We start from the raw sequence: 207,047 nt of genomic DNA, 5'->3' as shown, positions 1-207,047 counted from the left end.
TTTCAGGTTTAAGCTTCAGGCTTTTTTTTGGGGGGGGTCAAATTTCAACACTTTCTTTTAATTTCAGCCTGTTTTTATCCTTTTTAGCCTAATTTCATGTGCTTTTTCAAACTTTTCAATTTTTTTCATGGATAATCATTCACATGCCTGGATATAAAATGATGAGGCCTTCAACTACAAACGTCAATGCCTAATTGTTGCTTGTTTGGATCACACGCAATGCAATCAAGCAAAATCAGGTCTGACCAAAATAGTTCTAGTTCTGGTACTGCTACCGACCAAATGTTACTAATTCCCCACCAACTTTTTTTTTACGTGCTTGAGACAAATTTTGTTCAGATTAACCAGCTAAGTAAAGTGTTTTTTCTAAAAACCCAATTTGGCCAAAATGTGCAATTCTGCATTGAAAATGGTAATTTTCTTGAGATAAATATCATTTTCTCTCACTAGAATCACAACATAATATGTCCTCAAACCTTGGAGTGAGCCGATTTATCTATAGTTTTCGCATTTCATAAATTTTTTGTAATTTTGGATTGATTGTGTGCTGAAGTTGCCAAAAATCATGTCGAAAATATTTTACCGAACTACCAACAGATAATTATATGTAGCAACTTCACCAATATTAAAGCCTGTTAGCCAGAATGTATGATTTTGGTCTAATTTTAATTTCATTATTCTTTGCCAAAAATTATTAAATAATACAACTGTCAAGGATCGGAGGTTTCTTGATAAGCCGAAACAATGAGGTTAACTGTCATGACTGTGTAAGCTCTTTCATGGAATTTGCGAATAAAACCAGGTTTTAATCCAAAACTCTTAAGCACTGAATGCTTGGTCTTTCACAGGGTATTTAAATACACCATTGGATACTATAATCATACAATCAGAAATAATTGAAGGCATCCTTGTGAGCAAATCACATCAATGCTTTAATGCTCTGCATGCTAGCCATGCGCTTCATCAACGGAAAAAGCTCGAGTTTTGAAATATTTTCTCAAAATATCAAGAGCTATCTTAAAAACTACTGAATCAATACTAGGCTTGTTTGTACTCATTTTAATGCATTTTTCATGCTGATTCCAAATATGGTCATGAAAATTTACATTTATGAAATTTTTGATTTTTATAACAAAAATTTGAAACTTGTCGTCTGCAGTCGACTCCCGCGTGAAGAGAGTTAATTTCCAAAGTTTTCTGTAACATGCAAACATCTCCGGGTTCCAGAAGTTCACTTCCAATCCAATGGCCTACTAAAAGAAAACCAATCATATTTCCCAGTCCCATGACTATTTTTAACACTTCAAACAAGAAATAATACACACATGATGACTGAATGTTATCCCAAAGTTGTTTGAGCATTATTTATTTCACATTTCGTTCATGAATACAGATGATACATTGTTACATTATGTTGGGTTGGTTGGTCATGACAAATAACATCACATTATTATAAAGTACACATTCCAACACAGGTTGAATTAAGGTTCACTTCAAGGTAAATTGAGCTAGCTGTCTAGATAAATCCTTCGATTCCCCTGGAAGACTTGCAATTTACATACTGCTTCCAGTGAAAAATAGAAAATTTGAAACTTATCAAGCAAACAATGAAAGTTGTATCCTTATTAAAACAGTTGGCAAAATAAGTGAGGCAATTATGGACAAATGGTATAAATCTGCAAGTCGCATTTACAAAATACTTTATATTGAATGCCATTGGAAACACCCTCGACAAAATTGCTCCGGTCAATACTCTCTGCAGGGGATTCGGATTTATCTTGACTAGCACAACAACAGAAATCTATCTGCACTCGGGCAAGTTTGTTCAATGCTCCCCTGAAAATATTTCTGCAATGTACAAACTTTTTTTTATTTAAAATTAATCTTTGTTGCAATCTGAATAGCAGAATTCTGCTTTATTTGAAACGTTGGCTGGACAAATCCCAGGGGGTGGGGTACTCATTTAGTTAAAGGGATGCATCTCAGAGAATCTGAAAGTGGACCCATATTTGAACCAATTTTTGAAGAAAATTTGACCCATTTTTATACCTGAGATTTTTGGCCAAATTTAACACAATTTTGTGAAATTTTTAGAAAATTTATTTTTCTTTAATTCGCATTGGAGTTTTTTGTTTTTTTAATTTGACAAAATTATTGAAAAAAAAGACCCATTTTATACCAAAATTGACCTAGAAAAGGGGGCAATTATTATACCAATGACCCGACAATAAGACCCATATTTGCGGTACATCCCTTTATGGTCAATTGTACCGAGCACCCTTCCTCCCTGGGACAAATCAGATCAGATGAGCTGGGCAAACTTCCCTGTGGCTTGTCATTTGAACATCATGCAAATTAAATCCATGATGAAGGTCGAAAGCAATGGTTGATACATACATAATACAAACATTCACATTGACCTAACAATCCACCCCAGAGTCTATAGCCTATAGGGTGTACAGTACACATAATTGGGATCAAAGGTCATTTAGACCTACCCTCGTTGTGCATGTAGTTCATTCACCTACCCAATAAAGCTCTTTCCTCTTACCATTTCATTAATTTTGATGTTTGCATCTTTCTCAGTAAAATGTACACTTAAAACATGTTTCTGGTAAGCTTACAAAGCTAATCGGTGTTTATAAGGCATACCAAAAATGTCATGCCACACAGGAGGTTCTCGGTACTCCCATTAGGCCCTCATATTCATAACAGGTCCAAAACCCTTTATGGGACAGTAAAATGTCAAGAATATTGTGAAAGGCAAAGGTGTATTTTGATACCATCCATTACTGGAATTTCATTAAGGTATTCAGCAAATTTATGAAAAGATTTCTGTGATAAAATGTGAATTTGACTCCCTTTTACTAATAGTTGCCTGTTTATCGCTTCTTGGCCATCTTTTGTTTTTTTATGAGCATGGGATACAAACCAAACCCCACAAACCTCCATTGTGTGTCGTGTACATAAATACCAATCCGACGCTTTATACTGGTTTTCATTTTTATACTGAATACAGCTCCTCGCTAGAAGCACGCTAATTTCTTACTCATCATTGGCTAGGCCTAAATTTCCACATACTTTTACAACACAAACTTATATAGTACATAGGACTAAAACTGTTGGTTCAGTCTATCTGACAAATATTACTTGTATAACCAGTTATATATTGCCACATTTGTTCAGACAGAAAAATTAAGCTCACGTCCACACTATCGACATCACAATCTATTTGCACTCGACTATAAATTAAAATGTACAATTCATTTTTCATGTATTAACATTCTACAAAATCCTAAGCAAAGCTCAGTCTATCACTACTTGGTACTATAATAATTCATGATTATTGTCAGTATAAAATAAATTCTGTGCACATATTAAACAACTCAGATTATGAGATAATCATACTTGATTCTGCATGTGTGAGGATTTGTAATTGTAAACTTCAGCGGCAGAAAGACTTAAGTCCATTAGCTGCTGTATATGTGCTTGAGAGTGATATGCATGAGTATATATATTCCTACTGATTCTGATAGGGTTTCTATTGCAACTTCTGATGTGAAGATTGAAGACTCAAATGACTGCTTTCAGCAAAGCATTTCTGAGTACTCACACTGATAGGGTTTCTTCCTAGCATGATTTATTTTCTTTGGTTTGAACCTGTCGGGCAATCATACATACATCATGGACATATGTCCTTCTGCCGCTGAGTGACCATGATCAGAGGTGCATGGTTTCATAAATGTGTACATTGAAGCCTCAGATTATTAAACTCCAATAGAAAAGTCCTATGCTTGAGCCTTCTGAGCGACCTGATGACCTTGCCCATCTGAGTGCAAACAGAGAGCTCAACTTTTCAGCGTTTATGCAGTAACTCCCTTTTGTGTACGCTCGCCCTATTTGCACTATTTTTGAGTTCACTAACGCACCCTGCACTTATTGTCAGTATGATTGAAGTATTTATTAGTAAGACAGGCAGCATATAAAAAGTGAAGCAAATGAGAAAGAAACCTTCATCAATTTTGGCACAAAAGTAAATCCCTGCATGAATATTCATTAAAATCAACTATTTCCAACTTGCATGAACTACTTCAAATCAGAGGTGACTAGCACCGAATTTTGTTAAAAAAATCACGCTCGACATGTATTATATGCATGTAACTGTGTTGATTAGTCTTCATAGTGTCAAATATAATTTAACAATGTAAACATTTTGGCAAGGACTTAGCTCAAGTTCAGTAGCACAGCTTTCTCAAACATCCTAATCATTATGCTTTTACACAATACCTACTAGAATTGACTTTTAAAAACTTGATTCGGTAAAAAGGTTTAAAAATATGTGGAAATAATGAGAACAAATCCTTAAAAATATTAAAAACAGGGCCTTATTCTGTCTTGCAGCATCTTATACTATGGGCACACAGATTATTCTGTGATAAAATTCATTTCATATTTATCAAATAGGGCAGTGTAAAAATATACACAGTCTCTTGTTCACTGAACATACAAACACACAGAATTGTATGCAAAGGATTGAATACTTCATGGTACAGTGTCATATTGGGCTATTTCATTTAAAATCCACACTACCCCTGTGGAAGATTTAGCTAAAGTCTGCCACAGAGGGAGTATAACTTTCGAATAGAATAGACAATTGGGCAACTTCCATTTGAAATACTCACTCCAGTTGTGGAAGATATAGGTAAAGCCATGATACAGGGGGAGTATGGGTTTCAAAATGAATAACTGACTAATTATATTTGAAAAACTTACTCCCACTGTGGAAGGTATTTCCAAAATCTTGCACAGGGGGAGTATGGATTTCAACTGGAATAGCCCATTGGGTGACTCCACACGAGAGGCGTGATCCGCATTAAAACGCATTACTAAATGCGATCTCCTTTTGTGTAAGCATACAGCATTCTCGTCATCAGCGCCCTCCACGCACGTGGCATGAGTGCTCTACGCTCACTGTAACGCACTTACAAGAAACATGCTCACAATACGATCATTCCTGAATGCGGATTTGAGTGCCGTGCGGATGGATTCGAATTTCAGGAGATCGCATTGAAACCTTTCAATGCGGTTCCCACTATTGTGTGGAGTCGGACATTAAGTTGCTGTACCTGACCCACAATGTAGGCCTATACCATGTTTAACCATGTAGATAAAAAGTTGCGATCAAAATTCATTGGGCCGCACATCATTACAAGTCATTAAAAAGTTATTATTATATTACAACTTTTGAACTATGTAAACAAACATGTCATCAAATGCGGAGTTACTTGAAATTGTGCAAGCCCTCAGATGAATTCAGTTATAACTTTTATTTGTGTAACTGCATAAATGGCTTGAACTTGACACCAGAAGAAACTGTACCCTTATCAAATATTGCAAGAGTGTAAGTACATACCGTACTATATTAGCATTGGGGACTTTTTCTTCTGGTGTCATCTTGAAAAAGTATTTCAATATTATTACACATCAAAAAAGCTTTACTTGTAAAATTCCTGCAACAAAAATCCTGTCATAACTGCATAAAAGACAACATAATTTAGGACGCTCCTTATTAGTTGTGTATGGCACATGGTTTAGAGGTACATAAGCCATTATGGCAACAATATGCGACAGCTTTCGATGCACAATAATAACATTAACTTATGCCCAATGTCCAATAGTTGGTCAAACATACATATGGCCAATCTATATAGCTAATCTATATAGCTACTAACTATATAAAATTAAAAGTCTACAATAAAAATAAAAATATGGAAGGCCCAGATTTCGTAAAAACTTGCTGCTTTTTATTCTAAAACACTTTTTTGAGAATTCACATAAAAGGTTTATTTGAATACAATGCATACCCTAATGAATTCCACCTCCTCTTGGAAGACGTACACAAAAATATGGAATATAATAATATGCAGCATTCCTAATCCACTAACCTTATCTATAGGTTCCATTGGACTATTCCCAGCAATAAATGTCCCTTCTGGCAAATTATAGTGACTACTTCTACCCTTTTATCCAGCTGTGTCTTCCATTGAAGAAGGGGTGGATTTCATTTGGAATCAATAAAATAGCAACAAGTTTTTTACAAAAAATCCAGCCTGCATTGTACTTTTTACTGTGCGTGGAGTTCATGCACCATAAATAAATCTCTTACACAAGCGTAAACACTACACTACAAACACTACATGTACACCCCTGTCAGCATAAAATGCTCAATATACAGATATTTGCCGGGGCCTAGCACCAAGGTGAATCAATCTCTTTGAAAGTTAATAACTGTTGTCTTCATAGAGACATACTACTGTTAACCAAATAGTATTGCACTCTCAGAAATTCATTCTAGTAGTCATAATTTTGATGAAAGGATTATTAGATCACTATTAAAATATGCAAGTTTACATAAGAGGTTACAATGTTTCTGCTTAAACCCTGGACCTCTTGGAATACGCAATCTGTTCTTGTGTGGATCTAATCGACATTGGCAATTAACAATTACAGGTTACAAGGTTTCTGCTTAAACCCTGGACCTCTTGGAATACACAATCTGTTCTTGTGTGGATCTAATCGACATTGGCTATTAACGAAACAAGCGAAATATTACGGTGAAATGAATTTTCATGGTTCTCATCAAAAATGAGCGACTTGCTTGACAATTTTGTTAGCATACCATAGGATTTCATTAGAAATGGTGGAGCCTCAGTATGAATTAACGTCTCATGATTTGATGGGCAGAATACAACGATGTACAACAGGCAAAATATTACGGTGTACATTATTTTGTAAAAACCTCTTCCAAAGAATTCTGACCATCCCAGTAAATCATTAATATTGGTTAAATTGTATCACAACAATGACCAGTGATGAAAATCACCCAAGCGTACATACAATTCTTAATGTTCACATGATTATTTCACAAGTCTTTGTGACCATCGTTTTTGAAAAATACTGAAAAAATATCCTCTGCACAAAACTGTACACACTGGTTATGAAAGCACATGTATAATAACGCTAGAAAACATAACAAATAAAATGCGACCCTGCATACAATCACACAGCAAACATAAAAGTAAATCTTGGCAAAGTAATTATGATATACTAAAACACAAAACGTATCCTTACACTTAAAACAATTTTTTTATAGACTCGAACGTAAATTACCAAATTAAGTATCAATAAATTGAGAATGCTGTCCTGCATATTTTCATTCGGCAAAATGCGACTTTATTCCCCTCAAGTTATACCCATTTGAATGGAAATTTTTGGGATATTTCCTTCCTGAAACTGAAACTTCAGCGCACTTCCTGCCATCTTTTGTAACAGGCTCATTACAGCCAGACAGATTAAAATTAACTGGCCGTTCTTATAATTAGTGTGTAAATTTTGAAATGCGCTCTTTTTTTTTCATTCCAATTGAATAAAGAATGATTGATATATAATAAGCTGGGGAAATAAAGACGCATTGTGCCAAATGAGGTATCAAAACATGCAGAACGTTATTATCTATTGATTACTTTATTTGAAAGTTTAGGTTTAGTGCCTTTCAGATACTGCTTTTGAGTAATGTGTAAAGATACGTCTTGTGCGCAGTGTATATTAACCCGACTCATTATTGTCACTTATGTTTAATCATAAGGACCTTAATGAGCCCAAAGAGGCTACAATGTTTAAGAGAGTCTGGAATCTAAATAAACCTGTGGTATCGTGCTATTGGTAAATCTACCATGTCGGATTGAACATTACGCTTGGAGACCAAAAATGGTGTACCTTTGGCATTTATTGGTAAGGGCCTCAAACTGAATGACCATATCACCGTAACACCCAAATGCAAAACAAGCACTCATTTACAACTTAAGTTTGCTGAGTGAATGGCAACAAAAATCCAGATGTATATTATTTTATTAGAACTTTTTAACAATTATAACCTCTTTGTTGTGGTTGTACCAGATCTATCCTACAGATCCTGAGCTTCTCTACCGGAAGTCGGTACAATACAATATGCGTATTGTATAACAAAGGAAATAGATAAACCTCCAAGCTGTATCTATTGTTATGCAATACACTTATTACCTTGTGGAAGGGAATTTCAGTCAAACCGACTTCTGGTAGAAAAACCTGCCATCCACATATTTGTGCAATTATTGTTAGAACAATAGCCATTCTTTGTTTGTGTTAAATGGTAGCATATACTTGGATTAAACAGGTCAAAATGATGTGGTGAAAGCTGTCAACATTTGTGTAACTCGTCTGTTCATTTAACTCGGTACAGCAAAGTTGTTTGTTAGACCAAATAATAAGTACATCACATCAAAAACCTGTATTTAAAATTTTAGGTAAACATATTACAGTAATACACCTTCTCCCCCAATCCGCTGCGTAGTTATCCGTTTTGACATACCTGGTTAAAAACAGTCTGTAGAACAGACATTAACTACTGACCAGAAATAATAACGTAACAAAAAAATAAAACACAATATAAACAAATAAAAGTACCTTGCACAGTCTTCCGAGGTATAAACACAATAGGCTATTACACTTGGAAATCTCAACCCATCCGAGAAACAAATCCAATGGCTATCTTTACACTATCCAACAATATTGACTAAAAATGTTTACCAATTCAATCAAGCACAGATTTACAAATTTGTCTGTATAATTGTAAAAATGTAATAAAGTATAAAACACAGTTTTAAAAGTGTATGCATTTCAATTCATTTCTTGTTTACATTCTTTAGCTTTGAGATTTAAAAAACATTTTTCTGCATCTTAAAAACCAATGATGATGTTTCTCGAATGAGTACTGGGGCTATTTCCACGGCAGCAGATCTGCATTACATGTACACTAGCTTCCAGGGAAAAGCGCTCCCTGTCAAAGAGCGACATATGCAGGGCTTTGTGTTCCTTTCATGAGAGCGGAACAAAGCTTTTACCTGTTTTGACACATAATCAGCCAATCAGATTACAGGTCTGTTGTTATGACTGAATCAATCAATCAGAACCCCAGTACTGTGTTTACGCTGTGTGTGCGCGCGCATCACAGGCAAGAGAGGATGGTTCTTCCCTGGAAGCTAGTGTAATGTGCTTCATTGTGTTGCTTCTGTTGTCTGCTTTTTGTCTTCATAGTATCCACTGCATAGATGGCTCGGTACGGAATTCTTCCGTCAGGCCACTACTAAGCAGTGTCCTTCATGTATGCATCCACAAAATTAGCCTTTGCCCAGACTTCATTGAGAGATTAGACAGCTTGGTTCTGTATACTGTATAATCCATATCTTGATACTAGGCCAACTCTGAGTGTGCTTACATGTATATGAAGATTCATTGTGTGACAGGCACCGCAGAAGTCAACCTTGAATTGGATCAATGCGCATCTGCTGCCTCGTGTAGATAGCCCTACTGATTTCAAGTGCAACAGCCTAATACAATACTGCTTGATTGGCATTTATAATTGCTGCAAATAACCAAACACATGGAATCAATATTGGCAATTTTAGATTGTGACATTTGCATACTTTCTATATACAAAACATGAATAACAAGTTCTCAATATGTTGGTTCCAAACATATATTATGTATGACACTATTTACGCAACACACTACACAGTGACGCAACCAGAAACCCCTCCTGCTATGAAACCATATCAATGTAATGATATCTCCTACCCCATATGCAATCCCAGTTACGCCACTGATAACACTACAAACACTACGCAAGTTCATATTTTTTGTACACATCTATTGCTAGATATACCTATTACTAATTTCAGTATAGTACAAATTACGCTACAATCTCCCACTCAATCCATTTCCCTTCCTCCATGCAGTGAGGTGGATGACTGCTTTATCAAATCCCACAACATTATTTATGTCTTACACTCATTGCACAGTAACATTATGAGATTTGTGGGAAGTAATGGCATCACTGCATTGAGATCCTATGGGCCGTCCATCCACCGTAAACACCACATCCTTACCAACTTTGATCTATGCAGTTATACCCTCCATATTCGATGTTTATAATGAACAAAACAGAAGCAAGAGTTCAGATATTGATTTAGTTAAGAAATGTGCAAAAGATGAACGTCAAAATTCATTTCATTATTAAAAACAAATAAACTTGTACAAAAATAGGTTTATTCATCAACTATTGTTTGAAGTTGATAATTTGGAAATCATCATTTCTAGAAAATGCATTAGAAAATATGCGTGCAGTGCACACTTCATCTGCATAACAATGCGTGTTTGTTACTTGTCTGAATATTTTGTGTGTTTTATATCTTTATGGGTTTTACATCTGTATGGAGTAAATTGCTATATCCATGATGGCTGATGACTATGTATGACTGATGCAAGTTATTATCCATTGTTCCGCTGTGTGAATCACCTTCATTTCTCCTTAATCAAATCAATAAACTCTGCTAGATCAAACTGTTTTAAGGTTTCTACTCAATTGTTTTAAGGTTGTATTGTACTAGCAGTCACAGTGATTGAGAAAATGATCTTAAGGCCAATAAAAAAGAGCGTTTGTTTGCTCTTCGCGACCGCCCCAAGTCAAAAGTAAAACTCGGGTCGCATTTTCACATAAAGTTTCATAAGTTTTGTACGTTTTCTCTCACAAAAGTGTGGTAATAATTTCTGAGAAATATTTTGAGTGTTTTGAAGCCCCACAGTAGCTTTAGGTAGGCTGTAAGATGTGGTTTCACTTTCCATAATGTGAAAATGGTAGAAGCACCCATGAAGGGGAGAGGATTAACCTATCGACCCTCCAAAAAAGGGCAAACAAACAAGTTTTTTTTATTGGCATAATTTCTGGAGTGACTGCAACCAAAGACTCCAGCCACTAGAGACTTGTCATCAGTACAATACAATAATCAATACAATGATGTTACCCCATGAACAAATGAATGGATCCAGTCATTTCAGAATAAAACAAGACAACTTTGGTTATCATAGATCTGTACATGATTAACACAAATTGGGCAGGAAAAACCTCCTGTGTGTCTTTGGCCCAAAACTGTCAACAGGATACATACATGTAAGAAGTTTTGCTTTAAACATGTTCATGGGCCTAAGACACATAGGAGGTTTTTCCTGCCCAATGACGATTTCATTTTATACATTAGTCTATAAATGCACTTCAAAAAGACTCGACTGATAATCTTTGGTTTTCCATGATCAATGCAGCTATAACATAAAGTATCTCAAAGGAGATACCACGAGTTGTCTTTAACATGTGAAGAAGTATGTTCTGATTTCTAAATACAATTACAAACTGCACAAGCAAGGTCCACCTATATGTCACAAAGGTTTGGGTGATCAAACTTTGGATGTTCACTGTTTTTTGAGCTGCAATAAGAAAGTTAACTTGATTCATAAATAGTGTGAAGTATGTTCTATCTGCAAGGCTCTTATCAACTACCTGTACCATTTTTTCACCCGATGTGGCAGTGACCTCAACACATTGAGGCAACCGTTTCACACACCCATCTATACAGCATCTTAAACGTGTGTACGCAAGCACTTGAAACTGCGCCCCAAGGAAATATGCACTGACGTCACTTCCACATCATGGTAAAAAGTGGTATACACTGCTTTTCACCTTGAATTTGGTAGCAATGTCGGTGCTTTTCCCAGTCGCACCAAAAGCATGCCGAGAACTGTACATGTGCACGAATAACTTTTGTGCCAGATTTGTTACTGCAAACAGCGAAATACACACCTAAGTCACTACCCTATCATGAGGTGATCAAAAGTATACTTATCCCACTGTGGTAGCTCCAAACTTACATTTCAATGGCATTCAATGCAAACTACAGTGGCAGTTGAAGCCCTGGAGACAATGCTTTTGCAATGCATTATGGGAGTCCGCAAGTCGTCCTCTGATATATGTGCAATTCATTTATAGAAATCAAGACATGACCCTTCAATCCAGGTCGTTCTTTCAGCCCTGTGTTATACTACTGGTACTATCCATTGGCGCTCTTTCATACAACACAGAAACCATGAATAGCACAATTTCTGTATTGACAGACCAAAGGCACCACAAATGCACATAACATTCTGGAATCAAATCTTCTTGAATATTGAAGCAACTTGTGCAGCATTCTGGTACCCTAATACCACATGGTGAAAGAACAAAACCTGGATGTTACTTCTGAGTACAACATTTGTTCACTGGAAGATGATTATTTCTGTTAATAAATTACATGTATATGCTTCCGTATTTATTAACACATACATACACAAAATACATGTACAACAGTAGCAAGACTTTATGAAAAAAACATACACAATTAAGTTGGAGGAAGGCCTTCAGTACTATTCATGTATTGGAATGCTTCACCAAAACTGTGAACACTATCACCAGAGTTCTGATTTGGAGACCCTTGATTATGTGCAACATGTTGTCCCATACCTGCAGGACTACCTGCGCTTGGTCCCATTTGAGGGTGTCCCATACTTGGAGACCCATGATTTCCCATGCTTTGGACATTTGTAACTCTTGTGGCACCCGCTGATGAGATGTTGGGAATGCCGTCCATGAAATGTCCCATGCCCATCATGTTCATACCAGGCTCCTGTTTTATATTTGGCATATGGTGAGCATACTGCTGAGGATAGCTGTTGTTAGAAGGATACTGGGAACAGACTCCAGGTTGTTGCCGCGAGTAAGGATCGAGAGGTTCTTGCTTGATGTTAGGATGCTGTTGATGCCCCTGCGACGTGTTGTTATAATATGGCATTCCTTGTGGTGGCGCATTTGATGGCGGCGGCTGCTGCTGCATTCCTTGAGGCGAATGCGACATACCTGGAGGCTGCATTCCTTGAGGCGAATGGGTCATACCGGGAGGTGAAGGGGACATACCGGGGGGCGAACGAGACATACCTTGAGGCCGCATACCTGGCTGCATTTTTGCCGGCTGTTGCTGCTGCTGCTGTTGTGGACAGACTTGACGTGCATCATACAGACCTGGCTCTTGTTTGATATGCACTGGTGCTGGCTGATAATGCTGTTGCTGTTGAATTTGTTGCGGATGCATTTGTTGTTGACGAGCCAAATGCTGCATTCCAATTTGTTGTTGCTGCTGCTGTTGTTGTTGTTGCTGCTGCTGTTGTTGCTGCTGCATAAGCTGTTGTTGCTGCGGATGCATTTGCTGTTGTTGCTGTGGCTGTTGTTGCTGTGGCTGTTGCATATGCTGCTGTTGCTGTGGATGCTGCATCTGTTGCTGAGGACAACCTTGCTGATTTGAATTATACAAACCTGGCTCCTGTTTTATCTGCACACCTTGCTGTTGCTGCTGCTGTTGCTGCTGCTGCTGCTGCTGTTGCTGCTGTAGGTGAGGCATCTGGATCTGCTGTGGCTGTTGTGGCAAGCCCTGCTGATTGGCATCATACAAACCTGGCTCTGGTTTAACAGCCTGTTGCTGTTGAGCTTCTTTCTTCACCTTCTTGCTATCTTTTTGTTTCTGTTGTGCTACGAAAGTGGACCAATACCTGCTGGTGGATCCTGATACTCTGGAGGCCTGGGCTCATTTGGAATGCCTTTCATGTCGTTGCGCAGTTCTTTCAACGTCAGATAGAACTTGACTTTATCTTGGGCACGTGGGAACTGAGAGCATCTTGCACTTGATGAGGGCATCACATAGATCACCTGTTTAAAACAAGAAAATAGGTTTGAAACATGGCATAGGTGTATTTACAACATTTAAGAACGATTCAATGATACAGTATCAGACCAGCCAACCTACCGAAGTCAGAAAGAGAGACATTGTGCATGTACACAGACCAGGAACAGACAAATTCAAAGAGATGATGTGTGCGATACTTTCAGAATTAAAGGAAGGGTTTGAAGGTCTAAATTTATCACAATAGACTAAATGGAATGCTATAGCAAAATTTTAAAGTGGAATTTGCATCATTTTTCTCTGTTCTTACATTTGAATTTTCCATCACTGAAATTTTCACAAAAAAGGACTGTCCCTCTTTTTCATTTTGGAAAACCCTAAAAAAGGGACAGTCCCTCCAAAAGAGGGACAATTGGCAGGTCTGCAATATGTGACCTGCTCCCACAAAATGAGTGTAAAGTCGGCAGGACGCTATAGAAGATTCAGTCCAAGGTAAAATGTGATAGAAAGCTAAACATTGTGCAGTTCTCAATGGCTCCATCTGGAACTAATACATTCAGTCCAAAAGGATATTCAATATCCATAAAGTAATAGAAAATCACCCTAGGGTTCGCTACCAGCCTTCTGCTCCAACAATTCTGAAAAATCATGCTCACAAGTTTGAATTATGCAAATGAGCTACCTTATCAGCATATTTTGCGACAAACATCTAACAGAACTTGCAGACCGCCAACTGCCACACCTCCACCAAGTCACATCACTATACACCTTACCAGTTCCGAGAAATTGTGCACACAAGCTCGGCACGACTGACTAACAGACAACCTGGAAACATAATGCTTTCCAGTGAAGGCATAACAAAGGAATTCTAAACAAAATTTCCTTTCTGAAGACTAAGGCAAGGAGCAACTCTAACATGTTAAGTAATCTATACTTTTACAGCTTATAAAATTAAAGCGTTCATTTCTTGATAAATTTGCGACAGACATCCATCACTATGTGATACACCCCAAATTCAACATCCATCACTGTGTGATAAATCTAACAGTGTGAAATTTTGGTACGAAGAGCAGTAACCTACCGTATCTGTTTCTGGTATTGTTTCTGGCTGCCTTCCTATCTCAAAGTCCTTCTTGCCACTAAATATCTCATAGATGCCTTTACCATTGAAGCATGCTATAAGAGGCTTGTAAATCTGCATCTTCTCTGTCAACATCTTGCCGCCTTCTTTGATTTCTTTCCTGTAAACAGAAAATACACCATGGTTGAACAAATTCATTAGGAATGGTACAGTTAACTCATAAACAAAGAAAATACACCTGAAACCAACTGGCAATTCTAAGATCAGCGCTGGAAATACATCCATTTGGCTTTTTCGAGACAAAAATGTCTACACGATCAAAGGCAGTGCATGTACATGTAGCACACGATGTGGTGCAAAGTGATCATATCACACCTGTATCACTTGTGGATGCTACTGGCACTGGGAAGCCAATTATATAGCGTTGGTTGTCAGTAGCAGTCACTTCTCATCAAGTGTTGAAAAAGGCAACAGTGGTTGCCGAAACATACACAAGTGAGTGCATTTACTAGATCACACACAAAGAACTTTTTACTGTTTACTGAGATTATACAACAATTGCAATTATGATCATGCAGGCTTGTCAATTTGCATACTTATTGATTTAAACACTTTATAAGGGTTTTGCTTTTAAATGATACACACATCAATATATTAAAGTCCCAATTTACATTTGCATATATATGAACGAAAGTGTGCACCAATCAGACAATATGTTGCATCCAATATAGTGTCACCAATTTTAATTAATCCATGAGGCTTTGATGTCACTTATTATGACTTGGCTTAATAAAAAATTGTAATATTTGTGTATTTAACCCCACCTGAAACATTGTCCCCATAACATTTTCCAATTCCAACAAATCGCCTTCAGAACTCACATAATTTCTCTTCTTTATTCAAGTTTACAGTTTAATTTCATACCTTGTAAGATCTGCACTTCCCCTTGTAGTCCTCTGTACAATATTTGTAAATCCGATGCCAAAGTCTTTTAATCTTTCATCATCCATACATGTCATGGGCTCAGGAATAAATCCAGATAAATACAGGCATTTCCCTGCAAGAAAATATGCAATCTCCATTAAAAAGTATTATAATACATTAACAGTAATGAGCCAAATGAAGTTCCCAATTCTCTGACCTGCAAAATTATTGGAATCTAATTGTGCAGGGCCTCAAATTCGGCAAGAATCAATGAATCAATTTTCGTACCAGTTCTCCTAAACTTAGTTTGCGAAAATTAGAATTGATTTCACCAATGTCATACCCATTCTGCACAATTTTGATTCATGCAAAGTGAAACAAAATTAAGCCCTTGCATTGAAACTAATGACATGCAATGCTTTTGAGGCTGGTTTAAAGTGGATTTTTCAGCAAATTCAAAGTCACTCAAGATGAAAATATAATAGTTTTTGATTTCATGTACAGTTTATTGCATTTTCCAGATAAAAGATTATGTTTGCCAAAATAGAGTGTATGCAATAAACCAACCGGAACGGTATAACAATTGAAATGGCAGCCATGCTGGAGGACAGTTCTAAGATAACTTAAAGAGGACAGAGGGACAGGTCTCTAGATCGATTCCACAACCATTCATACATATCACACGTTTTATTGTATTATCATGCGAATTTTTCCTTGGTACCTTATGGAGGACAGAATTTTATTTAAATGAGGATGACGTCGTATTGCATACCTATAGTGGGGTATCTAAACTGATTACTGACATCCAAAGCATTTTCATCAAAGCCATCAATATGATAATAAGATCAATGTGTACAACTACTCACAGAAGTGGTTTCCAGGTCCCGCATAATGATGTCCTTTGTACGCTGCCATCAGACCAGGATTGATGCCAACCTGTATGAGTGCAAACAATTCAGATTTTAGCAATATAGAAACCAATCAAAAGATGACCTTAAGTAGCGGTACATCATCCAGTACTACTCCCAACACCAGTGCTGAAGAAGTGATGCTCGGATGATGAGCCATGAAAATTTCACTTTTATATTTTGTAAGTTGAAATTTACTCTGCTTGTCTTAAATTTGTATAGATGACCTTTGTTTGGCCTGAGCTGAGCACGCTACATATACTGAGATTTGTGGAAAATGTTCATGCAATCAGGTATGTTAGGATGCATACAACATACAGCAGCAAATATGAAATGATCTGTGCCACACAGTGACTCCAAACTAGAAATGCTACATACATTGTATGTGATACAATCACACTTTATCAGTAAGTCCAGTACCTAAACATAATATTGTGAGTCTATGAGCGTGTTTATAGTGGGAGCAGATGTGCGGTACATTGCGGTTTAATTTCTATCCGGTCAGCAATTATCCGGATACTTGCCCACTATAAACACTAGCAGTATATATATGTATGTACGGTACATCGATATCCTTCTCAACCAAAGGATATTTTCACGAGATGTTTGCACTATAAACACACCGGTATAAATTGTGTGCGGCATTACCGGAAGTAGGAGCTTCTTTGTGATGCGAAGAATGCGTACAGGACATTCGGAACGATTTTTCACCCCCAAGAGTTATCAAAACAGAAGCTATATGTTCACGCCATGATCATACTGTTAAAATTGGCTGTTTATAGTTCGCGCCACAATATTTACACATTCCCGTGTGACCTCGGGGTCATTGCAAATGTATGATGTTTAATAGTTAGTATATAATTTGTGCGATAACTGTGTCTCACTATAAACAGCAAGGGTATCGGTATATATACAAGGATTATCGTATACGGTATACTCAAAATGCGGTATATTCACTATAAACACGCTGAATGTGAAGTTCTTGTAATTCATTTCACTCTTGCATTTACACAGCTAATGACCTATACTCACAATGACAATGTCCAAGTTGTGAACTAACAAGTCTGGCAAGGTCCTCTTCACCACCTCCTCTTCGGGCATGCCATGAAACCTATCAAACTTTCTTCTCGGCTTCTTCTCCTTCATATTATCTGTCAGTTTCTCCTGTTTTAATTTCTTTTTCCTCCCTTTCTTCTTCGGCTCCTCTCCTGTTGCCGGCAACATCGGTAACTGCCCACCAGGTGGCATACCGTTCATCATGCCCATCTGTTGTCCTGTACCAGCTCCCATATTCATTGCCATACCATGTGGTGGCATTCCCATACCCATTTGGTACTGCTGTTGCTGCATATCATACTGCTGCTGCATTTGCTGTGGAAACTGCTGCTGCTGTGGCTGCTGAGGTGGCAGCCCGTCCATGTGAGGGGTCATCTGATGAGGTGAAGCCATTCGGTCTAATTGTTGCATCATAGCATCCACCTGTGGAGGCATGTTGTCCAGCGGTTCAAGTTTGATACCTGGTTCCATCTTCACTGGCGGCATCATGGGATGATTATCATTTCTGTAAAAAAAAATCAATTTAAAAGTTGTTCAAAGTCAGAGGTCATAAATTGACTAAGAAACTACATTTGTAAGTGTCAATTCAGTCCCAGTAGCCTAATTCAGTTCGGGGGCACTGTGAATTCAAAGACTCCTCTGAATTCACAGACTATCTGTGAAACTTGCTAATGCTAGACTACTGCATTTTTAGCTATTTTTTTCAAGGTGCTTGCTGTTGTTTATATTAAACATTTGCTACAACAACAAAATAATCTTTAAAAAACAGTGAACAAAGTTAATGCTTCAAGTTTTTTTGGATATTTCTGCTTTATTGCGTCATTTTGCTAAGCTTAAAAATAATTGCACAGATAGAATTTTAATTTGCACAGATGAATTTGTAGACTGCTGTGCATTCCCTTTTTGATAAACAATTCATATCATTCCGTTAACAACAACACATCCCCAGTGACCGCTCCGACTAGAGAAAAAAAGGGACTGCTCTAATTGGAATATGACTTTATGACCCACCATATCTTAACACATAGGCTCAACCTCTTTCATCTCCAATCTGAGATCAGGCCTCGAATTAAGGATCTGAAGGGGCAAAGCAACTTTTTTAGGGCAAGTTGTTAATTGCCTTGGATTTTCACTCAAAAGGCAAGGCAGCACGGCAGTTTGTAATATTTCAAGAGGGCATCATGGCAACTGTTGAAAATTTGAGAAGGGCGCCAAGGCAATTTCTCAAAAGTGAAGAAAACACACACAAACATAGATAGATGATTTTATTACGAAGGGGCAGGGCTGGGCCGGGGCACCGACGGCAACTTCATTAGAGGGCACAGCAAGTGACTGCCTTGGGTAAAGGACATATTTTGAGGGCATTATGGCAGTGGGGATGGGCACCCACGGCAAAATGCGGTTAATTCGAGGGCTGACTGTGAACCCAACCCACATGGTCCAGCTGGGTATCTGAGTCAGGTAACATAAACCACAGGATCTGTGCATAAACAACCAAGCAGTGGCGTAGCTGCTGGGGGGGCAGGGGGACAATTGCCCCCCTGGCAATGCCTATTTGGGCCCCCGCCCCATTTGGGCCCCCGCCCCCCTCTAGCGCAAGGCAAAATTATAAAGAAGTGAGAGAGATGGAAAAAAGGGGAAAAGACACCATAGGCCAACGATATAAGGTGATAAGGTGCGGATAGAATTTGAACAATTTAAAAATTTTGTTAAAAAATGGAACTATATATCAAAATGAGTTGCTTTTAGGGCGCTAGCCCTTGTATTCCTTTTTTTTTTTTTTTTTGCTCTTCACTTTTTCAAACCACCGAAAAAAAAAAGGGGGCAACCTTTTCGGGCTGTTGAGGAAGGGGCAGTAAAATTTTTGTTTGGTGGATTTGGGCCCCCGCCCCATACAGGCTTGCACCCCCTGGAAAAAATCCCAGCTACGCCACTGCAACCAAGGCTGCATTTTTAATGAGGCACATGTAGCATCATATCATAGCAGGTAAGGTACATAGTTCATTGTATTTTCCAAATAATTATAGTACTGTAGACCCTTTTTTCTTGGTAGATAGCGGTTTTCGGGAGTGAGCAACCAACATTGAAGATTTATAGATGTTGGATCAGAACAGTCTACATGGCATTTCCATGGTCAGAGGGAATACAGGGATGGTATTAAAATTAAAAATGTCTACTACGGTAGACTAATGAATTTGAAGCAAAAAAGCTCATTACATTATTCCTTAGGTGTTTTATTTGCTGCCAAAATTGAAACTTGTAGTGAAAAGTATGTGATTTCAAAGGCCGGGTCTCTGACTTCACAGCGCCCCCGAACTGACTTGTCAAAAACACAAGACACAGTTTCACAGACAAGAATTTGAAGTAGGAATGGGTTATACCATTTATTTTCCTGCACGTTTAACGCATCAGTGATGCGTGCGTTTAACATATTAACACGCACTGATTCAGCTCTGTCTGGCGGCAAGATTTCATGAATATACGAGGTGTGGTGCACCTCGTAACACCGGAATTTTTTGTTCACAGACAAGAATTTGAAGTAGGGATGGGTTATTCCATTTATTTTCCTACACGTTTAACGCATCAGTGATGCGTGCGTTTAATGTATTTTAACACACATTGATCCAGCCCTGTCTGGCGGCAAGATTTCATGAATATATACGATAGGTGCGCTGCACCTTGTAAATCCGGAATTTCTAACAGAATGTTAGTACCAATGGCGCCGTACACAAGGTAAAATTCGCAAAGTCAGCGGCCCAAACATGTCAGAAACTATTCATTATTTTGACGTATTAGTGTCAAATAATTAATGTTTTGAGCAAGTTTCATGTAAATTATTAAGGTCGTCTTCAGCTTTTGTTACTTTACACTGTTGATTAGCAGGGGTAGCGTTAACCCCCGATCTGGGGTGAATGACCCCCTAAATTTAAATAATATTAATTTTTCACCCTCTATATTGGGAATATGTGCAAGCTCGGGGGTGAACTTTTGGACCTTACTCCTACCCCTGACTACACTGCAAAATATTTTTCACCCCCGAGATTTAATTTTCACCCCATGTATTTGGATTTTCTCCAAGCTCGGGGGTGAAAAACACGGAAAAACAACCCCTGACTTTCGGGCCTTAATGCCACCCCTGTTGATTAGCATTGAAAAATTTTGAAGGTTGAAAATGACTTGCGTGTTACACGTTTACCACAATTGCTAAACGTTTAACGGATCATATGTGCATTTAACGGTACATGTGTTTTTAAACATTCCCATGCCTAATTTGAAGTTTGATGATCAATGAAATGAAGCTCCTTACCTGTTGTATGCATATTGTTGAAAGTCCATGATGGGTATTGAGGACTACAACCCCAAAACAACTGTGAATTTCTGGAAAAAAAAAATAACACATGTTGATCACAATTAAATTTGAAGCAAGCACTAAACTACCTGAGCTACATGTCCATGGAATTTGATCTAATGCAATTATGCAATAATTTTTTATATTCATAAATTTCAACAAAGCAAACATTCAATTAAATATCAGATTATGTTGCAGTTGTGCGAGTCTATAATTTTACTCGTGTTTTAGAAGTTTCATCTTCCGTGCAGAAGATTTCATCAGTTGAAGGAGCAAAGTTTAACAAACTATAACTCTGCTTCTGAATATCGTTTGAAGTTAAATGATATTCCATTTTAAAGCTTCAATGATCAAAATTGTCTAACTTACACTAAATAAAACAAAAGTGACTGGGGCCGACTTTACGGCTCATTTGTGGTGTACGGTCACATATATTCAGTTTAAAGGTGGGTGGTCAGATCTGTTATTTTTGAGGTCTACAAAAACAATGAGCTTCCAAATTTGATTGGCAATAACATGCATTCCCATATACATGTATATACCGTACATGTAGGATGCGCTCAAGAATCTAAAAACAGGCCTGTGAGTGGGGTCTTAAAAAATTTACCTACCAAACAACAAATTCCATGCTATTAAGTAAAAACAGCCCGCCAAAAAATCGCTGTTCCCCTCCTCTTGGCCTGCCAAAATCTCTTGCCCCCCCTCTCAGCCCGCCAATCTTTGTCCCCCCCCCCTTTACACATGCCAAATTTTTAGAATCCCGAATTTGCAAACCTTTTAAATGGTCTAGATATATATGTTGCGAGCGCAGCGAACAGGAAAATTAGCATTCAAGCGTTTCCGCACTGTTTTCCTAAGCTTTTTTAGAGCATTTTATTGTTGCCCCATGAATGTGTGCCAAAAATTGCTCCCCCCCCCCCAATTTTACCCTCCCCCAGGGCTCATAATTATTTATAATTTTCCTAAGCTTTTTTAGAGCATTTTATTGTTGCCCCATGAATGTGTGCCAAAATTGCTCCCCCTCTTGGCTGGCCAAAATTGCTTCCCCCCAATTTTACCCTCCCCAGGGCTCATAATTATTTATAAGTTTTCATTTTCACTTGAAGGTAGGTGGTCAGATTTTTTCGCATTTAGTGTACAGTATGTTTTGTACAGTCTCACAAGTTTTGAGGTCAATCGCACTAGCCGTTTTGACATAGAAAAACATGTTCCACACCGGCCCATTGATAAAACAGTATGTGTGGTATGGTATGATACCACAATTGGGGATGAGGCTGTCACTTTTTCGTTCATATTATCTAAACGGAATATATTTTAGGTTAGGCCTCAAATGTCACCGGGATTGTGAGAAAAATATGAGCTTCCTTCTGATGCCAAAATTTCCACTTGTCTTAAGGAAAAAGGGGGGGGGGTGAGACTGTCGTTCGGGTCATCCATCTTTAACTATTTGATGATGTACATACAATGTATGAGATTTTACTACCTTGATAAAGGGTGTGAATGAGAAATTAGTGCTGAAATTAGTACTGGTTTCGAATTTGCTCACCAATATAAAATATTCACAATGATTCATTTGAATTTTGATGACACGCATGACACCGTCTCATCATGCATGGTCTACAAATTAAAGCATTGGAATCTCGGAAGTAAAACATTGCTCAAGAAGTCTAGCCATGAATTTGCTCACCGATAGTGGCTAGAGTCCTTTGCATTCAAAATCTAGTCGGATTCGCTGAAGCATGAAACTGTGTAAAGCATTGGAAGTTCAAAAGTAAACAGTCGACTCATGAATCAAAATAACTTTCATCCAAATTTCAACATTAACAGAATAAATAACATCCGTTGCAAAAAATGTAAATGCTGTCCGACCGAAAACACGATGGCAACATACTAGCATCGAATGCGTAACTAACTATTATATATGCAAATTGAAATTGAAGCTAGAGTTCTCAACTACTCAAGTTTACAAGTAAAACACAGCAGATCACGAAAGGGCGATCACATTCGCATCAAAAATTGTTTTTAAAATGTTTTAAAAGGGCTTCTTTTGAACGTACAAAAATTGAGTTGAAGTGCAATTTTATGGACAATTTTGGTGTGATCATTATGATCGTCGTGATTGGCTGTGTTTACTTCCGAACTTCCTGCTTACACAGCCATGACAGCCCGGTCATGACGTCGGTGCCATGCTTCATCGAGATTTTGATAGCTAATTAGGATTGGACTCTTGCCTCGAATGTGAATGTGAAGCTGAATGTGAAGCTTAATTCGAAGCTAGACTTCTCGAGTAACATGAGTAATGCTGCCCCTGCCAGTTCAAATTCGCCAGTTCGTGCATTGCAATGTGCAGCTGCAACGAACGAGTGACAATGAATGACAACTGAACTGAACAGCTGAACGCATGACATGAGTACCTCACAATAGCAATTCCAATTTATTACGAGAAAAACATAGCATAACGGACATCAATTGAGCTCATGAAACAAACTGGATATGAATTTCACGATATTAGGTTCCAAACGATTGAATTTAAAATTATCTAGAGGCAGCGCCTGAAGCATATTTCGTTTTTCTTGAATTACAAAAAAAATAATTTGAAAATTAAAATGATCATTTTATACTCACATTTACCGCCCCTTTCGTCTTTTTTAATCAACACAGCTGTGCGAATTGATCCTCTAGCAATTACCCTTTTTTCAAATAAGCTGAATAATCAGCTTTCGGGTAGATATAAAGGGTTTTTTAACAAAGGAAAACATTGATTAAGCTGATGAAATTAAAAGGACAAGCTATCAATGACAAAGCGATTGTAGCGCCCTCTACAAAAGTAAATACAGTTTTGCAGAGGGTGAGGATTCCTGTGCCAGCACAACAGCTGTTTCACAACAACGTGACTTTTTATGCATGTTTGGTATGGTAAGCTTACCGGAAAAAAGATAATTTGTGAGTAAAATTATGTGTAACGTATTTGGTTAATGTTTATGACTCGTTATTGATAACCAGATCTAGCATTTTTGAAGGTTGGGATTGTAATGTTGTTTTATTCTTGGTAATGGTATTAAGCTTATAAAATTAAATAAAATGATTTTATTTTCATTCAAATGAAATGTTAGGAAAGCTTATAAATTAAATAAGTTTTAATCTTCAGCGTGCCCTACATGCCCTATAGTATAATAGATCAATCATGCCTACACTGAGTAGAGCTAGAGTAGTTTTCGGCAAGGTTCTTCAGCGGCCTGCTGATTTGGCATGGTGTGGGCATTTTTTAATAAAAAGTCATAAGGCCAAGTAAAAAATAAAACATGTTTCACGTCCGGGTTTTCAATAAAAAGGAGGAAGAGGGGGCTTTTTATTTTCTATTTTTTATTGCAAAATTGGTGTAAATACCCATAGGCCTACTTAGAGCTGTTTTAGCATATACAATAATGCCTGGAAAAAGGAGGAGGCCCTTTTTTATTTGTTGTTCTGAGAGTTACACCCCCTCTAATGATCACAAAACCTTCCTAAAGTGTTTCTTGTATCTTAACAAGGCTATAGAATGCATCTCAACTTCCTAGACATATTTTTTGAAAAGTTATAACTGAATTTCAAAAATAAAAATATATTTGACTGAAACCTCAAAAAAGGAAGCGGGAGGGGACGTGAAACATGTTTATTTTTTTATTTGGCCTAATGTACGATCTTTTTTCAGAATATACCTTTATTTTTTTCAAAACCAATTTTTTGGCATATTTGTAATACTTACACATGTTCTAACTTAAATATATGAGCAAACTGTCAAACTCGTCCTATTTAATTTGTAGTAAAACGGGACGATTTTCTGTTGGTCCGACATAAAGTCATAATTTTTTAGATTATGACTTTATGTCGGCCACGATCGCAAATCGTAGTCTCGTACAAAACTAGCTTGGTTACGCTCCCTCAGCGTAACCAAACTGGCCGCGTAGGAGACTAACTCCTAATCCAAATACATGTAGTGCGAGATGTTTCGAGTGATCGAGGTGAAGTTTATGATGTTGTTTCTTTGCAAATTCCCAATGTTTTTCGCGTCCAAATGTATTGGGAACTTTCATAATGATTGCATATTATCATTTTAGAAGAAAAAAAGAAAAATCTAAAAATTTTAAAAGATCGTACATTAAGGCTTTAAGTCTAATATATAGTATGATAATATAGGTATGCCAGGCAAACCTTACGGCCCTTTACAATTAATTCTTAGTTTCCTGTTTCCCGCCCGCGTCCAAAGTAGAGAATTGCAAAATATTTAATTATTTTATTTTTATTTTGGATTTTAGTCTCTTTTAAAATAACTTTTAATGACTTCCATTTGCTACTTTCTGACTTTGCTCATATCAACTATATTAAATGATGAATAAACAAAGAACTTAATTGTACCATTACTTATGTATAAAATCAAACTTAGTAGTAAAATAATTAAATGCATCTAGGCTTATAGGTTCCTTGTTAAAACGGGTTGATGTAGGTTGTGACAACTTGTTTTAAAATAAAGAAAATAATAGATTTAATTAAAAGTCACCTCATCCCTTGTTTTCAACCATGAAACAGGAAACTAAGAATCAATTGTGAAGGGCCTAATGGCTTAATTAACACATTCTCCTAGAACAAAATATGGTACATATTTACATAGAAATTTAAAAGAACAGGTAGGTCAAGGAAACCTACATAAATATGTTGTCTATACTTCACTTGACCCAAATATATGATTTTTTATGGTGATGAGACACTCGCATATGGAATTTTGATAGAAAAGCTGCTATCATCAATCCTTTTCACTAAAAAGGTTTCCATATGTTCACCCTTTTATTGGTAATTTATTTACTTTCCAAAGTTCTGCTTATTTTTATGGATTTAAAGTTAACGCAAAGTTCAAAGAGGAAAAGAGGCTGAAAATGGGCCCAAAATACAAAAAACAACCACTTTAAACTGCGTCGGACAGCATTCCGCAGGTGGGCAAGATCATATGGAAATGTTTTAGTGCAAAAGTCTCTTTAAATGCTGAACGATGTGCTCCAAGCTATGTGCATTATCAGTGCATGTGTGTTTACCATGTTTACATTTCACAGATCAATGATTCCAACGACCGGCTATTGTTATCGCATGGGCAATACCATTTTCTTGCACGGGTAAATCAATAGGGCTACATAAACAATGAGACCATAAAGCATTAATTTTCATGTTCAAAATACTTTTATCACTCTAACGGAAGCATATCAAAATTAGTTACTATATTTGAATCTTATTAGGCCTATATTAAAACATGTTCAATTACAACAGTTGAATTTATTAATATTTTGCATGTATTCCCTGTACTCATGAATGGCGAGGTAGTGTCCAGTTCATTGGAGCATGCGCAGTCATTCCTATCCTACAGTCTTCGTGTGATCGGCTCATGTCACAACTATCGTGATTGGATGGGGCTTCACGTTTTCCTACCGTCTGTCGAAATTTTTTAACCAATCAGAAAAACTTTTACATAATATTTTTTGTGAATAAATTACGAAGAGAACATAAAAAACCCCGCCATCATCGGCCAATCCGTTCAGGAGTACTGGTTTCAGGAATATCACCCAGCCGGCGAAAGACGTGAAATCTCTGTGTGAGGATGCTGAATATGAGGCATTTTTGATACTAGAAAGGTGGGCTTGTAATTTCCGTCCGCCTTGCGACAATAACCTACATTTAGTAGTTGGTATCTTTTTTGGATTTTTTTAGAAATTAAAATATGACCATCGCCCGTTTTCCGTTTAATCTATGTGGTAAATTAAATATGAGCAAGGTTTTTAGCTCAGTTGGTAGAGCATCGGTCCGGTGATCCGAAGGTCCCAGGTTCAAATCCTGGATAGTCAGTGAAATTTTTTCACTGGCTGTCATTTATGTATGTGTTGACTTGACTTAAAAACCTTGCTCATACTGAGCGAAGATATTTAAAAACATTTTACATTTTCCTGTAGTGGTTGAAGATAGGTAGAAAAGTCAACTTTTTAATAAAAAGATGCACCAAAGTTTTCCATATGTTTATCTCTCCTCCCCCTTCCTCCTTTTCCTCCTCTTTTTACAAATCATGGGGGGAGGCAGTTGAAAAAACATTTGCTTCTTTTTTAAGTTGTCTACCCTTTTAAAACTTTTCTGCCCAATGACACCCTTGTTTTAAACTACATTTATTATAGATCATAGCATAGGCTCCTTCTTCCCGATGCTGGTAGGCACATACCTGTCACTTTTCAAGTGAATGCCCATTGCCCCCCATCCTTAGATTAATTTGTATTTAAATTTATGTACCACTAGATGTTTTTAGATTTTTACTTCATTCATTCGTTCATAAATTGATCTAAATGTAATTTTACTGGTAAACTAATATAATTTGCCATGGATAAATTTCATTCTATGTGTGCTTTCCATTACAGGCATGACATTTACCCATTCTTACACATATGCCTCTGTATAGCAAAGGATTGGCTAACCTGGTGAGGCTATGGCCAGGCAAGAAACGTCTGGGCATGTATCGCTTTCTTCCGCTCTTCTTTGTCATTGGTGGTGCTGTTGAATGGTTCATGATTCACGCCAACATCGCTCCAGGAGGGGAAACATTTTGTAAGTGGACAATAAATTTTCTCAATTTTCAGGGCCCTTGTATGTAATGATGTCTTCACACTTGAAATATAGAGTTCTTAAGAGTTTAGACTATGCCATAGTTATCAGCTCTCCATTAATACTGCATTTTGAATTGCGAGGTTGTGGGACAGGTGTAGTGAATGACAAAGACCTTGCAGCCAGTTCTGATAAGGGTAACACCTGACTGTCTGTACACCCTCGAGGAGAACAGTGTCAGACATTAAATGACATATGATTTGCCCAGGTTAAAATGTATGCACAGTGTTAGAAAAAAAACCCAATGTTTTCAAGGGCTATTCACAGGCTCTTAGGTCTTATAATCTGTGAGCCAATATCAATTGAATACCTGAGTGGAAGAAGGGCCCAACTCCATCAAAACTGTTTTTGAGATATTAAGGAAAAACTTAATATTTGGAAAAGTTTTGTAGACAGAATGTTTTCATCTTCAAGGGACCTTCAATACATGAACATACAATATTACATACATTCAAAATTATATATGATGTTTCCATGGCAATGGTACAGGTCTTAATACGAGCTGGAGTTGGGCCCTTCTTCCACTACTGCAAGTACCAGTTCCGTAAGCAGATGTGTTATAAATAGCCAGTAAATAGCTACAGAAATTTGATAATTATCCATTAATTGCACAAGTAGAAGCATGTGTTAGCAAGAAAGTTTATTGTAGTGAAAAGCAGATTTCATGGATGAACAAAATTCCTCTTTAACCCAATATTTGTGGAAGAAGGGCCCAACTCCATGGAGCTGGGCCTTTCTTCAATGAAAACCATATTAAGTGTACGTGGAAGACTATTAGAGAGTGGATTTTGGCTCATCTTTCACACGCAAGGAAGAACAGTCTACTGGCAATAAAATGACGGGTCTAACTCATTTTTGTAAACATTTGGAGTTGGGCCCTTCTTCCACTCAGGTATTCAATTATTACTAGACCCAAATGCAAGTATAAATAAGATGAGGCATAATATGTGAATAATCGTCTTCGGATTTTAATGTTAGAATGGTCCATACATTTGTAACACTTTCTATTTTTACAACTTCAGACTTGTAAATCAATAACAGGTAATTCCATTATACCAGAAAACAGGCCCGTACATAGGGGGTGCAATGCCCCCCCCCCCCAATTTGGAAAAGTATACAAAAGTCCCCAAATTTGCGGCGTGGCGATGGGCCAAAAATCAGGTTTTTACGTTTTTTGGACAAAAAGGTCCAAATTTTGGGAAGAAAGTCCACTTTTCACAAAAACACCCCCCCCTGAAAAAAAGTCCACTTTTTCAAAATCAGCACAGGCCTGCCAGAAAAGGATTAATGTTGAAGTCAGTATTGAGTCTGTGTTGCTGAGTTTGGGAAAGGAACTTCACAGGATAGCCTATGGGCAGACCCGCATATAGTGCTTTTCACTTTTGTGTGCATAATATGCAATGTTTTCTGTAATAAACAGTTGGGTTGTTATTCTATTGCTTTGAATTGTAGATGACGTTTATCGTAGAAGGGAAGCTGAGCGACAATACGAAGCAAGAATTAACCCGGACAAAGCGTCAACTCAGGCCAAGTGGTGATCATTGTGCTGTATTTTACAGTTGAAACTGTGTCGTGGAATCTCCATAATTTATATGAGTGGGAATCCAGAACGATTATTCATACCAATAGCACTCAGTAACCAGCATTATTTTATTGTACAGTTCATCTATGGTTAAGGTCCTTGGTGCAAATCATAATTTAGAAGCCTGTGTAAAGCAGAGAAACATTCACTATGCCTGCTGGAGTTGATTGGTTCCCATACCTACGAGTGGCATTAGCTAGCTTCTTCTCCGCTGCAGCTGGAGCCCAAGTAGTCCATACGTACTACAAACCTGATTTGGTAAGTGGCATCAAGAGGTGAGCCAACCATTAAACAGGGGTGTGAAATCTCCGCTACAGAGCGGAAATCCGCTTTTTTCATTTTTCCGACCGATTTCAATTTCAGCTTTTTTTAAACATCAAAAATCAAAATAGTGTCTGTGCACTTCTGATAGCATTACGTGTTGCAATAAAACGACTGGAAATAAGATTAACGATGCTTGAAAGGTCATGAATCCGGGTCATGAAACGCAGGTCATATATAACATCATCGCGATATTCTTTAATTCCTCGTCCATACTCATTGTGTAATACGTTTGTTTGGAACTGCGCCCATCGGATGATGTTAAAAATGGCGCTGTGGGAAATACTGAAATAGTGATTTACAATCCAAACCATCCATCGGAAGTTTCACATTGGATTTCATAAAAAGCATATGGAATTAAGAGAAGATACATCATGGCTACCATAAAATGTAATTTTGTCGAGCGACACTCACATTTAGGCCATGAAATGGAAGCTTATAATATTCAATTTATTGCTGGTGAAATACGTGTGGAATAGCATTGAATTTGTACTGTAGTTTGGTAGGTAAATTTTCCGCTTTTTTTTCGAAACCCACTGGTTGGTAAATTTTCCGCTTTTTTTTTTTTTAAAGCCATTTCACACCCCTGATTAAAAGTGGCCGGTGTGATCAACAGCCAAATCCCATGTTACCCCATTAAAATTGAGATATTGATATCTAAAGAACGCTCATGTTTTAAACCGTAACCCGGTAAAATGTCGCCTAAAATAAATTATTATCGCAAAAATTCAGACACATAGATTTCTGTTTGTAACTAAGAATCAGTGGTGATGCCATTGGGGTGGAGCCACCCCCACCCCCAAAAAAATAAAATTAAAACTAAGGCTTTGCCTCCTGGCTGCCAGTTGCAAATATTGCATTTTAAGTACATTTACTGATTTTCACCCCTCCCCCTTAAACATTTTTTTTAAAAAGGTATTGCCACTGCTGACAATATATGTATCAACATCTCATTTTGTTTACAGACCATACCAGAAACCCCTCCTGAGAAAGGGCAGCTTGCAAAATTACGCAAGATGCAGCAAGAACAGCCTAAGGATGGAAACAAGGACATACCTCAAGAATCTGCGTCGGAAGATGTAAATGTAAAGAGAGTTGATCAGCCATCTGCAGAGTCATGACACCAAAAGATGCTAGCAAACATTAAACTATATGCAATTATGGAATGTGCTAGTGATTGTTTGAAACAGTATGATAGGCATTGTGTAGCCCTTTATGCTGAGAAAATTTTGGATGCGGTTCATGTGTGTGACGTTTTTTTGAGATTTTGATGAAAATGAGATTATGATTACTAAGATACTATTCTGCATGAAGCAAGGGTCATTTTGACCTCAAACTTAAAGGCCAATTTTATTTATATTATGTGAATTTTCATTTAGAGTATACCCAGGAGCCAGGACTGTGGTCTCATAGGAACAGACCTAATAGCCAAAAATGTTTTACATGAACACCTGGGATATGCGTGTGCAGACCACCCGGTACACCCCTGATAATAAGCCCAATCGCCATTATAACTTCCGGTTTTTGAGAGCAGTTTTGGGACACTTTGACCTCTGACATATCGGGGGAATTGCTGTAATTATTATTAATTTATTCTTGTCATAATGATATCATTAGAAATATTTAAATAATTAATTTATTAGATAACAATATTTTTTGGGTTTGTTTTCATTCTTGTAAAACATTGCACAAAAACCAATTTTTCTTAATTTTCCCAATAGGTCAGAGGGCAAAGTGTCCCAAAACTGTCCCACAATGCATTGCAAACTTCCAATGCCGATTGGGCTTATTGGTAGATGTGCTTCATGTGTGTGACGCTTTTTGAGATGACTGTACTGTGACATATCAAACATTTGGTCAGCAATTGGCATTGTTTTATAGCTTCTTTTATCCAGCTAAAGAAATCCTGATTCAAGGGTAGCATTGATTTCTGGCAGGGAAGGAGGGATCAGCTAAGAAACAGTACAAGTTTCATTTATAGTCCTGACAACTTGGATCTTTTGGGTTGTTCCCAAAATTGGGCAATTATCACCTTTTAGCATTTGCTCCCACAAGTATACATCAGTGTTAGAAATACTAGACCATTCCTATAATTGGCACGTTCCTGCTGTTGATGTAATGGATATCACATAGTATAAAGCAATGAAAGCGAGGTCAAGAAGGGTATCACATGATTAATTTGTTATATTATGATCATGTGATATACCCTTGATCTCGCTTTCATTGTTTTGTAGTAGGCTTATATGATATCAATGTTCACCTCATCTATGGAAGGAAGGTGCCAATTATAGGGAGGAATCACATGGTCTATAAAGGCCAATGAAATGACTTGTGCCATTTTGTTAACCAAATTCATTAAGACTGACTCGATGTTGTTGATTTATAAGTCTTATGCAGCCCATACACCTTCAAAGACCCTAGATACATAATCTACAATTGCCCACTGTACAGTGTACACACGATCATTAATAGTGCGCAATGGTAGATTTTGTATCTAGGGTTTTTGATATTGCCCAATAAAATTGAATGTGTATGGGTCGTATTAGAAATGTCACAAAATATGGACCAGTTTAACATTAAAATCTTCAAACCATCATACAAGTATTTGTGTCAATTTATTGGGTTTACGAGCACACATCTATTTGATGGCATCAAATGTTTTGTTTGATTGCAAGGTCATAGTTCCATGCAAAATCAATACTCCTCCCCTAATATGGTTACTTTCAGGGTTACTATATTGTGTCTCATATCAAGTTGCGAGTAAAGCCATGTTGGATTTCTCAGTGGCATTTGAATCAGTGCGTTTACTCTGTTGCATCGCTAGCGTACGGACAAATTGCCCTTCTACGCGTGTGTATATGCCCTGCGCCATTTAATAGGTTAGCGCATATGATTTGAATCCTTCACTGCAAAATCCAACATGTTGCTCTGAACTTGAGACTATAATTTACAGAATTGCTAATATCCATTCATTCAAAATGACCACTTGATAGAAAAGGTCACTCAATTGAAATTGGTGGGCACATCAGTTGAATGAATAAATATTCAAAGCAATAAGACCCAAAGAGTACCGACTCTGCTACATTTGCTTGTCACTTATGGAGGCTAAAACCTCAGCATTATTTCACAATGCGGTTGGTAAACTTTGATTTAAAGTGAATGTTTCTCCATCTGATGCTTTGAACCAATAAATGCTTAGTGCGACACATGCAAGCGTATGTAACACTCAAGCAAGGGGTACTACACCTGTGGTAAATTTAGACTATTTTTGCATTTTCTCAAAAATAATAACACATTGGTAACAAAAGTTATGTATATTATTGGGGCAAGGAATCCAATTACTACTTTGAAATTTCAGTGACTCAAGACAAGCGGTTCAGTATATATGATAGGAAATGAGGTACATCTTAGTGGTACCTTATTTCTTATCATAAATAACTAACTGCTTGTCTTGGTCACTGAAAATCCAATGTAGTAATTGGATTCCTTGCCCCTATAATATACATAAATTTTGTTACCAGTGTGTTATTAGTTTTTGAGAAAAACGCAAAAATAGACACAAATTTATCGAGGGGTGTAGTACCCCCTTAACAATGCAAATTATTGTTCGATTTCAGGTTCTGTCAAATAAATGCAGGAGGTACACTATTTTGGTGTTCATGTATGACAAACCAGTATAGTAAACTGGGCTCAAAAAGAAACTTATAATTTTTCACAAGGTCATATCTTGAAATCCTGTCCATCAAATTGAACCAAAATTACACACATATTTACTTCAATACTCTACTCTTAACACATGTCAGTAACCAAGCAGTTATCCAACTGACACAACAGCAAAATGCACTGACATGGGACAGCTTCCTGGACCACATTCACAGCCCAGCCCTGTTTCATGAAAAAAGTGTATGAAAAGCAGAAAGCAGCACCGTTTTATCATCTGTGCAAGAATCTTGTGTGCATTCTTACAGATTTTTTGTCCTGGGTGCCAAATGTTGGGCTGTGAAAGTGAAGGAAGTCCAGGAAGCTGTCCCATGACAGTGCATTTTGCTGTTGTGTCAGTTGGATAACTGCTTGGTTACTGACATGTGTTTTGAGTAGAGTATTAAGGTAATACTGTGTGTAATTTTGGTTCATTTTGATTGACAGTATTTTAAGATATGACCTGGTGATTCACAAGTTGTAAAAAATTATAAGTTTCTTTTTGAGCTCAGTGTAGATTTACCACAGTGTTATGCGGCCCATATACGTTCAAGAGTGGATACAAAATCTACCATTGAACATGCACAATGGTACATTTTGTATCCACTCCTGCTTCTAGGATCCCCAATATTGATCAATATTTTGATCGTGTATGGGCCACACACAAGGCAAATTTGAGTCGGCTCTAATCTCTTTGTAGAGTAGAACCTTAAATTTGCAGTTCCCTATTATGATACGCCATAATGTGACCTGCTCTCACAATATGGGCTTACTATACTGCGCCAATAAAATATCCTTACACTTGGAAAAATAATCACAATCTCAAAACCAAACCATATTGGGGTAAATTTGTTTTTTTAATAGATGCACTATTTAATCCTGCACATTATGACACCACATTGAATCCACTGTGACCTCAAGAAGTAAAGTTACAAGCAATTGAATAGACGAAGGTCCAATTTTAAAAGTGACAAACTGGCCTATACAAGGCGCAAAAAGATTCCAACAAGCGCAACAAAGAGAAAACACAGTTTCTTCAATGAAGCTTTATTTAAAGCAGTTTTTATTTCAGTTTTTACTCCTCTTTACTTTTCATAACTTTCATTTTATTTGTCAGCTCCTTTGTTTCAGTTTTCTTTTGTTCCTTTTGTTTTAAATTAAAGGCACGCACAAATTAGCCATTCACCATTCTCAAACCAGATGTCTAATTCGTGGAGTTTTGAATAAGCATGTTTGTCACTTTTAAACTGGACCTTCGTCTATTCAATTGCTTGTAACTTTGCTTCTTGAAGTCACATCGGATTCAATGTGGTGTCATAATGTGCAGGATTAAATAATGCATCTATTAAAAAAATAAATTTACCCCAATATGGTTCGGTTTTGAAATTGTGATTATTTTTCCAAGTGTAAGGATACTTTATTGGCGCAGTATAGTTTCAAGACCTCCTGGCTGCTAAGTTGATGTTCTGTGTTTGTGCACCTGTACCAATTTTGTGAATGCCTCATTGTGCCAATTTCAGAAAGGATATAATGACTACTGGCATGATGAATGCATGTCATATTCACAAAGATATGCTACCGTAAACGTTCGCCTAATGGCGCTATGGGCTCTTGACATAAGTGGAATTCTATGCACAATCTAAATTCCCACCAGCAAATAAGGGCACAGAACCTTCATACTTGTTGGAATTTCAGAGGAGGGAGCTCTCTATTTGCGCATGAAATTTTCCTCAAGGCAGAGGAGACCAAGTGCGCCATTAGGCGAATGTTTACGGGATACTAACTTGTGCAGGTGCGCATCAAATAAAGAACATCAGCCTGGCAGCCAGGAGGTCTTGAAACTACCAACTTGCTCCTTTACGCTCATTTTGCAGGAGCAGGTCACATGGTAACTAATCAACAGAGGCATCTTACTGCTGAAAGTGGCTTTCGTTTGTTGAAAAAAAATAAAATGAGAATTCTAAATCACTTGTTGCCTTTCATTATTTTTACTGTGTGATTAATACAGTACAGCAAATAAACCACTATCAAACGTCACTTGATTGGATGGGTGATGGAAAGGAACAAACCAGAAGTTCAATGGAGGCTGACCCCCCAGGGCTGACCCCTCCCTCCCTGAAACACATATACGAGGGGTATCAAAAATTTATTGATATTACTTTGGAAGTACGAAATGTAGAAAGTCCAACCTGTAAGATCAACTTCAACCGATATTTTGCCTGTTTTTACAAACTTAAAAGGGCTTTTGTCCCCTCCCTCTAATGAAAGCACCTTTGTTTATAGCATGTCATCGAACTTTTGGTTTGTTCCCTAAACATATATTTCCAAAGCAATTAAATATTTACCGTTTTGTGTTTGTGAGGCATACCGTAAACGTTTGTCTATTATGGCGCACCTAGGTTCCTTTGCCTTGGGGTAAATTTCATGTACAAATAGAGAGCTCCCTCCTCTAAAAATCCCAACAAGAATTAAGGGTATGTGCCCTTATTTGCTGGTGGGATTTTTATGGGAGGGCACTTTAGTTTGTGTCTAAAATTCCAATTATGTCACGGGAGCCCATAGCGCCATTACGCAAACGTACGTTTACGGTATATTATTAACTAAAGGCAGTCAATAAAATTAAACCATTGAAGTTCCTGATATTTTCAAAATTTAATTCAAAATATATCAACATGACATTACATTCAATTTATAAAACTTAACTGGTAATTTTCATGATTACAAAACCCTGAAAATAAAGTTCATGATACTCTCATTTCTCTTGACATTGACTACATTCATTAAAATTTTGCATTGAAATGTCTAGTATAAAATGTCAGTATTCTTTCAAATGCATGTAAACGTTTCAAGGCACTTTTACCTGGAATCAACCTTTTTTTCTTAAATAGGTGATGCAATACGTGAATCTAGGGTTTCTCTACCGGAAGTCACTTTGTGCCGAAATTCCTTCCCACAATGCAATAAGCGTATTGCATAACAAAGGTGACTGATTAACCTCCGAACTGCATCTATTGTTATGCAATACGCTTATTGCATTGTGGGGGGGAATTTCGGCATAAATTGACTTCCGCTAGAGAAACCCGGAATCCGCGTATTGACAGCCTCATCTCCAATTTTCTTTTTTTTAAATTGAGATTTTGGTATCGAAGAAAGCTCATTTACCCTAGCCTGCGTAAAAGTTAACACCCAAGTTATGTTTCATTTAGATGGTGTGAACAAAAAATGTGATGAATTGTAGTAACTACAACCAGAAGTATGTTCTATCCTATCATGGGACATTGTTATACACATTTTTGCTTTTCATATCAAAACTGCAGGAGCAATACAACTCAAAACTAGAAGTGCTGTGGTCCTGCGACCACATAGAAAGTCGTTTTGACCTTTGACCCTAGAGATACACATGCAAATTTGTGACCAACCCATAAGGCACTGGCCAATTAATGTCAATGCATGTGCACAAGTGGTGTCACTCTGCTATCTTGTTTGTTGCAGAAGACATTTGAAGGTACTTCGTGTCTGACCGAATTGATCCTTAATGACCTTTGACCCCAAATCTGTTAACATTCTATAGACACTGGCTAAAGCATTTTGCACCCTGATGTGGCAGTGACGTCTAAGCGTTATGGCAGCTGTTTCGTGTGCACATCTATGCGGTGTCTTTAAGCGTGTGTGTGTGTACGCCAGCACTTTGAGCGAACACTACTGACATCCCTGCCACATCAGGGTGGAAAATGCTTTAGAACGTCTAGAAATAAGTTTAAAGTGTTTGTAGTATAATTTGAATCAACACAATAAACCAATACATTATTTGATGAAGTTGCTGGCTCAAGACTGATTTTAATCCCAGATGAGCTTATCAGAATAAACGGTTTATATACAATACAAAAATAGAGAAGAAAACAATCTCTTGCACATACTGATATGGTCAAATATGTATAAAAGCGTAGGTATGTATATGTGGAAGAGTATCATGCGCATATTTGGTGCAGCGAACTTGCGTATCCAGCCAGCTGCCTCTTTTCAACTTTCCTGGTCTTGCAAACACTTAACCCCCTGAGCACTACCTGCCGATCTAACATTGCCTCTGACTGGTCAATTACATGATATCTTCACTTTAATCACCAATCAGAATGGAGCTTTGCAATTAATTCCCCCCAATTTTTTTTTGTGGTGAAATTATTCTAACAATGTTGCTGATTGGGCCAATTGATAATGAAAACTTCTCTTTGGCCAATCGGCAGGTAGTTTTCATGGGGTTAACAATTGACCTTTAAAGTTAAGTTTCATCACTTGATAAATCAGAATTCCAGGTCAATATGAAACTTCCTTGTTACACACTCTCATTTTAGTACATCAACTGGAGCAGGGATCAATGCATATACAATGTACAACTTTTTCAATGTTTTTTTATAAAGGCCATCTTTTAATTTAACAGTTTGTCTCAAAGGCCTTCCCAAGTTGAAACCCTAAAGCTGAATTTATACTTGCAGAAAACAGGGGTGGAATTTCGGCGGGAGTCCGAGAGTCGACTCTCGCAGAGACTCCCGTAAAAGTCCTATTGCGAGAGTCCATGTGGACTCGCGCTGGAAATGATCGGCTCAGCGAACTTACGTTTAAGTTCAACACGCCTTAAAACTCAAAGCCTGCAAAATATAAAGGAAAAGTCGCCAAAGATGCAATGACATAATGGAAGTGAGAGTATGATGACACATAAAAAAACTTAACTTTGTTAGTTTGTTTGTTTGAATGCATTTTACGTAGGCCTACATATAATACCTTTTGGACTCCCGCAAGATTGTACAACTAGAATCCATTTACGGGAATCCATGGACTCTCGCAAAACTCTCTTGCGAGAATCCACTTGGACTCCTGTGGCACTTTACGAAATTCCACCCCTGAGAAAAGCAAGTCTCACACATGCTCAGTGTTTACTTCCGTTCTCAGAGCATCAAGCCATTCAATCGATACAAATCAATCTTATTGAGATTTACGACTTACAATATTTTTATGCCTGACAATGACAGAAGTAAGATTTTTGTTGTGGATTTTGTAAAAAAAGGAAAACAATACAGTGAAAAAAAATGAAATTTACTCAATCCAGCTGGAATAACACACAAAAAGTGGACAATTTTACTAATGCGAACCGGGGCATTGAGATGCGCACCGGGGCATTGAGACAAACTATTAAATTAAGATGGCCTCAGTAAACAAAGAACCTGACTGCAGTCAAATATTACATATGTTCTTTGTAAATTGCAAGCATACAAATATTTCTGTTTCTAGCTATATATATTTTCCTTATCATATTTTATGTCACTTTACTTTTTTCATTTGGTCCTTTTATATGATTGATCACTGCATACTGCTGAATAGCACTCAACTATAAACCATCCATGTCTGCATCCGTTGAGTTTTATTTTCTTCAACAGAGGGCAACATTACAAATTTTATAACAGTGCGAAGTTGCTTTTGCTTTAGTAGGCCTAGACTATAAAAAGTGTCCAGTTTTCTGTTTTATAGAAAACTGGGAAAAAATTCAGAATTGGAGTAGAAACCTGAAAACACATAAAAAAAACAATTTTGCAAAATTTTTAGACTTATTTCTACCTAAAAATACTGGCTATTTTGAATGTACATTCAGCAAAAGGCCCAAACAAATCCAATCTTTTACTGATATTTTCTCCAAAATTTTCCTTTATTTACTTGCCTTTAGGACTAACTTGTGTTCATAATTTATAGTAACTACTACAGACTAACCACTAACAGTCTCAGCATAATGATGGCCGATCATTACATATAGTGCAACAGGCAAAACTGCTACGCACATACCACATATTTTTACGGTCTTTCGCTTAAGGGATCTAGAATGAGCGTTTATGGCGTTTCGACAGTATTTTTTGTGGGACATGAGAGCACCTCAGACGTATCAAATTGCATTCTGAATACGAAGCATGTCTTTCTGATATCAAATAATTTTCATTTTTTTGAAATTCACGATATAATACAAATTTTATGATAAATTATTAAAATTTGATATTTTTCAAATTTTTGATATATAACAGTCCTCGAAATAAATTTTATAAATCTAATGATATATTCTTAAAGTGTATGTAGGTGGGAGGAAAAGCCGACGGTCAATTGAAAATTTTGACCTTTCATATTGAAGATATGGATTTTTTTCCCAAAAAGACCTATTTTTTTTTGGTGTTTTGGGAAAAAAATCCATATCTTCAATACTGAAAGGTCGAAATTTTCAATTGATCGTCGGTTTTCATCCCACCTACATACACTTTAAGTATAAATCATCAGATTTATAAAGTTTACTTCAAGTACTGTTAAATATCAAAAATATCAATTTTAATGATTTGCCATAAAATGTGTATTACATTGCGAATTTCAAAAATCAAAATTATTTGATATCAGAAGGACATTCTTCATATTCAGAATGCAATTCGATATGTCTGATGTGCTCTAATGTCCCACAATAAATACTGTCCAAACGTTCATACCCCTTCCCTTAAGGCAAAGACACCCAATGCTCTATCGCATATATACGAGAAGGCAGTCAACGCTGGCGTGATTGTTAGACACGTACAATCGAACTATAGGCCCTCATGAATATGCAAGAATTCTATGGTAGTCTGTAACAAATAATTTCCATATTGGACGTTTACAGTGTTTCTAGAACCTAAATTTAATGGTCAGATTTCCCTACAATCTTCCAAGTTTTAGAAAACACAGAATTTGTCACACTGGCCAAGACTACTAGTGCTTGGCTAATCATGGAGAACACTTCTCCTGTTAGATGCACCGTTTATAATAATCTGTTATTCAGTATTATGAACAAATTTTGACAATGTGACATATAATTCTGTAGATGGCACTTCATGCTCATCAGCTACTTATAAAAAAATATTGCACTATTTTACTATTTATAATATGGTTACTTAAATAGGTCTAACCTTTCAAACAGCATGTTTGCATTTATCTTCACAAACCGTAAAGATTCACTGACCTAATGGCGCATATATGGGCTCCCTTGACAAAACTGGAAGTTTAGGCACAAAGTAAAAGTGTCCTGTAAAAATCCCACCAGCAAATAAGGGCACTGACCCTGAATTCTTGTTGGATTTTCAGGAGGGACCTCCCTATTTGTATGTGAAATTTACGCCCTAAGACAAAGGAGCCCACTTGCGCCATTAGGCAAATACGGTATATTGGAGTATTTGGAAGCTTTCAATTATATTGGGCTATAGGCTTTGAGGTGTATATGGATTACAACTCAAATAGCCCACTTTTCCTGTGACTACGAGGGGGTATCAAAAAGTTTTAGAAATCGCCCAGAAGTGAAAGAGCTACATCAATGAAATTTTGTCAGTGCAATCACTGGTCCTTATGTACATTATGGTCCAAAAATGGTATGTTTACTTTTTTTACAGGTGGCACTAGATGCCAATAACCCGCTGCCCCAGTTACTGCGCATAAACTGCAAGATTGAGAAAATTGAGGCAAGCAGCATTATTAAGATCCTGCTTTTGAAGGGTTGCAGTGCCTAGAAAATTGATGATGAAATGAAAGTTATTTTCGGTGGTGATTGTTATATGTCACTGTCACTTTTTGGAAAAGGAATTTTTATTTCATCACAGATTTTCTGGGCACTGTAACCCTTAAAATGGAACTTAATCATGCTGCATGCCTCAATTTTCTCCATTTTGCTGGTTATGCGGTTACATAGGCAGGTAGTGACATCTAGCTCCTGTAAAAAAAGTAAACATACCTATGAGACCATTTTTGCACCATAGTGTACATAAGGACCAGTGATTGCACTGGCAAAATTTCGTTGATATAGCTCTTTCACTTCTGGGCGATTTCTAAAACTTTTTGATACCCCCTCGTATATGCATGTAATATAATGGTTACTTTACTTAGTACGATACCTAAATACCTTTACAGCAGTGATGCAATTTTATTCATTTTTGTTACCTATACGCCATATTTTGACAAAAGCCATTTGGACTATAGATAAAGCTTTGCGGAGTCATAAGATGTTGCAAAAAGCAAGTCCAAATCCCTTATTTTTGAGGTATATATCTGATCAAGATTGGCACATTCTTTATGATCCAGCTCCAGCTATCTATAATTCTACATACAAATATATATCGACTGCTCAGCACCAGAAGTGGGTAAGTGCAATAGCTGCCATGTGTAGATGAGTACAATATACTGTGTGTAAATTGCCAAATGTTCATAGGGCCCATGTGTAGATGAGTACAATATGCTGTGTGTAAATTGCCAAATGTTCACAGGGCCGCAATTGCACTTACCCACTTCTGGCACTGAGCAGTCGATATTTATGCATTGGTTGAAAGCTTTTTGTCCTGCAAAGGTATATTTGTACATATGCCATATGTGTACATCTATATCAAAAGGACACACTTGTCGGCTGCTACATGTGTCTCTTTTTTACACAATAGCTAGGAATGAATACCAGGCTCATCTGAAGTGGATGTCACTTCAAATCATCCCCAAATCACATGGTTTAGGACTACAGAGATGATTCCTAAACCATATGACTTGGGGAGGATTTGAAGTGACCTCAACTTGAGATGAGTCTGATACAAGTGCATCCTTTTGATATGGATGTACACATATAGAAGCGTATGGGGACCACTACATCACTGATTTTACCGAATTCAATATGTGATGTGATCAAGCTAAACGAGTCGCTTGTCCACTAGTATTGATAGTAGTATTCAAACTTTGTATTTTATTGTTCTGAGTACATTGTTCTAAGTAACACTGAAATGACCATATCTCTGGAACCGAAAGTCCAATTTGAGATGGGAGCATTTTTTGACTGGGGAGCACGCAATTCTGTTCCTCTGAATGACTGCACCCAAAGTTGAAAAATGTGTGCCATTTGAACAACCAAAATATTGCCATTTGAACAACCAAAATATTGCCATTTTTAAGGGGTAAAGTGGTAAAGCTTATTCCAAGTTTAATGTGCTATTCCTTGTTTCATTTTGTACACATCAACAGCAGAACCAACCGATGGCCAATTCTGGTTGTTCAAGTAGAAAGTAGACTCACTGCCGACGTGAAATATAGAACGGTTCCAAATTTTCCAGCTCAAACTGGCATGAACAGTGAGCACTCCAGTTCCCCCAAATGACCATTTCCCCCAACTGATAGGTCAAACTGGGGGGGGCTGTGCCCCCAAACTCCCTTTAGATGAGAGTTTTCAACTCCAAAAATGGCACATAATGATATTTTGATTTTGATCAACAAATTTCTCATTTTGCTTGATCACATCACATACGCAGAATCTATGGATAATGATGATTTTTTGTTATAAAGTTATGCAAATAGCTAGACCAAAAGGTTGACCACTTTTACCACTCTTCTCTGACACTATCTAACTGACTGTGACATGTGTAATGGTGTTAACATTTCTTCAAACGTGGCATTTTTGACATTAGCACCTCTCAGATTGGCATCTTGCAGATCAGATCCAGTCAGGTTACAGTTCTAAGGAAAATAATATGAACATATATATAAAATGATTAAGACAAAAAAGTAACAATTAAGTAACATTAGGCCCGTTATCAACTGTCGAAAGTATCAATAGTCTGAAAATTCATAGAATTCCGACATGTTGGTACACTCAATGGTAGTATCGATACACAAACGCTATGGCACACATGCTTAGATTATCCCAAATTACCGTCTCCCATTTCCAAGCTGAGACATCATGTCGTCTCAAACCCCTCCAGAAGATCCCCAAAAAGACTGCATGGTCATTTAGTTATGTAGGGGGCCTATTCTGTTGTATAATAAACATTGAAGATCGATATGTCTTATAATTTGCTTCCGATATATTGAATTAAAAAAACTGTATTGATAACAGGCCTATAATTAACATCAACATGTAAAATAAATAGAATAAATACATTTCGGATTTTATATTGCGCCTTTTTCCAAATCTCGGAGGATTCGAAGCACTGTAATTTCCCTGCCATGATGAATCATCACAATCAAATCGCATCAACTAGGCCGCAGAAATCTTTACTGAATTCTCTTATCTCTAATAAATGCCCCAGGAGATGTGACATTTTCATAAGGGGGCATTTATTAGCAGTGAGTTTTGGACGAAAAAAAATTGAGTTATGTAAGCTTAAAAATCTGCAACATACAGGTCACTTTCGGTTTATTTTCTGTTTAAGTTACATTTTGTTGCAAATTACTTTCAAGTCGGCCTCTTACGCGATTATGACCCTGGGATTATGACATCCCACAAATGCCTATTTTATGCTTACCTGCATGCTATGGATGGCATGGCAATATCTGGCATTTTCGGTAACTTGACTTTTAAAAATATGTGGGGCCCAGCAAGCACAAAACGTTTTGCAGAAAATGTTTTATTGTCTGGATATATAAAAGGTATAAAACATTTTAATAACTTTCAAAAACATTATCCAAACTTGCTGCAAAACATTCTGACCTAATGTTTCTTTTGATCAAAACCAAAACAAGTATTTGTTAATAATGTTTTAGAAACATTTTGGTGTTTGCTGGAGGGGGGGGGGCATTTATTAAAAGGGGCGAATACGATATGTGAAATCCTGGATTTTAGTAGACAAATCAAGTACAACATAGTTTGATATGGAAAGTTTTGGTCTATTCTTCATGTAAGCCTGCACAAAATTAGCCTATTATCAAGACTTCATTAAGGGGTATAGATAGGCTTCGAGAAACACACAATTTTTTGACCAAAAATGGCAACTGCAAGATGTGAGAAAAAGCAAGATTCATGAGCCAAAATCTAAGGAGCTATGTAATAATTATGAGCCCCTGGGGATGGTAAAAAGTCTGAATGGCTTGACCTTCACCATTTGCCCTCCCCTGGGGGCTCACAATTACTGCACAACACCATAGCAATTATATGGCGACATTACCTCAAGATCTGTGCCAGCTAAAACAGCCCATCTCAAGTTAGAGTTCTTCAAGTTGGCGTTCTTGAGTGTGGCAACACGAAGGTTAACACCCGTCATCTGAGAATCCTCCAAGTTAACTCCTTTCATGTTTACTCCTGCAATTAAAAAAAATCAAGGAATAATTTAGAGGTTCATTAATGCTATAATATAACTGATTGCATGATTGACTATCTATGTCTGAAGCAAATCCGTTCATACATTCAACATTTTGGTTGTTGAATTTCATCAAAATTACCGTAGCATCCATCTACAAACATATATGCCTCTAATGTGAGGTTTGGTTTTTTGACAAAAGAGATAAGGCAGATACCCTCCACCAAACATTATTTGGAGTTTGAGCAACTATAGACGAATCCAACGAGCCAAGTCACAGTCAGGATTTGGTCAGCCATATTTGGTTCCCCGCATGCACCAAACAGGTGTTGTGAGTGCCCAATTGGGTGGATTAAACCTGCTTAAAATTCGATGTTAGATTCTTTTGTGTTGTAAACTGTCATCATTCTTTTGTCTACGTGTAATGGTCCGTTCATACTACCACCGCATTTGCGATGCGTTGCTTTGCGATGCGGTGCGTTGTCGCACCGCATCTACTGCATATCGCAATAAAGTTAAATACATTTTAACCTGGAAATGCGACGAGTTGCGTTGAGTTGCGGTAAAAGTAATCGATATATCGGCATCGCAAAGCAACGCATCGCAAATGCGGTGGTAGTATGAACGAACCTTAACACGGGTGATAGAATGCAGTTTATAATACCCTTGGTCCCCGTCCTGGCTAATGGCTGCCATTGAGGAGTAGGAATGCATGAAATTGGATTCGTCTATATACATGCGGCTGTGCAAACAAACTATTGTAATGTTTTTGTGGCAAAGTGTCTGCCTATCTTCTCTTTTTTCAAAAACCCCTCATTTAGACGCATATATGCTTGCAGATGGAATTCTACGGAATGATGTAACATTCCTGAAAATGTGATGAGGGACGAGGTTATCACTTTTATGTTCTCAACATCGAAATGGAAAACATTGCAGACCTAAAATTTCACCAGTGGGATTAAAAGAAAAATATGAGCTTTCATCTGATGCCAAAACCTCAATTTTTATAGGATGTACTGAAGGATGAGGCTGCCGATCTGGTCATACCCCATTAAGGCAAAAAAACACCTGCTCTAGGGGCAAACAGACCTTTTAAATAGGGTCAATCGGTCGGACATTTTTTCTTTTTTCACATGCATACAGCAGATTAAAAAACATTCTCTTAAATGGAAAATTTTGGTCGGTCAGCCAGGGAACAGGTTTTTTTTGCATCACCTAGAAGGCAATTTTTCTCATAAATTCAGTCTTACCTTCTAAGTTGGCTTTGCTACCACATGGATCTTCAAAGTTACAATTTCTTAGTGAAGCTCCTTCCAAATTTGCCAGCACCATTTTGACACCTTGTAAATTAGCCCCATCCATATTGGCCCCCGAAAGATTCGCCCTCTCCAATGAACAGTAGGACAAATTAGCAAGGGTCAGATTGGCTCCAGACAGATTGGCCATCTTGAAGTTGATGAATCGAAGGTCAAGTTTGGAGAGATCCGCCCCAGCGAAATTCATACCCTGGAATCAAATCATCAATAAAAATACACTTATTGTTGATGTTTACTTGTTGATTTGTTTGTGTCTTTTCTTTCAATCACTGCCACTGGTCGACAGTGGTCGACAGAACAGAATACAGTTAAGTACAGTTGAACAGCCTTGCAATTCTCCTTTATGATTTAAAGCAATCCCATTATAAAATAATATAGCTTAATAATATATGAAGAGCTTATTTCCAAACCGTGTAAAGTCCACAACCACATGTTTCTCAGTTACTTGTGTGATACAATCACAATTACTTTGACTAGTTTGACATTAGCAACAATGAGTTGTACCATCAACAAGCCATTATGTACCACAACAATGCTGGTTAACAATATGCAGACTGTTGTTCTCATTTGGGAATCAGAAGCCTCAAACAGTATTGTTACTGTGCATCCATCCACTATTTGCTTTGTAATGGTGCATTCAACTGAAATCATAATACCTATAGCATCACAACCCATTGCAATATCGCACAGGTAAATCAGAAACATGTGTTTTTGGACTTAATACGGTTTGGAAATAAGTTCTTCATATATGGGAAGAGGAGAATGGGATGGCTGCGCACACTCGATTGCGGTACCTTACCTAATTGTTTTCCTACAACCTTTTACGTGTGTAATCTAATTTACTGTGTGTTTGTTATTTTTGCCAGATCAGAGTACATTATGGGAAGCCCAATATCCAAATCATATTACATTGTGGGAAGCTATTAATTAATTCATCCTCTACATGATATAGACTGCTCAGTGCCAAAAGTAGGTAAGTGCAATAGCTGCCATGTGTAACTTCCCGTGTGTTGATAAACACAATATACTTTGTGTAAATTACCAAATGTTCACAGCGCAGCTATTGCAATTACCCACTTCTGGCACAGAACAGTCGATATATATTTACCTGACATCTAAGTTCGCCATTGACTGCCACTCCTTTCAGTAACTTGACAAATTCTCGTCTTGTAATTGCTGAATGATCAGATGGTGGCTCTTTGCTCTTCACCATCTCTTCCAGCTGCTTGATGATACTTGTGATACCAAAAAATTTGGCTTCTTCTAACACACCTGCATTTAATATCAAAAAGAAAAAGCAATTCTTATTAAGGCTGGCATTTTCGGGCAGGCTTATGGGTACCCGCCGAGATTACATTACCGGCAGGAAATTTTTAAAAGTTTTTTTTTTTTGGTTTTGTAGTGTCCCTGGACCTAGACCTAAATGCTAGTATCATTCATGGTTGACCTAAAAAAAAAAAAAAAAATTGCACAATGTTTTGTGTTTTCAATATGAAAATTGATACTTTGTTTTCATGTCATACTCTATTAATGATGCATTTTGATATCAATAGAGTATGACATGAAAACAAAGTATCAATTTTCATATTAGGTCAACCATGAATGATCCTAGCATTTAGGTCTTGGTCCAGGGACACTACAAAACTGGAAAAAAAAATGCGCCGGGTACCCTGGCACAAAATTACCCGAAAATGCCAGGCCTAATTCTTATATATTGTTGAGATTTTGCCATAGTGCCAAACACCAGATTACTTAAAACGACATCCAACTTGGTCTTCCAACAGAAGATCATTTCTTCCATACTCTGAAGGCATTTGGAATGCCATGCCAGCACATCTTCTTTAGAAGATGCAGAATTTCATTTGGCGATTTCTTACGTAGTGGATAAGAGGCTCAGTGTTGGTCATGGCATATATGCTGGCATTTGACACATGCTCTCTGTTCTATCAGTGGGTTTATCCTAGGCCTGGCATTTTCGGGTAATTCTGTACCCGGGTACCCGGCGCATTTTTCGGGCGGGTAACCGGGTACCCGAAATTGCAAAAAAATTTTAAGTTTTTTATTTTTTCGGTTTTGTAGTCCCTGGACCTAGACCTAAATGCTAGGATCATTCATGGTTGACCTAAAAAAAAATTTTAAAAAAAACAAACTTGTTTATACACTTTCAAAAATATCATTTACTATTGTTTTAACAAAAATATTCTTCTTTCCGACACAGGATTCAACCAAAAGTTTATTTACTACACATTTACTTAAAATATGCTGAACAGCAATACCTCACATGCACTAATGTTCTGCTTATTTATTCAATTCAGCTCTGCATGTTGTGCAAGACTGCAACCAAACTGGGAAGACTTGGACCAAATAAAACAGAGAGTGGTGGGGGGGCACAAATTTAGAGCAATTTCTGAATTTCTTCCTACGATAGCGAGCAAGTCCAAGATGGGGAGAATTGAAGCCTTGTAACATCTACCAATAAGTAATTACCACCCTTAATGACTGACCCTTATTTCAAAACAGTTGATCGTATACCAAATTTGGGATGTGCATTGGAAGCAGAATTTTTTTCTGCCCATTATGACACCTCTTTTGTTGCAATGGTCCCAATATTGATATCGCAGCATACATTTAAATGAAAGTAACCCAAAATTTGAAAGTTGTAGTAAAATCCTATTGCCTTGCATTCAGTATCCATTGAAGGAAATCTGTTTAGCTCTCATTGGATTAGTCTTTTTGTTTCATGCTCTTGGAAGGGATCAAAACATGTGATAATCAATAACAATTGTCATTATTCACATCAGTGATCATTATTCATCAGTCCAAGAGAACGCCAAATATGGATCAGGAGTATTACATAATAATACCCTGCTATGACAATAGCTGCACTAGGTTAATCGTATAATCTCCTTATGTGGTTAGCATAGCTGGGCCAGGAAATTCACAAGGTCAGCCAATGTATGTACATGTATTCGGTACATGTGCTATATCTTTTACAATGGGTGATAAATTTCTGGTGTGTTTTATTTCAAAACGCAACATTCGATATTCTAAAGCTTGGTCCAAATCCAAGAGAAGAACCAACTCTAGTAATTTATGTGGTTTCAAATTATATCAGACGTTGCCTTTTTGATAGAAATGGTGTTTGTTGATGTGCACAGTTTCCCATTAGATCATAACATGCTGTTGTACATCCAAGGTCAAAGGTCTTTTAATCCATATTTGGCGTTGTTCTGGGACTGTTCATGTAATGTCGAATTGTAAAATGTAGATGTCAACATTTTTTCTGACCATTCAAAATTTACTGATGTAACCTTGGTCTTCCACTTCATGTGATCTTCGTGGTCCCCAAAACATTGAACATGTCATGTTTTAATATGGGATTAAGTAAACAATGACCACTGATGTGAATAATTATAATTTTTTTATTGATTATCACATGTTTTGACCTCCTCCAAATTGATGAAACAAGAAGACTAATCCAATGAGAGCTGAAAACATTTCATGGACTCTGAATACAAGGCAATAAGATTTTGCTGCAACTTTCAGATCTGGGGTTACTTTCATTTAAATGTATGCTGCGACATCAATATTGGGACCATTGCAAATATTAAAAAAATTCTACTTCGAATGCATCCCAAATTTGGCATACGATCAACCGTTTTGGAATAATGGTCATTCGATTTAAAGCCATAATGTGTGATTTGCTTCACAGCGACGCCCTCAATTTTACTCGGATTTCTACTTTTTGCATAATTATAAATTAATGCCCAGTGGTGTACTAAAATACCACGTAAAAGACTAAGCCTGAAGTGCTTTAAAGGGGCATTTCGTCATCCACAGCCTCATCCCCCACTTTTCCCAAAAAAGTTGAGATTTTTACACCACTGGATACCTCTGGCTACATAATGTTTATGTACCAAATATTTCTTACAGATTAATTCGTTTAGCAAAAATATCGCTAAATTTGAATTTCGTTCTGGTGCACCAGAACGAAATTACAACACATTGTCTATGGAGCAGTGTAATACACATAATCATGCATAACTTCATAAACGCAAAAATCGGAATCAACTGAAATTTTGGAAATAAGCTTTTTTCGTGGATATTTACTGAAAAATGTCATAAAAAGAGGATGCTAGGATCACAAAATCCTCCTTTAATAACAGTAAAATTTAACTTTTTATATTAAAACCGGGTAGACCCGGTTTTATTCAGAGTTCATCGATCAACTGCTTGCTAACATCTCCCGTGGATGTCAGCTTATGTGTACACACGTCGAGCGCGATGCTCCGTGCAGTACTACATGTTACGATCGGCGGGCGTAGTACACGCATTGTAGGCACTGGAATGAAATCGCAATTTTCTTTGTTATACCTCATTTGTTTGGCTCAAAATTAAAAGGGGATAATGTAATCAATAAAAACAAACATTTAAATAGGAATCTATTCTTTTTGCAAATCACACAAGGGGGTTATTAATTGCTTTAAGGGGCTTCCTGAATAGGTTCAAAGATAATACCTGAAGGGCTGACACCATCATCTAGTATGAGTTCCCCATGTCTTAAATAGTTCAAGATAGGTTCAAAATAGCGCGGACTTCTGTCTATTAGATATGCTCCTGTATGGTCTACAGCACTGTGCCATGGAATGCCTGCAACAGGTGTCAGGAAAGAGAAAAGTCAATTCTTATTATGCAGATGCAATATTCTAGATCTGTAATTTAACAGTAATTATGTTGCTATTTGTATGCAAGGGACACAAGTGAATAGATCAGCATTTTGTACTCTTATTTTCTGAACTTTGTCAAAGGAGTTAATTTTTGGAAAAGTTTATAAATTGATCAGTCATAGTTCAATAGTTTTATTTCATCTCACAGCATCAATAGCATAATACAGTCAGATAATAATACACTAGAAAATGAAAATGGAATACACAGTGAGATGTGGGCCGAAAGGCTTGGGAAGGTTTTAACTTTTTTAACTTTATATTTTGCATAACAACTGATGCAACTGTATCAATGAAAGAGAAATCACAAAAGATTGAAATTGCTTTGCAAAACTCAATTATCAAAAGGGGAAGCACCACCAGAGGAGTTCTTCTGGGGTGAACTAACCTGCCTGGTTATCAAATTAATCTGTGACAAGGGTATCTCTGAATTTGACAGGTGTTAATTGATGCAATAACATTAAAACATCAATTAGCACCTGTCAATGAATCAAGTTATAATAAGTTAAGTTGTTTTGTATTTTTTTTCTCACCTTCATCCGCAAACATTCTTGCCAACATAGTATCAGATTCCCTGCCTGCCAATGTAATCCTATAATAAAACAATCAAGTTATACAAATAGTCAATCAGAGAGCATTCCAGCATGGGCAAACAACTGTTCATACTTTACTTTATTACACCCACTGCAATCACACCCAATATCATATGCATCTCCCACAATTTTGCAGATATCAGTCTCAAGTAGGGGTGTCTCTGCACATTTCACTGACCGTAAATGCCCTATATGTTTTAAAAGGAAAGTCACTAACTGTTTTAACGTAAAAAAAAATTGGCCAAAAAATAAACTATTGGAGTTCCAAGACAAGTTTACAATGGTTGATAGCAAATGTTGAACCCTTGTAAAACAATTTGAAATTATTCATGAGAAGTACACACAAAATTTGAAAAGTGCACACCATATTTTTACCGGACTGTCCTTACTTTAATAGGTTTAAAATTGTAATGAATGGTGACATTCATATCTAAGGGAAATTCAATGCATATTGAACATCTACATTCACTAACATTTTAAATCTATTTAAAACTAGAATTTTGCGGTTCTCGACCTGCGCAGTTCTCGACGCAGAGCGTCGGCCGCAATGCCTCCACCTTGATGCCCATCATTTTAACCTGTGCAATTTCACTTGAAATGACCTTCACATTATCTGCCTCACTAAGGAGGCCGTTCCCTGAAATTTCATGAACCTGCAGCAGTCTATGGCGATTTGACCCAGATGACCCCGAATGACCTTGACTTTTTTGCCTTGTTTCAGTGGTCGTCCCCACAAAATTTCATGAATCTGTGTCGATCTATGGTGATTTGACCTTGGATGACCCCAAAATGACCTTGAAATTTTTGTATTCCTACAGTGGTCGTTCCCACCAAATTTCATGAACCTGCAACAATATATGGCGATTTGACCCCGGATGACCCCAAATGACCTCACAATGACCTTACGATTACGCATATTTTGCGCTGAAAAGCAAATCAGGTCAAGAACTTCTGGCTGTGCAACTCTCCACCAAGTTTCATCACTGTAACTCGTACAGATCTCCAGATAATCTGTACACAAGGTTATTTTCCTTGATATGCATAAATTATGCAAATTAGGTACTATATTTTGCGACGAAAACCAGCTAAAATTGGGAGACTGCCAATTGCCACCCCTCCACCAAATTGCATCACTATACGCCTTACCAGTTCCGAGATATTGCCCTCGCAAGCTCGGACGGACAGATGGACGGACGGACAGATGGACAGACGGACAACCAGGAAACATATAAATACCTCTGGTGGAGGCATAAAAAGGAAGGGCAGTCTGGTGAAAATACGGTGCACTTATCAAATGCTGCATGCAATTTTCTCAGATAATTTCAACTTGTTTTATAAGGGTCCAGCATTTGTTATCAACCACTGTTTACTTGTTTTGGAACTCAAAATAGTTTGTTTTTTTACTCTTATTGTACTTGTAGAATTGAAGGCTTGTGATGGGATAGGGTACTGTTGAATCTTCATGTCATTAAAGTTTTTACAATATCCCCCTTGAGTTACCTTGTAGTTGTAAAGTGTACGCCGCCAACATTCAGGGTGACCCAATCATTATGTGAGCTCTTCTGCAGCTGCTCTCTACCATGACTAACGCAGATATTGGTATTAGTTGAAGTTTGACAATTGGTTGCAATCACAGTCTTAGAATCTATGGAGAAAACAAGATGAAAATTATACATTTATACATATCCCCCTCCTTTCTAAAGCCAGGGGGATAAAAATGGGAAACAAAATGACAAGTGAAGTGGGACAAAAATGTGGCTTTGCCCCCACTACAAACTAACAGGTTGGCTATGCTGCTGGTCTCATTTATGACCCTTCTACCAACCGTAATTATACACCTATATGTAGCTGCCTATTACATGACCATTCCAATGGGTCAGTTGCCAGATGAAGTTTCGAGGTTCTACATGCAACACAACAAGTCTAAGTGTCATACAGTTTCAGTACTACATTTATTACCCAAATTTCATTGATTTCAACTCCTGGAATGACTTGAGAACATTCACTCAATAATTGACACAACCCATATCTGGTTTGATTAAAGGCTCTGCACTTGGTTCTTTGGAGCAGATGTTTTTTGTTTCAGTTGATTCCGGGTATTGTATTACATGTATCTAGAGTCAACAATGAACTTGCAACATTATATTAGTGACATAATTTACATCTGTGTTGTGGTCAAGGGTGTTTAAGGGAGCGACTACTGTAATAAATTTCTTACCTAAATAAGGCTCTCCTTCTGATATGAATAAAACATCGTCTTCTCTGTATGAAACAAAATAATCACAAGAAAATAACTTTTTAATATTCTCATATAAGTTTCATAGTACATTCATACCTGATATTCTGGGGTATATTATGCTATAATTGCTTGGCCTACGGAGTCTAAGTAGAAAAAGGAGGGCCCAAACAGCTGTACCTCCAGAGTTGTCTCTTGTGGTTGTTGAGGTTCATCATGGAAATCATGCTTAGAGGACAGTCTTTTGGAATTTGCAGGAGAGCATTAAATAGCTCTTCTAGAGCCTTCAAGGAGAGCTGTTTAGAGCATTTATAGTAGAATGTAAGGAGAGAATGGTCAACTAAGGAGAGCTAAAAATCACTCTCCTATATCAGATTTAAGGAGAGCATTAGAGAGCAATTGCTCTTGCTCTCCTCAAAAGGCAGTCCCTGCAGTGTGAGCTTAGAGTTGGACACAGTTTTTTTGACCCGCATTACGGTACACTGCTTCGAAGTAGCCCTGGTGGTAATCTAGAGTAGCTCTGGTATGACATTGAGCTGACAACTCAGCAACTGATTCAGTATCACACACACACAGTGTTCGATTTTCATCTATTTTTTTTTGTGTGTGTAGCAAAACTGCTACTCACTGATTTGAGTAGCAATTCCAAAATTGTGAGTAGCAATTATTTTCACCATATTTTGTGGATTTTTTTGTATACCGTACCTTTTACCATCGCCAAAACATTCCTACTTTCAGGGGAATTCCTGCCATAACTGTACAATGTATCTATCATATTTTTTCTCCCTTCTTGCAAGTTTGTAGACAAATTAATGCAGTGGCCAGTGATCGATTTTCGTATATTTTTTTGTGTCGCAAAACTGCTACTCACTTTCAGATTTGAGTAGCAATTCCAAAATTGTGAGTAGCATTTTGCTATGCTAATCCAGGTAAATCGAATACTGCACACACATACACTCTGACACCCCCCACACACAAATGCAGTATGAACACACACCCCTACACACCTAATGAGCAGCCAATTCCCCCCAATGCACAGTTTTACCATATGCAAGGAAAATCTCGAACTGGCAAGACATGAAGGGAGGGAAGAATTACAACAATGTTATATGAATGGTTCAATTCCTATTCATGTATGCTGCCAGATCAAGGCTCTCCTTGCAATGCATATAGCCAAACCGTGATTTATGTCTAACATTTTGCCTCCATTTGGTGCATATATGACCATTGCACTGATGTAAAACTCCCTTGACAATGTTTATAATAAAATACACATTTATACCAAAAAAAACTCAGTCTACACCCCGGGTCTACACGAAATGCATTGAATTTGAATGCATTTTGATATCATTAATAGAGTATTGACATGAATACAAAATATCTTTTTTTTTTTTTTTTTAAGTTATTTTTTCCGGTAGTGTCCCTAGACCTAGACCTAAATTCATGGTTGACCTAAAAAAAAAAAATTGCATGATGTTTTGTGTTTTTAATATGAAAATTGATAGTTTGTATTCATGTCATACTCTAAAATGATATCGAAATGCATTGAATTTGAATGCCTGAATTTTTTTTTTTTTTTTGTAATTTTTTTTCTTTCGGGTACCCGCCTGAAAAATAAACAGGTACCCGGGCACAACATTTCCCGAAAATCCTGACCCTACTCCCCAAATAGGGACTCTGCCCTGGTCCATAAAATGTGGACATTTTTTCTCTGATTTTTGACCACTTAACCGAGGACTTTTTAAACACACAATTTACACAAACAAATACATTCTTATATTGTATTATGAAATATATTTAACCTACATGTATCAACCAGGGGGTGTGCAATAAGTATGAGCCCTGGGGAGGGTAAAATTGGGGGGGCAAGATATTTTTGCGAGCCAAAAGGGGGGGCAAGCAATTTTGGCAAGCCGAGAGGGGGGGCAAGCGATTTTGACACACATTCATGGGCGCCTTTTAAATAAAAACGCTAAAAAGGCTTAGGAAAACGGTGCGGAAACGCTTAAATATGCAAATTTTCCTGCTCGCTGGGGGCACAAAAATTGGCATGTGCAAGGGGGGGGGCAAAGAATTTTTGGCGGACCGAGAGGGGGAGAGGGCAAGCGATTATTGGCGAGAGGGGGGGGGGCTCATAATTATTGCACAGTCCCTTAGGCACACTCTCAAATGGATTTTTGGGTTTATTTCACATATTATTAAGTCAGATATAACGTTTCATAAACATTCTAGGGCTATTACATACGTAAATCACATATACCTGATAAGCCGTATGTCTGATATTTTGCCTCCACTTGCTGCATAGATAACCTTCGCATTGATATCCAACACTTCTCCTGTCACTGTCAGTAACACCTCTAAGCTTTCAGGACAAAGGATAACCTTAAAACACACACAAAAATGAACGATAAAACATATATCATACATGCCAGGTATATCATACATACCATGCCTCAAAACTCAAGGCATTCTACAGTACGGTACATACAATGTATTCAGTATATTGGCCTTCATGCCCTTTGCACACTGGCCTTGTAAAATTAGTACATCTAATGCTGGTTTCATACTTTCCTGGTGAGTTTGCTGCACTGCGCAGTCGCCCCAGAAATGCTAGCAGTGACCAGGGGCAAGCTGATATATCGTCATAATATCGATCACTCTATCGCTTTGCCTGAAGCGACAGATTGCTAGGAGGGGGTAGGAGTTGAATTCAAGTCAACTCGGGAGCGGCGCCGCTCTGATGTATGAGAACAGGAAACAATTTTGGCGGTGCTGAGTTTTGGCTTTTGACATTGGGATGGCACTGTTGGTAACCTACGCTTTAGAAAGGGTGGGTTTGAAGGGTCCACAAAGTGCTTAGGGAGGACAGTTTTTATGGTCTACTGAGCTCAGCAATGCTTTGCTGTCTTCGATAGCGCATTGTATCGGAGAGGTACCTGGCTTTTATCAAAGCCCAAACCCATTAAAGCCTGTAGCAAACTCTTTTAGGCTCCTCTCAATTAACAACTCTGCTCCGATATAACGCATTGATCAAAATATCGATCGAATCAATTTTACGACCATGCTTGAATTAACAACCCCTTGAAACCTAATTACACCACTTTATGTAAACATAAACTTACACACATTATTTACTTTCTATTGACCACAGACACGACCGAGACATGCGTATTTAATGACCACTTGAGTAGTTGATGAGTGGGTCGTTATGTACTTACTGAACACAAAGGAAATTGATTTTAGTTTTACCATCGACCGTGTTTATAATCCTGCTGCTCTGCTGAACGCTCCGATAGATATCAGCAAACTTGTATACTGTTCGCTTGTTCCTATCGAACGCTCTAGCGTACGTGAACCATTATCGAAGACAGCAAAGCATTGCTGAGCTAAGACTTAGCCTAAGTAGACCATAAAAACTGTCCTCCCTTAAAAGGGTGGCTTTGAAAAATTTCTGGTTAAAATGTGTGTACAAATAATTATAAAGCGTGGTCACTGATAAAAAGGGTGGGTTTAGAGGTCAACAACTGCAAACTCAAAGCTTACTGTAATTTCCGATTGAATGACACTAAATGAAACACATACAATGTATATCCCATTCTGTTTAGTCATTTGAAACTTCAATACATGTACATTTGTAATTCTCTTTGGATGCAAATCTGGAGTGCAGCAGTGCACCTCCTTGGCCACCATATAACCAATTTGTATGATCAGTAAACCACGCTTTGATTATAGAAAGGGTGGCTTTCGGAGTTCTGGTAAAAGGGTATGAAATAAAAAGGGTGGGTTTGAAATACTGTAAAAGGGGTGGGTTTGTATCAACACTGCCAACTATGGATGGTTTATATACCGGCTCCATACATGTACATTCGATAGTATGTAGGTGTGAGAACCTCAGGCTATTACTAAAATAATAGTTTCTCGATCATGAGAGCTCAATAGGTATGACAGGGAAACCTCAGTTAAACACATTTGCTAGTCAGCCAAAATGGCCTAAACCGGCAATACAAATTTACATTAAAATTTAAAAGAACCGCTTGTTCAAGGAAACCTTCATAAATATGTTGTCCCGGCAGCACAAATGAGCCGTAAATTCCCTAAATTGTATTCTGAGTTACGGTGTAAAATGGGTACGAAGGTCGTATTCATCGGTAACTTAAGATGGCCCGACATCTGTCTCATTTTGAAAGTCAAAAACTAATCAATAATCCTATTGTTGAAGTGGATAATAAGCTTCTACCTTAGATAGCTATAGAACTTTTAATAGCCCTGGTCTTTGTTTGCTTTTGCTAAATCCTGTTCAAGTGGTGGGTTACCAGGCATTGTATTTTGTACAGGTATGCATAACCAACAATTAACAATGAGAGAACTTTCTTAAACCTCGTTGACTGGGGATGATTTGAAATGACCGCCAATTATGACTGTTTGATATTTATTGCCAGCAATGTGGAAAAAGAGACACATGTAAAACGTAAAAGCTATAATTTTTTGAAGGAGCTATAAAGTTTAACAAACCATAACACCGCTTCTGGATATCGTTTGAAGTCAAATGATATACCATTTTTAAGTTTATGATGTTTATTTTTAAACACGAAATAAAACAAAATTGACCGGGGAGGAATTTACGGCTCGTTAAGCCGTGAACGGTCACATATATGATTTTTTTTGGTGATGAGAGACTCGCACATGGAATTTCAGAGGGATTTTGATAGCAGTTCCATTAAAAAAAGCTGCTATCGTCATGAGGCTAAGATCTAGAAACACCCCCGTAATGCTGTTTTGGGGAATTTTGCTAGCAGAATCTTTTTGATGAAAGTCAATCTTTCACTAGATGTAACTTTGCTTCGGAAAGTGCTGTGTGACAAAAAGGTTTTCAGTGTTGGCTTTCTTTACTCAAGGGCTGTAATTTGATATATAAAATGATGCAGTTTGATGGCAAATTTGAATTCACCTGGCATACCTACAATAGGCACGCAATGCCAATGGCAACTGCGTCGGCGTACAATGCCTACCACACACGCTTTCGGTAGCGCTGCATTTCCTGTGCGTGCACAATCGATCGCGTTATCATGTCCTTCCACTAAACTTGCGACATTAATGCAGTGCACTCAGTACATTCATACTCTCATTTATTTATATCGAGAAACTATTATTTTAGAGAACTGTCATGACTGTACAGTAAAACTATAAGCTTAAATTTACATTATCATTTAAATGCCTTAAAAACTAAAGTTGTTTAACTTGCTATAATATGACTTACATGTCCGTCTCCAACTCTGCCATTTCTAAAAATCGTTACGCGCATGTTACATTTACAATATACAAATTAGGATGCCAAAATGTGTTTAAAAGTGGGGTAAACATTTGTAAGGTTTCGGTTTTCTTTGCTACGATGAGTTTCCGTATTAAAATGGATCCTAATCCCGATCTTCCTGTTTTTCTTGCAGGCGAGGAGTGATGGACCGTTAAATGTATCCATTTTAATTGTATTTTGGGTGTGTTTCATTGAGTGGTGCAGCTGCAAAGAATAGGAATAGAATAAAATGGCAGCTTCCATGGCAAGTTGTCAGGCATGCCGAACTTGCTTATTTGCAAGAAATTTGCAGCGATTTCCAAACACAAGGTTTGTAACTGTGTAGAAAATGTTGTAGGGATTTAGTTGAAATACCCAATGAACATGTTGAAAGTGAATTTCAGATGCATGGATGTGCAATTTGTCTTGCTTTAAATTTGTCCACAGCTAGCTAGTAAGTATGTTGCTACTCTTGCTTAGACACAGACTTTAAGGTACATATTTCGAGGTGCATAACAAACACCAAATTGGTGTCATAACAAACACCAAATTGGTGTCAATGACCTGACATGCATGCATTCTTTTGTCGAGAGTTCACATGGTCTTTCAATTTGTGCCGAGTGTCCTTGGCAGACTTGACTATGCTTCAGTGGTCATGAAAGGACTCAATAGATAACCTCTGCCCCACTAATCCCCAGCTATTGTCTGAAATTGCACCTCGGAAGATATATTATAACAACTCAGTCCCTCAAATGATAGTCATATAACGACCAAAAGATAAATGACTGACTATCATTGAGGACACACATTGGTGTGTGTGCTTCGCGGTGAGCAGTCACGTCATCTAGCTGCTGCTCAAAAATCGGCTGAAATCTACCATCTTTTCAGCCATCCGCACTTTATTTATCAGTACTGTGGTTTATAAATATCTTAACCACAAAGTGGTGAGCTTTTTGAGCCAGCATTTTCATCTGGGTCAGGTATTTTCTATCTAAAATTGTTGTTATTGTGTGATGATATACCAATCCAAGATGGCGTCCAACATGCAGTGCTAGCCATAGCGTAACGCCGGGTGTGGTTGAAAGTAGGGCTGGGATGTGTGAAGGTGACCTTGCGTCTCTCCACCATGAAGGTCATCTTGTTCCACATAGTGTTACTTGCAATTTTTATATTCTTATGTATGCAAGAAGTGATTGACATCCATGTAAAACCCAGTGTAAATTCTGTACATCATCTGAATCCGCACGTATCCAATACTGTTGAAATTGTATATTCATACCATACATGTTGTATTTTTGATACCATACCATTATGTAATTACATGTATTACTATTGTTATATATATTATACACCAATGTTTACAAACATATATGATCTGGAAAAGTATTCTGACATTACAAATATGACTTTTGATTACAAGTATTTTCCTGCTGATATCAAATTGTTGCTTTGTAAGCTTAGATTTAGAACCAAATCTGGATTATCTGACCATCGTAGTAGTCCTCGCCAACTGGTCCTCACTTATTTCTGTTTGATAATTGTTATGCAAGCTGGCGATGTAGAGACCAACCCAGGTCCTGAATTTCCTTGCAAAATTTGTAATGAGGAATGTGATTGGTCATGTTACGCAGTTGGTTGTGATGCGTGTGATGCATGGTTCCATGCCAAATGTTTGAATATGAGCACTCAAACTTATGCAGCCTTGGAGGACAGTAGTGTCACCTGGGTATGTACTTGTGGCTTACCGAACTTTGCAAGTTCGTTGTTTACATCATGGTCCACGATAACTGATAATAGTTATAGAGTACTCGCTTCTATAAGTAGTGAAGATGACATAAAATCTCCCTTGGCTGCATCATCACCAATTCACATACCAACTGCTAACAATGTTTTTGGTAGGCGTACTAGATGGTCTGATAAACCCCGCTACCAAAAGTAGTCTTGGTACTGGTACCCCTCCAGAAATAAACCAGTCAAAGTCATGATCATAAATTTCCAGAGCGTGTGCAATAAAGTTGCCGAATTAGCAATTTGTCTGGATGTAAACAGTCCCGATATTCTCATAGGAACAGAGTCATGGTTGACTGATGACATCAGCAACAGTGAAATTTTCCCATCAAATTACTCTGTTATCCGTAAGGATAGGCCTCTCAATGATCATGGCCAAAGATACGGTGGTGTTTTCATATGCATGAAAAATGACATTATCATGTCACATCGTGCCGATTTAGATACTGAGTGTGAAATACTCTGGGCACAACTGGAACTAGTCGGTTCCAAAAGGATTCTCCTTGGTGCTTTTTATAGACCAACGGAATCAGGAAGTGATATCTTAGACCAACTACAGTTATCTCTTTCCAAGATTGATGTTAACAAAGATCGTAACATATGGGTGGCTGGAGATTTTAATCTTTCACATATTGATTGGGAGAACCAGACCACCATCTCGGGTTGTCCCAAACCGGGATTATCAAGGCAGTTGCTAGAAATAGCAAATGACTTTGGTCTAGAGCAGTTAGTTAGAGAGCCAACTCGTGGTTCTAATATACTAGACCTCTTCTTTATGTCAAACCCTACCTTGATGGACAGAGTGAGGATTTTACCTGGGATGAGTGACCATACTGGTATCCCACTGGTCACAATTAACACCCGTCCTAAAGTAAATAGGTCCAAACCTAGGAGAATTCACCTTTATCACAAGGCAGATTGGTCAGCCATTAAAGAAGATCTCACAGACATAAGCAGTGACTTTCAAGATATCTGTTCAGATATGGTCACAGTGGATGATTTGTGGGATGACTTCTGCTCTAGGGTCAAAGGTACCATGGATAAAAACATCCCTACCAAGGTAGTTACTCCTCACAAAAGCCCCCCGTTGTTCAATCGTAATGTATCACGGATCTACAGGAAAAAGAAAAAAGCTTTTATTAAGGCCAAACACTCAAATAACACCGATGACTGGGAGATCTTTCGATCACTTAGCAAAAAGAATTGAACCGGCAATCGCGTCGGAACTATCGTCAGTATGTCAGAGATACATGTTCAGAGTCAATGAAGAAATTCTATTCCTTCATTAAGAGTCTAAAAAGAGACTCCTTTGGTGTCCCAACTTTAAAAAGTGATGGTACTCTTATCTCTGAGAATGTCAAAAAAGCTGACATTCTAAACCAACAATTTGAGTCGGTCTTTCGACAGGAAATAGTTGATAATCTCCCACACATACCAGGCCCAAAGTTTCCATGCATGCCTGACATACACATATCCACAAATGGTATCACAAAGCTACTGACCGATCTTGACCCAAACAAAGCGACAGGACCTGACGGCGTGCCTGCACGTATCCTTAAGATGGGGGCAAAGGAGATTGCGCCAGCCCTGGCGACCATCTTTCGGAAATCACTTGAGACAGGAAATTTGCCTGAAGATTGGAGGAGTGCCAATGTTACTAAAAACTTCAAAAAAGGAGATCGCACTAAACCCTCCAACTATAGGCCGGTATCGCTTACCTCTATATGTTGCAAGGTGATGGAACATGTCATCCATTCGAGTGTCATGAACCATCTAGACAAATATGATATATTGAATGACCACCAACATGGCTTTCGCCAAATCGATCATGCGAATCTCAACTGATTTTGACCATTAATGACTTCGCCAAATCCCTCGACAAGGGGCGACAGACAGACGCTATCATAATGGATTTCAGCAAGGCATTCGATGTGGTAGCACATCAAAGGCTTTTGCTGAAACTTGCCCATTATGGTATACAGGGACCGACTCACACATGGATTACCAACTTCCTGATGCATAGAAAGCAAAAGGTTGTTCTTGGAGGTGATGCTTTGGACTGGGTACGTGTCCAATCAGGCGTTCCGCAGGGCACAGTGCTCGGTCCGTTGCTCTTTTTATTATATATCAATGACCTACCAGACCAGATCACCTCCACCGTCCGACTTTTTGCTGACGACTGTGTAATTTACAGACCCGTCAGCAGCGGCGCGAGACGCAGACCTACTTCAACGTGACCTTGACCGACTTTGTAGCTGGGAGCAGACATGGTGTATGGCGTTTAACACTGACAAGTGTTTTGTTTTAAAGATCACAAACTCCAAACACCCCAAACAACACAAATACTCATTAAACGGTACATTCCTTGAAGAAACAAACTCACATACATACCTTGGTGTTGATATTGCTAGCAATTTGAAATGGAATTGTCACATCAATCGCACAGCTGCAAAAGCTAACAGATCGCTGGGTTTTATCAAACGTAACTTACGGGGATGTACTGAGGAAATCAAGAACATTGCCTACAAATCACTCGTTAGACCTTCGCTGGAATACTGCGCAGCAATATGGGACCCTTACACCGTGGACCAAATCTACCATCTTGAAGCTGTGCAGCGCAGAGCCGCCCGCTTTGTCAAAAACAACTATGACAAGCGCAGCAGTGTCACCGACATGCTACAAGACCTGGACTGGCGCTACTTGCTACCAGACGGAAGATATCTCGTCTAAGCCTATTCCAGAAAGCACACGAAGGTCACCTAGCCGTCCCAGTTCGAACCCTACTGCACCCGGTAACGCGCTTTACTCGCAAGTCACACAGCAAGTCATTTATTCAACCACAACCATCCAAGGACTGCTACAAATATTCCTTCATACCACGATCCGTTACGGAGTGGAACTCACTACCAGAAGACACAATAACCATATCTGACCCAATCGCATTCAAAGCTCAACTACAGCAGCTGTTCAAGTAAATAAGCAACAAAAGCACACACACATAACCGGTTCACTTTTCCCCACTTGGGGTGTTGAACTGTAAAGAACCAGAACCAGAACCAGAACCAGACTGACTGACTAGCCGATGATAATATTTAAAATGTGAAACTATTTTTGAATAAAATAAACATGAATTTAAACGTGGTTCCACAACCCATGAGCTGCGAAACTCAACCGCAGCCATTATCTGTTTACTTTATCGAGCCCCTCGATACCGGAAAAAAAAGTTAATGCATCGGGGGAAGTTCAGTCCTTTGCGTTCGATTACAAGTTATAACCATAAAAAATGTGCACCACTGTTATCCCTGAATAAGCTTAATATAAAAGAAATCATGACCAATGGAGTAAAAAACACCCATAATTTGTAGCCAGTATTTTATAAAAACATAACCTTGGACATGTGCATCGGTAAATGTAAACAGCTGGTTTGGGCATTTTGACACACGGTCGGTCGAGGGCTAGCATGGTTCCCGAATCTGTCAAGCTCTTGCAATAGTAAAATCATGTCTAAAGAAAAACTGGCTGTCAGCAAAAACCCAGGCAAAAAATCTGACCTCTGGCCGTTGCTAAGTGATTGATGATAATATTATAAGTTTCAATAGTCTCCTACACAGCCAGTTTGCGTCGGTCTGACACTCATCGATCCTCCTAACAAACATGTGATAGCCACATACAGTCTGGCCGCGAGACTAAAGTTTCAAGACACGAGGCAATTAAAATGTGCATAAATAATATTCAGATCAGATCAGTTTCAAAACACCCATTGTCTCTTTGGGGGATTTCCCTATGAGTTCATGAATAATTAATTAGGTATATTTCAATGGAGAATTTTGCGTAGGCCTACATATGAAAATCTTGACTTCTTGAAAACCATCATGAATTCTGACGGCCTTTAAGCATAAAATACGGCACAAACATGGATTTATTGATGATAAATAATTGATGAACATACAACTTGTATTTTCTTGGATATATTTGAGTTTGGGGAAAGTGTGTGATGTGTGAATTTGGCGGCAGTGTATGTTTTTAAACTTGAAACTTTAAGCTTAAAAAGTTCATTAAAATCTCGGACAACCAAAAATATTTTCGGACAACCAAAAAATTTCTTGAGGTTGTCCGGCGGACAACCTCAAGAAATTGCTTAATTCGAACACTGCTGACTAGCAAATGTGTTAACTAAGGTTTGCCTGGGATACCTAAATTAAGTTACTATTCATAGTGCTGTAATCGATTGTCGTAAGTATCGATAGTCGGAAAATACATAGACTTCCGACATGTCGAAACACTCAATGTCAGTATCGATACACAAACGACATGGCACACATGCTTAGATTATCTCAAATTGCGGATTTGCAATACCACTTTCGTTTGTTTGATGCATGATCCATGTAGTTTTAGCTGTTAGGCTTCAATACACTTGTTGTTAACTTGTTTCTGGAACTTACTGATAATAAAATTGGTAAACTCAAATCCGTGTATCGATAATAGTATCGACATGTCGGATGTTTGCCTCCCGACATATCGATACCCAGAAAGCTTATCGATTACAGCACTAACTATTCATGCATGCATGTGATGTGTATGACACATTGACAATGACTGAGACTGCAAATTAAACCACATGCAACTTCAGTTCAGTCATCATGGCCATTGACATTGTTAATGTGATATTGTAACATTTCTATATATATAAGTATCATGTCTATAAAAAAAATAGATTAGTATTTCTTTTCCATAAATAGGTATGATCATCAAATTGTCAAGTTATGATATTTCACATTGAAATTGTTTTGTTTATAATAGAAAGGTGATTATTTAACTTAAAGGAAGTGTCCGGCAATCACAACATTATGTCTTATATGTTAGAAAAATAATTATCAAGCACGAATCACATGGTTTTATTTTGAAACAAACTCACATTAACCATAAAAGCGAATAAAAACAGCAATCTTTCAACCGCGATATTCAAAATTCCCGCGCCAAAATGTTCTAGAGCAGTGACGCCATGGTTATTTGTGCTCAAATGTCGCCAGGCTTCATTGAATTATTAGGACGTCATTGCTCTTGACAATTTCGGCGCTGGTATTTTGAATATCGCGTGTTGAGAGATGGCTGTTTTTATTCGGTTTTTTTGAGGTTAATATGACTTTGTTTTAAATAAAACCATGTGATTCGTACTTGATAATTATTTTTCTAACATATAAGACATAATGTTGTGATTGCCGGACACTTCCTTTAAAAAATGAGGGGTCAACCATGTTTGTAGGAAAAAAATTAGCAAAGTTATGGGCAAATGTAATCCGAATAATCGGACCCAGAACAAAATTAATTTCTGACATGATCGTGTTCTGGGTCTGAACTGTTTCCATTCGAATTCTTGATGCCAAATTGGACAAAAGAAGCACATGGTCCTACTTCACAGGTTTTTAATCCCCTATATTCATGTTGCGTGAATATTGTATACCAGAACGAAATTCAAATTTGGCGATATTTTTGCTAAACAAATTTTTATCTGCAAGAAATATTTGGTACATAAACATTATGTAGCCAGAGGTATCCAGTGGTAAAAAAATTTCAACTTTTTTTGAGAAAAGTGGGGGGACGAGGCTGTGGATAACAAAATGCCCTTTTAAATGTTAACTGAGAGTTGGGGATAAGATGACTGAGAGGTTAAGATGAAACAACAATCATCATCATAAGATCATCATCATTTATCATTATTCATAAGAAATAATAATAATAATAATATTACACAAACCAAAGTGATACTTTATTGTTGTCTTGGTGCACTAAACACAAATATTACGGTAACACAATATACAAAGAGTTTGCTCTCATCAAATTTCATATTGCAGATAACACAATTCTGCTTAGCCACATCTCAATTTGCAGTTACCCAGAAAACCCTCAACTACTTAAATTGTAACTTTTTTTACTTGTTATTTATATTTTATTTTCTACGACATCCACAGATTTGTGCATAAAACGTCACCAGCATGCCTAGGAGGGCAGGCAACCGCACCTAATGACACAATCATAATTCCAACAAGAAAGCCCAGGTAAGACTTTACATCTGGATGATCTGGATGACCCAATTGGCAATATCATCCTTCCACACTACACATCAAAAAACTGTGGCATGTGAAGAAAGCTCATATATTTCTTAAATATACTTTGTACACATGTCAGTGCCAAATGATATCCATACTGCTACTAGATCAATTTAACTCAAAAAACTTGGAATCAGATTAGATTGGTGCAGTGGGGGGTGCAAATGCCCCTGGCTTTGCCCCCCTGAAATTCACTTTGTCCCCTAATTCCCTAAACAAAATTCCTGGTGCCGCCACTGGATTGGTGATGTCTCGCTGTGACTCTCGCATATAAGGTAAAAAACTTGGACCACCTACTTTTAATCGGGATTGGCACGATTTATATCATTGGATTTAAATCGCGATTTAAATCACAATTTAAATCAAATGATTTTTTTTAATCACTGATTTAAATCAACTTTTTAATTTTTTTGCCATTTTTAATCAATTTAAGTTAATTTTTTTCTTGTTTTTTTTTTGCCTGTTTTGCTTTATTCCTAATGCTTCTACAACTTTTGGATACAATTAAAATACCTTTATATAAAAATGGTGTCATTTTATGTATTGCTAAAAATTCATCTTCAAGGTGCAGACTTCAACAGGTTTTTTACCAAGATTTTACCAAATTTTTCTTTGAAATTTTCACATGTTAGGATTGCACATATGTCTAGCATTCCTATGGTCTCTTTTGACTATATCATGGGGTATTGCAATTCTTGGAATCAAATTTTTTTTAAATCGATTTAAAGCAAAAGATAGTTTTGATTTTTTTTTAATCAAAAAAAAAATCACCAACCCTGCTTTTAATGCTTGCAATATTGTGCATGTGCTGACAGTACAACAGAGTTTTTGTGGGAAATACTTAAATCACATACATTTTTTTTTTGTGTGTGTGTGAGTGCCGGACGGCCCCGGACAGTGCCGGACGGCCCCGACCGGCGTAGTGACAACCCTGGGTTGTATTATGTTCTGCTTATCGTTCCCATCCTTTGATATTGTCAAATATGATTTCTATTCAGAACCATTTAGGTGACAGAAAAACACCTTCAACAGTCGGACAGGCTCCTCAAGTTTAAAGTAGGGTTGGTCGGTCAGGGTTTTTTTTCAGCAAATGACTCTAAAAATCTGTAAAATAAATTGTGAAATGCTGCCCTCACATCATCTACTTTTTGCCCATATATAAAGCTGATTTACATGCATACAGCAAATTCTGTCAAGTGATTTTACATGCATCATGCATACAGCAAATTTGTTAAAAAATGGAAAATCTGGGTCAGTGGGGCCCATGCCAACTAGTTTGTTTGTCATCTTATTACACAGCAGTTTTAGTCAAACTTGTGGTTTTGGTATAATGGTATTGTTCTGTCACAACATCAACTTGACATTTTGATTGTGTTTACTGTGTGATTTTCACCAAGCAGATGTCATTGAAATGCAAAGATAAAAACCAAAACACTCGTTCTATAGAGTTTAACAAATTTACTCTAACATTTTCGATTTATTTATTCCTGTTAGATTTAAGTGATTGAAACTTAAAATGTTTGCTAGTTAGTCTAGACCCATTCCCAATTTGTGTTTTTCAATGATAATGGAATATAAACCAGGCACTTGAAACAAAATTAGTGTATAATTGATCATCTTGAGAATAAGTGGCCTTGTATTGACACACTATAAATGATGATGACAACGCTAAAAGTTTGTCGGGTGTGGTCATTAGTTTTGAGTTCTGCATGCGTCATTATTTTATAAAGTTTTAAAAACATTTTAAATTCTTCAAGTGAGTTTTTGTGTTATTATTGTACAATGTACATTGCTATACACCAATCCAAAAACGCCATTACTGCAGTGTCCCCCGGCGTAAAATTGTGGTGTCCCAAGGTCGGGGGTTCCATCATTTACTTGTTAGTGTGCTATACAGAATTGTACACAACAGTAATTTTCAATACACGACCATGAATTGATTGAACAAATTAAATCTCCCGCACTGGTACATCTGTGGTTCCTTCAATAGAGGGCCAAGTATAGTTAACGCTTCTCGGATTTGTGTATACTCGAAAATGCATACAAAAGTTTTTCTTGTTATAATAGAGACCCAGCATGTTAATAGTAACTAGAGTATAAATACTGGTTGTATACAATGTACATGGTCATTAGTGTCAAATTTGAAAATTGCCTCAATGGGCTCAAAGTTGGTGGACAATGTCCAACATAAACATGAGGAGGGGGAACTTGTTAAAAATTAAGCAGAGGTCATTCACTTGAGGTCAAAGGTCATCAGGGTTGATTTTTTTACAATGGCTCAATGTTGGTGAAATAAACTTGGTGAGGATGGGAACATTTTGAAAATGAAGAGGAAGACATTTTTGGTCAAGGGTCATCTGAGGTCAAATGAAAATGACCCACTAATTATATTCTCTGAATAATAATGATCACAACAACTGAGCTCCGCGCAAGCCAAGAACCATACAACAAGTTTTATTTACCATACTTGACTTTGTTTGTTTATTTCTACATATTTATTGATTTGATTTGATATTTATTGATGTTTGTTTGTATGTTTGCCTGTTTGTTTATTTATTTGTTATTATTATAATTTAATGCTTTATCGTATTTTTCTTACAGAGATGCTTATGCAGTGCTTCAAGCCCTTGGAAATACTGTGGGAAAGGTGTGTACATACCACTCCCTATTCCAGGAAAAATACAGCACTATTTTTTTGGAATTAAACAAAATATTATCCTGTTTGCCAAATGAAACATAACTAAATCCTAATCCTTTAAGGGGGTACTACACCCCTATGGTAAATTTGTGACTATTTTTTTCATTTTTCTCAAAAAATAATAACACACTGGTAAAAAAAGTTATGTTTATTATTGGGGCAAGGAATCCAATTACTACACTGAAATTTCAGTGACTCAAGACAAGCGGTAGACCTTTTTTCAAAATTTGGACTGGGGTGGATTTTGAAAAAGTGGACTTTTTTTCAAAAATTTGGACCATTTTTGACAAAAAGGCATTAAAAAAACCCTATTTTTCACTTGCTACACTCGCAAATGGGACTTTTTGAGTAAAAAAAGGGGACATTTGGGGGGCATCCATCCTCCACCTTTGTTTCCAATGGACATTTTATTGTGAAATGCCATTGTACAAGGAATACATAAAAAAATTCCACATAGCCCCCGAATGAAAAGTATTTAATTATCTTTGTAATCACTCAAAAATCATTTGGTGTGAATTTTACATCCGAACTGGAGGCTATTAAATTTTTACGAGCCTTTTTATTTTACATGTAAAGCCTATGGGGGTGACGATTAGAAATGGACGGCAATATTGAAAAACCCTCATTTTGGGCCATTTTAGACACTAAAATGCACATAAAAAAAGAATAGCCTCTAGTTCGGATGTAAAATTCACACACAATGCTACCTGAGTGAGTACAAACATAATTAAATACATTTCATTCGGGGCTATATCAAAAACAAAAAATGTCCTATACCCTAATGGTTATGGACCTCCCCGGTTGAAATTCATACTCCTGCAAATAGGTTTTTTTTTGTCAAATTTAGTAGTACCCTAAAAGTTTGGAAAATATTGTAGAAACTTTAACCTAAAATGTGAAAGCATATGGATCAGTAGTTAATGACACATGTGTAATCTCTATGAGAAAGTCATTAACGTGACCGTCTTTTTTACAAAGTCATTTTAAAGTAAATTGGTAAGCACTTCAGGAAATGCTCATATTGCTATGGTTCAATGGTCAACTAAATAAATCAAACAATATGACTTGTGTCACTTTCAATATTTTATTTAGATACAGCGACCTCTAAATAAATGATAATATAAATGATGGACAAATAATCAGATGACTGATCTCAAAAACAAATTAACATGGAAAAGAAAGTGAGACAGATCACGCCTAAATACATTAAGGATGAATATGGATACCTCCAAGTCTCTGACACAGATAATGCACTACTAAGTTTGCAACAATTAGTGAGCGGGAACTGAATCATAACTATTCGCATCTGAAGTTCATAGACTCGCTACACCGGGATATTGACCAAAAGAGCCAGTCCGGTCCAATATAGAAAAAAAGATGTGGTACATCAGGTTTGCCTTAAAATGTTCGGTCGGGTTCGGTAGATGGAATAGGGAAATCCAGGATTGGGGTGAAGGAAATCTTGCTCCGCAGGGCTCTAATACTTAAAAATTATTCTTGGTTTGGAGATATTTTCACTCAAGCACCTGCAACACTGATCCATTCACTGAGAATGGCCCTTAAAGGTAAGGTTGTTGAAGTATTTATTCTGTATGTGGGTGTCAAAAGCAGAGTTGTGTTACATTATTGAGTTATAATCACATTTAAGAGTTTTCTCATTGCCTATATCAATACATTTGTGCCCTGCAGTTATTTTTGACATCTTTAATCAAACAATGATACATCATACTCTACATTGAGAAGAAGTTACATTACCATTTGTGTCAATTAGGTTAAGTCGTTGCCCTCCTTAATCTGCATATTTAAGTTTTAGCAATAACTATGTGTGCGTAAATTTATTTATTAAGGGTATAAAGAACCAGGCAAGTAGTGTTATTTAAAAACAGGTGAAATGTTTTAAGGATGAATAATTAAGGATGAAATGTTTTTCAATTTATTTAGTCAATAGAATCAACACTATTTTTCGTCCATCTAATTTGATTCAAATGTCATCCTTTTTTAGGTTAAAATATAATTCCATGGTTTTTTTTTTCATTTCAGTATTTTTGCATTTTAACTAAGGCTTAACTATTTATTTTTTTGCAGAAAAACAAAAAAAAATATCTAGGGTCAGGCCTAATTTTAGGGTCAGTCGGGTTATGCGGCACGCCAATCAAACAATTTTTTTAGGCCTAAGTGCAATGCAAAAGTTTTGTTTTGTTGTATATGTTTTTTTTACATGTTTTCTTTGTGGTCCTAAATTTCTAAGACTTGGCACAAGTCTAAGCATTCTAGAGTCAAGATTCTAGAGTATCTAGGCTAAGAGTTAGCCCATAATTTTAATATTTTATGTTATTTTTGACAATGGGTTATGAAAAAGATTAGAAAATGTGTTTTCTGAAAATTAGAATGCATAACTTGAAATTTGTCTTTGCACAAGTCTTTGGGCTTCATTGTCACAGCATACACAAAATACCCTGAAAATATGGATACCTCTAAGTCTCTGACACCCGGCTCTGACACAGATGATGCACTGCGCTGTTTCTGTTCTTTCCTATGTAAAAATGGCAAGTTTGCAACAATTAGTGAGTGGGAAATGAATCTGACGATTCGCGTCGGAAGTTCATAGACTCGCAATACCCATTTATTGACAAAAAGAGACAGTCCGGTTCAATATAGAAACAACCTTGCAGGATGTGGTACATCAGGTTTGCCTTAAAATGTACGGGTCAGTTTCGGTAGATGGGATAGGGAAATCCAGAATTGGGTGAAGGAAATCTTCGCCCGCAGGACTCTAATACTTAAAAGGTCTGCAATTTTTTTGATTTGGAGATATTTTCACTCAAACACATGCGACACTGTTTGGATCCGTTCACTGAGAATGGCCCTTAAATAAAGGGAATGGTTGTTTTGTTGAAGTATTTATTCTGTATGTGGGTGTCAAAAGCAGAGTTGTGTTACATTATTGAGTTATAATCACATTTAAGAGTTTTCTCATTGCCTATATCAATACATTTGTGCCCTGCAGTTATTTTTGACATCTTTAATCAAACTAGAGCGGTTCTCGGGCTTCGCGGTTCTCTGCTTTGGTGGTTTGTTTTGGTACTGAATGGTACATGTGTTTGGGTGATCATTGATGGTGTTTGTGATTGATTGGTTTAGGTTGGGTGATGTATGTTTTGTTTCTGTTCAGAACCTTGTGGGGATTTGGCGAGTCGATGGGTGGGGTAATTAGTTAAATGTTTGTAAGAAGGGAAAGTGAGAGGTTAGAGAGTTAAAATGAGGTAGACGGTAGAGGTTTGTAAAGGTTGAAGGGAAAACATAGGAGCATGGACACTTGGCCTGGTGAAATAGTTGTTGAATAGAAGTTGATGTATAATGTTTGTTGATGAATGAGATCGATTTGACCGAATTAATTACACGTCTGTCTGCAGTGGATACTTTGAAGGGAAGTGACGGCCCGGGTTGCCAAAAAATTTCAGCCCGAATTGCGGGTCAAATAATCGAAAAGTCGCCCAATTTTTCTCTTTACCATTGGTTTCTATGGGACATGAAATGATCGGAAGTCGCGGGAGCCAATGTTGAAAAGTCGCCCAATTTTTTCTTAACCATTGGTTTCTATGGGACAGGAAATTGTCAAAAGTCGCGGGAAAATCTTCAAAAGTCGCCCAATTGGGCTACCAAATCGCAGGTTTGGCAATCCTCACTCACTGACGGGCGCTTGTGACGCTTTCTTTGGCGTGGTGTAAACAAAAACATGGAATATAGCATAGGCGTATGCAACATCATTTAAATTAATTATTATTTACCGATACAACATTGTAGGCGTTTCAATGTACAAAAACTTGTGTCATAGCGTTACGTAATCGCTATCATCATCATCAATTCGCTCAACACGATGAGTCATTCTTCAAGTCAAGTACCAATTTCCTTGATGTGTTTATTATACAGGTTTGGGCAAAATCGATTTTTCTTTTATAATATCCCGTGGACGGCAATGCACAAAACGTACTACGCCATAATATAGATAAGGCTAAATAAAAATAAAATGATGTTTCCGGTAACATGCTCTGAAAAAATTGGGACGGAAGGAAGGAAAAAAAAATCATTTACACATACTGAAATTTCGACCCAATTTAACACTTGAAGGTTAGCCAATAGAAAAACAGTATGACTCGGGGTCTCAATCGCAAAAGCTCTTCTCATACTACACAAGTGTGTCGTACTGTCCAATATCATTTACCTACTCTCTGTCATTCACTGTTCTTGTCTATATATAAAAGCTTTTTCTGTTTGTGCAATTATAGAAAACTGCTACATACAATTTGGAAATTTATGCAATACAAAACACTAAACAGATAAAATAATATTTTGAAATGACCATAATTAGCGGTAGAAAAAAGTAAGGAGTCCAAACTCCAAATGGACCCTCTTATCTTAAATCCAAAAAATAGGGGTCCATAACCAAACTTTTGGGATCCAAAAATAGTCAAATATAATATTAACTTGTAAACAGTTAAATGACTTGAACGTGAAATCAATAAGTGTAAATCAAACCAATTTTTTAAGTTTACCTGACTTGGGGATCAAATCTCGACAGAGGTTTCTTGCCAATACAACATTTTACTAATTTGACCTCAGATGACCCCTGGTGACCCCAAATGACCTTACCAAAATATGGCTCTAAATGGTGACTGTATCCACCAAGTTTCATGCCCATATGACAGTTTTTACTAATATGACCTCTGGTGACCCCAAAATGACCTTCAAAAAATTTGGCTCTAAATGTTGACTGTACTAACCATGTTTCATGCCCATATGACAGTTTTAACTAATTTGACCTCAGATGATCTCTGGTGACCCCAAATGACCTTCAAAAAATTTGGCTCTAAATGTAGACTGTATTAACTAAGTTTCATGCCCATATGACAGTTTTAACGAATTTGACCTTAGATGACCTCTGGTGACCCCAAATGATCTTCAAAAAATTTGGCTCAAATGTAAACTGTACTTACCAAGTTTCATGTCCATATGACAGTTTTAACTAATTTGACCTCGGATGACATATGGTGACCCCGAAATGACCTTAAAAATTTGGCTCTAAATGTTCACTGTATTAACCAAGTTTCATGCCCATATAACAGTTTTAACTAATTTGACCTCAAATGACCTCTGGTGACCCGAAATGACCTTAAAAGAATTGGCTCTAAATGTTGACTGTACTAACCAAGTTTCATGTCCATATGACAGTTTTAACTAATTTGACCTCAGATGACCTCTGGTGACCTCAAAATTACCTTCAACAAATTTGGCTCTAAATGTTGACTGTATTAACCAAGTTTCATGCCCATATGACAGTTTAACCTAATTGACCTCAGATGACCTCTGTTGACCCCGAAATGACCTTCAAAAATGTGGCTCTAAATGTTGACTGTATTAACCAAGTTTCATGCCCATATGACAGTTTAACCTAATTTGACCTCAGATGACCTCTGTTGACCCCGAAATGACCTTCAAAAAATTTGGCTCTAAATGTTGACTGTATTAACCAAGTTTCATGCCCATATGACAGTTTTAACTAATTTGACCTCAGATGACCTCTGGTGACCCCAAAATGACCTTCCAAAATTTTGGCTCTAAATATTGACTGTACCCACCAAGTATCATGCCAATGTGATGTGACAGTTTTACTAATTTGACCTTTGGTGACCCTGAAATTACCCTCCACAAATTTGGCTCTAAATATTGAATCTACCCTATCAAGTTTCATGCCCATATGATAGTTTTTACTAATTTGACCTCAGATGACCCCTGGATGACCTTGACCCATTAACCAATACAAACTTGTTCTGTCTCGGGTCATGATGAACCCACCCACCAAAAAGTTTGGGTCAAATAATAATTGCCCTTGTAAAACAAACTGGGACATCCCCATACCCCCATTTAACATGTGCTTAATATCTGTATCATCCAAGTATCCTCATCTTCAATGCAACGTTCACTATTTATCGCTATGGAATTATATTTACATGTTGAAAAAGGTAGGCCTAGGGTTGAGTTTCTTGACGGGATAATATGCAGGCCTGGGCGAGCGGCATGAGAAAATAAATGTTGGTTAATCCTGAAATCTGCCAGGTTAGTTATTTTAATTTTTATTATATCGGTGCTGACAAAATGCACAACTTCCTCAACGTTTATAAATTGAAATGAACAGTCTTTTATTCATACTTGATAGGGGTTTATCGTTGAGTGTCTAGGACAAGATTACACAATTTTTCGGCCTACATCATTTTTAGCATTTTAACTTTTTTATTACTTGCTCTTTTTAATACGAGCTTTATGGGAATTAGTTCGACAACAACACCGATTTAATGAGCGTTAGGCCTTTGTCTTATAGTGTTGGGCCTACTATTACCGTTTTTATCAAATTTTTTGCGGACACAGACAAAATACCCAGCAAACACAAAACGTTTTCGACATCATTCGCAAAAGGTTATAAAAGGTTGTCAGAAAACGTTTAAATGTCGGGTTATATAAAGGGTATATTAAGAGTATAAAACATTTTCATAACCTTAAAAAACATTTTTGATAATCTACTGCTCAGCAAACAAAAATGTTTTACAGAAAACGTTTAAATGTCGGGTTATATAAAGGGTATAAAAACGTTTTAATAACATTCCAAAAACATTCTTGAAAACTTGATACAAAACATTCTAAACAGAATGTTATTTTGGGGTTGAAAAATATTTGCGAAAAAATGTTTGCCCAAAATATTTTCAATAACGTTTTAAAAACGTTTTCATGACCTTTATATGACCCGACATTTAAATGTTATTAAAAGGTTTTGAAAAAAACATTTTAAGAACATTTCTGTGTTTGCTGGGTTCAAACATTTTAACATAATGTTATTTAAGTATTGACACAATATTTGGCAAAAATGTTTGTAAAAATAGTTTACAATAACATTTTTTGTAAACATTGAAAAATATTGTTGTATTGTGTTTTCATACAAAACGTTTTAAAACGTTATCATGACCTTTATATAACCCGACATTTTAATGTTATTAAAACGTTTTTAGCTAAACCAAAAGCCAAAATATAACTTATTTAAAACGTTTTTAAAACGTTTTTGTGTTTGCTGGGTAGTTCAATAGTTTTTCAATAGTTGTAGGCCTAGGCCTACTTAATATTACGAGTCCTGCTGCACGCTGTTTTCATAAATAAAATAGTTGTGCATAGGCCTAGGCCTATATCGCGATAAATATTATCTATCAATTCAACTGTATTTCTTTAATCATTGAATGGCAGAAAGTCGGGGGAAAATAAAATAATGTGATTTCCAACAACTTCATATCAGAATTTCGACACGGACGACTCTTGAAAAATTTAATTTTTTCCAAAAGTGGCATAAATTATTTCATGTCAGAATTTCGACACGGACGACTCTTGAAAATTTTTATTTTTTCCAAAAGTGGCACCAAAAAAGAGGGCGGGCGGGTTTAGCCTACCGGAAACCGAATTTTATTTTTAGTAGGCCTAACAAGATGAGTCATACATCATAGTTTATTGGTATCACATTGATACAACCTGATTGGTCCCCATATTTTACTGCTAGAAAGCCGATTGGTCAAAAAGCCACTTGAACATTTGCCCACACATTGATCAGCCACTTTGACCTTTTTATCACGACTTGATCACGCGCCACGATTAGTGACAAGTAGGTCTATTACTAGTAGGGATTTTACGATTTCAATATTACATTCGCATGGACGGTCATTTTTTTTGCGGGGTCGCTAGGATTCTAGCGAGTAGATTTCTTGCAATATTTGGCTTATTTACCATCCAATTTATATCCTACAATGTACCTGTATATCATTAGCATATCAAGCGCGGCCCAACAAAAATAGTTTTTTGAGGTTTCTGATCGTCACGCTGAAACACTTTTAAGGACACAATTCAGTATCGAAGTTACGTAATGTTACTATGTCAACGGGATCACGCGCTTGAGTTATGAACCACGATCGAAACAATCACCACACAAAGTATATGGGACTTGAAGGCATATCAAAATAGCGTGATCCGGTAACCAAGCGAATTACGTAACCACTTCGATGCTGAATTTCCTCCGTTTTCCCAGCCATTTTGTTTACTCGTTGTTAACGACGTAACTGATTAGTCTCGACCCCAGAGTGCAACGTGGCTGTATCGCGAACATGACTTGAAGACAGAAACCGGCTGTAAAAGAGGTGGGTCATCTCGCGAGATCTTGTGACTTGCATTGTTTCATCTCGTAAGGTCGATGGCTCAAAAATTATCTTTGAAGTATCACAAATTCCAAGTGTAAGGTACTTGGATACATTAAACAGGATAATTATGATTTAGAAATCAGATATGTGAGTACCAATTTTATATAAATTGACTCAATTGCAAAAAAAATGTTGCTACGTTTGTATAGATCCCAATGACACACACAGTGGCATAAGCCAGTCTCTGTGTACAAACGGCGTACACGAGACTGGCAAGTCTATACCACATCGTAACGACTCTAAAAGCGACCGAGTCAATGGGGGGATATACTATCATGACTATTGGGCAACTTCCACTTGATTGGCCCTCAGCCAGTCTGAGATAGAAGTATAAATTCGTAACCAATGGCAACGGTAGGCAAAACCGGCTATGCACGACTATGTGCACGACTATATGGACCAACCTCTGGTTGGATCGCACGGAATACAGAGTTGCCAATGCAGATTAATAAGGTATAATATTGGGTGACTTTGTGAACGTCCAACTAAATTAGTACAATTCTGAATACTTCGTTATTCTTTTTGTAGATGTCGACTACCATTCAAATTTAATAGGTTTCATCATTAGCACACACTTGACATATCCTGAAAGTGTCACTGAAAAAAAATACTTCGTTTGTCTGCTTTTTTGTATACAAGAAACACATGAGACATCTGTTTGTGTGGACTTTGTGCAAGGAGCCCAAATCCCCACAACAATGATACATCATACTCTACATTGAGAAGAATTTACATTACCATTTGTGTCAATTAGGTTAAGTCGGATCATTGCCCTCCTTAATCTGCATATTTAAGTTTTAGCAATAACTATTTGTGCGTAAATTTATTTATTAAGGGTATAAAGAACCAGGCAAGTAGTGTTATTTAAAAACAGGTGAAATGTTTTAAGGATGAATAATTAAGGATGAAATGTTTTTCAATTTATTTAGTCAATAGAATCAACACTATTTTTCGTCCATCTAATTTGATTCAAATGTCATCCTTTTTTAGGTTAAAATATAATTCCGTGGTTTTTTTTTTCATTTCAGTATTTTTGCATTTTAACTAAGGCTTGTTTTGTTGTATATGTTTTTTTTTCTTTGTGTTCATTTCTTGTTTGATGTGTTTGTTTGTTTGTTTTTTGTTGTTGTTATTGTTGTGAAGATTATTGTGGTTGTAAGGATTATTGTTGTTGTTTTTGTTGTAATTATTGTTGATATTAAAAAAATTGATATTAAAAAAACATTTTTGATTTTATTTTTATATTAAGCGGGATATTAAGCCATAACATTTTTATAGAAATGCTGACAATAATTGTTTTCTGTCACATTGTCAGGATCCTACAGGGCAGCCTTACATCTACCACGATGACCCGCACCTGGCACCAAGATCCATGAGAGAGAGGGTGAGTTGCTTCTGCAATCATCAAGTGTTCAATTTTTTTTTTTTTTTTTGCCTTTTTTGCTTTTCCTTGGTCGACCAACCCTAATCTAGAAAATCTGGACAAGTTTTTTAACAGTTTCTTCACATTTTAAAACTGTATTAAGGGTGGTCTTATGGAAACTTTCGGGCCTCATAACTGCTAAATTTATGGTCCAAAGTATATGTGATGCGATCTGGTCCATGGGGGCCAAAGGCGGTAAAATTGAAACAGAGATAAAGGTAAAAATATGGAGTAAAAAACAATAAAATACATGAGAAAATAGACATAAAAAAACTTCCTAACTTTAGAACCAAGTATGCTAGACCTTTGGTGTTTTCAGTAAATGATAGCCTATTGTATGTATAATATATTAATTACAGTAACTCAATTTCCAAAAATGCCTCCTTTGGCCCCCATGGACCAGATTGTGTCACATATAAAAGTATACATATTGAGAAAGGCAAAGACTTGATCAATTCATCATGCTCATTTTTGGCCCCAAATCCCCCAAAACGTTTTTTTTATATTAATTTTTAAAAACTAGATAAAAACATCTAGGAGTCGTTTTAGTATTTTTTTTTTCACCAGCTTCACCAAAATTATTTGAAATTTGGGTGAAAATCAGGCTTTTTTATTATTTATTTGAAAATTAAGCATTTTTGACCATTTTTGGTGCAAATCTCTCAAAGTTGGTCAAAATTTTTAAAAAGTAAAAAACAGCTCCATATTTTTGATATGTTGAACGTATTTTGGGATTTAGGGCCAAAAATGAGCATTTGGGCTCAAATTTGACCTCACAGATGAATTTATCAAGTCTTCACCATTCTAAACATACATACTTTTATATACTTTGGACCATAAATTTAGCAGTTATGAGGCCTGAAAGTTTCCATAATTGCAGGGTTAAGACCACCCTTAATACAGTTTTAAAATGTGAAGAAACTGTTAAAAAACATGTCCAGATTTTCAAGATTAGGGTTGGTATAAATTTCAAATGGAATGAACACATTGGATGGCTCCATATTAATTTCATACACCCTCTGAGAAAGTTTCAATTTGAATCTTCCACAAAATTTGGTACATGCTAGTGCCATTTAAAATGTATACTCCCCCTTTGGACAAATCAAATAGCAAAACACACCTTCATTTGGGGCTAAAATAGTCTTAAATTGAAATTTTTCGGGCACAAGGGGTAGTAAAACAGAAACAAAATATGCTCGTCCCCCGACCTCCTCTAAATTGTAATGCTTCCGCCACTGGTATATATTATACTACCGGTGGTCCACAAACAACGCACCACAAATCAAATAAATTTTAAAGCCTTTTGTGCTTTTTGAGTGGCAAACACTCACATCAATGAGGGCGCTGTGAGTTTTGACCAAATTTTCCCGGTATTAGAGTTCAATAATATAATTGCATCTAAAATCGGACCTCTTCCCATATTCCTGTCCCGTCATATCCGGATGGCGTCCCTTAAATTTAGTAGCCTCTGAGCACTATATTGGGATTAGCCTGGCTTCGGCCGAATGTTATAAATAAATAAATTTAAAAAAAATTATGCTGCGGGTTTAATTAGGGGAATTTCCTTGCAATTTGCTAAAGATTTTCCCCACAAAATTGTTTTCTATTTAACCATGTTTGATATATGTCCTATTGTTACAGAGAGACTACAGGAGAAGCTTGGAATCTGGCCGTAAAGCCGCACAGTTTGTCATACAAAAGAATCCAAAGTTATTCTTATCATATCAACATGATGAACCAAAAATAGAGGTGAGAAGTGAATTACTGATTCATCTAGTAATATTTCTATACAAAAGAATCCAAAGTTATTCTTATCATATCAACATGATGAACCAAAAATAGAGGTGAGAAGTGAATTACTGATTCATCTAGTAACATTTCTATACAAAAGAATCCAAAGTTATTCTTATCATATCAACATGATGAACCAAAAATAGAGGTGAGAAGTGAATTACTGATTCATATAGTAACATTTCTATACAAAAGAATCCAAAGTTATTCTTATCATATCAACATGATGAACCAAAAATAGAGGTGAGAAGTGAATTACTGATTCATCTAGTAACATTTCTATACAAAAGAATCCAAAGTTATTCTTATCATATCAACATGATGAACCAAAAATAGAGGTGAGAAGTAAATTACTGATTCATCTAGTAACATTTCTATACAAAAGAATCCCAAATTATTCTTAGCATATCAACATGATGAACCAAAAATAGAGGTGAGAAGTGAATTACTGATTCATCTAGTAACATTTCTATACAAAAGAATCCAAAGTTATTCTTATCATATCAACATGATGAACCAAAAATAGAGGTGAGAAGTGAATTACTGATTCATCTAGTAACATTTCTATACAAAAGAATCCAAAGTTATTCTTAGCATATCAACATGATGAACCAAAAATAGAGGTGAGAAGTGAATTACTGATTCATCTAGTAATATTTCTATTCAAGGAGTCTACTACTTTGATAAATGATGCCAAAGCAATAAATAGACCATTCCTATAATTGGCATTTTCCTGCTGTTGATGGGGTAAAAATCAATATCACGTACCATAAAACAACGAAAGCGGGGTCAAGAAAGATATCATGTGATTATATATAAAATTAACGAAATATTTAGCAAATTCACCATGATATTGACATGTTTTAAGTCTTTTTGCATATTGAAATTAAATGAAATACAACTATGTTAAGTCTTGTCTTTCTTTACCTTCTTTTAGTCCCTATATCCACCACTACCTGAATATGCTATGAAGGATCCTGGGGATGAGGCTATCATGGAACGTGTGGATGAGAATGATATCAAAGGAGCCTGGGAAATGTACCAATCAACTGTGCAAGCAGGTATATAGCTTTAAAAAAAGATTCAGGCACACTTTTGACAATGTATTTTCCAAGGATGCAAGTTTTCAGGCTTTTGCCTGAATTCTGGCTTTTTTGTAGTCCAGATTTATAGAGTCCCTTTTAGGGGCATTCTGGTCATTTCAGGCTGTTTTTAAGCTTATTTAGGCCTTTTGTCAAAAGTGCACTTCCACCCTTGATTTTCATATGGAAGAAAAATTATGCAACTCTTTACCCTTAAAACATAGTTTGTTAAAGATTCCAGTGGGGAAAAAATTCATTTTCCTTGTGAGGAACATTTTAATATTTTAGGACCTGTTTGTATGAAGCTTGGTTCTGTTATTGCTTTGCATCATTGAGGTCCTGGGTTCAACCCCAGGCCCAGATGGTTTCCAGTCCATACTCCATACATAGGTTTTCTAAGTCTTCCAGTTTCCTTCTGCGTGTAAATCGAGCTTTCTCCTTTTATATACATATTGGTTGTGATAAAATAGGTATTAGAAAATCGTGCAAATAGTCTTGAGTAACTGATTAGAGCCAAAAAAATCCAAGCAATCCATTCCAACTCACCAACAATATAATCTAAGCACCGGGAAAATGCGCAATTTTTGAGAGCAAATTACGCGCACCAGTTTTAGAAAATTTGCGATTTCCGCGATTTGCCCATAATATTCCCAAAATGCGTGCATTTTCCCAAAAAAGTTCAAATTTGTAGTTTAAAAAAAAAAATTTTAATGTTTTCTTTTTTTCCTCGGAAATCGGAAATCCTTCCACGGCAGGGGTGGAATTTCTCGTGCAGAGACTCCCGTAAAATGCCTTCAGTCAACTTGAACGGCTCATTCACTCAGCAAACTTACGTTCAAGTTCAACACCGGAATTCAACCACAGATTTTCAACACATTGAGAATCGCGAAAACACAACCAGCTTTCAACTCCGCTCATTTTTAACAAATTAATCAATACTACCGATTAATCAATAAAAGTTTCTCACCAATGCAGTGATTGGACATCTATCCACTAACAACACGATATTCAGCCAATCATGTTCTGGTTTCTATACACGACGGCACTGCGACCCAAATTGTGTGCTCACTTCCGGGTTCATGTTTACGACTGTCAAAATTGCACTGTGCTTTTTTCTGCATGGATTGTATTGCAGATCGCCATGGATTCTTTCAATTTTAGTAAAACTTACATTTTTGGAAAATGAATACTTTAAAATGGATATCTTAGAAAAATTTTAAAATTCGCGGCCGAACCTAAAATGCGCGATTATACCCAAAATTCGTGAATTTCAGCATTTTTTGCGCATAGCGAATTCTCCCGGTGCTTAATATAATCCAAGTAAAATATTTGGTATCAAACCATATAATTTTATTTTATTTGCATAACAAATATAACACAAATTTTCGGTCATAGACCTTTATCAAGTGTGGAGTGAAAACCTTTTGCATGCCGGAAAACAAAGGAAGGCATGAAACAGGTACACGCCAACCATCTTTATGGAGGGACAATATCCGTTTGTATCTTTTAATAAAAGTGAAATAGGTCAGTAAGTTCCCTAGAGTACACTGAAACACAGCTTTGAAACTAGGTCATGCTACTCTTCTCTTCATAACAGATAGCTTGCTAAATCGCACAAAAATGAGAACAATATTACTGAAGTTGTTATTGTTGTTGTGTTAAGTTTGTAACTCTCTTCACGCGGGTGTCGACTGCAGACGACAAGTTTCAAAAAAAATTTAAAAATTCAGAAATGTAAATTTTCATGACCATATTCGGAATCAGCATGAAAAATGCATTAAAATGAGTACAAAAAAACACGCCTAGTATTGATCCAGTAGTTCTTAAGATAGCTCTTGTTATTTTGAGAAAATATTTCAAAACTTGAACTTTTTCCATTGAAGCGCATGGCTAGCACGCAAAGCATTAATATGCCAAAGTGTTGTATGTTGTTTATTTGCTTCCTCATGACACCGAGATCTTAACTCTCTCCATGCGGATGTCGACTGCAGACGACAAAACTTGGGACTTTTTATGATGAAGCCTATGGCTAGCACGAGAGCATTAAAATTATGTCGTAACTTTAAATGTCACAATAAAGTAAGCCCACAGGGTTTTCAACAAAGTATCACATATTTCACTCTGTCATTCATAAACATGATAAATGACAACCAATATTTTTTTCCTTTTCTCAGGTCAGGAAGTGTCATTAGAAACCAGTAATGCTCTATTGGATATGCTCTGTTTCCATGGCAATCAAGCAAGGCCGTCATTGGTGGAATTAGTTGATAAATCTATAGCAACAGCACAGGAACTTCAAGCAGCCTTAAAAGATGACACACAAGAGGTATGGGAAGCTTCGTCCTGGAATTTTGGAATTAGGAAATTTTGGTTCAGTGGAAAGAGGCTCCCTTTTCCGAAACCTCTTTTATAAATACGGATCTCTCTGTTGTCCATCTGTGTGATTTTCATGCTTTCATGCATTAATTTCTTATTCTGAAGCATTTAGGAGAACATACTATGTTAAATACATCATTCAAATACCACATTTCGGTGTTATTACCCCATATTAAGTAATTTTGTTGTTTCAATTTCAACACATCAGATATTCAATGCAGTACACATAAATTCACTTATCCAGATTCTTCATTTATTCGCCCAATGCTTGGTCCCATTATGGCAGATTCTATTACCCCCACGACCCATTATTCAAAATCGCGCACTGTGATTCGTTGAAACGCGTCACGTGAAAGACCATTAATTAGCAATAAAGTGGCCAGGGCAACAAACTTTATCACTTAGGCGCTCTACATTGAGGTAAACAACTTGAAATATTTGGGCAAAAAATGTGATATTTTCTCTTTAAATCGCACTGTTTTGTGGTAATAGAATAGAAATAAAGGGTGCAGCATTATCCTTTACGCAAAATAATGTGTCCTCGGCAGTAAAAGCGTTTAAATAATGGGTTCGCTGCGCCTCACCCATTATTTACGTTTTACTGCCTCGACACATTATTTGCGTAAAGGATAATGCATTACCCTTTATTTCTTAAATAATAGACGTTGGACAGTGCTAAGAAATTGGGAACTGGTATTTTAGACAAATCAGTGCACTTGCGCTATGCTCAGAGGAGGCTTAAAGGCATTCCTACAATGCACTATGATTGGGAAATTTGATCAATATAACCTAATTTTAAAGGCAAAGTCCCCATTGCCACACACACAAAATGGTAATTTTAAAACTGCAGCCAGCGAGCTAATAGTTGAGACTTAGGACTGATATTTGATTTTCTTACAGGAAACATTCATATTGTCCCACTGCATTAATTTTATTCCTAAGTCTCGATGTTATGAATGTTAAATAATAGGATGAAAACACCAGATATTTGCACACAATTCCAATGCAAGGCATGATCAACTGTACCACATGTGTACAAAAGCCAGACATACAAGGTCAGACACCCCATTGGGTTGTGGGAATGTCTTTAAACATCCTCTGCGCTATGCTGATGCTTGCCCAATGCATCTTATCATGATTGGGCTATTCCAGTTGAAATCCATACACCTCCTATTAAAATCTTCCACACAGGGAGTATGGATTTCAAATGGGGCTACCTGAATGGGTGACTCCTTTAATATCTATACCGCCTGTGTAGGAGATGAAGGTCATGTCTAGGGGTGTATGGATTTCAATTGGTATAGCCCATTGATTTGCCCAATTTAAGCTTACTTACGATGCTTACATGCTATGGCATGGAAATTTCTACATTTGATTACTTTTTCGTTGAAAAAGATGGGGAGTTTTTATAGAAGGGGGCGTTTAAGGTAGAAACATCGGCCACGGTGTCATGCACAGATTTGGTTTAAAATGATACAGGATGTGTAGTTGGGTGAGAAAAACTTGCCTGCCAAGTTTTAATTTTTGCCAACAAAGCGTTTTTGAGTTATGCCATTTTTTATCATTAGAAAACCCCATTGACTTTGTACATAAAGTGGTTTTGACACTAAGCCTCGTTCACTAAAATTGGTAAAAGTTTGAAAATGGATACTATGTTTAAATCTTATTTTTTCTCCTTTCTATCCCATTTATAGAACTGCTTTTTGGATCTTTTTATTACAAAAATGTTACCAAATAATATTAGTGACTTTTTTCGAATATATTGGTCAGTAATATAGGGGATATTTATAGGTTAATGAACGCGTATTACTTATTGGGAGAGAAATTAGACAAAATAATGCACTGCAGCAGCTGATGTTGATCGTCTAATGCACGAGCCCGAAGAAGGGAGTGCATTAGACGCATCAACATCAGCATAAGTACATATTTTGCCTAATTTCTCGAGCAATAAGTAATACAAGTTTATTAATCTATTTCATACACGAGAAGAAAAAAAGCGCGTGATTTTTACTTTTTTATATAACAAATTATCACTAAAATGTTGGAAAACAGAACCAAATATAAATGCATCAACCCGCCCGAAAAATGAATCAATCCTACGACGCTGTGACAGCAGCTGAAACACTGCTTAGCGTAATGCTGGAGTGCACAATATACACAATCAATGCATGTTTCGTACTTGTCTAACAGCTTTTCTGATTGGCTGCTTAGATATAGGAGTGTATGAATTGAAGGTAATGTTAGTACTTGCTCAAATCTTCTTGATTTGATCTAGAAACACTGAATGACCCAATTTCATAATTATTGTCTGAGCTAACCATAGGGCCAATTTTAACAAACAAGGTGTCATATGAAAGGTTATTAAATTTAGAAACTTTTCTGCCAGCTTTTTTTAATAAAGTGTTTCTATTTTAAGTTATGGGTGTTTCTAGATTTCCCTAATTTAAAAATAGAAAAATGATTTTTCTCAAAAATAAACACTTTATCAAAAAAATCTGGCGAGAGAATTTAGATATTAGGCTTATTAACCACCCCGCAAACTATGAAAACCATATCACATTCCCTCTAGGCTAGCAATAATTATTTGTAGAAAAAATTAGGGAATTTTCAAAAATAGAGAAAAACATAAAATTGTTTAAATTTTCATGAAACATTAAAAATCAGTGGAGTAAAGACTTATCTTTGTTATATATTTGAAATGGATACATAATTCTGATTTGAAATAGTGGCTATTTTCCTGCATGGGCCTATTATCCGATGCTCCTATACCTTAATAGGTCTACCGTAAAGATTCGCCTAATGGCGCACTTGGGCTTCCTTTGCCTTGGGGTAAATTTCATGTCCAAATAGCGAGCTCTCTCCTCTGAAATTCCAATACAAATTAAGGTTCCATGCCCTTATTTGCTGGTGGGAATTTTACGGGAGGGCAATCTTAGGTTGTGCCTAAACTTCCACTTATGTCAAGTGAGCTCATAGCACTATTAGGTGAATCTTTACAGTATGCTGTGATTTGATTTGACTGACAGGAAGAGCTAGATGAGGATGCTATCAAGGGTGAAGCTGAAGAGGCAGAGTCTGTGTCAGGTCAGAAGAGTGATGCCAAAGATAAGAGGAAGAAGAGAAAACAGGATCAGTTTGAAGTCACTTGGATGTAAGACTTGTTATATGACTGTTGTACGTGGTGTGATGCAGCTTAGCATGCACAATGTTTTAGAATAGAATGTTAAATTGGTTATAGTTCGATAGTACAAGGGACATTAGTCTGAATACACAATAACTTAGTTATAAACCCTAATCCATACCCTAACCCTGATTGGTTACAGGTCAATAGTACACAATAACTTGGATATAAACCGTAATCTGTACCATAACCCTGAACTTTACCATAACCCTAGCCTTAAACCTAACCCTAAATATGACCCTGGCTCTAACCTTAACCCTAACTATGACCCTAACCATATCCCTAACAGTAACCCTAATAATAATGCTAACCCTAATCATAATCTATAATGCCCTAAACCCTAATTTGAACCCTTTTTAGGCTAATAATGGGCTGTTCCCGTTAGATCAGCGTTATATAATCTCTCCATGCCGGTGTCGATTGCAGATAAACAATTTCAATTTTTTTTTTATTTAAAAATTTCAGAATTGTAATCAACAACATAACTATTCATTCATTTTTAACAACTTTTTTTTTTTTGTGTTTGAACAGTGATGGTAATGAGGCAGAGCAATTGTTTGAAGCAATAAAAGAAAAAAATGCACCCAGCTATAGCGCCCTGATACAAGGCATGGTCAAGGTCAGTAATCTAGATGTGCCCTAATCTAGTCCACTGAGGCCAAAGTCGGAAATTCTGAAAATTGAGTTACTATCATTACTAAGTTGCTCAGTACCTACAATTACTGATGTTGAATCCCCAGTTCTCTTGAATACTTGGCGGCAAAGTTATGAACCTTTTATATGCACCATTTTCTTATATTTTTTCTCCTCACTTTTTGTCTACATCTTAGTTTCATTATTGCCGACTTTAGCCTGATTGGACCAGATCTGGTCACATATTAAGCTTTGTGTCCTTCATTGTGGTGCTACAAAAACAAATTGGGTGGGAATCCAAATATATGCCAAAAAGTGGTAACTTTTAAAAATTGGTTTTATTTCTGATTTCTTATTTGAGTGGGAGAACAAGTGGAGGGGGGCAAAGCCCAAGATTGTGCCCCACTGGTGATCCGATCTGCTCCCAAAAAATGGCAAATCAAAATTTTTGATTAAAATATAAAATATACATTTCTTTTCTAACATTCTTTCAAATGTTTTGTATTTTTTGCAGCACAATGCCCATGTAAAAGCTTTCAACATGTACAATGAGATGCAGCAAAAGAAATATATACCTGATGTCAGGGCCTATAATGCTCTGATTGAAGCTGTGCCATTTATTAGGGATAACCCTGAAGATGTATGGCAAGTATTGGAGGTAAGAATCAATCAATCAATCAATCAATCAATTGGTTAAGATTCCGATGTCAGGGCCTATAATGCTCGGATTGAAGCTGTGCCATTTATTAGGGATAACCCTGAAGATGTATGGCAAGTATTGGAGGTAAGAATCAATCAATCAATCAATCAATCAATCAATCAATTGGTTAAGATTCCGATGTCAGGGCCTATAATGCTCTGATTGAAGCTGTGCCACTTATTAGGGATAACCCTGAAGATGTATGGCAAGTATTGGAGGTAAGAATCAATCAATCAATCAATCAATCAATCAATCAATTGGTTAAGATTCCGATGTCAGGTCCTATCATGGTCTCATTGCAGCTGTGCCATTTATTAGGGATAACCCTGAAGATGTATGGCAAGTATTGGAGGTAAGAATCAATCAATCAATCAATCAATCAGGTAAGATCCTGATATCCTATCATGGTCTCATTGAAGCCATACCCTTTATTAGGGACAACCCTGAAGATTTATGGCAACTACTGGAGGTAAGAATCAATCAATCAATCAATCAATCAATCAATCAATCAATCAATCGTGTAAGATCCTGATGTCAGGTCCTATCATAGTCTCATTGAAGCCATGTCCTTTACTAGGGACAACCCTGAAGATGTATGGCAAGTATTGGAGGTAACAATCAATCAATCAATCAATCGGGTAAGATCCTGATATCAGGTCCTATCATGGCCTCATTGAAGCCATACCATTTATTAGAGGTAACCCTGAAGATGTATGTCAAGTACTGAAGTTAAGAATCAATCAATCAATGAATCAATCAGTTAAGATTTTGATGTCAGGTCCTATCCTGCTCTCATTGAAGCTGTGCCATTTATTAGAGATAACCCTGAAGATATATGGCAAGTATTGGAGGTAAGAATCAATCTCTCATTGAAGCTGTGCCATCAATCAATCATTCTTATTCAATGGGTGCGTCTTGTAAAGAATTCACGTAATTTGATTGGTTTTCTGGTGTATAATATCTCACAATAGTTGATAGTGATATTAGTCAGGCGCGCCGCCACGCAACAGTGGCACGCTTGTTGCTCCTCAATGATCGCGCGATAATGCGTTTATGTAACCACGCATGAGAACTAAGAACGCGATTCGGCGGCTTAGATGTTCGTGATGGTTTCGTTCATTTAAAACAACGGGATGTCCTCACAAAAGTAACTTTATTTTTTCTGAAAAAGGCAGTTTTTCTCAAAATTACATTAAAACTGAATAAGAATGAGAATAAATGATAGGATTTTGTCTTTTGCCTATCCAATATCGTGTCATAATGGATAGGCTGGCCAATATTTCCACTACTCAAAATATTGGCCAGCCCATCCATTATGACACGATATTGGATAGGCAAAAAGACAAAATCCTATCATTTATTCTCTAAATCAATCAATCAGGTAAGATCCTGATATCAGGGCATATAATGCTCTCATTGAAGCTGTGACATCAATCAAGCAATCAATCAATCAGGTAAGATCCTGATGTCAGGTCCTATCATGGTCTCATTAAAGCCATACCCTTTATCAGGGATAACCCTTAAGATGTATGGCAAGTATTGGAGGTAAGAATCAATCAATCAATCAATCAATCAATCAGGTAAGATCCTGATGTCAGGTTCTTTCATGGTCTCATTAAAGCCATACCCTTTATTAGGGATAACCCTTAAGATGTATGGCAAGTATTGGAGGTAAGAATCAATCAATTAATCAAGCGAGTAAGATCCTGATTTCAGGGCCTATAATGCCCTCATTAAAACTATACCCTTTATTAGGGATAACCCTGAAGATTTATGGCAAATACTGGAGGTCAGAATCAATCAATCAATCGGGTAAGATCCGGATATCAGGTCCTATCATGGTCTCATTGAAGCCATGTCCTTTATTATGGATAACCCTGAAAATGTATGGCAAGTATTGTGGGTAAGAATCAATCAATCAATCGGGTAAGATCCTGATATCAGGTCCTATCATGGCCTCATTGAAGCCATACCATTTATTAGAGATAACCCTGAAGATGTATGTCAAGTACTGAAGTTAAGAATCAATCAATCAATGAATCAATCAGTTAAGATTTTGATGTCAGGTCCTATCCTGCTCTCATTGAAGCTGTGCCATTTATTAGAGATAACCCTGAAGATATATGGCAAGTATTGGAGGTAAGAATCAATCTCTCATTGAAGCTGTGCCATCAATCAATCAATCAATCAATCAATCAGGTAAGATCCTGATATCGGGGCATATAATGCTCTCATTGAAGCTGTGACATCAATCAATCAATCAGGTAAGATCCTGATGTCAGGTCCTATGGTCTCATTGAAGCCAAACCCTTTATTAGGGATAGTCCTGAAGATGTATGTCAAGTACTGGAGGTAAGAATCAATCAATCAATCAATCAATCAATTTTTTTTAATAAGCATATAATTGTCAAACTTGACAAAATACCATCAATAATATGTATTCATTGTTTTTCTGTTTCCATAGCAACTTCTGAAGCAGATGTCAAAGGAAGACATCCAGCCAACCTTGTACACATTCAATGCAGTGATGAGGGTGTTAACCAAGAACCGTGACGTAGGTCGTTTCTACGGAATGCAGGTCATCAACGAAATGAAAGCCATCGGCATAGGTAAGACTACTGTTAAGTCCCATAGCAAGTGGCTCGTACTTGCCAGTGGGCATGTACTCGCATGGTTTGGGATATGTTTCAAATGTGGAAGATATACACACTATGTAGTAATAATTTCAATTGAATTAATACAGCAGAGCGTGATCATGTTTCAAAAGACAAAATTTGGGTGTGCAAAAAAACTGATCAAACCTATCAAAAGACATTGGAAATACCCAGGCCCGTACATACTGGGATGCGGGGGGTTTCACAAAATCGCCTCCTCCCTGGAAAAAAGTCCACTTTTTCAAAATCCGCACCCCTCCCAAAAAATTCCTGCAATCATTTTGTTGCAGGCTGTTTATCAATGTTCTAGAAATCCCAGGGACCTGAAATAGTACATCAAAATGATCTTCTTATAAACACATGTGTTGTTATTGTTTGTTTTAATTTCAGAGCCAAGCCTGGGCACATATGCAAGTTTACTGAATATACATGTTAACCCAAGTAGGTATACATTGTAATATTTGCTGCATATGAAAATATCCTCAATTAACTAATTTTTCTGTAAAAATCACTTGTTGCTTTTATGCAGGTTGGTAATCCAGTGCATGTACAGTTGTACCACAAATATATGCACTACAGTTTTTGGCAGAGAATTACAGCAGTTGTTTACATTTTGAGAGCTTGCACAGTATAAACACAGAAGTTGGGTTCTGATTGGCTGATTTAATCGTCTGAGAATCATAACAACAGACTGATAATCTTATTGGACGATTATGCCTCAATACATTGTTTGGCGCGCACAAAACTCAGTGTGTCCCTCATTAAAAGGGCGCTCGTGTCAATCTGAGCAAGTTCTGAGCTGGTCTTCTCTGAAACTAAGTGTAGATAAAAATGTGGTCTTCCTGGGCACCATCAGAGATATAACTAATTGGACTGACTCCCGCAAGTGAGGTTGACCAACTGAAAAATGTATGCGTAATTTTCCAGGTCATTTTCAAGTCAAACTTTGGTGAACTGATTTTGTGCAGTCGTGTGTCCAAGTTAATTTTTTTAACCTGTGTGAAATTTTGAAAAGTATAGAACATTCAGTGCGTGATCCTGACACAATGGTACGCAAAGACACACACGCATTGGAAGTGTCGCTATGGTCAACGACCAAAGGTACACAGGGTTTTTTTGAGGCCATCACTTTTGGAATGCTATGGTGTTTCAGTCATCGCAAACAAGCATTACCCACTGACCGTGATGGTGAGCCTTTAGACCTAGAGACAAATGCTAGGATCATTTATGGTTGATTTTTAAAAATATGGAAACAAATTATAATTTTGTGTCCAGAAAGGGCGGCATTGTAATTTGTGTTATCTATTTAAGAGTTAAAATACATTGGTTTTGTATGTAAACTGAGCTCAAAAAGAAACTTATATTTTTTTACAACTTGTGAATCACAAGGTCATATCTTAAAATACTGTCAATCAAAATGAACCAAACTTACACACAGGATTACCTTAATACTCTACTCAAAACACATGTCAGTAACCAAGCAGTTGTCCAACTGACACAACAGCAAAATGCACTGTCATGGGACAGCTTCCTGGACTTCCTTCACTTCCACAGCCCAACATTTGGCACCCAGAACAAAAAATCGGTGAGAATGCACACAAGATCCTTGCACAGATGATAAAACGGTGCTGCTTTCTGCTTTTCACACACTTTTTTCATGAAACAGGGCTGGGCTGTGAATGTGGTCCAGGAAGCTGTCCCATGTCAGTGCATTTTGCTGTTGTGTCAGTTGGATAACTGCTTGGTTACTGACATGTGTTAAGAGTAGAGTATTGAAGTAAACCTTTGGTTCAATTTGATGGACAGGATTTCAAGATATGACCTTGTGAAAAATTATAAGTTTCTTTTTGAGCTCAGTTTATTTCTTAATAATAATAAGATTATGAAGTGAACATAAATTATTATGTTGCCTTTCTGGAAACAAAATTATAATTTCTTGGGGATTTTTTTTTTCAAGTAAATGAGTGGATTCATCACTGATTAAAAATGGTTCTAGTACAAAGGTATAGGAAGAGTTGTTGAAATATTTATTTGTTTATTATTTGCAGAATATCCAGTTAAGCAAGCTAATGTTTTATATGACATATTGGATGACCTAGAAGACCAGGAGTTTGTCCTAAGACACCCTCGTGATGGTAAGCTTGCCTCATTTTACATTGGCTAGTATTCACATAGTAGGAGTAACATATGTTCTTGATTTAAATTGGCCTTGTGCTGAATTCATACTTGATCAGTTTTAACAACAATTTGTGTGTGCTCTTTTAAGTGCCTGCTTTCATAAGTGTGGAACTAAGAGATCGATACCCATCACTTTTGCAAAAGCAATATTTTTACAAGTTTAGGAACAGTTGTTCATGCCCTTTTAAGGTGCCTTCTTTCATTGTGGATCTGGGAAATCAATTCACCTCAATTTTTCAAGTTGAAGAAATGTAGCTTTTGAGGGACTTCACTAATCATCATGCAACCCGAAACTCTGCACCTGAGCAGTTACAGCAAATATGGCGCTGTACACATAACGTAATCAGCAACTGTTCACATCAGTTTACACAATCTAAACTGGATGAATAAAAAGTAAAATAATATGCACCATAATCTGACTTTTTAACAAAAATAATGCTTAAAAATATTATGTTGAATGTCGCCAAATTTGCCGATGCTGGTTCATTTCGCTATTCAACGATCGCCAAATTGTGCGCTTATCCCAGACTGAGTCTGCAATGCAACAGATGACAAAACTGATTGAACTCACACACCATACAATTCTAATACCACTATCGTTGTTGATTTATTATGTTATTAACTATTTCAAGTATCTGATAAATGTAAATAAATAATAAATAAATTTGCAAAATTAAAATATTCTGATGAGAGGTGGTGTTTGGTCAATGTTGGACCTTGCATGTTGCAAAATATGATTTCTTTCACAAATTTCCTCCAACTTTAGTCCCAAGCTGCCGAAGAATTCCTTGATAGATATCTTTTGGACCTGGTGGGATTTTAGATATTAATATCAAAAATAATTTGGCAAAGAATGATTGATGAACTCTCAATTTTCTTTCTTATCTCAATAATTTTGAGAACCTGGTTGTATCGGGCGATATGAAATTGGCTAACTGGGCAACATGTCGCTGGATTGGGTGACATCACCAAATCAAGCGTCATCACCAAATCAAGCGCTTATCCCTGACTGGACTGTAAGGATCCAAACATGGAAGTTGGAATGTTCTTACACCAAACATTTATCTCTATTCAAAATTGACACATCACAATTGGCAACATTGTCAGTTACCTAAGGGTATTAAATAAAAGGCACTAAATTTAATGCCCACGTGACCCATGGGCACCGCCATACCAAGACCACCAAGTGATCAGTAGATGTGCTACAATGCTAAGAGATAGGAATTTTTCAGACAAATATCATCAAAATTGCTGAAAATTTAAAAGGCTATTTAATTATACATTGGGGGATTCTGTTTTTTTAGTATGTTTTCAAGAACTAAATTTTGAAAGTTTTGATTGACGGAAAAAAAGAGTTATCAACGGAAACTCTTACAATAATACTACAAAGTTGCAAAAAAATGACAAATTTGCTAGAAAATTTGGACATGCATCCGGCGTTTCCAATTGAATACACAGGAAGCCCACCCGCTGTGCCAAAGGTCACTTTTCCAGACATCCTATCTAGACGCTGTAATGTCAGCGCCCATCTGGTTATGTGGGCATTAAATTAAGTGCCTTTATTTAAATGCCCTAAGACGACTGATTGTACTCATTTTACTTGATCAGATCACATTTTTATTTTTTAGTAATGAAGGTTTTATGTCATTTTGGTTCACTATATGGTGACAGTTTTAATCATCATTTATAGGCCAGTCGAGAGGGTAAGGACCTTGCAAAAATGCTCACATCCAATGTTTTTAGATCAAAAGATGCAGGAAATTCTGCAGTATAACAATAACATATTAAAAATAATGTAATAGTGTAATAAAATATCAATAAGTGCGAAAAAGGAGACGATTTAGGGCACTGAAATGACCTGTTCAGCACCCCTAGATCAATTTTGTGCACCATCCAAGCGGTAAAAGGTCAAAATTATCGTGCGCATGTCAACATAAAGAGTAATTTGAAAGACTTTAAGACCAAAATTCAACTTGAGTATATCCAAATTAGTAGTAGTTTTGCACGCTCCATGCGCAATTGTTTAAGGAATTTGGAGGAGGCGCCATTCTGCATCCTTGCACCTTGCTTCCTCAGTATACTAACCTGGACCCATCAATCGTCCAGGCAATCTTCCACTGCTCTGGTTGTCTTCTCTTTTTTGTCAGTTCTTTTTCTTTGATACCTTGTACTCATCAGTAGCACTCCATTTTGATGGGTCTTTGACCCCTGCTACATTTTTCCACATTCTGAACAGCGACCTTGAAACGAACTAAAACTTTGATGGAATCCGTAATCGTCAATCAGAAATCATTCAGTATCAATTTGTTCATATTTTGTATTTTCAATCAAGAGAGGATGCATGTATGGAATTGAATTCAGTAAGCAAGGAAATTGCTGTAAATGCGGTTGCAAAGTGCACACTACATAATCAATTTGAAGTAAATAAGTTTAACCAGTCTTTCTTCCAACTAGATTTACCTACGAGTGTCAAAATCCCACACACCAGTCAGGCATGTACTTTTAGAAAGTTACAGGCCCTATAGCAAAAGTGCACACCATTGGCATTGCAGGCGTGTGTAAAAGTCCAACCCTGGACATACCCTACAGAATGAAGCATTTCATATGCTTATGAAAGAGTCAAGATTTGAATATACTTGAAGTGTTTTATGTAAAATTTATTTGTTATTATCTTGTGGTTTCTTTTCAGAGTTCTTCTTCTTTGAAGCCATGTGTGTGGTAAGTCATTGATTTTTAATATTTCTAATAAATGTTTATTTGGTTTGCTGTCAATAAATTTTATCAAATCTTAGAAATCTCTACTCCGAGTTTGATGACATTTCCAGCATATTATAGCTTGTAGATAGTCAAGTGGAAATTTGATTAAAAATTGTTCTTTCAATGACTTTGTCTACATGTTTATAGAGGCCGTCAGCCTTTCGCCATCAACATCATCACAACTTCAATGCTATGGTGCTAGCCATAGGTTTTCAACATAAAAAGTTATTTCTCAAGAGCTATCTCTTAAAAGAACCATTGAACCAGTACTAGGCTTGTTTGCACTAATTTTCAGGGCTGGATTTACCTTTTTGGGGGCCCTGGGCCAGGCCGAAATTAGGAGGCCCCCAAACGCACCGTGAGGAAGGCATGTGCACTCAAGTGGCCAAGTTTTTAGATTTTACTAGGACATTTGACTATTTTAGCCCAAATTGAAGCTGAATTTTGCTTAGTGCACGCAAAATTTTGCAATTTTGTACAGGCTATTTTGCCCCAAAACTGGTGTTTTTGGCTAAAATGGAAGATGCACACTACACAGAGCAATTTTGGGGGGCCCTGGGCCTGGGCCCATGTGGCCCTATGGTAAATCCGGCCCTGCTAATTTTAATGCATTTTTCATGCTGATGCCAAATATGGTCATGAAAATTTACAATTCTGAAATTTTTGAATTAAAAAAAAATATTTGAAACTTGTCGTCTGCAGTCGACTCCTGCTTGTAGAGAGTTAATAACCAAATCTTTATTATCAAATTAATTGTGTCTTTATTATCAAATTAATCGTGTGCGGCTTCACAACTTCCAATTCCGTAGGCATCAACATCCGGCTACATGTACTTCAAACTTTTTAAATAAATGTTCAACTGATTTCAACCAAATCTTTATTACCAAATTAATCGTGTGCAGCTTCACAACTTCCCACCCCGTAGGCATCGACATCCGGCTACATGTACTTCAAACTTTTTAAATAAATGTTCAACTGATTTGATTTTATTTGAAAATTAGCTATACTCTCAAGATATTTACAAAGCAATTCAAATCAGAAGAAATACTAAATTATGAGTAATTTCTTAAATCCGAGGTTATGTTTTATGCAAAGAGGATGTAAAGAAAAGGAGATAGATCCAGCTATCCTCATACAAAATATGTGTGTTGCCGCTCATTCAAAAGCAATCACGCTATTTAGGTTTAACAATAAAATACAACAAAAGGGTTCGAACCCATGACGGGTGTGATACACAAGTATTTTGCAAATTGAATTTGGGCCCTTTTTTGTTGTTGAAAGCAATAATATAAATAGTGTAAAAATGATGCACAAAATGGCTTCAATTTTGATCTTCATTTTGCAAAATTTCCCAACTTCTGAGGGGAGGGAACACCCCTCCCCCTGCGTATGGATAAACAATTCAGTGGCTGTTTTCACTACTGTATTAGACGCTTGTATGTTTTAGGCAATAACTTAATAATTAGGCCTACAGTAATAGTACAAGGTGTCCCATAAAAAGGTTACATGTAGAAAATGGACCGCATTTTGTGATGGTACAATAAAACAATGTCATTTTTTCAGATATTATTTATTCAGCCTTCTTGTAACTGTTTGCAAAGTTTCAGATCCGTATCTTAAACGCAACTTAACTTATGAGCGCAAGATGACAGGGGTGTCAAGAGTGGCTAAGCATCAACATATCACATAACGAAAGTTGAACACAAGCACATCTTTGTTTTCATATTTATTTCTTTATTACTTTTTATGTTTCTCATATTTTTCATTTTGAACTTATTGCACAAAAGAAACATCTCGAAAAATTAAGTATTGTACACTGAAAATAAATCAGTTTTATAGAGCTTCATGACTCATGTTGGTAAAAAAACAAAGGAAGATGGTCGTTAGAGAAGAACACGTTCTGCACGCTGTATCTCCCGTCATCAACATAGTGAAATGAATAACAATCTTTTGCATTCAGGCCTTGTTTTGATTTTGTTGACTTGAAACCGCTACTGTTTGTTGTTACATTGCTGACTGAACTCTTGAAATAAAACTGAACAAGTTTTATTCATTGCTTATCAGAATAAAACACTGCATCTGCCATGCTATGGCTGGGCCTACTCAATTGCCCCGCCAAATGCACGGTGGCTGTGACGGTGGTATATTATGAACCTCGTATTGCATTATGTCGTGCACGTAAAGAGCTTGCTCAGAAATGCGTGAAATGCGGGCTAAGTACGAAGGTTGTGAACTTGACATTCACAGGGTTACTAGCAGAGGGTACATAGATTATGTCATGAAAAGGATACTTATATTTGTTAACATTAACTTAGATTATTTTCAAAAATCTACATGTAACCTTTTTTTGGGACACCCGGTAAATAATGTAACTTTTTCTAACTAAAATAATAGTGTCAAAATCGCCTTCATTTTGCCAAATTTATAAAGCAATAATTTATACAATAACAGTGAAAACTTGACCATGAATTAAGCCGCCATAAACAAATTTTCGACTTTTTCAAACTAAAATTTTACATAATAATAGTGCCAAAATGGTCCACCAAATGGCTTCAATTAGGTCTTCATTTTGTAAAAGTTTCTCACTTCTCAGGGGGCACATCCCCCCTCAGACACCCCCTGCATTGCACACGCGCTCCGGGTACAATAAAGATCTAATTTGCGCCCCCGTATTCCTGGATATGCGCCTGAATAATGTTAATTCAATGCATTAAAATTTGAATTGAATTGAAATGAATTTAAGTGATTTTCATTTCAATGCATTGGAATTGAATTGGAATAACAATGATTTATTTAGTTTGGACATGAATTGAATTGGATTGGAATTGAAATAATTGTGTGCAATGAAGAATTGAATTGGATTAGAATTGAAATCATTTTTAATAATGTTAATTCAATGCATTGACAATTGAATTGAAATGAATTTGGGTGATTTTGGGTGAATAAAAATGATTCGGCTTGGGCATGAATTTAATTGGATTGGAATTGAAATAAGTGTACGCAATGAAGAATTGAATTGGATTAGAATTGAAATCATTTTGAATGCATTGAAAATTCAATTGAAATGAATTTGGGTAAATAAAAATAATTTGGCTTGGGCATGAATTTAATTGGATTGGAATTGAAATAATTTCTGGAGTGAAATAACACTAGATAACATCTATGAAAATTGATGTGAATGCCCTCTTTCTGTGATACAAGTTGCAGAAAAATTCGACTCTGCAAACTGAAGATAACCTCGGTTACGTGACACCTATATTATCTATTCATACAGATGGGGGGAAGGGGCAGTATTTTTGACAGGGAGTATAGATTCAAAATAACAGATGTGATTAAAATTATGCAAACTTATATCATTCCTATTAGAGTTGCCCCTCAACAAGAAATTGCCCAAACTATATGCTTTGCCTCTTCTGGTGACAAGTGTATTGTAACTATTAACTAAATGTGCACAGAGACGCAGGGCAAGTGAAATATTCAAGATGGGCAAGTGGATTTCCAAATGGACTTGCCCGACGGGCAAGTGGAAATTGCAAAGTGCCCCGGGCGCTACCCTTAGGGGGGCGCCAAATTGACCAATTCAGCATCGATTCTGCGCCTCCACACGATGAAAGTCAAAATTTTCGCGCGCTTCACACACATTTCAGCACAAAATCAATTGAAAGAACATTTTCAGACCGATATTCAACTTCTAGTAGTCAAAATTAATTAGTGGTAGGCCTTATTTGTCCAAAATTTTGTACAATTGTTTCAAGAATGGGGGCGCTATGCCACTGCCTGCATCTAAGATATTCTCGGGTGGGGGTAGAGGCGGCAATTTGGTTTCTTGCCCCGGGCACTACCAACCCTAATTACGCCACTGCCCAACCAGCCCAGTTTTGGAGCTGGGGGAGGGTTCGGTGGGTCGTCTTCAGACTAGTGATGTTTGGGGTAGCTGGCCAGGTCTATGCGCAGACCCCGTTCCGGATGTGGGGGTGGGCTGGCAAGATATCTTGCATTTTTCCGTGTTACAAAATTTAAATTCTGTGTTACAAATTGGACGATTCCGTGATTTTCCGTGTTACATTATAAAGTACTGAAAAGTTAATACAAGCATGTTTTAAAAGTGTTATTTGTCTTATATAATTATATGTACCGTTTTACTGTAGTCTCCCGAGTTGCATCATAGGCCTAGAATTAATGCTAGAATGGATTGTTTAATGGTTGATTACTGCTAAATTCTCACTTTTCTTTGTTTTCTTTTGCAAATCAACACAAAAGTTATACATTTTACACAGTTTTTCACTATTTTGTGGCATTTTCAAATTTCCGTGAGCAAACCCCGAATTCCGTGAATTTTTCCGTATCACAGAGAAATCATGGCTTTAGGGTACGGCATGTTTTTCAGGGGGATCAGGGTCTGGACCTTTTCTTTTTTGTTAGTTTCAATGGTCGTGTCCGGAAATATTTGGAGGTGTGTTGCCCCAGGTGGGATCCACCATCCAAATCATCAAATTATATTTCCAGAATCCGTTCCCACCCTTTTGTTCCCCATCAATGGGAAATCTCTGTAGATACTCATACATGTGTGTGCATCAGTGTGGTGCTCTGACTGCTTCAGCTATTTCCGCAAAAAATAAAAGTTAATTGAGTCTATCAAAATTGGCTGTGTGATGAGTTGTTTTTTCTCTCTGTGCATGTAGCCTAAGACCCTCTGAGGACAAGTAATAGATACTGAATGTTCAACAGGAAACACTTGACAGCTGAGTACATATTGACATTGCTCTATTCAGAAATATCTTTAAAATAGATACGTGCAAAGCATTCATAACAAGTTTTCTTCAAAACAAGCTGTATGAGACGTGGAACATTTCATGGATGTCATAAATATGTACTTTGTGGTATTTGAAGATTTGAATCAAAGAGGCAAAAGCTGTCGTCTGCAAGTACAACGACCTTAAGTTTCATGACTTGTGGTTACTGTAATCCGATAACTATCATTTGTAGCATAATACAGAGCTGCCAACCTTTCTTGATCCTGCAGAAGACTTCCTCATTTGCTGACAATCTTCTGTCTTCTGCAAAACATATTAAATCTTTTGCATTTGCAGCCATCTGGCTAAATCTTCTGCATTTACAGCCATCTGGCTTAAAAATCAAAACAAAATCAATTATATGCCCACTGTCCTGTCCTTTTGCAAAAAAAAAGGTTGAGTAGCCTTGGAAAGACATTTTTTTTTTTTTTATAAAGCTAACATCCAGGAGCTTTCGGGGCGCTGACCCCACGCAAGGGCCACTGCCCTTGTCGCGAGAGCGTCACATCCTAAGCTTTTTTTACACTTAGCAGAAATCTTATGCATTTACATATTCCAATGTTTTGCAGCTCTGCATAATACCCCGCATAATACAAAAAAGTTTTAGGGGGCACACATTTGAAAAAACAACCCATGAATATGTCATTGATCTTATCTTGTGAACATGGTGCGTAAAAAGGGTGTAAACGAAGGATATTCAAACAGATTCTAACAATGTATAAATACAAAAATATTTTAAAGCTTTATCCAATGCACCAACATTTCTCTCACTGGGATATTTAATTGGTGAGAAAACTTTTTTTAGAGAACAAGTTTATATGTCTTTTAATATGTTTTTTGTACATTTCTTGTAGTATCCTTAAGGGTAGACAAGGTATTGTTGGTCGAAGAAGTCAAAAAATCTATTTTCATTATTTAAATCAATATATAAGTGACAAATAACACTTTGATGTTCTGCAACAGTTCATTCTACAAATCATATACTTTGAAAAAAGTTGCTTGATTTATTGCTGTTAACGAGTTATGTATGTTTTACAAAAGTGTTGTTGTTTCAACCCTCTTTACAACGTAACTCAAGTACCCCAGGACCTACAAAAGTATATCTGTGATATTTGAATTCTTCTACACACTCGCTAAAATGATCAATGCAATTTTTGCCAAAGCTTACTACCATTCGCAAGATGCTGTGAACTACCAAATCGTAACAGTTTAAAATATAGTTGCTAACCTTAAGTTTGATAGCTTTTGGTTACTGTAAACAGATAACTATCATCTGTAGCATAATACAAAACAGGAGAAAGCAATCACTTGGCATGGTTTTTTAGGGGGCACACATTTGAAAAAAAACATGAATACCGTATTTCGTCGAATAGTCGCCCCCCCTCAAATAAACGCCCCCACCAGTTTTTTCAACCAAGATGTTTCAAAAATTCCGATATTTCCATGCTATCTTGTGTAGTAAGCTTACCAAGTTGCTCACATGGTCGCGAGTAGCAGCAATAAATGGCGAAAATCTGCATCCGAACCGAAGTGAACCAAAAGTCAGTGTCAAAAGGTCATAGTTCGTCATTTTAGCGTGACTTTTAAGCTTACCTAATGATTTTAACGGGAATTTTCGTGCTAAAAATGACCTCTAATAAACGCCCCCCCCCCCTTGGGAAAATGTAACGCCCCCGGGGGCGTTTATTCGACGAAATACGGTATGTCATCTTGTGAACATGGTGCGTAAAAAGGGTGTAAACGAAGGATATTCACACAAATTCTAACAATAATGTATAAATACAAAAATAATTTAAAGCTTTATCCAACGCGCCAAACATTTCTCTCGCTGGGATATTTAAAGCAGTATTTCGTGATCCTAGCATCCTCTTTTTACGACATTTTTCAGTAGATATCTAAGAAAAAATCTTATTCCCAAAATTTCAGTTGATTCCGATTTTATGTTTGCGAGTTATGCATGATTTAATATGTGTATGACACTGCTCCATAGGCCACTGTTGTAATTTCTTTTTTAGAGAACAAGTTTATTCATGTTTTAATACGTTTTTTGTATGTTTCTTGTAATAGGCTATTCGTGTAAAATGACCTATTTTGCCTTTAAGGGCTCGGATAGCGATGTTTTCACCTATTTTATGTAGGACAGTTGTGTACCGGCAGTCATTCTTTCCGGACACCATTAGGCTATGGAATAACCTGCCTCAAGATCTCATCAACTGCACATCCGTAGCTGGATTCAAGCAAGGTGTGCAGACCATCAAGCTCCGTTAAGCCAGCCTGGTTTTTTATCGCACAGTAGTTTGTAGAACCTTATCACCTGCACTGTATATATCTTCACTTGGCATGCACACAGCCATCACAGTACGTGATACGCCAGAGGCAGACTGTACTTTACGGAAGAGAGAGAGAGAGAGGACCTGAAAGCACCTCAGACATATTTACATATATATATACTGTATAACTTAATATGACTTATCCTTCACTTTTAAGGGATTTATGCACAATTTTAATTCTTTTATTCCTTCGCTGGGATCACTGAATGGGACTTTAGGGACATTAAGGGCCATACTGGTCAAAAAGTAATTAAACTAAAAACACTTCAGAATGTATGATGTACAAGAATTGTAGGAAATTTGAATAGCATTTGCAAGACTAAGCCTAAGTTTAAAACAAAGGGGAAAACTCATTGATTGACTGTTCATCTAAGCCCAAACTGAAACCATCAAATAGGCTCCATTCCAAAAATGCCTTCCAATCCCCCTCAACATACCTGTCCCCTTCTCCATCCCTCTTCACTAATATGCTAATCTATCTACCCCCCCACAAACACACACACAAACAGTATAAGTGCTCCCTTCATTTGGTGTGGGGGAGGACACACATAAGGTTGTTAGTATTATAGCTATCCTTAAGGGGGTACTACACCCCTAGCCAATTTTGTGCCGATTTTTGCATTTTTTTCAAAAATTAAAGCGCAATGGTGATAAGTAAGATATGTATATTATAGGGGCAAGGACTACCACTACTCGGGAAATTTTATTTCAACACAGACAAAAGTTGTGGAGTTACAGTCAAAAATGAGGGAAAACCAATATTTGATCAATAAATCAATAACTACTTGCCTTGACCTGCTGAATTTTCAGTGCAGTAGTTGTAGTCCTTGCCCCTATAATATACATATCTTACTTGTCACCAATGCGCTATAAATTTTGAGAAAAATACAAAAATAAGCACAAAATTGGCCAGGGGTGTAGTACCCCCTTAAAGCTCTAACAAAATTTCAAACAGGTCTATTGCATTAAACTAAACTGTATTGATTTAAAGGGCCATAGCCGATTGCTAATAACCTCATCCCCAGAACCCCAGATTTTACTGGAAGTGGTATAAATTTTGTTATCATAAGAATGATACTATTTTTCTCATTCACCCTGTGAAATTTCAGGGCACAAAGTTATTTAGTTTAAATGTTATGAATGAAAAAGTGCACCTTTTTGGTCAACCAATAAATTAATACACAGTGTTCCTAAGGGGCTAGAAAAATACATTTTTAGCTCTCATATCAAAATGAATTGAAATACCGGCGTCAAACTTCACTGATGGGAATTGGTGGTATAGGTCGTTCAATCAAGAAGAAAACTTTATATAGTTAAATCAGGTCATGCCCCTTTAATTGAATTAAAAGTGTTCTTTGAATTGTGTTTTGATAGAACGAAATAATATATGCAAAAATTGTGTTGCAACACATTCGCTACTTCAGACTTTACAGTTAACTCTCTGTCTTATATCAGCAAGAATTTGTATTACATAAGCTTTTCTTCATTGAAAAAAACAGTGGCATGAATGAAGGGAATCAAACAAAAATTTTCACCAGGTTCGTCATCGCAAATAATTAAGGAGACAAGTAGAAAAAAAGATTCCACCCATGAATTGAATTGAACCCAGTTACAGGTTTACAAGATGCATATGACAGCGTTCAAGCTTTGACTAAAAATAAAATATTTTCTTGTCCAGCTTCATGATCAGGCAGGTTGAAAGCTCCTGTGGCCAAGTGGTTAAGGCACAGGTCTCATAAAGCCTGAGGTCCTGGGTTTGATTCCTGGGCTGGATCTACTTATCTCCTTTATTATCTGCGATGGCAAACATGGTGAAAAATTATGTTTACAATACTTTTCTTCATTCTTTTATTTTCTTTTCACAGTGTTCCAATGCAAAGGATCTTGAGCTAGCTTATAAACTGGATGCATTGCTCAACACCGGCAGTAACTCCATGCTACTTGGTGGAATGTCTTTCCAAAATATGTACTAGTAAGTATATCACCATCAAAATTGGTGTAACCCAACCAACCCTAATGGAAAAAATAAATACCAATCCAAATAATATTATTACATTTTCAGAAGATTTGTCTTCGACCGGACCATATTTTTTCAAATATAACAAGAACATAGTTGTTATTTTAATATTATTTTTTGAAATTTCATGTTTCTTGTGTACATATTGTGTGTATTTTTTCACATTTGCATATATTTTGTTTGGGTTGGTTTTTTTTGCATGGTCTTTATAGAACAGAACAAGACAGCGTAAAAACTATTTATCCGACCAGCCGACCCTCATTTTTTGTGCGTGTTATGCCAATCAAACAATATTTAGGCTGTAGTAAAAGTTGAGTTTGGATGGGAATAACTTGTATGTAATATTTATATATTTCAATTTCAGGTATACACATAAAATGCATTCAGCTAAGATAGCCCCATTTAGCTGGAGCTATTAGAAGGGGCATTCCTTAAAGCCATATTATAACATTTCTGTAAAAATAGATTAGTATTTATTTTCCATAAAATGTTAGCTTTTATATATCCCCCTTTAATTTTAAGTCGAACAAGTGAGGTAAAGCATAGAAAATTGGAATTTACTACTAGCGCCCATGCATGTTACTCCCGCGGTTGTAATATGGTACGATCCTCGGGGTGTGTGTGTATGTGTATTCCGCACGCCGTGTACGTATTGTGCATACGTGTTCGACTAATATTTCCATCGTATTAATAAAACGCCGGTTCCATCGTTTTATTCAAAATCTCGGATTTTGACAAAACTACAGCACCTAGAGTCTTGATTTTTGCAGAGTGTCTTTATAGACTAAAGTACATTACAATTGTGTAAAAACCAGAATTTACAAATGTTATAATATGGCTTTAAAAACACATTCACAAAGCAATTCACACACTGACTCTGTATTATCAAGTAAAAAGAGACAAAAATCATTGACATTTTCAAAAAGCAAAATCAATAGCTAGATAAAGATGCATCTAACCATAGTCCAATAGACCTTTTCATAATGGGTAATTCTGATAAAATCCGAAGCATGAAATAATTTCCCCCATCGCGCATACATAAAAGTAGCTCTTCAGCATCATGTACAGTGCGAAGTTCCAATGTGTAACAGTCATCATAACTATGATGAACTTTCGACAGTCAATTATGGATGAGAGAGGTACTTTTGCCAAGGATACTCAATGTGCAATCAAGCGTGTGGTGGTATGTCTTGTGTAAGAAACTGACCTGTGGAAGAGGTGATGCATAAACAAAATGTTCTGTAAAATAAATTTAACTGACAAAAAATTACGAACATTTTATCATTTCTCTCCATTAGTATCTTATTTTTTTACTGGAGGGACCATAATGATTAATTATATTTATAACAATGAATTTTGTAGAGTATAATTAAAGATATGCAACACAATTTTCCGCTAAAATGTAATCGTTAATCTAAATTTAGATTATCAGACCAGAATCAAATATGAATAAAATCATGAAGTATATAACTTAAAATGCTGTAACTTAAAACCACAATATTTAATTTGATAATATCATGGAAATTATTATTTATTTTTACTGTGGGGACCATGACAATAATCTTTAATAAATCTATACTGGATTCAATTGACATAATTGAAAGACATGCCACACACTACATACTCTACTTTTAACTAAAGTCTGCACAAAAAGTAACTCAGCTGTTATAAATACGCCTATAGATTCAGAACTAATAATTGTTTTCACAATATTTCAACATAGAGAGAAGGATGATTTATTTACGCACATTTTGATACCCCATTCGTCAAATGTCGTTCAATATTAACAACACAGTAGTGCTTTTACAGAAAAATACCAGAATTTAAAAGTTGCAGTTTACAACGATCAATGGTTATAATGCCAGCACTGTAAACACGTAAAGCCTGCCATTATCTTCGCGCTTACTTCAAATCAATACAAATAACTGCAACTTTTAAATTGGGATATGTTTCTTTCAAAACACTGCTGTATTGTCAATATTGAACAAAATTGGACAAATGGGGTATCAAAATGCGCGTAAATAAATCATCCTTCTTTTTATGTTGAAATATTGTGAAAACTATTAGTTCTGAAGCTATAGGCATATTTATAACAGCTGAGTTACTTTTTGTGCAAACTTTATTTAATTTAAATTCAAATAACTTAAATTAGACTGTACAGCATTATAAAATTATTTATAATAATAACTATCTTTATTGACAATCACCATAAACAAAAAGGTATAGTGAAATACAAAGTTATAATTGAATACACGGTAATGTAATAAATTGATATCAAATGAGAGATCCTATTTTTCTCATTAACATATTGAAATTAGGAGTTCCAAATCGGTGCATTTCCGAAGATATCATCAAAGAAACGGTTGAATTGGTCTCAAACATGGTATACTACAGTCGAGACTTTTGGGGAGACCTGAGAGCTTATCAGACATATCAAATTACATTTTGAATATGAGGAATGTCCTGATGATATCAAATAATTTTGATTTCTTTTTTAATTCACGATGTAATACACGTTTTATGGCAAATGATTAAAAAATGTAGGTCTTTTGTGGAAAAAATGTATATTGTTGGCTTTTCATCCCAGCTACATACACTTTATGAGAGTGGTTATGGAGGCATTATAAAAGTGCTCTAAGCATGTTTTAAACAGATTAATCGAGTAGAGCAAAGTACACTGATCAATATGCCTTTTGTTTGGAGTCAATCGGACATAACGGTTTTCAAAATATATCAATTTATATTTTCTTTGTATCTTATTGTTTTTATCAATAATCAATAAAGTTAATGAGCTAAAATGACTGGAGAAGCTCATTAATATATAATTTTTGCCAATATTTTACTAAAAATCCATGCATAAATGTACAGGGTACTTTTATTTTGCATACTTTTGCCCTGAAACTTGGTCAAAGTGTTTCTAATATGTTCTAATGTATTATATAGTGAAGCCGCCCCCTAATTTGCATATTTGCATAATTAATTAGCATTTATGCAAATTAGCTCATTAATTATGCAAATATGCAAATTAGAGGGTGGCTTCACTATATAATACATTAGAACATATTAGAAATACTTTGACCAAGTTTCAGGGCAAAAGTATGCAAAATAAAAGTACCCTGTACATTTATGCATTGATTTTAGCAAAATATTGGCAAAATTACATGTTAATGAGCCTTTCCATTCCTTTTAGCTCATTAAGATTATTGATAAAAACAATAGGATACAAAGAAAATATAAATTGATGTATTATGGAAACCTTATGTCCGATTTGCTCCAAACAAAAGGCACACTGATCAGTGTACTTTACCCTACTCAATTAATCTGTTTAAAACATGCTCAAAGCATTTTCTAATTTCTAGAAAATGCATCCAATACCACCTTAAGTACATAATGTGACCATCCAGCACAACTGAGCCCTGAAGTCGCCAATCATCATTTTTGGTCCCCACATATATGTGGGGCTTATGTTATCATCCAGATGGTTGTTTGTTTGTTCCCTTGTTTGTTTCTTTGTTTGTCCGGGCGGAAGCAAATTCATTAATCCACTCTCCAGCTTAAACGCTATCACCGATCAACTTCAAACTTGGTACGTGGATAGGGTATGGTGGCCTCATGTGCTGTATAGTTTTGTGTTGCATTATTTGCATATTTATGAATATTAATGAGCTCATTAGCATATTTTGCCTACATTGTCCTTAAGGGATGGGGTATGAGCGTTTGGACAGTATTTATTTTGGGACATTAGAGCACATCAGACATATCGAATTGCATTCTGAATACTGAAGAATGTCCTTCTGATATCAAATAATTTTCATTTTTGAAATTAGCAATTTAATACACATTTTATGGCAAATCATTAAAATTGATATTTTTGATATTTAACAGTACTCAAGTAAACTTTATAAATCTGATGATTTATACTTAAAGTGTATGTAGGTGGGATGAAAACCCGACGATCAATTGAAAATTTTGACCTTTCGTATTGAATATATGGATTTTTTTTTCCAAAAACACCAAAAAAATTGAGGTCTTTTTGGGAAAAAAATCCATATCTTCAATATGAAAGGTCAAAATTTTCAATTGACCGTCGGCTTTTCCTCAGCTACATACACTTTAAGAATATATCATTAGATTTATATAATTACTTTCGAGGACTGTTATATATCAAAAATTTGAAAAATATCAAATTTTTATAATTTGTCATAAAATTTGTATTATATTGTGATTTTCAAAAATGAAAATTATTTGATACCAGAAAGACATGCCTAATATTCAGAATGCAATAAGAAAGATCGGAGGGGCTCTCATGTCCCTCAAAAAATATTGTCAAGACGTAATAAACGCTCATTCTAGATCCCTTAATCCACTCAATCAATTTGTATTATATCACACATTTCAAAAAATCAAAATTATTTGATATCAGAAGGGCATTCCTCATATTCAGAGTGCAATTTGGTATGTCTGATGTGCTCTCAGGTCACCTGACATACACAATACCACAAAAGACAAGATATTAAAGCCAAAATGTACGATTTTATAATATGAAATTGGTTATTTTCATACCTGATTTTTTTTGCATATTTGTAATGTTTACACATGTCCCAATTTGCATCTAAAAGGAATCGGCCAAATTTGTTGTCTTTGTAGGTCAACAGAGCAAAGTTTGACATAAAGTCATAAATTCATGAAATTATGACTTTATGTTCTCCCATAGAACCGCATGTTAAATGACAAAAATAACCAGTTGGATTTCTTTCACTTTACCTTGTTATTTCAGCTTAAAATGAACAGGAACCATTCCCAGCAGTTATTACTAATATTTTTCAACATTTTGAATGAAGAATAACAAAATTAAAATTTGAAAAAAAATCGTACATTAAGGGACCTGGAATGAGCGTTTTGAGCGTTTCGGCAGTATTTTTGTGGGACATGAGAGCACATCAGATATATCGAATTGCATTCTGAATACGAAGAATGTCTTTCTGATATTAAATAATTTTCATTTTTTGAAATTCACGATATATAAATTTTTTGACAAAGTATTAAAATTTGATATTTTTCACATTTTTGATATATAACAGTCCTCGAAGTAACTTTTATAAATCTAATGATATATTCTTAGTGTATGTAGCTGGGAGGAAAAGCCGACGATCAATTGAAAATTTTGACCTTTCATATTGAAGATATGGATTTCTTTCCCAAAAAGACCTAATTTTTTTTTGTGTTTTGGGGGAAAAATCCATACGAAAGGTCAAAATTTTCAATTGATCTTCGGCTTTTCATCCCACCTACATACACTTTAAGTATAAATCATCAGATTTATAAATACTGTCCAAACGTTCATACCCCACCCCTTAAGGGATCCGGAATGAGCGTTTTGAGCGTTTCGACAGTATTTTTTGTGGGACATGAGAGCACATCAGACATATTGAATTGCATTCTGAATACGAAGAATGTCTTTCTGATATCAAATAATTTTCATTTTTTGAAATTCACGATATAATACAAATTTGATGACAAATTATTAAAATTTGATATTTTTCACATTTTTGATTTATAACAGTCCTCGAAGTAAATGTTATAAATCTAATGATATATTCTTAAAGTGTATGTAGCTGGGAGGAAAAGCCGACGATCAATTGAAAATTTTGACCTTTCATATTGAAAATATGGATTTTTTCCCAAAAAGACCAAATTTTTATGGGAAAAAAATCCATATCTTCAATACGAAAGGTCAAAATTTTCAATTGATCGTCGGCTTTTCATCCCACCTACATACACTTTAAGTACATATTATCAGATTTATAAAGTTTAATTCGAGTACTGTTAAGGGGGTACTACACCCCTGTCCAATTTTGTGACTATTTTGCATTTTTCTCAAAAATTATAGCGCATTGGTGACAAGTAAGATATGTATATTATAGGGGCAAGGACCACAACTACTGCACTGGAAATTTTATTTCAGCACATACAACAGTTGTGGAGTTACAGTCAAAAATGAGGGAAAACCAGTATTTGATCAATAAATCAATAAGTACTTGCTTTGAGTTGCTGAATTTTCAGTGTAGTAGTTGTAGTCCTTGCCCCTATACATATCTTACTTGTATCAAATGTGCTATAATTTTTGAGAAAAATGCAAAAAATAGGTACCAAATTGGCAAGGGGTGTAGTACCCCCTTAAATATCAAAAATATCAATTTTTAATTACATTGCAAATTTCAAAAAATCAAAAATTACTTGATATCAGAAGGACATTCTTCGTATTCAGAATGCAATTCGATATGTTTGATGTGCTCTAATGTCCCACAATAAATACTGTCCAAACGTTCATACCCCATACCTTAAGGCTTTAATGAAAGGTGAAAGGACTGCACACACTTTGCATTCAAATTACAAAAGAGTTGGCACTAGATTATGTGACTGAGTATCATGAAAATTTGATCACATCCGGAAATGTTACATATTTTCTTTCATCTCATTACACTTGCAGCATTTTAGTCAGTAGAATCTAACTTTCCGTCAACTTACAAATGCTATTGACTATGACGTATGCTGTCATCCGATGCGACTATTTGACTCAAACACATGCTCTTCAAATAAAGCACTAGTAGATCAAGCCATGTTATGTTGCGGGATAGAGTACCAGCTTTTGCATTTTCCCTTTGAAATGAAAGAAAATATTCATCTCTCGTTCCTATTTTATTTTTAGCAAGGTGCAAATATACAAACATGGATACAAGCCTTCACTGCTGATGTAAATGTTATTTACATAAGTTTTCAAGTGAAGACATAAATGTTTTTTACGTAAGTTTTCAAGTGAAGACAAAACAAGTTCATCTGTCCTTTCAGAAGTATTGCTATTGGGTGATTATTGAGTTAGCATCTAGTTTTGCTTCATCATCGCACGTGTGGCCGAGTGGGAGCACGTGTGGCCGAGTGGATAATGCACGCGACTCATAATCCAGGTTGCGAGTTCGAGCCCCGCCCGTGCCAACGTGTTGTGTCCTTGGGCAAGGCACTTTATTCTCATTGCCTACTGGGGGACGGGGTTGGGTTGGATTGGATGTTTGTATAGTTGTTTGTTTCAATGTTGCAATATTGGCGCTGATTAAGCTGCTGCCTGCAAATTGCATTGTGTCTGTTTGGGTGTGTTTAATGTACAATTCTAGCAATTTGACCTGCGAGTCACCATTAGAGTTTGAAATAAAACCTTCCTTTTACCTTCCTTTTTATCAGTAGAACCAATGTTTTTTGGCATCCTTACACCTCAAATGATACTACTAGAATTGGTTCCATTTTTTTCTATGCTCCAGTGGCGTAACTAGGGTTGGTAGCGCCCGGGGCAAGAAACAAAATTGCCGCCCCTACCCACCCCACGAGAATATCTTAGACACGGGCAGTGGCGTAGCTAGGGGTTGTGGCACACAGGGCTAGTAAGGATACATAATGGTGCCCCCACCCCATTCTTGAAACAATTGCGCATGAAGCGCACACAATTTTGGACAAATAAGGCTTACCACTAATTAATTTTGGTTACTAGAAGTTGAATATCGGTCTTAAAATGTTCTTTCAATTGATTTTGTGCTGAAATGCATGAAAATGTTGACTTTCATCGCTTGGAGGGGCGCAGAATCGATGCTGAATCGGTCAATTTGGCAGCCCCTAAGGGTGGCACCCGGGGCATGTTCCCCCCCCCCATGCACAGAGGCCAAATTTTCAAAATGCAACAATTCCGAGAATCCCGACCCTAGACTTTTTTCTTATTTTACAATTTTAAAAATTAAAAAAAATTTAATTTAAAAAAAGAAACAAAAAAGTTCCAAGGCCTTTATCATACGCAATTTACCGCTTAAAATGTGTGTAAAAAAATTGCTGACAGACCTATCCTAATTTTGTTTTGATGTTATGCCAATCAAACAATTTTTTTAAGGCCTTGTTAAGGAAGGAAGTTACATGATGATGTGATGATCTCGTCAGTCTAAAGCAAACTTGAGTTATGACGTACAAATAATAAGTTTGAAGTTTGCTTTTAGTCAAAAGGGAGAAAAAAAGGGAAAGCACCCAAACTGCATGATGAGTTAAGTACTGTCAGTGAAGCCAATGACCCATTGTTTGTTAAAAAGCATCATATACTTTACCCCTTCAAATACTTTTGAGAGGTCTTCTTGTCATTGTTTGGGGAATTCCCATGTGACGAGATCACGAAGTGGGCTACGTGGGCAGACATGCACGTGGATAGCCACCTCTAAGGGGGTCTCATTGGGACCAAGTAGGCCACTCAGTCCAGACGATGGTGGCCGACAGTCATTTAATGCGGCAACAGCCAATAGCATAAACAAAACAGACAATATGACGGCAACACTGCCTGGACGTTGGACGCCCCGAGCCAAGGTGCGTTTTTGGCCCCATAATACGGAAAAAAATGCACAAAATATATTTCCCAATGCAATGTATAAATTTTCACATGAAAATAAATAATTTTTGATTCAAAATGAATGTGAAGACAAAAATTGCAATTGCCGGGAGTGGGAATCGATCTCGGGACCCTTTGCGTGGCAGGCTATGATACTAACCGCTACACCACGTATACATTGAGTTACATGGGGGACATTTTTAGTATATATCATAACATATCGCACATATGCTAACTATCGAGTTTTTACGCTATTATGACTCTCTTATTCACACTTTGTTGTTGTTACATTCTTATCAGTTCCAGATTCTTTAACCTGATAACTCAGTTTGAAAGTGTTGATGCTATGCTTGAATACTATGAGCAGCTTGTACCGCAAGTAAGTATATTGCAAATCAAAATAGTCACACCAAAATAAGCCCCCTCCTCCTCTCTGAAAACAATGAAATGTCACAGTAGATCAAAAATTGATCAAAAATTGATTAAAAATTGATCAAAAGTTTCAAATATTTGTCTGTTTCCTTGTTTTTGTGCTTATTTAAAATTTGTTTTGAGCTCTGTGTGATCTCTTGTTTATTACAGGGATTTTGAGGAAATAAGTAATTAAAACCATAATATACAATTTTGGTACAATTTTAATCTGGTTATGTTTAATTAATTTTAAAAAATTGGATATAAATATCTAGGACCCATTTTTATGTTTTGTTCTGTTTTTTATTTTGATCAATTTCACCAAGAATATTTAAAATTTGGGCAAAAATCATGATTTTTTATGATTTATGATCAAAATATAGCATTTTTGAACCATATTTGGTGAACATTTTTGAAAGTTGGTCAAAATTCAAAAATAAACAAACAGGTCACTAGTTGTGAGTTGGGATATGTATAAACATTACAAATATGCCAACAAATCAGGTTTGAAAAAAATGACCGAACTCATTTCATATGTGAAAGATCATACCGTTGGCAGAGTGAAACACTATCGTAAGTGCAGTAGTATGCAATAGCTGCCATTTGCAACATTTCAATAAATGTACTTACTTTTAACCAATAACACTAGAAAAAAACACCCAACTACATGCATATCTTGGGGTTAGCTTAGTGGCCATCAGGAAAGTATACAGAAAATCAACACTTTACAATGAGCATGATGAGGGGATTGTGCTGCAAACAATGGGTATTTTACAAAAGGCAGCTATTACATTCTACTGCACTTACGATAGTGTTGCACTCTTCCAACGATACATAGCTATGCATGCAGATTTTTAGAAAAAAAAATTCCTGGCCCTATTATTACAATTAGAATTCCAAAATAAGGCCCTGGAATATTTTTTTAATGAACATTTTACCAATCTTTTTAATATTGCAAATTTGGGAAAGTTTTGCGAATGTTAAGTTTGTTTGTTTCTTTATTTTTTTTGTCTGATTTCCCTGCATGTCTACAGGCTCTTCTACCATTTAGTACCATGTATATAGATATATTACAATCCATTGAGAGTGCTGGTGCATACCACAAGATACCAAGAATATGGCAAGGTAATTACACTGGCCAACAAAATTTAACTTTTTTTCTGGTGACTTGGATTTAAGAGTTGTTTTTAACTAATTTGGGGTCGCTGATTTCAAATATGGCGTCAGTTTTTCCCTATCAGGTCAAGTTTTTTTCTATGACAAATGGTGAAATTTCATGAATTACTATTTAGAACACATATGTTTAATAAGCAAGGACAGGATGAGTTATACTTTTTGCCTTTGCCATGTTTGTCTTAAAATATTGTACATGATACATGATGACTGGTAAATACAGCTTTTAAGCTTTTAAAATAGCAGACAATCATACCTTCCCATGATGCTTTGCACCACATAATGGAGCTCTGAAACACATGGAATCTTGTATATTTCTACATGATTTATAGTCATAGAGTGAAAATTTGACGTGATATGCAAAAACTAATGCTATATTTGAAATTGGCGACCCAAAATTACCTAAAAACAACTCTCAAACCAAAGTCACCAAAAACTGTGTTGGGCAGTGTTATCGTCTCGGTTAAGGGCTCGGATAGCAACGTTTTCACATTATTTTTTTGCTGGGACCTGAGAGCACAACAGACACACCAAATTGCATTCTGAATACAAGGAATGTCCTTCTGATATCAAATAATTTTGATTTTTTTTTTAATTTGCGATATAATACCAATTTTATGGTGAATTATTAAAAGGTGATATTTTTGACATTTAACAGTCCTCAAAGTAAACTTTGTAAATCTGATAATATGTACTTAAAGTGTATGTAGCTAGGAGGAAAAGCCGTCCATCGTTTGAAAATTTTGAGATTTCATATTAAAGATATTCATTTTCTTCCCAAAACTTATGGGAAAAAATGTATATTTTCAATACAAAAGGTCACCCATATATTTTCAGATCTATGGGCCTGAATGGCAGGGAGTGTGAATTTCAGTTGGGGTTACCTGAATGAGTGACTCCATTTGAAATTTACACCCCTTTGTGAGAGACTAAGGTCATGTCTTTCATAGAGAGTGTATGGATTTCAACTGGAATAGCCCATATTGGAGCAGACGACACTAAATGAGTGGCTACATTTGAAATTCACACTCCCTGTGTGGGAGACTAAGGTCATGGCTGCTATTGGGAGTGTATGGTTTTCAACTGGAATAGCCCATTTTAGAGCAGACGACAGTGAATGGGTAGTTCCATTTGAAATTCACACTCCCTGTGTGGAAGATCAAGGTCATAGATTTCAACCGTAAAATTCGATAGTTAGCATATGTGCTTACTATCAAGCGTTTTTAAAATATGCAAACATGAAGAGCCCCATCTACAAAAGTGTAAAGGGTTTTGAGCAAATCAGCGATACACATAGTTATATACGAACTAGTAAACCTGCAAATGTGTGTCTCAACCCCATTAGCTCAGTTGGTAAAGCGCTGGACTTTGATACAATTTTATGTTTTCAAAAGCGCTCGATAGTAAGCACATATGCTAACTATCGTTTTACGGTAGCCCATTTCTAACACTGCTCACCTTTTGTACTGTCTGTCCTCCTTTTTCTGTATCATTTTATTTGTTTGAAAATTTCTCTTGTTAAAAAAGCCCGGCCCCCAACTCAACACAAAAATTGACAACCATGAGAGTTACCAAATAGCGCAGAAAAGGGGTAATTTTTTTACCAGTAGCGAGGACCGCGAAATTGGGAAAATAGGGGGTATTTAATTTGGACAGTCTGCGAAATTTGACTGTGAAATCAGCAAAATAGGGGGTATTTAATTTGCACTGTCCGCGAAATTTGGATGAAAGAGGTACTTGGATTTGGGAAAATCCAGTAATTTTATGTCAATATTTAGTGTCACTGAAAAGGGGTGTTTGAAATTCTAGTTATTGAAAAGGGGTGTTGGAAATTCTAGTCATTGAAAACCACAAAAAAGGGGTTGTTTTTGGCCAAATTTTGTCCTCGATTTTGCATGAAAAAGGGGGGTAAATTTGATGAAAAATCATTGCAAAGGGGGTCTTTAAAAGATTTAGTAAGTCTCATGGTTGCCAACTTTTGTGTTGAGTTGGGGGCGGGTAAAAAGTTGAACTTCATTAACATTTTGTATGTTTTATCAATTTAATTGTCAAAAATCTCTTAATAGATGCTGCTAACTATGGACGCAAGTTTGATGAGAATCTGTTGGATACTCTTCTTAAGATTATGGCTATGTCTACTGTAGATAAACAGGTAAATAAGCAACTATGGCAAAATGCACACACACATCACCCCACCCCTGTCTGTGTTCGCCTCCAAACGTGGACATTGTGTTTTGCTATCTAACCGAGGATGTGTGTATGATGTTTTCATCGCCTAACCGTGGACTAAAATGGCGGATTTTTTTGTGTATAATACTGAAACGGAATTTTAGCCATCACCCCTGCGGACGGTAGTTTTTACATGTGTGGTCCTCGGTTTCAGGCAAATAGCGTTTAAAGCATCTAGCATGCATTTGAGGTCTTTTGCAGCAGTTTGAGACCGAGGACAGTCCTCGGTTGGAAGTAGGTCCACAGTTTAGGTTGAAAAATCTTGTGTGTGTCCTCGTTTGTCAGCAAACACGTACGCACCCCTACATGTATTTGCCAGCAACTAAACACGTCCAAAAATGTGTTCCACTTTACATTTGACCTAATTTTGTCCTAAAATACTGAAATGGGTCTTGCCAGACATCATCAGGCATATCATATCAACACTGACTGAGAATTTGAACCCAACAAGTGCTTGCATGCATGACTGAGCGTATATTTCAATGATGAATCACTGATTTTTAAAAGCTTTCATAGTGAAAGTACAAAATAAAACATTATACTTTTTGACATTTTTTTGGGAACTTGATTCAAAACAAAAGGGGCTGTGATCACCCTCAGTACATTTTAGAGTCCCCTCAGTACATTTTACGTATAATTTCTATTTTTGTTGCAGTACTATCGTAAAGATTGCTGCTAACATTTTGTGTTTTTAAATTCTCAGTTGCATGAGGAATTCTGCAGTATTGTAACTGATACAATGAAGATTGCTAGGCAACCAGACCAGCAGCGAGGCAGCAACAGGATGAGGGGAAGACCTCCAAGATCTATCAGGTAAGGCTACAGGTCTAAAACTACTAAATGCCAGTCCTATTCGCCCATCGCCCGGTCATCTCAAAACAATGTTCTACCTGCAAAGTGGGTGCTGCATGTGCGTTTGCAGGGAGAACCTCGTTTTGGTAGCAAGATGGCGGATCCATGCAAAGGGTGAATAGAGTTGTGTACAAAATCGGATTTAAGCAGATCAAGATCAAAGCGGCAGCTATGATGGTTGCAATCAGCCCTTACCTGATCCATCTGAGAAAAACTATAGGTTGACCCTCATTTTTGTTTTCTTGACGATTGGACCTCTTTAAGTCCGGTGCCTTAGAATGCCCACTAGAGTTGCCAGACAAATAATGGAAGAAAACGGATCTGTAAAATCATTAACATTCACCCAAAATCTCTCAGCTGTGGTATACTTGCACAGTGAACACAAGAAGCAAGACCCGGGAAGCAAGACTGATTCAAATTTTAGAACAAATTGTGCCAACTTATGCTCTTTTTGGCATTAAATTTAACCTGGTTTATCGTTGTACCTTGAAAATGAAAAAAAAACCAACACAATAATAACTCCCTTTTTAGTGTTGGTGAGATGACAGGTGCTATTCACCTGTTTATCTTTGCCAATCGCTGGGTCTAATTTTATCATTCATGCATTTGAGATTGCAACGACCCAGGAAATGAAACACCTGGGATATTGCAAACTATTCTTTGGCTAAAATGTTTTTCCAAGAGGAACAATTTGAGACCACTTTGATCAAAATCGGAGGATTTTTTTAATTTTTTTACCCCTGTAGACAATGATGGAGACCAAAATTTGACATTTGACCTTTATGCATATGTAACTCAAGAACCGTACATCGAAGATAGGTCAAACTATTCTTTTTCTGAATCCTAATAATGAGCTATGAGAGGAATACAATCAGATGGTTTTTATCCATATTCACCCAATTTTGAAGTTTGAGCCCTGCATTAGCGACCATGGATATATGCGAATTACCATTTTTTCTCTTATTTCTTTTTTCTCCTTTGTGGATATCTTGTTCAGGATGTTCACAAACAAGCATAAACATTGGTGTTCCATTTTTGTCTTGGTGCACCCATTTTGGTATTCAAATTGACTATAGTCTATGTATGCCTGTGGTGAAGTGTAATATATAATTGAATAGAAATAAATGATAAATAAATACATCTATATCCATACAAATAATATTGTCTTTTTTCAGCTAATAATGAAACGTCCCACACGTGTCAGTAACTTTAAGCATCAGCTATTTTCATCTGGGGCAATTAATTTATTTATTGCCTATGTGACCCATGGGTACCTCCCCGGGGTACCTCCATACCAAGACCACCAAGTGATTAGTAGATGTATACCACAGTGCTAAAAGCGCTTCAGACTCAGTATTATGCGTACATATTGTATGTACAATATGTACGTTATTTAATCTATTGCCATTCTATTTCCAGTAATGTTTAAGTTCTAACTATGTTTGATGACGAAAAATCGATAATATGTTACATACAATATCTAGCAGAAATATATTATCGATTTTACGTCATCAAACATTCGTTAGAACTTAAACAGTACTGGAAATAGAATGGCAATAGATTAAATAACGCATATATTGTACATACAATATTGTATCGCATAATAAAAAGTCTGTATACTGCTTAACAGAATACCACAGTGCTAACAGAACTTTTCAGACAAATATCATCAGAGTTAATGATGTATATTCATACATAGCGGTAAACGTAAATAGAAGTATTATTTTGCTTTCTATCATCAAAGTTACTAATAATTTATTAGCTAATTTATTACACATTGAGAGATTCTGAATTTTTCATATGTTTTCAAGAATTAAATTTTGATGATATTTACCGATGGAAATGAAAGTTATTGGTGGAACTCTTACAGACACTACCAAGTTGCAACAAAAATAAAACGACAAATATTGTGCAAAATCTAGTAATGCGGTATTACCATTGAATTTTTACACCAGATCACAGGCTGCGCCAAAGGTCACTTACCCAGGCTTCTTGTCTAGAAGCTGTAATGTCAGCAGCCATATGATCACATGGGTATTAAATAAATTGCCTTTTATAAAATAGCATAAGCTTGCTGCTTTAGATATATTTGCGTGATTGCTTTTTAGATCTAAATTTACTTGCTCATCATTAAAAGGATATGTGCCGCTCTTTTTGCTGGTGAAATTAATTTCAATTTGGATGTCCTTAAGGTATGGGGTATGAACGTTTGGACAGTATTTATTGTGGGACATTAGAGCACATCAGACATGAGCCAAAGGTCACTTACCCAGGCTTCTTGTCTAGAAGCTGTAATGTCAGCAGCCATATGATCACATGGGTATTAAATAAATTGCCTTTTATAAAATAGCATAAGCTTGCTGCTTTTAGATATATTTATGTGATTGCTTTTTAGATCTAAATTTACTTGCTCATCATTAAAAGGATATGTGCCGCTCTTTTTGCTGGTGAAATTAATTTCAATTTGGATGTCCTTAAGGTATGGGGTATGAACGTTTGGACAGTATTTATTGTGGGACATTAGAGCACATCAGACATATCGAATTGCATTCTGAATATGAAGAATGTTCTTCTGATATCAAATAATTTTGATTTTTTGAAATTCGCAATGTAATACACATTTTATGGCAAATGATTAAAAATTGATATTTTAGTATTTAACAGTACTTAAAGTAAACTTTATAAATCTGATGATTTATACTTAAAGTGTATGTAGGTGGGACGAAAAGCCGACGATCAATTGAAAATTTTGACCTTTCGTATTGAAGATATGGATTTTTTTCCCAAAACACAAAAAAAAATTAGGTCTTTTTGGGGAAAAAATCCATATCTTCAATATGAAAAGTCAAAATTTTCAATTGATCGTTGGCTTTTCCTCCCAGCTACATACACTTTAAGAATATATCATTAGATTTATAAAATTTACTCCCAGGACTGTTACATATCAAAAATGTGAAAAATATCAAATTTTAATATAAATTTGTCATAAAATTTGTATTATATCGTGAATTTCAAAAAAATGAAAATTATTTGATTCTTCGTATTCAGAATGCAATTCGATATGTCTGATGTGCTCTCATGTCCCACAAAAAATACTGTCAAAATGCTCATTCCAGATCCCTTAAATGAACACCAAAGATTTTAAATGCAAGTTTTGTCATTTGTCATTAAAAAAAACATGTTCTTGCATTATTTGTTCGGTAATTCATGTTAAATTAGGGATGACAGGCAAATTTAGTATATTGCATCCGACTGCCACCCCACCACAACCAAACACCCCAGTGCCGCCGAGAGCCATTACGGGCCGGGGGTAAAATGAACGTCAGGGCCCCCTGAGGTCTCTTTTCTTTGCTTTTATGGCCTCATTAACTTATGTTTTCTTTATTCTTACGGGCCCCCTAGGACCCCAGGCCCGGGGGTAACATACCCCCTTAACATCCCTTGTCGGCGGCACTGCCCCACCCCCCACAAAATCTGTGAATGTCCCTTTGAATGAGTGAAATATTGACATTAGTTGACATACCCTTTTTGCAAGATTTACTTTGCTTTTCAAAAGGACCCATGTCCCTGCAGCCCTGCACATCCACACAAAATCTTGGGTTTTGTAGTTGACAAAACCTTTTTGCAAGATTTGCCTTGCCATATCAAAAAGACCATTTGTGTGGGTGTGCAGTTGACAAAACCTTTTTGCAAGATTTGCTGTGCCATATCAAAAGGACCATGCCCTGGCAGCGCTGCACACCCACACAAAATCTTGGCTAGCCACAGCCTTTTCAAAAGTCAGAATTGTTTAGCTGGTCCTGTTTATTATTCAGTATCTACACACCCACACAGAGTCTTAGTTAACCACTAAAACTTACAAACTAGGACAATCTGTCAGAGCTATATGAATCCGGGGTACTCAAGTTTGGTTTTGGTAGGGACGTGCAGCTGAGAATTTGAAAGTGGACCCATAAATATACCAATTTTTCAAGAAATTTGGACCCATTTATATACCAAAAGTCAAAATTTTCGGCCGAATTTATCCCAAATTGTCTTAGTTTTTACAAATTTTCCCAAAATTTTGGGAAAATTTTGAAAATTTTGGCTAAATTAAGGAAAAATTGGGCTAATTTCCAAAAAAATTGAGAAAATTTTGAAAAAAGGACCCATTCATATACCAAAATAGGCTTTGAAAAAGGGGTCATTGATATACCAAGAGGCTGAAAATGCTACCCATATTTGTGGCACGTCCCATATGGTCATTTGTACTGAGTACCCCGGGATATGAATCAGCCAATGTTATGTTGTGTTTAAATTGTATCAGTACATAATATTTCTAAAAGTCATAATGTGCAATCTTTTTCAATGAATTTGGTTTTGTTTGTTTTTTGGCATATTTATAAAGCATACACCTAATTGTAGGACAACAGAACTATGTTGTAAGGCCATCTTGTTTGTCTCAAAGCCCTTCTTAAGTTGAAAACCTAATGCAGAATGCGGGGTTTTTTTAGAGTTTTTTTTTCTTTTAATCTGTGGGATGAGCTTTCTGACAAGAATAGACCACCTTTTTAATCTGTCAAGGTTTCACACTTTCACTGTGGTCAAGATGAAAAAAGAAAAAAAAATTCGGATTTATATAGCGCCTTTTTCCAGCTAGATCTTGAAGGATTCAAAGCGCTGTAATTTCGCTGCCATGGTGAATCATCACAATCAGATCGCATCATCTAGGCCAGTTGCAGCCGAACCTCAGGCGCAGACCTATCCGCACTAAGATTGTAACAGCCACCAATTATCTGTGCAGCTCCCCAAATTCCATTGGGTGAAGGAAGTTTTTGATACCCAAACAACTAATCACCGATTTTTTGAAAGCAGGAGGAAACCGGAGATCCCAGAGAAAACCTGCGAGAGCGAGCGTGGAATCGGGATAAACCAAGTGCACATGAGTCCTTGGGCTGCGCCGGGGCTTGAACCCGGGACCTCAGTGGTGCAAAGCGAGGGAACTACCGCTGCGCTTAACTCGCCCTCCCGGTACAACAATAAACCAGGTTAAACCAGGTGAAAAAATTTAGTGAGATTTACGAATTATGCTACTTTTGACGTCTGATGATGTCAGACGTGATATTTTTGTCCGGTGGATTTGGGAAAAAAATTAAACAGCAGAAAAAAGCTGAAATTTACGCAATCCAAAAAGCGGGCGATTTTACTAATGTGCGCGTGGGCTTTGAGACGAACTATTAAATTAAAATCAGACATTAAATCCATCTTGGAGCTCCACAATTAAACAGCCAAGATAGTAAGTAGGTTTTCTTGCATATTACCTCATTATTTCAGCTTAAAATGGACAGAAATTGAAATCATATGGCTTTAAAACTTTTTGCACCAGATGCCCTACTTTCAAAATCCTGAAAAATATTGGTGTCAATCCAATCTTACACGATTATTATTATTATTTTAATGTAATAGACGAGTCAATTAAAGTACCAAAATGTTTTTACTTGCTAGAAACTCTAAACACCCTCCTGAACAACATATCCAAAAAGGGCCGAAAAAGGGCACAGGGGGAAAATGTTAATTTGCATATTTCCAAAATGGCTGCTAATGCAGGCATCAAATTTAAAAATTGGGGGAATATGGATAACAATCATCTTATTGTATTCCTCTCATTATTAGAATTCAGAAAAAGTTTGGTTTGACCTATCTCTGATATATAGTTCTTGAGTTATAGGCATAAAGGTCAGATGTCAAATTTTGGTCTCCATGATAATGTACAGGGGTAAAAAAATCAAAAATGCTGCAATTTCGCTCAAAGTGGTCTCAAATTGGTCGGCTTGGAAAAAAAAAAATTAACCAAAGAAGCCAACACTCTTCATGTATTTGATGCTATATTTTTGGCTCTGTAGTTTTAATATTTTGCTTGCTACCTTGGTTTAATTATTTGCTATGATTTGATTAATTTTTATGCTTTAGATTCAATTCTTTGCTGTATATATATATTTTGTTGTTTGTCCCTGAGGAAGGGCAGTTTATCTGTATTTTTGTTAACTTTGTCTACCATCCCTGTGGTTTTGGATTTTTTTCTAGTGCAGTAACAGTGTACACCATTCTGGTTTACATACTGCATTTAGTTTTTATCTTGTCTTTGTCTTTGTTCCCCACACCAAGTTGGTATACCTGGCTCGAATCTGTCTGTTCAAAGAATATTTGCCATATCTCAGGTGTTTTGTTACCTGGGTAATTGGGAAACAAATTCAAAGCCCATTGAATCATGTTACTCTTATTTGTGATGTTACCCAGGTTATAAAATATCTGAGATATAGCAAACTATTTTTGTTTAAAATGTTGTTCCAAATGGAACCATTTGAGACCACTTTGAGCGAAATCAGAGCATTTTTGATTTTTTTATCCCTGTTCATAATGATGGCATTTTACATTTATACCTATTACTCGAGAACTATACATCGGAGATAGGTCAAACTATACTTTTTTTTAATCCTAATGATGAGATCAATACAATTTAATTATTTTTATCCACATTCCCCCAATTTTTAAATTTGAGGCCTGCATTAGCAGCCAATATGCAAATTAACATTTTTCCCCGCTCCTTTTTTGCCCTTTTGGATATGTTGTTAAAGAGGGTATTAGAGTCACTAGCAAGCAAAAACATTGGTGTTCCATTTTTGTCTAGCTCATACATAAATTAACTCGTCTATAATGTTAAAGATGCAATTGCCTCGGATAACAAGAAGTTTTTATGGAAACACAATTGCAGAATTTGGATTGAAGGGCAGGTTTGGATTCATTTCTTTTTATTGACTTTCTTATTTAACCTGAAATGTTGATACTTTTAAATAATTACAACATTATATGCCGTTTTCTGATCAAATTGAACAACTTTCCATTTTATGAAACGATCTGGTGTTTTTTATGCCTCCACCGCGAGGCATACTGTTTTTGCAATGTCCGAGCTTCCGAGCTTCCGAGATTCCGTCCGTCCGGAGGCTTTATCTCGGGCATGGATGGGCGGATTGACTTCAAATTTTCAGGATAGCTGGGTCATGGTCAAAAACTCTGGCTACTTTTTTTTTGGGTGGGTTCAAGGTCATATACTTAGGTCAAAGGTCATTTAAGGTCAAATTACTACGTCCGTCTGTGCGGGGGCTGTATTTCGGGGATAGATGGAAGGATTGACTTCAAATTTTCAGGATAGGTGGGTCATGGTCAAAAACTCTGGCTACTTTTTTTTTTTGGGTGGGGTTCAAGGTCATATACTGAGGTCAAAGGTCATTTAAGGTCAAATTACTAAAAACTGTTGTATGGGCATGAAACTTGGTGGGTACAGTCAACATTTAGAGCCAAATTTTTGGAAGGTCATTTTGGGGTCATGCAGGGGTCATCTAAGGTCAAATTAATAAAATTGGTCGTATGGGCATGAAACTTGGTGGGTACAGTCAACATTTAAAGCCAAATTTTTGGAAGGTCATTTCGGGGTCATCCAGGGTCACCCAGGGGTCATCTAAGGTCAAATTACTAAATATTGTCTTATGGGCATGAAACTTGGTGGGTACAGTCAACATTTAGAGTCAATTTTTCTTATCATGTTTATATCTTTATTTACTAATTACTCCCGCGGTTGTAAAAACATGCCCTTTATGAAAGCAAGGCATGTGATGTCAGTAAATTGTTTGTCTGCTGTTGTTATAGCTTTCAAAAGAAAGTTGCAACTTTTCTAAATGTCTATGGAATTCCCTATACACTATTTCAACCTCATTTATGTGACTCTTATTTTTGCCCATATTTTTCATGTTTGTTTGTTTACCACTTAGTTGACTTTTAGCATTATAAGATTTGTACACATTTAAATCGCCCCATGGTGGAGGCATCCCATTCGACGCCTTGCGTCGAAAACACCCACCGAGAACCGCGAATGCTGAGAACCGCGAAAGCCGAGAACCGCTCTAGTTTTATTATAAAAATATGTCTTATGATTTCCAAGAAACAAAAAAAAATCATGCACTAACTTCTTTCAAAAGTCAATTTTCATGGCGTTTTTCTTGATCAAGTCCAAAGTCTTTGGCAAGCAAGCTTAACTCAATGGAATCCACTTCCCATTCACGTTTGGCATGCTCCAAGTGTCAAGTGTTTTAAGTCACTTGTTAAGATTCACTTATTTGCCTGATTTTCTTTTGTTATGTACATTGAATTGGCTTACATTATGCTAATTTTTATATTTGTTTTATGTGTTATGCACTTTGAATCCTCCGGTAAAGGTGCATTATAAGTGTCAGGTATTTATTTATTTATTTATTTATTTATTTATTTATTTATTTAACTCATGCTCAGTTAACTGCATTGTGTCCGAGTTAGTAGCGTCCCTGGCAAAGCTCACAAGTAAATGTAAAATTGCCCCAAATGCAAAGTTTTTTTTCCTTCTTTTACCGGTAAATTGTGTGACAGGGCCATGTAGTTGAAATCAGCAGTGTAGGCTTAATCTGGAAATAGCAAAAGAAAGAAAGAAAAACAGTTACAAATTGTCCGTATTGATGAGATTGATATAATGTGAGCAATTTGACATCCTGGCTGACTGAGTTGATGTTTTTGTTTGCACCCACCACAAGCCAGTAGTATGTTCTTCATGAATGGCCCATGTCCTCATTCACCAAGGACATACTGCTGGCTTAAACAGGTGCATGTGAAACAAAGAACACCAACACAGAAGTCTGGGCATCTCCAAACTACCAACTAGTGACTTTACGCCCATTTCGTGGTAGCAAGTTATATTGTGCTTGTAAAATTATGAGCAGTACCAGTAGTGCAGTTCATTTTACGCCCAAAATAGGCCTAACCTAAACGAGTGAACAATGCATAAAATAAATAATAAATAAAACCAATTGAAGAAACTTACTATTTTTTTGCTGACAGTGTCGCCATTGAACCACTGACTTTTTCAAAGCTTGGTGTTGTGATAATCCAACAGCTGATGACTGGAGGGAAGTTATGTCATTTCAGTAGGTGATGTTAGTCTTACTTGCAGTTTCCAGCAGTGGATCATAAACACAAGCACAACTTAGATTGTAGATCCCCTCATCTCTGTTCATAACTCCTCGCCCCCTCCTCCTGATCTGAAAAGCACAAAAAAGACAGTAAAGCATTATGGATCAAAGATTCAATTCCGATTAGGAGGGTATGTTTAAGTCATGTTTATGATCCACTTTTGGAGACTGCAATTAAGACTAACTGAAGTAACAACTTCCCGCCAGCCATCAACTGTCAGATTATCACAACAACAACAAGCTTTGAAAAAGTCAGTGGTTCACTGACAGAACTGTCAGCAAGAAAAGAAGTGAGTTTCTTCAATTGCTTTTGACAAATTAAAAACTCTTTATTAATTAAAAATTAACTTATCAGTCAGTCAATTAATCATGGATCAGGCAAATGAATTAGGGTTCCTGCGGTCCTTGAGAGTCCTTGAAAGTCCTTGAATTTGAAAACACCCTTTCACGGCCTTGAAAGTCCTGGAAATTTGCACAAGGTCCTTGAAAGTCCTTGAAAATTGAAATTTTACCTAAAGTATAGTTTTGACAAATTTTGGGGAGTGGAGAGGAGCTGTCACTTTTGTTAATACATGCCGCATGGATAGCTGCATCGTGATTTTTGTGTTGTGGTAAGTCCTTGAAAATCATGCTTTTGGTCCTTGAAAGTCCTTGAATTTTAAAACGCTTCAAGGTGCAGGAACACGGATTAATACTTGTTGCAGATTCTTAAATGTATCCTAGCCTGTTTTGAATCTTAAAATATCACAAGAATACATACAACACAAAATGGCAGTATTACATGTAGAACATGTTTGTTTGTTTTTGTTACAGGGTGACACAAAAGATGTTGAACAACATGGTTGTAACATATCTAAAGGGTGAACAGCTTGATGAGGCAAGGTAAGGCAAATGTCAAATGTTGTGTTGCTTTCTACAAACACTTTTCTTTCTTGCATTAAGGGCTGGGGTATGAACGTTTAGACAGTATTTATTGTGGGACATTAGAGCACATCAGACATATCAAATTGCATTCTGAATACAAAGAATGTCCTTCTGGTATCAAATAATTTTGATTTTTTTAAATTCGCAATGTAATACACATTTTATGGCAAATGATTAAAATTGATATTTTTGATATTTAACAGTACTCAAGTAAACTTTATAAATCTGATGATTTATACTTAAAGTGTATGTAGGTGGGATGATAAGCCAACAATCAATTGAAAATTTTAACCTTTAATATTGAAAATATGGATTTGTTCCCAAAAAACCAACATAAATTAGGTCTTTTTGGGAAAAAAATCCATATCTTCAATATGAAAGGTCAAAATTTTCAATTGATTGCCGGGCTTTTTCCTCCCAGCTACATACACTTTAAGAATATGTCATTAGATTTATAAAATTTACTTTGAGGACTGTTATATATCAAAATGTGAAAAATATCAAATTTTAATAATTTGTCATAAAATTTGTATTATATCGTGAATTTCAAAAATGAAAAATATTTGATATCAGAAAGACATTCTTCAGATTCAGAATGCAATTTGATATGTCTGATGTGCTCTCATGTCCCACAAAAACTGTACAAACGCTCAAAACGCTCATTCCAGATCCCTTAAAGCCATATTATAACATTTTCAAACAAAATAGATTAGCATTTCTTTGCCATAAAATGTTAGCTTTTACTGTCATATATATCCCCTTTTATTTTTGAGCCGAACAACTACGGCAAAGCAAAGAAAATTGGAATTTACTACCAGCGCACATGTCGCCAATACGTACCACTCCTTCGGTCATGTTATAGTACGACCTTTTGTTGTGTATATCACCGTCCCGCACACCGTCACATACTGTGTGTTATGAACTGATCGTGTATGCGTTCGACTAATAATTCCATCGTAATAATAAAGCGCCGAATCCGGCGTTTTTTTTAAATCTCGGATTTTGACAAAACTACAGCACCTAGAGTCTTGATTTTTGCAGGCTATATTGGTGTAATAAAGTACAATTTAATCGTGTAAAAAAATGAATTAAAAAAATTCAGTGAGGGCGTCCTTTTCAGCAAATGTTATAATATGGCTTTAATGGAAATATTGAAAATAAGGTCGGAACATTTTCTGCCAAATGCGATCCTGTGTGCATTCTTTTAAAAGGGAATGTGGGAGGGGTTCTAGGAACTTCTAGTATAATCCAAAATTAATGATCTTTAAGGTTATACAAGGTATTGTTGGTCGAAGCAGCAAAAAAATTGATTTTCATTATCTGAATCAATATATTATTGAAAAATAACACTTTGGTGTTTTGCAAAAGTTCATTCTACAAATCATATACTTTGAAAACCTGCTTAATTTATTGTTGTTAATGAGTTATGTACGTTTTACAAAAGAGTTGTTGTTTCAGCCCTCTTTACAACATAACTCAAGAACCACAGGACCTACAAAAGTATATTTGAATTCTTCCACACGCTCGCTATGAATTGAGCAATGCAATTTTTTGCTAAAGCTCACTGCCATTTGCAAGATGCTGTGAACTACATTTTTTGTTGCTGCTTTGACCAACAATACATCGTATACCCTTAATTTCATGTTAAATTGTGCTGGTATATGCAATGCAATGCATGTTTTTTTCTTTCCCTGTATAACGAAGTCAAACTTTTTTTTTGGCAAATGGTTATGGCGAGTAGGCTCAAATATAGTACTTCTGGCCTGTGTGTCAATTTCAATTTGAGCTGGTACCTGAGTGTTGTGACATGTGATGGTGCTGAGACCATGATGATGTGCGATGACGATGCAATATTACAATACACAGGTTTGCTCTATCACTCAAAAGCCTGATATAAATAATAATCAATGTTCTTTCTTTTGTTCCCAGGAAGGTGCTTGATTATAGCAAGAAAGCAAAGATCACTCCAAGGTAAGTAATTGAATTACTCCTTGAATTAGTTTCAGGATTTTGGATTAATTGATTTAATTGTGTGAAATGCTGTGGTCATCATCAAACTCAGAATGAGAGATGATGAAAAACAAGTTGCGTCTTGGGATTGCATACTTTGTGGAGGTCAAAGTCGTTCTATAGTAGTATTTGTTGATATGAATATATTCATAAATAGGTCCTAAAAGTGATTCTCAAACAAGATGTAGATTTTTAAAAGTTATGTGCAAAAATAAATTAAATAACAGGAAGGGAGTTTTCTGTTGATATTGTTCATGCAGGAAGTTTGCAATGTGATTACAATTTGATCAAACCAAGTGAAAGCTTCTATAATCCGAATGTTTGAAACATTTTTAGACTTGAATTTTCTTCTCAAAAGGTTAAAGCAATTATTTTCATAAAAGAACACTTGTGTGCGTCATATGTAAAATTATCATGTGAAATGAGCATTTTAGTGAACGCCCATCAAACGTTAGAATTCCAAATGCTTGAAACATTTGTAGACTTTCAAATATTCGTCTCAAAAGAAATTATTTTCACAGTAGAACAATTATGTGCATCATATGTACGTAGGAGTGAACGTTTTTAGAAGTTTCAAGGTTCAAATTCAAAAAGTACACTCTAACAAGTAGCTGTCTTTCTGGATGATTTAACTTCTTTTTTCATATTGCCTGCCTGGATTTGAACTAGCAACCTGAAAACCAACTCCCAATGGGATTTGAACATTTAACCTTAAGTCAACCATCACACAGATTAAGCATTACAACCAAACCCCCTGTCTGGATTTGAACTAATGTAATCTAACAGTCAACTTCCTATCTGGAATTGAACTTGTAATATAACAGCCAACTCCCTACTTGGATTTGAACTGATGGCCTAACAACCAACTCCCTACCTGGAATTGAACTTATAACTAGCAGCCCACCTAACTGGATTTGAACTTATAACTAGCAGCCCACCTAACTGGATTTGAACTTATAACTTAACAGCCAACTTCCTACCTGGAATTGAGCTTGTAATATAACAGCCAACTCCCTACTTGGATATGAACTGATGACCTAACAACCAACCCCCCACCTGGATTTGAACATATAACCTAACAGCCAACCCCCTACCTGGATTTGAACTTATGACCTAACAGCCAACCCCCTACCTGGATTTGAACTTGTAACCTAACAGCCAACACCCTACCTGGATTTGAACTTTATCCTTTAGTTGACATGAATTCTCTAAATCATATTGGTCAAACACCACTTGAATAAAAATCAATATAACCTGTGTACTCATAAATATTAATGACATAACACAGGCAGGCAATTCAGCATCGAAGTGGTTACGTAATTCTCTTGGTTACCGGATCACGCTACTTTGGTATGCCTTCGAGTGCCATATACTTTATGTGGTGATCATTTCGATCGTGGTTCATTACTCTAGCGCGTGATCCCGTTGACATAGTAACATTACGTAACTTCGATACTGAATATTTATCTGTATTACATGCGTAATCCTAACACACGCTCGCACATGTATGTGTAACATAACATGCACGATATCCTAAGATGAGTGCAAGACTGCACTGTTATTGAAAGTAAGGATTATATTTGACTACTTTTCATGAAGATTACCAAGTTTACCAACAAGTTTGGAAAATAAAGCATTCATGTTCACTAAAGGGTAAAATCATTACCCCTGCTTGTTTTTATGACATACAAGAAAGTATCTATGGCATGGGACAGTAATATGGCACCAGAATTTCAAGAAATAGAAAAATAAAAATGATACATTCAGCGTGTTTTTACTGAGCAAATGGTTGCCGGTGAATTCTAGTTAATTTGGGAGGAATAAGCGGTAACAGCCCCAGTAGACATGGATCAGGACCAGGTGAAGGCGAATTTGGGGTGATGTGAGTGAACCTTATCACAATAGTGGTGAATATGCGGTAACATTCAGAAACAGGTCAGGTAATGATTTTGCGGGTGACCGCGGACATAAGCCTAGTACAATACAGCCCGAGCAGACAACATCTGACCTTGAAGGTCACGGAAAATGTTTTCTGGACTTCAGCCCACCCCACTAAATTTATACATGCGTAGTGAGTCGTTAACCTGCATTAATTGCATTTTTACAGTGCAGTAGAAACAACCCGATGATGGTGAGAGCATTAACAATACAGGTGAAGGTGAAAGCGCAGTAATGTGATGTGCTCAGTATAAACACGCTCATGTTTAATCCATAAAGTCATAAGTCTGAAAAACACCTGATGATTTTTAGGCGAGGCTTAATATTTCCTCAGTTTGTGAAAGAACTACTACCTTTTTTTCAAAATTTATATTGGCAGTTTGTAACATTTGGTTGTTATTGTAAGGGATGGAGGAAATTCAAATATAGCACTTAAATACATTATTTGTATGGTTCTCTTTTCATAGCAACATCGTACTAGAAGATTTCCTGTCCACTTGTATTCAAGTAGGAGACAAGCAAATGGCATTGGTGAGTTCAATTATGAGCAGGATACAATGATTTTGAGTTGAACAGTGGCGTGCGCAGCACATTGAAAGTGGGGGGGCCAGGTTGTTCAGTTCCCCCGAATGGAGTCTGATTAAGAGCAAATTTTGATGTTTTTCCCAGAATCCCCGAATGACCAACAAAAGTGGGGGGGGCAGGGAGGTGGGGGCATGGCTCCCTGCCCCCCCCTTTGTGCACGCCACTGGAGTTGAAAGGGTAAAATTTAATGAAATTGGGGGGGGGGGAGCCAGGGGGTCACTTCAATATGAAATGGATATAGGTGTAGGGCTGGCACTTTCACAGTAAGGGGCATTCGGTGAGAGCAAAATGTAAAAAATATGGGGTCATTGGGTGAGAGCATGATTTTTGGCATTCGGTGAGAGCAAAATGTAAAAAATATGGGGTCGTTTTTAAATGGAACCTTTGGGTGAGAGCCGAAACAGTGCCACAGAAACCTCGAACATCGAATTTCTAGTTCTAAATGGCTTTAAATTTCTTTTTTTTTTTTTTCAAAATAAGTAACAAAATCAGTGATAAATGAAAGTTGCTGTTCAAATTGAACTTGTAAGGGTCTTTGGGTGACAGATCAAATGGAAAAATAGGGGTCTTTGGGTGACAGAGCATGTGTTCGTAAAAAAAATAAGGGGTCTTTGGGTGACAGCGACGCTGAAAAGGGGGGTCTTAACAGCCCTACATACACATCACCTCCGAAGTGGGAGTGCCCCCCCCCCCCCTGGGGGAGAAATGTTGTTAACTTGGTTGGGAATTTCACATCAGTAAATTGCGTAGGAAACATTGAAGATTGTTTCTTGTAGGTGGCCTGAAAACCAAAATGTGAAATGTGTTGGGCTTCAACATCAAAAGCACAAGCTATGAGATATTGTCACAAAATATCTTAAGAACCACTGAACCAATAATGGGCTTGTTTGTACAAGGGCTCTGAAACCAATATGGCATTTGTCTACCAATCCAAAATTGATGTTGTAATATCGGCCGATATCCAATCCGATCCAATATCAGTAAAATCAGTATCAGTAAAATTTTGCGACTTTAGAGAACCACTGGTCTTATTCTGAAGTGCCAGAATCATTCACAGTTAATTTAATAAAAAACATGGAAAAAAATTACGAAAAAATCAGTTTGTTATCTTTAATATGCAAACTATTAACTAATATTAACCTCTTCATGTGTCACATATTATATATGCAATGGTTTTCCATGCATTTATAATATATGATACTAGCACTTCACAAGTCCAGTGTTTTCCAAAGTCGCCAAACCTTTTTTTTTTAATATTGGGCTGGTACGATATCTGATCCAATAATCTGTTGAGCCCTAGTTCTGTACTCAATTCGGCACGCCCGAATTTGAGATTTCTTAATATTTATGAACACTAAGATGAACACTTTACTTGCAACTGATAAAATACCACAACTTTTTAATATTTTCTCAAATTTTTTCTTGATTTAAAAATCATTACCCGGTAGGTATTTCTGAAAAGAAACATTTGGCAAAAAAAAAAGGAAAACATCAGTACTGACCAAGTTGAAGTAGAGAAATTACATTTTCATGTAAAAAGTTCTCTTTTGTCTTTAATATATGGCTTTCAGCTTAATATATGCTTCAAACATAGGTTCAAAAAACTGAATTTTAATGATTTTTTACAATTTTCTGAATGAATAAATTGCAGAATAGGCCTTTAACTCCACAGTGAGCAGTAGGTCGTTCTGTTATGGTGTGGACGGCGTGATCAATAATACTTTTACTATTTAATTCATAATAACTCATGAGTAAAATATCTAACAAGTTTGTGGAGACTCAAGAAAATTGGCTGATTCCATTTAGGTGTGAGTTTGGACATGTGTAAAAGTTTTAACACAATTCATCTTGTAAGATCGTACATTATGGCTTTTATGGTTAGCAACTATTTTAAACTGTTACGATTTGGTAGCTCACAACATCTTGCGAATGGTAGTAAGCTTTGACCATAATTGCATTGCTCAATTCATAGCGAGTGTGTAGAAGAATTCAAATATCACAGATATACTTCTGTAGGTCCTGTGGTTCTTGAGTTATGTTGTAAAAAGGCTGAAACAACAACACTTTTGTAAAATGTACATAACTCATTAACAGCAATAAATCAAGCAAAGTTTTCAAAGTATAAGATTTGTAGAATGAACTTTTTGCAAAACATCGAAGTGTTATTTTTCAATAATATATTGATTTAGATAATGAAAATTGATTTTTTTTTGGCTGCTTCAACCAACAATACCTACTCTACCCTTAATAATGATTAATTGTTAATTCTGCAGGGTTGTATTGAGGTTGCTGTACACCATATGATGACAGGTAGCTCCACTATGGCAGACAGGATCAAAGAAGAAATGGTGCTCAATAACGAAGAAAGGTAAATAGTGGATAGAAGCAGGGACCATGAACATATTTTGGGGGCGCGAGCCCCCCGGGGTTAAAGCAAGGGGTGGCAAAAAAAAGGGGCGGCAGAAGATGAAAGGGTGGCAAGAAGGATTATTAAAGAAAAAAGGCGGGGCAGAAGGGGCAGCAAGAAGAATTATTAATGAAGAAGGGCTGAACTGAAAATTATGGAAAACTAATGTAACTCTACCTTTTTGGTCGCCAGATTATTTGGGCCCACTTTTTAGATTCTTGAGCGCCATCCTGGCTGGAAAAAATTGGGTCAACCTTTTCTGGGCTGTTGCTGCAGGGGGTGGCAAAATTTACTTGTTGCTCAAAAATGTGGGTTTAAAATGGTTTTTTGTTCTGCAAAACTGAGCATTTTAACCAAAATGTGATGGCACAGATGGATTTGTCAAGTATTTGCCATATACTTTTATATGCTTTAGACCAGCAATTTAGCAGTTATTAGGCCAAAAGTTTTCATAAGGCCAAAAAAATTGTGTTGCAGCTGTTGCCTTTAGCGAGGCATTCTTTTTTTTTCTTTTTCTTTTTTTGGATCAATGACGATTTTTACAGATGTTCAAAATCTCAGTGTTTTCCACTTAAAGAAGCATTATTCAATATTTTTAGGATATTTAAAAACTGAAGGTTTATAATTTAATATTTTGGGATATTTAAAAACTGGAAGGTTTAAAAAAATATTTAAAAAAAATCCCATTTAAGGGCAACACAACAATTCTGGGTTTTTTTACCTATTCTAGAGTTAAGGTGGTCTTACTGCCTTCATTACAGTGGTCCTGGTTGGTTAATTACATGATATAATAATCATCTGAGTAACCAATCAAAATGGAGTTTTTCAATCTCTTAGCACTCTTAAACTTCTTACCATTTTACCACACCTCTGATTGGCTAAATAATATAATATATGCCTCTTTGCAACCAATTGAAATAGTTGTAATAATAGAGGCTGATAATTTGCCAGTAGTGCCCATGGGGTTAAAAGTCATGTTTGGGCTATTCCAGTTGAAATCCATACACCCCCCTATGGAAGACATGTCCTTAATCTAAAGCCAAGAATTTTCTGCTTTACAAATGCTAAATTCCGCTTTTCTCCGCTTTGTAATTTTAGCACATTTCTGACATAATAAAATAATCACCTTTAAATTGCGGGTTGGGCCTTTAAATGGCATTGTACGGTAAATCTATGACGGATTTTACTTTATTTTGATGAATTTTGAAGACCCATTTCATTTAGTATTTTATTTTCAATTGTATTTTTTTTCTTTTTCTAGGTCATTTTTGCTTATTTTTTATATTTTTTTCTCAGAAATGAGTTTTCCGATTTACCTCCGAATTCCGCGATTTTTGCGGAATTTCCGCAACGCAGAGAATTCTTGGCTTTACCTTAATCTTCCTGCACAAGGAGTGTGAATTTCAAATGGGACTATGACTCCATTTTAAATCTGCACTTCCTGTGTGGGAGATTAAGGTTATGTCTTCCATAGGGGGGGTATGGCTTTCAACTGGCATAGCCCTTTGTGTCTGATTGTGAGATCATTTTCAACAGATTACTTTGAATAAAATTGAGACAAATGAATATTTGATATTGTTTTTTACAGAAAACACCTGGATTATATTCTACAAGAGAGGCAGTAGGAGATCTTTCAAAGACATCTTTCTGTAGGAAGCAGAGTGGCATCAATCGCTAAATCAGAGAATATTTTTTTGTGCGAATTATAGAAACAGTTCAAACAATAAAATAACTACACCTTTATCTTGACACTTCCTCATTTGCTCGCCCTGTTCCTTTTTAAAGGAATTTTTATTTGTGAGGAGTATTAGATGTGCTAACATTGTATGCAAGTGATACCACCCAAAACAACATTAATATTGGTAAAAAGTCACATTTTTAGTCAATCATGGAGGAGTCTGTCTTTGTAGCTACACAGAATTGAATGGAGCTTCTTGATTATCAGCACTACCGTTTTCTTCCTTTTTCGCTAATATTTTTCATATGAAAAGGCACCTAATGCAATTTTATTGATGTATCCTTAACTCTTAACAAATATTACTCCTTTACAGGGGTTCAATGATAGTGCTTTTAATATCACCAGTGCCTGACATATAGACGAATCTCACGAGCCTAGTCATGGTCAGGATTTGGTCGGCCATTACTGGGTCCCCGCTGCACCAATCTGGTGTTTTGGCCGCCCAATTTTGCAAATAAAAGCCGCTTAACGCCTACAGAAGATGCAAGGACGAGGAGGGTTAATAGAATAATATATACAATAGAGATAATTCCGAGGTAATCTTGCCGCATCTATTCATACATAGTCCTTTTGTTCGCAAGTACTAGACATCCATTTGAAGTAGCGTTTGATATGGTGTATGACTTTATTTTCTTTGTACCGCACGTAAAAAGGCAATAGACCATGTAGAAGCTGTGTGTTTTGCCGAAGGGAATTCTATTGTATTGTAAACTGTCATCATCCTTTTGTCTGTATGTGTTTTCGCCGCTGGTGTAAAACCAAGGCCAAACGATTTCACATTTTGGGTGCATTGTAGCCGACGGGGACCCAGTTATGGCTGCCAGTGAGGTGTAGGAATGCGTGAAATGAGATTCATCTATATAGCAAGAAACTGCAAGCATTCTACAGCTGCTATGATCTTCAGCAGTTTTTGTGACTTGTTCAGTTTTGATTGTAGCAGACCAGTTAAAAATCATTACTAGTTGTCAACTATGAGCATAATGAACTTCTTTTTTTTCAATACTTGGCTCTATCTATTATCAGCTGTGTTAATTAAGAGTTCACACAAGATGACTCAAGACCAGTGCTTGTGAAAGTCAGTGATCCAGGAGCTTCCAGGGGTGGTCCAGTGACCATGGTGCAACTTCACTTGTGTATAACGAATGGTATAATTTGTAGTCACAATATGATCCATTTATATATGAAGAGATCAAATGCAAAAAACTATAAATCCATTTTTCTTGATTTGAGATATTTAGGCAAATTATGACTAAGAATAAAAAGAACATAACGTGTTTGGGCAGGAAAAACCTCTATTTTTCTATGGCCCTGATCAGGTTTAAAACAAAATGGCCAAGAGGTTACATAGGGAGGTTTTGCTTTAAACATGTTCAGGGGCCAAAGACACATAGGAGGTTTTTCCTGCCCAAAGATTAATAAGAAAATATGTGCTGTTTTTGATCATAGTTTCAAAAATATACATAAGATTTTTTGAAGAAGAGTGTCAATTAAAAGCTAGAAATATAGGGAGCTATTAGTGGCCTTTAAGGTGGTTTTAAATGCAAATTAAAGATCTATGGATCGTTTTCATCTTTGGCACAGAAGAAGATAATAATTTTAAAAAAATTTCGGCAGTGTTTTCAGCACCCTACCTCCTCTGATTATTGCTCTCCAGGGACCGAGAAATTTCAGACCTGGATACTGCCCTCATACGGTTGAAATTGCAGATGTCCAAATAAATATTGGAATGGTGTCAAATCGTGCAAGAACATCACAAATGACCTCTGCTGATTTTCCCGTAAAAAGCTTGTAAGTAATATGGAATCTGTGGCCAAAAAACGAAAATTTCACTTTGACCCCGGGAATTCCACTGGGATTTTTTACGGAAAATCAGTGGAGGTGCGCAGGAACATGACTCAACATGTGAGTATACTTTTATTGGGACAAATGAAGTGGTTTGCGAAAACTTTCAATGTGATTGGTCAGAAGCCAATAGTGACTGATTGGTTACCATGGCAACAGTTTTATTACCTTCATAACATGGCCAACATATCCCTACATAAGTACAAACTCACTTGAGATTGTATCATGAAAGGTTTTGGAGATATTTGCAAAAATGTTGGAATTCATGATTTCCCTAAACCTTGCCTTTAACACCACCTTAAAACACAAAAAGTTTGAACATGGCATCAGGTTTTGCATCTAAGTTCTAGCTTCATACACTGTCTTTATATCGGAAGATTTAGAACAATGGGAAGTCAGTATTAAGTGAAACAAGATTTCCGAGCTTTTTTGTCTTCCATACTCCACTTACTTCAACGAAAAAGCTGTTTTGAAAAAAATAAACTTCTTAAAAATCAGAAGAAAATGTTGCAACCATTCTAGATATGGTTGAACAAAAGTTTTACAAACTTTCATTGGTAACCCCATTACCAACATTCTAGGTAACTGTAGCACTGCGTAGGAGTAGTAAAAAACCATGTCAGGGATGTAAGGAAATTAATATGTGATGATGAATTTAGATAAGAGGCTTATCCCTACAATCACATCCTTGCGCATATTTATATTGACATTTCCTTAGCGGTTACAAGAGAAGTAGTGTCAGTACCCTGGCTTGTTGTACATCAGAGGAAGTTCATACAATAAAAATGGATGTATAATGATAACATTGGTATTAATTTAATGCTGAAATCATCATTTGTGTTGGGTGTTTTTTGTGTGTGCATGACTCGAGGGATGTGAGATCCTGAGACTAGTCTCAGGTGAGATTGGTGGACGATAATTTGTTTTCATTCCCTTTTGTGTGTAACTAAATTAATCAAATTCAAGACTTCCGATGAGTGGGCGAGGATACATAAAACCTTGGATATACTGTAAATGGTTATTTTTGTGTTGCATTTATTTTCACGCTCAAAAAAGCTGCTGTGAAAATAAAAACATGCAAATGGGCACCTTTTTTCTGCATTGTTCCTGTAAGAGAAGTCAAAATTGAAAATGAAAACAACACAAAATAGCTCAGAATTGGCAAGGCGTAAAAATTACTATTTTTAGTACTGTCTTATAACAACTAATATAATATAACTAATATCTCTTTTCCCCTCTATTTCATTTACACTTTTGAACCCTCGGGGCCAGGGGTCGCATCTGAAGCGTCTGCGCGTCCATGGACTCCGTATGTTTTGATCATGGCCATTTTGGACTCCTTAAATCACAAGTCGAAAGTGACCAAAGGGTCGGATAAAAACTGTATGGACTCCGTAATTTTATGATGCACGGAGACGTAAATCAGTTTTTCGGACAGATGGACTCCTTAAATTCTTATTGGATCCCTTAACTTTTGGTTTTGCAGGTACCAAAGGGTTTAGAAACATTAAATTGGACCCTTTGATTTTTTCTGCTTGCGTTACCCCTGCCTCGGGCCCTTTGACTTCATCCACCCTGTCCTCCCAGTTGCTATGCCCTACTGGTAACCACAAAACTACCAGTGGCGTTGTGTGGATCATCATATTGGGGGGCATGTGCCCCTATGATGCTATGCCACTGAAATAGGTACCAAAGGGTTTAGAAACATTAAATTGGACCCTTTGATTTTTTCTGCTTGCGTTACCCCTGCCTCGGGCCCTTTGACTTCATCCACCCTGTCCTCCCAGTTGCTATGCCCTACTGGTAACCACAAAACTACCAGTGGCGTTGTGTGGATCATCATATTGGGGGGCATGTGCCCCTATGATGCTATGCCACTGAAATTTGTTCATAATCTGCATTTTGATGGGGTAAATTGGGGGAGGGGGAGGATAAAGGCAATGCCAATGATCTTCCCAAATTTACATTTAAGCCTATGTTGGCAAAACAAATCGGGGTTATCAGATCAATGTTCTCTCAGTCAAAACCCCCACTGAAGAGTGTTTATGTGCACAGCTTGTCTGTACTCCAAACCACATATGGATGTAGAACTTGCCTGTACTAGATCATATAGAACAAGTACACACACAAACAGAATATTTATTTGATAAGAACAACCGAAGTATACCATTAAAATGCAGAACATGTATATAGAGATGAGATGAGGGGAAAGCTTAGAAACCAGGTAGATTTTAGACACAAGGTAACAAGCTGTGGCATAGCCTGGGGCAAAGAGGGGAAGCTGCTGGCCCCCTCCCTGTGAGAAGCCTTGCCCCCCCCCACACACACATTTTGCCCCTGTTGGATGCTGGTCGCCCTGATATTTAAAGGGGCATTTCGTGATCCACAGCCTCATCCCCCCACTTTTCCCAAAAAAAAGTTGAGATTTTTACACCACTGGATACCTCTGGCTACATAATGTTTATGTACCAAATATTTCTTGCAGATTAATTCGTTTAGCAAAAATATCGCCAAATTTGAATTTCGTTCTAGTGCACCAGAACGAAATTACAACACATTGGAGCAGTGTTATACACATAATCATGCATAACTCGCAAACGCAAAATCGGAATCAACTGAAATTTTGGAAATAAGCTTTTTCGTGGATATCTACTGAAAATATCATAAAAGAGGATGCTAGGATCACGAAATCCTCCTTTAAGATATTTGTGCCTTTTTGTACTTTTTATGACCATTTACCATTATTTTCGTCAAACACACCCCACAGACAGTATCCTGTCATACTCATAGTGCAATGAAAGAGAGTAAATTTAATTTAAAGGAGTATTTTGTGCATCTTTTTATGACACACTGATGAGCCACTGCATTGTAACTTTGTTCTGTAAACAGAACGTAAATACAAATTTGACAATATATTTGCTAAACGAATTAATCTGCAAGAATTTGTTTATACATAAACTTTGTGTAGCCAGAGGTTTCCAGTAGTATAAAAATCTCAAGTTTTGTTTTTGTTTCGCCTGAACTTTGGCAAAAACAAATCGAGGTTATCAGATCAATGTTCTCTCGGTCAAAACCCCCACTGAAGAGTGCTTTTGTTCAACTTCAAAACCACATATTGATGCACAGCTTGTCTGTATTCCAAACCACATATGGATGTAGTACTTGTACTAGATCATATAGAACAAGTGCACACACAAATAGAATATTTATTTGATAAGATCAACCCAAGTATACCACTAAAATGCAGAACATGTATATTTTATTTAGAAGCTGCTGTCCCTGTTGGATGCTGGTCGCCCTGATATTTAAGATATTTGTGCCTTTTTGTACTTTTTAGCCCATTTATGACCATTTGCCATTATTTTTGTCAATTTGCTTTGCCCCCCTCCGATTAAGAGACGTGCTCACCTACCCCTCCACGCACACACACACACCCCCGCACACACCTCCCAACCACCCACCTCTCGCAAACACAACCCACAGACGCTATCCTGTCACCTGCTTGAAATCATACTCATAGTGCAATGAAAGAGAGTAAACTTAATTTAAAGGAGTATTTTGTGCATCTTTTTTTATGACACACTGATGGGCCACTGCATTGTAACTTTGTTCTGTAAACAGAACGTAAATACAAATTTGACAATATTTTTGCCAAATGAATTAATCTGCAAGAATTTGTTTATACATAAACTCCGTGTAGCCAGAGGTTTCCAGTAGTATAGTTTTGTTTTTGTCTCGCCTGAACTTTGTTCAGGATGGGACTTAGTAATCACTATTTCTGTCTGTCCGTGTGTGTGTGTCCGTCCGGAGCTGTATCTGGGGTACTGTAAGACCTACGGGGACGCTACTTGGTGGGAGGAAGGATATCCAAGTTTGCTCCGTAACCATATGTTTTCGATGAAAATATGCAAATGACCATAGCTAATTTGCATCATTTATGCAAAAATCAGCGTAAATTGATTGCAGAGTTTGTGGACAGACTATCTCAAGATCCGTCGGGCGCATGGTAACGAAACCTGGTGGCAGGAACGATACACACCTGCTAATCACCTGATTAGTTTTGCGGCTGTATCTGGGGATCTGTAAGAACCCTAAGCGCTATGAGGATCTCGATCTGATTCGATTTTCTGCGCAAAATATGGTAATTAAGTACCTAATTTGCATAATTTATGCATAACATGCAAAAACCTATTTTCTCAGAGACTAGGGGTCGCACGTTCTTCAAACTTAGTGGGTGGGTGCATCTTGACCCCAGACAGAACAAGTTTGTATTGGTTAGTGGGTCAAGGTCATCCAGGGGTCATCTGAGGTCAAATTACTAAAAACTGTCGTATGGGCATGAAACTTGGTGGGTACAGTCAACATTTAGAGTCAAATTTTTGGAAAGTCATTTCAGGGTCACCCAGGGTCATCTGAATTCAAATTTCTAAAAACTGTCGTATGGGCATGAAATTTGGTGGGTACAGTCAACATTTAGAGTCAAATTTTCAGAAGGTCATTTCGGGTTTATCTCAGGTCACCCAGGGGTCATCTGAGGTCAAATTACTAAAACTGTCGTATGGGCATGAAACTTGGTGGGTACAGTCAACATTTAGAGCCAATTTTTGGAAGGTCATTTCAGGGGTCACCCAGGGGTCATCTGAGGTCAAATTACTAAAACTGTCGAATGGCCATGAAACTTGGTGGGTACAGGAAGGTCATTTCGGGGTCACCCAGGGGTCATCTGAGGTCAAATTACTAAAAACTGTCGCATGAGCTTGAAACTTGGTGGGTACAGTCAACATTTCAAGCCAAATTTTTGGAAGGTCATTTTGGGGTCATCCAAGGTCACTCAGGGATCATCTGAGGTTAAATTACTAAAACCTCATCTGGGCATGAAACTTGGTGGATACAGTCAATATTTAGAGTCAAATTTTGGAAGGTCATTTCAGGGTCATCCAAGGTCACCCATGGGTCATCTGAGTTCAAATTACTAAAAACTGTCACATGGGCATGAAACTTGGTGGGTACAGTCGACATTTAGAGCCAAATTATTAGGTCATTTCAAGGTCACCCAGGGGTCATCTGAGGTACTAAAAACTTGTATGGGCATGACACTTGGTGGGTCAAGTCAACCTTCAGAGTCAAATTTTTGGAAGGAATTTGGTGTCATCCGAGGTCACCCAGGGGTCATGAGGTCAAATTACTAAAAACTGTCGTATGTGCATGAAACTTGGTGGGTACAGTCAACATTTAGAGTCAAATTTTCGGAAGGTCATTTCGGTGTCATCCGAGGTCACCAAGGGGTCATCTGAGGTCAAATTAGCAAAAAATGTCGTATGGGCATGAAACTTGGTGGGTACAGTCAATATTTAGAGTCAACTTTTTGGAAAGTCATTTCCGAGTCATCCAAGGTCACCCAGGGGTCATCCGAGGTCAAATTAATAAAAACTGTTGTATGGGCTTGATGACTGCATTTTGAATCAAATCTAAAAATGGAACTTGTAAAAATGTGACATTTTGACAAACATTTTCCCACAGCTTCCACCAGAATGCCCATTTGTTGTTAAATGACCAAATATGGGCGAGTGGAGGTAGCTAAAAATTGTTTTATGAGCACCTCCGCTCCCCTTTCAAGAACCTGTATCTGTCCCTGGCCCTGTTTAGTGATGACTAATACACCAGGTCATTTACCTTTTGAGGCTCGACCTGGATACGAAATAGGAAAACACTACTTGTGAGAGATTTATACGTGCTGTAAACAGAAATCAAAGGTAGATTTTTAAACTGGTCAATGACATCTAGAAACATTAGAGAATCATCAGTCAACCTACCAACTCATCTCTGAAATTTTGGTTCAAAAAGCGAGTGTTGTTGACCAGTTTTAAAAACTACTTATGAAAGGATACTAAAGGCCGGTTTCTCGAAGCATGGCTAGTGGTCAGGCTTCCTAAGCCACCAGGCTTAAGTCCAATTAGTCCTATATACCAGTGCTTGCAATTTCACATCGAATATCACCTAGAAATATAAATCAATAAACTAGATCCACATAACCTGCTGGCTTAGGAAGCCTGACCAATAGCCATGTTTCGAGAAATCGGACCTAGAGATCTGTTAATAGGTATGTCACAGTGACTGCACAATAATTCTGCCACACTGTGCATGCAAGCATAACAGTGAATTGAAAAGCGCGCGCTTCAAAGTTGACCAATTTTAGAAAACATCTATGTCAAAAAATGAATTTCCTCATATGCTTCATGTATCCAAATTGTTTGAATTTTTAATATATGGTGTGTGAAGACTTTCCGAGGCTACCATCGGGTCCGCTAAAATTAAATATTGTTTTGTTTAAGAGCTACTGCCTGCTTTTATGGATTTTTGAAGATCGCTCATAAATCAGTAAATATAGGCCTATTGAAATAAAGGGACCTACCACCATTTAGTTGAAATATTAATCTTTCTTAGCATGTAAATTATTTCCGTTTCCGTTCCCTTGAGTAAAACTAATTGAAACAAAACATTATCAAAAATATTTTTAGGAGTAATTTTCCAAACCACAATAGCTCTAAGCCATTGTGTGTGTCCAAGGCCATACTATTTTTGTATACGCGATACAGTAGAATGGCTGTTCCTTTTACCATTTGTCTTCCCATGTTAATCCAGATAACAAAATGTTAATTTTAAAGTCTCATTGCAAATGAATTTTTATTTTTACTTTTCGGATTTAGCTTTGAGCAATGGTGACACATACAATGTTTACAGAAAAAAAATGAAAATTCTTTTCCAGACATCGTCAAAATGTCAAACTTTGTATTTTTTGTATTATATTTAAGTAATTAACTGCAGTTTCTTTATTCAACATCATAACAGGTTCATACTTGACAAATTTATGGTGAATGAATAGATTTTCATTAAATATTGAAAAAACCTAAAATTACCCATGCCTAATTTACATAATAATATCATGAATAGATAATTAGCTGTAATTAGCTAATTTGCATAATTAATTACTTTTTGTGTATTTTTGTTATCAATTGAAATAACTTTGTATACATATGTGTGCAAAAAAACGCACCCTGATATCATTGTACGGTTTGGCATCAATTTTGCATATTAATTAGCTGAACTTAGTCATTTTTTCACCTTGAATTTGTCTGCAGATTGGCTGAAATAGCTAAAATAGTATATTTGGTTAATTTATTATAATTATTCAATGATAGATTTTTAAATTTTGTTTTCTTTAACGGAAAGATAGGCATTTAACCTGTGATACTTAAATTAACGCTGCTTTTTAAAGCAAGGGTCCAAATAAACCTTCAAAATCTCGAAATGTGCCAAATTTGTCATTATAGCCATTTGTGGCAGGTTTTAATTCCATTTACGAGCATCTTAAAATTGACACTACATCACAATGCATTGACCGATTTCAATTCCGTTTTTTTGATTTTTGATACTTTAATAAAACTCATTCATGTAGAAACATTAAATAACGTGTTTCTGCTGCGCTTATTTTTGGGGTGATATTCCTACTGTTAATCCCAAACTGCGATATTCCCCACACATCATTATTTTTGCAGTTTTAGAATATTTTATATTTACTAGGCTTTAAGGATTAGACTTCGGAGTGAAGGGTCTAAGGGTAATAATTAGATTGTGGGATAGGCTTTTACGATGGGCGTTCATATTTATACACTAAGCCAAAAAAAAGAAATGTATAATTCTTCACAAGGTCATATCTTAAAATTCTGTGCATCAAAATGAACCAAAATTACACACAGGATTACTTCAATACTCTACTCTAAACACATGTCAGTAACCAAGCAGTTGTCCAGCTGACACAACGGCAAAATGCACTGACATGGAACAGCTTCCTGGACCACATTCACAGCCCAATAAATGGCACTCAGCACAAGAAATGACCTGTTTCTTGACGAAAGTGCTTGAAAAACAGAAATCAGCCCTGTTCCTCACTACAGGTGTCCCAAAATGATTTATACCGGGAAAGTTGTATTTAGGTGTGAAGGGCATTGGAAAGTTGTATTTTTTTAGGTGTGAAGGGCATTGCTATTGGTAGTATTGTCTTAAATTGTAAAATTTACATAATATTTAACTTTCTTAGGAATTTTTAGATTTTAGAAATTGGACGTTTCAGAATATTACGTAAAAATGGCGAATTCCAAGTTTTGACAAAACTACCTATTTTGAAAACCTATGAAATTATAAACCGTTCAGCACACACTTATTTGGAAAATGTTATGTAGTATATTTGTTGTGTCCTGTTCTTACTTCTACTAAATAGTCGATATCTATCGATTATTTATGATGTTATGACGCAATCCTTGTATGGAATAAAGGATTTATTACACTTAAGTGACCTTAAACTATTCTTTCTTTGGCGGCAGTTTTGAAGACAATTATTGAGGTGTGTGAGTTTCATCATTTGAAATGCCGGCAGAGATGGATCGTATAGAGAAGGTTCGTCCTTAGGCTGCGTTCACATAGAAGTATACTATTCGGGTATACGGTGCACGTTTTGCAGGTTCACGCGTATAGCTTAAATCGAGCAAGGCAATTTCATAGTACCGGGTCACATAAGGCTACGATCGCATAGAAGTATACTATTCGGGTATACGATGTACGTTTTGCAGGTGGACGCGTATAGCTTAAATCGAGCAAGGTAATTTCATAGTACCGGGTCACATAAGAGCTATTCGAAAAGGCCGTATACCTGCGTTTAGTATAGTATAGTGGGAATCGCGCGTGTTCGATTTTAGTGCAGCGTATACCGTCCAAATTTTAAAAACCTAAACCATATGTGGGTAAATTCATTTTTGTAATAGATGCACTATCTAATTCTGCACATTATGACACCTCATTGAATGCAATGTGACCTCAAGAAGTAAAGTTACAAGCATTTGATAAGACGAAGAAAATGGGTAAACTGACATACTCGCTGTTCGCTATACGAAATACGCTCATTCGATCAGGCTGAGTTCACATAGTATACTCCTAGTTCACATAGAAGTATACGGTATACGGTATTCGCTATACGAAATACGCTCATTCGATCAGGCGGAGTTCCTATAGGAGTATACTATGTGAACTCAGCCTGATCGAATGAGCGTATTTCGTATAGCGATTAGCGAGTATAGGCATGATAGGTCAGTTTACCAATTTTCTTCGTCTAATCAAATGCTTGTAACTTTACTTCTTGAGGTCACATTGCATTCAATGAGGTGTCATAATGTTCAGAATTAGATAGTGCATCTATTTGCGCTGTAAATTACACACATGCAGTTTTTGTCCATTTTCAACGTCACGCCAAAATAGCAACGTCACGCCAAAACGAATCAAGCTATTCCCATGAAAGTCACAGAATAAGTAGGAGACATATGTGTTATTGTATTGCACTTATTAAAATTAAATACGCTGTTGACTATATATTTTTTATATTTTGTTCAAACACGGTATTTTCTTCTGGGACACCCTGTATTCCAATTAATCTTTGGAAATTGTCATCTGTGTAAGGATCTGATACGCATTCTTACAAATTTCTTGTGCTGTGTGCATTATTGGGCTCAAGTAAATGTTGTCCAGGAAGCTGTTCAATGTCAGTACATTTTGCTGTTGTGTCAATTGCACAACTGCTTGGTTACCAACATGTGGTTAGAGTAGAGTATTGAAGAATAATCCCGTGTGTAATTTTGGGTTCATTTTGATGCACAGGATTCTAAGATATGACCCTTGTGAAAAATTATAAGTTTCTTTTTGGCTTAGTGTAGTAAGTTTGTAAGTTTTACATAGGCGAGTTTTGCTTGTTCACTGTTCACAAGGGGCAATTTTCAGTGAACGGCTCAGTGAACTCCCCCCCCCCCTCCTTGAAGTCTAATGGTGCGTCCCTTATAAGCCGGTTCTGTTTTGCTGCAATTCTTCTGGCAACCAATTTCAAAATGTTTCAAAATGCTCTAGCTCCGCCAGGGATTGACAGATTTCAACTATACTTGACCCAAATGATCACTGGGCTAGGCCAAACCTTACATTTGACTTTGACCTGGCTGTGACCTTTGCTTAAAATTTAGCAAAATTGGATATATCTCGGCCTATGGAAAACGGATAGGGCCTGTTATTACTACAGTGATGCAACATTTAGTGGCCGGGGCGGTCTATGATAGTCTTGACCCCATAGGTCAAAGGTCAAAATCTACAAACAAGCTCCACATTGAGCTGAAATTCACCAGGAGTAATCCTTGTGACATCCTAAACACAAAACAAATACAGTTGACCCCATCTGTGACCCGGGGTCACGTTATGGAGGTCAAAGGTTAAATCACCGCTGGATTTGGCTCAAACTCGATATTGATAACCAATGTACTCTAAACACGAGAAAAATGCATTTAATGACATTTTTGACCCAGGGGTCAAGTTATAGGAGTCAAAGGTCAAATTTTAAAATTGGTCCAATCGAGCACAAATTCAACAGGAACGATTCTTATGACATTCTAAACATGTTAAAAATATTTATGACCCCAAAGGTCAAACTTTAGGGGTCAGAGGTCAGATTTCAAAATTGATCAAAATTGACCCATTAACGTTATTTCATACTCAGATTCTATTGACTCTAGTCTTGAACTGTTTTTCAGCTTTTCTTGGTTTCAGGTCTGTTATTGGGTTTTTGGACTAACGAACCTTCGTAATAATGGTAACTGATTGATCGAGTGAAACATTTTTAAATGACTTCCAAGAAAAGTGTTTTGTTTTGTTGTTGTTACTGGGGTTTTTTTTTGGGGGGGGCGACGGATCTCTGAAGTTCATTAAGTTATTTAGTACAACTGATAGCTGATAGTGCTATTGAACATATTTTACATAATCGCAACCCTAATAAAATATTTGCCTAAATCATATTTACTATAGTTTTGAGAAAATGGAAAAACTATATCTGCCTAAATCATTTTGGTAATTTTTTGACTTAGGCAATTATGCTTTTGATTTGGATACCTGCTTCTGTGTGTGGATTAGGCATTGTTATCGCAGGTGTATTTCGTGATGAAGAGCTGATTTAGGCATAAATCTGAAATTGGTGAGCCTGCCTAAAGTCTTTGTTTTCACTTGTTTGACTTAGGCAATTTTGATTTGGCTACAGCACTACGTTGACGAAGGGGCTCTCGTGCGATTTTTATGTTATTATTATTATTTCAAAAGAACTTATAAAGCGCATTTCCCATGGATCAATGCGCTGTACAAAGAAAATAAAAATACATCAAAAATACACAGTATGGCATTAAGAACAACAATATATCACAGCATGGTAAAATATACTCCTAATTACATCAAAATTTGAATAAAACAGATATGCGCAGCAATCTGAACCACAATTAAAATAATTAAAAATACACTTGAACCCAAATTGGGACATATATCATTATAAAATACATATTATTATCAAATAGCAATGTTTAAAAACTAAACATGGGAGTGAATACCTGCAAACAGGTCTATGAAAATACATAAAAAGACCTAATATTTTGGAAACAGATAGGTTTTTAAAAGTTTCTTAAAAGCAAACTTTCACTTGATTTGGACGCTTGTGGGGGCAAATAATGAAGAAAAAATACATGTTTCCATTTTTTCAGATCGGAATAAGTGATCCAAGATGGCCACCAAAATCCCTTAAAACGAATGTTGTTAAGGGTAGACGAGGTGTTGTTGGTCGAAGCAACCAAAAAAAGCGATTTTCATTCTCTAGATCAATAAATTATTGACATATAACACCTTGATGTTTTGCAAAAGTGCATTCTACAAATTATATAATTTGAAAACTTGCTTAATTTATTGTTGTTAATGAGTTATGTACATTTAACAAAAGTGTTGTTGTTTCAGCCCTCTTTACAACATAACTCAAGAACCACAGGGCCTACAAAATTATTTCTGTGATATTTGAATTATTCTACACGCTCGCAAGGAAATGAGCAATGCAATTTTTGCCAAAGCTCATTACCATTCGAAAGATGTTGTGAACTACCAAATCGCAACACTTTAAAATAGTGTATTACCTTAAAGACGGTTATTTTCGAAATATTTTACTTTTTCCTTCATCAGGAGATACGTAGTACTTGCCGTTTAAGGCTTTAAACATATTTATTAGCAAATCACTAAAAAAATATACAATTGCGTATGCACGATAACAATCTGGATGCAGAAATACATATGTTAGATAAGACACTGATATGAATGGATTTATAATTCTAAAAAACAACAACAACAACAAAACCGCATTTTTATAGCGCCTTACGCATACACCTCAAGGCGCTGAACAAAAGTAAGACAAAAACCAATTCAAAACTAAAAAACCCTTAATACCTTAATCGTACAGTTTACATAAATATATATGAAATATACACTGGCATTAATTAAAAGTACACAAGATAATATGTTAAAAACCTGCAGCAGAATATATACAAAGCAGGCTCCAATGCACAAAGTCAATGTTCAAATGATGCAGTTTGCACAAAAAATTAATCAAAATAAATCATTGTCGAACAGAAAAGTCTTTAAAGCATTTATATGTACATATTTAATTAATTAGCAAATCACTAAAAAAATATTCAATTGCTTATGCCGATGACAATCTGTATCCGGAGATAAGACACTGATATGAATGGCTTCATAACTCTGAATTGTTTTTATAGAAATATTTTAAGACAATTTAGCTTGAAGCGAGACCCGGGTTTATTTTAAATGTTTATATATTCATCATTTTCTAACTCAGTATCCGAAGATTTTCGTCTGATATCAAAATCGTGCCTAGCAATTCACGTGTATCGATCCCGTGTATTCATTTTAATGTCACTGCTGCACCAAATAATTATTAGCCAGGCGATGTCGGTGTGCATCAGTGGAACCAATGTTTTTTGGCTTCCTTAAGGGATCCAAAATGAGCGTTTATTGCGTTTCGACAGTATTTTTTGTGGGACATGAGAGCACCTCAGACCTATCGAATTGCATTCTGAATACGAAGCATGTCTTTCTGATATCAAATAATTTTCATTTTTTTAAATCACAATATAATACAAATTTTATGACAAATTATAAAAATTTGATATTTTTCAAATTTTTGATATATAACAGTCCTCGAAGTAAATTATATAAATCTAATGATATATTCTTAAAGTGTATGTAGCAGGGAGGAAAAGCCGACGGTCAATTGAAAATTGACCGTCGGAATTTTTCGTATTCAGAATGCAATTCGATAGGTATGATGTGCTCTCATGTCCCACAAAAAATGCTGTCGAAACGCTCAAAACGCTCATTCCAGTTCCCTAAGTGATAAGAATTTGATTGGTTCCATTTTTGTATGCCCCCTGTGGTTCCCACAAGGGGTCGAAGGTCACAGTGGGGGAAAACTTAAAAATAGTACCATTATGTTGTAATGTATCTCAAATTGTTCCTCTTATCGGAATAAAAAATAAATTGTCATATTTTTCTTCGGTGCTTAATTCAGGAGTTATAAGGTCGAATAGGAATAGGTCAAATGTCAAAATTTTCATACACAGAGGTCAAAATAAAAAATTCCATCGAAGCTGGTCTCAAATTATTCATCTTAACATAAGAAATCTCAAACATATACGTAATTTACAATTTATGTGCATTTTTGTATTGTCATGTCCCCCTTTAGAGTTCATGCAGCCTATAAAGTCCAATAGAAAAAACACAAATAATGTACAAGCATATTGACCCATAATTTCATCCGATTACGTGGTTATAAATTTCTCAAATAAATTATTTTCCTATTTAGTTTGCCCGAGAGGATTAATTTAAGACAAATTTCGATTGAATCGGTGCATTTTGAACTTAATGATACAAGAGAGATGTTAACTTTTAGCTCTATTCGACCCCTCGTGGGAAATAAAGGGGCATAGAAAAAAATGGAACCAATTCTAGTTTTATCCTTTGAGGTGTACATTCACTATATAGATGCTATCTCAAAAATCACCCAATAGCGCCCTGTACTACAGGCCCGTAGCCAGAATTTATTGGGGTGCGACCGGCCCAAAAGTGCCCCCCGACAAAAAATGAAAGAAAAGTGCCCCTCTGACAAAAAATGAGAGAGAAAATCAGGAGGGAAAAGAAAAAGGGCAAGGAGCCCCTTTTCTACCAAGATTCAGGGCCAAAATAGTGTAAAATACAAAAAAAATTCGCGCTACGCGCGCACATTGTAACAATTACGCCCTTTTTTGCCGGATAATGGGCGAAAATAGTGTAAATTACCATTTTTGGCGCACATCATCCCAATAAGGCCCTTTTCGGGAAGCTCGCAGACATACAGCCTCTATGTATTGTATGATGCAACTGCAATTTTTCTCGTCTGTGCCCCCAAAATTTTATTTTGCCCCCCCCCCCCAAGAAAGCTGGCTACGCCCCTGCTTTGAGTTACATCATTTTAACAAATTAGGGCAGCCATGCTCCTGCTGTTTACGCCGCTGCAGCTCAGGATTTACCAGTTCATTTTATGAATGGGTCTGCAGTTTGCAGTTTTCTTTACACACCTTCTTGGCAAGCCGTCTAGCACATTGCAAGGGGTATCGTCATTTTGTTGATGTGACCGGGGATGTGACATATGGTGTACCACAAGGTGTGATCCTCTGACCGTTGGTTTTCATTTCATTTGAAGTCAAAGTTCTTCCAGAGTGAATAGCATCTCAAGTGAGACTGCAGGTTAGAGTATTGTATCCCAAGATCGTATCTTATATCGTGAAGAATTTTGTTTTATTTCAACCTGAACCAGAGGTTGCATGACATCTGATATTTACCATGTTTACGGGGAATTGAAGAGATCGATCTTTTCCACATATTTTGTCAATCAACAGGCAACAGCAATATCAATTTTGGCCAATATATCTTTCAACGTTATATTTTTAGGACTAGGAGCACTAACAAACACATATTTACACAGCTTGGGTTCTAGAAAATTGACCAAATATGGGGGAGTGGGCACGCCTTTTGGAAACTAATTGCGCCACAATGTCCAATATGTCTATTTTAAAAAGTTGTCTTTGAGGAAGACGGATGCAATAATGTTAAACTTCTTTTCCCGCTAAATCTCCTAATTTTATTCTATCGAATCTGATTTTCATCCAGCCAGCTAGTAACTTCATTTTAAAGGATCCATACTTAACGTAGATTTGTGCAGGTAAATGAACAAAATAATGATGACTAAATAGACAGCATGACGTCATAGCACTGGCTTACCAACATATTTCTCACAATAGGGGTAAATTTCATAAGCCGTTGCCGGATCAGTGGCTTAACCGAGAATGATACATGATGGAGTTTTGGTTAACCAATGATATCCTGGAAAAGAAGTCAGTGACTTCAATTTATTTGCATAAAGTTTCTGAATACAATATACTACGGTATCTTGCCAATCATTTAATCAGAAAACTATATAAAGGACCTTAAATGCACCAGGCAATTCGACAACCTGCTATTGGACTTCTTGAGTGTCTGTTTTCGGCTGTTTTTTGGAAGATATTTAGTAAAAATGTCGTGGATATACTGCTCAGTACCAATCACATTTATGCTGTTTTATTTCTTAACACTTACTGTTTGTACATTTACTTATGAAACAAGAAGTAACGGTAAGTGAAGAGATTAATGCAGCCCATACACGTTCAATCTTATTGACCAATATCAAAGACCTAAGATGCAAGAGTGGATACAAAATCTACCATTGAACACGCACAATGGTAGATTTTGTATCCATTCCTGCATCTAGGGTCCTCCATATTGATCAATATTTTGATCGTGTATGGGCCGCTTTATTGCAATGCGGTTCAGTTCACTCAAGAAGTGAATTATCTCGTGATAACGAAACCTGACTTAAGTCAGGAAGTCAGAATCACGAGACTCTAAGACTTCCTGACTCTTAAGAATTTTATTTAAAAAGTCGGGAAGTCGGAAACTCTTGTGTTACGAGCGCTATAGAAGAATCCAACGAGCCAAGTGATGGTCAGAATTTAGTCGGCTATGACTGGGTCCGCGGCGAACCAAACTGGTGTTGTGACTGCCCAATTGGGTGGATTAAAGCCGCTTAAAAATCGATATTATGTTGTATTGGGTTGTAAACTTTCATCATTCTGTTGTCTACGTGTAGCACGAGTGATAAAATACAGGAGGTTAAAATTCCCGCCAAGGCCGAATCATTTCACCATTTTGGGTGCATTGTAGCCGACGGGGGCCAGTTATGGCTGCCAGTGAGGTGTAGGAATGCGTGATTCGTCTATACGATGGCGAAGTGATGTAATAATCGGATTAACTACCATAGCAATAGGTGAAAACAATTTTGAATATATCGCGCTGCACTACAAGCAGATTGCACTCACCACCTGTGTATGTTTGCAATCATAGATTGAATACAATACCGGTCTTTGGATAATAATCTTATAGGTGCGAGTGATCAGCATGATATGGTTCTCAATGCAGAGGTACCGCGTGAACGTACCAGTGCAGCGCGGTATATTCAAAGCCTCTTTTCACCTATTGCTATGGTAGTTAATCCGATTATTACATAATTTTTGCCAGCGTAATGAATCCAACGAGCCCGTGAGTGGTGGTCAGAATTCATTCGGCCATTGCTGGGTTATTCTTTCGTGTAATTTCACACGAAATTAGGGTTAGGGTTAAGGTTAGGATTTGGGTTAGGGTTAGGATTAGCGTTATGATTAGGATTAGGGTTAGAGTTAGGATTAGCTTATACGAAATAATTACATGAAGGATCGACACATTACTGGGTCTCCTCCACCCCAATTGGCACTGACTGTTCAATTGGGTGGATTAAAGCCGCTTAAAAGTCGAATTAAAGAGATTGCGATGATCCATAGGTGTTGCCATGGTTCACGGTTGTTTGATGTGATCATTTATTAATTTATCTAACAAACCATTATTATAATGTTCAATTCTAGATCTGAATAATACTAACAGCTATCACACTAATAAACTGTATAGACACATTGTTTTGTAGCACTTTTTAACATAGATTTTTGTTTATAATTATATCAAATTATTTATCTTTTTCTGCTTTTTTGTGGTAATTTTAGTCTATAAACTGTACATTTGTGTGAAAATTGAGGGCGCTATTTACATATATTTTAAATTTAATTTAGCCAAATAATATGAGTTATATCTTACATTTCATGATAAAAAGTTTTTTGAAAATTCCGTTGTTATTTTTTACAAAAATTCCTCCATTTGTTAGTCTGTTTGCTGATGTACTAGTATCGTTTTACAAGTGTCTACCCCTTGTAAAGATGCCAACAAGATTTTAGATAAATAGCGCCATCATTGTTCAACTTTTCTTTAAAATAACCCAGTTTTACCCCGGGGGGGGGGGGCACTTCAATTTGAAATGGACATAGGTGTAGGGCTGGCACTTTCGCACTAAGGGGCATTCGATGAGAGCAAAATGTAAAAAATATGGGGTCATTGGGTAAGAGCATGATTTTTGGCATTCGGTGAGAGCAAAATGTAAAAAATATGGGGTCATTGGGTGAGAACATGATCTTTTGTTTAAATGGAATCTTTGTGCGAAAACCGAAACAGCGCCACAGAAACCTCGAAAATCGAATTTCTAGTTCTAAATGGCTTCAGATTTCTTTGGGTTTTTTTTCAAAATAAGTAACACAATCAGTGATAAATGAAAGTTGCTGTTCAAATTGAACTTGTAAGGGTCTATGGGTGACAGATCAAATGGAAAAATAGGGGGTCTTCGGGTGACAGAGCACGTGTTCGTAAAATAATATGGGGTCTTTGGGTGACAGCGATGCTGAAAAAGGGGGTCTTAACAGCCCTACATACGCGTCACCTCTAAAGTTGGAGTGCCCCCCACCCCCGGCGTTTTACATGCCATCAAACTACCGGTTGCGTGGACCGTGCGTAAAAACGGCGTTCAAAACGGTTGCACACCTCAATATTACTTTATCATGAAGATTTCTTACACATATAAAGGATCATATTAATAGTTAGACTTTCTTTCGTAAGTACAGTATCCTTGACTCGATTATTATTTTAAATGGACACATTTTGGGCATTTTCAACGAGTCCCCACGTTTATTTTTTACGTGTAAAAAATCTTCAAAACTGGTCAAATACGCAATCATTTGCCATAAAATGTGTATTACATTGCGAATTTCAAAAAATCAAAATTATTTGATATCAGAAGGACATTCAGAATGCAATTCGATATGTCTGATGTGCTCTAATGTCCCACAATAAATACTGTCCAAACGTTCATACCCCACCCCTTAAGAAAGTTGGGTCTTTTCTGGATAACTGATATCACGTATTCATTTCTTTATTTTACAACTGATATTTTTCCTTTGTTTATTTTGCTGTTTGACAGGTGACTTAAACTTGGAAGATTGTCCTCGAAGCAGCAGGTCTATAGTCAATATATTTGGAATTGAAGCTGACCTTTGCAAAGATAGACAATCGTGTCACCGCGATCAAGACTGTACAAGAGACAACCAACTAACATTATGTAATTGCAGCTCAATTTGTGGTCCAATCTGCATGAAACCACTGCAACTTACGCCGGGTATGTGTTATGTTTTACTGTTTGTCATCATGCAGTTATTGTTAACTACATGTATGCACACAACACAGGGGCACTCACAATAGGCAATTGAACCCTACTGGTAGCGCTGTGTTGTAGCTATAGGGGATGAACTAGTTAGCGTCATATATCAAAAAGTATAAAAGCTATGATTTTAGTACTTGCTCTATGTTTCAATTACTTAGTCTTTTCAAAATATCTGAATTTTTAACCCGGTACAAGCTTTAATAACGGAGGAACATGCATTTTTATGAAAAAGAAATCCTACCATCTATCCAAACTCGCCGTGTTATTCCAATGCACATTTTGCTTCACCGGGCAGCCCTGGTTTGGTCGTATTTGGAAGATTGGTATCATAAAACCGTAATAGGTACAAATTTAGTACTTTCTGTCAATCAAGTATGGCTTATTATCTACATGTCAATCTTTAAATAATTAGCATATTCCTTATAATAACGGTGGTCCGCCTTGATGAGTAAATGACAGCAAACCAGTGAAAAATACCCCAAAACTCGGTCAGTGGAGCTCCGCTCGTACATGTCAATAGCGTCATTATCGATTGGATTACATGTCCGTAGCGGACAATTCGGTCGCTCATTGGATTAATATTATCATGTGGTAATAAATTTGCATTGGACAATAGATTACTATATAATGGTTTATTACTGCATATATCGGTTTAATCTTCAATAAGCGGGTTTATGGCTGGAAAGGTCACGGTGAATTTGCCGTGGACGTAACTGCACTATGTACTGTGTTATTCGCCAGCAATAGGTGAAAACAATTCGTTTGATTACCGCGCTGCACTAGTACGTTCACGCGGTACCTCTGCACTGAACCATATCATGCTGATCATTCAAACCTGTAAGATTAGTATCCGCTTGAAAAGAGCGGTATTGACATACACATGTGATGAGTTCAACCTGCTTGTAATTCAGCACAATATATTAAAAATTGTTTTCACATCACCTATTGCTATGGTAGTTAATCCAATTATTACGTCACTTCGCAAGCGAATACGGTATATAAACTTTAATTGGATATTTCATAATACTGATAAGAAAGGGAGCGTGTAAATTTTAAAAAGTGTTTCCTAGATGGGCGATTCCATTTGAAACCTACACCCCCTGTGTGTAGGAGATCAAGGTTCTGTCTTCCATCTGAGACAAATATCGATTTCAACTGGAGTATCCCATTACCTATTTTTTGAACGTAGCCACTAGTTTGATTAATGTCGCACACATTGAAGTATAATTTTCACGAATGCTCATTCATTCATTCATTCATTCATTCATATGATAGTAATGTTTCAGGTCCATATGATTTATGTATTTCAGACCGTATTTTTTAGAAATTAAACATACGTTACCATAAACTGATAAAGTGCAGGATTAAAACAAAAATGACTATAAACTGTTGAGCAGTTATAGCCACAGATGTACTTGTTAAACTTTATTAACATTATTTCATTAACGCATTTCCAACATACTTGTCGGGCATTTAAAAAGTAACCTACGTGACAGAAACATACGTTACCATTATTTTTAAAACCCTATTAAAATGTACTAAAACCGCGCCCGATTACCCGTGTATTATTTTCTTATAACGATACCATGCATTACAAGTACTTAGGAAAGAAAATTACAGAAAATATGCTCAATGAAAAGTATCCTAATTATTTGTAAGTTTCAGCTAAATTTTCAATTCTTTTCAACTCTTTTTGAGGCAATCAATTCCCCTTTAACAAAAGTTTCTTTTTGAACTAAAGGCGACATTGCATTGTTTTATGCCAAAACAATTAGTTTTTGCATTGTCAACAAAAGAGCTTGCAGTACTCCTTTCAATCTAATCATGCTAATGGTAACATACGTTTCCCTTAGTAACGTAAGTTTCCCATAGAAAACACACGGGCATTATTGAATTTGATTTTAAAATAAAAGTTCACAAGATTTGATCGACATATTTTCCAGAATGAAACTTCGAAGGACTGCCTTTGATTTATGAATAAAAAGGAGTAGTTTAGAGATACTTTATTTTCGCCAGTACTGCCGATTTATCAGTTTTGACCCAGGAGTGGGTGGTGGGGAACACGAGCAAAGGCCTGGATAGATCGAAAAGGGCCATAACACTTGATTTACTCTTCCTCTCTTCAATAGAACCATACCAATCATGAAGGGCTGTCATAGTGCAGTTTTGTCCACGGCAAATTCACCGTGACCTTTTCAGCCATAAACCCGCTTAGTGAAAATTAAACCGAAATATGCCGCAGTACTAAACCATTATAGTAATCGATTGTCCAATGCAAATTTCTTACCACGTGATAATATTAATCCAATGAGCGATCGAATTGTCCGCTACGGTCGACTAATCCAATCGATAATGATGCTATTGACATGTACGGGCGGAGCTCCACTGACTGAGTTTTGGGGTATTTTTCACTGGTTTGATATCATTTACTTATCAAGGCGGTCCCCCGTTATTATAAGGACTAGGCTAATAATTTAAAGATTGACATGTGGAGAATAAACCATACTTGATTGACAGAAAGTACTAAATTTGTACCTATTACGGTTTCGTGGCACCCATCTTCCAAATGCGACCAAGTCAGGGCGGGCCGGTGAAGCAAAATGTGCATTGGATTAACACGGGAGTTTGGATAAGATGTAGATTTGGCACAGATCGGTTGGAGAGATATCGGTCTGTAGTTGGTGGCAGCATGGGGGTCACCGGCCTTAAAGATTGGAATAATACGGGAGACCTTCCAGGCATCAGGGACTCTGTCGGTGATGAGCGACAGATTAAAAAGTCTGCAGAGGATGGGCAAATAGAAGTAGCTAGTGATTCCGTCAATCCCAGCAGCAGATTTGTTGTAAAGCTTTTGGACGAGAGAAAGAACATCAGAGCCAGAGCAGGAAAAACAGGAAAGAGTGGAACTGAAGTTGTACTGAGGGGTGGGACAGCACGGTTGAAACACTCAAGCGAAAAACTGACTAGAGTTATTGGCTATGTCAGTGGGAGAGCAGGCACAAACGCCATTGTAATGGATGGAGTCAGGAATGGTTGCTTGACCAGAGCGATTTTCAGTAACCATGGTAACCCAAAAAACGCTTACTTGGGGATTCATTATCAAGAAGGCTAGCAAAAACGTTGTGTTTGGCATACTTAAGTCTATACACTTGAAGAGTTTGAGAGGGATACATTGGTTCATAACTTCCATGTAATATGTATGAAAATGATCCCAAGCATAGTTGATGTCATTAATACCCTCTTGAAGTTGATAATCACTGAGTTGCCTATTTGCATCAACCCACTCGGCCTTTAATTGCCGGCATGCCAGATGGTGCGGGAAGCAGTCTTAGGTTTGTTTGGTCGGATGTTAAAGCCACAATAGATAACCGAATGGTGACAGGCACCGATTGGAGAGAGGTTAGCAACTTCAATGATTAAACCAAGGTCATTACTTTAAATATGGTCAATGAAGGACGGGTTAATACCCGGGCTATGAAAAGTAGGCTGCGAGACAAATAAATTGATGAAGATTGTGGTTGGCAGAAAAACTTTCACAGAAAACGTAAAATATCGAGTTATATGAAGGGTATAAAACAAAGATCTTTTAGTAAAGCTAGATGAGAATTAGTGTACATGTTCACGTAACCTCCTTCAACTCATTTGCATAATTTTGGAGGTAGCGGATCCCGGGAGCGGATCGTATTCTGATTCGTTGAACTCTAAATTAGCATACTTTTGGAGGTTTCCATATTTGGGTTTCCTAATTAATTAATAATGACCCAGACGTTGTTTACATCATGACGTCATTAGAGCTTGTCACTCGTCCGATTCGAAACACGAAAAACACAAGCACTTTTCTTATCGTGAAATACCACATAGCGGAGGTGTTAGTTTTTTATTTAAGGAAAATATTCCTGGCAATGACCCCATATTGACAATGGCTAAATATGCTGTATAGCTCTAGAAAGGACCCGGCGACGGTCCGCCATTTTTTTCCTTCAGATTTTGAGGTCATTTAGTAGACTTGCTTACCAGTCGTTTTCATTATCCTAACTACAGTTTGCACATTGAAAAGTGAACTTCGACGTACGTAATGCGAAAAATTCTTGCCGTACCTTTTTTTATTCATTTTTCAGCCGGGACGGTTACGTTTGCAGCCACGCATCGGTATAGGGATGATCGGTTCTTGTGTATATTAGAATTATGTGGTATAAAACGTTGAAATAATATTCAAAACCATTTTTGATAACTTCCTGCAAAACATTCTAACATTTATTGTACTCGGTCGAGGCCAGGCAAAGCCCAATAGGGGCCATTTATACTAAAAGAAGAGTTTCTATTCCAAAAGGCGCAAAATCCAATAGCTGCCTTGTGTCACATTTTCTGGTATATTTTAACATTTTTATATTTAAATAAATGATATTTAACGATTGCAATGGATATGCTTGTAACTCTAGCTTATTTTCTAACTATTTTCAACATCATTTTATCCCCTAAAAAAGTTTTCCAATGCAAAGTTTAAATATGGCTGCCATATTGGATTTAGCTCCTTTTGGAACAAAAAAAATCCTTTTAAAGGAGGTTAAAGAGATTTGCAATTATTTTTATAACCAAAAATTGTTATAACTATTCTAGTGGCCCAATGTTTTTAGATTTGCAAGATTACTGCTACTCTTAGGAAAATCTTCAGATGAATTTTACACATTGAACCAAACCCTATACAAATACATTACAATAACATTTGGCAACATTTTGAAAATTCGTGTTGCAGTGTTGTTTTGTTTTTGCTTTTTTTTAAATTCATATGAAACGTTTTAAAACCGTTTATATAAGCCGACATTAAAATGCTAATAAAACTGACTCAAACCAAAACCCGCTTGTAACACTTTTTTGTTTCCGTTGGGAAAGCACATTCAACATTTGAAAAAGACCCACGCTAAATCGAACCCTGAGCATTTGCAAGTGTTATGGTTTTTATTTAAATAAAAACGATAGCACGATACAAATGTTCGTTGTTACGCTTAAGGGGGTACTACACCCCTGCCCAATTTTGTGCCTATTTCTGCATTTTTCTTGCTAGCTGTATGTTTAGTAGCAACGGATTTAGCTTGTTCCAATTTTGGTAGATAATCATGATATTGGAACAAAGTATAGCTAATTGCCGATATGAGTGGGTTTCGTTTGAGAATATGTTATGCGCAGAGTAGCATAACTTAATACATTTGCAAGGCTCCAAAGAGCAGGCAAAAGAGACTTCTAGTACAATCATCATTATCATAAAATATAGTACCAAGTGCAGGTACATATGAAGTATACTTGCTTTCAAGTCTGAAAGAAAATTATGTGAACTCCATTAATTGCAAGTCTTTGCTATGTGTTTTAAGCTGTATGGAATTAATGTTTTGTTTAATTCCTAGTTAGCACGCTTACTTTTCAGAACGCCGCATTAAAAGCCAATAAGACATGTAACACTGATCTCTCACAAAGTTGTTTCGATTAATCAATATTGTTATACCATGTACACGGTATAGTGAAGAGATCAGATGGTGTTTAACATGTTTATATGTTTACAGCATGATTCGATATTTTTAGGTATTTCTAGCCAGAATTACCCGAGGGATTTCCAGATAGAAATTCCTTACAAAAATGAGACTCTAAATTGTTCCATAGTTTTGGATATTTCCATGTTTTTCGTATTATATTTTCATCGCCCAATGAGATAGCTTCTGACTGGATTCAGGTTCTGTCCGGGACCTGCCGCAGTTATAAATTTATAGCGCATTGGGGACAAGTAAGATATGTATATTGGGGCAAGGACTACAACTACTGCACTGGAAATTTTATTTCAGCACAGACAACAGTTGTGGAGTTACAGTCAAAAATGAGGGAAAACCAATATTTGATCAATAAATCAGTAACTACTTGCTTTGAGTTGCTGAATTTTCAGTACAGTAGTTGTAGTTCTTACCCCTATACTATACATATCTTACTTGTCACCAATGTGCTATAATTTTTGAGAAAAATGCAAAAATAGGCAAAAAATTGGCCAGGGGTGTAGTACCCCCTTAAATACATTATATTATACATCTGCAGGGTACCATAGAAAAATATACTGCGCCAATAAAGTATCCTTACACTTGGAAAAATAATCACAATCTAATCCTGCACATTATGACACCACATTGAATCCAATGTGACTTCAAGAAGCAAAGTTACAAGCATTTGATTAGACTAAGGTCCAGTTTTAAAAGTGACAAACTGGCCTATTCAAAACTCCACATACTAGACCTCTGGTTTGAGAGTGGTGAATGGCTAATTTATGCGTTTGGCTTTAATTTAAAACAAAAGGAACAAAAGAAAACTGAAACAAAAGAACTGACAAATAAAAGGAAAGTTATAAAAAGTACAGAGAAGCAAAAAAACTGAAATAAAAACTGCTTTAAGGGGTACTTTTACACCCTGGCCAAATGTGTGCCTATTTTTTGCATTTTTCTCAAAAATTATAGCGCATTAGTGACAAGTAAGATATGTATATTATAGGGGCAAGGACTACAACTACTTCACTGAAAATTTAGCAACCCAAGGCAAGTAGTTATTGATTTATTGATCAAAAATTGGTTTTCCCTCATTTTTGACTGTAACTCCACAACTGTTGTATGTGCCGAAATAACATTTCCAGTGCAGTAGTTGTAGTCCTTGCCCCTATAATATAGATATCTTACTTGTCACAAATGCACTATAATTTTGGAGAAAAATGCAAAAATAGGCACAAAATTGGGTAGGGGTGTAGTACCCCCTTAAATAACGCTTCATTGAAAAAACTGTGTTGTCTCTTTGTTTCGCTATGTTGGAATCTTTTTGCGCCTTGTATAGGCCAGTTTGTCACTTTTAAAACCGGACCTTCGTCTATTCAATTGCTTGTAACTTTACTTCTTGAGGTCACATTGGATTCAATGTGGTGTCATAATGTGCAGGATTAGATAGTGCATCTATATATTACAAAAACAAAACAAATTTACCCCAATATTGTTCAGTTTTGAAATTGTGATTATTTTTCCAAGTGTAAGGATACTTTATTGGCGCAGTATATTATCATCTGCAGGGTACGATAGAAAATTTTATACCTATTATATGCCTAGGATTAACTAATAATACTTAGGAAAACTATACGAAGAGCGCGAACCTCATAAGCAGGTTACTATAGTATACCCTTATTTCTCCATAGGAAATATAAATACTCTATTGAGAGATAAAATTCTTAAATCAGTTGACAATCAGATATTTTATAAATATTATATTTGCCAGTTTAAATATTTATCAACTAATCAGCTTAAAGATTAAGATTACATTTAACCTATTTTGCAACTACTCTGTCCATGAATATTTGGGATTTGAAGCATTACAAAAATTCTGACACAAAAATTAGAAAAGACAAAGAACACACCGCATCTTGATAGTGTTAAACAAACATGATGTTTTGTGAAACCTCATACGAAAATATTGTAAATGCGTGGTTGAAAAGATTTTAAAAAATATTGTAAATGCATGTAGGGTATAATTAGGTAATTGGGTAACTTGATACGATTAACATAGTTTGGTGGATTATTTTGCGGTGAACACTCTTAACACTTAGCACATGCCCTGTGCTTACATACACTCATAGAAATTGTTCGTTGGTATACTCAGTAAGTTGATGTAAGTCGTTGCGTCAACTTTCCGAGTAATGCCAACGCGTACAATTTTGAGTAACGCTGACTCGATATCATTATGTTGGTCGCACTCATTTGCATTTACTTTATTGAGTTGTTGCAACTCAGAAAATGAAACTAGGTTAGCATAAATTTCTAGAGGTGCGCTATAGTATACAGAATTTTGCACTGATTACAAAAATAAATATTTGAATACTGCTAATTGTGCAGAAAATAATCCAATTACGTGAATTAAGTAACAAAGTACCAAATTGGAATAACTCAAAACAATAATTACCAGTAACTTAATATGAACGAGTTACATCAACTTACATGTTGAGTTACAATAACTCAACTAATTGGTTCTTTGAACCTTGTTTATTCCCTGAACTTGAATTCAGAAGTTGGCATTACTTAAAAAGTTGACGCAACGACTTACATCAACTTTTAAGTAATGCCAACAAAGTTGATTAGTTGACGGAACTTTTGAGCTTTTCCAGCATTTTTAAGTTCGGATAACTAAAATTAATTTTGTTTTGGCAACTTTTACACTATTTTTGAGTTGTCCAAACTTACTCCTTTTGAAATGCGCCAAAAAGGCGAACAAGTCATTTCTATGAGTGTATTTAGCTTGCACATTTTTTATTTACTGCTAATAAATAATAAAGTGGAGTTTAAAAACACATCTCTCATCTTGTATTATTTAAACACTTACATGAAACAAATATGAAATTTCGCAAAGCCTAAAATGATGCTGAAAAATGAGGCTAAATATTATACAGCACTGATTAAAAAAATATTATCCCGTTTTGCTAAACGTAGGACAATTAGACTGGCTACGCCCCCGAATAATTCTGATATATCTGAAAATATTCAATGGTTTCATTCAAGTCTTTGATCGAGTTTTGATCGCTAGTTTGTAATAATCAGACAAAGACAAATCTGTTTTATAATCCGTTGTACAAATTCCATTAATGGTACTGCCACAGTGCCGCTGATCATGCTGATACGCAGCAGACCATGACTCAACGGCTGTCAATCATAGGTATACTATCGTTTTGGAAGTAATAATCTCGGCATTTTCTTTTGTTCAATGTACTATAATTTGATCAGCTTGTAAACGGCGGGAAAAGTAGACCGACGTTAAATACGATGCACGATTTACCGACAAGTTACTCATTTCGGAATGCGATAATGAATTTTGAAGAAAAAAAGTTTCCACAGGTTTGATGGGACTCGAACCAACGATTCCACGCATCATTGCTTATCAGCCCCGATCTTTACCGCTAGGCCACGGAGGCAGATATTCAGAGGAATGTAATAATAAAAGATAAATCTCATAATGCTATCTTTAGCCTTTTGTTTACATAAAAATGATGCATTTTGTAAAGATAGATTGGCCGTTTTATGTATAAATAGCACGAACGTTTGAAAAAGGCCTCAAACAAATAATAGAGACACTGATACGATGATGAAATTGCATAAGTCGGCGAATATCTGCGTCGCAATGTTTTGTTTTGATTTTAAGAATTTGACCCTAAATTTACGACGTTAAGACATTATCATTCGAAATCAACAAAAGATATTTCAGCAGTATATGCTCACATTCATTCTCTAGAGTGTTTTGAACATGTTTGTGAAAAAGCTTCAATAATGGTTCGCTGCATAATGGTAAAAACGGCCTTGATCTGAAAAAGGGCGAGAGGTGCCATATTTACGGATTCAGGCTAAATTCAAAATTTGTATAAAACGTTTGGTTTTTGATCGATTACAACAATTCATTTTTGTCATTAAAAGAAATTGTGTCTGGCGTGAATTACACTACAATTTGTATTCCTAGGGCTCTTTGATTTCTTCAGATATATTTTTATAATGATAGCGTGAATCCCTGGCCCTCTATAATTACGCACAAAAGATCGCCTCCCCTTAATAGTAATATACGAGGGTCATTCAAAAAATGTTACTTCATCATTACATTTCTGTTATCTTACGTGCCAGGATATTAACATTTCCCGTGATTATACTCTTAACTCTTGGCTACAGCATAACATTTATTTGACTAAAATGTGATTTTTGGTTGTTTAGATATGCTGGTTAAAGCGAATACAGATTTGGTATGTCGGAAACGGTTAAAAACTGAAGCCGAAAGTTTAGTAAGCATCATATTGTTGCTTTGGATAATGTCCATAAAATTGGTGCGGTTGTCCACCTGCTTACTCAGGATAAATATTTGATTCCTATTTGAGCTCCCTGGCATGCCTTGGGACTTTGGGAGTTCAAGATAAAATAAAACATGTTTTATATCAATAGAAAACATCAAAGGGTTCAACAGACACACAAATGTTAGTGAAATTTGTCAGATTTCAACTGGGTAATTCGTGATTACGTCCTTATTTTAAGCAATGGATGCATCTTGACGTGGAAATAAAATAATCAGGTTGTTAGCAACCTTTTATTATACTTGCAAACACTCAGCAACCTGGACAACCGATTCTTTTGTTATACAAGGCTCACTCAGTCATTTAATGAGACAATACAAACGATCGAATTTGGTGTTGAAATGAGCTAAATTTTGAGTTACACCTTTTCAATGTAAAATTAATTTTCTCGGCCAAATGAAAAGCAATCATTTTCATTTTTTCAGTAAATGTCAGGAAAAATTGTAGTGCTTGATACTGTATTTTTTTCAAATCCTAGTGTTAAACTTAGGCGTGAAATTTAGTCATTTAGTGTAAGATTTTCGATTTTGATAGGCTTAAACTCTGCCCGCGAGCCTGTTTTTGGATCAACCTTTTAGCTTTTCAAAGTAAGATAGTTCGCTAATGAAGAATTTTTCCCAACTTTCTAACGCACATCACCGTGAGCGATATATCATAGTTTTGTCAGAATTTCCATTTTGATTTCACCATCTTTTACTGTCGGCTGAAAAATTTTCAAAATCAACGCGTGAAATCTAAGGCTAATACTAGCATTGTGGATCGATATCCCTGGGTTTAATAGGATACCGGCATGGCTATAGTGTTGCCAGAATATAGCAAAGAAATTCCCAGGCCTATAGCGCTCTTACAGATCATGTTTAACCAGAACATCCAATTAGGGATTTGGGCTACCAAATCGCTGGACGGGCAATTTGCTGTCAATGGAAAATTGACCTGGATAACAACAAAGGAAATATCGACTATTTCTGCTGATTGCTCTCGAGATAAAACTACTGAGTTTGACATTTTCGGAGCATGAAGGGAAAAAGGGTAAAATAAAAACGGAAATTCTGACAAAACTATAGCATATAGACCCACACGATGTGCCTTACAGAGGTGGGAAATATCTTTCTTTAGCAAACTATATTAGTTTGAGACGCTAAAACATGAATTCCGTAAAAAGCTCGCGGGCGAACTCAAGACCTATAAAAATCAAAAATATCACACTAAAAGACACAATTTGATGCTTAATTTTAACACCAGGATTTTTTTTTTTAAATGTATATCCAAGCACCAAGTTTTTAACTGACATTACTGAAAAAAAATTATTGCTTTATATTTGACCGAGAAAATTAATTTCATAGCAAACAGGTGTATCTCTGAATTGTGCTGATTTTAACATGTATCGATCGACCTTTAGCGCGACTAAGCATTTCTGAAGAATCGGTTGTCCAGGTGGCTGACTGTGTAAGACTTATTTGATTTGAACTTATGAACCAATTAATGCGACACGAACCAGCAAGTACTCACCCGGTCGAAGTCAAGAACCTATGGAAAAGGGTCGATATGACGGCTATTCTGATCATGTATCGGTTTTGTTGTGCAAAATACACCATACCCAGTAAAACTGTACTATCTGCAAGCATTAGGATAAATTATTTGAACAGAAATGACGCTATTTAATCATTTTCAGAAATAAATCTGTAATGATTTCCACATAATTTTTAATCAAAATTGGCCCTTCTTTTCGGACCGTTTCCGACATACCAAATCTGTATTTACTTTAACCAACACATCTTAACAACCAAAAGCCATATTTTAATCAAATAACTTTAATTTTGTAGCCAAGTTTTAAGGGTATGATCTTTGGTTATTTCACTTTCCTGGCACGTAAGATAACAGAGATGTGACGATGGAGGTAGAACTTTTTTGAATGACCCTTGTAGTTGAATTGCATGGTGCATAGTTTGCGTGTTAAATGAAGTAGACAAAGTATAAGACTTCAATTATTAATTTGTGATGCGAGATGTCACAAAGCAATTCTCAAAATAAGATATGAAGAGCTTATTCCGAACCGTGTTAAGTCCACAAGCACATGTTTCTGATTTACCTGTGCGATATTGCAACGGGTTGTGATGCTATAGGCATTATAATTTCAGTTGGATGCACCATTACAAAGCAAACAGTTGATGGATGCACAGTAACAATACTGTGTGAGGCCTTTGATTCCCAAATGAGAACAATAGTCTGCATATTGTTAACCAGCATTGTTGTGGTAAATAATGGCTTGTTGATTGTACAACCTATTGTTACTAATGTCAAACTTGTCAAAGTAAGTGAGAAACATGTGGTTGTGGACTTAACACGGTTTGGAAATAAGGTCTTCATAATTGATATTAGTCCGCGATGTTATAAGGCCCGCCGATTACGAGCTGATCAAACTATAGCACAAGTGTTTTTAGGTTATGTGAAAGTTTTCATCTGCGAATAAATTCCGGGCCGCGACTGTGTGGGGTGGTCCTCTTACAAATCTTTGATTAGATTAGTAAATCGACATCAAGAAAGATGACCATTGCCATGATTTACGCAAGTGTTGCCCAAATGTTTTGTAAGTGTGAATAGGAGATACAGAAGGGTTGATCAGGACTTACGTAAGCCATGTAACGTCGTATAACGTAAAAAACGCATAACGTAACAAAAACGCAAAACGTAAGAAATTGTTATGTGTTGAAAACCGTTTGACACTGTAGAGTGTAGAAAAAGGGACTTTTCAGCTGTCCAACGCATAACGTAATAAAAAAAATTTAATAATCTAAAATGAAAAATGTTTGAAAGATATTATGTTTTAAGTCGTCTCTCTCTCTCTCTATTTAAGTCAAAATTCGCCCCATATTGTCTCATTCACATCAAATTTCACTAGTGGAAATTTAAAATGAGAATTCTTTCCAACCGAAGAGAATTGGACGAAACTATCGGTTCATTTTCTCCTTTCTACGAAACTTTCTCATCGAAATGAATGAGAAATACTAATTAACGTGTTAACAACCTGTCACATTGTATTATGGTGTTAAATTTTCTCATCTAAAACATTATGACAGGTTGTTGACAGGTTAATTAGTATTTCTCATTCATTTCAATGAGAAAGTTTCGTAGAAAGGAGAAAATTTTCAATTCTCATAGTTTTGTCTAATTCTCATCGGTTTAAAAGATTTCTTACTTTAAATATCCACTAGTGAGGCAATCCGTTTCAACTCCAGGGATGTGCACCGCAGCACCTCTTCAATTTTTTTCTTTTTCTGTGTGGTGCTAGATATTGGTGAGAAAGTAAAATCCTGAAAATTTGAGCTTCATACTCCATTTCGTTTTCCCGTGGTAGCAAGTTGAAATTTAGGGGGTCAGTGTAAAAAATGTGTCGCTACGCGAAAGACGATGTTTGGAGGGCCATAAATGTATAAAGGGAACCCATACAACTTTTACAAATATGTATCCTGGATGGAGTACTTATTCCATTGAGTTGTACACATTGTTGATTTTGCATGTAATGACTCTTAATGTACAACTCTATGGAGTAGGTAAACCTAACTAATGTGTTAAAGCCATCGAGACCCCAAGCCAATATCTCTCAGAAATGTTGTCCAAGGACATATTTTCAACATACCTGAAGTTGATGGTGGGGCATAATGTCTGACATTGGTTTTCAGGGGGTCAAAATGTACAAAAATGTACAATTGGGGTTTTGCATGGGTAATATCTCAGCTAATAGTATTCTAATAGGCTCAATATGGGATAAGAGTAATGTCCCACCAAAGCGCTTTGACTGACCAAAAAATGGACAGCAAAATTATTTTTACTTTTGGAGTTCTGACCCCCCGAAGTTGGTCCTGTATGGATGAAGTTGCATTTTGAGGGCCCTATATCTTTTTAAGTACAGGACTTATGGCAGATTTGAATTCTACACAAAGAAGTACCCCAGGATACATATTTTTAAAAGTTGTATGGGTTCCCTTTATACATTTATGGCCCTCCAAACATCGTCTTTCGCGCAACGACACATTTTTTACGCTGACCTCCCTAAATTTCAACTTACTACCACGGGAAAACGAAATGGAATATGAAGCTCAAATTTTCAGGATTTTACTTTCTCACCAATATCTAGCACCACACAGAAAAAGAAAAAAATTGAAGAGGTGCTGCGGTGCACATCCCTGGAGTTGACATGGATTGCCTCTAGTGTTTTTTCTACATGAGTTGAAGTTGCATAACACACTCAAAGCTACTCAACATGCTCAATGGAATTACAAATAAACGAAAAGTAATTTATACGATTGAATCAAACTTATGTCATTACATAATTGTGTAATGTATCTGCCTTTATCATTGAGGAAGTATCATCTTACAATATCCATGATATCTTGTGACAAATCAAATTAATTATAACCTTCAGGCTATCTATAGTCAGTACTGTAGCTCAAGTCAGTAGTTTACATATTTCCCTGAGTGTAAAGAACTTGTGGATTAAGTGCATTATGTCTAAGGATAATATTTACACATCTTTCTTACATAACAATCTGATCTATGAGGCGACAAAAAAAAAAGAAACACTATTCTACGGGCGGACGGACCTTTCAAGTAGAGTCGGTCGCCGTCGGCCCATAGAACAGGGTTTTCTTTTTTCGTCGCCTGAAGTAGAAAGATTAAAACATTCAACTACACTCACCAGGTTATTTTCCAAAAATTTCGGAACCAACTGGTTCCTTCCTCAGGGGGTAATGGTGTGTGAGATGCTGCTGAGATCAGAGTTTCTAGAAGATCTTCTACTACATGTAGAGTTGCCAGTTGAGTTTCACTGATTAGGAGAGACCCGCAGCCCAAAATCAACACCTCGCAGGGGTATAAACTATCTCCGTGTACAACAGTTTGCGGAAATCAGTGAAACCAACTGACATTAGTAGAAGATCTTCTAGAAACACTGATCTCAGCAGCATCTCACACACCATTACCCACTGAGGAAGGAACCAATTGGTTCCGAAATATTTGGGGAAATAACCTGGTGAGTGCAGTTGAATGTTTTAATCTTTCTAAACTGAGCTCAAAAAGAAACTTATAATTTTTTACGTGTGAATCACAAGGTCATATCTTAAAATACTGTCAATCAAAATGAACCAAAATTACACACAGGATTACTTTAATACTCCACTCAAAACACATGTCAGTAACCAAGCAGTTGTCCAACTGACACAACAGCAAAATGCACTGTCATGGGACAGCTTCCTGGACTTCCTCCACTTTCACAGCCCAACATTTGGCACCCAGCACAAAACATCTGTGAGAATGCACACAAGATCCTTGCACAGATGATAAAACGGTGCTGCTTTCTGCTTTTCATACACTTTTTTCATGAAACAGGGCTGGGCTGTGAATGTGTTCCAGGAAGCTGTTCCATGTCAGTGCATTTTGCTGTTGTGTCAGTTGGATAACTGCTTGGTTACTGACATGTGTTAAGAGTAGAGTATTGAAGTAAACCTGTGTGTAATTTTGGTAGAATTTGATTGACAGGATTTCAAGATATGACCTTGTGAAAAATTATAAGTTTCTTTTTGAGCTCAGTTTACTTCTTGTTGTTTACTACCTGCACGTATGAACTTACAAAACTGTATAATATCTTTACATTATTTTTCAGTACCAGAAATTCGAGAAGGGACATGTCCTGTCGTGATGACGGGAACGTTTTACGTATTTTTTCAATGTTATAACCACTGTGAATTGGATATGCATTGTACGGATCCACGCATGAAATGCTGTTATTCATCATGCGGCAAGAAGTGTACATTACCTGTCGAATTCGATACAGAAGTGCCTACCACCATTACCTCAGTTCAAATCACGCAGAACACGACGTCTTTTGAAGGATTAACTGATATTATTATAGGAGCATCTTCTGAAGTTACCGAATATGACAAAGGTTTGTATCAATTGGGCTATTCCATTTAAAATCCACACTACCCCTGTGGAAGATTTTGGAAATATCTTCCACAGGGGGAGTATGAATTTCAAATGGAATTAACACATTAGGCAGCTCCATTTGAAACACGCCCTCCCTCAGTGGAAGATTCTGGTTGAATCTTTCTCAGACTCGGGTGTATGAAATTCAAATGGGGCTGCTAATGTGTTCATTCCAATTGAAATTCATACTCCCTTTGTGGAAGATATTTCCAAAATCTTCCACATGGGGAGTGTGGATTTTAAATGGAATAGTCCATTACGAGGGTTGGTCAATAATATCCCGCAACCATTATTTATCTCTGCTCATGCATGATTTCAACAACCTTTTTAATAATCAGTAGATACCCAATCAAACCAAGTACCATTTGTTAAATTTTGTCATCGATTAATCTCATCTTATTATGTAAAGAACAATGGATGATAACCTCAAAATAGGAGATATTCAACACGATCCCTTTTCTTTAATAAAAATGGTATAGATCTAAAAAGAGTACAGCATCATTTCTATGTTATCGGTCTACAAAGTTGCAAAAACCGCGCCAGATTCCATACTTTTATTCTCGAGATATTTGGAATTATGTAACAATACCTCAATTTGGCGCGAGATTTTCTTGACTATTTTTCACCATAAATCAGGCAGTGTCCATACACTATTGTGTTTATGCTAATGTCATTACGTAATCAAGTATTCAGCATCGCTAATACATATTTGTTTTGAAAGACAAAAGTACAAACTAGTATTTAGCTTAACAGTCATCCAAGTCATGCATGAGCGGAGATACACCATAGTTGCGGAAACTTATTGACCAGCCCTCGTACATTCAGGTCTCATTTCACGAATAAAATGCACAAAAAATGCGCCAAGTTGCGCAAGGATGCGAAAATTATTTTCATGAACTTGCGCAACTTCGAACAATTTTGTGTAGGAATTTTGAGCCACTCTAAATAAAATTAAAATAAATTTTGGATTTATAAAGCGCCTTTCTCCAGATCTTAGAGGACTCAAAGCGCTGTAATTTCGCTGCAATGGTGAATCATCACAATCAGATCGCATCAACTAGGTTGCTGCCGAACGGCGCACACCTATCCGCATTTAGATTGTAACATCCACCAATTATCTGTGCAGCTCCCCAAATTCTATTGGGTGAAGGAAGTTTTTGATAACCAAACAACAATTACTAATCACCGATGTTTGCGATACAGGAGGAAAGCGGAGATCCCGGAGAAAACCTGCGAGAGCGAGCATGGAATCGGGATAAACCAAGTGCACATGAGTCCTTGGGCCACGCCGGGGCCTGAACCCGGGACCTCAGTGGTGCAAAGCGAGGGAATTACCGCTGCGCTAACTCGCCCTCTATTATGTGTTTGCAAACATTTGTCAGCAAAGTTTCGCACTGAAGCGCGACTGTCCGCAAACGTTGCGCAATCTTCTCTCACAACTTACATTATCGAATTTTCATAACATGTAAACATGAAATGTACGGATTAAATTTTTTTTTTAATTGTTTGTACTAAGAGGAACAGTATAGCTAGGCGATCATTCCAGGAACAGTGAACCAGGTGGAAACTTAACCCTCGTATATCTAAGGACAAGCACCTCAAAGGTTTACGAGGGGGTATCCAAAAGTTTTTGACATCACCAAGAAGCGAAGGAGCTATATCGATGAAATTTTGTCAGTGCAATTACTGGTCCTTCTCTACATTATGGTCCAAAAATGGTCTCATAAGTATGTTTACTTTCTTTACAGGTGGCGCTAGATTTTCTGAGCATTGTAGGCCTAACCCTTCAAATGCAGGAACTTAATCACGCTGCGTGCCTCAATTTTCACCATTTTACAGGTTATGCGCCTACTGCCCATCTAGCGCCACCTGTAAAAAAAAGTAAACATACTTATGAGACCATTTTTTGACCATACTGTAGAGAAGGACCAGTAATTACACTGACAAAATTTCATCGATATAGCTCCTTCGCTTCTGGGTGATGTCAAAAACTTTTGGATACCCCTCGTATATCCGCGTAATAAAACTCACTCATATTAACACTCAAATGACTAAAGGTAGTTGTAGATCCATCCTTTGCGCTTATTTATCAATTTGTTTGATATTTAAAAAAATGTTTGACTCGCCACCATTCAGGGGCAGAGGAATGACGACGGTCAAAAATAGGGTTTAAGAGATCGTACGTTATGGCTTTAGTTAGCAACTATTTTAAACTGTTGCGATTTAGTAGTTCACAGCATCTTGCGAATGGTAGTGAGCTTTGGCAAAATTGCATTGATCATTTCATAGCGACTGAGTAGAATTCAAATATCACAGATATACTTCGTTAGTGTTGTTCTTGAGTTTGTTGTAAAGAGTGCTGAAACAACAACACTTTTGTAAAACGTACATAACTCATTCACAACAATAATTCAAGTGTATAATTTGTAGGATGAACTTTTGCAAAACATCAGTGTCTATATTTTTCAATAATATATTGATTTAGCTAATGAAACTCGATTTTATGACTGCTTCGACCAATAATACCTCGTCTACCCTTAAAGATTCAAAGAGTACTGCTTACCTGCGATTGTGCATTGCCTGAAGAAGCGACGCACATAATATGGTTGCACAGGTTGTATACAATTTGTAAATCCTATACAAGACGGTTGCATTGCACGATGTTATTTCTTACTTTGCCGCGGATTACTTTACACTCCTCTCAAATTCCGATGTTCCAAAGTTACAAACATAAAATGTACATATCTTCTTCGAAATTATACTATAATATTCCTTGACCTTGAAATTGAACATTATGGCCAGCAGCATATCTCTCATTGTACTTCCCAAACCACTAAACCATCATGTTTAGTGTAGCGTATATTCAACTGTTGCATACTTGACAAATTTGACATCAATGTCGATTTATTAGTCTCCGGGTGGCCCGTGTACTTCAATATACGGTTCAAAAAGCGTGGTAGGCCCTATACAAATCGTGAGGATAGGATGATTGAATCCCTTCTTACAATGTTATATACCTATGTATATGTGTAAATCCCACGCGAGGACTTAAAGGAGTGTTTCGTGATCCTAGCATCCTCTTTTTATGACATTTTCAGTACATATCCACGAAAAAAGCCTATTCCCAAAATTTCAGTTGATTCCGATTTTGCGTTTGCGAGTTATGCATGATTATGTGTATTACACTGCTCCATAGACAAAACGAATTAATCTGCAAGAAATATTTTGTACATGTATAAACATTATGTAGCCAGAGGTTTCCAGTAATAAGAGAAAAGTGGGGGGATGAGGCTGTGGATCACGAAATGCCCCTTTAACATATTTGTTTTACTATACATGTACTAGTATTAGACTGTCTAGACATTAGGCCTATATTACAGGTTGGAAGATAGAAAGTAACATACGACCCCTACATAGCTACACAATACAATTAGTAGGATTGCCATTAGTGGCGTAGATTTCTTTTTGAAATTGGGGGATTGGGTTGGAAAAATTCTTGAAGTGCGGTATGATTCAGCGCCTCATTAAAGCTAAACTCGTGGAATATGGTGCAAAAGTCACAGGAACAAAATAATTAGGTTAATTTGGTCAGAAACCCACATACAGGCGTCAACATTGAGGGGATGATTGTATGGACCATCCCCCTTATCAAATTACTGGGATATATCCCCCATCCCCGGGATTTATGATATCCATCGGTAGTAGCGAATTAGTATAGCCAAGGCACGGCTGTTTCAGTGGTGGCATGTAGAACTGTATTCATTTTAAAGCAAAGTTGAACACTGATGACGCTATTTATCTTAAATCTTGTTTGCATTTTCACAAGGTTTATACACTTTATTATAATGACATAAAAACATCATAAAATGAGTATCCTACAGCAATAACATTTTAACCTACATTTTATCATGAAATGAACGGAAAAAACTCGTATTATTGGGCTAAATTAAATTAGAAATATATGTAAATAGCGCCCTCAATTTCCACACAAACAGTTTTTAGAATCAAAACTACTACAAAAGACATAAGGAGATGAAAACTTTGATAAAGAAAAGAAAATCTAAGATAAAAATAGCTAAAAAATATATCAGTGTGATAGTTGTTAATATTGTAAAGGTCTAAAATGGAATATTATGTACTGTTTTGTTAAATATTAATAAATTATCACATCAAACAACCGTGAGGGTAGCTTACTACTCCCGATACAAGAAATAACTGAGTTATTTTGTTTTTGACACACACCAATTAACAGAATGTGGTTCGAGATATAATACAAATTCTATGGCAAAATTTATTATTAATTATTGATATTTTTTATATTTTTATAAGGCTTGAAGTAAACTTTATAAACCTAATGAGGTGCTTAAAGTGTATGTAGCTGGAGAGGAAAAGCCGTCCATCATTTGAAAATTTTGACCATCCGTATTGAAGATATACATTTTCCCAAAAATAATGTTTAAGTCTTTTTGGCAAAAAAATGTATAATTATCTTCAATACGAAAGGTCAACATTTTCAAATGATGATCGGCTTTACCTCCCAGCTATATACATTTTAAAGTATATATCATTATATTTATAAAGTTTACTTCGAGGACTGTTAAATGTCAAAAATACCAATTTTAGATAATGTGCAATAAAATTTGTATTATATCGCGAATTTCAAAAAATCAAAATTAGTTGATATTAGAAGGACATTCCTCGTATTCAGAATGTAATTTGACGTGTCTGATGTACTCTCATGTCCCGCAAAAAATACTGTGCAAACGTTGCTATCCGATCCCTTAACAAATCCTGTATACTGGATTCCAGTTAGAAATCAATTTACATTACAAAATATTATAATATGCATTCCATCCAAAATTCTTAACCCTCGATAAAACATATATTTCAAAAGAGAATTCGGAATTTTGTGGAGTCGGGAGTAATAGTATTATTATCGCGTATCGGCAATTGAGGAAATATTAATAATTAATAGTTTAAAGGGGTACTACACCCCTGCCCAATTTTATGCCTATTTCTGCATTTTTCTCAAACATTATAGCGCATTTGGGACAAGTAAGATATGTATATTATAGGGGCAAGGACTACTGCACTGGAAATTTTTATTTCAGCACAGATAACAGTTGTGGAGTTACAGTCAAAAATGAGGGAAAACCAGTATTTGATCAATAAATCAATAACTACTTGCTTTGTGTTGCTGAATATTCAGTACAGTAGTTGTAGTCCTTGCCCCTATAATATACATATCTTACTTGTCACCAATGTGCTATAATGCAAAAATAGGCACAAAATGGACCAGGGGTGGAGTACCCCCTTAATGTATTTCAATAGCTAGGTTATTAAACAATGTTCTTTTGATTTGAAATTACTTTTCTTTTTTGTCGACAGCTTACTCTTGTAAAGATGTAAATTGTTCATCGACACAGAAATGCGTAATAGATATATATACCGGCATTGCTGAATGCAGAGATCGCCGACCTTCATCAGACAAGTGCAGGTGTCGACCGTTATGCGGGACAGACGGGATTACCTACAGGAATGAAAGACGACTTAGAGACGCAGAAAGAAGGACAGGTCGTCAAATTCTTATAGTTCGTATTGGTCCGTGTCGGCGAAGAGATCGCCAAGGTAGGCCTATTATGTAAATGCAGCGCCGGATTTACCATTTACCCAGGGCCCCAAGAATTTGGGGCACCACAAAATTGCCCTGTATAAGTTCCCGCTTAGCCCGAAAACACCATGTTTTAGACCAAAATATGGTAAAATTGCAAAATGGTCTTTTACATTACATAGCAAAATTCACCTTCATTTTGGGCTAATTGTCTGAATTTTTCGCGCGCTTCATATGCTAGTCTCCCTCTAAATTGCCATGCTTCCGCCGCCACACTTGACCTTATGGTAGGCCCCTATTTGTAAACTAAGACTTGGCCACTTGAGTTGAGTACACCTGACTTCTGCACGGTGAGTTTGGGGGTCTCCAAAATTTGGTCTGACCCAGGGCCCCTAAAAAAGATAAATCCGGCACTTCCGTAAATGTCATCGCCTGGCTAATAATTACTTGGTACACCAGAGATACTAAAATCAATACCCGGGATCGATACACGTGAATGTGCTATGCACGATTTTGATATTCAGACGATAAATCTTTGGATACCGGGGTAGAAAATGATGAATATATAAATGATTTCGTCCAAAGAAACCAGATGTGGTTCCTAGCACTTGAATGTATGTGTTGAACAGATATGATAGTCGTTAGCTTGCGTCTTGAACTCAAAAACTGACAATAATTCTGATTTTATATGTGCCGAATTATATATAGCGCAGTGTATAGGCCAATCGTGGGTAGTCTAAAAGCATATGACTTATGCGTACCATGCTCGACTCACACACAGCGAGGTCAGTCACCGGGCAATTGTCAGTAGCCTTAGTCAGATGTCCTTCGGCCCATTATGCGTCTCAAAACTATTAAACAGGTCGGAACAAAATGGCCATGCGTGGCGGTGGATTCAACCTACCATGGCGATTTCTGCCATGAAGATATCGGGGCGATGACACTGTGTGACACAGGCCTACATAAAAAAAATTTTAAAAACCGATTCTTTGTTGCTTATTATTGATGTAAAAAAATTCATTCAGATTTATATATATGCGTCTTTTGAAAAATACTTATATTCAATATCTATCTTTTCCAGATAATTTCGGACCAGGACTGTTTCAGGAGGGATGAAATCAAGACTGAAAATCGGCGCCTGACGGTGTTGGCATCTATATGGCCTGCCCTGGTTGGACTTTTTAAGTCAAATATTACAAACCCAACATAGTTACAAACGTAGGATGATAGGCCTACTTTATATTACATGAATATATCTACGGTTTTAAAAAGAGTGAATATTGTATGTACTCTACAAATAGTAGAAAACCTACTTCAGCGACATGCTCGCATATAAGCCCCGTAACGGATATATAAATCTTATTTCTACTCTGCGGGTTCAAATACGACTCGGAAAGACTTCCGAAATTGGTAATCCCAAGATTTGTCAAGAAATAGGGGGGCCTACTATAGGATATATTATGTAATGCTCCTGAAATCTAAAGTCCGAAAACTTCGCGACCTCATTCAGCATGACAATCTAGTCCTGTTAAGGTGACTGTGCACTCTCAAAAATAAATCAAAAGTGCTGTAACTTAATTATTCATGCAATATAAAAGTTCACATTTTTGGAGTGAAAATTAGTCGAGAAATCTAAATATAAACAGAGATTTGGAATAAAAACACCAATTTTGGAGAAAATCACAAAAAACAACACATTTTTGCCTCATAATAAGGTGGCCCCATACAAAGGTGTGTAAATAACAAAGATTTGTAAATACAAATAATATAAATATGCAAATAATATGACACAAAACTACAACACATACATGTATAGCCTACTATCACCATACCAAGCTGGAAGCTGATCGGTTATTGCGTGCGGATTCATGAAAATGTAGGCAAAATATGCAAATAAGCTCATTAATTGTGCATACTCTGGCTATTGCATTTATGCTTAAAACTCTTTGATTTGTATTTAATTTGTGCACCATTGAAAGATTATCACATCTGATCTTTTCAGTCGCCGTACTCCCTCTGTTTGTTAGCTTCCCAAGTGGATTTCTCGGGCTTTCGCGATTACTCAGTCTAGTAGATTCTAAAATCAGATTTGTCCGGGCCTATTGAAGTGAGCATAATAATTATATCATTATAATATGTTGCATTTAATAATATAAGCCTACGTAGGGGAGAGCGGGGAGTGTTCGCCCTAGGGGCAGGTTCGCCCACCCCTTGTTTCTCAGCACTACGGCTATCAGGGAATTTGGTGATGGCAAAATTAGGTGACATAGGTCATTATAAACTTCTCATATTAGCTATGCGACATATATAGGGACGTGTTCATCGAACTGCAGCCAAAACAAAAAAATTACACCAAAACGTAATTTTTTCTTGCATTCATAATGTTGTATTATCATTGATACATAAATACAGGTGGTTTTAATAGAAATCTGTATTGGGAACATATGGGATTTGTCAAAGATTGAATGCAGTTATAAACTCATTATTCAATTTGTGTTTTGCATACCCCGAAGAAAATGCAAAAATGTGCACAAGGGGCTCGTTCGCCCTTTTGAGGATGGGGCATGTTCGCCCTATATCTTCCCCGGGCGGACTTACCCCAACCTGGAGGGCGGACCTGCCCCATCAGCGTATTATGCAAAATATTGATAATTAAACCATTAAACAAGGTAAAACTACTGAAAACATGTTTTTTTTAGTTATGTGATATCGGTATTACTCATACCACCGTTCATGTCCTAATCCATTTCTCCCCGAAGTTGTAAACATGATACGTTTAAGCTTACTTTGGACCCCTACATTTTACCCTGACCCGACCCCTGCAACAAATTTAGTGACTCCCCAGAAGAGAATGAATGCCATGTATACTCTTGCTAAATGTTTGCATTGAATATGTTATTGTTATGCAATGTTTAAACCTTTTTTGTGATTAGGGTGAACTTACCCCACCATATGGGCGAACCTGCCCCAATATGGGGCAAGTTCGCCACTTTGCAAAACTTTTTTGTTTGCTCTATCCTGTTGCTATTGTAAGGCCTATAGTTCTGGGATTGTGGCCGTATATAGCTAAGACATAGGGCTTTCACATGAGCTAATCAGGTCATCCCTAACCTTAAAATTGACATCGCTAGGCTGGTCAGAAAAAATAGGGCGAACACTCCCCGCTCTCCCCTATACTTTACTTTTACTGTTACTAATAAACCTTTTTTATATAACCATTTATATACCAGTATTTTGATGTAATAAATATCTGTATAATTTCGAGTTCAACTGAATGCGTTCGTCATGATTAATAACATATATTTTAGGCTAGTCAAATTAAGAAATCACCCACCACTTCGGGAACAAACTAAAAGATCGATGACGTCCTATAATCGAAACTAGTTTCGTTTAGGGGGGAGGGGGCAATCGATTACGGTACGTTTGTAAAAACATCGGTCTGAAGAACATGTTATTATATAATATTTATACGGTATTTATCCGTATGTTTTTTATCAAAAATAAAAATTGCAAAACCGTTTTTCAAAAATAACAAAACCGTTTGTTTTATGCCAATTTTGGGATATTTGGGATATTATCTGATTATGATAAAATGGTCTCATATTGTTCCATTTGCAAAAACATTTAATAAAAAGAATAGTTTACCATATCTCAGGTGTTTTGTTACCTTGGTAACATGCCAAAGAAGATTTTATGATGTTACCTATGTAACAAAACATCCAAAACAATGATTTGATTATTTTGATTTATTTTTTCCCAAGGAACAATTTGATACCGGTTAGATTAAAATTGGAGCATGTTTCAGTTGTAAACGCTTGGGCCCCAAAATTTGACCTTTGACCTTCTTGCCTATAACTCAAGAACTATATGTCCGAGATTGGTCAAACTATATGCCTACTTTATCTGAATCCTTATGATAAGAGCAATACATTGGTATGGGAGTTAACAAGATTTGACCAATTTTGAAATTTCACCCTGCAAAAGCAGCCATTTATGCAAATTAGGCACTGTTCCACTGTAAACTTGGATTTTTGGGACTTTTGATGTATTTAATATTAAATATGCCTTTCTGAAATGAATGGTGATTAATTAAATGGATTCTATTGCAATTAGTGGTGGTTAACCAATTATTTTTCTTAATTTTACTGACCTAAATTTTATTTTCCAAAAATCGACTGATTTCTCGGGCTTTCGCGATTAATAAACTGGTAGATTCTAAAATCAGAATTGTTCAGTATTGAAGTAAGCATAATAATTATGCCATTATAATATGTTGCATTCAATAATATTTATAAGCCTACGTATACTTTACTTTTACTGTTACTAATATAATTATATAAACTTTTTATAACCATTTACTAGTATTTTGATGTAATAAATATCAGTACTATGATTTCGAGTTCAACTGAATGCGTTCATCATGATTAATAACATTGAAAAATTGACTATGGCATAGTCTATGTGCTATTATCCGTCGGAATCTCGGCAAAATAACTGCTAGGCCTTAGCCCTACGTACTTAGGGTCACTTTTAATTTTGGGAACATCTTGAATGTGTTTTGGGACCATTAAAGTAAGGAATGAAATCAAAACTCGACCGGCGGTTGACCGCTCCGACCCGCTCGGCTACCATTGTTTAGAACAATAGCAACCGGACGGAACCGGCGGTCAACCGCCGCTCGAGTTTTGATTTCGTCCCTAACCTAAAAAGATTGGGTTAGTCCAATAATGTCATAGCTCCCTAATATATGAGCACCCGATATGTTTTGTTTCTGTAAGTGTAATTGGCTCGGTCACCTACCTTTGCACAGTATTTTTCGTGGGACCTGAGAGCACATCAGACACACCAAATTTCATACAAGGAATGTCCTTCTGATTAGTGATATCAAATAATTTAGATCCCCAAAAGACCTAAAAATTGTATGCATAAAAATGTATATCTTCAATACGAAAGGTCAAAATTTTCAAATGATTGACGGCTTTTCCTCCAGTTACATACACTCGTCTCTAAGTAGCCTATCATGCATTAGATTTATAAAGCTTACTGAGGACTGACTGTTAAATATCAAAAATATAAAAATATATCAATTTATCATAAAATTTGTATTATATAGCGAATTTTTAAAAAATCAAAATTATTTGATATCAGGACATTCCTTTTAATCAGAATGCAATTTATGTGCCCACAGGTCCCACAAAAAACTGTGCAAACGTCGCTATCCGATCCCTTAACATTTGCTTTTATTATTCGGCCTTGTCCCTGTGAAAGGTTAAGTCCAGATTACTACATTTCTGTAGCATTTCTTTCAGGGACCGTTCAACATTTGGTGGGAGTTTTACCAAAGAGTTTTGCCAAAAAAATCTACAAATTTCACTAAGAGCAAGAAATAATTCCTCTCAAGACCCCAAACAAATTTGCCCCCCCCTTAAAACACCCACTCCCCCTGACGTAAATATTGAGCAGTCCCTTACACCCTCCCATTCACACTAAACAGTGCTATATACCATAATTTATTCTCCTGAGGGGCAATGGGGGACTAAGAGAAATCAGGGGTTCGAAAATGTGCCTAAAATTGTGCATTTTTTTCTCCCAAAAGTAGTAGAATTTTTGTCCTAACTAGGGGCTATGGGGGAAGGCTGCCCTCACCTCTGTGGTGCCGCCACTTATACCCAAACACAATACACTGGTAAAGAAAGATAATTAAGAGAGAACTTAAATCAAACTTGTATCAAAAGTTTATTTTGGTCAGTTGCAAGATGGAAATATCACAATATTTATATTATAAATAAAAAAATAAATTACAATAACTTAGGCCCTAATTGTTCATGATCATATAAAAAATTTTAATAATTTATCTTTGGTAATTGTATCAAAACTTTATTTTGATCAGCTGTAAAAATATCAAATATCACAATATTTATTAATAAATACAAATATTACAGTAACTTGATTGTTCATAGCTATATAAATAATCTACATTTGTAAAATTAACTTATGTCAAAATTGAACAGAATCACTAAAATAATGCATTTTGCCAAATATGGCATCAATACATCAAGGGTTGAGAGCCAGAAAGCCTTGCCTAACAAAGAATTCCTTTGTGAGTTAAGGCTTTCTGGATCTCAACCCTCAATATTGAGGTACAATTTTTGTTGTTGACCTATTTAATATTCACCCATTGCATGGTGCCGCCATATGCGAGGAAAGCCTCGATCTGGCAGAATGCATGAATGGGAATTGAACCAGTCATATAACATTGCGTAAAGTTAAGTACATTGTAATACTTCCTTTCATGTCTATTGCCAGTTCAAGGCTCATCTCGCATATGGCGGAACCGTGCAATAGGCGAATACCTGTGACACGTATTCTCTGCAGCAAACATGAAATGTATACTTAATTTACTGTAAGTTACAGCTATTATTTTAATATTGAATTTTTGGTTTAAAAAAAGCTTAAACACCTTCATTTACTGTAACTTCCGGTTGGGACAGGACAATTAAAACTTTACCTCACCAAATGATGGCACAAGCTGACGTCATACACCAACGGAAAGTTACAAGGTGTTTTAATATCACAACCCAGCTGAAGGTCAGTGGTATAGACCACAATGTTGGTTGCTCCAAGCATTGGCTTACGAAGATTTTCAACATTAAAAATTTGGTAGGCCACCCTGGGGGTTGCCGACTCGGAGTCAGAAAATTTTGCAAAATATAGGCCACAAACACCAATTTTCCCTCTATTTTATCACATTTCTTAACTTCACCTAGGATTATTGGGGGGGCTGAAAGGTATTCCAGTCCACGCACCAAATTATTGAGGGGGCTGAGCCCCTAAGCCCCCCGGTTCCTAAGCCTATGCCAAGGTATGTGGAATGTCTAGCAGACAAGATGCAATTCATTCTCTGGTTCCCCATATAAGTTTTCACATACATTATTTTATTTGGTAATAAGGCCTAAAATAAAAACAGATTTGTATTGCTCTTTTTGACTGACCCTAAAATCGGAACAACTAGGGTTGCATTTTTTTCACATTTGAATTTTCCTATATAGTATAAAATACACAAAACAAAAATGTGTGAAAATGTTTTGCCTGTTTGTAATTCGTACTCCATAACTAAATATATTTAAAAAAAGAAGCCTAAGAAACCCTATAAATCATTGTTTACCATGGTATTTTGTGGTGAACTTGCATTTCTTGAAATTGCATTTGGCAAAAAAGTAAACCGACCAACCGACCCTGACTTTGGAATTCTAAGGGCAATACAATTGTTTTTTTAATCCCAAGTATATGCCCTAGAATCCAAGGGAGACTTTGTACTGATTTTCCACTTACCCTAATATCAATTCCATGTGCTATGCACCAAATCTTACTTTTCAACACAATACTGCACTTTTAATTCACCGCAAAGAAAGAAATGTATTTACAATAGGACTCCAATCCCAGTTATCAATCACTTTGCTGACCCCTATGAAAGTGTATAAAACTGAAAATTGTGTATAAATTGCCAAACCAAAGTCATTAAAATTGTCATTAGGTATTTTTTCAAATGAAAATTTTGGCAAAAATAACAAAGATAAAAGCATTATTGACAAAGTTAAAGTCAAATACATATAGCTAATTTCTTTACTTAATTAGAGACATTACAGATGCATGTAAAAAAATACCATCTTGCAATGTTTTATTTTGTCTTAAATACACAGCTTTTGACCACTAGCAGGCTATGTAAACATATCTAGAACATTAATAAAGTTGCTCAAATCTTAATTTTGATGATTTTTACTTTCCTCTGGATGAGCAAATCACTGAATAGACCTTAAGGGGGTACTACACCCCTGGTCAATTTTGTGCCTATTTTTGCATTTTTCTTAAAAATTATAGCACATTGGTGACAAGTAAGATATATTACAGAGACAAGGACTACAACTACTGTACTGAAAATTCAGCAACTCAAAGCAAGTAGTTATTGATTTATTGATCAAATATTGGTTTTCCCTCATTTTTGACTGTATCTCCACAACTGTTGTCTGTGCTGAAATAAAATTTCCAGTGCAGTAGTTGTAGTCCTTGTCCCTATAATATACATATCTTACTTGTCCCCAATGCGCTATAATTTTTGAAAAAAATGCAAAAATAGGCACAAAATTGACCAGGGGTGTAGTACCACCTTAAAGTGCTAATCAGCAGACAAGATCTGCTTTCTTTGTTCTCATCTTCTTCACTGTACGAGTGAATCACATTTAGATTATGTGCCATATAATTCATTTTCAAATTGCTAAGACGATTTAGCTGCAATATACAGAAATGTATCAAAAGATCCTTATTACTAAAATCCATTCAACCAAGGGTGAAAATAAGAGTTTGAACCAGGGGCCACTTTGGTCAAAAAAGTGGCCCCTGGTTCACCAAGATTTAGAGTGAACCAGGGGCCACTTTGGATGAACTAGGAGCCACTTACCAGGGGTGAAAATAAGGAGTGATGGACCAGGGCCTACTTTTACACATGAACCAGGGTCATTTCCAATCACCAAGGGGCCAATAAAAATTAAGATGTGCTGGATGAGTTACATAAGCACTAGTTGCTTGAAATTTGAATCCAGGGTTCCGGTTTTGTGAGAAAAGTGTCCCCTGGCCAATTAAAATTGAGGTGGAACCAGGGGCCATGGCCTGTCTCCCTCTTATTTTCACCCTTGCATTCAACACATTACAGTCCATGCAAATTTGATACAAATCAGGAATTCAGTTGCAATATACAGAAATTTCAATCGTAAATCCTTACTGAAACTAAAATTTCAAACACGGTGTTGATTACTATTGGTCAGTTTCCCAGCAAACAAAACATTTTACAGGACACGTTTAAATGTCAGGTTATATAAAGGGTCTAAAACGTTTTAATAACATACAGAAAACCATTTTGAAAACTTGATTTGAAACTTAATTATAATAAAATGTTATAAATTGACAAAATATTTTTGAAAAACCTTTGCTAAAAATATTTTGCCATAACATTTTGACAACATTTAAATGTTGTTGTAGTGTTTCTTCATATTATACGTTTTAAAAAACGTTTTCATGACCTTTATATAATCTGACAATGTTATTAAAATGTTTTGCCGTCCAAAACCAACAAAACATTTTTGTGTTTGCTGGGTTGTATCTTAGGTCGTGTTCTCACTACAGACATGGGGTCTCGTACCTAGGTCCGAGTCCACATACAAGTGAACTCAGTCCACATTGATTTCGCGTTCTCACTAACACCAAAATGCTGATGTAGGATCGACTCCACTTACCCGGATGTTATAATATCAATGCATGACGTCACAAATTCGGTTGCAATGCATGTTTTGAGCCGAACTCACAGCACAAATCAAACTTTACTAGACTATCAATTTTGAAAGATCATTTTTTTTTCCAGGCCCCTTGATATATTTCTACAATCTATGGATATGTTATTTTGTGATATGTATAATTTGGAAAGATCTGAAATAAAACGCTCTAAAAACTATTATTTTATATTAGGCCTATACGTGTAAAATGAGAGAAATACATCGGGTTGTTATTTCTGATTTTGGTCAAGCACGCCGATTTACACGCAATAACAATTTTGACTCAGTCTAGCAAAATGTACACCTCAAAAAACGAATATATTACACCTGAATAATATCCTTTTGAAGTTCAAAAGTCGTTTTGTTTAATTCTGAAACTGGATAAAATCTGTATCTTGCCGCGATGCCGTTGTTTTCACACTGCACGAGAAGCATGCTGCTCATCAAACTACAGCAAGCATCTCAAACGAACTTCCGTGTATAGCCACTTTCCCCGAGCTTTTTCCACAAAAAAAATATATTTTGTAAATTACTACATGAAATAAAGCCTGTAGAAATTTGTTCTATAGTATAATACATTACCAGCTATGAATTTTTAAAGTTGAAATTGCATATGTTTAAATTTTATAATGGAAAATTATAAAATGTAGACTGTATATTGTATAGGCCTATACAACGCCGGCCATCAAGGTCATGCATAGAGCATTTCCGGTATAAGTGGATCGAGTCCACTTGTAACGCGTTATCACTATGCTGTTTGATACCACGTCCTAGGTACGAGACTACCTCAATGAGGTGGTCTCGATGCTACATCCTGGATGTAGGATCGAGACCACGTCCTGGTTTCAAACAGGCATAGTGAGAACGCGCCCTTAGGAAACAAACCAAAAGTTTCATGACATCCTGTAAATAAAAGTCCATAGTTAGGAGGCTGACCCCCTCCCTCCCCCCCTCCATCTAACGTAAGTGTGAAATGTTGAAAATTGAAACCCGAAAGATAAACTTTGACCAATATTTTCACCAGGGTCTTAGCTAGAAATTGAGGTTTGCCCGCCATTTGATATTGCCTGTCCTAATTTGACCTGTAAAATATTTACCAAATATGTGTTGCTATGGCCTTGTTTTGCAAATCTGATCTGCTAAAAAGGTCAATAGCCTTTCTCAACACCTACAATTATAATGTAGCACCCTCTCCCCAATAAGAAAGGACTTATTGGACATCATCAACTTTTGATTTGTTCCCTTAAGAGAACTACCAAAACATGAAATAATAATTATATTGTAAACTCACAATTTAATATGGTCAACACCCATGTCCCCATCACATTATGTCACAGCAGGAAATTTTTGCTAATTTAGATTTGGGACATCCGAAGTCAGTGCCCGATTTGAGGTTATTGTTCGGAACACGGGCTATGACAGAAAACATCGCCACGTATGGCTAATGCGTAAGGTTCAGCAACAAAATATGGTTATGTCAATATTTCCAGTCAGTAGCCTCAAATTGAGCATGTAATGGACATCCTGATGTAACAGACCCCTTGCACGATCATCTCAAAACGAGGCTTTACCCTGCAGAATTACAGAAATAGAACCGAGACTCCTTATGCCGCCATGTACAATCGCGCCGTCAGCTATGGGGAGAAAATTGTGGGTATTCGGGTCCTTGCTGACGGTGCGCGGAGATGAACGAAAACAAATCTGCGTCTCATCTTAAATCTCACCTCTAAAATGCACCCATCATCCATGTCGCGCTTGCATGACAACGAATGCCTTGAGCGCATTATTCCGAGGGAAACCGAATACCCCCAATTTTTGCTCCATGTCTGTATCAAGATGGTAGTCAAATCCCGATCCTTCTCTAATTCTGTGCGCTACCCTCAAAGTGTGTGCTGTATGTGCATACGCCTTTCATACGCATGCTTTAATTACCGCATATACTTTGCTAAAGCCTACAAGCTCATTGCTAGAAAAGTGGAAAAACAAAAATACATTTTTTGCTCATGCGTTTGCAGGAAGAACCATTTTGGTAGCAAAATGGCGGATGTGCAAACAGGGTCAATGGGCTATTCCAGATGAAATCCAAACAACCCCTATGGAAGACATGACCTTAGTTTCCCACACAGGGGGTGTAGATTTCCAATAAAGTCACTAATTTAGGCTACCCCATTTGAAATGCACACACCCCATGAGGAAGATTAAGGTCATGTCTTCCGTAGGGGGTGTATGGATTTCAACTGGAATAGCCCAATAGATGCAACTTACAAACCTGTAAGCTGTTCAGCAACTTACAAACCTGTAAGCTGTTCACTTAATTCCCACAGTCTACGGGCCTTGGTTTCATCGTAAGAAGCCCTGCTTGCCTTATATTTAGCAGAGTCTACAAAATATTCACCTGATACTCCCTTCACTTCATCCGATGTGGCTAGATACAGGGAACTCTGCGCACCCTCCTCCGATGTCTGAAATGTGAAAAAACAATTCATATTACGCAATGGTTTCAAATTTGTTCAATCCACAGTTGATGTTTGGTTGTTCCCTATTTTATAGGCCTAAAAAAGAACAATTTGTATTGACCTTTCCGACCAACTCTAAAATCTGAATAGGGTCGCTTTTTTGTCATATTTTTCTTAATTTCTTATATAAAAACAAAGTGCATGTGGCCTACGGAAACAAAAAAAATTTCAGCCTAATGCCAATTTTATTTATGTATTTTTATTGTTTGTTTGTTGGTTTTCTTCCAGTGTTGGCAATTTCACATAACACCTTTCCCTCTCCTCTGTGCTGTATACTGAAGTGAAAACACATTTTTCTTAATCTGGTCACTGTTACAAAGCCACAAAACACAACTTGATGAGAACAAGATAAAGGCAAGGATTCTCAAGTATTAATATACAATAGGATAAGCCACACATTTGTGCAAATGAAGTCAGTCACACACTCAATGCATGTTCATACATGTGACGGCATGCGCTGTGTAAGAGATTGACCTGTGGAAGAGTTGATGCATGTTTATTTTCGTTCTGTAAAAAAATTTTACTGACGAATGAATGACGAACACTTGGTCATTTCTTTCCATTACTACTATATTGTGAAAAACCAAGTAGCTGAGGTGTTAGCTCAATATGCTAGGAAATATTACAACCGATGACCCCATGTTGACTTTGGCTACGTTCGTAGTGGACACATACATGATTTTAGGCTAGTAATTCTGTGCGTTACTAGTGTACTGAAAATGCCTAGCAACTGTCACTCAAACTGCCGATGTGTCAATCAAACTGCCGTAAAGTGACTTCACTTTTTATACAGGGTTTGAATACTCGTGTCACAGCCCTGACAAAGGCCATTGGGCTGTACTGTACCCAGTGTCTTAGCTAGCCACCTGTCTGCCTGTCATTTTAGACGGGGAGTTTGCTTCTGGGACGGGCAAAATTAATACCTTCTATGCTACATTATAACTGTAGGTGTTGAGAAAGGTTGTTGACGTTTTAGTAGACCAGCTTTGCAAAACAAGGCCATAGCAACACATATTTGAACTCTTTGAGCCCCCAATGGGTTGAAGAAGACTGGTAAATGTTTTAAAGGTCAAATTTTATGCAATTTTATTCAAATGACAGGCAAACCTCAATTTCTAGCTAAGGCATTGACTGTATCCTCAGTACAAAGCAAAATGACTTACTCGCCACCACAGAGGTCCTATTGCTTGGAATATTGTGAAGAAAAGATTGCCTTGTTTTATGAATATCTCTGATCCACATGTCCCTGGATGCACAGCATTGACGGTCACATCTATAGAAAATAACCAGAGCAATGTTTCATTGTTAAGAAAACTTATATGAGCCTGGGTACTTCTTCTTAACATTTAGCCTACAATTGAATTGTATAAGTGGTAATTTTCGCGTGGGTTTTATTTTTGCGAATTTGGCGATTAGAGCTCCAACCGCGAAAATAACACCTTGTGAATATACAAAATGTATGCAATAATGAATACAAGTATATAGGGGAGGATTGGGCAATTGCGAAAATAACATTCGTGAAAATGTGTCTCCCACTACAAATCGCGAAATAACTACGCCAGGGCTTCAACTCAACTCTTGCAAAAATATAGGGATAATATAGGGCCAATTTGCAAAAAAATATAGGGATAATATAGGAATATTTTGGAAAAAATATAGTAAAATATAGGGCAAATGATGGATATATAATAGAATAGAGGATTTTTTATCGACATATTTTACACAAAATGTTAATATGTCACTGTCCACATAAGAAGATACAATGCTCATACTGCCATGCCGCTTGCCATTTTGCCACTCTGATGACGATTTTTAAGCAATACAATCTCAGTTACCTGTTTGACGATCTTCTTGAAAAAGAACTGGCAACCACGTTGCTGAGCAACCAGCATCAGTGGTAAAGAGAAGATCGTCACAACAACAATAGTGTAGAAAAAGGTGTCTATAAGACTCCAAAATGTCCACAGTGAGTATTGTTTCTTGGACTAGAAATAAGAAAATCTACTATTAGATTTTTAAGTCGGTTCACAATCGGGCCAGCAATGTGACCAGCAGTAAGCCGATAATATATTGATCATTCCATCGCTTTCCCTTTAAGCAACAAACCAGTTCAAGTCAACTTGGGAGACTTGCAACACTGACGTAATTTAGGAAAAGGACAACACTGGCTTTTAGAGCCATGATGCTGCTGCTGATCAACATTAAACTGTAGACAAATGGAAGCAACATGATGAAACATCCCACCGTTGACTATGAAACTAACATGTAAGTATTACACATACATGGTGTCCAAAAAAAACACCAGAACACTCATTTCCCCCTTTTGTTGGTTTATTAAAGCTAACGATGCAAGGTTTCTTTACATACCAAAAAATAGTTTATCAAGTTTTCTGAAATAGGAGAAAAAGAGGGTGCAATGATCTATAGGGTCCTGGTTTTTTTTTTTTTTTGGACAACCTGTAATGTATACAAACAAACAAAACACAGTAGTAGTACCTGTTCCTTTGAGTCTGTTGCTAAGTTCCTTGACAAATAAATTAATAGCCAACTTGGTGTGTCCATACTGGAAGCCCCAATGGTAATTCTTTTGGTGGAAGTTGATGTCCTTCAAGTTGAGAGAGCCCATGTCATGGGCTTTAGAACTTACACTTATAATGCGACTAGGTCCAGACTTCTTTAAAAGACCTGTTACAGACAGTAGAATAGCATTTATTAGGCTAATGGAAATGAATCAAAAGTTTTTAAAGCCATATTGGAACATTTGCTGAGGAGAATGCCCCTAATATTTTTCAAAATTCTGCTTTTTACATGGTTGTAACTTGTAATATACTTGAGTAAACTAACATACCCTGCCAAAATCAAGACTTAAGGTGCTGTAAAATTCAAAATCTTCCAAATTTGGACAAAACTACAACGCCTAAAGTCTTGATTTTTGCAGGGTATGTTGATTTTGAATAAAACGCAGGAGGAACCATCATTTAATCATTCTGATGGAAACGCGTATGCAATGTGGTGTGCGGGGCAATCATACACACATCAAAGTATGGACAAGATATTATACTAATCTATTTTTATGGAAATATTACAATATGGCTTTAATTACCGCACAAATGTTCACGTTTGACAAAAATGTCATTTTTAAATAACATGCACTTTCATCTTTTACAAGATTTTTGAGTATCTGTAGCCTATATCTTATCAGTAACGTCCCTCTTGTCCTGATGATGATTTTAATAGTTTTAAGTCAACTGGGATAGTGTATAGACATAATAATGATAATACCGTACTAAGCATACCCTCATCATATTTTTTATTCATTTGGAGACAAATTGGTGTTTTTACAAAAGTCTGATAGTTCTTGTAAAAACAGTTCTACATGTTTTCTAACTGCTTTTGATTGTGAATATAATTATGTCAACGAATACAGTAGGGAAAAGGACTTTCATATAAATGCATTTAAGCTTACCTAGAAGAAGGTTTGTCAAGAGGAAATGTCCAAAATAATTGCTGGCAAATGTCAACTCTAGACCATCCTCTGTGATTGTTTTCTCTGATGGAGCTGTGTAGAGAAAAATGTATTATTTTTAAAAAGTATTAACATCACATGACTTTTTGGAAGTTTGACAAAATAACCTGAAGCTCGAGTGCCCACTACGACCTTTGAACCCAACCTGCCCGTACTCTGCACTCGACTATATGAAGGGGAAATTCTCTACAGAGTCAGAGGGCCCATGTTTTGGGTTGATTAATAATGATATAGTCTATATTATCAGTCGTTATCCACTGGCTAGATTATGCCATAGTCGATATTTGGTCTTTTTCTTATTTATTTTTCGCTTTATTTTGTGTGATCTCTGCATTATTTTGTCTGATCTTGGCAAGTATTAATCATTGCTTCACGTACATGGTTATTTTCAATTCATTCAATCTGGATCTCTATGCACTCCCAGATACCACTGTCTGCTTTGCGAAATCACCAATACACCACTATAGTACTCCCAATTAAAGTACACCGTTTTCCAAAAAATTTCCCAAGAGAGGGTTCCATTACTGTTACTGTTATATTTGAGTATGCTCCCATCCAATGTCTGCCCGCCCGAAAAATATTGACGACCCAGGACTGAACTTCAATATTACCAGGGGGGGGGCCGGCCAAGATTGACTGAATTTTGATGTCGTCATTGGTTTTAAACGTAAACACAAAAATGTCTCAAATTATTCCAAAACTGTACGCATGTTATTAAGTACTATTTTATCAGTCTAAATCCGTTGAAGTTCGACAGTGAACCTCATTGTAAGTTTTTCAGTGGCGTAGATTTCTTTTCGCCATTGGGGGGGATGGGGTTAGAAAAAAATTCTTGAAGTCAGCACCTTTTGGCGACAAAATAAGGTTATGGTACAAATGCGCTAAAGCTAAACTGGTGAAATATTGTACAAAAGTTGAATAAATTGCATGCGAGCGCAAAAAAATTTAGCACTTTTTAGGTTGAAATGGCCAAATATGGGGTTAATTTGATTGGAAACCCATATACAGGCGTCAACATTGGGGGATGATTGTATGGATCATCCCCTGGCAAAATATTGGGGGATAAATCCTCCCCATCCCCCCCCCCCCTGAAGTCAGCACCTTTTGGCGACAAAATAAGGTTATGGTACAAATGCGCGCGAAGCCCGCGAAAATTTTTGCAATATTAAAGCTAAACTGGTGAAATATTGTACAAAAGTTGAATAAATTCGTGCGGAGCGCAAAAAATTTAGCACTTTTTAGGTTGAAATGGCCAAATATGGGGTTAATTTGATTGGAAACCCATATACAGGCGTCAACATTGGGGGATGATTGTATGGATCATCCCCCTGGCAAAATATTGGGGGATAAATCCTCCCCATCCCCCGGAAACTACGCCTATGCTGTTTTTTGAATGTTTTGTATGAATAACGTACGGTATGTTTATGATATATACTTAAAATTTCCTTCACTGTGAATCACGGTTAGCGTGGTGTAATGGTAAAGTTTTCGCCTGCCACGCATAGGGTCCCGAGATCGAGTCCCACTCACTCCCGGCTACAAAAATTTTTTTTCTTCACATTCATTTTGAATCCAAAAATATTTATTTTTATGTGAAAATGTATACATTCACTGAGAAATATACTTTGTGCATTTTTTTTTCTGTAACGGGGCCAATAGAGCTAAAAACACAACTCGGCACGGGGCGTCCAATGTCCAGGCAGTGTTGCCATCATATTGTCTGTTTTGTTTACGATATTGGCTGTTGCCACATGAATAATGTCGTCCACCATCGTCTGAATATTAGAGTAACATAAAGAGAGCCCTCTCTTGATAAGTATCATAGTATGAAAAATAACGGTAAAGGTATACAGTGCCCTCTCTCAATAGTTCTTAAGAAAATCTGCAAAACACACTGGTTGGAGCCCTCTCTTGATAACTGAGTATTTAAGAAGAAAAATGGCAAAAAATAATAATAAATAAAAATAAAAAAACAATCGGACTACAAAGTAGTCTATCCACTGGCCCGAGAGAGGGTCTACCAGGGTCGGGTGATACTGATAGTAACTTACACATGAGGCCTGCATTGTTAATAAGAACATCTAGCCTCTCTTCCTCATTTATAATTTCTTCTGCACATCGTCGAATAGATTTAAGCGAAGCCAAGTCCAAATGTTTGACGATAACACTTTTGTTGCCTGACACCCCCTGGATGTATTCTTTCACAGCATTTGCCTTCTCCACATTTCGGCAACCGAGGATTACTCTTGCTCCTTTCTTTGCCAAACCCAGAGCAGTAGCTTCCCCAATACCTATGTAATCAAACAAGAACACAACAAGTTTCACACATTAAAACTATGTTTGTGAAAAGAAACCTGAGGCAGAGTTTTTCTGATGCTCAAACGCCATGGTCTAGATATATGCGAGGGAGTTGATAATTCTGCATGTTACTATTTGAACGTTTCAGTATCATTTTCCTAAACCTTTTTAGAGCATTTTATTTAAAAGGTGAACCATGAATATGTGCCAAAAATATCTCCCCCCTTTTTCCAACCTGTCAAAAATTGCTCGCCCCTTCCTTCTCTTTTTTTAAAATTATTGCACAGCACCTTACACTGCTCAATGTATGGACCTTCCTTTGTGTGGCAATGCATATATGACAGCGTTCAAGCTTTGACTTACGTTTGGTGGACAGAATGGTGGGAACTTAAAGTGAAAGATATCCTACTTAAAGGAACATTTTCTAGGGTGAAATTTTGTGTAGAAACTGAATCTGACATAAAAAATGCATAATTATCAACTTGAAAATTTTCCCCATAACAGTGTACAGGCATATTTCTGCCCGAAGTCCTCAAATTTGAGCAAAAATTGGCGCAAAAAAAATAAGTCCTTCAAAACTGGGACTCTCCGGGCTAAACAAATATAAACTTGCTCTAGAGGGAGGTCTTGGCTATAGCAAGTTTATATTTGTTTAGCCTTAAACCTCACAGTTTTGAAGGACTTATTTTTTTTGCGAAGGCCTTTATTATTTTCACACCCGCCGAAATGTTAGGGGTAGGGGTAACATATTACTACTTTATTTTTTGTCAGTACATTTAACTGTGTCAAGTTTTATACCACTATATAGCTATTGAAATACTGAACAAAAAGATACAAAAACCATCTCAATAGCTCATACCATTGAGGAGTTATATAAATGGCCTTTTCAAGCTCAACATTGCATTTTTTCCCAAATCATTTGTCACCGACCCCAAACTTTCTAACCCTGTTACAAAAATAAAGAAATTGATTTATCCCATTTAATGATTTGAATATCACAAATGTACCCTTGTCACATAATTAGCATAAACAATTGGGCACTACTCAGTAGTTTTCATGTTCATACACTCACAGGAAATTAGCAAGTCAAAATTTTTGTCACCCCAAAATGGCCATTTTCGGCCAAAATTGGCCCAAAAATTATTTTTTTCTCAAAATCAGTGAAAAACAAGAGGTTTTAAGTGTCAAAATCTGAAAATATGTGACATTTTACCCCTAGAAACATTTAAGTACGGTAATCAAGAATTTTGACTGTTTTCACCCCTAAATATTTTTTCACACGCGTGTCCGCCAAACGTAAGTCAAAGCTTGAATGCTGTCATATATAGATGTTATTTTTGACTGGGTATTTGAGTATAAGCAGGCCTACAGAAAAACTGTTCTTCTCACTGTTTTCATCAGTATTCCCAGGATATTTTACTATACACTTATTTGAACTTTTCAAGATTATTGCCCTTGTGCAACCCTGTAATTTGGCCACTGGTTCAGGAGGAAGAGGAAGAGAAAGAGGGGGATATTATGTGTGGGTGGTGGCATCAAACCAGTTAATCCTGGGTGGAAAATGTCCCCTTCCCTCCCACGTCTTGGCAAAATGAGCCACTTTTGGTTCTTTTCAGCCACTTTTTTGGCAATTCAGGCCAACAGCCCCCCCCTTCCAATTTTAAAGGCCAGTGGGAGTTGAGTGCCCCCCCCGTTCATGACAGATTTAGGCATCTGTGTGCTCATCTTTAAACAATATATGGCCACTTGAATATTATTATAACTTGCTCCTAACATTGAAGCACTTATGCAGTAGCTGTCAATTCGCTAGCAAAGTCTATGGCATGTACATATGTGACCATCCAGCACAACTGAGCCCTGAAGTTGCCAATCATCATTTTTGAGATATTCAACCAAAATATTCTGCTTGAAATTAGCTTTAAAATGATGTATATCATGTCTATAGTACTTGACATTTTTAAGTAGTGAAAAATCAATAAAACAGTCAATAAATCCTTTGTTTCCTATTGTTTATTGTTAAAGTTCAATGGAGCATATCTCAATAGTGGCACTGGCGACATCCGGGCTCAGTTGTGGTGGATGGTCACATATATCAAAAGGTGCATGATCCCGTTACCAGGGAGTTATGTAACCAATTTGCTGGTGAATTGCAATATAATACAGTGGAAACTTGTTAACACAAAATCTAAACAAAAAATTCTTACTACACAAAATGCTTTACAAATCCCAAGTTATTTTATACACTGCAAAGATCTGATAACACAAAATCATGTTGACAAAAACTAAAATCTGAAGCACTGACAATTTTGTGTTAACAAGGTTCCACTGTACAATTTAATTTTAAACATAAAATGATGACTTACCAGCGCTAGCTCCTGTTACCAACACAGTTTTTCCTTTTAATGACACATTGTTACTACATATCACCACCGACTGCTGTACCCATATTCGCAAGACAAACAATGATAAAGCTGGCAAACCAACCAAAAACAGCAGAACAAGCCACAACATATTCTGTTGCTAAACTCACAAACTCTGCAAAAGTAAAGTGAAAACAATCAGTATTTTGGTAGCTTTATTTTGACTGGAAATTGGGAGGATACATGATCACACTTCTACCTTGGTGTGGTGCTTCCAATACAGGATTTTTTTCCTTCAACAAGGGGAGGAGGGGGATAAAGCAGCAGCCATACACTGTAGTCCTGTATCATAGACAAAGATAGTCTTCAAAGTCAACTGTAGGTCATATTAAAAATTAATATAGCTAAGCAAATTTGCAAATCCGAATCCATGATCTGAATATGCTGATTAAAAGACGCAAATGCACTGAAGAAATATCGAGCTAATTTTATTTATAGCTTGATGATTAAGGTACACTCAACAGTAGCATTAGCAATATCAATTTGTTCAACTAAATTTAGCAATCAGATACCACTATAACTTCAAGATAACACCTAGTATCTTATGTTCTATCTCTTAAACTAACAATGACAGGGTTGATGTGTCTACAGTAGCATGGCTGGCTGCAGTATACATGATCATTTGTGACAGGATCCAGTCAAACCGATGTTGTCATTAATATAATGGAAATAAGGCTAAACTAATGTGCATTGAATAAAAAAAAAAATATGCAAATTAGCCATGGGGTGCTAACAGCGCGCCCGGGGTGCTAACCGCACGTCTGTTAGCACCCCCGCTACCATGGCTACGCGTACAGTATGCGATCCCAACTGTCAATCATCGGGGGTCAATCACCTCGAGCTTGACAACAATATCTGAATAGACCATCGCCAATTAGTCTTGTAGGTGTGTAACTTCAGTGTTTGAAACAGTAATCAGTATTTACTTGCATATCTTGGCCCGGATTGCGGGATTGTTGGTCGCATGTACAGTAAAAATTACTTCATGGATGCGCTAAAAATGTCACTAAAATATTAAAAATAGCTGTTCAACATTTGAAAACTAGATGTTGCGGTAAATTTCGACGCAAAGGCGTCGATTGGGATGCCTCCACCATGGGGCGATTTAAATTTGGAATGATATTATAACAGCTATTAAATCCTTGGATACCACCAATACATGTTACCCATAATGCAGCATTGACCCAAGCTTGGTTGCATTAGGAATTAATCTGTTCATATGAGACCAAATTTACAATAAAGTTGTAAATTATAATGGTATTTGACACCTTGACCTCAAATGACCTTTGACCTCAGTATATGACCTTGAACACCACCAATAGCTGAGGGTTCTCATAATGCATACCATGACCCAAGTTTGGTTGCATTAGGAAATTGTTCATGAGACCAAATTATAACCAAGTCTTTATTAATATGGTATTTTACCAGTTGACCTCAAATGACCTTTGACCTCAGTATATGACCTTGAACACCTCTAATAAAATGAGGGTTCACATCAGGGACGGATTTAAGCAGTGGCCCGGGGCCAGTTGATTTTGCCTTGGGCCAGTAAACTTCCAACAATGCTGGCCCTGCGGGCCACTAGATTTTTGATCCTGATATAACTCATATGACTGAGGCAAGATATAATCAGTGATGGACACAATTGGACAAGAGTTCTGCTCCATTTGTCACCTGTACCTGTGTGTAATTTATATTTTTATTTAATGATTTTTTTGTCTATTTATTCTTATCCTTGCGTTGCAAGCAAGTTGGAAATATAAGGCCGCTTTTTACGGCGATGTAGGCCTACGCACTATTTCCAAGCTCTTTCATGCTCTATCTGATGATGATAGCGATATCGCAAATACCGCATACTTGAACCTTTTCTTTTGTGAACTTTTGGAACTATAGATTAAAAGGAAGGACTACTGACTGAACTTGTATTTGTGACTAGTCTCTCTATATTGAGTATGCTCAGTACAAAACAATTAAAAATGTTCAGGTTTGCTTGAATTAAAGTGGCACCATAGATCCTGGAAAAAGATTTTTAGGGTCCATAGTGGCACAGAATAAAATAATGTTAACACACAAGTAACATGTGTCAAGTTTAATTGGTAATATCTAACTTTAAAAGTCGCATTGGAACGTGCAGGCCCATAACCAGGATTTTTTAAAAAGTGGACTTTTGTTCAAAATTTGGACATTTCTTTGACCGACAAGGACTGAAAACCTCAATTTTTTCACTCGCTACGCTCGTGAATGGATCATTTGGCGGGGGGAGTGTTCACCACCGGCCCCCTGGTTACGGGCATGGGAACATGCTTATTTATTTGCACTTTTTGCAGTAGAACATATTGAAAAAGTTGGGCCAGTAAATTTATTGCAGGGCCAGTAGATTTGCAGTTTCACTGGCCCGGAGGGCCAGTAGAAAACTGAAACCTGAGTCTGTCCCTGGTTCACAAAGTGCAGGTATGAACCGAATTTGGTTGCAATAGGATTTGAACTGTTCATATGAGACCAAATTGTCTCATCACCAAAAAAAAATCAAATATTTGGGTCAAATGAGTATAGACAAACTTATCATATTTATGTAGGTTGCCTTGAGCTAGCTGTTCTTTTAGATTTTAAAATATTGTGTTTGGGTCCCCGGTTTAGGCCATTTTGGCTGACTATCAAATGAAATGTGTTAACTGAGGTTTGCCTCTCATACATGATACCTCTCATAGTGGGAGAGCGTGGCACAATGTTTGGGTACTTGCCTTTAGTGCATGAGGTCCCGGGTTCAATTCCCGGCAGTGGCGATTTGCTGGGATATTGACTTGGGAAAAAAAAAAGTCTGAATTTAATTGGCAACATCTGTAGATTAAATTCAGACTTCCGCTCTCCCCATGGTTCATTTAGAATTGGGATTCATTAGAATCATGAAAGTACTCCGTCCTTTGGAGGGGACGTTAAGCTGTCGGTCCCGTGTGCAGAGAGCCATACGTGCCTGTACATGTATCTCGCAGCCAGTTTGAAAAGAGTAGGGTGTTAACCCCTGACTGTTCCTAATCCGTCCCATTATTCAAATGGACCCCAATGGAAATAAGCTTCAATAGAGGCTTTCTTGGGTTATTATCCAGGGTTGTCAAAACCCGAACAAATCAAATAACCTATATTCAATATGTACACGTACGTACGTGTACATCACTGTACATGTAGGTATCCCAGGCAAACCTTATGCACTTATCAAGTCTTTCCCCGGCCCTGGGGGACCGGGAACATGCCGGGACGTACACAAAATCATTGCCCCGCAGGCGGGGAAGTTAGCCGGGACTTGGCCGGGGATGTACAGTAGATTGTCCCCGCTATGCCGGGCCAATCATTCATGTTAGCAGGGGCTTTTGCAGGGGTGTACAATTTTTTCCCCGCACTGCCGATACATATAGCTGGGACTTTCACGAAGAAGTCACACCATTAAAAACATCAGTATACCAAGAACGGCCGATTTTGCATACTCATCTGTAATGCACTATTTTCACGATTGTGCGCTACAAAGGAAACTAGTGGGGTAATTACTTGTTTTAAGTAACCAATATGTGACCCCATGGCACAACTGAGCCCGGATGTCGCCAGTGCCACTATTGAGATATGCTCCATCGAACTTAACAATAAACAATAGGAAACAAAGGATTTATTGACTGTTTTATTGATTTTTCACTACTTAAATGTCAAGTACTATAGACATGATATACATCATTTTAAAGCTAATTTCAAGCAGAATATTTTGGTTGAATATCTCAAAAATGATGATTGGCGACTTCAGGGCTCAGTTGTGCCGAGGGGTCACATATTATATTAAAACCAATTTCGTGCATCTATAAATGAAAGTCTACTTTTTTAAAACACTTTATTTTGTTTAAATCCTTATGCGTCTGCATGTAAATTAAGGCTCAAACATGTTGATGTCTTTAAAATTATCGGCATTGACTATTAAATCGGCTGTGTCGTGTACGATCACTGCTCTCCAAATAATCCAATCGATCTTTTTTTTATTAGGCCTATATTATGTCGTTCATTCAATAATCGACAAGGGTATACCGCGCTGCAAACTTTAGCACGTGCTATTAAAGTCGTTGACCCCTCTCCCGCTACTGACGAAATGCAATATTATTGCCCTAAAAAGTTGAATTAACTTGGAACTTTTCTTCTTCTTCTTTTTATCTATGCCCGTATACCGCACACCGTCATCATCCCTATATCTTCGTGTTAAAAATTGCCGTGATAGTACGATGAATCCTCACGTTTTTCAACAACTACGCATGGTGAATTTGTTCGAGACAGGCCGTGCGATTCAGGCTAAGCATACAATTTGAGATTTTGAGAGCCGCCACACTGTTTCTATTCTATGTTTTACGATTTTCGCATGATCAATATATGGCTGGCCGTAACCGCCACTAACGATGGAGCTGCTACTGCAGTAGCTTACTTTTCGCTGTGGAGCTAAATTGACCAATCATGTTAGATCTTTTCATTACGCGGAGCCAGTGGATGCATCGATCCTCGTTCCAGAGAGAAAACTCTTGCCAAAATTAATGTTTACTATGGGGATTTTAAATGAATCGATTGTAAATAAACCACGACCAGTTGTACAGGATCAATACCATTGTTTGATTAGTGTATAGTCAATGTTACCTTGCATGCATGTGTCATGTGTGTGGCGTGTTTGTTTGTTTGTTTGTCTACTGTGTCAGGCCAGGATCACTGACACCCACGGTACTGATACTCTTATATTGTTGAATGTTGTTGACTTTAAAATAATCATGATGCAGTCATGTCTACAGTAGAACTCACCACGACCTTTGAACCCTATTAAAAGCTATTAAACCAAGATAACACTCAATGAAAACAGCTCAACTATGTTACATCAGATCTTCTCTGGTTAAATACACACTGCACTTGTGTCTGTTTTACCTGTGCAATGAGCAATGAGCTGGTATTATAGTTTCAGTTGGGTGAACGATTATAAAGCGAACGCAAGGTAACAATACTGTGGGCTTTTGTTTACTTAAATGAGACAATAGTCTGCTTATTGTTAACCAGCGTTCTTGAAAATGAGAAGCTTAATGACTTAACACGGTTTAGAAATAATTTCTTCATATTTTTTGGTGTTATCTGTCGTTTACATATCCTTCCTAAAACACTAAAGTACCAATATTTCCAAACACCTAAATTAGCTAAAAATTTAGGACATGTTACAAAACTATATTTTCTAGAATTTCAGAGAATACTTTAAATATTGGCTGGTTATTTTTTACACAGTGACGTCAACTAGGCAATGGCCTATACTTCTAACATACACTATTTGTAGAGGTCGCGCGTCAATGGTGAGCGCACTGAGTATTGTGTATAGGAAAACGGACAGTAACTACAGTATGTATGGCCTACTACTAGTATATAAAGTAAATCCGAACTGGTTTGCAGTTTGCTGAAGGTCGAATTCCGCAGGGACATCGCGCAAGTTATACAAATTAGATCCCGGTGATACACTGCAGATCGCAGAACTGTGTGTATAGTTTACCACCACTCTGCCTAGCTATATAGTTATGTACAATACTGTATGAGTTTCTTATGAGTGCATGTCCATCTTAATAATAAGTCAGTTCGTACTTTTCATAAACTACTTTTTGAATTATAACTTTCTTGACCGAGGATATCTTGCAACTATGTGACGCTCGTCTGGCAAATTCTTAATGAATAAATTCGCATCACGTAATGAGTAAGTCGTACTTAATTAGTCAGTTTTACCTCCGAGTAATGAAAAACTCTAACATGATCATGATTGGTCAATTTGGTTCCACGGAGCAAAAAGTCAGCTACGCGTAGCAGCTCCACGTTGTGGCGGTTGCGGCCTACCATATCAGTATCCCATATGATATTTCTATTGCAAGAAAATTTTATTTGTTGTCAGGTTTTATCTTAAATACACTAACTGGAAATTAAATACACTAATTAGTGAGGACCGGTATTTTGCTGTGGATATGTTTAACTGCAATTTGCGGGTAAAAATTTGAAATCCTGAGTAAAAATTTTGATCATATTCAACTCTTTGAGAAAAAATTTATATAAAAGAATGCATGTAAAATCCAGCTGCAATACAATGTACATTATTGACACACTATCACTCTCTTTATCTCGGCAATAATAGAATATCGATTTCAATCGAATTGAATACGATGCTCAGTTTTGAGTTTGTAGTTGACTACTAAGCGACCTAAGCGATCGATTGCTAGCCAATCAGATAGAACTCCTTTTCTTGCGTTCGGTGAAATACCAGTCGCCCGTCGCTCACCAACGGAGTATTAAATTTATATTTATCGTATAGGAAGTCGACACTGTGTACCATATATTAAACTCTGCAAGATAGGCCAGGGCATAGCCGGGATTGTACATTGTTTTAACGCAAGTCCCGGCCCATGGGGTCAGGGATTGTGCCGGGATTGTCACACTGTAGCCCGGCTAGCGGGGGGCCGAGTCATAGCAGGGGATGTACAGAAAATTTATGCCCGTGAGGCCGGGACTTTAACGGGTCAGTGCCAGGGATGTCACGCTGGCAAAATGTACTTCCCCGGCTAAGTCCCCGCTAGTCCCGGGTCCCCCAGGGCCGGGGAAAGACTTGATAAGTGCATTAGTTAACACATTTGCTAGTCAGTCAAATTCGCCGATAATGTCAATGCATATTTACATTGAAATTTAAAACAACTGGCCGAAGAAGGAAACCTACATAAATATGTTTTATTCTATACTTCACTTGACCCAAATATATGATTTTTTATGGTGATAAGACAATCGCACATGGAATTTTAGAGGATTTTGATAGCAGTTCCATTAAAAAAGCTGCTATCATAATCATAATGAGACTAAGATCTAGAAACACCCCCGAAATGCTGTTTTGGGGAATTTTGCTAGCTGAATCTTTTTGATGAAAGTACTACGGAAAGTGCTATGAAAAAAAAGGGTTTCAGTTTTGGCTTTGTTTACTCAAGGGCTTTAATTTGATATATAAAATGTTGCAGTTTGATGGCAAATTTGAATTCACCAAGCATACCTAACCTAGTACATGAGTGACATGTGTGGATCTAAATTTTGTGTACGTACGTGCACGGTGATTTGCATTAAATTGAACGGCTACACACTATCTAAGAAATTGTTCTACCGTTAATACTTACCTATGTCTGCAATGAAATATATATTCAGCTGATAACAACCAGTTTGAAGAGCTATAGCGATAACGATAAGCTTATCTCCATGCTCCAATAGACCAGCATGGCAGAATTTATAATGAATTGGGTAGTTGTGCGACTGCGTGGAGACAGCGTGTCGTCTCAATTAAGGGCGCACATACTTGAATTGTCATTGTTAGGCTTTTCACATTAAATTCTTAGTTTAGGAGTGATCGTTCACAAATACTTGTTGGGGGGCCTTAAAAGTTTGACCCTCCTAAGGGGGCCCTGAAAAAATGACCACAATTATTTTCCTGGGAAAATTGAGTTTATATGCTTTTCTATGGGGTTGACCAATAATTTTCATGTCAAAAAGGGGGGGCCATGAATTTTTTATATCTGAAAAAGGGGTCCGAAAAAATGTTCACAATGAAATTTTTTTGTATCAGGCCCCCAACAAGTGTTTGTGAACGGGCCCTTATTTATTAATTACTTAGGGACCGTTCACAAATACTTGTATTAAGGGGGGCCTGATGCAAAAAGAAAAATTCACATATTTTTTTCAAGGCCCCCCTTTCGAACCAAAATTATTTTCAGGGTCCCCCTTTTGGCCGTGAAAAATGTACGTCAACCCCCATAGAAAATAGTGTTAACTCATGTTCTACCAGAAAAATTACGTTTTTTTAACCCCCTTCCGAGGGGTAAAATTTTTCAGGCCCTACCACCCCCCCCCCCTTTTACAAGATCCATCCATTGATGGTGTCAGACACATTTTTTTAGATCGTCCGATTCGGAGTACCAAAAACCTCAAATTTTACACTTTGGCTGCTGAAATTCATATCATCGTCACATCTAGATATTATTAT

At 36.7% G+C, this 207,047-nt stretch overlaps 6 protein-coding genes and 1 long non-coding RNA gene across 7 annotated transcripts; 3 read left to right on the top strand and 4 right to left on the bottom strand.

Moving 5' to 3' along the window:
* Positions 1-4,126: 4,126 nt before the first annotated feature.
* Positions 4,127-23,759, bottom strand: LOC140147910 (uncharacterized). The gene is made up of 8 exons (XM_072169701.1): positions 23,578-23,759; positions 20,911-20,981; positions 17,580-18,108; positions 16,506-16,575; positions 15,640-15,772; positions 14,716-14,875; positions 13,508-13,660; positions 4,127-13,370 (listed from the first exon to the last, which is right to left on the bottom strand). The coding sequence occupies exons 2-8, from the start codon at positions 20,937-20,939 to the stop codon at positions 12,303-12,305; spliced, it is 2,142 nt and encodes a 713-aa protein (XP_072025802.1). The 5' UTR covers positions 20,940-20,981; positions 23,578-23,759; the 3' UTR covers positions 4,127-12,302.
* Positions 23,760-29,157: 5,398 nt separating this feature from the next.
* Positions 29,158-32,750, top strand: LOC140147909 (ubiquinol-cytochrome-c reductase complex assembly factor 6-like). The gene is made up of 2 exons (XM_072169700.1): positions 29,158-29,461; positions 30,490-32,750. The coding sequence occupies exons 1-2, from the start codon at positions 29,354-29,356 to the stop codon at positions 30,643-30,645; spliced, it is 264 nt and encodes an 87-aa protein (XP_072025801.1). The 5' UTR covers positions 29,158-29,353; the 3' UTR covers positions 30,646-32,750.
* Positions 32,751-41,123: 8,373 nt separating this feature from the next.
* LOC140147906 (BTB/POZ domain-containing protein KCTD9-like) lies at positions 41,124-58,596 on the bottom strand. Its single transcript, XM_072169697.1, has 10 exons — positions 58,440-58,596; positions 55,443-55,564; positions 53,165-53,208; positions 52,447-52,591; positions 50,887-50,945; positions 50,148-50,279; positions 46,738-46,901; positions 45,564-45,819; positions 44,182-44,315; positions 41,124-42,754 (listed from the first exon to the last, which is right to left on the bottom strand). Exons 1-10 carry the CDS (start codon positions 58,482-58,484, stop codon positions 42,638-42,640), a joined length of 1,218 nt encoding a protein of 405 aa, XP_072025798.1. The 5' UTR covers positions 58,485-58,596; the 3' UTR covers positions 41,124-42,637.
* A 45-nt stretch (positions 58,597-58,641) lies between these two features.
* LOC140147905 (small ribosomal subunit protein mS39-like) lies at positions 58,642-138,810 on the top strand. The gene is made up of 24 exons (XM_072169696.1): positions 58,642-58,802; positions 66,230-66,316; positions 68,969-69,014; positions 78,666-78,734; positions 80,415-80,522; positions 81,502-81,625; positions 83,821-83,972; positions 87,049-87,173; positions 87,735-87,822; positions 88,351-88,494; positions 91,001-91,145; positions 91,581-91,631; positions 93,239-93,325; positions 96,058-96,086; positions 105,114-105,220; positions 113,979-114,057; positions 115,124-115,214; positions 117,329-117,414; positions 118,195-118,304; positions 128,189-128,257; positions 130,229-130,270; positions 132,715-132,778; positions 135,106-135,200; positions 136,828-138,810. Exons 1-24 carry the CDS (start codon positions 58,723-58,725, stop codon positions 136,862-136,864), a joined length of 2,115 nt encoding a protein of 704 aa, XP_072025797.1. The 5' UTR covers positions 58,642-58,722; the 3' UTR covers positions 136,865-138,810.
* LOC140147908 (uncharacterized) lies at positions 126,285-176,256 on the bottom strand. Its single transcript, XR_011858414.1, has 3 exons — positions 175,867-176,256; positions 127,228-127,444; positions 126,285-126,814 (listed from the first exon to the last, which is right to left on the bottom strand). It is a non-coding gene; the product is annotated as an uncharacterized lncRNA (long non-coding RNA).
* LOC140147907 (uncharacterized) lies at positions 154,245-181,072 on the top strand. The gene is made up of 5 exons (XM_072169698.1): positions 154,245-154,433; positions 157,193-157,387; positions 172,981-173,262; positions 178,692-178,931; positions 179,996-181,072. The coding sequence occupies exons 1-5, from the start codon at positions 154,337-154,339 to the stop codon at positions 180,028-180,030; spliced, it is 849 nt and encodes a 282-aa protein (XP_072025799.1). The 5' UTR covers positions 154,245-154,336; the 3' UTR covers positions 180,031-181,072.
* An 8,895-nt stretch (positions 181,073-189,967) lies between these two features.
* Positions 189,968-206,287, bottom strand: LOC140147903 (retinol dehydrogenase 13-like). Its single transcript, XM_072169695.1, has 7 exons — positions 206,188-206,287; positions 198,941-199,112; positions 196,331-196,570; positions 194,220-194,312; positions 193,250-193,438; positions 191,917-192,026; positions 189,968-190,699 (listed from the first exon to the last, which is right to left on the bottom strand). The coding sequence occupies exons 2-7, from the start codon at positions 199,086-199,088 to the stop codon at positions 190,526-190,528; spliced, it is 954 nt and encodes a 317-aa protein (XP_072025796.1). The 5' UTR covers positions 199,089-199,112; positions 206,188-206,287; the 3' UTR covers positions 189,968-190,525.
* Positions 206,288-207,047: the final 760 nt, after the last annotated feature.

This window comes from Amphiura filiformis, chromosome 3, assembly GCF_039555335.1.
Source record: "Amphiura filiformis chromosome 3, Afil_fr2py, whole genome shotgun sequence".
NCBI lineage: Eukaryota > Metazoa > Echinodermata > Ophiuroidea > Amphilepidida > Amphiuridae > Amphiura > Amphiura filiformis.
This window is presented reverse-complemented; position numbering and strand designations above follow the sequence as displayed.

Excerpts from the sequence above, each read along its gene's own strand:
- LOC140147906 (XM_072169697.1), bottom strand. The coding sequence starts at position 58,484 with ATGCGCGTAACGATTTTTAGAAATGGCAGAGTTGGAGACGGACAT. Across the intron at positions 55,565-58,439 it reads GCAGAGTTGGAGACGGACAT|GTTATCCTTTGTCCTGAAAG; the intron begins GTAAGTCATATT and ends GTGTGTTTTAAG. Across the intron at positions 44,316-45,563 it reads TAGCAAAGCCAACTTAGAAG|GAGTAAACATGAAAGGAGTT; the intron begins GTAAGACTGAAT and ends TTTTAATTGCAG.
- LOC140147903 (XM_072169695.1), bottom strand. The coding sequence starts at position 199,088 with ATGTTGTGGCTTGTTCTGCTGTTTTTGGTTGGTTTGCCAGCTTTATCA. Across the intron at positions 193,439-194,219 it reads CTTGACAAACCTTCTTCTAG|GTCTTTTAAAGAAGTCTGGA; the intron begins GTAAGCTTAAAT and ends TGTCTGTAACAG. Across the intron at positions 192,027-193,249 it reads CAACAGACTCAAAGGAACAG|ATGTGACCGTCAATGCTGTG; the intron begins GTACTACTACTG and ends TATTTTCTATAG.
- LOC140147905 (XM_072169696.1), top strand. The coding sequence starts at position 58,723 with ATGGCAGCTTCCATGGCAAGTTGTCAGGCATGCCGAACTTGCTTATTT. Across the intron at positions 87,174-87,734 it reads CAGTTTGAAGTCACTTGGAT|TGATGGTAATGAGGCAGAGC; the intron begins GTAAGACTTGTT and ends GTGTTTGAACAG. Across the intron at positions 91,632-93,238 it reads GAATATACATGTTAACCCAA|AATATCCAGTTAAGCAAGCT; the intron begins GTAGGTATACAT and ends TATTATTTGCAG.
- LOC140147910 (XM_072169701.1), bottom strand. The coding sequence starts at position 20,939 with ATGGACTTTCAACAATATGCATACAACAG. Across the intron at positions 16,576-17,579 it reads ACAACTTGGACATTGTCATT|GTTGGCATCAATCCTGGTCT; the intron begins GTGAGTATAGGT and ends GCACTCATACAG. Across the intron at positions 13,661-14,715 it reads CAATACCAGAAACAGATACG|GTGATCTATGTGATGCCCTC; the intron begins GTAGGTTACTGC and ends TGTTTTAAACAG.
- LOC140147909 (XM_072169700.1), top strand. The coding sequence starts at position 29,354 with ATGCCTGCTGGAGTTGATTGGTTCCCATACCTACGAGTGGCATTAGCT. Across the intron at positions 29,462-30,489 it reads CGTACTACAAACCTGATTTG|ACCATACCAGAAACCCCTCC; the intron begins GTAAGTGGCATC and ends TTTTGTTTACAG.
- LOC140147907 (XM_072169698.1), top strand. The coding sequence starts at position 154,337 with ATGTCGTGGATATACTGCTCAGTACCAATCACATTTATGCTGTTTTAT. Across the intron at positions 157,388-172,980 it reads ACCACTGCAACTTACGCCGG|TACCAGAAATTCGAGAAGGG; the intron begins GTATGTGTTATG and ends ATTATTTTTCAG. Across the intron at positions 173,263-178,691 it reads AGTTACCGAATATGACAAAG|CTTACTCTTGTAAAGATGTA; the intron begins GTTTGTATCAAT and ends TTTTGTCGACAG.